This window comes from Ranitomeya imitator, chromosome 1 (genome assembly GCF_032444005.1).
Source record: "Ranitomeya imitator isolate aRanImi1 chromosome 1, aRanImi1.pri, whole genome shotgun sequence".
NCBI lineage: Eukaryota > Metazoa > Chordata > Amphibia > Anura > Dendrobatidae > Ranitomeya > Ranitomeya imitator.
Window position 1 is genome coordinate 512,874,763 of NC_091282.1, and position 288,358 is coordinate 513,163,120.

The following is a 288,358-nucleotide window of genomic DNA, read 5'->3' on the forward strand; positions in this document are numbered from 1 at the left end:
GGCCTTCGATGCCTGTCTGCGGTGACTCCTTCCACTAGGCCTCCACTGACCACACCACTGCTGCCCGTGTACCCCTGGAACCAATTTAAAATTGCCTACAGCCATGTGTTATTATTTTAGGCCTTCGATGCCTGTCTGCGGTCACTCCTTCCACTAGGCCTCCACTGACCACACCACTGCTGCCCGTGTACCCCTGGAACCAATTTAAAATTGCCTACAGCCATGTGTTATTATTTTAGGCCTTCGATGCCTGTCTGCGGTCACTCCTTCCACTAGGCCTCCACTGACCACACCACTGCTGCCCGTGTACCCCTGGAACCAATTTAAAATTGCCTACAGCCATGTGTTATTATTTTAGGCCTTCGATGCCTGTCTGCGGTCACTCCTTCCACTAGGCCTCCACTGACCACACCACTGCTGCCCGTGTACCCCTGGAACCAATTTAAAATTGCCTACAGCCATGTGTTATTATTTTATGCCTTCGATGCCTGTCTGCGGTCCGTAATGGAGAATTAACTAATTATGATACTAAAGCTACATTATTCAATTTATTTTTGCATTCTCAATGGTCTTTTCTAATAATCTTCTGTCATATTTATCAGTCATTCCATAGACTATCATTCTATCCAATTAATGGCTAAGAAACAACTTTACTATTAATTTAGGAGCAAAGCTTTTGTGGTTCAGAGTGTAACTAAATTAGAAAATCTTTGATGAAGATGTATCTATTTCATTTAATCATGATATGGCCTACACAATGATAAAATATGCTTTTCATCATATTATTTTTACTCATGCATTTACAATGTAAGCCGAGAACAACATCTCTGTGGTCTTCATTCATAATGGGATTATCCCAAGAGACACCAGACATTTATTATTTTATACATCATGCGTAGTGAGTGGGTTTAGAAAGTGCTGGGCATTTAATAAATAACTTATCATGTAATGAGTTATATAGGCTGGATATATAGGCAAAGCTTTAAGATTGTCACTCCAATCTGGCTCATAAAACAAATTTTAACCCTGCTGTTCTGTTTGGGTCATAGTGACCCGAACAGACTTTTTGCGGCCCTGTAGATTTTTTTCTTTAAGTCTATAAAACTTGAGACTCCTTGACTTTTCCTCATTTGGGGGGACCTACCTATGAGTATTTTTCTTTTTTTTTTTTCGTTTACTTTTTGCTACACGCAAAAAGTTACACTTGTTGTGTTCGGGTCATAGTGACCCGACATCATTTTTTACAGCTGTGAGGCCATATTTTCAGTGAAATAAAGGAGTCATAACCTCAGTTGGGTCTATTTATTGCATCTACTATTGTATATCAATTGATTTATTTCCTAAATTATTTCAATGGGGTCGTACACACGCTCTACCGGGGGTATGCATTGAGATCTGCGCACCATAAAAATGGCTTTATATTGATTATTTTTGGTGCGCAGTCTATTCTAAAATGTAGAGTGCATCCGGAGAGATCACTAGGTGTGCACTACACGTGTATATTATGCGCAGAACGGACTGCTCAGAACGCGCTGTCTAAGATGTTTTTTTTTTGTAAAGCTGAGCTGTAAAGGCTTGCAAATAATAAGTAAGTCTGTCTTCCTGGCTTATCTGCTTGTTTTCAGAAGGGTTCTTACCTTCTCTGCTCTTATCAGTACACATATGCTAGCCCAGACATGTTACCTTTCAGTTTCTTTGGAGAGCAGCTGTGTGCTTCTACCCCCATGGCCTCTTCTGGCATCAAGAGAAAAAGATGCAGCTATTGCCCTTCTACTTGTGACAACAAGACGAGTATAACATGTTCTGGCTGTAAAACATTTCTATGCAAAAATCATGTGTATTGTTTTTCATGCAAGAATCCGTAAATTTATATGATCATGTAAATATATTCACATTGTAATGTTTATTATCTTTAATTATTTTATCACAAAATGTTTGATTTGATTTTTTTTTTTTTTTTTTACAAAATATGTGTAGTTTTCTATTTTTGTTTTGCTCATTGGATGGATCTGTTTTTTCAGAATAAAAACAAAAAAGAAAAGATTTCTAGTTCATTTTTCTTTTTTTTTTACTACCAAACATGTTCACAAACAGTCTAGTAAGCAAAAAGTATAAAAAAAAATGGAGTTAGAGTGTCTAAAATCAAGGTTTAATAAGCCGGGTCATAGTGACCCGGAACACTACAAGTGTATAGTAAATGCGAACAAAACAGCAGGGTTAAGGGTAACCTTCCTAAGACAAAACCCCTAAAAACATGTAATTTCTTTGCAGAATCCATTCATAATTTATGAAATTTTTTTTATGGAATATGGAAAGTTAAAGCACCATTCCAGTGTTTTTTTTTATTTCAGAGCTGGAGTGGTGCAACTAATGTAAGTTCAATGACCTAATATTAAACTTAACAGCCACTGTCTTCAGCTCTTCCATGTGCCGTTCTGTTCCCTCATAGCCATCTTCTGATCACGACTACAGATTGACCAAAAGTCAAAGATAATGGTCATAAGCTCTCAATATCTTGTTATGGCTCTCATAGACTTACATCGAGTCGAGCAGCACAGAGACAATAGAGATCAATAAAAGCAACAACACTATTTTTTATGCGGTAATGAATTCAACACAACATAATTTGAATGTAACTACCATATATCTATATCATCTTTTTATTCATAAGTTATATTAATATTCTCATCAGCATCCTCTGTTCCTCTGTAAAGGTTTAACTTGAATCTGATTACATTATAGAGTAAACAATAACATCTTTATGTTGATTGTAGTTGTATATTACACTTCATAGTGCACTTTCATGCATAACAATCTAATGAGCATGCACCGAGTAACCTCTAAAAGCTGCTGGTGTCATTGTGGCTTGAGACTTAATTTATTAGATGTGATTATGCTTGGGAAGGCATAAAAGTGAAGTAATTCTGAAATAAATGCTACTGAGATATTAAAGCATCCTCTATCCACATACATCTGCTGAACAAAGCATTAATGCAAACTGGTGTTATAATTGCCTTAAGAAAATAGCAAAACAGCAAAATGAAGTGTAAAGCATGACTATATAATATGGCCCAGTATTGCTGAATTGTTAGAAGTAACTTACACACTAATTTATTTGTGGAAATATGAAATTTTGGTGTTTTATGAAAGGGTATTTACTTGCTTGTACTCATTTATTAAAACAAAGTCTCAGAACTGAAGTCAAAACATTGACTTTATCTTTTCCCTTTTTTAGCCTCATTTATTATTTCACTTGAGTCTGAGATAGGACAGGAAGATATAGAATTCCCAAGGTCATAATAGTAGATCACAATTGTTTTAGTTAAAACATTTGTGAAAATGTTCATCTTTTCGCTTTCTATATATAGAGATTTTACGTATGCAAAGTTGTTTCTTCCCAGTGGGTCCAATGGAAAAATGGTTCAAGTGCAAACAACAGAGAACCACAATTGAAAAAAATGAAGATAGTAGGCGCCTCAATGCATGCCTCAACAATTCCAAGGTGAGGAATTCAAATATTTATTATAGTTCGAATTAAAAATTAACAAAATGTTTAAAAAGTGTACTGCTTTGTTCATCAGAACAAAAAATAAATTATTTTTTATTCAAATACAGTAAGTATATCTTGGAATCAAACAGGCATTCTTTGATCAAATGAGGCACCCATTGTCTTCATCATTTTTTTCCACTTAGTTTACATAATATGGAAGATAGCTCAAGGTCCTCCACTACGCATATTTAAGTTAGATAGAGGGACTTGATTAAATGAAAGTAACAATATACATTGAATGTAATTGTCAAAGCTAGTTAAAGGACAGTTTTTGTGCAAGTATTATGAGTTATCGTTATCATGATGTACAATAACAAATTGTATTGTGGTACCGTGTTAGCCAGAAAAATCGATATGAATATTTTTCTGCCCAATGATGACAGAAGTATTCTAGGAGTGATACCTTTACTGGCTAACCAGAAAATAATATGTTTGCAAGCTTTCAGAGCACAGTGGCTCCTTCTTCAGGCAAGATTACAAATAGATTAATAAGAAACAAGCACATTTAAAGAATAGTACAGCAGGACATTTGTTAGGGGGTGGGAAGTGTGATGAGTCCACAGATAAGCCAAGGTAATCAAATTAGGCATTTTCTTACTAATGGGGAGGCAATGGGAACAATGTTCTTAGTTATCTGGAGTCCATCTGGTGGAGGTGTGAATTGTATCCATGTAGTGACTCATAAATCCAGGTGTTAAGTGGAGTCCTAGTGTCAACGAATTAAACATCTTCATTAGTTTGTATTCCCAAATTTTTCTTTTCCTGTGGTCCTTAAAATTACCTTTTAGTATTAAGACTTTTAAGTCTGTCATACTGTGTCCAGGTCCAGAGAAATGTTTTCCCACAGGTGTGTACACTTCATTCCTGAATGTGTGTTCGTGTAGATTCATCCTAGTTTGTAGTCTTTGCATAGTTTCCCCAATATAGATACTTCCAGGGCACCTCGTACATTGTATCATGTACACCACGTTGGAGGATGTACAAGAAAAGGAACCCATGACCTTATAGTCCTGATTTGTGTTTGGTACACGGACTACAGTGCCTACAAGTAGTATTCAACCCCCTGCAGATTTAGCAGGTTTACACATTTGGAATTAACTTGGCATTGTGACATTTGGACTGTAGATCAGCCTGGAAGTGTGAAATGCACTGCAGCAAAAAAAATGTTATTTCTTTGTTTATTTTTTTTTTAAATTGTGAAAAGTCTTTTCAGAGGGTCATTTATTATTCAACCCCTCAACCCACCAGAGTTCTGTTTGGTTCCCCTAAAGTATTAAGAAGTAGTTCAGGCACAAAGAACAATGAGCTTCACATGTTTTGATTAATTATCTCTTTTTCCAGCCTTTTCTGACTATTTAAGACCCTCCCCAAGCTTGTGAACAGCACTCATACATGGTCAACATGGGAAAGACAAAGGAGCATTCCAAGGCCATCAGAGACAAGATCGTGGAGGGTCACAAGGCTGGCAAGGGGTACAAAACCCTTTCCAAGGAGTTGGGCCTACCTGTCTCCACTGTTGGGAGCATCATCCGGAAGTGGAAGGCTTATGGAACTACTGTTAGCCTTCCACGGCCTGGACAGCCTTTGAAAGTTTCCTCCCGTGCTGAGGCCAGGCTTGTCCGAAGAGTCAAGGCTAACCCAAGGACAACAAGGAAGGAGCTCCGGGAAGATCTCATGGCAGTGGGGACATTGGTTTCAGTCAATACCATAAGTAACGTACTCCACTGCAATGGTCTCCGTTCCAGACGAGCCCATAAGGTACCTTTACTTTCAAAGCGTCATGTCAAGGTTCGTCTACAGTTTGCTCATGATCACTTGGAGGACTCTGAGACTGACTGGTTCAAGGTTCTGTGGTCTGATGAGACCAAGATCGAGATCTTTGGTGCCAACCACACACATGACGTTTGGAGACTGGATGGCACTGCATACGACCCCAAGAATACCATCCCTACAGTCAAGCATGGTGGTGGCAGCATCATGCTGTGGGGCTGTTTCTCAGCCTGGCCATCTGGTCCGCATCCATGGGAAGATGGATAGCACGGCCTACCTGGAGATTTTGGCCAAGAACCTCCGCTCCTCCATCAAGGATCTTAAGATGGGTCATCATTTCATCTTCAAACAAGACAATGACCCAAAGCACACAGCCAAGAAAACCAAGGCCTGGTTCAAGAGGCAAAAAATCAAGGTGTTGCAGTGGCCTAGTCAGTCTTCTGACCTTAACCCAATTGAAAACTTGTGGAAGGAGCTCAAGATTAAAGTCCACATGAGACACCCAAAGAACCTAGATAACTTGGAGAAGAACTGCATGGAGGAGTGGGCCAAGATAACTCCAGAGACCTGTGCCGGCCTGATCAGGTTTTATAAAAGACGATTATTAGCTGTAATTGCAAACAAAGGTTATTCCATAAAATATTAAACCTAGGGGTTGAATAATAATTGACCCGCACTTTTATGTTTAAAATTTATAAAAATTTAACTGAGCAACAAAACTTTTTGGTTTGTAAGATTTATGCATCTGTTAATAAATCCTGCTCTTGTTTGAAGTTTGAAGGCTCTAACTTATTTGCATCTTATTAAACCTGCTAAATCTGCAGGGGGTTGAATACTACTTGTAGGCACTGTATATCTGTTGGTAATATGTGGGCACACGTTTTGCATTTTTTATTGTTACAGGGGAATGTGCCAGTCACTGATGGTGATGAGAGGACACTTTTGACAAGCAGATTCCTTAAGTTAGGGGGCTGTTTGTAGGAGAGAATGTTAATGTTTATTTCCTGATCCACTTCCTGATTTTTTGGCAGTGATATTTTGGTTTCTTAGTCCCTTTCTCTTGACATTTATTGAATTGGGACAAATATTTAGTTTTGTCAGCGACCTGATTATGGGATAACACTAATTTTTCTTTCCCTCTTTTCATATGATTCCTATTCCAATAATTTATTATATTCATCATATTCATTAGGGTGACTTGTCTTTGACAGCAATCATCTGTGCTCCCTGTATGTATGATGGAGTCTTCCATTCATGAATTATCGTTATCCAATTCAAGTTTGTTATGAAATTATGCATGTATATACTTTTATGTTTTATGTTTTTATATTTAGGTATCTCTTGATAAAGGCTTATGATATAGCCGAAACGTTGAATAACGATACCCATATCATGTACCTCAATGGTCCTTTGTTGTGCGATGTTGATTTGAATATGGAAAGAGAAAAATAAATATTCCAAATAAATTTATTTCATTTTTTGGCTTGAAACAGCAGTGTGCCGGTTTTTTTCTTGAGACTGTTCATATTTTTCCAGAGCACCTGTAATTATTAAAAACAGTGAGCTACTCCTTGATTTACTCTGGATTTACGTTTTTTAGGAGGTGTGCTCCTGTGTTTGTATCATTCCTATATTATTCCTAATTTATTTTTTATTTTTTGGAAATGTCCTTTTTGACTCTATCATACAACACGGATGAAACATCTGATATCATTTCTCGAGGTACGACCCCGGGGACCTTTATACATACACCATCCAAAGAACTTTGGACTAGAGATTTTGAAAGAGATCTGCGGAGATTTACAGCATTGGACTTGCACTCGATCACGTTGGCAGAGTATCATAAGGTGCAACGTATTCCTAGGGGTCTCAGGGTCTCCTTGAGACCTACATTATTTCAGGAGAAAACGGATTATTGTGTTAAATTCGAGTCTATTCTCAACAAAATGTTCTATGGACCTAATTGTTCTGACAATCGATTTCCTACAGAGGGCAATCTCAGAATTACAAAGAAGATCTCCACGAGTGAACAACAACTTATTGAAACTTCATCACCAGAGGACTTCAAGGTACTTAAAACGAAATTAGATAACACCATCTTGGAATTCCGTAATAGTCTCCAGGATAAGAAGAGAACTAAGTTTCTCAGAGATGCGGATGATTACAGCAACAATCAAGTTTATCGATGGCGCTCTACTGGTTCATTCAGGAGACCCTTTCGAAGAAGCTACAGCTGATTCTCAAACAGTTCAGACAGCGACTTTGGGCCCTCACGAGGACCTTTTTTAGAAGCACGTCGTGCGCGCTTACATCGAGGAAAATGCGGAGGGGAAGGAGGAAACGTGTATCGAAAGAGAATGGCCACGAGATCGCAGGTAGGGAGATTTTGACCCATAACAACATCATGTATAACATTTCCTCCCAGAACCTTTCCCTCACAGATATGACACTTCTTCAAAAAGGTCTAACCTTTTGTCCAGTTCCGCATTTTGACTCATTTCAGGTGGATCAAGAATTACATAGATTTTTCAGAACTTTGAGACTCAAAGTACATTTCTCGACCATACCACTTGAGACTACTCCGGAACTGACTAGGCCATCTGGTTTTTCATTAAAATCTCTGGATTTACGAATTCCTAGTTCCTTTCAACCACCCAAGTCCTACCATCCTGTGGAGACTTTTATTGAGGTTGTAAATAGAAATGTTAAAGAAATTTTGGGGTCGATAGGTAAAGGTCTTGTTAAGGTTAAAAACAATTTATCGAAGGAAGAATATAGATCACTGATGGACTTAAAAAACAACAGAAATTTAATTATAAAACCTGCTGATAAAGGAGGAGCAATCGTGGTATTAGATCGAACCTATTATGTTAATCAGATTTTGTCGCAGTTGAGTGATACTGATACCTATATGCCTGTGTCTAATAATCCAACTTTTGATATTGGAAGAGAGATTAGAAGTTTGGTGTCACACTATCTATCAATGGGGGTCATTGATCAAAAATTGGGGGATTTCCTCATTAATAATCATCCGGTTATCCCAGTACTATATACATTGCCAAAGATTCATAAAAATCTGCTTAGACCCCCTGGGAGACCCATAGTGGCCTCCACTAATTCTGTATTATCACCACTTGCGATCAAGTTAGAGAAGATTTTATCTCCACTTGTGCCTCTTATGAGATCTTATCTAAAAGATACCACTCATTTCTTACAATTACTTAGAGATTTGTGTCCCTTACCTTCTGGCAGCATACTGGTTACTATGGATGTGTCCAGTCTATACACCAACATTGATCATCAGGAAGGTCTTCAGTCAGTTATCAAATATGTCACCACACATGATAAATTCTCTGAAAATCAGTTACAGTTTTGTATTGATGCATTAACTATTATTCTCACTAAGAACTATTTCCTGTTTGAAGACCAATTTTATGTTCAAAAGAAAGGCACAGCAATGGGGTCAAACATTGCGCCCCCATTCGCTAATATATTCATGGACTTCTATGAGACATCGTATGTATATTGTCACCCATTATTCTCATCAAATGTTTTGTTCTGGAGACGTTTTATTGATGATGTATTTTTTATTTGGACCGGTGACGAAATAACCCTTCAGGGTTTTCATGCGGACTTAAATTCCTGTACATCAAATATCACTTTTTCTTTACAGTATAGTGATCAATCAATCAACTTTTTAGATACCCTTGTGATTATACGGGCAAATGGTACGGTCGATACTGACCTATATGTGAAGTCTACGGACAAAAATAGTTTACTTTTATATAGCAGTAACCATCCACGTCATGTAAAGAAAGCATTACCTAAGTCTCAGCATGATAGGGTTAGGAGAATTGTCTCCCATCCGGTCCAACGTACCACAAGACATATTGAAATGGACAAGAAATTTCAAGATAGGGGTTACCCTTCAACCTTGGGTGATAATATTGGAGAAATAGATACTAGTAGGCGTATGGTAACACCTAAGTATCCTAGAATTGCCTTCGTTGGTGTCTTTCATCCTTTTAAACAGCGCATTCAACAATGTATATTGAAACACTGGAATATTTTACAAAATTCGTATCCCACTATTCCCGAATTTAACACCAGACCTATTTTTTGTGACAAGAGATCTGACAATCTGAGGAATTTTTTAGTAAGGGCAGATGTGGGTTTTTCTAGACTCTCAGTGAAACAGAGAGTTTTTAGTACCCCACGCAATGGGACATTCCCTTGTTTGGGATGTCTACAGTGCTCTAATGTGATGAAGGGGGATTCATTTACTCATCCACGATCAGGGCAAAGATTTCCTATAAAAGGACATTTTACGTGTGATTCATCATTCCTCATATATTTGATTAAGTGTCCATGCGGTCTCGGATATGTGGGTGAAACCACCCAACATATCTGGGACCGCATCTCCCAGCACAAGTCTACCATTCGATGTGGGCGTACTCTCCTCCCGGTTCCTGCTCACTTTTCCCAAAATAACCATACAATTGCCCAACTTAGATATCAAGTAATTGATTGGATACCCCCTATGAGAAGAGGTGGTAACAGAATAGAAAAATTAAAGGTACGGAAATCTTATTGGATTCATAAATTGCAAACTCTTTCTCCATTTGGCCTCAACAGGGAATATGAGGTTATGCATTAGGTGACCTTATTTACATAGACCCGACACTATCTATCCCTATTCTTCATTTCAGTCATGGTCCATTGTAACATTGTACATTATATATTACATATTATATAATATATTATATAGTATATCTATCATTATTTATTTTATAATTTTTTATTCTTTTGTCTTAATATAATATTGAGTATTCTGCACTTTGTAACGTAAGCGGCAGGTATAACAATATTTTCTTTCTTATTATGTTTCTTTTCTTCTCTCTTCTCCACAGACAGGCGCTGACCCTCGCTGATTAGCAATAGGAGAGTCACATGATTTGCCGGACTTTTCGGCTTTTTCCGCCGGCACTCGGCTCCATTCGGCTTATTAGCCGTGCACGCGCACTTCACACTGCCACACGGAAGTACTCACATAACCGGTTCATTCAGGCTATATAAGAGGACGCATGTTTTAGCATCCTGGCACCGCACTCCGGACCTCTGCAAGCACCCGAATTCACTGCCCTGGGTAAGACCATGCTATTTGTCCATTTTCCACGCTATCTGGTCGTTGTTAGCATGGAGGATTCTATTTGTTGGTACCGCACTCCGGACCTTCCAAGCACTGTATTTTACCACCTTTAGTAACATCATGTCATCTAGTACTGGGAATTGTGTTTACCTGTGATGTTATCGGATAATTGCAGCATGACGGATCTGATTATTAATGTTTATTTCCTGATCCACTTCCTGTTTTTTTGGCAGTGATATTTTGGTTTCTTAGTCCCTTTCTCTTGACATTTATTGAATTGGGACAAATATTTAGTTTTGTCAGCGACCTGATTATGGGATAACTCTAATTTCTCTTTCCCTCTTTTCATATGATTCCTATTCCAATAATTTATTATATTTATCATATTCATTAGGGTGACTTGTCTTTGACAGCAATCATCTGTGCTCCCTGTACGAATGACGGAGTCTTCCATTCATGAATTATCGTTATCCAATTCAAGTTTGTTACGAAATTATGTATGTATATACTTTATTTATTGTTTTGTTTTATTTTTGATGTATTAAATATAATTCTATGTTATCTTATATTTAGCAAAAAAAAAAAAAAAGAGCATGAACCGCACATCCCAAAATCATACGTTGATCTAAAGCCGCTAGGCAAAAATTAATATAACTGAATATGAGGTTTTCAGTTTAACATTCTGATCAGACTGTATGAAGCCCACTGCCACTTCACGGCAAACCTCGTAGTGGGTCCTATCGCCCTAATGGAGCGGAGCCGTGCGGCGCCCACCGCCACAGCGGCCATGCACCAGCAGGGCGGATGGCCTGTTGCCCCACAGCACCCATGCTGCAAGACTGAGTCCCCAAGACTCCAGACCGTGCCGCCCCACCAGCACAAAGCCACAGCAACAATGGCCGCCACACAGCACCAACACCAAAATGAATGGAGCACTTAAACTCACCTTCCTCCAGCTCTTCAGTGAGAGCCAAATTGGGCTAGACCCCTTACTTTGCAGTCTCCTGCTAATTAAAATCACCTGTGCAAAATGGGAGGAGTGCTGGTCGAAGAAGAAGACTAGAACATGCTTTGCAAAAAAGAAAGAAAAAAAAAAAGAGCATGAACTGCACATCCCAAAATCATACGTTGATCTAAAGCCGCTAGGCAAAAATTAATATAACTGAATATGAGGTTTTCAGTTTAACATTCTGATCAGACTGTATGAAGCCCACTGCCCCTTCACGGCAAACCTCGTAGTGGGTCCTATCGCCCTAACGGAGCGGAGCCGTGCGGCGCCCACCGCCACAGTGGCCATGCACCAGCATGTGGAGAACATTCTGAAACCCTTGGTGAGGCGCACACCCAGCTATATCCAGGACACCATGGATATTCTTTGCAAATTGTCAGCGCTGGGCCCACTTCCAGAGAACACTCTACAAGCCACCATGGATGTAGAGTCTCTCTATTCCAACATTCCTCATGAGGATGGAAATGCAGCATGTAAATACTTCCTTCAAAATAACAATCTAGCCTCAGAACCAACACTGCAATTTATCAGGTTTGTGCTCCATCACAATTATTTTTCTTTTGGGAACAATTTATACCAACAGTGTATGGGCAGCGCCATGAGAAGCAAAATGTCCCCACAATATGCTAATTTATTTATGGCAAAACTAGAGGAAGAATTTTTGTCATCTTGTTCTGTTAAACCTTTTGCATACTTCCGCTACATTGATGATCTGCTAATAATATGGACAGGCTCAAAAGATGATCTAATTACCTTCCATGATAACTTCAACAAGTTCCACCCAACCATCAAGCTCACCCTCAACGTTTCAAAGACCCAAATACACTTTCTGGACCTGACCATACAAATCAAGGACAATGCCATACAGACATCCATTTACCACAAGCCCACCGGACGTCCGGCTTATCTTAGATGGAACAGCTTTCATCCATGACACACAAAACAATCCATCATCTACAGTCAAGCTCTGAGATATATTCGGATCTGCTCAGACAGCAAAGACAGGGAACTACAGCTGCGATCACTGAGGAATACATTCCTACAACAAGGACAGCAGCCACTGGTAATAGATGAGCAGATCCACAGGGCTACAAGGATCCCAAGAAACAGCCTCCTGGATTACAAACTGCGAGAGGATAACAACAGGGTACCTCTTGTGGTCACATACAACCCCCACATGAGCATCCTAAGGAAAATTGGTGCTGATCTCCAACCTATATTGAATAGAGATCACAAATTGAAAGACATATTCCCAGAACTACCACTTCTCTCCTACAAACAGCCCCCTAACTTAAAGAATCTGCTTGTCAGAAGTGTCCGAGGTGCCCTGGAAGTATCTATATTGGGGAAACTATGCAAAGACTACAAACTAGGATGAAACTACACAGACACACAATCAGGAATTAAGTGGTCACACCTGTGGGAAAACATTTCTCTGGACCTGGACACAGTATGACAGACTTAAAAGTCTTAAGGTACCGTCACACTTAGCGACGCTGCAGCGATACCGACAACGATCCGGATCGCTGCAGCGTCGCTGTTTGGTCGCTGGAGAGCTGTCACACAGACCGCTCTCCAGCGACCAACAATGCCGGTAACCAGGGTAAACATCGGGTAAGTAAGCGCAGGGCCGTGCTTAGTAACCCGATGTTTACCCTGGTTACCATCCTAAAAGTAAAAAAAACAAACACTACATACTTACCTACCGCTGTCTGTCCTCCAGCGCTGTGCTCTGCACTCCTCCTGTACTGGCTGTGAGCACAGCGGCCGGAAAGCAGAGCGGTGACGTCACCGCTCTGCTTTCCGGCTGACCGACGCTCACAGCCAGTACAGGAGGAGTGCAGAGCACAGCGCTGGAGGACAGACAGCGGTAGGTAAGTATGTACTGTTTTTTTTTTTTTACTTTTAGGAAGGTAACCAGGGTAAACATCGGGTTACTAAGCGCGGCCCTGCGCTTAGTTACCCGATGTTTACCCTTGTTACCAGTGAAGACATCGCTAAATCGGTGTCACACACGCCGATTCAGCGATGTCTGCGGGGAGTCCAGCGACGAAATAAAGTTCTGGACTTTCTTCCCCGACCAGCGACAGCACAGCAGGGGCCTGATCGCTGCTGCCTGTCACACTGGACGATATCGCTAGCGAGGACGCTGCAACGTCACGGATCGCTAGCGATATCGTCTAGTGTGACGGTACCTTAAATACTAAAAGGTAATTTTAAGGACCACAGGGAAAGAAAAATTTGGGAATACAAACTAATGAAGATGTTTAATTCGATGACACTAGGCCTCATTTTAACACCTGGAATTATGAGTCACTACATGGATACAATTGACACCTCCACCAGATGGACTCCAGATAACTAAGAACATTATTCCCACTGCCTCTCCATTTGTAAGAAAATGCCTAATTTGATTACCCTGGCTTATCTGTGGACTCATCACACTTCCCACCCCCTAACAAGTGTCCTCCTGTACTATTCTTTAAATGTGCTTGTTTCTTATTAATCTATTTGTAATCTTGCCTGAAGAAGAAGCCACTGTGCTCTGAAATCTTGCAAATATATTATTTTCTGGTTAGCCAATAAAGGTATCACTCCTAGAATACTTCTGTCATCATTGGGCAGAAAAATATTCACATTGAGATATCATTAGAAATGTGTATGGTTTATTTTGAGTAGAATTCACTAAAGTTTGAATTTTATAAAAATCCATATTCTCCAGACTACAGCTTTTTTTTAACTTACTCTGTATGAATTCAACAAAATAGCAGCAAGTTGAGAGCCAGAAAAAGGTTAAAAAACCAAAGAAAACTAATACTCACCTCAACACTCACCTTTCTGGACACCTCAACTGCTTGCTGTCCACCGTATGGTTTTCACCACCTTTTCTTACTGCCCCCATGTGCTGAAACCACAGGCCTCTTCAGGCTAGGCCTTGGATTGTTTATTAACATGCATGTTGTAAAGTTGTGATGTTGTGATGCCACATCATGTACCACAATCTTGCAAAGCAAGCAAACTTTAGGCCAGAACTTCTGCCCATGACCTGTGAAATCCCTGTGCATGTGCATCATAAGTTCATAAGGGAGAACGGACATCCTGGAACAGGTCATTTCTAGAGTTGAGGAAACCTTTAAACGTTTGGTTCAACTTTGTTGCCAAGCTTCTCAATGTTAGCCTATCATGTTCGCTGAACATACAGTGAAGGCAATAATTATTTGATCCCTTGCTGATTTTGTAAGTTTGCCCACTAACAAAGACATGAAGAGTCTATAATTTTAAGGGTAGGTTAATTTTAATATTGATAGAATATCACAAATATTATATCAATTCCACCATTCCACCATTACTCCAAAGCAACATGCCCGCTGCCTTGGGGTCATCCTTGATTCTGACCTTTCATTCACCCCCTACATCCGATCACTGGCTCGCTCTTCTTACCTGCATCTCAAAAACATTTCTAGAATTCGCCCTTTTCTTAATTTCGACTCTGCAAAAACTCTGACTGTTTCACTTATTCATTCTCGTCTGGACTATTGTAACTCTCTACTAATCGGTCTCCCTCTTGCAAAACTCTCCCCGCTCCAATCTGTCCTGAATGCTGCAGCCAGGATCATATTCCTCACCAACCGTTACACCGATGCCTCTACCCTGTGCCAGTCATTACACTGGCTACCCATCCACTCCAGAATCCAGTACAAAACTACTACCCTCATCCACAAAGCACTCCATGGCTCAGCACCACCCTACATCTCCTCCCTGGTATCAGTCTACCACCCTACCCGTGCCCTCCGCTCCGCTAATGACCTCAGGTTAGCATCCTCAATAATCAGAACCTCCCACTCCCGTCTCCAAGACTTTACACGTGCTGCGCCGATTCTTTGGAATGCACTACCTAGGTTAATACGATTAATCCCCAATCCCCACAGTTTTAAGCGTGCCCTAAAAACTCATTTGTTCAGACTGGCCTACCGCCTCAATGCATTAACCTAACGATCCCTGTGTGGCCTATTTATAATAAAAAAAAAAAAAGGTTCCTCGCATCATGTTCTCATACACTTTATGCAGTATTAGCCCTCTGTGTCTGTACTGCTACATACTTAGGCAGGTAACTGGTTCATGCAGCTTTACATGAACACCTGAGCCTTCCACTATAGCTGGTCCGAATAACTAAAGCAATTGTTACCATCCACCTCTCGTGTCTCCCCTTTTCCCCATAGTTTGTAAGCTTGCGAGCAGGGCCCTCACTCCTCCTGGTATCTGTTTTGAACTGTATTTCTGTTATGCTGTAATGTCTATTGTCTGTACAAGTCCCCTCTATAATTTGTAAAGCGCTGCGGAATATGTTGGCGCTATATAAATAAAATTATTATTATTATATTATATTATTATCAATTTATTTGCATTTTGTAATGAGAAATAAGTATTTGATCCCCTACCAACTGATAAGAGTTCTGGCTTCTACAGACCATTTAGACACTCCTAATCAACTCATTACCTACATTAAAAACAGCTGTCTTACATAGACACCTTTATAAAAGACTCCTGTCCACAGACTCAATTAATTAATCAGTCAGACTCTAACCTCTACAATATGGGCAAGATTAAAGACCTTTATAAGGATGTCAGGGACAAGATCATTGACCTGCAAATAGCTGGAAAAGGCTACAAAACCATAAGTAAGATGCTGGGGGTGAAGGGACAGCTGTTGGTGCAATAGTAAGAAAATTGTAGAAATGCAAAATGTGTATCAATCGACATTGATCTGGGGCACCATGCAAAATCTCACCTCGTGCGGTATCCTTGATCATGAGGAAGGTGAGAGATCAGCCTAAAACTACACGGCGGAAATTTGTTAATGATCTCAAGGCAGCTGGGTCCACAGTCACCAAGAAAACATTTGCTAACCCATTACGCCGTAAAGGTTAAAATTTCTGCAGTGACGAAAAGGTCCCCCTGCTCAAGAAGGCACAAGTGAAGGCCTGTCTGAAGTTTGCCAATGAACACCTGGATGACTCTGTGAGTGATAGGGAGAAGGTGCTGTTGTCAGATGAGACAAAAATTGAGCCATACACCGTAAAATCCTGAGTGACAACCCCCTTCTCTCTGCCAGGACATTAAATATGTGTAGTGGCTGGGTCTTCCAGCAATATAATGACCCAATACATACAGCGAAGGCAACAAAGCAGTGGCTGAAAAAGAAGCACATTTGCGTCATGGAGTGGCCTAGCCAGATCTTAATCCCATAGAAGACTTAAGGAGGGAGTTGAAGCTCCGCATTGCTAAGTGACAGCCTCAAAATCTTAATGATGTAGACATGATCTGCAAAGAGGTGTGGACCAAAAATTCTCCTGAATTGTATGCAAACCTCATCATCAACTTCAAAAAAAGTCTGACTGCTGTGCTTGTGTAAGGTTTCCGAATGTTCCATGGATCCTGTTTTGCCCTCATCCAAGATGGAGTCTTGTATTTCACTCTGTCCTTGAACTTCCTGTCTGTTCTGTTATTTAAGTCCGGGACTTGAAAGACTCCTTGCCTGGGTATTTTGTTGCTGTGGCTTCTGAGCTTCTTCCTGACTTGCTTCTGGAGTTCTTACTGTTGCCCATTTACTCTGTGCTCTGCCTCATCATTTCCAGCTGCCTTCAGAACTCTGTGCTGCTTTCTGTTTCTGGTTATGCTTACCTACTGACCAGACTTTTAAAGAGAGGAGTTACACATTTCTGGAACTGCTGTGGTACGTAAGACTTTTTGATATTATTTTCTGAGCATTATCTCCTGGACTGTGTCTGTGCGGCTGCTGTGCTGCACTGTAGTGGGACTTTTTCAGCCCTAAAGAAAGTACACTGGAAAACTTTCTCCTTTTGGTTTACCGTCTTGATATTACTGGACTTCCATGAAAGGTGTCAGCGTCAATGTTTGGGTATTTCTGGACTACCAAATATAAGTGCAGGTCGCACTCTTACCGCATATAATTTCTGGACTTGCCTGCATTAGCAGTCGTGCTGCGCTAGCATAGCTGCTGAACATTTCTGTTTAATGCTGGTTGCACTTCGCTTTAATTTCAGTAATTTCTGTGTTAGTTTGTGTCATACCTTTTGCTTTGTTAATACAGTTTATTTGTCTCAACTTTTGTCTCAGTTTCATTTTATCCCACGCAATCAGATTTTATAGTACCTTCATAATTATTACAGCTTGCCAACAAGGGTTTTGCCTCCAAGTATTAAGTCTTGTTTGCCAGTGGGATCAAATACTTATTTCTCACTCCAAATGCAAATAATTTTACAGTTGTGGCCAAAAGTATGGACACCCCTGCAATTCTGTCAGATAATACTCAGTTTCTTCCTGAAAATTGCAATCACAAATTCTTTGGTATTATTATCTTCATTTAATTTGTCTTAACTAGGGTTGAGCGACCTTGACCTTTTTAGAGTCGAGCTGTGTTTCGCGAAACCCGACTATCTTAGAAGTCGAGTGGAATCGGCCGATTATCGCGAAAAGTCGGGTATCACCCGAAACACGAAACCCAATGCAAGTCAATGGGGGAGCATAGTCGGCAGTGAGTGGAGGCCAGGAAAACACCTACACTGCCCATTTTAATGGCAAAAACATCCATTCTTGTTAAAGAAGCTTGTCAATCGTAATTTACCTTATAATAATTGGAAGGCATTTGAAATTGGGGGTCATTTGGCTAAAGTTGTGGGGGGTAGGGCTGGTTCAAGTAATTAGTGGGCCCAGTAAATCTGGACCACGTTACGGCAGTGGAGCAGGGAGAGGTAAGTATTTCAACTTTGCAAGTGCTGTGATCCTGAGCAAGCAGGGGGGGCCCACTCGTTGGCATTGGCACAGGCACAGGGCCCCTCAAAGTACAGCGGTGTGTTTGCACGGCGGGGGCGCCTCCCATCGGCAGCAACACTTTTGCGTACTATGAGAGGTCCTGTGCCAGTGACGTCGCCAACTAGTATTGGGTCAATGTACCAGCAGACTCATCTATCACTGGCTGGGCAATGGGCAGGATGAGGAGGAAACACAGATATAGGCCCAAAGAATAAAGTTGGCTAAATGCAGTTCAAAATTGGTAACACAGGACTAACCAGGGGGCATTGCAGTGGAGGACAACTGGAATGAGAGGCTGACACAGAGAGTAGGCCCAAATCAGTAAGTAGTCGAAATGCAGTTCAAAATTGGCAACCGTAGTAAACAGGCGGCACAGCTTTGTTCAGTGGAGGAGAACAGCAAGGAGTGGCAGACACCGATAGTAGGCCCCAACCCAACTAGTAGGCCAAATGCAGTCTAACATTAACAACTACTTAACGAGAGCCTGAAAATGGAATTTCAGGACAGGAAACCAGGAGAACAGCAAGGAGTGGCAGACACCGATAGTAGGCCCCAAACCAACTAGTACGCCAAATGCAGTTGTTCCGTTTAACCACAATTTAATGAGAGCCTGAAGATAGAAGTTCAGGAAAGGCAACCTGGAGAACACCTTGGAGTGTAACACACCATCTCTCTACACCCCATACCCAATTAGTAGGCCTAATGCAGCGTAGTTTCTAACAACTACTAAACGAGAGCCGGAAGATCGAAGCTCAGGAAAGGCAACCTGGAGAACACCTTGGAGTGGAACACACCATCTCTCTACACCCCATACCCAATTTGTAGGCCTAATGCAGTGTAGTTTCCAAGAACTACTAAACGAGAGCCGGAAGATCGAAGCTCAGGAAAGGCAACCTGTAGAACACCTTGGAGTGGAACACACCATCTCTCTACACCCCATACCCAATTTGTAGGCCTAATGCAGTGTAGTTTTCTACAACTACTAAACGAGAGTCGGAAGACCGAAGCAATGTGGACGAAACCTGGGGAACACCTTGGAGTGGAACACACCATCTCTCTACACCCCATACCCAATTTGTAGGCCTAATGCAGCGTAGTTTCCAACAACTACTAAACGAGAGCCGGAAGATCGAAGCTCAGGAAAGGCAACCTGGAGAACACCTTGGAGTGGAACACACCATCTCTCTACACCCCATACCCAATTTGTAGGCCTAATGCAGTGTAGTTTTCTACAACTACTAAACGAGAGTCGGAAGACCGAAGCAATGTGGACGAAACCTGGGGAACACCTTGGAGTGGAACACACCATCTCTCTACACCCCATACCCAATTTGTAGGCCTAATGCAGCGTAGTTTCCAACAACTACTAAACGAGAGCCAGAAGATTGAAGCTCAGGAAAGGCAACCTGGAGAACACCTTGGAGTGGAACACACATCTCTCTACACCCCATACCCAATTTGTAGGCCTAATGCAGTGTAGTTTCCAACAACTACTAAACGAGAGCATTAAGATCGAAGCAATGGCGAGGAAACCTGGGGCACACCTTGGGTAGGCAGACACTGTTAGTAGGCCCTACCAAAGTTGTACCCCCAATGCAGTTTTAAAATTCCTAGAGGCTGAAAACAAGACTATTGACGCTCAGCTTTTTTCAAAGGAACACAGCTGAATTGAGTGGCGCAGACAGACACAGGTAGTAGGACTTAACCCAAAAATGTGGCTCACTGCAGCTTAAAAAAGTTACAGGGGTACACAAGCAGCAGTGCTCTGGGCAGTGGAGGACAATTTCAATAGTGGACCGCAGACAGACTTTGTACGCCTACTATTAAAAAAAGGATGCTCTATGCAATTAAAAATAGGTTCCAGGGGTCCACGGGCAGCAGTGGTGTGGTCAGTGGACGAGTATTGGAAGGAGGGACCGCAGACAGGCGTAGTAGGCCTAACATAACAAAATTAGGCTGTAGACACTGTAAAATTGGTTCCAGGGGTACACGGGCAGCAGTGGTGTGGTCAGTGGAGGCCTAGTGGAAGGAGTGACCGCAGACAGGCATCGAAGGCCTAAAATAAAAAAATTGGGCTGGCTGTAGGCAATTTTAAATTGGTTCCAGGGGTACACGGGCAGCAGTGGTGTGGTCAGTGGAGGCCTAGTGGAAGGAGTGACCGCAGACAGGCATCGAAGGCCTAAAATAATAACACATGGCTGTAGGCAATTTTAAATTGGTTCCAGGGGTACACGGGCAGCAGTGGTGTGGTCAGTGGAGGCCTAGTGGAAGGAGTGACCGCAGACAGGCATCGAAGGCCTAAAATAAAAAAATTGGGCTGGCTGTAGGCAATTTTAAATTGGTTCCAGGGGTACACGGGCAGCAGTGGTGTGGTCAGTGGAGGCCTAGTGGAAGGAGTGACCGCAGACAGGCATCGAAGGCCTAAAATAATAACACATTGCTGTAGGCAATTTTAAATTGGTTCCAGGGGTACACGGGCAGCAGTGGCCTGGTCAGTGTAGTAGTAGTAGAAAGAACGGACCGCAGACAGGCATCGAAGGCCTAAAATAAAAAAATTGGGCTGGCTGTAGGCAATTTTAAATTGGTTCCAGGGGTACACGGGCAGCAGTGGTGTGGTCAGTGGAGGCATATTGTAAGGAGTGACCGCAGACAGGCATCGAAGGCCTAAAATAATAACACATGGCTGTAGGCAATTTTAAATTGGTTCCAGGGGTACACGGGCAGCAGTGGTGTGGTCAGTGGAGGCATAGTGGAAGGAGTGACCGCAGACAGGCTTCGAAGGCCTAACATAATAACACATTGCTGTTGGCAATTTTAAATTGGTTCCAGGGGAACACGGGCAGCAGTGGCCTGGTCAGTGTAGTAGTAGTAGAAAGAACGGACCGCAGACAGGCATCGAAGGCCTAAAATAAAAAAATTGGGCTGGCTGTAGGCAATTTTAAATTGGTTCCAGGGGTATACGGGCAGCAGTGGTGTGGTCAGTGGAGGCCTAGTGGAAGGAGTGACCGCAGACAGGCATCGAAGGCCTAACAATAATAACACATTGCTGTTGGCAATTTTAAATTGGTTCCAGGGGAACACGGACAGCAGTGGCCTGGTCAGTGTAGTAGTAGTAGAAAGAACGGACCGCAGACAGGCATCGAAGGCCTAAAATAAAAAAATTGGGCTGGCTGTAGGCAATTTTAAATTGGTTCCAGGGGTACACAGGCAGCAGTGGTGTGGTAAGTGGAGGCCTAGTGGAAGGAGTGACCGCAGACAGGCATCGAAGGCCTAAAATAAAAAAATTGGGCTGGCTGTAGGCAATTTTAAATTGGTTCCAGGGATACACGGGCAGCAGTGGTGTGGTCAGTGGAGGCATATTGTAAGGAGTGACCGCAGACAGGCATCGAAGGCCTAAAATAATAACACATGGCTGTAGGCAATTTTAAATTGGTTCCAGGGGTACACGGGCAGCAGTGGTGTGGTCAGTGGAGGCCTAGTGGAAGGAGTGACCGCAGACAGGCATCGAAGGCCTAAAATAATAACACATGGCTGTAGGCAATTTTAAATTGGTTCCAGGGGTACACGGGCAGCAGTGGTGTGGTCAGTGGAGGCATATTGTAAGGAGTGACCGCAGACAGGCATCGAAGGCCTAAAATAATAACACATGGCTGTAGGCAATTTTAAATTGGTTCCAGGGGTACACGGGCAGCAGTGGCCTGGTCAGTGTAGTAGTAGTAGAAAGAACGGACCGCAGACAGGCATCGAAGGCCTAAAATAAAAAAATTGGGCTGGCTGTAGGCAATTTTAAATTGGTTCCAGGGGTACACGGGCAGCAGTGGTGTGGTCAGTGGAGGCATATTGTAAGGAGTGACCGCAGACAGGCATCGAAGGCCTAAAATAATAACACATGGCTGTAGGCAATTTTAAATTGGTTCCAGGGGTACACGGGCAGCAGTGGTGTGGTCAGTGGAGGCATATTGTAAGGAGTGACCGCAGACAGGCATCGAAGGCCTAAAATAATAACACATGGCTGTAGGCAATTTTAAATTGGTTCCAGGGGTACACGGGCAGCAGTGGTGTGGTCAGTGGAGGCCTAGTGGAAGGAGTGACCGCAGACAGGCATCAAAGGCCTAAAATAATAACACATGGCTGTAGGCAATTTTAAATTGGCTCCAGGGGTACACGGGCAGCAGTGGTGTTGTCAGTGGAGGCCTAGTGGAAGGAGTGACCGCAGACAGGCATCAAAGGCCTAAAATAAAAAAATTGGGCTGGCTGTAGGCAATTTTAAATTGGTTCCAGGGGTACACGGGCAGCAGTGGTGTGGTCAGTGGAGGCCTAGTGGAAGGAGTGACCGCAGACAGGCATCGAAGGCCTAAAATAATAACACATGGCTGTAGGCAATTTAAATTGGTTCCAGGGGTACACGGGCAGCAGTGGCCTGGTCAGTGTAGTAGTAGTAGAAAGAACGGACCGCAGACAGGCATCGAAGGCCTAAAATAAAAAAATTGGGCTGGCTGTAGGCAATTTTAAATTGGTTCCAGGGGTACACGGGCAGCAGTGGTGTGGTCAGTGGAGGCATATTGTAAGGAGTGAACGCAGACAGGCATCGAAGGCCTAAAATAATAACACATGGCTGTAGGCAATTTTAAATTGGTTCCAGGGGTACACGGGCAGCAGTGGTGTGGTCAGTGGAGGCATAGTGGAAGGAGTGACCGCAGACAGGCTTCGAAGGCCTAACATAACAAAAATGTCAATACAATGGTATTGTCAGTGGCAGGCATTGAAGGATGTCAGCGCATAGACTAAACATTGGTGGAGCTGTGAGATAATTTTGCAAGTGGTAGAGCACTGTTTGAGCTGGGGGGGGAACTGTCTTGTGGCTGGCGGTACAGGCCCAGGGCCCCTCATATTACAACGGTGTGTCTGACGTTGGGTGCGCACCACCACCGCCAGAGACACTTTATTGTACTAGGAGGGACCCAGTGGCAGTGCCGTCGACCAAAAGCGGGCACACCCACCTCTTCAGACAAACAGCACTCTCACGGGTGCTGTCGCCAAGTGTCGATACCACGGCCCCGTGTGGGGAGTTTGGCCATTTAGTGAGGTGTAAACATGTCGTATGCTGGACAATCAGGTGCAGAAAATTACGAGATTGGAAAAGGCATTCAGAATAGTCCACAGGCAAGACCTTTTCATAGGAAAGCTAGGTGTCAGCCGGGCAAGGTGGGGCAAAAGATTTCGAAATCCAGTTGTGGTTCCTTTTAATGAAGGTTAGATCATCTACATTTTGGGTAGCCAGACGAGTCCTTTTTTCTGTTAGTATTGAACCTGCAGCACTGAATACTCTTTCTGATAGGACACTAGCTGCCGGGCAAGCAAGCTCCTGCAATGCATATTCTGCCAATTCTGGCCAGGTGTCTAATTTTGATGCCAAGTAATCAAATGGGAATGACGGTTGAGGGAGAACATCGATAAGGGATGAAAAATAGTTTGTAACCATACTGGACAAATGTTGTCTCCTGTCACTTTGAATTGATGCTGCAGTACCTGTCCTGTCTGCGGTCATAGCAAAATCACTCCACAACCTGGTCAGAAAACCCCTCTGGCCAACGCCACTTCTGATTTCTGCCCCTCTAACTCCTCTGGTCTGCTGGCCCCTGCAGCTCGTGTGAGAACGATCACGGGCGCTGTGTGCAGGGAATGCCAGAAGCAAACGGTCAACAAGAGTTGATTGTTTGGTTGCTAATATTAGTTCCAAGTTCTCATGTGGCATTATATTTTGCAATTTGCCTTTATAGCGAGGATCAAGGAGGCAGGCCAACCAGTAATCGTCATCGTTCATCATTTTAGTTATGCGTGTGTCCCTTTTGAGGATACGTAAGGCATAATCCGCCATGTGGGCCAAAGTTCCAGTTCTCAAATCTGCGGTTGTGCTTGGTTGAGGGGCAGTTTCAGGCAAATCCACGTCACTTGTGTCCCTCCAAAAACCAGAACCCGGCCTTGCCGCGCCACCAATTTCCAGTGGCCCCGGAAAAGCTTCCTCATTAAAAATATAATCATCCCCATCATCCTCCTCGTCCTCCTCCTCCTCTTCGCCCGCTACCTCGTCCTGTACACTGCCCTGGCCAGACAATGGCTGACTGTCATCAAGGCTTTCCTCTTCCTCAGCTGCAGACGCCTGATCCTTTATGTACGTCAAACTTTGCATCAGCAGACGCATTAGGGGGATGCTCATGCTTATTATGGCGTTGTCTGCACTAACCAGCCGTGTGCATTCCTCAAAACACTGAAGGACTTGACACATGTCTTGAATCTTCGACCACTGCACACCTGACAACTCCATGTCTGCCATCCTACTGCCTGCCCGTGTATGTGTATCCTCCCACAAAAACATAACAGCCCGCCTCTGTTCGCACAGTCTTTGAAGCATGTGCAGTGTTGAGTTCCACCTTGTTGCAACGTCTATGATTAGGCGATGCTGGGGAAGGTTCAAAGAACGCTGATAAGTCTGCATACGGCTGGAGTGTACGGGCGAACGGCGGATATGTGAGCAAAGTCCAAGCACTTTGAGGAGCAGGTCGGATAACCCCGGATAACTTTTCAGGAAGCACTGCACCACCAGGTTTAAGGTGTGAGCCAGGCAAGGAATGTGTTTCAGTTGGGAAAGGGAGATGGCAGCCATGAAATTCCTTCCGTTATCACTCACTACCTTGCCTGCCTCAAGATATACAGTGCCCAGCCACGACTGCGTTTCTTTCTGCAAGAACTCGGACAGAACTTCCGCGGTGTGTCTGTTGTCGCCCAAACACTTTATAGCCAATACAGCCTGCTGACGTTTGCCAGTAGCTGCCCCATAATGGGAGACCTGGTGTGCAACAGTGGCAGCTGCGGATGGAGTGGTTGTGCGACTGCGGTCTGTGGACGAGCTCTCGCTTCTGCAGGAGGACGAAGAGGAGGAGGAGGGGGTGCGAACGGCTACAGCCAACTGTTTCCTAGACCGTGGGCTAGGCAGAACTGTCTCAAACTTGCTGTCCCCTGTGGACCCTGCATCCACAACATTCACCCAGTGTGCCGTGATGGACACGTAACGTCCCTGGCCATGCCTACTGGTCCATGCATCTGTTGTCAGGTGCACCTTTGTGCTCACAGATTGCCTGAGTGCATGGACGATGCGCTCTTTAACATGCTGGTGGAGGGCTGGGATGGCTTTTCTGGAAAAAAAGTGTCGACTGGGTAGCTCGTAGCGTGGTACAGCGTAGTCCATCAGGGCTTTGAAAGCTTCGCTTTCAACTAACCGGTAGGGCATCATCTCTAACGAGATTAGTCTAGCTATGTGGGCGTTCAAACCCTGTGTACGCGGATGCGAGGCTAAGTACTTCCGTTTTCTAACCATAGTCTCATGTAGGGTGAGCTGGACTGGAGAGCTGGAGATCGTGGAACTAGCGGGGGTGCCGGTGGACATGGCAGACTGAGAGACGGTGGGAGATGGTATTGTTGCCGCCGGTGCCCTAGATGCAGTGTTTCCTACTACGAAACTGGTGATTCCCTGACCCTGACTGCTTTGGCCTGGCAAAGAAATCTGCACAGATACTGCAGGTGGTGCGGAAAATGGTGGCCCTACACTGCCGGAAGGGATGTTGCGTTGCTGACTAGCTTCATTGGCCGAGGGTGCTACAACCTTAAGGGACGTTTGGTAGTTAGTCCAGGCTTGCAAATGCATGGTGGTTAAATGTCTATGCATGCAACTTGTATTGAGACTTTTCAGATTCTGTCCTCTGCTTAAGGTAGTTGAACATTTTTGACAGATGACTTTGCGCTGATCAATTGGATGTTGTTTAAAAAAATGCCAGACTGCACTCTTTCTAGCATCGGATACCTTTTCAGGCATTGCAGACTGAGCTTTAACCGGATGGCCACGCTGTCCTCCAACAGGTTTTGGCTTTGCCACACGTTTTGGGCAAGATACGGGCCCGGCAGATGGAACCTGTTGCGATGTTGATGCCTGCTGCGGCCCCTCCTCCTCCGCTTCAGAACTGCTGCCGCCTGCACCCTGTTCCCCCAATGGCTGCCAATCGGGGTCAAGAGCTGGGTCATCTATTACCTCTTCTTGTAGCTTGTGTGCAACTTCGTCTGTGTCACCGTGTCGGTCGGTGGTATAGCGTTCGTGATGGGGCAACATAGTCTCATCAGGGTCTGATTCTTGATCATTACCCTGCGAGGGCAATGTTGTGGTCTGAGTCAAAGGACCAGCATAGAAGTCTGGCTGTGGCTGTGCATCAGTGCACTCCATGTCAGATTCAACTTGTAATGGGCATGGACTGTTAACTGCTTCACTTTGTAAGCCAGGGACGGTATGTGTAAAGAGCTCCATGGAGTAACCCGTTGTGTCGCCTGCTGCATTCTTCTCTGTTGTTGTTTTTGCTGAAGAGGACAAGGAAGCGACTTGTCCCTGACCGTGAACATCCACTAACGACGCGCTGCTTTGACATTTACCAGTTTCACGAGAGGAGGCAAAAGAGCTAGAGGCTGAGTCAGCAAGATAAGCCAAAACTTGCTCTTGCTGCTCCGGCTTTAAAAGCGGTTTTCCTACTCCCAGAAAAGGGAGCATTCGAGGCCTTGTGTAGCCAGACGACGAACCTGGCTCCACAGCTCCAGACTTAGGTGCAATATTTTTTTTCCCACGACCAGCTGATGCTCCACCACTACCACTACCCTCATTACCAGCTGACAATGAATGCCCCCGGCCACGACCTCTTCCACCAGACTTCCTCATTGTTTTAAAAACGTAAACAAACTAAGTAACGGTATTTGTTGCTGTCACACAACTTACACGGTGAGCTATAACTTCAGTATGATTTAGCTACCCCTTTACAGGTGAGTGAGACCACAACGAAAATCAGGCACAATGTTACACACTCTGTTGTTGGTGGCAACAAATGAGAGAGATGCCACACACGCAGGACTGTCACTGAAGCACAAATGTAAATATTAATCTCCCACTGATTTGATTTTTTTTTTTTTTTCAGGGAGACTTTAGGAAAAAAAAATAATAGAATAAAATGATTTTTTCAGGAAGAATTTAGAAACCAAATAAAATAAAATGATTTTTTCAGGGAGAATTTAGAAAACAAATAAAACAAAAAAAGGCTTTCTATGGCCCACTGAGTGAGAGATGACGCACACAGGAGTCAGGAGTGGCACACAAGCCCAGAGGCCAATATTTATCTCCCACTGATTGATGTAGTGATTTTTTCAGGTAGATTTTGGAACCCAAATCAAGCTAAACAAATAATAGGCTTTCTATGGCCCACAATTGGAGAGAGAGAGAGAGATGGCACACCCAGGAGTCAAGACTGGCACACAAGCAGAAAGGGCAATATTAATCTCCCACTGACTTGTTTTTTTTTTTTTTTTCAGGGAGACTTTAGGAAAAAAAAATAATAGAATAAAATGATTTTTTCAGGAAGAATTTAGAAACCAAATAAAATAAAATGATTTTTTCAGGGAGAATTTAGAAAACAAATAAAACAAAAAAAGGCTTTCTATGGCCCACTGAGTGAGAGATGACGCACACATGAGTCAGGAGTGGCACACAAGCCCAGAGGCCAATATTTATCTCCCACTGATTGATTTATTGATTTTTTCAGGTAGAATTTAGAACCCAAATCAACCAAAAACATAAATAGGCTTTCTATGGCCCACTATTTGTGAGAGAGATGGCACGCTCAGGACTGGCACACAAGCCCAGAGGCCAATATTAATCTCCCACTTTTTATTTTTTTTCAGGGAAAATTTATAAACCCAATAAAAAAATAAATAAATAGGCTTTCTATGGCCCACTATCTGAGAGAGAGAGATGGCACGCTTAGGAATGGCACACAAGCCCAAAGGCCAATATTAATCTCCCTTTTTTTTTTCAGGGAGAATTTATAAAACCAAAAAAAAAAAATAAATAGGCTTTCTTTGGCCCACTATTTGTGAGAGAGATGGCACGCTCAGGACTGGCACACAAGCCCAGAGGCCAATATTAATCTCCCACTTTTTTTTTTTTTGTTCCAGGGAAAATTTATAAACCCAATAAAAAAATAAATAAATAGGCTTTCTATGGCCCACTATCTGAGAGAGAGAGATGGCACGCTTAGGACTGGCACACAAGCCCAAAGGCCAATATTAATCTCCCTTTTTTTTCAGGGAGAACTTATAAAACCAAAAAAAAAAAAATAAATAGGCTTTCTATGGCCCACTATTTGTGAGAGAGATGGCACGCTCAGGACTGGCACACAAGCCCAGAGGCCAATATTAATCTCCCACTTTTTTTTTTTTTGTTCCAGGGAAAATTTATAAACCCAATAAAAAAAATAATAAATAGGCTTTCTATGGCCCACTATCTGAGAGAGAGAGATGGCACGCTTAGGACTGGCACACAAGCCCAAAGGCCAATATTAATCTCCCACTGATTGATTTATTGATTTTTTCAGGTAGAATTTAGAACCCAAATAAAGCAAAAAAAAAAAAAATGGGCTTTCTATGGCCCACTGAGTGAGTGATGATGCACACAGGAGTCAGGAGTGGCACACAAGCCCTGAGGCCAATATTTTTCTCCCACTGATTGATGTAGTGATTTTTTCAGGTAGAATATAATATATATTAGAATATATTATAACCCAAATCAAGCAAAAAAATAAATAGGCTTTCTATGGCCCACTGAGTGAGAGATGGCACACACAGGGATGGCACTCTAGCAGAAATGTCAATCTTAATCTCCCACAAAAAAAAAAAAAATAAAAAAAAATAAAAAAAACAGGGAGTGTCCAACAATTACTATCTCCCTGCAGTAATCTCAGCCAGGTATGGCAGGCAGCAATAAGGAGTGGACTGATGCACAAATTAAATGAAAAGTGTGGACAAACAAAAAAGATAGCTGTGCAGAAAGGAAGGAACAAGAGGATTTGTGCTTTGAAAAAAGCAGTTGGTTTGCACAGCGGCGTACACACAGCAATGCAGCTATCAGGGAGCCTTCTAGGGCAGCCCAATGAGCTACAGCGCTGAGGGAAAAAAAAAAATGTAGCTTCCACTGTCCCTGCACACCGAAGGTGGTGTTGGGCAGTGGAAATCGCTACAGCACAAGCGGTTTGGTGGTTAATGGACCCTGCCTAACGCTATCCCTGCTTCTGACGAAGCGGCAGCAACCTCTCCCTAAGCTCAGATCAGCAGCAGTAACATGGCGGTCGGCGGGAACGCCCCTTTATAGCCCCTGTGACGCCGCAGACAGCAAGCCAATCACTGCAATGCCCTTCTCTAAGATGGTGGGGACCAGGACCTATGTCATCACGCTGCCCACACTCTGCGTTTACCTTCATTGGCTGAGAAATGGCGCTTTTCGCGTCATTGAAATGCGACTTTGGCGCGAAAGTCGTGTACCGCATGGCCGACCCCGCACAGGGGTCGGATCGGGTTTCATGAAACCCGACTTTGCCAAAAGTCGGCGACTTTTGAAAATGAACGACCCGTTTCGCTCAACCCTAGTCTTAACCCCTTAGTGACAGAGCCAATTTGGTACTTAATGACCAGGCCAATTTTTACAATTCTGACCACTGTCACTTTATGAGGTTATAACTCTGGAACGCTTCAACGGATCCCGCTGATTCTGAGATTGTTTTTTCGTGACATATTGTACTTCATGTTAGTCGTAACATTTCTTCGATATCACTTGCGATTATTTATGAAAAAAACGGAAATATGGCGAAAATTTTTAAAATTTTGCAATTTTCAAACTTTGTATTTTTATGCTCTTAAATCAGAGAGATATGTCACGAAAAATAGTTAATAAATAACATTTCCCACATGTCTACTTTACATCAGCACAATTTTAGAAACAAAATTTTTTTTTGTTAGGGAGTTATAAGGGTTAAAATTTGACCAGCAATTTCTCATTTTTACAACACCATTTTTTTAGGGACCACATCACATTTGAAGTCATTTTGAGGGGTCTATATGATAGAAAATAATGAAGTGTGACACCATTCTAAAAACTACACCCCTCAAGGTTCTCAAAACCACATTCAAGAAGTTTATTAACCCTTTATGTGCTTCACAGGAACTGAAACAATATGGAAGGAAAAAATGAACATTTAACTTTTTTTTGCAAACATCTTAATTCAGAACCATTTTTTTTATTTTCACAAGTGTAAAAACAGAAATGTAACCATAAATTTTGTTATGCAATTTACCCCATATGTGGGGGTAAACCACTTTTTGGGCGCACCGCAGAACTTAGAAGTGAAGGAGCGCCGTTTGACTTTTTCAATGCAGAATTGGCTGGAATTGAGATCGGACGCCATGTCACGTTTAGAAAGCCCCTGATGTGCCTAAACAGTGGAAACCCCCCACAAGTGACACCATTTTGGAAACTAGACCCCTTAAGGAACTTATCTAGATGTGTGGTGAGCACCTGTGAAGCACTTGGGGGTTCAAAAAGTTTATAACGTAGAGCCGTGAAAATAAAAAATCGCTTTTGTTTACACAAAAATTATTTTTTTGCCCACAAATTTTTATTTTCACAAGGGTAACAGGAGAAATTAGACCACAAAAGTTGTTGTTCAATTTCTCCTGAGTACGCTGATACCCAATATGTGGGGGTAAACCACTGTTAGGGCGCACCGCAGAGCTTGGAAGAGAAGGAGTGCCGTTTTGCTTTTTCAATGTAGAATTGGCTGGAATTGAGATTGGACGCCATGTCGCGTTTGGAGAGCCCCTGATGTGCCTAAACAGTGGAAACCCCCCACAAGTGACACCATTTTGGAAACTAGATCCCTTGAGGAACTTATCTAGATGTGTGGCGAGCACTTTGAACCCCCATGTGCTTCACAGAAGTTTATAACGTAGAGCCGTGAAAAAAAAAATTGCATTTTTTCTACAAAAATGATCTTTTTGCCCACAAATTTTTTATTTTCACAAGGGTAACAGGAGAAATTAGACCACTAAAGTTGTTGTGCAATTTCTCCTGAGTACGTCGATACCCAATATGTGGGGGTAAACCACTGTTTGGGCGCACCGCAGAGCTTGGAAGTGAAGGAGCGCCGTTTGACTTTTTCAATGCAGAATTGGCTGGAATTGAGATCGGACGCCATGTCACGTTTAGAGAGCCCCTGATGTGCCTAAACAGTGGAAACCCCCCACAAGTGACACCATTTTGGAAACTAGACCCCTTAAGGAACTTATCTAGATGTGTGGTGAGCACCTGTGAAGCACTTGGGGGTTCAAAAAGTTTATAACGTAGAGCCGTGAAAATAAAAAATCGCTTTTGTTTACACAAAAATAATTTTTTTGCCCACAAATTTTTATTTTCACAAGGGTAACAGGAGAAATTAGACGACAAAAGTTGTTGTGCAATTTCTCCTGAGTACGCTGATACCCAATATGTGGGGGTAAACCACTGTTAGGGCGCACCGCAGAGCTTGGAAGAGAAGGAGTGCCGTTTTACTTTTTCAATGTAGAATTGGCTGGAATTGAGATTGGACGCCATGTCGCGTTTGGAGAGCCCCTGATGTGCCTAAACAGTGGAAACCCCCCACAAGTGACACCATTTTGGAAACTAGACCCCTTAAGGAACTTATCTAGATGTGTGGCGAGCACTTTGAACCCCCATGTGCTTCACAGAAGTTTATAACGTAGAGCCGTGAAAAAAAAAATTGCATTTTTTCTACAAAAATGATCTTTTTGCCCACAAATTTTTATTTTCACAAGGGTAACAGGAGAAATTAGACGACAAAAGTTGTTGTGCAATTTCTCCTGAGTACGCTGATACCCAATATGTGGGGGTAAACCACTGTTAGGGCGCACCGCAGAGCTTGGAAGAGAAGGAGTGCCGTTTTACTTTTTCAATGTAGAATTGGCTGGAATTGAGATTGGACGCCATGTCGCGTTTGGAGAGCCCCTGATGTGCCTAAACAGTGGAAACCCCCCACAAGTGACACCATTTTGGAAACTAGACCCCTTAAGGAACTTATCTAGATGTGTGGCGAGCACTTTGAACCCCCATGTGCTTCACAGAAGTTTATAACGTAGAGCCGTGAAAAAAAAAATTGCATTTTTTCTACAAAAATGATCTTTTTGCCCACAAATTTTTTATTTTCACAAGGGTAACAGGAGAAATTAGACCACTAAAGTTGTTGTGCAATTTCTCCTGAGTACGTCGATACCCAATATGTGGGGGTAAACCACTGTTTGGGCGCACCGCAGAGCTTGGAAGAGAAAGAGTGCCGTTTTACTTTTTCAATGTAGAATTGGCTGGAATTGAGATCGGACGCCATGTCGCTTTTGGAGAGCCCCTGATGTGCCTAAACAGTAGAAATTCCCCACAATTGACCCCATTTTGGAAACTAGACCCCCCATGGAACTTATCTAGATGTGTGGTGAGAACCTTGAATGCCCAAGTGCTTCACAGAATTTTATAATGCAGAGCCGTGAAAATAAAAAATATTTTTTTTTTCCACAAAAAAGATTTTTTACCCCCAAGTTTTTATTTTCACAAGGGTAACAAGAGAAATTGGACAACAAAAGTTGTTGTCCAATTTGTCCTGAGTATGCTGGTACCCCATATGTGGGGGTTAACCACTGTTTGGGCGCATGGCAGAGCTCGGAAGGAAGGAGCGCCGTTTTGGAATGCAGACTTTGATAGAATGGTCTGCGGGTATTATGTTGCGTTTGCAGAGCCCCTGATGTACCTAACCAGTAGAAACCCTCCACAAGTGACCCCATTTTGGAAACTAGACCCCCCAAGGAACTTATCTAGATGTGTGGTGAGAACTTTGAATTCCCAAGTGCTTCACAGAAGTTTAGACTGCAGAGTCGTGAAAATAAAAAATATTTTTCTTTTCCACAAAAAAGATATTGTAGCCCCAAGTTTTTATTTTCACAAGGGTAACAGGAGAAATTGGACTGCAATAGTTGTTGTACAATTTATCCCGAGTACGCTGATGCGCCATATGTGGGGGTAAACCACTGTTTGGGTGCACGGCAGAGCTCGGAAGGGAAGGAGCGCCTTTTTGGAATGCAGACTTTGATAGAATGGTCTGTGGGCATTATGTTGGGATTGCAGAGCCCCTGATGTACCTAACCAGTAGAAACCCTCCACAAGTGACCCCATTTTGGAAACTAGACCCCCCAAGGAACTTATCTAGATGTGTGGTGAGAACTTTGAATTCCCAAGTGCTTCACAGAAGTTTAGAATGCAGAGTCGTGAAAATAAAAAATATTTTTTTTTTCACAAAAAAGATATTGTAGCCCCCAAGTTTTTATTTTCACAAGGGTAACAAGAGAAATTGGACCCCAAAAGTTGTTGTCCAATTTATCCCGAGTTTGCTGATGCCCCATATGTGGGGGTAACCCACTGTTTGGGCGCACGGCAGAGCTCAGAAGGGAGGGAGCACCATTTGACTTTTTGAGCGCAAAATTGGCTGTCGTGTTTGGAGACCCCCTGATGTACCTAAACAGTGGAAACCCCCCAATTCTAGCTCCAACCCTAACCCCAACACACCCCTAACCCTAATCCCAACCTGATCCATAATCCTAATCACTAACCCTAACCATAATCACAACTCTTACCCCAAAACAACCCTAATGTCAACCCTAACCATAACCCTAATCAAAACCCTAAATCCAACACACCCCTAATCCTAATCTCAACCCTAACCTCAAACCTAACCCTAATCCCAATACACCCCTAATCACAACCCTAACCCTAATCCCAAACCTAACCCTAATCCCAAGCGTAACCCTAATGCCAACCCTAACCCTAATACCAACCCTAATCCAAACCCTAACCCTAATCCCAGCTCTAACCCTAACTTTAGCCCCAACCCTAGCCCTAACTTTAGCTTAGGGCTACTAAGGCTACTTTCACACTTGCGTCGTTTGGCATTCCATCGCAATCCGTCGTTTTGGACAAGAAACGGATCCTGCAAATGTGCCCGCAGGATGCGTTTTTTGCCCATAGACTTGTATTGCCGACGGATTGTGACGGATGGCCACACGTCGCGTCCGTCGTGCACTGTTTTGGCGGACCGTCGGCACAAAAAAACGTTCAATGAAACGTTTTTTTGTACGTCGCATCCGCCATTTCTGACCGCGCATGCGTGGCCATAACTACGCCCCCTCCTTCCCAGGACATAGATTGGGCAGCGGATGCCTTAAAAAACTACAGCTGCTGCCCACGTTGTGCACAATTTTCACAACGTGCGTCGGTATGTCGGGCCGACGCATTGCGACGGCCCCGTACCGACGTAAGTGTGAAAGAAGCCTAACCCTAAATTTAGCCCCAACCCTAACCCTAAATTTAGCCCCAACCCTAACCCTAAATTTTGCCCCAACCCTAGCCCTAACCCTAACCCTAGCCCTAACCCTAGCCCTAACCCTACCCCTACCCCTACCCCTACCCCTAACCCTACCCTTACACCTACCCCTAACCCTACCCCTAACCCTAATTTTAGCCCCAACTGCTGTTCTCCTGCCGGCAGGCAGATGGAGACAGATGGTGGGCGCACTGCGCATGCGCCCGCCATTTTCTTCTGCCGGCGGCCAGGAGGAGCAGCAAGAGGATCCAGGGACACAGGTGAGTATTGTAGGGTCCCCGAATCCCCCTATTTCTCTGTCCTCTGATGTGCGATCACATCAGAGGACAGAGAATTACACTTTACTTTTTTTTTTTGCGGTCGCCGGTAAACAGTCAATTACCGGCGATCGCAAAACAGGGGTCGGTAAAACCGACCTTGATCATGCTCTTTGGGGTCTCGGCTACCCCCGGCAGCCGAGACCCCAAAGATTCTCTGCGCATGCGCCCGCCATTTTGAAGATGGCAGCGCCCACCAGGAGCCACGAGGAGCATCGGGGGAGCTAGGTGAGTATTGGGGGGCCACCTGGGACCCCTTTTCTCTGTCCTCCGATGTGCGATCACATCGGAGGACAGAGAAATTAAAAAGAGATCGCTTTTTTTTTTTTTTTTTGCGATCGCCGGTAAACGGTTAATTACCGGCAATCGCAAATGCGGGGTGGGTTAAAACCCCCCCGAATCATGTTCTCTGGGGTCTCGGCTACCCCCGGCAGCCGAGACCCCGGAGAAAATTGGCCTCTAGGGGGCGCTATTCACTTTTTCCACAGCGCCGTTAATTAACGGCGCTGTGGTTTAAGTACCCTTAGCGGCCGCCGTTAAAAGGCGTATCGGCGGTCGCTAAGGGGTTAAATGAAAAAACCCAAAAGAGAATGAAGCAAAAAGCAAAACATTGATCATTTCACACAAAACTCCAAAAATGAGCCAGACAAAAGTATTGGCACCCTCAGCCTAATACTTGGTTGCACAAGCTTTAGCCAAAATAACTGCGACCAACCGCTTCCGGTAACCATCAATGAGTTTCTTCCAATGCTCTGATGGAATTTCAGACCATTCTTCTTTGGCAAACTGCTCCAGGTCCCTGATATTTGAAGGGTGCCTTCTCCAAACTGCCATTTTTAGATCTCTCCACAGGTGTTCTATGGGATTCAGGTCTGGACTCATTGCTGGCTACCTTAGAAGTCTCCAGTGCTTTCTCTCAAACGATTTTCTAGTGCGTTTTGAAGTGTGTTTTGGGTCATTGTCCTGCTGGAAGACCCATGAGCTCTGAGGGAGACCCAGCTTTCTCACACTGGGCCCTACATTATGCTGCAAAATTTGTTGGTACACAACAACCATAATCCTCTATGGGGTATACCAGGCAGAGGATAAGAAGTGAAAAGAACAAGAGTAAACATTAAAATAACTATTTATTGGTACAAAAAAAAATAAAAAACAAAGGGGACACAAAAAGACATAAATGGGACCTCCAAGTGGTAAAGGGATAGAAGAGCCAATCAAATAAATAAGGAATGTTACACAATGGTATATATGCCGCATGAAATGGATCCCCCTCCAAGGCAGAGTATAAATATTCTGTAGAATACAAGTGTGGCTGTCAAAAGATTTTTTGCTGACTGAGGTGACAGGTAAAATAAACCGCCTTACAGAGCTATCATATACATAGTGTGTATAGTGAAAGAAAACCAAAAGGGCTGAGCAGTGGTGAGGGGTATTTCCAGAGTACAGAGAGCCGCTGGTGCTTGACAAGCTACTCGAGAGGCTAATGCAGAAATCCCTATTAGTAACAGCATCAGTGGTTGGAAAAGGTAGATGGCGATAAATAAGGTGGATATTATTACCTGTGCAGAGCCGCGGAGGAGATAGGGGCAGTGCCCTGGGATCAAGCAGGCATATAACAGTATGTGGCTGTGCTCTCCCGACGCCCGACGAGCGCCGTTTCGCAAGGATGCTTCTTCCGGGGGCCACAAATACTTATTAGGACCATGATAATGAAAATTTGTTGGTAGTCTTCATACTTTATAATGCCATGCACACAGTCAAGCAGTCCAGTGCCAGAGGCAGCAAAACAACCCCAAAACATCAGGGAACCTCCACCATGTTTGACTGTAGGGACCATGTTCTTTTCTTTCAATGCCTCTTTTTTCTCCTGTAAACTCTATGTTGATGCATTTGCCCAAAAAGCTCTACTTTTGTCTCATCTCACCAGAGAACATTCTTCCCACACGATTTAGGCTTTTTCAGGTAAGTTTTGGCAAACTCCAGCCTGGCTTTTTTATATCTCGGGGTAAGAAGTGGGGTCTTCCTGGGTCTCCTACCATACAGTCCCTTTTCATTCAGATGCCGACGGATAGCACGGGTTGACACTGTTGTACCCTCGGACTGCAGGGCAGCTTGAACTTGTTTGGATGTTAGTAGAGGTTCTTTATCCAACATCCACACAATCTTGCATTTAAATCTCTTTTCAATTTTTCTTTTCCATCAACATCCAGGGAGGTTAGCTACAGTGCCATGGGCTTTAAACTTCTTCATGACACTGCGCACGGTAGACACAGGAAGATTCAGGTCTTTGGAGATGGGCTTGTAGCCTTGAGATTAGGGTTGAGCGAAATGGGTCGGCCATTTTCAGAAGTCGCCGACTTTTGGCAAAGTCGGGTTTCATGAAACCCGACCCGACCCCTGTGTGGGGTCGGCCATGAGGTCGGCGATCTTCTGAATCTGGTATCGGAATTCCGATCCCGAGTTCCGATATGTTTGCAATATCAGAAATTGGTATCGGAATCCATATTTAAGTGTAAAATAAAGAATTAATATAAAAAATATTGCTATAGTCACCCTCTGACGCGCCCTGGTACTAACCGGCAGCCTTCCTTCCTTCGAATCAGCGCGTGAAGGGCCTTAGATGACGTCGTGGCTTGTGATTGGTCGTGCGACCGCCCATGTGACCGCTCGCGCGACCAATCACAAGCCGCGACATCACCGAAGGTCCTTCAAGCGCTGATTCTTAGGAAGGAAGGTGTTGTGAATTCTGTGGCTGAATTCACTCCTGTGGTCACAAGTGGTACTGCAGCTTCTGAGCTTCCTCCCTCAGGTGTTCTGGTGAGCTCGTTAACTGCTTCATTACTTAACTCCGCCTGATGCTGCTATCCTTGCTCCTTGTCAATGTTTCAGTGTTGGATCTGAGCTTCTCCTGATTGTTCCTGTGACCTGCTGCTCTGTATAGCTAAGTGCTTTTTGCTTTTTTTTGTTGCTTTTTTTCTGTCCAGCTTGTCTTTTGTTTTGCTGGAAGCTCTGAGACGCAAAGGGTGTACCGCCGTGCCGTTAGTTCGGCACGGTGGGTTGTTTTTTTTTGCCCCCTTTGCGTGGTTTTGCTTTAGGGTTTTTTGTAGACTGCAAAGTTCGCTTTACTGTCCTCGCTCTGTCCTAGAATATCGGGCCCCACTTTGCTGAATCTATTTCATCCCTACGTTTTGTCTTTTCATCTTACTCACAGTCATTATATGTGGGGGGCTGCCTTTTCCTTTGGGGAATTTCTCTGGGGCAAGTCAGGCCTATTTTTCTATCTTCAGGCTAGCTAGTTTCTTAGGCTGTGCCAAGTTGCCTAGGTAGTTGTTAGGCGCAATCCACAGCCGCTTTTAGTTGTGTTTAGGATAGGATCAGGTGTGCAGTCTACAGAGTTTCCACGTCTCAGAGCTCGTTCTTGTATTTTTGGGTATTTGTCAGATCACTGTGTGCGCTCTGATCGCTAAGCACACTGTGTTTCTGGATTGCCTTCATAACACCTGTCATTAGCAAACATAACAGTACAAGGAGCCCACTAATGATTCTCAATAGAGGGAAAGAAAAAGTTCTGACATCATTTTTTTTTTTTTCTGCTCTGTGTTCATTTTTTTTTTTTTTTCCCCTAGACATTTGGGTGATTCTGGACACAGGTGTGGACATGGATATTCAGGGTCTGTGCTCTTCAATGGATAATCTCGTTATAAATGTACAAAAAATTCAAGATACTGTTGATCAGAAATCTATGTTAGAACCAAGAATTCCTATTCCTGATTTGTTTTTTGGAGATAGAACTAAGTTTCTAAGTTTCAAAAATAATTGTAAGCTATTTCTGGCCTTGAAACCTCATTCTTCTGGTAATCCTATTCAACAGGTTTTGATTATTATTTCTTTTTTGCGCGGCGACCCTCAAGACTGGGCATTTTCTCTTGCGCCAGGAGACCCTGCATTGAGTAATGTCGATGCGTTTTTCCTGGCGCTCGGATTGCTGTACGATGAGCCTAATTCAGTGGATCAGGCTGAGAAAAATTTGCTGGCTTTGTGCCAGGGTCAGGATGATATAGAAGTATATTGTCAGAAATTTAGGAAATGGTCAGTACTCACTCAGTGGAATGAATCTGCGCTGGCAGCTTTGTTCAGAAAGGGTCTCTCTGAGGCTCTTAAGGATGTCATGGTGGGATTTCCTATGCCTGCTGGTTTGAATGAGTCTTTGTCTTTGGCCATTCAGATCGGTCGACGCTTGCGCGAGCGTAAATCTGTGCACCATTTGGCGGTACTGCCTGAGGTTAAACCTGAGCCTATGCAGTGCGATAGGACTATGACTAGAGTTGAACGGCAGGAATACAGACGTCTGAATGGTCTGTGTTTCTACTGTGGTGATTCCACTCATGCTATTTCTGATTGTCCTAAGCGCACTAAGCGGTCCGCTAGGTCTGCCGTCATTGGTACTGTACAGTCCAAATTCCTTCTGTCCATTACCTTGATATGCTCTTTGTCGTCGTTTTCTGTCATGGCGTTTGTGGATTCGGGCGCTGCCCTGAATCTGATGGATTTGGATTATGCTAAACGTTGTGGGTTTTTCTTGGAGCCTTTGCGGTGTCCTATTCCATTGAGAGGAATTGATGCTACACCTTTGGCCAAGAATAAACCTCAATACTGGGCCCAGCTGACCATGTGCATGGCTCCTGCACATCAGGAAGTTATTCGCTTTCTGGTGTTGCATAATCTGCATGATGTGGTCGTGTTGGGGTTGCCATGGCTACAAACCCATAATCCAGTATTGGATTGGAATTCCATGTCGGTATCCAGCTGGGGTTGTCAGGGGGTACATGGTGATGTTCCATTTTTGTCGATTTCGTCATCCACCCCTTCTGAGGTCCCAGAGTTCTTGTCTGATTATCAGGATGTATTTGAAGAGCCCAAGTCCGATGCTCTACCTCCGCATAGGGATTGTGATTGTGCTGTCAATTTGATTCCTGGTGGTAAATTCCCTAAAGGTCGATTATTTAATTTATCCGTGCCCGAACACGCCGCTATGCGCAGTTATGTGAAGGAATCCCTGGAGAAGGGACATATTCGCCCATCGTCATCACCACTGGGAGCAGGGTTCTTCTTTGTAGCCAAGAAGGATGGTTCGCTGAGACCGTGTATTGATTACCGCCTTCTTAATAAGATCACTGTTAAATTTCAGTATCCCTTGCCATTGTTATCTGACTTGTTTGCTCGGACTAAGGGGGCTAGTTGGTTCACTAAGATAGATCTTCGTGGTGCGTATAATCTGGTGAGAATCAGGCAAGGAGATGAATGGAAAACTGCATTCAATACGCCCGAGGGTCATTTTGAGTATCTAGTGATGCCGTTCGGACTTGCCAATGCTCCATCTGTGTTTCAGTCTTTTATGCATGACATCTTCCGTGAGTATCTGGATAAATTCCTGATTGTTTACTTGGATGACATTTTGATCTTCTCAGATGATTGGGAGTCTCATGTGAAGCAGGTCAGAATGGTTTTTCAGGTCCTGCGTGCTAACTCTTTGTTTGTGAACGGATCAAAGTGTCTCTTCGGTGTGCAGAAAGTTTCATTTTTGGGGTTCATCTTTACCCCTTCTACTATCGAGATGGATCCAGTTAAGGTCCAAGCCATCCAGGATTGGATTCAGCCGACATCTCTGAAAAGTCTGCAAAAGTTCCTGGGCTTTGCTAATTTTTATCGTCGCTTCATCTGTAATTTTTCTAGCATTGCCAAACCATTGACCGATTTGACCAAGAAGGGTGCTGATTTGGTTAATTGGTCTTCTGCTGCTGTGGAAGCTTTTCAGGAGTTGAAGCGTCGTTTTTGTTCTGCCCCTGTGTTGTGTCAGCCAGATGTTTCTCTTCCGTTCCAGGTCGAGGTTGATGCTTCTGAGATTGGAGCAGGGGCGGTTTTGTCACAGAGAGGTTCTGATTGCTCAGTGATGAAACCATGTGCTTTCTTTTCCAGGAAGTTTTCGCCCGCTGAGCGTAATTATGATGTGGGCAATCGAGAGTTGCTGGCCATGAAGTGGGCATTCGAGGAGTGGCGTCATTGGCTTGAAGGAGCTAAGCATCGCGTGGTGGTATTGACTGATCATAAGAACCTTACTTATCTCGAGTCTGCCAAGCGCTTGAATCCTAGACAGGCCCGTTGGTCGTTATTTTTTGCCCGCTTCGACTTTGTGGTTTCGTACCTTCCGGGCTCTAAAAATGTGAAGGCGGATGCTCTGTCTAGGAGTTTTGTGCCCGACTCTCCGGGTTTATCTGAGCCAGCGGGTATCCTCAAGGAAGGAGTCATTGTGTCTGCCATCTCCCCTGATTTGCGGCGGGTGCTGCAAAAATTTCAGGCGAATAAACCTGATCGTTGTCCAGCAGAGAAACTGTTCGTCCCTGATAGGTGGACTAATAAACTTATCTCTGAACTTCATTGTTCGGTGTTGGCTGGTCATCCTGGAATCTTTGGTACCAGAGAGTTAGTGGCTAGATCCTTCTGGTGGCCATCTCTGTCACGGGATGTACGTACTTTTGTGCAGTCCTGTGGGATTTGTGCTAGGGCTAAGCCCTGCTGTTCTCGTGCCAGTGGGTTGCTTTTGCCCTTGCCGGTCCCAAAGAGGCCTTGGACACATATTTCGATGGATTTCATTTCTGACCTTCCCGTTTCTCAAAAGATGTCAGTCATTTGGGTGGTCTGTGATCGCTTTTCTAAAATGGTCCATCTGGTGCCCTTGGCTAAATTGCCTTCCTCCTCTGATTTGGTACCTTTGTTCTTTCAGCATGTGGTTCGGTTGCATGGCATTCCTGAGAATATTGTTTCTGACAGAGGATCCCAGTTTGTTTCAAGGTTTTGGCGAGCCTTTTGTGGTAGGATGGGCATTGACCTATCCTTTTCCTCGGCTTTCCATCCTCAGACTAATGGCCAGACCGAACGAACCAATCAGACCTTGGAAACATATCTGAGATGTTTTGTTTCTGCAGACCAGGATGATTGGGTGTCCTTTTTGCCGTTGGCTGAGTTCGCCCTTAATAATCGGGCCAGCTCGGCTACCTTGGTTTCTCCATTTTTTTGCAATTCTGGGTTCCATCCTCGTTTCTCTTCAGGACAGGTTGAGTCTTCGGACTGTCCTGGTGTGGATTCTGTGGTGGATAGGTTGCAGCAGATCTGGACTCAGGTAGTGGACAATTTGATCTTGTCCCAGGAGAAAGCTCAACTTTTCGCTAATCGCAGACGCCGTGTGGGTCCCCGACTTCGTGTTGGGGATCTGGTTTGGTTATCTTCTCGTCATATTCCTATGAAGGTTTCCTCTCCTAAATTTAAACCTCGTTTTATTGGTCCGTATAGGATTTCTGAGGTTCTCAATCCTGTGTCTTTTCGTTTGACCCTCCCAGACTCCTTTTCCATACATAATGTATTCCATAGGTCGTTGTTGCGGAGATACGTGGCACCTATGGTTCCATCTGTTGAGCCTCCTGCCCCGGTTTTGGTGGAGGGGGAATTGGAGTATATTGTGGAGAAGATTTTGGATTCTCGTGTTTCTAGACGGAAACTCCAGTATCTGGTTAAATGGAAAGGTTATGCTCAGGAAGATAATTCCTGGGTTTTTGCCTCTGATGTTCATGCTTCCGATCTTGTTCGTGCCTTTCATGCGGCTCATCCTGGTCGGCCTGGGGGCTCTGGTGAGGGTTCGGTGACCCCTCCTCAAGGGGGGGGTACTGTTGTGAATTCTGTGGCTGAATTCACTCCTGTGGTCACAAGTGGTACTGCAGCTTCTGAGCTTCCTCCCTCAGGTGTTCTGGTGAGCTCGTTAACTGCTTCATTACTTAACTCCGCCTGATGCTGCTATCCTTGCTCCTTGTCAATGTTTCAGTGTTGGATCTGAGCTTCTCCTGATTGTTCCTGTGACCTGCTGCTCTGTATAGCTAAGTGCTTTTTGCTTTTTTTTGTTGCTTTTTTTCTGTCCAGCTTGTCTTTTGTTTTGCTGGAAGCTCTGAGACGCAAAGGGTGTACCGCCGTGCCGTTAGTTCGGCACGGTGGGTTTTTTTTTTTTGCCCCCTTTGCGTGGTTTTGCTTTAGGGTTTTTTGTAGACTGCAAAGTTCGCTTTACTGTCCTCGCTCTGTCCTAGAATATCGGGCCCCACTTTGCTGAATCTATTTCATCCCTACGTTTTGTCTTTTCATCTTACTCACAGTCATTATATGTGGGGGGCTGCCTTTTCCTTTGGGGAATTTCTCTGGGGCAAGTCAGGCCTATTTTTCTATCTTCAGGCTAGCTAGTTTCTTAGGCTGTGCCAAGTTGCCTAGGTAGTTGTTAGGCGCAATCCACAGCCGCTTTTAGTTGTGTTTAGGATAGGATCAGGTGTGCAGTCTACAGAGTTTCCACGTCTCAGAGCTCGTTCTTGTATTTTTGGGTATTTGTCAGATCACTGTGTGCGCTCTGATCGCTAAGCACACTGTGTTTCTGGATTGCCTTCATAACACCTGTCATTAGCAAACATAACAGGAAGGCTGCCGGAAAGAATCAGGGCGCGTCCGAGGGTGAGTATATACCTAATAGGAATCTATTCACTTGGCTTGGGACAACTCATAAAGTCCCATGGATTCCAGTACCACCTCTCTGCTGATGACACTCAGATCTACCTCTCTGGCCCAGACGTCACCGCTCTGCTGTCCAGAATACCAGAGTGCCTATCAGCCATATCCTCCTTCTTCTCCTCTCGCTTCCTCAAACTCAATGTGGACAAATCTGAACTCATCATCTTTCCTCCATCCCATAGATTTTCCTTACCTGACCTATCTATTGCAATCAATGACATCATGCTTTCCCCCGTACTGGAAGTCCGCTGCCTCGGAGTAACCTTCGACTCTGCCCTGTCCTTCAAACTGGACATCTAAGCTCTTTCCATCTGCTAAAAAATGGTAAAGGATAGCGGCGCTGTTACGTGTGGAAAAAATGGACTGCAGCAGGTGATTTTTTATATATATATTTTTATTTATTCTTTCCATCTCCTGTCGCCTCCAGCTCAAAAATATCTCCTGAATCTGTCCTTTCATCAACCATCAATTTACTAAAATGCTTGTGCATGCCCTCATCATCCCCCGCCTTGACTCCTGCAACATCTTTTTCTGCGGCCTCCCTACTAACACCCTTGCACCTCTCCAGTCCAGTCCATCCTTAACTCTGCTGCCTGACTAATTCATCTCTCTCCTCACTACTCCTTCGCTTCCCCCCTCTGCAAATCTCTTCACTGGCTCCCATTCCCTCAGCGTATCCAGCTCAAATTACTAATACTGACCTACAAAGCCATCCATAACCTGTCTCCTCCATATATCTCTGAACTAATCTCCCGATATCTTCCCTCACGTAATCTCCGGTCCTCCCAAGACCTCCTTCTCTCCTCCAAACTTATTCGCTCCTCACCCAACCGCCTCCAACACTTCTCCCGAATATCCCCATCCTCTGGAATTCTTTGCCCCAACACATCCGACTATCAACCACATTCGGATCCTTCAGACGGAACCTGAGAGCCCATCTCTTCAGGAAAGCCTACAGCCTGCACTGACCCCGCTGCCTCCTCATCACTACCGAATATACCACCTCACCAAAACCAGAGCTCCTGCAACCCTCAACCTACTGACTCCTTCCCCATAATCCTGTAGAATGTAAGCCCACAAGAGCAGGGTCCTCGCCCATCTGTATCAGTCTGTCATTGTTAATTTATTTACTGTAAGTGATATCTGTAACTTGTATATTAAGGTACCTTCACACTGAGCAACTTTCCAACGAGAACGACAGCGATCCGTGACGTTGCAGCATCCTGGATAACGATCTCGTTGTGTTTGACACGCAACAGCGATCAGGATCCTGCTGTGACATCGCTGGTCATAGCTAGAAGTCTGGAACTTTATTTGGTCATCAGGTCAGTGTGATTCATCATGTTTGACAGCAAAAGCAACGATGCCTGCTATGTTTTTTCATGGAGCGAACAACCAGCGATAACGATAAGTACGTCACTGGATCACTTAATGTGACGGTACCTTAACCCATTCTCATGTACAGCACCATGGAATCAATGGTGCTTTATAAATAAATAATAATAAATAATAATAATTGTCTGGTGACATTATGCTCATGGCTTAGTAATAGAGAGGCGTTTACAAGACATCTATTACCAATCCTATAGTTTTATTGTAAATAAATACACAGCCAGAATAACGTTTTCTACTTAAAATAAAAACAAAATGCACATTTCCTTTTTTATTTAAAAATATCAAACACAGTTGTACTCATTTAACGCCCATTCCATTGAAGCTCTCGTCTCCTGTAATAAAACAAAAACAGCCATATCCCTCACATGTCCGTCATTCTGTCACACACCATAATTCTTGTCAGGCTGTAAACAGTTTTCAACCTGGATGGCGTCAAGATATGACTGATAAGGCTGAGAGCTACTGAGAAATTATCTGCTGCGAGCGCAGCATAAGTGACCAGCGGTGACATCATTAAGGTTACCACATGTCACTGAAGATGTGTTCCCAGCCAGGCCCCTGAACTGCAGTGACCTCAGCAGTGTGAAAAAAGGTTGTGAAATCACCACAGTTCAAACTCAATGAGTTCACCGCAGTACACCGTGATGATCTCACTGAGCTTGAACTACGGTGAAGTCACTGCGCTTGAACTGCTGTGAACTCACTTTTTCTCAAAGTGCTCAGGTCACTGGTCTAAAGCTGGTTCATGCCTGCCCCATAAATTGTAGGCTTTTTGCCCAGGAGAGGTGACATATCAGACAGGGACCCAACAATGAAGGTCACCTTGATGTTGGCTGTTGGTCTCACATATATTGGCCAATCTATGCGAAAGTACCTTCTTTTTTATGTAATTTTTCACTGCAATTTTGCAGATTAATATTTCATATATACATTATATAGCATTTTCTCATTTGCTATGGCAGCAATGCAATTTCAATGTTCTAGAGCAATCATTGTTAGCAATTCAGGGTGTAACCTTATTTGCTTTTTTATAGTTGTCACACAGTGAGAGCAAGCAAGGGTAGCATTAAGCCACATTCACATGTTCACTGTTTGGTAAGTATTTTAGATCAAGTTTTACAACCGCTAGCAATTTAGGCTTCATTAATCTATTTTTCTTTTTATGAAAACATCAATATTTAATAAAAAAAATAGCAATAAGAGGTAAAGGTTTTACAATTTTGGACTAGTCGCCTTTAATAATTGTAGGCATCACAACATCACCGATGGCTAAGGCTACGTTCACATTTGCGGCTTTGGACGCAGCGGCGTCGCCGCAAAACAACGTACGCGTCATGCTTCCCTATCTTTAACATTGGGGACGCATGTGCGTTCGTTTTCATGCGTTTCGGTGCGTTTTGCGACGCATGCATCCTTTCGACGCACCTGGCAGTGCATTGCAAACACAACATGTTGCATTTTTTCTGCGTCCAAAATTTTTTAAAAATGCTTGCGTCGCACTTGCGTTGTATTTGCGTCATCGAAGCTTCAAAACCTCCATTGAAGTGTATTGGCAACGCAGAAGACGCAAGTACTTGCGTTGTTGTGTGTTGTAGGACGCATGCGTTCTTTACTTTAAAAAAAAAAAATGAAAAGACCCTATATAGTAAAAATGGGTTGAACGCATGCGTCAAAAATGCATGCGTTCTACTTGCGTCTTTCGTGCGTCGTGCGTTGCGTCCACGACGCTGCGTCCAAAGCCGCAAATGCGAACGTAGCCTAAGACAGCAAATTACTTTTGTGCTCATACTTATGTAGCGACCTTTTTATTTTATAAAATGTGACAAAGTGGCGCAAAGTGTCACAAAGGCTTACTGTCCTGCAGCGGATCCAACAATTCCCCACAAAAAAATTGTACAATAGTGGATAAATATAATGACACGTGTATATAAATAAATATATATATATATATATATATATATATATATATATATATATATATAGCAGGAGAATTTTAAGCCAAAAATGAATTAAGTTTAATAAATTTATGAAGCAAATTAAGCATTATACTTTTGACCAAAATGTGTGCTAAATCCAAACACGGCATGACTGACAGACATGGCAAGATGATAGAAAAAATCCTATTATCATAGATAAGAGACGTGTCTTTTTCGATATCAATATCACATCAATATCAGATCAGTGGGGGCCTGACACCACTAAAGGCACAAATGTTTGATTCTCATGGATGTACACATTGCAAAGAGCTGTAGTTCCATGCTCCTTCTTGTGTGTAATAGTTTTTCTTCTACTGGAGTAGGAGCTGAGTATGACCACTACAAGGCATTTAGGGCTGTATTTTTCTATCTCTGTACACAATATGTCAAAAGTAATATGTTATAAGCTGCATGTTTGCCTCCTTAATACTTAGGTTCTTGTAGGTCTATATTGTTTCATGAATGATATTTTCTATATACTATTATTGTGTATGCTACTTTAGGAAGTATATCAGAACTTCATACGTTACACAGTTAACCTCAACAGTTAACTAGCCAGATGGACATGAAAAGATTCTAGGAGCAAAGTTCATAAAAAGTGCCAGCCACTGGATTTAAAACAGAGTAGAATGTAATACTAAATTAGCAAAGATGGCTGAGACAGCAGAGATCCAGAAAGTGTAGTCCAGCATGTCTGTTTGCCCCACATATATGAGTATTATCTGCTGTACTCAGCTATCATGGATACCACTCTCTTAAGGAGGATAATTGGTGGCCCTGATCCTTATCTGCACCTAGAAAGTTGCCTATAGAGAAGTTGCCATGCTATACTCTGTAGCATCCTGCAAGGTAACTATAATTTTGAAGTTCTACAGGGAAGTAACCACCCAAACAGAACCCTGAGACTAATATTGCACGCCCCACTTTTCAGTTTGTGAATTTCCACAAAAATGTTAAATAACCAATAAATTTTGTTCAACTTCACAATTGTGTTCCACTCGTTGTTGATTCTTCAAAAATTTACATTTGGTATCTTTATGTTTGAAGCATGATATGTGGGAAAAGGTTGAAAAGCTCCAGGGGGCCGAATACTTTCGCAAGGCACTGTATTTTTATATTTTTTAAAACTATTTTTCACTTTTTGAATGCTTCAATAGTCTCCATAGGAGACTAGAAGCTGCTTTACTTTCATTGCCTCTGCTACACACAGGTGATTATCAGTTAGCCAGTGTGTAGCAAAATTGATCACTTGCTAAGATCGTCGACTATGGTGCGGAGCTCATAGCAGTCCAAAAATGACAACCACAGAGGTCTGCTGCAAATCTCTGGTTGTCATGCCGACCCATTAGTAACTCCCGATCATGTGAAGGGGTCATCGATGGGCTTGATTAGTGATGCGCTTCCTGTAAGCACACATTAAATACCGCTGTCAGAGATGTCTTCCTGGAGCAGAACAATATTGTATCATACAATTATTAGGTTCTGTAGAAGGATGTAGATCTGGGGATTTATTATGATGGAATATAGGCTGAACTGGGATTTATTATGATGGAATATAGGCTGAACTGGATGGACAAATGTCTTTTTTCGGCCTTACTAACTATGTTACTATGTTAGGTCCATTGCTGACCCTTGTAGGTCACTACTACTAGATACTAATACTCTAGGCCCATATTCCTGTTCACATTATGTGTTATAGACTACCATATTCTTATGTGCTGATGCAGTGGGGGGTACCATGTAGCCCTTTGTGTATGATGGTGTTGCAATACAGTTGGTCTTACCAGCCCCATTTTACCTTATCTACTTGGTCTTTTGTTATGTTTTTATATATATTTAATAAAGGTTGATATTTTATGGGACATAGTGACTGTGTTCTCTCTGTGGTACATGTCAGAAAGGGGTTAATCTAAAGATGTCTAGCCAACAAGATTGTGTACAGTCATCTTCTGTTTGAAAGTAAAGAGCATTTTTTTTAACTTTCAATATTCTCCTGTTCCACTCCTTACTTTCTGTTACTAACTATTCAGCCACTAGAGAACAGTAATACCAATATTTTCCCTCACTTGTTTAACTCTGTGCGCTCCACAGCAGCATAGTGCAAGGCAGCAGGTATGGCTACCACCAATGACAAAAGGGATTCCAACCATGCTCGATGAATTTGTCATGGATCACTGCCTGTTTACATCTGCCTGCCGCAGTGGTTACAAATAACTGATCTATGGGGATACTGGGTGCCAGACCCCTATGATTTGATACAGGTGACCTATCCATTAGATAGTGTATCAATAGGAAGGTTATGGGAACCCCATTACATTTTCTATTTCTGCAGCTGTACATAGAGAGAGAGAGAGAGAAAGAGATTGCTGTATTACATTTTACATGGTTAACATTTTACTTTTATTGCTTTCCGTATTTTATTATTAACTCTAAAGTTGCGGTAAAACTATATACTGCATGCCAGGTTTACAGCGTTGTAGATTGAAAACAAATAAATTGGTCTGGTTGCAATCATCTTGTTCTCATGATCTACAAAATGCAGATCATGAGGCCATTTAACAGTAAGAGTTTATCTAAAGGGAACGACTATCATTTATGGTGTAATGATAAAAAAAAAAACATCAGCACTTTTGATGCTATATTTTGTCATAAAAACATTATGTTAAGCAGAGCTTATAGAGATACATTCATTTTTATGCTGTTCATTACGGTAAGTCAGATCTTGACTTTGATCCCACCATTAATCAGACTGTGTAATGTCCCTTTTCTATATATATAAACCAAAGTAGAACAGAGGACACCATAATTGTTCTTGGTGACCCTGAAGTCTAATTTAGAGTTCATAATTTTATCATGCCAAGCCATCATTGTTTTATGGTTACTGCTTACTGATGCAAACAAGGCAAAGACCTGCATACCATATGTAGATCATTTTCCTTATCACTTATACAATTACGACTTGTGAGGTCATATTGAATATCATAATACTGTAGATATTTTTGATTAATTCTCATATTCGATATGTAGAACAACATTTATATATCTGCTAACTAAATATTTAATTTTTTTAATTTAGTTTTCTAGCTGCTGCTAAGTAGTTTTCAAGCAGTACATACAGAGTTACTGCATTTCTAATGGTTTAAACTACATAGTATACATTTACCACTGAATAAGCTAAATTATGAGATTATGTATGATTTCCTTCATAGAGGAGATACCCTTCTATTTCACATGTTGAGACAGTATATGGATTTTCAAACCAAGTTATATTTACCAAACCTTGGTCTATTATGTAGAAAGATTGTTATGAATTTTAGAATCCGCCAAATCAGAATCAAAATCCAGTGATCCCGACATATTGTTACACCCCTAGAAATCATTTCTAAAATATGGGATTCAGTTTAGGACTCCATGTTTTTAAAAGGATATTCAGAAGTTAGAGTCAGTTCAAAGGCGGGCAACTAGATTGTTACAAGGGGACAGGTAGAGGATGAAATGATACAACAAATTAAAAAGGTAGCAAATAATATGTGCCCTTATTTTGGGGGATTTTAACTATCCAGACATTGGATGGGACACAGAATCTTCTGGTTGTGCTAAAAGCTACAATTTCTTACCCACAGTTTAGGACAATTACCTCTCTCTTAAGGTACCATCACACTAGACGATATCGCTAGCGATCCGTGACGTTGCAGCGTCCTCGCTAGCGATATCGTCCAGTGTGACAGGCAGCAGCGATCAGGCCCCTGCTGTGCTGTCGCTGGTTGGGGAAGAAAGTCCAGAACTTTGTTTCGTCGCTGGACTCCCCGTAGACATCGCTGGATCGGCGTGTGTGACACCGATTCAGCGATGTCTTTGCTGGTAACCAGGGTAAACATCGGGTTACTAAGCGCAGGGCCGCGCTTAGTAACCCGATGTTTACCCTGGTTACCATCGTTAAAGTAAAAAAAAACAACCGCTACATACTTACCTACCGCTGTCTGTCCTCGGCGCTCTGCTTCTCTGGTCTGGCTGTGAGCACAGCGGCCGGAAAGCAGAGCGGTGACGTCACCGCTCTGCTTTCCGGCTGCCCGGCGCTCACAGCCAGACCAGAGAAGCAGAGCCCCGAGGACAGACAGCGGTAGGTAAGTATGTTGTGTTTGTTTTTTTACTTTTAGGATGGTAACAAGGGTAATCATCGGGTTACTAAGCGTGGCCCTGCGCTTAGTAACCCGATGTTTACCCTGGTTACCGGGGACCTCGGGATCGTTGGTCGCTGGAGAGTGGTCTGTGTGACAGCTCTCCAGCGACCAAACAGCGACACTGCAGCGATCCGGATCGTTGTCGGTATCGCTGCAGCGTCGCTTAGTGTGACGGTACCTTTAGCCTGTAGATGAACCGACCAGGGGAGCTAATCCACTGGATCTGGTTCAGTCAACAAGACCAGATACAATTTCAGATCTACAGATCACAGAGCACTTTGGATGCAGTGACCATAACATGGTAATTATCAATGTAATATTCAACATAACAAAACTTTTCATTGTGGTAATCTCTGTTTTTCTTAATATGTAAATGATGATAAGATCTTTAGGCCAGACATAGATTTCCCTGAGAATCTGTCGCCATAGCTTATAATAAATGAAAGGGGGCAATAACAGTGGGAATAATGTAATAACTGACAATGCACTCTCCTGATCTCCATATATATTATTGGTATGTTTTTATTTTTTGCCAACCCACTATGGTTCAGCCGGACGTGCTGGAATCTGGAAGGTTGTATCCACTAGACAGGATTAATGAGTTTCTTTAGAATGTGCGCTTTGAAGCTAAGCTTTGCATCTTTGATAGGATGATTTAGAGTCTGATTGTTACCGTCGCTGTAAAACCCATTTTGGCACAAATATCGAACTTGGCAAACCTTTCAGTGGATGTGATTTCTTTGAAAATGTGGATTTTTTTACTTTAATAGTTTCTTAATTACCTTTAATGATTATACAACAGGCACAAACTAATTGCTGTTATTAAATACCACCTAAAATGGTATATTACATCTTCATTATCTTAGATTCTTCATAAAAATATTAAAATAGTTTTGCGATGCAGCCTAAAATCATTTATAACAAACATGTCATTGTTTTTTTTTTCTATATTCTGCAGTGCACGACAGAAGGTTGCTGAAAAGAAAAAAAAGTGTTACTGTCAAGATTCATAAGGTTCTCCTTTTATAGCGAGAACCTTCAGAAGCTAAAATAACAAACCAAAGAACATGACGGAATCAGACTTGCATAACAGGTACTGTAATTGTATCTGTGCAGATTGAGAACTTCAGTAACCTTCAGATGGATAGATTCTCCTACAACACCATTACTGACACAAATTTCCCACAGGATGGAATTTTACACTCGCTCTAGTTAGGTGTTATATGTTATTTTGAAAAGGTACAGCGTACTTATATTTTAGAAGAAAATCAAATCTTTCTATTATAAATCATATGAAGGTTTCAGTTTAACTGTATAAAAAACAAAGATCTAATAAACATAAATCATTATTTTCTTAACCACAATTAGCTGTGATCATTTATATTAACTGTAATAATGCCATAGCTGTATAACTATGCAACATAATCCTTTAACGACTGCTAATATCCCATTCTATGGCATTAAGAGGTCGTAATCCCCAGTGTCACTTTTTTATTGTCCTGAAGATTAAGTGAATAGTGCAGATCTCAGCTCTATTTAACAGTTTTCAAACTTCTTCATCAGCCATGATTGGTTTTGGCACAGTTTGTGGCCATTTTGACTTTGGTAACAGAGGAAGAGGCTCACTCTTTAATCCTATGGGCACACTGTGATTGCTGCGGCGAGTTATATCAGCTGCCATGGCACTTCGAGGCTGTTACTGGTGGCCTGTTAGAACCTGCCATGAGCTAGGTCTAACAGGGATGTCAGTGTGAAACTGACAGGTTTCCTGCGTTACGATATATGAGTACAGTACTACAGTGAATGAGGTCAGCGATCAAACTGAAAAATATGCAAATCCCATAGTGGGTCTAAGCAAAAACGTAAAAAAAAAAACTCAGAGAAATCTAAAAAACAAAGAAAAAACCACACACATAAAAGAGCTTGACATTAGTAAAAAAAAACAGTTTTGCTTCTAATAATGCAGCTTTTGTGAAAAAAATAAAAATAAAAAAATAAAAAATACACATAACTACTATTGCAATAGCTGGAATGTTTCAAACAATAAAACTTCCATATTCTTTATCTTGGTGAACACTGTAATAGCTTCATTATCTTCACATTTGTCATTGTTACATTAACTGATGGGAAAAAAATTGACCACTTTATTTGGTATGCAATTTTTCGTAAATGCGGCAATAGTAGGGCTCAAAAGAGAAAGAGCGCCAGTTGAGTTTTGAAACGCAGGCATTATTTAAGTTTATTTTGGAATCCATTTGTAGTGGCCCTGAGATGTCAGATCATCATAAAAAAACTTAAGTGACCCTGTTTTGGAAACTACAATGCTCAATAAATACCTCTAATGGTGTACTGAGTATTTTGATTTCACATGTGCCTCACAGAACTTTCTAAAATTAAAAAGGTTGTCTTCTACTTTAGCACTGATGACCTCACCAATCCTTCATGGGTCTATTTTCTAAAATGGTGTCTCTCGTGGGGGAATGTTGCTGTTTTGGCTCATCATGGACTCAGCAAATGCAGCATGGTGTCCATAATATACTCTAGCCAAATTTATGCTTCAAAGTTTGATCAATCATTATTTTTGACTACATCACTGCATTTGGGAGAAATTGCACAACAAATTGTATGTCCATTCTCTACTGTTACAGGTTGCAAAAAAATACAAAACTGGGGTAATAGCACATTTTAGCATAAAAAACTTTGTGTTTTAAAGATATGTGATACAGGAAAGATATATATCTTGGTACCGTGTTAGTTGATAGAAAAATATTTAGAATTGAGAGTCCTCAGTGGTTGATACCTTTTAATGGCTAACTGAAACAATGGTAACAAATTGCAAGCTTTTGAGACTACTCACATCTCTTCATCAGGCATAGACTAATACAACATCTGAAGAATCACATATTTATACATAACACAGCACAGAGGTGTCATTATGGAAGAGTGATAAATAATCAATTGTGTCCATAAATATTGAAAGGTTCCTTGATAAGGAGTGAATGTTTTGTTGTCCTCTGATTGGGGTCTTGTACTGTGTTATGATGCCCCATAAGGTCTGAGTGCAAATTCCTTAATTGATGTAAAAAGACATAAATCCATGCAACACATTGATTCCTGCACTAAGTGTGTCAAAGGTTGTCATAAATTTATACTCCGAGATTCTCCTGTCTCTCTGACATTTGAAGTTAAGTTCAATACAAGTAATTTCAGGTCCATGGTGCTATGATCAGACATACAGAAATGTTTTGCCACAGGCAGATCCATTATTTTTTCTTATATTGTGTGGCAATGAGAAATTATCCTTGTTCTCAGTTTCTGCCCTGTCTCCCCAACATACAGACCCCTAGTTGGACATTTAGTACAAATAATTAGGTACACCACATTAGAAGTGACGCAGCTGAATGTATCTGGTTTCTTGTAGTCCTGATGTGAATTGGGGATCTTGATCTTGTCCGTGGTCATTATAAATGGACAGGTTTTACATTTTTTCTGGTTGCAAAGAAAGCTTCCTGCAGCTGTTGGAGAGGACAGGGAGCTCCTGACAATGATGCTTCTTGATGACCACGGACAAGATAAAGTTCCCTAAATTCACATCAGTACTATAAGATACCCGATACTTTCAGCTGTGTCACTTCTTGTTAGGGCTAGCGGAATGCACCAAATAATAATAAGTAAGGAATAAGTGCGTTCGCAGCCCGGGGTCCACCATGCAGAGATGTCACCTGCTGCTCGGTAATGGTAGCACTATATTATTATTATTATTATTTATTATTATAGCCCCATTTATTCCATGGCGCTTTACATGTGAGATATATATGGCGGTATTACACCACCATATATGACCCGTCATATGGTTGTTGATGCCAGATTGCTTTGAGCGCCACCCTGTAGTCGGCGCTCATTGCAATTCTGTAATTTAGCTACATAGGGGCGATCTGAGCATTGCTCCTATGTAGCAGAGCCGATAAGGCTATGCCAGCTTCTAGCCTCCCATGGAGGCTACTGAAGCATGACAAAAATAAAAATAAATGTTTTTAAAAATATGAAAAAATAAAAAGAATATAACATTTATATCACCCCCCTTTCACCCCATTCAAAATAAAACAATAAAAAAATCAAACCTACAAATATTTGGTATCACTGCTTTCAGAATCACCCGCTCTATCAATACAAAAATAATTAACCTGATAGCTAAATGGCGTAATGAAAAAACAATTCAAAACACCAGAATTCGTTTTTTTTGGTCGCCGCGACATTGCATTAAAATGCAACAATGGGCAATCAAAAGAACATATCTGCACCAAAATGGTATAATTAAAAAACATCAGCTCGGCACACAAAAAATAAGCCCTCAGCCAACCCGAGATCAAGAAAAATGGAGACGCTACGGTTCAAGGAAAATTTGCGCAATTTTTTTTAAGCAAAGTTTGGAATTTTTTTATTACCACTTAGATAAAAAATAACCTAGACATGTTTGGTGTCTATGAACTCATATTGGCCTGTAGAATCTTAATGGCAGGTCAGTTTTAGCATTTAATGAATGGCCAAGAAAGCCAAACAAAAAACAAGTGTGGAATTGCACTTTTTTTGCAATTTCACCGCACTTGGAATTTTATTCCTCTTTTCTAGTACATGACATGGTAAAACCAATGATGTCGCTCAAAAGTACAACTCATCCTGCAAAAAAAAAGCCCTCATCTGGCCATATGGACAGAAAAATAAAAAAGTTATGGCTCCGGGAAGGAGGGGAGTGAAAAACAAAAACTCAAAACCAAAAAAAGCTCTGGGGGCTATAGTTTAAAAAGTGAAGCTAAAAAAATAGATTTAATTAATGTGGTATGACTCTCTGGCTTAAGGGTGTCAACATTCAAAGTTTAATCACTGCAAATTTGTTCTACATTTATATTAAATTTGAGATACTTTCATAAACAGTGCAAAAGATATCAAACAGAATTTAGCACTTCCATAAATAAAGTCAAATGTGTTGAAACTTTCCAGAGTTATTGCAAAGTAAAGTGACATTAGATTTTTAAAAATCGGATGGATCAGCGAGCATGTATCAGTCACTGACTGCATGATCTCAGCCAGGTGTCTTTGACTCTAAAACAATTTAATGTTTTAGAGAAAAACATATGTTCTAAGCTACCAGAGACCGAGCCGTGCTGGAGAGTAGTCGTCTAGATGGCGGCTTGTATCTGTTCGTTGCCTTAGAGTGACAAGTCTCTCTCAACATACGCCCATAGGGAGAGACCTGTCAATCAAGGGCAGGGAGAAGCCGCCCAAGACCTCTATATCAGTCTATTCTCCTGTGCAGCTTAGTCCTCCGCAGCTTTTATCGCATGTTTTTCTCTAAAATGCCACACTGTTTCAGAGTCAAAGATACCTGGCTGAAACCACACAGTCAGTGACTCATACATTCTGCCTATGCAGAGGAGTATAACTCCTCATTGATCTTTATCTCAACAGCAAATATCCCTCCGTGATTGTGTGTTGAGAAAGCAAGTATACATTCCCAGTCATCTGCTAGTTTTCAAACCAATCTCTCACTTGGTCAATTTTCTAACGTATGCTGACTTTCGAAAAATGATTTTGCACAATCAGCCTCCCTAGAAAATACCCAGTCATCATTATTTTTGGCAAAAAGAAGTGTCCACTAGGGTTGAGCGAAACGGGTCGGCCAGATTCAGAATTCGCCGACTTTTGGCAAAGTCGGGTTTCATGAAACCCGACCCAACCCCTATGTGTGGTCGGCCATGAGGTCGGCGATCTTCTGATCTGGAATCGGAATTCCGATACCGAGTTCCGATATGCTTAACATATCGGGAATCGGTATCAGAATTCATATTTAAGTGTAAAATAAAGAATAAAAATAAAAAAATATTGATATACTCACCCTTGGACGCGCCCTGGTTCTCACCGGCAGCCTTCCTTCCTAAGAATGAGCGCCTGAAGGACCTTCGATGACGTCGCGGCTTGTGATTGGTCGCGTGAGTGGTCACATGGGCGGTCACGCGACCAAGCACAAGCCGCGACATCATCTAAGGTCCTTCAGGCACTAATTCTTAGGAAGGAAGCGTCCGAGGGCGCGTCCGAGGGTGAGTATATTCCTAATAGGTATATACTCACCCTCGGACGCGCCCTGGTTCTAACCCGCAGCCTTCCTTCCTAAGAATCAGCGCCTGAAGGACCTTACATGACGTCGCGGCTTGTGATTGGTCGCGTGACGCCCATGTGACTGCTTACGCGACCAATCACAAGCCGCGATGTCATCGAAGGTCCTTCAGATGCTGATTCTTAGGAAGGAAGGTTGCCGGTGAGAACCTGGGCGCGTCCGAGGGTAAGTATATCAATATTTATATTTTGATTCTTTATTTTACACTTAAATATGGATCCCAGGGCCTGAAGGAGAGTTTCCTCTCCTTCAGACCCTGGGAACCATTAGAAACCCAATGCACTGCATTGGGTTTCGTGTTTCGGCCGACCTCGACCCCGACTTTTCTATAGGATCGGCCGATTTCACTCGACCCGACTTTTGAAAAAGTCGGGTTTCGTGAAACCCGACCCGATCCTATAAAAAGAAAAGTCGCTCAACCCTAGTGTCCTCTTCTATTGCCATGTACAGTATAATATAAGCTTCACTATCGACTTGTCTTTGAGCTTCAATGTGCACTGCATTGTAGAAACCTATACAAGTAATTATGGATGGGGACAATACATTTCATGACTCACTAGGTGAACTTTTTCAGTGGCAGTGATGGACCACTGCAACAATCATAGATGAGGATACCTCTGTGACTAGGATCTATGTTTGTTTTCCTCATCGGGAATTTGTTACTTTTATTCCTACACATTTTCTTGATTCTGCTCAACTAATATGATCCTATCACCAACAGGCACAGGGCTCATCATTTAGACAACGCATTTGTCACATTTAGTTTGCTCATGAAGGTAAAGCTTGAAAACCTGAGGGAGAAAAGCCATACTGCTAGATGACTTCCGTGAACTGCAACTCAGAATGGTAAGGAGTGACAATGCATGGAATCATTTGGATGGCTGGTTGTCAGGATAAGCAACTCACTCTATACATGAGCCATATTCTGAATTTAATTGTGCAACATATTTTTCACAAATGAATCCATTTAAAGTAGGTTATGGCTATCACCAGGAAAGTGTTAGCTGATTTCACATGATCCTATGTAGCATAAGACACCCTTTTGGCTTGAAAAAAAAACATTTTGCCACTGTGCCATTTGGTTTGCAATGTTGCATAGCACTTAAATTCAACACTGTATATGATGCAGCATGTGTACGAGTAGTGTAAGGGTATGTGCACGTCAGGATTTTCTAGCAGAAATTTCCTGCCAAAAACCGGACATTCCTGCTAGAAATCCGCATGCATTTTTTTCGCGTTCGTTTCACGTTTTTAATGTGTTTTTGGTGTGTTTTTTGTGCGTTTTTACCTAAATGCATAGAATATCGGGAAAAACGCGAAAAGTCCGCAAAATTAATGAACATGCTGCTTTTTTTACCGCAATGCGTTTTTTTGCGGAAAAAAACGCATCATGTGCACAAAAATTGCAGAATGCATTCTAAATGATAGGATGCATATGTCTGCAGTTTGTAATGCGTTTTCATTGCGTTTTTATCACGAAAAAAACGAGAAAAAAACGTGAAAAAACCTGAACGTGTGCACATACCCTAAATTGATGACAGACTAAATAATGCAGCAAGTAAACTGAAGCATGGGTTACTTTGAAATACACCCTTTGCAGTTGATGAGGGTTGTGTGTGTTGCATTATGAAGCTCTTTGAAGAGCTGACAGAATTTGTTAGTAGGGACATGTGTGGAACCAATGAAACTATCACCCTCATTATTTTCCTTAAAAAACAGAACAGAATGCAAAAGGAGAGGGAGAAATAAATAAATAAAGTAAATTTCACCTGTCCTTTGACACTCTGTGTCTGTTAAGGACCCTCAAGGTCCATGGTACATGCCACATGATTTGGAGGAGAAGGAAGAGGTGCAGCGACATAGACCAGACACAAGCAGAGAATAAGGCCGGCTTCACACTCAGCGTATGAAAATATGGTCCATATATTACGGCCATAATACGCTGAAAAGTCCGGAAAATAGTGGTCCGTAGCTCCTCCGTAGGAAGGGTGTTTCAGCGTTTTTTGCGCATGGCATCCTCCGTATGTAATCCGTATGGCAGCCGTACTGCGTGTTTTTATCGCAGGCTTGCAAAACCGACATATGGCTATACAAGGGATCCATGTTTAAAAAAAAACCATATATACTGTCTATATATATATATATATATATGTCAGTAGACACATATATATATATATATATTAATATTTCTTCCAGCGCTAGACAGCTTTAAAGCTGGTAATTCAATTACCGGCTTTTGCTTTCTCCTTCTTAAAACCCGACATGATATGAGACCTGGTTAACATACAGTAAACCATCTCATATCACCTTTTTTTTGCATATTCCACACTACTAATGTTAGTAGTGTGTATATGCAAAATTTGGCCGTTCTAGCTAGTAAATTAAGGGGTTAAATGGCGGAAAAAATTGGTGTGGGCTCCCGCACAATTTTCTCCGCCAGAGTAGTAAAGCCAGTGACTGAGGGCAGATATTAATAGCCTGGAGAGGGTCCATGGTTATTGGCCCCCCCCCCTGGCTAAAAACACCTGCCCCCAGCCACCCCAGAACAGGCACATCTGGAAGATGCGCCTATTCTGGAACTTGGCCACTCTCTTCCCATTCCCGTGTAGCGGTGGGATATGGGGTAATGAAGGGTTAATGCCACCTTGCTATTGTAAGGTGACATTAAGCCAAATTAATAATGGAGAGGCGTCAATTATGACACCTATCTATTATTAATCCAATACTAGTAAAGGGTTAAAAAAATACACAAACACATTATTAAAAATTATTTTAATGAAATAAAAACAAAGGTTGTTTTAATATTTTATTGCACGCCCAATCCAATCACTGAAGACCCTCGTTCTGTAACAAAAAAAACATAATAAACCAACAATATCCTTACCTTCCGCAGATCTGTAAAGTCCAATGATGTAAATCCATCTGAAGGGGTTAAAATATTTAGCAGACACGAGCTTTGCTAATGCAACTTGCTCATGTCTGCAAAACCCCGGAGAATGTAGGTAAAGTAGGTCATTGACCTATATTTACCTGCATTTGCGGTGAGGCGCCCTCTGCTGGTTGTTCCTAGGTCGTGGGAACTTTCCTAGAAAGCTCCCTGGCTCGAGTTCATATGAGGACAACCAGCAGAGGGTGCCTCTTTCTGGGGTGGCTGGGGGCAGATGTTTTTAGCCAGGGGAGGGCCAATAACCATGGACCCTATCCAGGCTATTAATATCTGCCCTCAGTCACTGGCTTTACTACTCTGGCGGAGAAAATTGTGCGGGAGCCCACGCCAATTTTTTCCGCCATTTAACCCCTTAATTTACTAGCTAGAACGGCCAAATTTTGCACCTTTTCTGGGGTGGCTGGGGGCAGATGTTTTTAGCCAGGGGGGGCCAATAACCATGGACCCTCTCCAGGCTATTAATATCTGCCCTCAGTCACTGGCTTTACTACTCTGGCGGAGAAAATTGTGCGGGAGCCCACGCCAATTTTTTCCGCCATTTAACCCGTTAATTTACTAGCTAGAACGGCCAAATTTTGCATATACACACTACTAACATTAGTAGTGTGGAATATGCAAAAAAAAAGGTGATATGAGATGGTTTACTGTATGTAAACCAGGTCTCATATCATGTCGGGTTTTAGGAAGGAGAAAGCAAAATCCGGTAATTGAATTACCGACTTTAAAGCTGTCTAGCGCTGGAAGAAATATTAATATATATATATATATATATATATATATATATATGTGTCTCACTGACATATATATACAGTGGGGCAAAAAAGTATTTAGTCAGTCAGCAATAGTGCAAGTTCCACCACTTAAAAAGATGAGAGGCGTCTGTAATTTACATCATAGGTAGACCTCAACTATGGGAGACAAACTGAGAAAAAAAAATCCAGAAAATCACATTGTCTGTTTTTTTAACATTTTATTTGCATATTATGGTGGAAAATAAGTATTTGGTCAGAAACAAAATTTCATCTCAATACTTTGTAATATAGCCTTTGTTGGCAATGACAGAGGTCAAACGTTTTCTGTAAGTCTTCACAAGGTTGCCACACACTGTTGTTAGTATGTTGGCCCATTCCTCGATGCAGATCTCCTCTAGAGCAGTGATGTTTTTGGCTTTTCGCTTGGCAACACGGACTTTCAACTCCCTCCAAAGGTTTTCTATAGGGTTGAGATCTGGAGACTGGCTAGGCCACTCCAGGACCTTGAAATGCTTCTTACGAAGCCACTCCTTCGTTGCCCTGGCGGTGTGCTTTGGATCATTGTCATGTTGAAAGACCCAGCCACGTTTCATCTTCAATGCCCTTGCTGATGGAAGGAGGTTTGCACTCAAAATCTCACGATACATGGCCCCATTCATTCTTTCATGTACCCGGATCAGTCATCCTGGCCCCTTTGCAGAGAAACAGCCCCAAAGCATGATGTTTCCACCACCATGCTTTACAGTAGGTATGGTGTTTGATGGATGCAACTCAGTTTTCTTTTTCCTCCAAACACGACAAGTTGTGTTTCTACCAAACAGTTCCAGTTTGGTTTCATCAGACCATAGGACATTCTCCCAAAACTCCTCTGGATCATCCAAATGCTCTCTAGCAAACTTCAGACGGGCCCGGACATGTACTGGCTTAAGCAGTGGGACACGTCTGGCACTGCAGGATCTGAGTCCATGGTGGCGTAGTGTGTTACTTATGGTAGGCTTTGTTACATTGGTCCCAGCTCTCTGCAGTTCATTCACTAAGTCCCCCCGCGCGGTTCTGGGATTTTTGCTCACCGTTCTTGTGATCATTCTGACCCCACGGGGTGGGATTTTGAATGGAGCCCCAAATCGAGGGAGATTATCAGTGGTCTTGTATGTCTTCCATTTTCTAATTATTGCTCCCACTGTTGATTTCTTTACTCCAAGCTGGTTGGCTATTGCAGATTCAGTCTTCCCAGCCTGGTGCAGGGCTACAATTTTGTTTCTGGTGTCCTTTGACAGCTCTTTGGTCTTCACCATAGTGGAGTTTGGAGTCAGACTGTTTGAGGGTGTGCACAGGTGTCTTTTTATACTGATAACAAGTTTAAACAGGTGCCATTACTACAGGTAATGAGTGGAGGAAAGAGGAGACTCTTAAAGAAGAAGTTACAGGTCTGTGAGAGACAGAAATCTTGATTGTTTGTTTCTGACCAAATACTTATTTTCCACCATAATATGCAAAAAAATGATAAAAAAACAGACAATGTGATTTTCTGGATTTTTTTTTCTCAGTTTGTCTCCCATAGTTGAGGTCTACCTATGATGTAAATTACAGACGCCTCTCATCTTTTTAAGTGGTGGAACTTGCACTATTGCTGACTGACTAAATACTTTTTTGCCCCACTGTATATATATATATATATATATACCTATTCTATGTGTACACATTTATTCTACCTATTCTACTGGAAGCTGTCAGTGTGATTTTACTGTACACCGCACTGAATTACCGGCTTTTCTCGCTAACACCGCTGCGTATTTCTCGCAAGTCACACTGCTGGTCCGTGTGTGATCCGTATTTTGGGGGCATCCATAGACTTTCATTGACGTTTAATTTGTTCAATACGGTGACAAACGCAGCATGCTGCGATTTTCTACGGCCGTAGAAAGCCGTATAATACTGATCAGTTTAATACGGCAGATAGGAGCAGGGGCATAGAGAATAATTGTGCCGTATGTTTTGCGAGTTTTATTGACTTAGTTTCTGCGCTCTTACGTCCGTAAAACTCGCAAGTGTGAAGCCGGCCTAAGACTGTCAAAGTGAAGATGATGTCAATGTCGCTGGCCATGACAAAAAAGTGTTACAGATGGGTAATTAAAATGAACCAATGGGGCCCTCGACCGAGATAGCAAGTATGGCAAGCTGCATACTTCAATGCTTGTAGGTTGACAGGCATTTTAACCTCAAGCAGAGTAATCACTATTTGATAGCGACACTTTTAGACATTTGCTATAATAGCAAAATTGGGAAATTTATTCAAGGCTAAGTGGCATTCCCTGCACTACAAAGCATTTGCTGAGTGAATGGCTGCTGGCTACATGGTTTATCAGCAGACCATTTTTGCATTTCCCACAGACACAATTCTACACCAGATGTGCCAGCATTAAGACTACAACAAGAAGCCGAGCCATCAGTAGCAGCAAAATCTACAGTATATTTGATATGATAGCGTGACTACAGACTTTTGTGTTAAAGCTGGGCAACCTCTTTGAGACAAGGATAACATTTATAAAGTGCTTTACGATTGATGTACGGTGGCATGTAAATGTTTGTGCACAATTGGTCGAAATTACTGGTATTGAAAACAGTTGAGCACGTTGAATATGAAATGATATCTACAGCTCTGGCAAAAATTAAGAGACCACTGTAAAATGTTCAGTTTGTCTGATTTTTGTCTTTATAGGTATATTTTAAATTAAATGTAAATTGTTCTTTTATTCTATAAATTTCTGGCATGTCTCTGAATTTCCAAGCAATACATTTTGCATTTTTCTCTTACAAAGTAAAATGGTCAAAAAAAAATAAATAAAATAAAAACAGTGCTTTCAGACATCAAATAATGCAAAGAAAACAAGTTCAAAATCATTTAGAAGCAATATGTTTTAACTCAGGAAGAGTTCAGAAATCAATATTTTGTGGAACAACCATGATTTTTAATCACAGCTTTCAAGTGTCTTGGCATGCTTTCCACCAGTCTTTCACACTGCTTCATGCAAAAAAATGTAAGCAGTTCTTTGTTTGATGGCTTATGACTTTCCATCATCCTTTTGATGATATTCCGAAGGTTTTCAATGGGTTCAAGTCTGGAGATTGGGCTGCCTATGACAGGGTTTTGATGTGGTGGTCACCTTTACTTTGTATTTTAGGAAAAAAAAATATTTATAGCCATTTTTTACATTTTAAAAATTACAAAAAGGAAAATGGGCCAATGCAACAGTTTGAGCACATTACATGGCTGGTACATAGTAGAACCCTCTTTTGCAAACATCACAGCTTGCAAACCCTTTTTATAACTATCCAAGAGTCTTTCAATTCTTGTTTGAGTGATTTTGATCTATTCTTCCTTGGAAAATAATTGAAAATGCTGTGAGATTCCTGGGTCATCCTGCATGCATTGCTTTTTTGAGGTCTAGACACAGATGTTCAATGATGCTCAGATCAGGGGACTGTGAAGGCCATTTTAAGATCTTCAGCTTGCTCCTTTTGAGGTAGTCTATTGTGGATTTCAACATGTGTTGAGGATCATTATTCATTTGTAAAAGCCATCATATCTTCAACCTCAGATTTTTTTACAGATGGTTTATGTTTGCATCAAGAGTTTGTTGAAATTTCATTGAATCCATTATTCCTTCCATTTATAAAATGTTCCCTGTGCCATTGTCAGCAACACAACCCCAAATCTTAATTTATCTATGCCCATGCTAATAGGTTGGCGAGATGTTGTTTTCCTGAAATTCTTTGTAATTTGTTTTCACATTGTGGACAACAAAATTATATTTTAACCTCATTGGTCCTCAGGACTTGTTTCCAAAATGCATCAGGCTTGTTTAAATTTTTTTTTGCATTCTTCTGAGAGGTTCAGGAGAGGTTTTCTTCTGTTGACTCTTTTATGAAGGCCATATTTGTACAGGTGTCTCTCAACAATAGAACAATGTAGCACAACTCCAGAGTCTGCTTAATCTTTCTGCACGTCTTTTATAGTCAAGTTTTGATTTGCCTCTCTAGTAGAATTGAGCAACCTTGACCTTTTTAGAGTCGAGCCGTGTTTCGCGAAACCCGACTATCTCAAAAGTCGAGTCGAGTGGAATCGGCCGATTATCGCGAAAAGTCGGGGATCGACCGAAACACGAAACCCAATGCAAGTCAATGGGGGAGCATAGTCGGCAGTGAGTAGAGGCCAGGAAAACATGTACAGAGCCCATTGTATTGGCAAAAACATCCATTCTTGCTACTGAAGCTTGTCAATCGTAATTTAGCTTATAATAATTGGAAGGCATTTGAAATTGGGGGTCATTTGGCTAAAGTTGTGGGGGGTAGGGCTGGTTCAAGTAATTGGTGTGCCCAGTAAATCTGGACCACGTCACGGCAGTGGAGCAGGGAGAGGTAAGTATTTCAACTTTGCAAGTGCTGTGATCCTGAGCAAGCAGGGGGGCCCACTCGTTGGCATTGGCACTGGCACAGGGCCCCTCAAAGTACAGCGGTGTGTTTGCACGGCGGGGGCGCCTCCTACCGGCAGCAACACTTTTGCGTACTATGAGGGGCCCTGTGCCAGTGACGTCGCCAACGAGTATTCCTCCCCCCACCTGATGAAGGAACCTGCACCTTCATCTGCACCTTCCTCTTTGTCCCCGTGTAAGGTGGTATGGTATGCGGGAAGGGGGACCTGACTTTCAGCAGGGTCACAATCTTGCAGTGTAGCGTGCACGGGGAATGTTGCATTATGGGTCAATGTACCAGCAGACTCATCTATCACTGGCTGGGCAATGGGCAGGATGAGGGGGAAACAGATATGGGCCCAAAAATAAAGTGGGCTAAATGCAGCTCAAAATTGGTAACAGGACTAATCAGGGGGCATTGTTTTGTTCAGTGGAGGACAACTGGAATGAGAGGCTGACACAGAGAGTAGGCCCAAATCAGTAAGTATTCTAAATGCAGTTCAAAATTGGCAACAGTAGTAAACCGGCGGCACAGCTTTGTTCACTGGAGGAGAACAGCAAGGAGCGGCAGACACAGATAGAAGGCCCCAACCCAACTAGTAGGCCTAATGCAGTGTTGTTTTCAACAACTACTAAACGAGAGCCAGAAGATCGAAGCAATGGAGAGGAAACCTAGGGAACACCTTGGAGTGGAACACACCATCTCTACACCCCATACCCAATTTATAGGCCTAATGCAGTGTAGTTTTCAACAACTACTAAACGAGAGTCGGAAGACCGAAGCAATGTAGAGGAAACCTGGGGAACACCTTGGAGTGTAACACACCGTCTCTACACCCCATACCCAATTTGTAGGCCTAATGCAGTGTAGTTTTCAACAACTACTAAACGAGAGTCGGAAGACCGAAGCAATGGAGAGGAAACCTGGGGAACACCTTGGAGTGGAACATACCGTCTCTACACCCCATACCCAATTTGTAGGCCTAATGCAGTGTAGTTTTCAACAACTACTAAACGAGAGTCGGAAGACCGAAGCAATGGAGAGGAAACCTGGGGAACACCTTGGAGTGGAACACACCGTCTCTACACCCCATACCGAATTTGTAGGCCTAATGCAGTATAGTTTTCAACAACTACTAAACAAGAGTCAGAAGACCGAAGCAATGGAGAGGAAACCTGGGGAACACCTTGGAGTGGAACACACCTTCTCTACACCCCATACCCAATATGTAGGCCTAATGCAGTGTAGTTTTCAACAACTACTAAACGAGAGTCGGAAGATCGAAGCAATGTGGACGAAACCTGGGGAAAACCTTGGAGTGTAACACACCGTCTCTACACCCCATACCCAATTTGTAGGCCTAATGCAGTGTAGTTTTCAACAACTACTAAACGAGAGTCGGAAGATCGAAGCAATGTGGACGAAACCTGGGGAACACCTTAGAGTGTAACACACCGTCTCTACACCCCATATCCAATTTGTAGGCCTAATGCAGTGTAGTTTTCAACAACTACTAAACGAGAGTCGGAAGATCGAAGCAATGTGGACGAAACCTGGGGAACACCTTGGAGTGTAACACACCGTCTCTACACCCCATACCCAATTTGTAGGCCTAATGCAGTGTAGTTTTCAACAACTACTAAACGAGAGTCGGAAGACCGAAGCAATGGAGAGGAAACCTGGGGAACACCTTGGAGTGGAACACACCGTCTCTACACCCCATACCCAATTTGTAGGCCTAATGCAATGTAGTTTTCAACAACTACTAAACGAGAGTCGGAAGACTGAAGCAATGGAGAGGAAACCTGGGGAACACCTTGGAGTGGAACACACCGTCTCTACACCCTATACCCTATTTGTAGGCCTAATGCAGTGTAGTTGTCAACAACTACTAAACGAGAGTCGGAAGACCGAAGCAATGGAGCGGAAACCGGGGGAACACCTTGGAGTGGAACACACCGTCTCTACACCCCATACCCAATTTGTAGGCCTAATGCAGTGTAGTTTTCAACAACTTCTAAACGAGAGTCGGAAGACCCAAGCAATGGAGAGGAAACCTGGGGAACACCTTGGAGTGGAACACACCGTCTCTACACCCCATACCCAATTTGTAGGCCTAATGCAGTGTAGTTTTCAACAACTGCTAAACGAGAGTAGGAAGACCGAAGCAATGTAGAGGAAACCTGGGGCACACCTTGGAGCGGCAGACACTGTTAGTAGGCCCTACCAAAGTAGTAGCCCCAATGCAGTTTTCAAATTCCTAGAGGCTGAAAACAAGACAATTGACGTTCTGCTTTTTTCAAAGGAGGACAGCTGTATTGAGTGGCGCAGACAGACACAGGTAGTAGGCCTTAAACCAAAAATGTGGCTCACTGCAGTTTAAAAAAGGTTACAGGGGCACATAGGCAGCATTGCTCTGGTCAGTGGAGGACAATTTCAATAGTGGACCGCAGACAGACTTTGTACGCCTACTATTAAAAAAAGGATGCTCTATGCAATTAAAAATAGGTTCCAGGGGTCCACGGGTAGCAGTGGTGTGGTCAGTGGACGAGTATTGGAAGGAGGGACCGCAGACAGGCGTTGTAGGCCTAACATAACAAAATTAGTTTGTAGGCACTTTGAAATTGGTTCCAGGGGTATACGGGCAGCAGTGGTGTGGTCAGCGGAGGACAATTTGAATTAGGGACTGCAGACAAACTTTGTAGGCTGTCCCCTGTGGACCATGCATCCAACACATTAACCCAGTGCGCCGCAATGGACACGTAACTTTTTGTGGACATACCTACTGGTCCATGCGTCTCTTGTCAGGTGCACCTTTCTACTGTTTGATTGCCAGAGTGCTATGACAATGCAGACTTTTTCATGCCGGTGGAGGGCTGGGATGGCTTTTCTCGCAAAAGAAATGTCGACTGGGTAGCTTGAACCGTGGTACAGCGTAGTTCATCTGGGCTTTCTAAATATAAAACAAAGAAAAAAAGGAGGCTCCATGAACTTTCAGCTGGGTTCCAGGGGTACACGGCCAGCATTGGTCTGGTCAGTGGAGAACTATTGGAAGGAGGAACCGCAGACAGGCTTCGAAGGCCTAACATAATAAATTAGGGCTGTAGGCTAGTGTTGAGCATTCCGATACCGCAAGTATCGGGTATCGGCCGATATTTGCGGTATCGGAATTCCGATACTGAATTCCGATACTTCCCGCGTATCGGATACCGGAATCGGAAGTTCCCAGAATTCAAATTGAACGCAGCAGCCAATGAGGAATGAATGAAAGTGTGGGCACATCCTGTTTAGCATGGTGGGCATGTAAGTACTGGCAAGGCTGGGATTGGCTGCTGAAATGATGTCACTCTGCACTATAAAAAAGCGCTGCCGCCATTTTGCGCTCACTCTGCTGTGATTTCAGTTAGGGACAGGACGCTGTGTTCTAACTGAGGGCCAGTCGAGCTAGCTAATTGCTTTATTTTCCTTTCCAAAGGCTAATTTAGCAAAACGCTGTGTGTTCTTCACTGTTCACCTTGCTCTTGCCTTGCAGCGCTGTTTTAACAGCGTTCTGCAAGGTCTCTGTGTGTGTGTGTGTGCAGCTCACTCTGTAGTCTGTGTGCAGCCATATACCCGGTTGTATTCAGCTCAGGGGGGGTTCACACTGCCTCACACAGTTGTTCTTTTTTGCTCTTAGTGCAGCCTGCTGCACATTTTTTCTCAAATTTCCTATTAGTGTTTTTCCACCAGTCTCCAGCTCTATTGTGGAAAAACACTACATAGGATAACCTAGAGGGGGGTTTTTGGGCCTTGCAGTGCCGTTTACGGCTGTCTGCACGGTCTCCGTGTGAGCCCAGCTCGCCCTGTAGTCTGTGTGCAGCCATAGCCGGTTGGATTCAGCTCAGGGTTCGTTACTGGCTCATACCTTGAGAAAAATTTTCCTTTTTTTCAAATAGTGCAGCCTGTTTAAAATTTGAAAAAAAAAATTCCTATTAGTGTCTTTCCACTCGTATCCAGCTAAATAGTGGAAAAACACTATATAGGATAACCTAGAGGAGGGTTTTTTGGCCTTGCAGTGCCGTTTACGGCTGTCTGCACGGTCTCCGTGTGAGCCCAGCTCGCCCTGTAGTCTGTGTGCAGCCATAGCCGGTTGGATTCAGCTCAGGGTTCGTTACTGGCTCATACCTTGAGAAAAATTTTCCTTTTTTTCAAATAGTGCAGCCTGTTTAAAATTTGAAAAAAAAAAAAATTCCTATTAGTGTCTTTCCACCAGTCTCCAGCTCAATTGTGGAAAAACACTACATAGGATAACCTAGAGGTTTTTTTGGGGGCCTTGCAGCGCCGTTTACGGCTGTCTGCACGGTCTCTGTGTGAGCGCAGCTCGCCCTGTAGTCTGTGTGCAGCCATAGCCGGTTGGATTCAGCTCAGGGTGCGTTACTGCCTCATACCTTGAAAAACAATTTCCTTTTTTTCAAATAGTGCAGCCAGTTTAAAATTCGAAAAAAAAAATTCCTATTAGTGTCTTTCCACTTGTATCCAGCTAAATAGTGGAAAAACACTATATAGGATAACCTAGAGGAGGGTTTCTTGGCCTTGCAGCGCCGTTTACGGCTGTCTGCACGGTCTCCGTGTGATTTAAACTAGCTCTGTAGCCCGATCTGCACCAAAAAAAAGGTTAAGTTCACCAAACACAACTTACACTTGTGTAGGCCACATTTGAAAAATAATAAAGTTTAGTCCACAATTTACAACATTAGTGTTTCTTACACCTGTTAGGAGGAGCATTACAGGAATAAGCACACTAAGGCCTTAGTACTTTTCTGCTTATCTTTATCTGTCAACCAAGATGAAGAGGGCAGGGAGTAAGGCACGTGGGCGTGGGCGCGGAGCAGGGAGAGGAGCAGGGAGAGGACGTGGTGATTCTGTGCCTGCTGCGGGCGCCGGTGACTCGTCGTCACTCAGTTTCAGCAGGGAACAGTCCTTCATGCGCAGCTTTGTCGGAGAGCGCCGTGCACCGCTGCTGCGTGAAGACCAAATTGAAGCCGTTGTCGGGTGGATGGCAGCTAACGCCTCGGCATCGACTTCAGTTAGTGCCACATCCTCTCAGGCACAGAGCACTGGAGAGCAGCCATCTGTCTCTTCACCACCTGCCAAATTGGCCAGGCAGTCAGAGAGCCCAGGACAGGAGCCGTCTCTACTTCTGTTCTCTGAATCTCTTGGCTTGGAAACAGGGGGCCAGCCAAGCAGCATTGGAGAAATGGAAGAAGAGGCAGTGTGCAGTGATGCCCAACACCTTTTTCTCTCTGACTCTGAAGAGGCAGGTGGGCCAGTGCCTCCGGTGACCACAGCGCAGTACGCATCTGATGATGAAACTCAGGTGCCGCTTTCTCGTGCGTACTGTGCTGCTGAGACTACCCAGGAGGAGCAGTTGGTGGCAGAGGGTAGTGGAGATGATGAGGTCCTTGACCCATCGTGGCGTGAGGAACAGGAAGGTGGTGGGAGCAGCTCAGAGGAAGAGCTTCCTCTTACGGGCCAAAGAGGGAGAGGGAGGGGGAAGACTGCGGAGCCTGTAGCCTCCACTTTGGCACCCGTTAGGAGCCTGTCTCTTTCCAAAGCCAAAAAGGGCGCTCCCAAGACTTGCAGTGCCTGGTCCTTTTTTGACACAGTTGCAGATGACATTTGTTTTGTCAAATGCAAGCTGTGTCATCATAAAGTAAAAAGAGGGAAAAATGTCAGCAACCTCAATACCACAAATATGTGGAAACATGTGCGGACCAGGCACGCGGTGGAGTTACAGAAACACACTGAAGATGTAGGCCAACCAACAGCGGCAGCTACCACCTCTTCAGCTCGTGTTGCCTCTTCCTCCAGCTCACGCACAGCTGGTTTGGCTTCCTCCCAGAGACCTTGTGTAATTCCACCCACAGCACCACCTTCCTAGTCATCCTCACACTCCCAGTCTACTCTACAGCCATCGGTAGTACAGGCATGGGAGAAAAGGCGGGCATTCTCGGCCAACCACCCCCGAGCACAGGCTCTGAATGCAGGCATTGCCAAACTGTTGTCCCTGGAAATGCTCTCGTTCAGGCTGGTGGAGACTGACAGCTTCCGTGACTTGATGGCATTGGCAGTCCCACAGTACAAGGTGCCCAGCCGCTTTTACTTCAGCAGGCAGGCTGTCCCTGCCCTGCACAGGCATGTTGAGGCAAACATAAAACATGCGCTACTGAACGCCGTCAGTAGCAAGGTCCACCTCACCACCGATGCGTGGACCAGTCAGCATGGACAGGGGCGATATGTTTCCCTCACTGCCCATTGGGTTAATGTTGTTGAGCCAGGTACAGATCGTGCGAGTGGCGCAGGACGTGTCCTGCCCACTCCAAGGATTGCAGGAATCCAGTCTGTACGCATCGACTCCTCCTCTTACACCAGTTCCTCTGATTCCTCTCTGCAGGATCCGTCACAGTCCACCCCCACATGGACCCGTGAACGTTTACCTATGACCGACATGAGCACAGCCGTGGCCAAACGTCAGCAGGCCGTCTTGAAACTAGTTTCATTGGGGCATCGAAGCCACACAGCGCAGGAGCTCTGGAATGCCATAAAGCAGGAGAGCGATGTGTGGTTACTGCCAGCGAATCTCCAGCCAGGCATGGTAGTGTGTGACAATGGCCGAAATCTGGTGGCAGCTTTGGCCCTTGGCAACCTCACTCACATCCCATGTCTGGCACATGTGCTCAATTTGGTTGTGCAGAGTTTTCTGAGGGACTATCCGGATCTTGATGCCCTGCTGCACAAGGTCCGCCTAGAGTGTGCTCACTTGCGGCGTTCCAGCTTGGCCAGATCCCGCATTGCTGCTCTGCAGCGCCGATTCCGCCTTCCGGAACACCGCATCATATGTGACCTACCTACCCGGTGGAATTCCACGTTACATATGTTGGAGCGGTTGTGTGAGCAGCAGCAAGCAGTTATGGAGTACCAGCTGCATCAGGCGCAAAGAAGTCGCAGTCAGCGCCGATCAGACTTCACAACCACAGAGTGGGCCACTATGAAGGACGTCTGCCAGGTTTTGCGTCCTTTTGATTATTCCACGCGGATGGCAAGTGCAGATGATGCACTAGTCAGCATGACTGTCCCCCTTATCTGCCTGCTTCAGCAAACTTTGCAAGGGTTAAGGGATGATGTGGTGGAAGAGGTGGAGGATGAGGAGTCACCTTTTCCATCAGCTTCTGGAGAGTCAGCGCCACGTGGTTCCTCACAAAGGGGTACGCAGGGGCCAATTTGTGAGGAGGATGAGGAGGAGTCAATGGAGGAGGAAGAGCTCCGTCCAGAGGAGGGAGCGACACAATTGTCCAGTGGTCAGTGTGTACAGCGAGGGTGGGGTGATGACGAGCGGGCAGAGATCATGTCTCAAGCAGGGGACAGCGTTTCTGGGCCGGTTGGCACTCTGCAGCACATGGTGGATTTCATGCTGCAGTGCCTGAGAAACGACCGCCGCATCGACCACATTCTCAACATGCCTGATTATTGGGTGTTCACCCTCCTCGATCCTCGCTACCGGGACAACGTCCAAAACCTCATCCCTGCGTTGACCCGGGAGCGTAAATTGCGGGAGTACCACGACACACTGGTGAATTCCATCATCTTCTCCTGTCCAACTGAGAGGAGTGCTGCTAGTGCTTTACAAAGCAGCTCAGTGCGTCGAGGCAGTGGGGGAGGCTCTGCCCAAAGAGGGAGCAGAAGCAGTGCCTCTGCCCAAGGCAAGCCCAGTATGGCACAACTCTGGCACACTTTTGTGTGCCCGCCCCAAATGTCTACACCATCACCGGCGGCTCCAGTCAGCAGGAGGCAACGGTTCCGTCAGATGGTGACAGACTACATGGCTTGCCCTCTTACTGTACTCCCAGACGGCTCTTCCCCGTTCAAGTTTTGGGTCTCTAAGCTGGATACATGGCCAGAGCTAAGCCAGTATGCATTGGAGGTGCTGGCTTGCCCTGCGGCTAGTGTCTTATCGGAACGTGTCTTTAGTGCCGCAGGTGGTGTACTAACAGACCGTCGCATGCGACTATCCTCCGATAACGTTGACCGGCTTACTTTCCTGAAAATGAACCAGGCCTGGATCTCGCAGGAATTTGCCACTCCTCTGCCTGATTAAGTAATTGGGTGTCATCCAGGTCTCCTGCTGTGTTCATCTTTCTACCACCTGAACTGCTATTCCTGGGCTCCAACACCGCCAGTTGCGGCTCAGAAGTGCAGGCTGCACAGTAAAAACATACGACCCAGTGTTATTGGGTTTCAGTAACGTCAGCTGATCCCCAGCTGTGTAGCCGGCAATGTGTCCTGCGACCGCCACGCTGGCACAACAACCTAAATGTAAGGGAACCTGTCCCCCCCCCCCCCCCCCGTCGTTTGTTACTGAAAGAGCCATCTTGTGCAGCAGTAATGCTGCACAAGGAAAAGGTAGCTCTTTTTTTTTAGCTCTTTGCACACGCAGAACTTAACACTTATAAAATGTGTTCACTGATACCGTTATACCGTCCCGGAGCTGGGACTTTCCTTCGTAATGTGACGCAGCACAGCCGTCATTCCTACCCCCTTGGTGCCATGCGCTGCCTCCTCAGCGTTGTTTTAAGCTGTCACGGAGCCTGCGCTGTTCTGTTATCCCTTGGGCATGCCCTATTTGCGCTGCCTGTCTTCTGACATAATTTGGTGTCAGGCTGGCTGCGCCTGTGCGGCCGCGGTGCCCGAGATCCCGCCTCGCAGTGTCTTCTGATTGAGTCACACTGCGGGCCTGGGATCCATGGGCATGCGCAGTGCATATCTTCCCCTCGGGCTCTCGCTCATTTCCCTCCGCCTTCTTTAGACTGTGCGCCGTCAGCTGATCCCTAGCATGCCACGGCCGTGACACCGCACAGTCTGAAGAAGAGGGAAGGAGGGGAGTGAGAGTCGAGGTTATGCACTGTGCATGCCCATGGTTCCAAGGCCCGCAGTGGGATTACGTTAGATGAGACTGCGAGGTGGGATCTGGAGCAGCGTGGACGCACAGGCACTGACAGCCTGACACCAAATTATGTCAGAAGACAGGCAGCGCTAATTGGGCATGGCCAAGGGCTAACAGAACAGCGCAGGCTCCGTGGCAGCTTAAAACAACGCTGAGGAGGCAGCGCACGGCATCAAGGGGATAGGAATGACAGCTGTGCTGTGTCCCATTACGAAGGAAATTCGCACCTCCGGAACGGTTTAACGGTATAAAGGGACACATTTTTAGTGTTTACTTCGGTGTTTGCAAGGAGCATAATTAAAAGAGCAACCTTTTCCTTTTGCATCCTTAGTGCTGCACAACATGGCTCTTTCAGCTACAAACGTCTTGGGGGGGGGGGTTAAAGGTTTCCTTTCAACTTGCTCCAATCAGGCTTCGGCCTACACTCTGTTCCTCTGCTCCTCCTGCTGTCCCTGGGCTCTAACACCGCCAGTTGGTGCCTGGAAGTGCTGTGTGCACAGTCAACAGTCGCTCCTCTGTTATTGGGGTTCAGTAACGTCAGCTGATCCCCAGCTGTGTGTGCGGCAATACCTCCAATCTGCTCCTCCTGCTGTCCCTGGGCTCTAACACCGCTAGTTGGTGCCTGGAAGTGCTGTGTGCACAGTCAACAGTCGCTCCTCTGTTATTGGGGTTCAGTAACGTCAGCTGATCCCCAGCTGTGTGTGCGGCAATACCTCCAATCTGCTCCTCCTGCTGTCCCTGGGCTCTAACACCGCCAGTTGGTGCCTGGAAGTGCTGTGTGCACAGTCAACAGTCGCTCCTCTGTTATTGGGGTTCAGTAACGTCAGCTGATCCCCAGCTGTGTATCCGGCAACGTGTCATGCGACCGCCACGCTGGCACAACTAAAATGTAAGGGGACCTGTCCCCCCCCCCCCCTAGGCGTTTGTTACTGAAAGAGCCACCATGTGCAGCACTAATACTGCACAAGGGAAAGGTCGCTCTTGAAATTATGCTCCTTGCAAACGCTGAACTACACACTCATGTAATGTGTCCCCTCACACCGTCCAACCGTCCCGGAGGTGGGACTTTCCTTTGTAATGTGACGCAGCACAGCCGTCATTGCTACCCCCTTGGCACCGTGCGCTGCCTCCTTAGCGTTGTTTGATTCCGTCATGGACCCTGCGCTGTTATGTTATCCCTTGGCCATGCACAGTTTGCGCTGCCCGTCCTCTGACATCATTTGTTGTCGTCCTGGCTGCGCCTGTGCGTCCACGCTGCCCGAAATCACACCTCGCAGTGTCGTCTAATGTGATCCCACAGTGGGCCTGGTATCCATGGCCATGCGCAGTGCATATACTAGCCTCTCACTCCCCTTCTTCACGCTTCTTCAGACTAGGCGGCGTCAGCTGATCCCTAATAGCATGCCACGGCCGTGACGCCGCACAGTCTGAAGAAGCAGGAAGGAGGTGAGTGAGAGGCGATGATATGCACTGCGCATGCCCATGGATCCCTGGCCCGCAGTGGGACTACATTAGATGACACTGCAAGGTTGGATCTCGGGCAGCTTGGACGCACAGGCACTGCCAGCCTGACACCTACATGATGTCAGAAGACGGGCACCGCTAACTGTGCATGGCCAAGGGATAACATTACAGTGCGGGCTCCGTGACAGAACCAAACAACGTTGAGGAGGTGGTGCCCGGCACCAAGGGGGTTGGAATGACGGCTGTGCTGTGTCACATTACAAAGGAAAGTCCCACTTCCGGGATGGTTTGACGGTGTGAGGGGACACATTATATGAGTGTGTACTTCAGCGTTTGCAAGGAGCATAATTTTCGGAGCCACCATTTTCCATGTGCAGTATTACTGCTGTACAAGATGGCTCTTTCAGCAACAAATGCCTGGGGGGGGGGTTAAAGGTTCCCTTTCAACTTGCTCCACTGCAGGCTTCGGCCTACACTCTGCTCCTCTTTGATTCCCTGGGTTTCAACACTGTCAGTTGCCACCTGGAAGTGTTGTCTACACAGAAAAAAACACTAGGTGATGTGTCAGTGGGGTTCAGCACCGCCAGCTGTTCCCCTGCTGTGTAGTCGGCAACGTGTCCAGCACAAGCCACGCTGGCACAACAGAACAAAAGCTGCCACCAGTGCAGGCTTCGGCCTACACTCTGCTCCTCTCCTCCTCCTGCTGACCCTGGGCTCAAACACCGCTAGTTTTTGCCCGGAAGTGCTAGCTGCACAGAGAAAAACACCAGCCAATGTGTTAGTGGGGTTCAGCAACGCCAGCTGTTCCCCTGCTGTGTAGCCGGCAACGTGACCTGCAAACGCCATGCAGGCACAGGAACTGAAATTAAAAGGGAACCTGGCCCCACCCCCCCAGGTGTTTCTATGTATAACAGCCACCTAGTACAGCAGTACTGCTGCATTTGTACAAGGTGGCTGACTTTTTCTCCTTGCCCACGTGGAACTCAACACGTACAAAATGTGTCTCATTGAGACCATTCCACTGTCCCTGAGGTGTGACTTTCCTTTGTAATGATACGCAGCACCCCCCTTGGTAGCGTTTCCCATCTTTTGTCATCATGGTTAGCTGGCTGCGCCTGTGCATCCGCCCTGCTAGAAACAACGCCCCTCGTTGTCATATTTATTTTGTCAGCGAGGGTGTGGTTTATGGGCACGAGCAGTGCATATGTTCGCCTGTCTTAACTCATCTCCTTCCGCCTTCTTCAGACTGTGCGGCCTCCTGGCCGTGGTAGGCGATAAGGGATCAGCTGAGGCCGCCCAGTCTGGAGCAGGTGTAAGGACATGTGTAAGCGGCAAACCTATTTACTGCACAAGGCCACGAATCCCAGCCACGCAGTGTGATTTTTTGAAAACACACTGTGGGTCTGGGATTCATGTCCATCGCTAACCGCAACGGCCGACATGAAATGAGGTCAGAAGACAGGAAGCGCTCACAGCGCATGGCCAAGGGATCACAATAGCGCAGACTCCTGTACAGCAAATAACAACGCTCAGGAATCTGCGCCCAGTACCTAGGTGCAAATTTTGACACCTGTGCTGCGTCTCGTTAAAAAGACAAGTCACGCCTCCACAACTGTTTGACAGTATAATGGGCTAAATAGTGTACGTGTTTTAGTCAGCGTGTGCAAGGAGCAAAACAAATAGAGCAACCTTTTACTTGTGCAGCATTAATGCTGCACAAGGTGTGGCTCTTGTACCTTGCAACACCTGAGGGGGGGGTTAAAGGTAACCTTTGAAATTGGTTCAACTAGGCTTCGGCCTACACTCTGCTCCTCTACTCCTCCTGCTGACCCTGGGCTCAAACACCGCTAGTTTTTGCCCGGAAATGCTAGCTGCACAGAGAAAAACACCAGCCAATGTGTTAGTGGGGTTCAGCACCGCCAGCTGTTCCCCTGCTGTGTAGTCGGCAACGTGTCCAGCACAAGCCACGCTGGCACAACCGACCAAAAGCTGCCACCAGTGCAGGCTTCGGCCTACACTTTGCTCCTCTCCTCCTCCTGCTGACCCTGGGCTCAAACAACGCCAGTTTCTGCCCGGACATGCTAGCTGCACAGAGAAAAACACCAGCCAATGTGTTAGTGGGGTTCAGCACCGCCTGCTGTTCCCCCGCTGTGTAGCCGGCATCGTGTCCAGCACAAGCCACGCTGGCACAACCGACCAAAAGCTGCCACCAGTGCAGGCTTCGGCCTACACTTTGCTCCTCTCCTCCTCCTCCTGCTGACCCTGGGCTCTAACACCGCTAGTTTTTGCCCGGACATGCAATCTGCACAGAGAAAAACACCAGTCAATGTGTCAGTGGGGTTCAGCAACGCCAGCTGTTCCCCTGCTGTGTAGCTTGCAACGTGACCTGCAAACGCCACGCAGGCACATGAACTGAAATTGAAGGGAGCCTGCCCCCCACCCACAGGTGTTTCTATGTATATCAGCCACCTTGTACAGCAGTACTGCTGCATTTGTACGAGGTGGCTGACTTTTTCTCCTTGCCCACGTGGAACTCAACACGTACAAAATGTGTCTCATTAGAGACCATTACAATGTCCCTGAGGTGTGACTTTCCTTTGTAATGACACGCAGCACCACCCTTGTTAGCGCTGCCCGTCTTTTGACATCATTGGTTAGCTGGCTGCGCCTGTGCATCTCCCCTGCTCGAAACAACGGCCCTCGGTGTCTTATTTTTTTGGACAGCGAGGGTGTGATTGATGGGCATGTGCAGTGCATATGTTTGCCTGTGTTCACTCATCTCCTTCCGCCTTCTTCAGACTGGGTGTCCTCATGGCCGCGGCAGGCGATAAGGGATCAGATGAGGCCGCCCAGTCTGAAGCAGGTGTAAGGACATGTGTGAGCGGCAAACATATTTTGTGCACCAGGGCACGAATCCCAGCACCGCAGTGTGATTTTTTAAAAACACACTGTGGGTCTGGGATTCATGTCCATCGCTAACCGCAACGGCCGACATGAAATGAGGTCAGAAGACAGGAAGCGCTCACAGCGCATGGCCAAGGGATCACAATAGCGCAGACTCCTGTACAGCAAATAACAACGCTCAGGAATCTGCGCCCAGTACCTAGGTGCAAATTTTGACACCTGTGCTGCGTCTCGTTAAAAAGACAAGTCACGCCTCCACAACTGTTTGACAGTATAATGGGCTAAATAGTGTACGTGTTTTAGTCAGCGTGTGCAAGGAGCAAAACAAATAGAGCAACCTTTTACTTGTGCAGCATTAATGCTGCACAAGGTGTGGCTCTTGTACCTTGCAACACCTGAGGGGGGGGTTAAAGGTAACCTTTGAAATTGGTTCAACTAGGCTTCGGCCTACACTCTGCTCCTCTACTCCTCCTGCTTACCCTGGGCTCAAACACCGCTAGTTTTTGCCCGGAAATGCTAGCTGCACAGAGAAAAACACCAGCCAATGTGTTAGTGGGGTTCAGCACCGCCAGCTGTTCCCCTGCTGTGTAGCTTGCAACGTGACCTGCAAACGCCACGCAGGCACATGAACTGAAATTGAAGGGAGCCTGCCCCCCACCCCCCCAGGTGTTTCTATGTATAACAGCCACCTTGTACAGCAGTACTGCTGCATTTGTACAAGGTGGCTGACTTTTTCTCCTTGCACACGTGGAACTCAACAAGTACAAAATGTGTCTCATTACAGACCATTACAATGTCCCTGAGGTGTGACTTTCCTTTTTAATGACACGCAGCACCCCCATTGTTAGCGCTGCCCGTCTCCTGACATCATTGGTTGGCTGGCTGTGCCTGTGCGTCCCCCCTGCCCGACACAACGCCCCCCGTTGTCTCATATATTTTGACTGCGAGGGTGTGATTGATGGGCACGAGCAGTGCATATGTTCCCCTGTTTTCACTCCCCTCCTTCCGCCTTCTTCTGACTGTGCGGCCTCATGGCCGCGGCATGCGATAAGGGATCAGCTGAGGCCGCCCAGTCTGAAGCAGGTGTAAGGACATGTGTGAGCGGCGAACATATTTACTGCACAAGGCCACGAATCCCAGCACCGCAGTGTGACTTTAGGAAAAGCCACTGTGGGTCTGGGATTTATGGCCATCGTTAACCGCACCGGCCAACATGAAATGAGGTCATGAGACGGCCTGCACTAACAGGGTATTGCCAAGGGATAACACAAGAGCGCAGACTCCTGTACAGCAAATAACAACGCTCAGGAATCTGCGCCCAGTACCTAGGTGCAAATTTTGACACCTGTGCTGCGTCTCGTTAAAAAGACAAGTCACGCCTCCACAACTGTTTGACAGTATAATGGGCTAAATAGTGTACGTGTTTAATTCAGCGTGTGCAAGGAGCAAAATTAAATAGAGCAACCTTTGACTTGTGCATCATTAATGCTGTTCAAGGTGTGGCTCTTGTACCTTGCAACACCTGAGGGGGGGGTTAAAGGTAACCTTTGAAATTGGTTCAACTAGGCTTTGGCCAACACTCTGCTCCTCTACTCCTCCTGCTGACCCTGGGCTCAAACACCGCTAGTTTTTGCCCGGAAATGCTAGCTGCACAGAGAAAAACACCAGCCAATGTGTTAGTGGGGTTCAGCACCGCCAGCTGTTCCCCTGCTGTGTAGTCGGCAACGTGTCCAGCACAAGCCACGCTGGCACAACAGAACAAAAGCTGCCACCAGTGCAGGCTTCGGCCTACACTTTGCTCCTCTCCTCCTCCTGCTGACCCTGGGCTCAAACAACGCCAGTTTCTGCCCGGACATGCTAGCTGCACAGAGAAAAACACCAGCCAATGTGTTAGTGGGGTTCAGCACCGCCAGCTGTTCCCCCGCTGTGTAGCCGGCATCGTGTCCAGCACAAGCCACGCTGGCACAACCGACCAAAAGCTGCCACCAGTGCAGGCTTCGGCCTACGCTTTGCTCCTCTCCTCCTCCTCCTGCTGACCCTGGGCTCTAACACCGCTAGTTTTTGCCCGGACATGCAATCTGCACAGAGAAAAACACCAGTCAATGTGTCAGTGGGGTTCAGCAACGCCAGCTGTTCCCCTGCTGTGTAGCTTGCAACGTGACCTGCAAACGCCACGCAGGCACATGAACTGAAATTGAAGGGAGCCTGCCCCCCACCCCCCCAGGTGTTTCTATGTATAACAGCCACCTTGTACAGCAGTACTGCTGCATTTGTACAAGGTGGCTGACTTTTTCTCCTTGCACACGTGGAACTCAACAAGTACAAAATGTGTCTCATTACAGACCATTACAATGTCCCTGAGGTGTGACTTTCCTTTTTAATGACACGCAGCACCCCCATTGTTAGCGCTGCCCGTCTCCTGACATCATTGGTTGGCTGGCTGTGCCTGTGCGTCCCCCCTGCCCGACACAACGCCCCCCGTTGTCTCATATATTTTGACTGCGAGGGTGTGATTGATGGGCACGAGCAGTGCATATGTTCCCCTGTTTTCACTCCCCTCCTTCCGCCTTCTTCTGACTGTGCGGCCTCATGGCCGCGGCATGCGATAAGGGATCAGCTGAGGCCGCCCAGTCTGAAGCAGGTGTAAGGACATGTGTGAGCGGCGAACATATTTACTGCACAAGGCCACGAATCCCAGCACCGCAGTGTGACTTTAGGAAAAGCCACTGTGGGTCTGGGATTTATGGCCATCGTTAACCGCACCGGCCAACATGAAATGAGGTCATGAGACGGCCTGCACTAACAGGGTATTGCCAAGGGATAACACAAGAGCGCAGTTTCCTGTACTGCAAATAACAACGGTAAGGAATCTGCGCACAGCACCTAGGTGTAAATTTGTACACCTGTGCTGCGTCTCCTTAAAAAGACTAGTAGTCACGCCTCCACTACTGTTTGACAGTATAATGGGCTAAATAGTGTACGTGTTTAATTCAGCGTGTGCAAGGAGCAAAATTAAATAGAGCAACCTTTGACTTGTGCATCAATAATGCTGTTCAAGGTGTGGCTCTTGTACCTTGCAACACCTGAGGGGGGGGTTAAAGGTAACCTTTGAAATTGGTTCAACTAGGCTTTGGCCAACACTCTGCTCCTCTACTCCTCCTGCTGACCCTGGGCTCAAACACCGCTAGTTTTTGCCCGGAAATGCTAGCTGCACAGAGAAAAACACCAGCCAATGTGTTAGTGGGGTTCAGCACCGCCAGCTGTTCCCCTGCTGTGTAGTCGGCAACGTGTCCAGCACAAGCCACGCTGGCACAACAGAACAAAAGCTGCCACCAGTGCAGGCTTCGGCCTACACTTTGCTCCTCTCCTCCTCCTGCTGACCCTGGGCTCAAACAACGCCAGTTTCTGCCCGGACATGCTAGCTGCACAGAGAAAAACACCAGCCAATGTGTTAGTGGGGTTCAGCACCGCCAGCTGTTCCCCTGCTGTGCAGCTTGCAACGTGACCTGCAAACGCCACGCAGGCACATGAACTGAAATTGAAGGGAGCCTGGCCACCACCCCCAGGTGTTTCTATGTATAACAGCCACCTTGTACAGCAGTACTGCTGCATTTGTACAAGGTGGCTGACGTTTTCGCCTTGCCCACGTGGAACTCAACACGTACAAAATGTGTCTCTTTGAGACCATTCCACTGTCCCTGAGGTGTGACTTTCCTTTCTAATGATACGCAGCACCCCCCTTGGTAGCGCTTCCCGTCTTCTGACATCATTGGTTGGCTACTTGCGCCTGTTCGTCCGCCCTGCCTGAATAAAATGCTCCTCGTTGTCTTAATTATTTTGACTGCGAGGGTGTGATTGATGGGCACGAGCAGTGCATATCTTCGCCTGTCTTAACTCATCTCCTTCCGCCTTCTTCAGACTGTGCAGCCTCATGGCCGCGGCATGCGAGAAGGGATCAGCAGAGGCCGCCCAGTCTGAAGCAGGTGTAAGGACGTGTGTGAGCGGCCAAAATATTTACTGCTCAAGGCCACGAATCCCAGCACCGCAGTGTGGCTTTATGAAAAGACACTGTGGGTCTGGGATTTATGGCCATCGTTAACCGCACCGGCCAACATGAAATGAGGTCATAAGATGGGCAGCGCTAACAGGGCATTGCCAAGGGATAACACAAGAGCGCAGACTCCTGTACAGCAAATAACAACGCTCAGGAAGCTGCGCCAAGCACCAAGGCGTTATTTTGGACACCTGTGCTGCGTCTCATCAAAAAACCAAGTCACGCATCCACTACAGTTTGACTGTAGAATGGGGTAAATTGTGTATGTCTTTCATTCAGCGTGTGCAAGTAGACAAATTAATAGAGCAACCTTTCACTTGTGCAGCATTAATACTGCACAAGGTGTGTCTCTTGTACTTTGTAACACCTGAGGGGGGGGTTAAAGGTTTCCTTTGAAATTGGTTCAACTAGGCTTCGGCCTACACTCTGCTCCTCTCCTCCTCCTCCTGCTTCAACACGGGCTCTAACATCGCAAGTTTTTGCCCGCAAGTGCTAGCTGCACAGATAAAAACACACGCCATTGTGTTATTGGGGTTCAGCAACGCCAGCTGTTCCCCCAGTGTGTAGCCGGCAAAGTGTCCTGCAAACGCAACGCAGACACAAAGCTGCCTCCAGTGCAGGCTTCGGCCTACACTCATCTCCCCCTGCTTACCCTTTGCTCCAACACCGCTAGTTGGGGCTCTAGGAAGACAATCTTTAATAGGCAAGGCAACGCATCCGGGTTCCAGCACCGCCAGCTGGTTCTCGGCAGTGTTCTTGTCACAGGTACTCCCTCGTGCCAAGCCTGGTTTCAGCACCGTCAGCTGTTTCCGGGTTGTGTCAACTTCACTGAGACGCCTATGCTTGCCCCGTCGTGGGGCGGTCGAGTTAGCCAACTCCAGGGTGCCTCCAGTTTAGGAGCTTCCTATGTGCGCTGCGTGAACTGGTAGTCAAGGCTGGTTCTGTAGTGCCAGTAGGCCCAGCTCCCCCTGTAGGACTGTTGGGGTTCGGTAACTGCGGCTGCCTCGCGGCCTAGCTGTTCTCTCCTCTCCTGTGGGCCTTGGGGTCCACCACCTGGTTCCAGCACCGTCAGCTGGTTCCGGGCCGAGCCTTTGGCTTAGGTGCCTCCTCCTGGGTATCCGAGTTCCGCCAACGCCAGGCGGTCCTTGGTAGTGCTTTTAAGCGCGGGCACCTACAGCTTAGTAACCGGGTTCCAGCACCGTCAGCTGGTCCTCGGTCGTGCCATTGGCTCTTGCACACTGGGGCAACGCATCCGGGTTCCAGCACCGCCAGATGGTTCTCGGCAGTGTTCTTGTCACAGGTACTCCCTCGTGCCAAGCCTGGTTTCAGCACCGTCAGCTGTTTCCGGGTTGTGTCAACTTCACTGAGACGCCTATGCTTGCCCCGTCGTGGGGCGGTCGAGTTAGCCAACTCCAGGGTGCCTCCAGTTTAGGAGCTTCCTATGTGGGCTGCGTGAACTGGTAGTCAAGGCTGGTTCTGTAGTGCCAGTAGGCCCAGCTCCCCCTGTAGGACTGTTGGGGTTCGGTAACTGCGGCTGCCTCGCGGCCTAGCTGTTCTCTCCTCTCCTGTGGGCCTTGGGGTCCACCACCTGGTTCCAGCACCGTCAGCTGGTTCCGGGCCGAGCCTTTGGCTTAGGTGCCTCCTCCTGGGTATCCGAGTTCCGCCAACGCCAGGCGGTCCTTGGTAGTGCTTTTAAGCGCGGGCACCTACAGCTTAGTAACCGGGTTCCAGCACCGTCAGCTGGTCCTCGGTCGTGCCATTGGCTCTTGCACACTGGGGCAACGCATCCGGGTTCCAGCACCGCCAGCTGGTTCTCGGCAGTGTTCTTGTCACAGGTACTCCCTCGTGCCAAGCCTGGTTTCAGCACCGTCAGCTGTTTCCGGGTTGTGTCAACTTCACTGAGACGCCTATGCTTGCCCCGTCGTGGGGCGGTCGAGTTAGCCAACTCCAGGGTGCCTCCAGTTTAGGAGCTTCCTATGTGGGCTGCGTGAACTGGTAGTCAAGGCTGGTTCTGTAGTGCCAGTAGGCCCAGCTCCCCCTGTAGGACTGTTGGGGTTCGGTAACTGCGGCTGCCTCGCGGCCTAGCTGTTCTCTCCTCTCCTGTGGGCCTTGGGGTCCACCACCTGGTTCCAGCACCGTCAGCTGGTTCCGGGCCGAGCCTTTGGCTTAGGTGCCTCCTCCTGGGTATCCGAGTTCCGCCAACGCCAGGCGGTCCTTGGTAGTGCTTTTAAGCGCGGGCACCTACAGCTTAGTAACCGGGTTCCAGCACCGTCAGCTGGTCCTCGGTCGTGCCATTGGCTCTTGCACACTGGGGCAACGCATCCGGGTTCCAGCACCGCCAGCTGGTTCTCGGCAGTGTTCTTGTCACAGGTACTCCCTCGTGCCAAGCCTGGTTTCAGCACCGTCAGCTGTTTCCGGGTTGTGTCAACTTCACTGAGACGCCTATGCTTGCCCAGTCGTGGGGCGGTCGAGTTAGCCAACTCCAGGGTGCCTCCAGTTTAGGAGCTTCCTATGTGGGCTGCGTGAACTGGTAGTCAAGGCTGGTTCTGTAGTGCCAGTAGGCCCAGCTCCCCCTGTAGGACTGTTGGGGTTCGGTAACTGCGGCTGCCTCGCGGCCTAGCTGTTCTCTCCTCTCCTGTGGGCCTTGGGGTCCACCACCTGGTTCCAGCACCGTCAGCTGGTTCCGGGCCGAGCCTTTGGCTTAGGTGCCTCCTCCTGGGTATCCGAGTTCCGCCAACGCCAGGCGGTCCTTGGTAGTGCTTTTAAGCGCGGGCACCTACAGCTTAGTAACCGGGTTCCAACACCGTCAGCTGGTCCTCGGTCGTGCCATTGGCTCTTGCACACTGGGGCAACGCATCCGGGTTCCAGCACCGCCAGCTGGTTCTCGGCAGTGTTCTTGTCACAGGTACTCCCTCGTGCCAAGCCTGGTTTCAGCACCGTCAGCTGTTTCCGGGTTGTGTCAACTTCACTGAGACGCCTATGCTTGCCCCGTCGTGGGGCGGTCGAGTTAGCCAACTCCAGGGTGCCTCCAGTTTAGGAGCTTCCTATGTGGGCTGCGTGAACTGGTAGTCAAGGCTGGTTCTGTAGTGCCAGTAGGCCCAGCTCCCCCTGTAGGACTGTTGGGGTTCGGTAACTGCGGCTGCCTCGCGGCCTAGCTGTTCTCTCCTCTCCTGTGGGCCTTCGGGTCCACCACCTGGTTCCAGCACCGTCAGCTGGTTCCGGGCCGAGCCTTTGGCTTAGGTGCCTCCTCCTGGGTATCCGAGTTCCGCCAACGCCAGGCGGTCCTTGGTAGTGCTTTTAAGCGCGGGCACCTACAGCTTAGTAACCGGGTTCCAGCACCGTCAGCTGGTCCTCGGTCGTGCCATTGGCTCTTGCACACTGGGGCAACGCATCCGGGTTCCAGCACCGCCAGCTGGTTCTCGGCAGTGTTCTTGTCACAGGTACTCCCTCGTGCCAAGCCTGGTTTCAGCACCGTCAGCTGTTTCCGGGTTGTGTCAACTTCACTGAGACGCCTATGCTTGCCCCGTCGTGGGGCGGTCGAGTTAGCCAACTCCAGGGTGCCTCCAGTTTAGGAGCTTCCTATGTGGGCTGCGTGAACTGGTAGTCAAGGCTGGTTCTGTAGTGCCAGTAGGCCCAGCTCCCCCTGTAGGACTGTTGGGGTTCGGTAACTGCGGCTGCCTCGCGGCCTAGCTGTTCTCTCCTCTCCTGTGGGCCTTGGGGTCCACCACCTGGTTCCAGCACCGTCAGCTGGTTCCGGGCCGAGCCTTTGGCTTAGGTGCCTCCTCCTGGGTATCCGAGTTCCGCCAACGCCAGGCGGTCCTTGGTAGTGCTTTTAAGCGCGGGCACCTACAGCTTAGTAACCGGGTTCCAGCACCGTCAGCTGGTCCTCGGTCGTGCCATTGGCTCTTGCACACTGGGGCAACGCATCCGGGTTCCAGCACCGCCAGCTGGTTCTCGGCAGTGTTCTTGTCACAGGTACTCCCTCGTGCCAAGCCTGGTTTCAGCACCGTCAGCTGTTTCCGGGTTGTGTCAACTTCACTGAGACGCCTATGCTTGCCCCGTCGTGGGGCGGTCGAGTTAGCCAACTCCAGGGTGCCTCCAGTTTAGGAGCTTCCTATGTGGGCTGCGTGAACTGGTAGTCAAGGCTGGTTCTGTAGTGCCAGTAGGCCCAGCTCCCCCTGTAGGACTGTTGGGGTTCGGTAACTGCGGCTGCCTCGCGGCCTAGCTGTTCTCTCCTCTCCTGTGGGCCTTGGGGTCCACCACCTGGTTCCAGCACCGTCAGCTGGTTCCGGGCCGAGCCTTTGGCTTAGGTGCCTCCTCCTGGGTATCCGAGTTCCGCCAACGCCAGGCGGTCCTTGGTAGTGCTTTTAAGCGCGGGCACCTACAGCTTAGTAACCGGGTTCCAGCACCGTCAGCTGGTCCTCGGTCGTGCCATTGGCTCTTGCACACTGGGGCAACGCATCCGGGTTCCAGCACCGCCAGCTGGTTCTCGGCAGTGTTCTTGTCACAGGTACTCCCTCGTGCCAAGCCTGGTTTCAGCACCGTCAGCTGTTTCCGGGTTGTGTCAACTTCACTGAGACGCCTATGCTTGCCCCGTCGTGGGGCGGTCGAGTTAGCCAACTCCAGGGTGCCTCCAGTTTAGGAGCTTCCTATGTGGGCTGCGTGAACTGGTAGTCAAGGCTGGTTCTGTAGTGCCAGTAGGCCCAGCTCCCCCTGTAGGACTGTTGGGGTTCGGTAACTGCGGCTGCCTCGCGGCCTAGCTGTTCTCTCCTCTCCTGTGGGCCTTGGGGTCCACCACCTGGTTCCAGCACCGTCAGCTGGTTCCGGGCCGAGCCTTTGGCTTAGGTGCCTCCTCCTGGGTATCCGAGTTCCGCCAACGCCAGGCGGTCCTTGGTAGTGCTTTTAAGCGCGGGCACCTACAGCTTAGTAACCGGGTTCCAGCACCGTCAGCTGGTCCTCGGTCGTGCCATTGGCTCTTGCACACTGGGGCAACGCATCCGGGTTCCAGCACCGCCAGCTGGTTCTCGGCAGTGTTCTTGTCACAGGTACTCCCTCGTGCCAAGCCTGGTTTCAGCACCGTCAGCTGTTTCCGGGTTGTGTCAACTTCACTGAGACGCCTATGCTTGCCCCGTCGTGGGGCGGTCGAGTTAGCCAACTCCAGGGTGCCTCCAGTTTAGGAGCTTCCTATGTGGGCTGCGTGAACTGGTAGTCAAGGCTGGTTCTGTAGTGCCAGTAGGCCCAGCTCCCCCTGTAGGACTGTTGGGGTTCGGTAACTGCGGCTGCCTCGCGGCCTAGCTGTTCTCTCCTCTCCTGTGGGCCTTCGGGTCCACCACCTGGTTCCAGCACCGTCAGCTGGTTCCGGGCCGAGCCTTTGGCTTAGGTGCCTCCTCCTGGGTATCCGAGTTCCGCCAACGCCAGGCGGTCCTTGGTAGTGCTTTTAAGCGCGGGCACCTACAGCTTAGTAACCGGGTTCCAGCACCGTCAGCTGGTCCTCGGTCGTGCCATTGGCTCTTGCACACTGGGGCAACGCATCCGGGTTCCAGCACCGCCAGCTGGTTCTCGGCAGTGTTCTTGTCACAGGTACTCCCTCGTGCCAAGCCTGGTTTCAGCACCGTCAGCTGTTTCCGGGTTGTGTCAACTTCACTGAGACGCCTATGCTTGCCCCGTCGTGGGGCGGTCGAGTTAGCCAACTCCAGGGTGCCTCCAGTTTAGGAGCTTCCTATGTGGGCTGCGTGAACTGGTAGTCAAGGCTGGTTCTGTAGTGCCAGTAGGCCCAGCTCCCCCTGTAGGACTGTTGGGGTTCGGTAACTGCGGCTGCCTCGCGGCCTAGCTGTTCTCTCCTCTCCTGTGGGCCTTCGGGTCCACCACCTGGTTCCAGCACCGTCAGCTGGTTCCGGGCCGAGCCTTTGGCTTAGGTGCCTCCTCCTGGGTATCCGAGTTCCGCCAACGCCAGGCGGTCCTTGGTAGTGCTTTTAAGCGCGGGCACCTACAGCTTAGTAACCGGGTTCCAGCACCGTCAGCTGGTCCTCGGTCGTGCCATTGGCTCTTGCACACTGGGGCAACGCATCCGGGTTCCAGCACCGCCAGCTGGTTCTCGGCAGTGTTCTTGTCACAGGTACTCCCTCGTGCCAAGCCTGGTTTCAGCACCGTCAGCTGTTTCCGGGTTGTGTCAACTTCACTGAGACGCCTATGCTTGCCCCGTCGTGGGGCGGTCGAGTTAGCCAACTCCAGGGTGCCTCCAGTTTAGGAGCTTCCTATGTGGGCTGCGTGAACTGGTAGTCAAGGCTGGTTCTGTAGTGCCAGTAGGCCCAGCTCCCCCTGTAGGACTGTTGGGGTTCGGTAACTGCGGCTGCCTCGCGGCCTAGCTGTTCTCTCCTCTCCTGTGGGCCTTCGGGTCCACCACCTGGTTCCAGCACCGTCAGCTGGTTCCGGGCCGAGCCTTTGGCTTAGGTGCCTCCTCCTGGGTATCCGAGTTCCGCCAACGCCAGGCGGTCCTTGGTAGTGCTTTTAAGCGCGGGCACCTACAGCTTAGTAACCGGGTTCCAGCACCGTCAGCTGGTCCTCGGTCGTGCCATTGGCTCTTGCACACTGGGGCAACGCATCCGGGTTCCAGCACCGCCAGCTGGTTCTCGGCAGTGTTCTTGTCACAGGTACTCCCTCGTGCCAAGCCTGGTTTCAGCACCGTCAGCTGTTTCCGGGTTGTGTCAACTTCACTGAGACGCCTATGCTTGCCCCGTCGTGGGGCGGTCGAGTTAGCCAACTCCAGGGTGCCTCCAGTTTAGGAGCTTCCTATGTGGGCTGCGTGAACTGGTAGTCAAGGCTGGTTCTGTAGTGCCAGTAGGCCCAGCTCCCCCTGTAGGACTGTTGGGGTTCGGTAACTGCGGCTGCCTCGCGGCCTAGCTGTTCTCTCCTCTCCTGTGGGCCTTCGGGTCCACCACCTGGTTCCAGCACCGTCAGCTGGTTCTCGGCAGTGTCTTTTGCTCTTGTACCTTCTGCTCCCCATCCTGGTTCCAGTACCGTCAGCTGGTTCCGGGCAGAGCCTTTGGCTTAGGTGCCTCCTTCTGGGTATCCAAGTTCCACCAATGTCAGGTGGTCCTTGGTAGTGCTTTCAGGCACGGGTACCTCCTGCTTAGTAACCGGGTTCCAGTAACGTCAGCTGGTCCTTGGTAGTTCCATTGGCTCTTGGACATTCGGCTACCCATCCGGGTTCCAGTACCGTCAGCTGGTTCTCGGCAGTGTCTTTTGCTCTTGTACCTTCTGCTCCCCATCCTGGTTCCAGTAACGTCATCTGGTTCCGGGCAGAGCCTTTGGCTTAGGTGCCTCCTTCTGGGTATCCGAGTTCCGCCAACGTCAGGCGGTCCTTGGTAGTGCTTTTTAGCACGGGTACCTCCTGCTTAGTAACCGGGTTCCAGTAACGTCAGCTGGTCCTCGGTAGTTCCATAGGCTCTTGAACCTTCGGGTAGCCATCCGAGTTCCAGTTCCATCAGCTGGTTCTTGGCATTTTCTCAGCCTTCTTGTACCTTCTGCTACATTTCCAAGTTGAAGACCCTAACGTCGACAACCCGGAAGACCACCCCGATGACGACGACCCGGAAGACCACCCCAATGACGACGACGACGACGACGGCGGAGACGACGACGGCTGAGACGACGACGGCGGAGATGACGACACTGGAGACGAAGACCCTGGAGACGACAACATGGAAGACCGAGAAGCAGAAGAACAAGAGGCTGCAGAACAAAGAGCAGAAGAACATTAAGCATAAGACTTAATATCAGAGCAAAAGATATTATCTAAATTATATGCAGAAGAAGACTAAGCAGTGTATGGGGGTGAGTCCGTTCCTCCTCGTGGTGCCCCTGGATAAAGCCTGATGCTGCAGGCCAAACTGAACGCGGACAAATGTAACTTTTGTGACTGGCAGAACGGAAGGTGTAATCTTCCAACTTTTATAGATAACAACTACGGGAATGCCTGTCACAAATGAGAATATGATGAAGAAGTAGAATAGGAAGAATAATAACAGTGGAATAAAAAGAATATGTAGAATAGGAAGAATAATAATAGTTGAAGAAAATGAATATGAAGAATGTAATAAAAAAAAAAATAGGTAGAAGATGAAGAAGAAGATGAATAAGGTGAAGAAGTTGATGTCAAGGATGCTGATGATGATGAAGATGAAAGTGTGGGAAAAGAAAAAAAAAAAAAAGAAAAAAAAGAAGGGGAAGGGCGTGGAATAGTGAAACATCAATATCTGACAAAATAAAAAAAATTTACATACTCAATATCTTTTTCAATCCGAACTTCTTTAAAAAAAAAAAAAAAACATGCTATTCTATTTGATTGGACTAATCCTCATTGCCTTTAATGTCTCCGCCACCTCCCCCATACATCCTACATTATTCTTAGTTGTTTTCCTTCAGGTAGAATGAACCTACAAGGAAAGAAAGGGTTTATTTTAATTCCGATATTTTGGTCCCATTGACTTGCATTGGGATCGGGTATCGGTATCGGCGATATCCGATATTTTTTGAATATCGGCCGATCCAAACCGATACCGATACTTTCCGATATCGGAAGGTATCGCTCAACACTACTGTAGGCACTTTAACATTGGTTCCAGGGGTACACGGGCAGCAGTAGACAGGTCAGTGGAGGCCTAGTGGAAGGAGGGACCGCAGACAGGCTTCGAAGGCCTAACATAATAAAATTTGGCTGTAGGCACTTTAAAATTGGTCCCAGGGGAACACGGGCAGCAGTAGACAGGTCAGTGGAGGACTAGTGGAAGGAGGGACCGCAGACAGGCTTCGAAGGCCTAACATAATAAAATTGGGCTGTAGGCACTTTAAAATTGGTTCCAGGGGAACACGGGCAGCAGTAGACAGGTCAGTGGAGGACTAGTGGAAGGAGGGACCGCAGACAGGCTTCGAAGGCCTAACATAATAAATTAGGGCTGTAGGCACTTTAACATTGGTTCCAGGGGTACACGGGCAGCAGTAGACAGGTCAGTGGAGGCCTAGTGGAAGGAGGGCCCGCAGACAGGCTTCGAAGGCCTAACATAATAAAATTGGGCTGTAGGCATTTTAACATTGGTTCCAGGGGAACACAGGCAGCAGTAGACAGGTCAGTGGAGGACTAGTGGAAGGAGGGACCGCAGACAGGCTTCGAAGGCCTAACATAATAAATTAGGGCTGTAGGCACTTTAACATTGGTTCCAGGGGTACACGGGCAGCAGTAGACAGGTCAGTGGAGGCCTAGTGGAAGGAGGGACCGCAGACAGGCTTCGAAGGCCTAACATAATAAATTAGGGCTGTAGGCACTTTAACATTGGTTCCAGGGGTACACGGGCAGCAGTAGACAGGTCAGTGGAGGCCTAGTGGAAGGAGGGCCCGCAGACAGGCTTCGAAGGCCTAACATAATAAAATTGGGCTGTAGGCACTTTAACATTGGTTCCAGGGGAACACGGGCAGCAGTAGACAGGTGAGTGGATGACTAGTGGAAGGAGGGACCGCAGACAGGCTTCGAAGGCCTAACATAATAAAATTGGGCTGTAGGCACTTTAAAATTGGTTCCAGGGGAACACGGGCAGCAGTAGACAGGTCAGTGGAGGACTAGTGGAAGGAGGGACCGCAGACAGGCTTCGAAGGCCTAACATAACAAATTTGGGCTGTAGGCACTTTAATTCTGGTTCCAGGGGAACACGGGCAGCAGTAGACAGGTCAGTGGAGGACTAGTGGAAGGAGGGACCGCAGACAGGCTTCAAAGGCCTAACATAATATATTTGGGCTGTAGGCACTTTGAATTCTCTTGCAGGGGTACACAGGCAGTGGGCACCATTGGTGTTGTCAGCGGCGGCCGATTGTAATGAGTGTCTGCCAGTTAGTAGTCCCAAAAAATAAATACATGTTAATGTCTCGCATTACAACAAAAAGAATAACCAAAAGGGTGCACTCATTAGGTACAGGGGTGGGCTCCTCTGCGCAGTTTCAGACCTAGTAATTTGGCACAAAGTATTTACTTGGGTAAATATAGGACAATGCCCCTGACTTTGTTAAGTACCATCATACATGTCAACACAATGGTATTGTCAGTGGCAGGAATTTACGGATGTCAGCGCATAGACTAAACATAGGTGGAACTGTGAGAGATAATTGTGCAAGTGGTAGAGCAATGTTTGAGCTGGAGGTGGGGGAACTCTCTTGTGGCCGGCGGTACATGCCCAGGGCCCCTCATGTTACAACAGTGTGTCTGACGTTGGGTGCGCACCACCACCGCCAGAGACACTTTATTGTACTATGAGGGACCCAGTGGCAGTGCCGTAGACCAAAAGTGGGCACACCCACCTCTTCATTCAAACAGCACTCTCACGGGTGCTTGCACCAAGTGGCGATACCACGGCCCCGTGTGGGGAGTTTGGCCATTTAGGGAGGTGTAAACATGTCGTATGCTGGACAATCAGCTGCTGCAAATTATGAGATTGGTAAAGTCATTCAGAGTAGTCCACAGGCAATACCTTTTCATAGGAAAGCTAGGTGTCGGCCGGGCAAGGTGGGGCAAAAGATTTAGAAATCCAGTTGTGGTTCATTTTAATGAAGGTTAGATCATCAACATTTTGGGTAGCCAGACGAGTCCTTTTTTCGGTTATTATTGAACCTGCAGCACTGAATACTCTTTCTGATAGGACACTAGCTACTGGGCAAGCAAGCTCCTGCAATGCATATTCTGCCAATTCTGGCCAGGTGTCTAATTTGGATGCCCAGTAATCAAATGGGAATGACAGTTGAGGTAGAACATCGATAAGGGATGAAAAATAGTTAGTAACCATACTGGACAAATGTTGTCTCCTGTCACTTTGAATTGATGCAGCAGTACCTGTCCTGTCTGCGGTCATAGCAAAATCACTCCACAACCTGGTCAGAAAACCCCTCTGTCCAACGCCACTTTGGATTTCTGCACCTCTAACACTTCTGGTCTGCTGCCCCCTGCTGCTCGTGTGAGAACGATCATGGGCGCTGTGTGCTGGGAATGCCTGAAGCAAACGGTCAACAAGAGCTGATTGTTTGGTTGCCAATATTAGTTCCAAGTTGTCATGTGGCATAATATTTTGCAATTTGCCTTTATAGCGAGGATCAAGGAGGCAGGCCAACCAGTAATCGTCATCATTCATCATTTTCGTAATGCGTGTGTCCCTTTTGAGGATACGTAAGGCATAATCCGCCATGTGTGCCAAAGTTCCAGTTGTCAAATCTGTAGTTGTGCTTGGTTGAGGGGCAGTTTCAGGCAAATGTACGTCACTTGTGTCCCTCAGAAACCCAGAACCCGGCCTTGCCACGCCACCAATTTCCAGTGGCCCCGGAGAAGCTTCCTCATAAAAAAAATACTCATCCCCATCATCCTCCTCGTCCTCCTCCTCCTGTTCACCCGCTACCTCGTCCTGTACACTACCCTGACCAGACAATGGCTGACTGTCGTCAAGGCTTTCCTCTTCCTCGGCTGCAGATGCCTGCTCCTTTATGTGCGTCAAACTTTGCATCAGCAGACGCATTAGGGGGATGCTTATGCTTATTATGGCGTTGTCTGCACTAACCAGCTGTGTGCATTCCTCAAAACACTGAAGGACTTGACACATGTCTTGTATCTTCGACCACTGCACACCTGACAACTCCATGTCTGCCATCCTACTGCCTGCCCGTGTATGTGTATCCTCCCACAAAAACATAACAGCCCTCCTCTGTTCGCACAGTCTCTGAAGCATGTGCAGTGTTGAGTTCCACCTTGTTGCAACGTCTATGATTAGGCGATGCTGGGGAAGGTTCAAAGACCGCTGATAGGTCTGCATACGGCTGGAGTGTACGGGCGAACGGCGGATATGTGAGCAAAGTCTGCGCACTTTGAGGAGCAGGTCGGAAAACCCTGGATAACTTTTCAGAAAGCACTGCACCACCAGGTTTAAAGTGTGAGCCAGGCAAGGAATGTGTTTCAGTTGGGAAAGGGAGATGGCAGCCATGAAATTCCTTCCGTTATCACTCACTACCTTGCCTGCCTCAAGATCTACTGTGCCCAGCCACGACTGCGTTTCTCTCTGCAAGAACTCGGACAGAACTTCCGCGGTGTGTCTGTTGTCGCCCAAACACTTCATAGCCAATACAGCCTGCTGACGCTTGCCAGTAGCTGCCCCATAATGGGACACCTGGTGTGCAACAGTGGCAGCTGAGGATGGAGTGGTTGTGCAACTGCGGTCTGTGGACGAGCTCTCGCTTCTGCAGGAGGACGAGGAGGAGGAGGAGGGGGTGCGAACGGCTACAGCCAACTGTTTCCTAGACCGTGGGCTAGGCAGAACTGTCCCAAAATTGCTGTCCCCTGTTGACCCTGCATCCACCACATTCACCCAGTGTGCCGTGATGGACACGTAACGTCCCTGGCCATGCCTACTGGTCCATGCATCTGTTGTCAGGTGCACCTTTGTACTCAGAGATTGCCTGAGTGCAAGGACGATGCGCTCTTTAACATGCTGGTGGAGGGCTGGGATGGCTTTTCTCGAAAAGAAGTGTCGACTGGGTAGCTCGTAGCGTGGTACAGCGTAGTCCATTAGGGCTTTGAAAGCTTCCCTTTCAACTAACCGGTAGGGCATCATCTCTAACGAGATTAGTCTAGGTATGTGGGCGTTCAAACCCTGTGTACGCGGATGCGAGGATAAGTACTTCCTTTTTCTAACCAGAGTCTCATGTAGGGTGAGCTGGACTGGAGAGCTGGAGATCGTGGAACTAGCGGGTTGTTGTGAGTTCTGTTTTTGGGCTCCCTCTGGTGGTTACTGATGGTACTGGGTGATTTGTGTTCTGCTGTCTCTGGTGTCCACCTGTTCTATTAGGATTTGGGAGTTTCCTATTTAACCGGGCTTTCTTGTCATTTCCCCGCCGGCTATCAAGGTTATCAGAGTGTTTTGTTACCTCAGCTTCTGCTTCAGTAATCTTCAGGACAAGTTAAGTTTTTGATTTTCTTGTTCCACGTTTTGATTTATTTTTGTCTTGTCCAGCTTGCATATAATTGTTTCTTTGCTGCTGGTTGCTCTAGCGGGCTGTAATTGCTCCTCATGTTCCATGAGTTGGAACATGAGTTCAAGTAATTACAGGATGGTTTTTTGAAGGGTTTTTTGCTGACCGCGCAGTTTACTTTTGTATCCTCTGCTATCTAGTTTTAGCGGGCCTCATTTTGCTGAATCTGATTTCATACTGTGTATGTGCCTTCCTCTCATTTCACCGTTATTATATGTGGGGGGCTGCTATCTCTGTGGGGTATTTCTCTGGAGGCAAGAGAGGTCTGTGTTTCTTCTAATAGGGGAAGTTAGATCTTCTGCTGGTGCGAGACGTCTAGGATCAACGTAGGCACGTTCCCCGGCTATTGTTATTTGTGTGTTCAGGTTTAGGGTCGCGGTCAGCTCAGGTTCCATCACCCTAGAGCTCGTTGGTGCTTGTCCTTTTGTGATTCCCTGCCATTGGAATCATGACAGTATAGACGGCCACAAAATGTTTGGGCTGAAGTAGGAGGAAAAGTAGTCTGAGGAAGTATTTTTTTTTTTTCTCCTCTGAGGTTGCTGCCTAGCCCTAATTGCAGCCTGGCTGATTTTTTTTTTTTTTTCTCCTCTTAATCCTTGAATTGCTCTGACCTTAGCTGTTTATCATGGACGTCCAGAGTTTAGCTTCCAGCTTGAATAATCTTGCTGCTAAGGTTCAAAATATACAAGATTTTGTTGTACATGCTCCTATGTCTGAACCTAGAATTCCTATTCCAGAGTTCTTTGCTGGAGATAGATCTAGTTTTCTGAATTTTAGGAACAATTGCAAGCTGTTCCTTTCTTTGAAATCTCGCTCTTCTGGAGACCCTGCTCAGCAGGTTAAGATTATTATATCTTTCCTGCGGGGTGACCCTCAAAATTGGGCATTTGCATTGGCACCAGGGGATCCTGCGTTGCTTAATGTGGATGCGTTTTTTCTGGCATTGGGTTTGCTCTATGAGGAACCTAACCAAGAGATTCAGGCTGAAAAAGCTTTATTAGCTCTCTCTCAGGGGCAAGATGAAGCAGAAATATATTGTCAAAAATTTCGGAAATGGTCAGTGCTTACTCAGTGGAATGAGTGCGCCCTGGCTGCAAAGTTCAGAGATGGCCTTTCTGAGGCCATTAAAGATGTTATGGTGGGGTTCCCTGCGCCTACGGGTCTGAATGAGTCTATGACTATGGCTATTCAGATTGATCGGCGTTTACGGGAGCGCAAACCTGTGCACCATTTGGCGGTGTCTTCTGAACAGGCACTTGAGACAATGCAATGTGATAGAGTTCAGTCTAGAAGTGAACGGCAAAACTATAGGTGGAAAAATGGGTTGTGCTTTTATTGTGGTGATTCAGCTCATGTTATATCAGCATGCTCTAAACGCACAAAAAAGGTTGATAAGTCTGTTGCCATTACTACGTTACAGTCTAAGTTCATTCTGTCTGTGACTCTGATTTGCTCATTATCATCCATTTCCGTCGATGCCTATGTAGATTCAGGCGCTGCCCTGAGTCTTATGGTCATTTGCCAAGCGATGTGGGTTTAGTCTTGAGCCTCTGGAAGTCCCTATTCCTTTGAAGGGAATTGACTCTACACCTTTAGCTATGAATAAACCTCAGTACTGGACACAAGTGACCATGCGTATGACTCCCGTTCATCAGGAGGTGATTCGCTTCCTGGTGTTGTATAATTTACATGATGTTCTAGTACTTGGTCTGCCATGGTTACAAACTCATAATCCAGTCCTTGACTGGAAAACAATGTCTGTGTTAAGCTGGGGATGTCAGGGGGTTCATGATGATGCACCTCCGATTTCTATCGCTTCATCTACTCCTTCTGAGGTTCCTGTATTTTTGTCGGATTATCAGGATGTTTTTGAGGAGCCTAAGCTCAGTTCGCTTCCTCCTCACAGGGATTGCGATTGTGCTATAGATTTAATTCCTGGTAGTAAATTTCCTAAAGGTCGTTTGTTCAATCTGTCAGTGCCAGAGCATACTGCTATGCGGGATTATGTTAAGGAGTCCTTGGAAAAGGGACATATCCGTCCATCTTCGTCCCCTTTGGGAGCAGGTTTTTTTTTCGTGGCCAAGAAAGATGGGTCCTTGAGACCTTGTATAGATTATCGTCTTTTGAATAAGATTACCGTAAAATATCAGTATACTTTGCCTTTGTTGACTGATTTGTTTGCTCGCATTAAGGGGGCTAAATGGTTCACTAAGATTGATCTCCGGGGTGCGTATAATCTTATACGAATAAAGCAAGGTGATGAGTGGAAAACCGCATTTAATACGCCTGAGGGCCATTTTGAGTATTTGGTAATGCCTTTCGGACTTTCTAATGCTCCTTCAGTCTTCCAGTCCTTTATGCACGATATTTTCCGTGAATATCTGGATAAATTTATGATTGTGTATTTGGATGATATTTTGGTTTTTTCTGATGACTGGGAGTCTCATGTTCAGCAGGTCAGGAAGGTGTTTCAGGTCCTGCGGGCTAATTCCTTGTTTGTAAAGGGCTCAAAGTGTCTCTTTGGAGTCCAGAAGATTTCTTTCTTGGGGTATATTTTTTTCCCTTCTACTATTGAGATGGATCCCATCAAGGTTCGGGCTATTTGTGACTGGACGCAGCCTGCATCTCTTAAGAGTTTGCAGAAGTTCTTGGGCTTTGCTAATTTCTATCGTCGTTTTATAACTAATTTTTCTAGTGTTGTTAAGCCTTTGACGGATTTGACTAAGAAGGGTGCTGATGTTGCTGATTGGTCTCCTGCGGCTGTGGAGGCCTTTCAGGAACTTAAACGCCGGTTTTCTTCTGCTCCTGTGTTGCGTCAGCCTGATGTTTCGCTTCCTTTCCAAGTTGAGGTTGATGCTTCCGAGATTGGAGCGGGGGCGGTTTTGTCACAGAGAAGCTCCGATTGCTCGGTGATGAAGCCATGTGCGTTCTTTTCTAGAAAATTTTCGACCGCTGAGCGGAATTATGATGTGGGTAATCGGGAACTTTTGGCCATGAAGTGGGCATTTGAGGAGTGGTGTCATTGGCTGGAGGGTGCTAGACATCGTGTGGTGGTCTTGACTGATCACAAAAATCTGATTTACCTTGAGTCTGCCAGGCGTCTGAATCCTAGACAGGCTCGTTGGTCACTGTTTTTCTCTCATTTCAATTTTGTGGTTTCATACCTGCCAGGTTCAAAGAATGTGAAGGCGGATGCTCTTTCTAGGAGTTTTGTGCCTGATGCCCCTGGAAATTCTGAGCCCACTGGTATCCTTAGGGATGGGGTGATTTTGTCGGCCGTATTCCCAGACTTGCGACGTGCTTTGCAGGAGTTTCAGGCGGGTAAACCTGATCGTTGTCCGCCTGAGAGACTGTTTGTTCCGGATAGCTGGACCAGTAGAGTCATCTCTGAGGTCCATTCTTCTGCATTGGCAGGTCATCCTGGAATATTTGGTACTAGAGACTTGGTGGCCAGGTCTTTTTGGTGGCCTTCCTTGTCTAGGGATGTGCGTTCTTTTGTGCAGTCTTGTGAGGTTTGTGCTCGGGCTAAGCCTTGCTGTTCTCGAACCAGTGGATTGTTGTCACCTTTGCCTATCCCGAAGAGGCCTTGGACGCACATTTCCATGGACTTTATTTCGGATCTCCCTGTCTCTCAAAAAATGTCCGTCATCTGGGTTGTGTGTGACCGCTTTTCTAAAATGGTTCATCTTGTACCCTTGCCTAAGTTGCCTTCCTCCTCTGAGTTGGTCCCTCTGTTTTTCCAGAACGTGGTTCGTTTGCATGGGATTCCGGAGAACATCGTTTCTGACAGGGGATCACAGTTTGTGTCTAGATTTTGGTGGACGTTCTGTGCTAAGATGGGCATTGATTTGTCCTTTTCGTCTGCATTCCACCCTCAGACGAATGGCCAGACGGAGCGAACTAATCAGACCTTGGAAACTTATTTGAGGTGTTTTGTTTCTGCTGATCAGGATGACTGGGTTACCTTTTTGCCGCTGGCCGAGTTTGCCCTTAATAATCGGGCTAGTTCTGCTACCTTGGTTTCTCCTTTCTTTTGTAATTCGGGGTTTCATCCTCGTTTTTCCTCTGGTCAGGTGGAGCCTTCTGATTGTCCTGGAGTGGACATGGTGGTGGATAGGTTGCATCAGATTTGGAGTCATGTGGTGGACAATTTGAAGTTGTCCCAGGAGAAGGCTCAGCAGTTTGCTAATCGCGTCGCCACGTGGGTCCTCGACTTCGTGTTGGGGACTTGGTGTGGTTGTCTTCTCGTTTTGCTCCTATGAAGGTCTCTTCTCCTAAGTTCAAGCCTCGGTTCATCGGTCCTTATAGGATCTTGGAAATTCTTAACCCTGTGTCGTTTCGTTTGGATCTCCCGGCATCGTTTGCTATTCATAATGTGTTCCATCGGTCGTTGTTGCGGAGGTATGAGGTACCTGTTGTTCCTTCGCCTGAGCCTCCTGCTCCGGTGCTGGTGGAGGGAGAATTGGAGTATGTTGTGGAGAAGATCTTGGATTCTCGTGTTTCCAGACGGAAACTCCAATATTTGGTCAAGTGGAAGGGTTATGGTCAGGAGGATAATTCTTGGGTGGTTGCCTCTGATGTTCATGCTGATGATTTGGTCCGCGCTTTTCATAGGGCTCATCCTGGTCGCCCTGGTGGTTCTCGTGAGGGTTCGATGACCCCTCCTCAGGGGGGGGTACTGTTGTGAGTTCTGTTTTTGGGCTCCCTCTGGTGGTTACTGATGGTACTGGGTGATTTGTGTTCTGCTGTCTCTGGTGTCCACCTGTTCTATTAGGATTTGGGAGTTTCCTATTTAACCGGGCTTTCTTGTCATTTCCCCGCCGGCTATCAAGGTTATCAGAGTGTTTTAATGAAATAAACACACAGGTTGTTTTAATATTTCATTGCTCTCTCAATCCACTTGAAGACCCTCGACCTGTAACAAATTAAAAATAATAAACCAACAATATACATACCTTCCGTTGATCTGTAACGTCCCACAATGTAAATCCATCTGAAGGGGTTAAAATATTTTACAGGCAGGAGCTCTGCTATAATGCAGCTGTGCTCGTGCCTGTAAAACCCCAGCGAATGAAGGTAATGTAGGTCAATGACCTGCAGTTACCATCATTCGCGGTGATGCGCCCTCTGCTGGATGTCTTCATATGACCTCGAGCCTGGGAACTTGTCTGAATATTTTCCCACGGTCTAGGGACATCCAGCAGAGGGCGCATCACAGCGAATGAAGGTAACTACAGGTCATTGACCTACATTACCTTCATTTCCTGGGGTTTTACAGCCACGAGCACAGCTGCATTAGCAGAGCTCCTGGGTGTAAAATTATTTAACCCCTTCAGATGGATTTACAGCGTGGGACGTGACAGATCATCGGAAGGTATGAGATATTGTTGTTTTTTTATTTTTCCTTTGTTACAGAGCGAGGGTCTTCAGGTGTATTAAGAGTTTAATAAAATATTACAACAACCTGTGTGTTTATTTCATTAAAATACTTTTTAATAATGTGTGTGTGTCTTTTTAACCCTTTCATACAATTGGATTAATAATGGATAGGTGTCATAACTGATCCCTCTCCATTATTAATCTGGCTTAATGTCACCTTACAATAGCAAGGTGACATTAACCCTTCATTACCCCATATCCCACCGCTACACGGGAATGGGAAGAGAGTGGCCAAGTGCCAGAATAGGCGTATCTTCCAGATGTGCCTTTTCTGGGGTGGCTGGGGGCAGATGTTTTTAGCCGGGGGGGGCCAATAACCGTGGACCCTCTCTAGGCTATTAATATCTGTCCTCAGTCACTGGCTTTACTACTCTGGCGGAGAAAATTGCGCGGGAGCCCACGCCATTTTTTTCCGCAATTTAACCTTTAAATTTAATAGCTTGAGCGCCGAAATTTTGCACATACACACTACTAACATTAGTAGTGTGGAATATGCAAAAAAAATGGGGATATGACATGGTTTACTGTATGTAAACCATATCTCATATCATGTCGGGTTTGTGAAGGAGAAATGAAAAGCTGGCAATTGAATTACCGGCTTTTCAACATTATCGCGCTGGAGTAAATATAAATATATATATATATATATGTCTCTATGATATATATATATATATATATATATATATACTAGATTGTGGCCCGATTCTAACGCATCGGGTATTCTAGAATATGCATGTCCCCGTAGTATATGGACAATGATGATTTCAGAATTTGCAGCAGATTGTGTCCGTTGCTGATTGGTTGAGGCAACCTTTATGACATCATCGTCGCCATGGCAACCACTATGACATCGTCGCTGTGCCCGTTGCTTATTGGCCGAGGCAACCTTCATGACATCATCGTCGCCATGGCAACCATTATGACATCATCGTCGCTGTGCCCGTCGCTGATTGGTCAAGGCAACCTTTATGACATCATCGTCGCCATGGCAACCATTATGACATCATGGTCGCTGTGCCCGTTGCTGATTGGTTGAGGCAACCTTTATGACATCATCGTCGCCATGGCAACCATTATGACATCATCGTTGCTGTGCCCGTTGCTGATTGGTCGAGGCATGGAGGCCTCGACCAATCTGACGCAGGATGTCTACGTCCTTTATGACATCATCGTCGCTGTGCCAGTCGCTGATTGGTCGGCCTCGACCAATCAGAGACGCGGGATTTCCAGGACAGACAGACAGACGGAAAAACCCTTAGACAATTATATATATAGATATATAATTAAAAAAAGAGACCCGACTTGAGATAAAAGGATAAAAGATCACCGACCGCCGACCCGATCCCACGGTGGGATCGGGTCACGTTTCACGAAATCCGACTTTGCCAAAAGTCACCGACTTTTGAAATTGGCCAATCTGTTTCGCTCAACCCTAATCTCCACTGTTCCTCTCATCTGCCACTTCTTACTTGCATTTCAAACTGTGGAAAGAGCAACTTGAAGATGCTTTGCTATTTTCTTAAAGCCTTCTCCGGCTTTGTGGGCCTCCACCATTTTAATTTTCAGAGTGCTATGCAGCTACTTAGAGGAACTTATGGTTGTGATGTTTGGCACAATGTTAGAGGAAGATTTTTAAAAAGCTGGGAAATTTGAATCACCTGGCCTTTCCTAACGATGATAGTGAGCAAATAATAACCGTAACAGGCTAAATAACGCCTGAAACCTTGGTTAAAGTTATCTGAGCATACAAATCTCCAACGGTGCCCAAACCTTTGCATAGGCCCATTTTAATTTTTGTAATCTAAAATAATAATAATAATAATAATAAGTTAATTTTTGAAATGTAAAAAATTAAAATATATATATTTCTAAGCCATTTTAGAGATTTCATCTTCATCTTCCTTAACTGTTCCCAATAACAGTAATTTTGCCCCGAAGTGTCAAATTTTTACCTGCTACTGTATTTGCCTTTATTGAAATAAATTGTATTTATACATATACAGTATACACGCATTCCCAGAGATTAAATATTTTGTTAGGTGTATGTCACATTGCATTTTTTGGACATACATGAATGTGTAGTTGATCGTATTTTTTCTAAAAAAAAACATAGAAAATAAGTATACATTTTTTCTAAATTATTCTCAACAGAAGGCATACTTAAATGGAAAGCAGCAAGTTCTGATACATTTAAGACACAGAGGTTTATAATAACTTTGTTCCAAAGGTTCCAAAGAAAAAAGTTCCCTTCTAGACTTATCATCTGCACCTTCCGAAAAAGTTGACTTTGAAATTCAAGGGGTGATCCTGCCTAAAGCAGTCAAATCTAAGTTGGAAAAAAAGCATTTAATACCCTTTTTCAAATTATTTTATATTATAATATTCATTGTATCCAGTTAATATGAATTACTATTAGGGTTAACTAATATTGAATATTGAACATTGAACTGATCTACACATATTATTTCACAGCATCTTCCTATATGTGCTTAGGGATTTGAGAATGATTCTTAGCTTTATAACATCAAACTTTTTTTTTTAAAAAAGCATATATATGAGTTGCTGCATTCAAATTGCATCCCAATTGATAAAGAATGTTAAAAAAAAATCCTTAAAAATACTTGAATGCAGAATACTGGAAGCAACCTGGGTCTGCCTTTCTTGCAGATATTATAATATTATAAAGACAGTGGATAATAATTGTTCATCTGAAGATTATTTCTTTGAGTTGTAACTTTGTAACTTTCAGTTCCAAATGGAATATATATGGCTAAAATCAACGGTTTTTGTATTACAACTGAGCTCTTGCCGTAGTCTCGTGGGAACATTGGGTAACATCCACAATATCATGGTGCCAGATCCGGCATGGTGCAAAAACAAGAACTTGCACAGGTCTGATATCTTGGGCTCTGGTCTTTATTAATTATTGCTTGTGATGTAGTGCCATATTTAATAATTTAAAGATCTATCTGAGCTAGTGCTAGGTGTTTAATTCTCAGAAAATAGACATTGATGTGTCTAGCCTCCTGGAAAATAATAGTGGCTTTCTGTAAAAAAACAAGTGAGATGATTCCAACTTTTTGAACAGTTGTGTATGTACTGTATGAATGGGCTTAATGAAGAAAAACAGAAAAACTTTTCAGCTCACCCAGTAGAAACATTTGTCTGTAGTCCACATAGTGTCCGAGCAACGTTGAAACTTGTGCACATGGAAAGAAAAATCCAGCTTCAGGATTTAGTTCTATGCTGAAGTCTAAGAGCGCCGTTTGTGCTCGAATGCGTCCAGCGACTACATGGTAGCTTCCATCCAAATGATGTAACTTTTCGCGTGTCAGCAGTTTTCCATATTTTAATATGTTTAAATAAATTTTTGATACTTTTTATTCCGTGAGCTGGATTTTTCTTTCCATGGGCTTAATGTAGCTTGTTTCTGTGCCATTATTGACAGAGCTAATTTGGTACTTAACGACCAAGCCAATTTTTACAATTCTGACCAGTGTCACTTTATGAAGTTATTGCTCTGGAACGCTTCAAAATATCCCACTGATTCTGAGGCGGTTTTTTTCGTGACATATTGTACTTCATGGTAAAATTTCTTCAATATAACTTGTGTTTATTTCTGAAAAAAATGCAAATTTGGAGAAAATTTACCAATTTTCATAATTTAATTTTTGTATCCTTAAAGGGAAGGTATCTCATTTAAATCAATGTAATGTAGCATAACATGCTGTTATAACCAGGTTTTGAATGCATTTGAAACATATTTTGTGTGTTATAGGAGTTTAACCCCTTTCTGACCTCAGACGGAATAGTACGTCCGAGGTCAGAAACCCTCTTTGATGCGGGCTCCGGCGGTGAGCCCGCATCAAAGCCGGGACATGTCAGCTGTTTTGAACAGCTGACATGTGCCCGTAATAGGTGTGGGCAGAATCGCGATCTGCCTGCACCTATTAACTAGTTGAATGCCGCTGTCAAACTCAGACAGTGGCATTTAACTACCACATCCGGCCGGGCGGCCGGAAATGACGGCATCGCTGACCCCGTCACATGATAGGAGGTCGCCGATGCTTCAGTTTTGTAACCATAGAGGTCGTTGAGACCTCTATGGTTACAGATCCCCGGCAGCTGTGAGCGCCACCCTGTGGTCGGCACTCACAGCACACCTGATTTTCTGCTACATAGCAGCGAACAGTAGATCTCTGCTATGTAGCAGAGCCGATCGTGCTGTGCCTGCTTCTAGCCTCCCATGGAGGCTATTGTAGCATGGCAAAAGTAAAAAAAAAAGTAAAAAAAATGTGAAAAAAATAAAAAAAAATATGAACGTTTTAATCACCCCCCTTTCGCCCCAATCAAAATAAATCAATAAAAAAAATTCAAACCTACACATATTTGGTATCGCCGCGTTCAGAATCGCCCGATCTATCAAGAAAAAAAGCATTAACCTGATCGCTAAACAGTGTAGCGAGAAAAAAATTTGAAACGCCAGAATTATGTTTTTTTGGTCACCGCCACATTGCATTAAAATGCAATAACGGGCGATCAAAAGAACGTATCTGCACCAAAATACAATCATTAAAAACGCCAGCTTGGCACGCAAAAAATAAGCCCTCAAACGACCCCAGATCATTAAAAATGGAGACGCTACGAGTATCGGAATATGGCGCAATTTTTTTTTTTTTTTTTTAGCAAAGTTTGGAATTTTTTTCATCACTTAGGTAAAAAATAACCTAGTCATGTTAGGTGTCTTTGAACTTGTAATGACCTGGAGAATCATAATGTCAGGTCAGTTTTAGTGAACCTAGCAAAAAAGTCAAACAAAAAACCAGTGTGGGACCGCACTTTTTTTGCAATTTCAGTGCACTTGGAATTTTTTTCCCATTTTCTAGTACACGACATGCTAAAACCAATGATGTCGTTCAAAAGTACAAATCATCCCGCAAAAAATAAGCCCTCACATGGCCAAATTGACGGAAAAATAAAAAAGTTATGGCTCTGGGAAGGAGGAGAGTGAAAAACGAACATGGAAAAATGAAAAATCCCAAGGTCATGAAGGGGTTAAAGAAGGCACTGGGGGCTGATACCTTGTTTTCACAGTAGCAGCACAACACTATCAGTGTCATAATATGGCACCCCATGGTCATAGGAGATAACAAATGGACTCTGACCCTATCTATTGTAATAGAACTGTCACTGCTGTGTACTGGGCATGCCTCTCTGGGCTGCACAATTCACAGTAGTGGGAGTGTTCTGCTGCCATTTTAATGGAGCCCTCGGATCTAATAACGAAGCATAAGCAGTACTGCTTTCAGCATGTCAGATCCTAGATTGTGGGCTGACAGTAGTAAAATGCAGGAGAAAAGCATGGCAGAATAGCAGGAACAGTGTACCATTAGCATTATTGGAACAGGAGCTGTCAGCTGCTCCGCAGGTGTTATGATTCATCCCTTTGTAAGATAAGATAAGGAGATGCAGATCTGCAGTGAATGACCAGACTTTGTGGATGGGGTGAGAGAAACATGTCATCTGGGCGAGAGAGACAGATGGGAGAAAGAAAAACAGTAACTGCTGGTGATAGCAGATCACAGGGCAGTCACCACAAAAATGGCACTGCCCTGTGATGCTACTCTTCCTTCTGCCCCAGGGATACTAGACAACCCAAAAAGGGAGGGAAATGGAGATGCCAGCTGTTACTGCCCCAATTTTGCTGCTAACAGTAAGGATGGTAAGTCTTACTATAGCTGCTTGAGGTCTAAAATGGAAAATGCTCCCCCTAGTGGTATATATATATATATATATATATATATATATATATATATATATATATATATATATATATATATATTAATATATATATATATCTGTAAGAAAATATATAATATTTTTTACGTAGAGATGTTTGCAAACATTGCAAACATTGAATTAATACATTTTAATTACTATTTTAAGCTTAATTTCACATCAAATCAAACTACAAGAAAACTGGTGGCACCTTCCCTTTAAATTAGAGAGTGGTGTCAAACAAAATAGTTAATAAATAACATTTCCCACATGTCAACTTTATGTCAGCACAATTTTGGAAACATAATTTTTTTTTTAGGACGTTATGGGGGTTAAAAGTTGACAAGCGATTTTTCATTTTTCCAACAGAATTTACAAAACTATTTTTTTAGGGACCACCCCACATTTGAAGTGACTTTGGGGGGTAAATATAACAGAAAATACTCAAAAGTGACACCATTCTAAAAACTGCACCCCACAAGGTGCACAAAACCACATTCAAGAAGTTTGATAACCCTTCAGGTGCTTCACGAGAAATAAAGCAATGTGGAAGTAAAAAAATGAACATTTAACTTTTTTCACAAAAAATTTAATTTGGAACCAAATTTTTTATTTTCACAAGGGTATCAGGAGAAATTGGACCAGAGTGTTTGTTGTGCAATTTCTCCTGATTACGCCGATTCCATGTATGTGGGGGAAAGCCACTGTTTGGGTGCATCCGAACCCTAACCCTAGCCCAACCCTAACACTAGCACTAGCCCAACCCTAACCCTAATGGATAAATGAAAATAAATACTTTTTTATTTTATTAATTTTGCCTAACTAAGGGGGTGATAAATGGGGGTTTGAGTTACTATTTTTTTTTATTTTGATCACTGTGATAGGGTCTATCACAGTGATCGAAATGAACCAATAGGAAAAATTTCTTATTGTTGCCAGGTGCTGTCCGGCAGATCTCAGCGGGCACACTGCGTATGTGCCTGCCATTTTCTTCCAAGAAGAAGACACCGATGGACGGGGACAGGACCTGGGGATGCAGGAGGGTCCAAGGACATCGGAGGTACTGGACGGGCTCAGGGCACCCCATTTCTCTCTCCTCTGATGTGCTAGATCATATCAGAGGAGAGAGAAATTAAATGGGAAATCTGACTTTTTTTTTTGGCGGTCGCCGTTATTCTGTGAATAACAGTGATCGCAACACTGGGTTTATAAAAACCAACCCAAATCATCTTCCCCGGTACCTCTAGTAGCCGAGACCCCAGAGAATGGGGGCGCTTTAACCTTATTTCTCAGCGGTGCTGAGGAATAAGTACCCTTAACTTCTGCTGTTATAAGGCATATCGACGGTCGTTAAGGGGTTAAAGAACTTTGTTTTTAACAATTCTTTCACCGTTGATAAATCAACTGAACTTTTTTTTCCACAATCACAATATAATATATGTGTATCTGTATTCACTAAGCAAACTATAATTTATCTCATTAACATGAATGTTTTATTCATTTACAGTCTAGTCTAGAAATGCAAAATGTAGCCTTCATAATGTTTTGATTGCAAAGTGTTTGCTGAATGATTGCTTTATTGCATGCTTATATCTCAGAGTGCTTACTATCTAAGTGAAGCAATATGCTTATCTTTAGCCACACAAGACTGATATTTCAGATATTTAATCGACCAAGAAACGCATCATCATGTGTTTCAAAAGTATTTGCATGTTTCCTAGTTACATAGTTATTACATAGTTTTTACATAGTTACATTAAAAAAGACGCAGGTCCATGAAGTTTAACCTTCCACAATCAATTATACATTATAAATTCTTTTTATTTATTTACAAACCACAACACTATTTTCTGCTAAGCATTGAGTCTGGTAAATAAAAAGGTGTATAACTCACTCCAGCATCCTGATGACCTAGACCCACAACACTCTTCGGTCATATTAGTAAAATCTCACTCACTATGATTGCTGACACTACATGTGCATCCTGTCTGTATGTGACCTGCGTACCTATATTTAACATTAGGTACGAAGGTCGTGTGGCTGTATGCAGATGGTGCCGCATGCGTCATTTTGACGATGCGGAAAAAAAAATTCTACATGGTTGCGTCTCCGCTGGCCGCCGCATCGCCAAAACGATGCATGCAGCACCATTCGCATACAGCCGCATGACCTGCGTACCTAATGTTAAATATAGGTACGCAGCTCGCATGCGGGGAGGTGCGGCTGGGGGCGGGGCTTCACAGAGGAAGTCCGCAGCCTGCCGCACATCAGGGGAACGCTAGTGTGAAACTAGCCTAACTGTGTCTGCCACTCATTACATTTTTCCTCCACTGAACAAAGCCCTGTTTAGCCCTGTTACCAATTTTGAACTGCATTTAGCCTACTTTATTACTTGGGCCTACTAACTGTGTCTGCCACTCATTACAGTTTTCCTCCACTGAACAAAGCAATGCCGCCTGTTTAGGCCTGTTACCAATTTTGAACTGCATTTAGCCTACTTAATTATTTTGGCCCACTAACTGTGTCTGCCACTTATTACAGTTTTCCTCCACTGAACAAAGCAATGCCGCCTGTTTAGTCCTGTTACTAATTTTGAATTGCATTTATCCTACTTTATTATTTGGCCCTATATCTGTGTTTCCTCCTCATCCTGCCCATTACTCAGCCACTGCTAGATGAGTCTGCTGGTGCATTGACCCAGACCACTACATTCCCCTTGCACTCTACACAGCCAGAATCTGACCCTGCTGAAAGTTAGGTTCCCCTTCTCGCATACTATACCACCTTACACGGGGACAAAGAGGAAGGTGCATATGAAAGTGCAGGTTCCTTCTTCAGGTGGGGGGGCATACTCATTGGCGACGTCACTGGCACAGGGCCCTTCATAGTATGCAAAAATGTCTCTGCCAGTGGGAGGCGCCACCCGCAGTCAAATATATTATAAGGTAAATTAAGATTGACAAGCTTCAGTACCAAGAATGGATGTTTTTGCCATTAAAATGGGCACTGTAGGTGTTTTCCTGTCCTCCACTCACTGCCAACTTTGATTCCCCATTGACTTGCATTTGGGTTTCGTGTTTCTGTCGGCCCTCGACTTTTCGCAATAATCGTCCGATGTCACCAGACCCGACTTTTGACAAAGACGGGTTTCGCGAAACCTGACTCGATCCAAAAAAAGTAAAAGTTGCTCAACTCTACTCACCGCCAGAGCCCATATCAAAGAGAGGGATACCGACATCGGCATAAATGTACACCGATGTTGGTAAGGGGTTAATGTACAATCTGCACCCAATCTTGACTGAAAAAAATGGAAATATAGAAATTTTTGCAAACTTAATAAAAAAGACAAACTTAAATATCACATGGTCATAAATATTCAGACACTATGCTCAGACACTCATATTTAAGTCACATGCTGTCCATTTCCTTGTGATTCTCCTTGAGATTGTTCGAATCCTTCATTGGAGTCCACCTGTGATTAATTAAACTTATAGGACTTGATTTTTAAGACCTCACAGCTCACAGTGCATGTCAGACCAAATGAGAATCATGAGGTCAAAGGAAATGGCTAAGGAGCTCAGAGACAGAATTGTGGCAAGGCAAAGTTCTGGCCAAAGTTACAACACAATTTCGGCAGTACTCAAGGTTCCTAAGAGCACAGTGCCCTCCATAATCCTTAAACATAAGAAGTTTTGACCCACCAGAAGTCTTCTTAGACCTGGTTGTCCAGCCAAACTGAGCAATCATGGGAGAAGAGCCTTGGTGAGAGAGGTAAAGAAGAACCTCAAGATCACTGTGGCTAAGTTCCAGAGATGCAGAAGGGAGATGGGAGAAAGTTCCACAAAGTCAACTATCACTTCAATCCTCTACTAGTCGAGCATTTATGGCTGAGTAGCCAAACAGAAGCCTCTCCTTAGTGCAAGACGGATGAAACCAGCATTGAGTTTGTTAAAAAAAAACACACAAAGGACTCCCAGGCTATAAGAAATAAAATTCTCTGATCTGAAGAGATGAAGATAGTAACATAGTAACATAGTAACATAGTTAGTAAGGCCGAAAAAAGACATTTGTCCATCCAGTTCAGCCTATATTCCATCATAATAAATCCCCAGATCTACGTCCTTCTACAGAACCTAATAATTGTATGATAGACCTTTTAGGTTATAATTCTAAGTGGTGTGTGGAGAAAACTAGGCACTGCTCATCACCTGCCCAATACAATCCCAACCGTGAAACATGGTGGTGGCAGCATCATGCTATGGGGTGTTTTTCAGCTGCACAAACAGGACGACTGGTTGTCAGTGAAGGTAACATAAATGTGGCCAAGTAAAGAGATATCCTGGATGAAAACATCTTCCAGAGTGTTCTGGACCTCAGACTTGGCAGAAGGTTCACCTTCCAACAAGATAATGACCCAAAGCACACAGCTAAAATAACAAAGGAGTGGCTTCAGAACAACTCGGTGACCATTCCTGACTGGCCCATCCAGAACCCTGACCTAAACCCAATTGAGCATCTCTGGAGAGACCTGAAAATGGCTGTCCACCAACGTTCTCCATCCAATATGATGGAACTGAAGAGGATCTGCAAGGAACAATGGCAGAGGATCCCCAAATCCAGGGGTGAAAAACTTGTTGCATCATTCCCAAGAATACTCAAGGCTGTACTAGCTCAAATGGATTCATCTACTCAGTACTGAGCAAAGGGTCTGAATACGTATTACCATGTGATATTTCATTTTCTTTTTTAAAAATTTGCAAAAATTACTACGTTTCTGCTTATCTTCAGTCAATATGGAAGGCAGAGTGTACTTTAATGAGAAATAAATTAACTTTTTTGAATTTACCAAATGGCTGCAATGAAACAAAGAGTGAAAAATTTAAAGGTGTCTGTTAGGGATGGCGGATTGCACTTAATAAATTTAATAGTAAAGTGCAATCGCAACCCAGGGTCCACTGTGTACAGATGTTATACTGCTGCTAGAATGAACAATGGTGGAACACACAGCAATTGATTGCTTGCACACACTGATTTAAACGACACTCAGTGTGAACAGCACATGGATTGAACTTGCACGCAGAAGCAAAATAGATGCTCTGCAGCTGAGCTGAGTCACTCGCACACAGAAAGGAACAGATGCTCTGCAACTGAGCTGTGTCACTTGCACACAGAAACAGAATAAATGCTCTGCAACAGAGCTGTGTCACTTGTACAGAGAAACCGAATATGTGTGGTGCTAAATCCCACCCCTGTTAACTTCACATTGAAACGTAGCTCGCCAATAGGATAAAAGCAAACAGTGTCAAACAATCAGTTAATGCACTCAACCAACTCTTCTCCGAAGGTGCCGGAATTCTAATGGCAATTTGCCAGTCCTGAATTCACACAGACAAACTCCTCCTTGGAGAACTGGAATTCTAACGGCTTACTACCGACCGTGAGTACATCCTGGTAAAGACCACATTGGTACACTGTCCCATACACACATGTAAAGAGAATGATACTAGTGCACGCATGTGCACCTCTGATAACCTTTTATATGTACAGCTCATGTACAATTGGACAGGACCTTGCTCGCGGAGCAATCCGGAGCTGCCACATTACCAGAGCAGCTGATGACCGACCACCAATGAGATGCCGCCACATCATGAGCACGCTCAGTAGGGTGATTTGTGGACTTAGCCTCCAGAGTATCAGTTTACCATAGACTTGGCTGAAGAGCCAGCAGTAACCAGATAAACAGCACAAGCCTGAGCAAGACGCTGGGACCAACATCTATGATCTGCAGCACCTGCAGCAGCCGAAGCTGAATGGGCGACCGCAGATGCAGACAAGGCTTGGATCTACCCTATGCAGCCGGAGAATCCTGGTGTCTATCATTACCCCCTGCTAGCATTTCCCCTGCAATGTTTGCCCCACTCAAAAGCTGCAATTACCTGGGGGCCATGAAAGTGCTCTATATGCTCCCAGGTCCTATCCTCAGGCTTAAGACCCTTCCAGTCCTCCAAAAAAAAATTTTTTCACACGTACCACTTTGGACCCGACAGTGGCATTGACCTCAAAATTGACGTATCCGAGCTCCCGGCAGGAGTCACAAAAGATTGGGTCATATATACTGGTTCCAACAAAGACACATGGAAGGTGTCGGTGATGTTAAGATGTGGTGGAATGCTAAGAAGATAGACTACAGGCTTCACTTATTCCTAGATCTTGAAGGGACCTAGATAGCGGGGATAAAATTTAGTGGACTCCACACGCAGCCTGATGTTACAAGCAGAGAGCCACACTAATTTGCCAGGGGTGAAGGTCAGAGCTGGACGATGATGCACTTTGGCAGAGACCCTCATTCTCTTCTTAGAAGACCTAATGGCATCCTGAGTGTGGTCATAGATGTCACGAGCCTCCACTGCCCAGTCCACCACCTAAGGGTCTGAAGTTGAAATGGACATGGGCATGGGAACATGCGGATGCTGACCGCAGTTAAGGAGGAACGGCGTCAGCCCAGTGGAATCAGAGACGGTGTTATTTAACGCAAACTCTGCCCAAGGCAGTAAGGATGCTCATTCGTCATGCCTGGCAGAGACAAAATGCCGAAGGTACATGACCAGAGTCTGATTTGCCCTCTCTACAAGCCCATTTGTCTTGGGATGATACGTGGAAGAGAGATTGAGCTCAATACAGAGCAACTGACAAAGCTCTCTCCGGAACTGAGAGGAGAACTTGGGACCCCGGTCACTGACAATCTTGTAAGGCATCCATTGAAGATGGACAAAATTATTCAGAAAGAGTACTGCCAGAGCCCATGACTATGGTATGTGCAGAAGTGGGACCAGATGTACCATCTTAGAGAAATGGTCGGTGACTACCCAAATGACTGTGTAATTACGGAACTTGCACAGGTCCACAATAAAGTCAATACCAACCATCTCCCAGGTCCTATCAGCCATTGGCAAGGTATGAAGCAAGCCCGCGTGTCTCTGCTTAGAAGGCCAATTCCTAGCAGAAGAGACACAAGTTTTAACACAGTCCCTATCATTATGCACCATCCTAGGCCACCAGTAAGACCTTGCCAGGAGATCAGTGGTCCTCTTGATGCCGTAATGCCAACCCAGCTTGGAAGTGTGTGCTCAAGAAAGTTCCTCCGACTGCAAGTTAGGTGGAACATAGGATTTGCCTGGAGGGACCTGCTCTAGTGACACCGGTGCCACCGTTCATAAACTTTCCAAAGGGACAATTAGCCATGTCTCATCCCCCTCTCTGGATGAGACTACGGAAAGTGAAGTCTCCACTTCGAGAAGTCCAGTTTCATGGCCAATAACTCCCTGTCCCTGATAGAATAATTCCTCTCTGCCGGCGGGAATGTATTGGGAAAAAAAGAAACAGGGATGTTTCCGACGGCGAGCATCCTTCTGATACAGGTCTGCTCCTGCACTGACAGATGAGGCATCCACTTCCAGGATAAAGGGCTTATCCACATCGGGCTGATGTAGCACTGGCACCCTATCGAAGTGGGACTTTAGGGAAGTAAAGGCCTTAGAAACCTCCTTGGACCACTGCTTAGGGTTAGCTCTCTTCTTGAAAAGTATAATGTTACAGGTTATATATACTAGATTCTTTGATAGGGTGTTGATCCAGGGAACTAGTCTGATTGCCGTATGTGGAGTCGGGAAGGAATTTTTTTCCCCAATGTGGAGCTTACTCTTTGCCACATGGTTTTTTTTACCTTCCTCTGGAACAACATGTTAGGGCATGTTAGGTTAGGCTATGGGTTGAACTAGATGGACTTAAAGTCTTCCTTCAACCTTAATAACTATGTTACTATGTGTTAGGAGTTGAGCTCCCACTGCTGCACAGGGGGAGTCTTGAGCCATGTCTGCTGTGGTCTCCCATTCTACATCAGCCACAGTGGAGCATGCTCAGCGGAGACGTCGGTCTCAGCGTCTCACTCAGTCTTATACTGTGCAAAGGGTTAGTGCTGCCTTTCCAGCCTCTGCTGTTGCAGCCTGCACTGGTCAGCATCGAGCAGGCTTTTCTGGGACTAAGTCCTGCTTTGCACACACTGAGCATGCCCAAGGTAATACCTCTCATTGGAGGTCAGGGGTCACATGCTCAGGTACTGCAGCAGCTATCATTGGTCCTCTAGGAAGGTCCTGAAGTTGCTCAGGTACTGTAGCAACTTCCATTGATTCCCTAGGAAGGTCCTGAAACTGCTGCAGCTATAAAAGGTTTGCATGGCCGCACAGCCATGCACTAGTATCACCTCATGTCATGAGCTTGTTATTTGTTGTCGCACATGTATGTGTGTGTTCAGGGACCCGGATGAAATAAGCCCCTAGAATACCACTGGTGAGGAGTGTTGTGTGCTTTTCTGGGAGCGTGGCCATTGACTGCCATCAGCTCAGCAGTTAGCTGTGTTCCCCTGTGATGATAACAGGGCACAGCATCTTATTTCTAGCGACTCTGTGGAGTTAACAGAGTTCGCTTATCCCGCCATATAGCGCCGCCATTTGCCAGCAGCAGATTCCTCTCCTGCACGGTGGACCCCGGGTTGCGAACGCACCTATTTATACATATATATATATTTGGTGCGTTCCACCAACCCTAACACTATCTTACTATGTTACTATGTTCTTGGTGAGGCCTACCAATGGAGCTGCTAGGGTAGAAAAGTGTGGAATGAACTGGTGGCAATAGTTGATAAACCCCATGAAGTGCTGCACAGGTTTAAGGGAATGTGGCTCCTGCCAGTTCATCGACTCTGGCTTGGTAGGGTCCATTGCCAAGCCCTGAGCAGAGATAATATACCCTAGAAATGGCAGAGACATATCCTCAAACGCACACTTATCCAATTTGGCAAAAAAGGAATTGGTGTGTAAGAGCTTGAAGACTCTACAGACATCTTTTCGGTGAGTGTCAAGGTCTTGAGAGTACATAAGGATGTCATCCAGATACACCACTACATACAGTACAGACCAAAAGTTTGGACACGCCTTCTCATTTAAAGATATTTCTGTATTTCATGATTATGAAAATTGTACATTTACATTGAAGGCATCCAAACTATGAATTAACACATGTGGAATGATATACTTAACAAAAAAGTGTGAAACAACTGAAATTATGTCTTATATTCTAGGTTCTTCAAAATAGCCACCTTTTGCTTTGATGACTGCTTTGCACACTCTTGACATTCTCTTGATGAACTTCAACAGGGAGTCATCAAGAATGGTCTTCCAACAATCTTGAAGGAGTTCCCAGAGATGCTTAGCACTTGTTGACCCTTTTGCCTTCACTCTGCGGTCCAGCTCACCCCAAACCATCTCGATTGAGTTCAGGTCTGGTGACTGTGGAGGCCAGGTCATCTGGCGTAGCACCCCATCACTCTCCTTCTTGGTCAAATAGCCCTTACACAGCCTGGAGGTGTGTTTCGGGTCATTTTTCTGTTGAAAAATAAATGATGGCCCAACTATATGCAAACCGGATGGAAACCATGCCGCTGCAAGATGCTGTGGTAGCCATGCTGGTTCAGTATGCCTTCAATTTTGAATAAATCCCGAACAGTGTCACAAGTAAAGCACCCCCACATCACACCTCCTCCTCCATGCTTCATGGTGGGAACCAGGCATGTAGAGTCCATACGTTCACCTTTTCTGGGTCGCACAAAGATACGGTGGTTAGAACCAAAGATCTCAATTTTGGACTCATCAGACCAAAGCACATATTTCCACTGATCTAACGTTCATTCCTTGTGTTCTTTAGCCCAAACATGTCTCTTCTGCTTGTTGCCTGCCCTTAGCAGTGGTTTTCTAGCAGCTATTTTACCATGAAGGCCTGTTGCTCAAAGTCTCTTCTTAACAGTTGTTGTAGAGATGTGTCTTCTGCTAGAACTCTGTATGGCATTGACCTGGTCTCTAATCTGAACTGCTGTTAACCTGCGATTTCTGAGGCTGGTAACTCGTATAAACTTATCCTCAGAAGCAGAGGTGACTCTTGGTCTTCCTTTCCTGGGGCGGTCCTCATGTGAGCCAGTTTCTTTGTAGCGTTTGATGGTTTTTGCCACTGCACTTTATTATTATTATTATTATTTATTGTTGGGGACACTTTCAAAGTTTGCCCAATTTTTCAGACTGGCTGACCTTCATTTCTTAAAGTAATGATGGCCAATCGTTTTTCTTTACTTAGCTGCTTTTTTCTTGCCATAAAACAAATTCTAACAGTCTATTCAGTAGGACTATCAGCGGTGTATCCACCGGACTTCTGCCTAACACAACTGATGGTCCCAACCTCATTTAAAAGGCAAAAAATCCCACTTATTAAACCTGACAGGGTACACCTGTGAAGTGAAAACCATTTCCGGTGACTACCTCTTGAAGCTCATAAAGAGAATGCCAAGAGTGTGCAAAGCACTAATCAAAGCAAAAGGTGGCTACTTTGAAGAACATAGAATATAAGACATAATTTCAGTTATTTCACACTTTTTTGTTAAGTATATAATTCCACATGTGTTAATTCATAGTTTTGATGCCTTCAGTGTAAATGTACAATTTTCATAGTCATGAAAATACAGAAGAATCTTTAAATGAGAAGGTGTGTCTGTACTATATGTGGATAAGAACTCCTGAAAGATGTCATTGACGAAATCTTGAAAGACTGCAGGAGCATTATAGAGACCAAATGGCAGCACTAAATACTCATAAAGAGCATCCCAAGTATTAAATGCAGTCTTCCATTCATCCCCTTCTTGTGTGCAAATTAAATTATAGGCCCCACACAGATATAATTTTGTGAAAATCCTAGCACCCTGTAGTCTATTGAAAAGCTTGGAGATGAGTGGCAAAGGGTATTTATTTTTTATGTTAATGGCATTCAAACCCCTATAATCTATGCAAGGACGAAGTTTTCCGCTCTTCTTCTGGAAAAAGAAGAACTCAGCCCCCACAGGAGACACTGACTCTTAATAAACCCTCTCACCAGCCTCTCCTTGATATACTCTGACATAGCCTCAGTCTCTGGGAGAGACAATGGGGGCTCTGCCCCCAGAATGAGGTCAAAAGGGCAATTGTAGGGGCAATGCGGAAGAAGGGTCTCCACAGCCTTTTTTGAGAACAAGTCTGCATATTGCCAATAGTGCCTAGGAAAAGAGGTTAGGTCTGAAGGGATCTCAGACGGCTCAACCTGAATGTGGAGCCAAAGTCACTGTCCCTCGCATGACTTACTCCATCCCAATATGCCCCATTTGCCCAATCTACATACATGAGGTGAATGGCAGCGCAACCAGGGTATGCCCAACAGTACCTCATCAATATTCTCAGGGATGACCAACAAAAAGATTATCTCGTGATGCTTTGAAGAGAATGTGAGTGCAAGAGGGATGGCTTGATGAGTGATTTGGGTGGACAGGACAGCCCCATTAACCACCCGAATGGTGATTGGCTTGAGGTGCATTAATAGGGGTATTGCATGCACTTGATGGCATTATGACCTGCCTGCCCACAAACAAAGCAGATCAACCACGGACAAACGAAATGCGACCTGGGTTCCGCTCAAGATACATCCATGACCTCCACTTGCTCAGTGGTCAGAGCCGGAGAATCCGAAGGATTGGTAAACGTTGTAGCCAACCTTTATCTACTCTGCACTCACTCCAATCTTCGCTCAACATGCCAAAGATCGATGTAAGTGCACTATGTTATCAAGTCCTCCAGTGTAGTGGGAATCTCCCTAATGGACAGGACATCTTTCACGTGATCAGCAAGACCTCGCCAGGGTTGGGACCTTATCTGGCCACTCCAGCTCGGATGCTAAAGTCCCAAACTGAAAGGCAAATTGGCTAACCAAGGAAGAGCCCTGAAATTACACCAGGAGTTGGAGCGTGGTGTCCTGAGACACATGAGGACCCAGAAACACCTGTTTCAGAGCATCCAGAAATTGAGAGGCACTCTGATTCAGCTGGTCATTACGCTCCAAGAGTGGTGTAGCCCAATCCAACACCCTGCCTGTCAATAGAGATACTATGAATTCCACTTTGGCCCTTTAAGACGGGAAATGTGAGGCCAACAGCTCCAACTGAATAGTGCACTAGTTCACAAATCCCCTGCAAGCCTTACTATCTCCTGAGAACTTATCGGGGGGCGGTGCATGTGGGAAAGACGGGACAGGTGTTGTAGCAGCGACCCTTATTGCGGCCTCACTGGCAGCTTGTGCCGCAATTGTGGTAAAATCCATTGCTGAAGTTATCCACTCAAGAGCGGTCAACCTGCCCTTCAGCTGCTGGATGTACCGCTGTAGTCGCTGTTCATCCGCTATTGCTAGTCAGACCCTGGCGCTAGTTTACTGTTAGGGTTGGTGGATTGCACTAAATAAATTTAGTAAAGAAGTGCAATCGCAACCCGGGGTCTACGTGCATAGATGTAAAGCTGCAGCTAATGTGAACATTAGCGGAACACGTAACGAGCGATTGCTAGCTCACACTGAGTTACCTGTCACTCAGTGAACAGCACACAAAGTTGTGTCAGTCACACACTGAAACAGAATAGATGCTCTGATATAGAGCTGTCAAATAAATATAGAAAAAGAAGCAGCATCTGTTCCAGGTGAAGAAAGTATCAAAAAGTCTTTATTCTGCCATCACATAAAACAACGTTTCGGCCGAAACTTTGTATTATGTGATGGCAGAATAAAGACATTTTGATACTTTCTTCACCTGGAACGGATGCTGCTTCTTTTTCTATATTTGTGAATATTAGTCCAGTGGGATCCATGGACTTTGGAGCATGCATCCCAGTCATCTGAGTGCTGTCGTTTGTTGCTTTTCTAACTGATATAGAGCTGTGTCACTCGCACACAGTAACAAAGAATGATGCTAGATATGATCCCTATTAACCTCACAGGGGATCGAAGCCCACTAATGGGTCAAGTAGCAAACAGTGGTCAAGCAGTCAGCAGCAGCACTCAACCAACTCCTCTCCTGACGTGCTGGAATTTTTTCAGGGCTAGACGCCAGCCCTAAATCCATACAAACTCCTCTCCTGAGGAGTCAGAATTTTAATGGCTTACCGTCGACCCTGAGCACATGCTGACAAAAATCACACTGTTGCAGTGTCTCATTCTCACATGGAAAGAGGTTGATACTAACGCACCGGTGTGCGCCTCTGAGAGCCTTTTATAAGTGAAGCTCAAGTCCAGTCGGACAGAACCTTGCCTGTGGACCAATCTGGAACTGCCGTATCACCAGAGCAGCTGATGACCAACCACCAATGAGATGTTGTCACATCACGAGCATGCTCAGTTGGGTGATTTCTGGACTTAGTCTCCAGAGTGTTCGCTCGTCGCTGCCAACCGCTGGTTACCATAGGCTTGGCTGAAGAGCCAGCAGTAACCAGATGAATAGCACGAGCCTGAGCAAGAAGCTGGGACCGACGTCTATGCTCAACAGCACCTGCAGTGGCCAATACTGGATGGCAGACCTCAGATGCAGGCAAGGCTTGAAATCTACCCTGTGCAGCGAGAGAATCCCAGCTCTTAACAACAGGTGTCTACAATCTTGGAATCAGTGAGTGGGCCTTTATATAGGGCTACATATACTCACTGTGCTGTTTGGTGACATGGTGTGTATTAAACTTAACCTTTGACAAGAGGAAGCAAAGGAAAGCATTTTCTTAGGAGATTTGAAAGAAAACCATAGACAACATGTTAAAGGTAAAAGTTATAAGACCATCTCCAAGCAGCTTGATGTTCCTGTGACTACATTTGTACATATTATTCAGAAATTTAAGATCCAAGGGACAGTAACCAACCTCCTTGGATGTGGCCGCAGGAGGAAAATTGATGACAAATCAAAGAGACGGATAACACAAATGGTAACAAAAGAGCCCAGAATAACTTCTAAACAGATTAAAGGTGAACTTCAAAGAAAAGAAAAGCTGACAGCATTCACTTATTGGGGCACCCATTCCAGATCCAGGGAACCTTCCTGGACAGTCCAAGCAATCAAAATAGTAAAAGAACAGCGCTTTATCCGGGTGTAGTAATTCAAAAGAAGAAGTTTATTCTGCCATAGAGAAGCAACGTTTCGACCACATAGGACTTTTTCAAGCATACAATACAGTGCATGGGGCCAGCTTAAATAAAACTTTTTGGCAAGGCACATCAGCTTTATGTTCACAGATGGAAAAATGAAGCATATCAAGAAAATAACACTGTCCCTACTGTGAACATGGAGGAGGCTCTGTTATGTTCTAGGGTTGATTGGCTGCATCTGGCACAGGGTGTCTAGAATCTGTACAGGGTACAATTAAATCTCAAGACTATCAAGGCATTCTAAAGAGAAATGTGCTGCCTAGTGTCAAAACACAAACCTAAAAACACCCAAGAATGGTTAAGAGGAAAACATTTGACTATTCTGAAGTGGCCTTCTATGAGCCCTGATGTAAATCCTATTGAGCATCTTTGGAAAGGGCTGAAGCATGCTGTCTGGAAAAAGGCAACTTTCAAACACTAGAAAACTGGAGCAGTTTTCTCTTTAGAAGTGAGCCAAAATACTTGTTGAGAGGTGCAGAAGTCTCATTGACAGTTATAGGAACTGTTTTACTGCAGTGATTGCGTCAAAAGATTGTACAACAAAATATTAACCCCTTTCTGACATGGGACGTACTATCCCGTCGAGGTGGGGTGGGCCCCTATGACCATGGACGGGATAGTACGTCCAGCGCGATCGGCGGCCGGGTGTCAGCTGCCTATCGCAGCTGACATCCGGCACTATGTGCCAGGAGCGGTCACGGACCGCCCCCGGCACATTAACCCCTGGCACACCGCGATCAAAGATGATCGCGATGTGCCGGCGGTGCAGGGAAGCATCGCGCAGGGAGGGGGCTCCCTGCGGGCTTCTCTGAGCCCCCCGCAGCAACGCGATCGCAACTGGGTGTGTCAGAGGAACATAAATATTAATATTAAGGCACAAGAGTGCGTGCGGTGCCGCACTGACGGACGCCACTAACCACCCAGGCTTGGGTCAGGAAAGCGCAGAGCAAGCGCACAGCGCTGTACTGGCAGACACAGCAACTGGTAGCTGTAAAGTGTGTTTCGTGCTGTTGGATAAGTCGGGCGCTAGATAGCAAACATACACCTTCCGCGAACAGACATTCAATAGGGAGGGTTATTTAAAGAGCGACTTTCACTCACAACACACACACATATTTACAAGACAATACTAGCGCATGGCCGTGCGGTCATGCACAGTTTATATAGCTGCAGCACAGGAAACAGCTACAGAAGTTTTGCCCTTTCAGGACCTGCCAGAAGGACCAATGGGATGTGCTGCAGTACCTGAGCATGTGACCCTCGATCTCCAATGGGAGATCCTGCCCTGGGCATGCTCAGATAGAGAAAAGCAGGACTTAGATCCAGAAATGTCCACTCGCCGCTGCCCAGCACTGGCTTCAATGGCAGAAGCAGGAAAAGCAGCAGTAACTCTTCGCACAGAGTCAGACTGAGCGAGACGCTGGGATCGACGTCCCTGCTGAGCAGACTCCACTGCGGCTGGAGAAGAATGGGAGACCGCAGCGGAGACGGATCGAGATTCCCCCTGTGCAGCAGAGGAAACTCGACTCCTAACATGCCCCCCCCTCCTTGGGCCTCGCTACGTTCGAAGGCAGCAATGAGCTGCGGGGCCCGAATGTGCTCAACAGGCTCCCAGGACCTGTCCTCGGGGCCATAACCCTTCCAGTCCACCAAATAAAATTTTTTGCCACGTACCACCTTGAACCCCAAAATAGCGTTCACCTCATAATCGTCCGTAGACGAACCCGATGTCCCAGCAGATGACTCGGAAAACCGGGACATATACACGGGTTTCAAGAGGGACACATGAAAGGTGTCGGTGATACCCAGGCGTGGCGGAAGGGCCAAACGATAGACGACAGGATTAACCTGCTCGAGGACCTTGAATGGGCCCAAGTAGCGAGGAACAAATTTAGTGGACTCAACTCCCAGCCTGATGTTACGGGCGGAGAGCCACACTAAATCGCCAGGAGCAAAGGTCGGGCAGGGCGCCGATGTGCATCGGCGGAGGACCTCATTCTCTCCTTCGAGGCCCGAATGGCATCCCAAATGTCCCGTGCCTCCACTGCCCAGTCTGCCACCCTGGAGTCAGCAGAGGACACGGGCATAGGCACAGGAACCCGCGGATGCTGGCCGTAATTAAGGAGGAAAGGAGTCTGACCGGTGGAGTCGGCTACAGCATTATTAAGGGCGAACTCTGCCCATGGTAATAAAGATGCCCAGTCATCCTGCCTGGCGGAAACAAAATGTCGTAGATATGTGACCAGAGTCTGATTGGCCCTCTCTACCAACCCATTCGTCTCGGGATGATATGCGGAAGAGAGATTTAACTCAATGCTGAGAAGATGACAAAGCTCTCTCCAGAACCGAGACGCAAACTGGGGACCCCGGTCACTGACAATTTTGTCTGGCATGCCGTGTAGGCGGGAGATGTGTCTTATGAACAACGCTGCCAAGGCCCGTGCAGAAGGTAACCGTGGGAGCGGCACCAAATGCACCGTTTTCGAGAAATGATCGGTAATAACCCAAATGATGGTACAGCCGCGAGTCTTGGGCAAACCCACTACAAAGTCCATCCCGACCATCTCCCAGGGCCTGTCTGTCACCGGCAAGGGATAGAGTAACCCAGACGGCCGTTGTCGAGGAGACTTATTTTTGGCGCATGAGACACACGCCAGAACGTAATCTTTGACATCTCGGAGCATATGCGGCCACCAGTACGTCCTCGCCAGCAGCTCAGATGTCCTTTTTGTCCCAAAGTGTCCACCCACCCTGGAGGAATGAGCCCAAGAGAGAACCTCCGGTCGCAAATTTATGGGCACAAAAGTCTTGCCCGGAGGCACAGACTCAAGCGACACCAGAGCCACGGTTCTCAACCTCTCAGAAGGAACAATAAGCCGAGGCTCTCCTTCCTCCTACTCAGATGACACAACAGAGCGAGAAAGAGCATCAGCTCGAATATTCTTCTCCCCAGCGAGATAATGGAGGGTGAAGTGGAATCGGGAGAAGAATAAGGACCATCTGGCCTGGCGAGAATTTAGCCGCTGGGCTGTTTGTAAATAGAGCAAATTTTTGTGGTCTGTAAAAACTTGAAAGGGAAAACGAGCCCCCTCCAAGAGATGTCTCCACTCTGAGAAAGCCAATTTCATTGCTAGCAATGGAATAATTCCTCTCCGCTGGTGTGAAGGTCTTGGAGAAGAAGAAGCACGGATGCTTCCGACCTTGAGCATCCTTTTGGAAGAGGACTGCTCCAGCACCGGAAGAGGCATCCACCTCCATTATAAATGGCTTATCGACATCGGGACGATGTAGGATGGGAGCGCTAGCAAAATGAGACTTAGTAGAAGAAAAGGCCTTGGAGACCTCTTCAGACCACACTTTGGGATTTGCTCCCTTCTTGGTGAGGGCTACCAAGGGAGCTACCAAAGTTGAGAAATGGGGAATGAACTGGCAGTAATAATTAATGAACCCCATAAAGCGCTGCACCGCTTTAAGTGAATGGGGTTCTTGCCAGTCCATCACAGCCTGTAGTTTGGCAGGATCCATAGCCAATCCCTGGGCAGAGATGATATAGCCCAAGAAAGGTAAAGACTCCTGCTCAAACACACACTTCTCCAACTTTGCGTAAAGAGAGTTTGCCCGTAAGAGGTCGAAGACTCTGCCAACATCTCTCCGGTGGGAGTCAATATCTGGAGAGAAGATGAGAATATCATCCAGATAGACTACGACCGAGGTGGAAAGCATATCCCGGAAGATGTCATTGACAAAGTCTTGGAAAACGGCTGGGGCATTACAGAGCCCGAACGGCATCACCATATACTCATAGTGCCCATCTCTGGTGTTAAACGCCGTCTTCCATTCGTCCCCCTCACGGATGCGAATCAGGTTATAAGCTCCCTGCAGGTCTAATTTGGTAAATACCTTAGCTCCCCGTAGCCTATCAAAAAGCTCAGAAATCAGGGGCAGCAGGTACTTATTCTTAACGGTGATGGCGTTAAGACCCCTGTAGTCTATGCAAGGACGCAACTCTCCATTCTTCTTCTGTACAAAGAAGAACCCTGCCCCTGCTGGTGACACTGACTTCCTAATAAACCCTCTTGCCAAATTCTCCTGGATGTACTGGGACATAGTCTCCGTTTCCGGGAGAGAGAGGGGATAGACACGTCCCCGAGGAGGTTCTGCTCCAGGCAAGAGATCTATAGGACAGTCATAGGGACGGTGAGGCGGAAGGGTCTCCGCGGCCTTTTTGGAGAAGACGTCTGCATAAGACCAATAGTATTTGGGGAGAGTAGAGAGATCTGCGGGCATCTCAGTGGTGGAAACCTGAACGCACTCTTTCACACATCTGCCCTTACAGGATTCACTCCAACCCAATATCCTCCCAGAGGTCCACTCAATATGTGGGGAGTGGAAACGGAGCCAGGGTATTCCCAGCAGAATCTCATCCATTCCCTCGGGAAGGACAAGAAGGGAAATAATCTCCTGGTGGGATGGGGACATGGCTAACGTGAAAGGGACAGTCTGATGTGTGATCTGTAGCGGAAGTGTCGACCCATTCACCACTCTAACGGTTACTGGTTTGGCAAGCATAACCAGAGGTACTGCGTGGCGCAGAGCAAAAGCAGAAGACATAAATTTTCCTTCTGCTCCTGAATCCACACAGAGCTCTACTGTAAGAGTGGATGTGCCTAACAGGATTGTCCCTTTAAAGGGAGGAAAATGCCGCTGTGTCCAGTGAACCTCCTCCAATGGTCACTAGACGCGATCGTTTTCCCGACCGCCGTGGACATTTATTAGAGTAATGTCCCGGTTGCTGGCAATTTTTACACACCACAGGTACTCGAGCGGTCTGAGACCTAGGTCCCGCTCGAGAAACCTCCATGGCCTCATGGGAGTCAGACGCCATAACAGATGATTCTAGAGGTTTGGCAAAGGTGGGAGCCAGCCGAAACCTCTGCCTACACTGGGTCCGCTCCAACCTCCGCTCATTAAAACGGAGATCGATGCGGGTAGCTATAGTAGTAAGCTCCTCCAGTGTGGCGGGAATCTCCCTGGTGGCCAAGGCGTCCTTTACATGATCTGCCAGTCCTTTCCAGAACACCGGAATAAGGACTTTATCCGGCCATTCCAGCTCAGAAGCTAGAGTCCGGAATAGGATGGCGAACTGGCTGACCATGGACGAAGCCTGAGTAATTGCCAACAATTGGAGCGCGGTATCGTGGGTGACACGGGGTCCCAAAAAGACCTGCCTCAGAGCGTCCAGGAAGATAGGAGCACTCTGTACCACACGATCACCACGTTCCCAAAGCGGCGTTGCCCACTCCAACGCTCTGCCCGACAAAAGAGACAAGATGAATCCCACCCTCGCCCGTTCCGTAGGAAAACGTGGAGCCAGCAGCTCGAGATGTATGGAGCACTGGCTCACGAATCCCCGACATAGCTTACTGTCACCAGCAAACTTGTCTGGAAGCGGGAGATGGGATAAGGTCGGAGCAGGGGTGGCAGCGGACAAACTGGCTGCAACTGCACTTGCAGCCTGAACAGCGACAGCAGTAACGTCCACAGCTGAGGTTGCACGCTCTAGAGCCGCCAACCTACCCTCCAGCTGTTGGATGTACCGCTGTGAACGCTGATCGTCCGTCATTACTAGCCAGACCTTGGCGCTAGTATTCTGTTAGGGACTGGCGCAACGCACCAAGAATCAGATGTTATGGTATTAGGTGTGTTCGCAGTCCGAGGTCCACCGTGCAGGTAAAAGAGCCTGCTGCTAGTAAGACGGACTATATGGCGGTACTAAGTATACACACATGGGTTAACTTCACCCTGCGTGAAGGAAGCGATCCTGTTGCGTCACAGGACCGCAGTACCGCACATAAAGCGCGAGCAAGATGTCAGCGGACTCAACCCCTACACAGGATTGAAGTCCGATTAGACACTTGCTGGCACAACACCGCAACTTGGTGTGTCAGAGGAACATAAATAATAATATTAAGACACAAGAGTGCGTGCGGTGCCGCACTGACTTACGCCACTAACCACCCAGGCTTGGGTCAGGAAAGCGCAGAGCAAGCGCACAGCGCCGTACTGGCGGACACAGCAACTGGTAGCTGTAATGTGTGTTTCGTGCTGTTGGATAAGTCGGGTGCTAGATAGCAAACATACACCTTCCGCGAACAGACATTCAATAGGGAGGGTTATTTAAAGAGCGACTTTCACTCACAACACACACACATATTTACAAGACAATACTAGCGCATGGCCGTGCGGTCATGCACAGTTTATATAGCTGCAGCACAGGAAACAGCTACAGAAGTTTTGCCCTTTCAGGACCTGCCAAAAGGACCAATGGGATGTGCTGCAGTACCTGAGCATGTGACCCTCGATCTCCAATGGGAGATCCTGCCCTGGGCATGCTCAGACAGAGAAAAGCAGGACTTAGATCCAGAAACGTCCACTCGCCGCTGCCCAGCACTGGCTTCAATGGCAGAAGCAGGAAAAGCAGCAGTAACTCTTCGCACAGAGTCAGACTGAGCGAGACGCTGGGATCGACGTCCCTGCTGAGCAGACTCCACTTCGGCTGGAGAAGAATGGGAGACCGCAGCGGAGACGGATCGAGATTCCCCCTGTGCAGCAGAGGAAACACGACTCCTAACATAGTGAAACACTTGGGGGTTCAAAGTTCTCACAACACATCTAGATTAGTTCCCTGGGGGGTCTAGTTTCCAATATGGGGTCACTTGTGGGGGGTTTCTACTGTTTAGGTACATTAGGGGTTCTGCAAACGCAATGTGACGCCTGCAGACCATTCCATCTAAGTCTGCATTCCAAATGGCGCTCCTTCCCTTCCGAGCTCTGCCATGCGCTCAAACGGTGGTTCCCCCCAACATACGGGGTATCAGCGTACTCAGGACAAATTGGACAACAACTTTTGGGGTCGAATTTCTCCTCTTACCCACTGGAAAATACAAAACTGGGGGCTAAAAAATAATTTTGGGGGGAAAGATTTTTTTTAAATTTTCACGGCTCTGCGTTACACACTGAACGGGAAACCACTGGGTAAATCTGACAGGGAGAAGGACTTGGGGATCCTAGTTAATGATAAACTTACCTGGAGCAGCCAGTGCCAGGCAGCAGCTGCCAAGGCAAACAGGATCATGGGGTGCATTAAAAGAGGTCTGGATACACATGATGAGAGCATTATACTGCCTCTGTACAAATCCCTAGTTAGACCGCACATGGAGTACTGTGTCCAGTTTTGGGCACCGGTGCTCAGGAAGGATATAATGGAACTAGAGAGAGTACAAAGGAGGGCAACAAAATTAATAAAAGGGATGGGAGAACTACAATACCCAGATAGATTAGCGAAATTAGGATTATTTAGTCTAGAAAAAAGACGACTGAGGGGCGATCTAATAACCATGTATAAGTATATAAGGGGACAATACAAATATCTCGCTGAGGATCTGTTTATACCAAGGAAGGTGACGGGCACAAGGGGGCATTCTTTGCGTCTGGAGGAGAGAAGGTTTTTCCACCAACATAGAAGAGGATTCTTTACTGTTAGGGCAGTGAGAATCTGGAATTGCTTGCCTGAGGAGGTGGTGATGGCGAACTCAGTCGAGGGGTTCAAGAGAGGCCTGGATGTCTTCCTGGAGCAGAACAATATTGTATCATACAATTATTAGGTTCTGTAGAAGGACGTAGATCTGGGGATTTATTATGATGGAATATAGGCTGAACTGGATGGACAAATGTCTTTTTTCGGCCTTACTAACTATGTTACTATGTTACTATGTTACAAACTGTAGTGAAACACTTGGGGGTTCAAAGCTATCACAACACATCTAGATGAGTTCCTTAGGGTGTCTAATTTCCAAAATGGTGTCACTTGTGGGAGGTTTCTACTGTTTAGGTACATTAGGGGCTCTGCAAATGCAATGTGACACCTGCAGACCATTCCATCTAAGTCCTCATTCCAAATGGAGCTCCTTCCCTTCCGAGCCCTCCCATGCGCCCAAACAGTGGTTCCCCCCACATATGGGGTATCAGCGCACTCAGGACAAATTGGACAACAAATTGTGGGGTCCAATTTCTCCTGTAACCCTCGGGAAAATACAAAACTGGGGGCTAAAAAATAATTTTTGTGAGAAAAAATTTTTGTTTTATTTTTACGGCTCTCCATTATAAACTTCTGGGAAGCCCTTAGTGGGTCAAAGCGCTCAGCACACATCTAGATAAGTTCCTAAGGGGGTCTACTTTCCAAAATGGTCACTTGTGGGGGGTTTCTACTGTTTAGGTACATTAGGGGCTCTGCAAACGCAATGTGACACCTGCAGACCCTTCCATCTAAGTCTGCATTCAAATGGCACTCCTTCCCTTCCGAGCCCTCCCATGTGCCCAAACAGTGGTTCCCCCCACATATGGTGTATCATCGCACTCAGGACAAATTGGGCAACAAATTTTGGGGTCCAATTTCTCCCGTTACCCTCGGGAAAATACAAAACTGGGGGCTAAAAAAATAATTTTTGTGGGAAAAAAATTTTGTTTTATTTTTACGGCTCTGCATTATAAACTTCTGTGAAGCACTTGGTGGGTCAAAGTGCTCACCACACCCCTAGATAAGTTCCTTAGAGGGTCTACTTTCCAAAATAGTGTCACTTGTGGGGGGTTTCAATGTTTAGGCACATCAGTGGCTCTTCAAACGCAACATGGCGTCCCATCTCAATTCCTGTCAATTTTGCATTGAAAAGTCAATCGGCGCTCCTTCCCTTCCGAGCTCTCCCATCCGCCCAAACAGTGGTTTACCCCCACATATGGGCTATCAGCGTACTCAGGACAAATTGTACAACAACTTTTGGGGTCCAATTTCTTCTCTTACCCTTGGGAAAATAAAAAATTGGTGGCGAAAAGATAATTTTTGTGAAAAAATATGATTTTTTATTTTTACTGTTCTACATTATAAATTTCTGTGAAGCACTTGGTGGGTCAAAGTGCTCACCACACCTCTAGATAAGTTCCTTAGGGGGTCTACTTTCCAAAATGGTGTCACTTGTGGGGGTTTCAATGTTTAAGCACATCAGTGGCTCTTCAAACGCAACATGGCGTCCCATCTCAATTCCTATAGAGAAGAGCAGACAACTGACAGCACTCGCAGCCTTGGGGCGCCTGTCCACATCCAGGGAACCGTCCCGGATATCGTAAACCAAGAAAAGTAGAATGAACAGCGCTCCATCCGGGTGTAGAAATCTTCAAAAAAATAGTTTATTCAGCCATAATACAGCAACGTTTCGACCGATATACGGTCTTTGTCAAGCATACAATACAGCAAGGGCAGCCATCTTAAATAGTGTAGGTGCCTCCCAATGCACCAATCACCACCCAGCGCCACCCCCCACATAGAACATAAAACCTCATAGAAAAAACAGACATCAATATCCCACATATATAAGTGTCACACATATAAAACCTTCTATCATAAAAGAAATCACATTACGCCGCATATACAAGGAGATCTTCTCATGTTCACCCTGGATTATTACGTCGCTCCTTCCTGTATGTCCAGCTCCATGGAGATATCCAGCCAATCACAGCGTCCAGACCCTGTGTGCGGTATCAGGGAGAAAAAACACCCAATAACATCCTCCAAGACAGATTGTTCCACAAGAGTCACCCAATCAGCACCGTTCTCAGCCCACACCACCTTCTATAATACATCCGGTTCGCCGTTGCCCATGGCTAGACCGCCTGAAGACACGCAAGCGCACAAGCGCCGGAGGAAGCCGACGCCCCCGGTGTCAGCGAGGGCCAGCCCCTAGGATACAGCGCGCACGCGCACCCACTCAGCACCCAAACATTGGTGCCCCATAGGCGCGCAGGCGCATCACACCCAGGTCTAGACACCGCCGTCGACCCGGAGCGCCCGCCCACCTCCGTCTCACATTGCGCAGGCGCCACTCCAAGACGCACAATGCACTGGCGATGAGCACAGGGAGAGCAGCCGCGGCGATGCGCAGGCGCGTCCCAGCGAGGGCGGCACCCAATGGAGCCCCACCCACCGCCCGGACACGAGATCGCTACCACCCCAGCAAGCCTACACTCACCTACATCAGGCCTAAAAATATGTAGGGAACGTCATACCTAAAGTGTGCATATGACTCATGCATGAACCCATACTCCCCATATAAATCAGAAAGAATCACCCACATAGGTACACGGCAACACAGTGAAAATCAGAGATAACCCTATATACATTGCAATGAGACCACCAGGCAGCATACATGGAGGCAGATGCCTCAATCTTATAGGCATTGGGACGGTCGGTGGCTGGTTGAGATGGATTTCTCACTATATGAAGGAATTTTCCTTTTAGTAGGATATAACAATATACGGATGTAGATTGAGGCATCTGCCTCCATGTATGCTGCCTGGTGGTCTCATTGCAATGTATATAGGGTTATCTCTGATTTTCACTGTGTTGCCGTGTACCTATGTGGGTGATTCTTTCTGATTTATATGGGGAGTATGGGTTCATGCATGAGTCATATGCACACTTTAGGTATGACGTTCCCTACACATTTTTAGGCCTGATGTAGGTGAGTGTAGGCTTGCTGGGGTGGTAGCGATCTCGTGTCCGGGCGGTGGGTGGGGCTCCATTGGGTGCCGCCCTCGCTGGGACGCGCCTGCGCATCGCCGCGGCGGCTCTCCCTGTGCTCATCGCCAGTGCATTGTGCGTCTTGGAGTGGCGCCTGCGCAATGTGAGACGGAGGTGGGCGGGCGCTCCGGGTCGACGGCGGTGTCTAGACCTGGGTGTGATGCGCCTGCGCGCCTATGGGGCACCAATGTTTGGGTGCTGAGTGGGTGCGCGTGCGCGCTGTATCCTAGGGGCTGGCCCTCGCTGACACCGGGGGCGTCGGCTTCCTCCGGCGCTTGTGCGCTTGCGTGTCTTCAGGCGGTCTAGCTGTGGGCAACGGCGAACCGGATGTATTATAGAAGGTGGTGTGGGCTGAGAACGGTGCTGATTGGGTGACTCTTGTGGAACAATCTGTCTTGGAGGATGTTATTGGGTGTTTTTTCTCCCTGATACCGCACACAGGGTCTGGACGCTGTGATTGGCTGGATATCTCCATGGAGCTGGACATACAGGAAGGAGCGACGTAATAATCCAGGGTGAACATGAGAAGATCTCCTTGTATATGCGGCGTAATGTGATTTCTTTTATGATAGAAGGTTTTATATGTGTGACACTTATATATGTGGGATATTGATGTCTGTTTTTTCTATGAGGTTTTATGTTCTATGTGGGGGGTGGCGCTGGGTGGTGATTGGTGCATTGGGAGGCACCTACACTATTTAAGATGGCTGCCCTTGCTGTATTGTATGCCATCTCAATTCCTGTCAATTGAAAAGTCAATCGGCGCTCCTTCCCTTCCGAGCTCTCCCATCCGCCCAAACAGTGGTTTACCCCCACATATGGGCTATCAGCGTACTCAGGACAAATTGTACAACAATGTTTGGGGTCCATTTTCTTCTGTTACCCTTGGTAAAATAAAACAAATTGGAGCTGAATTAAATTTTTTGTGAAAAAAAGTTAAATGTTCATTTTTATTTAAACATTCAAAAAATTCCTGTGAAGCACCAGAAGGGTTAATAAACTTCTTGAATATGGTTTTGAGCACCTTGAGGGGTGTAGTTTTTAGAATGGTGTCACACTTGGGTATTTTCTATCATATAGACCCCTCAAAATGACTTCAAATGAGATGTGGTCCCTAAAAAAAAATGGTGTTGTAGAAATGAGAAATTGCTGGTCAACTTTTAACCCTTATAACTCCCTAACAAAAAAAAATTTTGGTTCCAAAATTGTGCTGATGTCAAGTAGACATGTGGGAAATGTTACTTGTTAAGTATTTTGTGTGACATATCTCTGTGATTTAATTGCATAAAAATTCAAAGTTGGAAAATTGCGAAATTTTCATAATTTTCGCCAAATTTCCGTTTATTTCACAAATAAACGCAGGTACTATCAAAGAATTTTTACCATTGCCATGAAGTACAATATGTCACGAGAAAATAGTGTCAGAATCACTGGGATCCGTTGAAGCGTTCCAGAGTTATAACTTCATAAAGAGACAGTGGTCAGAATTGTAAAAATTGGCCCGGTCATTAACGTGCAAACCACCCTTGGGGGTAAAGGGGTTAGGTTAAGGGTAAGATCATTTCTGTCCAGGTCTATTTCATGAGTTTTATATTTTTTTTTAATTCTGTGTAAACATAATTGAAAAGCAATGTCTGACTTTCATTTGTTTATTTTCATATATTTTTTTATTTATTATTACTTTTGTTAGATTTAACCCTGCTGTTCTGTTCGGTCTGGGGAGACCTATTTTGAACTTTGGTATTTTTTGGGGTGTTCAAGATACGGTTCTGAAACTTGTGGTTGATTGACTTAAATGAGGATGGGTCGGTCGGCCACGGGTTTCAGAGCCGCATCTTGAATATTTTAAAGAATATTGAAGTTCAAAGTCGGTCATTTTTGACCAACAGAACAGCAGGGTTAAGTTATTTCTGTGACCATTGTGGGTTTTTCTGTCATTAAACGAGGGGTACCAACAATTTTGACCACGTGTGTATTACTAAATAGATTCAAAGTGTAAAAAGGTAAAAAATGAAGTGTAATAAGGACAGGCCAGAAGATTCATAGTCACATGAAATAAATAGGGGTTGATTCTTGAAGTGCCTATGTGAAAAGAAACGTGCATGAGGTTAAATTCCATAAAAATAATAAATAAAACCCTAAAGACCTATCGAAAGGAAATTGGCAAAACTCAAGATCTCATTGAGTCCTTTGGGTCGGATGCAATCAATTCTCATAATCCACTTTGATTCCAGTTGTGCTTATGGCTTCCGCCAGTTCCCACCTCGTTTGTAGATCATGACTCTACCTATACCATAGATGCGGAGGAGGCTAGCATTACAGCCATGTGCAGCTTTAAACTGTCTTGATATAGGTTTAAGTTAGGTAAGATCCAACGAATCTGATGCATTTTTAATGTCTTAAATGTGTTCTCTGACATGAGCTCTGAGAAGTGAGCCCCACACAAATGAGCTGGCAGGGGTATGTTACAGTACATAATAAATCACCCCTTCAGTGCTGTAGGTGATGCATTGTGTAATCCTGAACTTCATCGCTAGATGGAAGTGGAGCTGTGTTCCAGGTTAGCACAAGGAGGACAATCTTTGCTTATAGTTATGCAATCCCCCTACTATAATGCCTTGATGTGGTTTCTTATAGCTACCCTACAGCAATTGTGTCCTGGAGCTTCCTTATAATAATTATTCCCTCCTGCATGGACAAGACAAGGTATTTTGGTGCCATAGGCAAATAAGGCAAATGGCTCTGAAGTGCCGGTATGTCTGTGGTCGGCTACCATAGGAGATTTACAATGACTTGCACGGGGGTTTTACCTGTATGTCAGAGGTTGTGAAGGGGTTAAAAATACTATTTTAAAAACTCTTAAAATGAAAGGAATTTTGATATATAGTTTACATTTTAGAAACAAAGGTGTGTGAGAAGCAGCCCTATGATTTACAAATGAGCAATGTTCTGTGTTCCTTGTTTAAAGGGGTTTTCAAGCGATGAGTAAATCAAAATGAAAGTAATCCAATTTATTATGAACTTCCTGAAAAATTCAGCTTGATTTACTTGACATCAACGATAAAAACTGAGGAGCCAATAGAAGGCGCTGTAATTTGATTTGTATAGGGCCAAGTAAGGGAATCCCTTATAAGAGGTAATCCCTTTTTAATCCTTTTGCTGCATATTTAATTAGTACTAGTGATGAGCGAGTACTCGAGTGCTTGAGTTTTCCCCAGCATGCTTGGGTGGTCTCTGAGTATTTGTGACTGCTCGGAGATTTCGTTTTTGTTGACTCAGCTGCATGATTTACAGCTGCTAGCCAGCCTGAGCACATGTGGGGGTTGCCTGGTTGCTAGGGAATCCCTTCATGTATTCAGTCTGTCTGGCAGCCACAAATCATGCAGCTGCATCTAAAAAAACTAAATCTCCGAGCAGTCACAAATACTTGGAGACCACTCGAGCGTGATCGGGAAAACCCGAGCAACGAGTATACTCGCTCATCACTAATTAGCACCTAATTTATTTTAAGGCAAATCACATTTCATAATCAAATTCAAGCTAATCTATCAAATTCCAACTTCTGTAGAATAGATCATCATAAATTTCAGAACCGTGGGGGTCTGGGACTTATTCCCTTCAATGGCAGCACCTGAGAACAGTCGCTACATAGCAAATGGAGTTGTGCTGTTCTAGCTCCATTCACTGTGTACATCCAGTTGCCACCAAAGCTGAGCACAGCTAATATGTGAGAGTGTCGGGTGTAGGACCCTGACTGATTTGACTGGTGACGTATCCTAGAGATAACTATTTTATATATTAAATGCTTGGGAAATCCCTTGAGAGTGAGACAAACCAAGGGTTTTATTCTCCTTTAAACCATATTTAAGTTTTAAGAAAAGACTATGCTATCAAATTGTCTACTTAATGTGAAAAACTTCCTGATTTATTTTTCATTAAAACTGAAATTTTGGTTTAGCTCTGTCATGTTTCAACTGTAAGTCTTTAAGGAATTGTTTATTAAACTGTTGTTTCAATAAAATCAGAAACATTGCTTCTTCAAACATCAATGTTATCTAGGACTCTTGCATTTTAGATGTATCATTGAGCAAATGCATAATGAAAGCTAAAGATAATCTGATGTCGAAAGAACAAAGTAAAGTCAGTTCCGAACATTGTAGAAATGTTAAACTAATTTATGATCTCGGGCAGCAGTAAGTTGATATACTGTATAGACAAATTTAGGGCACATATTTAAAATTGCACATTAATAAAAAGCTTAATATATTTGCATAAAAAACAACTACAAGTTGGTAATACTGTAAAATATAATTATGTTTAAATAATAAAGGCAATGTATATTTTGCAACAAACATGTGAATGCATAAATAAATAAATATATATATACCGTATACTAGCTGAAGAGCCTGGCGTTGCCTGGGCATAGTAAATATCTGTGGTTAGTTATAGCACCTCACGTCTCTTATTTTCCCATCACGCCTCTCATTTTCCCAATCACATCTTTCATTTTCCCCCTCACATCTCTCATTTTCTCCCTCACTCCTCTCATTCCCCCCTATCACTTGTCATTTCGACCTCACATCTGTCATTTTCAGATCACTCCACTATTTTCCTCTCACTCCTCTCATTTTGCACTCACACCTTTTCATTTTCACCTCACACCTCTCATTTTCACCTCAGTATATACATGTTTGTTATCTCCCTTATATATAGCATACACCTGTATGTCATCTCCTGTATATAGTATATACCTGTATGTCATCTCCCCTGTATATAGTATATGCCTGCTGTGTGTCATCTCCCCTGTATATAGTATATACCTGTATGTCATCTCCTCCTATATATAGTATATACCTGTATGTCATCTCCTTCTATATATAGTATATACCTGTATTTCATCTCCTCCTGTATATAGTATATACCTGTGTGTCATCTCCCCTGTATATAGTATATATCTGTGTGTAATCTCCTCCTGTATATAGTATATACCTGTATGTCATCTTCTATATATAGCATATACCTGTATGTCATCTCCTCCTGTATATAGTATATACCTGTATGTCATCTCCTCCTGTATATAGTATGTACCTGTATGTCATCTCCTCCTCTATATAGTACATACCTGTGTGTCATCTCCCCTGTATATAGTATATATCTGTGTGTCATCTCCTCCTGTATTAGACCTCATTCACACGTTATTTGCTCAGTATTTTTACCTTAGTATTTGTAAGCTAAATTGGCAGCCTGATAAATCCCCAGCCAACAGGAAGCCCTCCCCCTGGCAGTATATATTAGCTCACACATACACATAATAGACAGGTCATGTGACTGACAGCTGCCGTATTTCCTATATGGTACAGTTGTTGCTCTTGTAGTTTGTCTGCTTATTAATCAGATTTTTTTTTTAAGGATAATACCAGACTTGTGTGTGTTTTAGGGCAAGTTTCGTTTGTCAAGTTGTGTGTGTTGAGTTGCGTGTGGCGACATGCATGTAGCGACTTTTGTGAGATGAGTTTTGTGTGGCAACATGCGTGTAGCAACTTTTTGTGTGTCGAGTTGCATGTGACAGGTTAGTGTAGCAAGTTGTGTGCAGCAAGTTTTGCGCATTGGCGAGTTTTGCACGTGGCGAGTTTTATGTGTGGTGCCTTTTGAGTATGTGCAAGTTTTGTTTGAAGCAACTTTTGCAAGTGTTGCAACTTTTGTGCATGTGGCAATTTTTCCGCGGGTGCAAGTTTTGCATGAGCCTAGTTTTGCATGTGGCGAGTTTTGCGTGTGGCAAGTTTTGAGCGGCGACTTTTGTGTTTCGACTTTTATGTGGCGAGGTTGGTGTATGTGTGGTGAAATGTGTGCTGAGGGTAATATGTGTTCAAGCATGTGGTAGTGTGTGGCGCATTTTGTGTGTGTGTTCATATCCCCGTGTGTGGTGAGTATCCCATGTCGGGGCCCCACCTTAGCAACTGTACGGTGTATACTCTTTGGCGCCATTGCTCTTATTTTTTAAGTCCCCCTTGTTCACATCTGGCAGCTGTCAATTTGCCTCCAACACTTTTCCTTTCACTTTTCCCCATTATGTAGATAGGGGCCAAATTGTTTGGTGAATTGGAAAGCGCGGGGTTAAAATTTCACCTCACAACATAGCCTATGACGCTCTCAGGGTCCAGACGTGTGACTGTGCAAAATTTTGTGGCTGTAGCTGCTACGCCTCCAACACTTTTCCTTTCACGTTTTTCCACATTATGTAGGTAGGGACAAAATTGTTTGGTGAATTGGAAAGTGCGGGGTTAAAATTTCACCTCACAACATAGCCTATGACTCTCTCAGGGTCCAGACGTGTGACTGTGCAAAATTTTGTGGCTGTAGCTGCGACGCCTCCAACACTTTTCCTTTCACTTTTTTCCCCATTATGTAGATAGGGGCAAAATTGTTTGGTGAATTGGAATGCGCGGGGTTAAAATTTTGCCTCACAACATAGCCTATGGCTATGATGCTCTCAGGGTCCAGATGTGTGACTGTGCAAAAGTTTGTGAGTATACAGATACTTAATTTGTCTGCACATGTTCTCTCTGGGCATCAGGTTGATGTTCTCAGCAGGGGCCTGACCTTCTCTCCTACTAACTCCTTTGACTACTTCTCAGCAGTAAAGGACCTCCATTTATTTTCCCGCAAACTCATCCTCAAGAAGCTCCATACCAGCAGGACTTCGATTGAAGAATTGAGTGATATTGAAAGGGATACTCTCCGTGATTTGGAGGATTTGCTTGAGGAACAAGACACTCCTGATCCAAGTAAGTTCCCCCCTTCCGCCCGTCCCAGATCGGCCAGGTTCCCCCCCTTGTCCCTATCTCCGGCGGTAGAGATCTTCACTAAATTGGTTAGTGAGGATCTCAAGAAATTGTCATCTCGACGAACATATGATAACCTGACAGCCAGGCAACGTTCGGCCATCAAACAACTACAATCATGGAAAGATGTGATATTTAAACCGGCGGACAAGGGGGGGAATGTGGTGATCTGGCCATGCGTGAAGTATGAACGGGAAGCCTTTCGGCATCTTAAGGATCCTCATACTTACCTCAGGCTCTCCTCCAACCCCACGGTTCCCTTTCTGCGGGACTTACAAAATATCCTCATTGAGGCTCTGGAGGGAAATATTATCACCAAACAAGTATTTGGTGGATTGATGGTCAGGTCACCTAGAGTTCCTACATTTTACTTATTGCCCAAGGTCCACAAGGATGCCCTCGACCCTCCGGGACGCCCCATAGAGTCTGGTATTGATGGTATATGTAACCCCATATGTCAATTTATTGACTATTATTTAAAACCATTGGTTGAGACCTTACCATCGTACGTTAAAGACACTTCGGACGTCCTGTCGATGGTCGACGGCATCCTTGTGGACTGTGATACAATTCTCGTGACAGCCGACGTCGAGAGTTTGTACACGTGCATTGATCACTCCCATGGGTTAGACGCTGTTCGCCACTTCCTGAGTGCCTCCGACCTGGACGGCCCTTTATGTGAGCTAATCCTCGAGCTGGTGGACTACATCCTGACCCATAATTTCTTTATTTTTAAGGATTATTTTTATCTACAGAAACGCGGCACAGCCATGGGCGCGGCGTGTGCGCCCTCGTACTCCAATCTCTTCCTTGGTGCCTGGGAGAGGGATGTATTTGGCGATGGGGGCCCACCGTCTGCTGCCCATGTGCTGTGCTGGCATCGTTACATCGATGATATTCTGTTTTTTTGGGGGGGCTCTGTCCAACAGCTCAAAGATTTCATGAGGTGCCTGAATAATAACACATTGAATATACGTTTGACTTATACTTTCAGTACTGTCACGGTCGACTTCCTGGACGTCCGTCTGGAAATTGATTCTGATCGGCGCATCCAGACCGACGTCTTTAGGAAGCCGACCTCTGTCAATTCTTTGTTGCATGCCACCTCTGCTCACCATCCTGCCACCGTGAGGGCCGTCCCGGTTGGACAATTTCTCAGGATGCGGCGAATTTGCTCTTCTGAGACCAAATTTGAACAACAGGCAGGGGATCTCAGACAGAGATTTAAGGCCCGTGGCTACAGCCACAGGTCTATTAAAGCCGGCTACGACCGCGCACGGACCACCCCACAGAGTGATCTTTTGCACGGTACCTCTCGACGTCGAAATGGGGACAAAGGTGGACCAATAAGATTAATTTCCACCTACAATCACGAGTGGGAGAACATGTGCTCCATCTTTGCCAAACATTGGCCTGTGCTTCATACTGAGCCCTCCCTGCGTGCTGTCCTGGGTAACTCTCCCCTGATGACTCCTAAAAGATGCAGAAGTCTTAATGATATGTTAGTTAGGAGCCACTATGTTCCGGGTACTGGGGTTTCCCGTCCGGGGTGTTTTCCATGTGGGCGCTGTCTTGCCTGCGCTAATGTCCTTCTTTGCTTCGATTTCATCTCGAGTGATGGTTTGAAAACATTTCAAATCAGACAGCGCATAACCTGTAATACTATCATTGTCATCTATTATGCGACCTGTCCGTGCCCAAGGATATATGTTGGGCTCACGACCTGTGAGCTTAGGGTTCGTGTTCGCGAGCACGTGCGGGACATTGGCGCGGCCAAGACGGTGCCCATAATAGACGATCTAAAAACAATCCCATGCCATTTTAGGCAGCATCATAACTGTAATGATAAATTGCTCGTCATCAGGGGGATTGATGCACTTCACCTCGGTATAAGAGGTGGCGACCATAAAAAACGTCTAGCACAGATTGAATCCAAATGGATTGTTCTACTCGATACTCTGACCCCTAGGGGTCTAAACGAATCTCTGAGCTTCGCCCCTTATCTTTAGCGTGCTTTGAGACTAGCCTCCGTTGTGTTTCATCATAGTCCCTCCGGACTTTTTGTTTTTATGGTTTTTATTTGTTTTTTGGTCATGATTTTAATTTTCTGTTTTTCTCATTTATAGTAACACTCTCCATTTATGGGCCCTCCCTTGATCCCGGCTTCACGTGTAATAGATATTCTTTTTACATCCTGCTGTCCGTAAATATGGATCTGTGACAGCCTTGAGCAAGTTATTCGTTTGATATTGGATATGATATGGACTACGTGTACATATATATATATATATATATATATATATTTATATATATATATATATATATATATATATATAATGATTGTATGTGCATATTGTGTTATTTGCCATATTATATATGTTTATCCTGTTCATTTGTGGTCATGTGGGTGCCATTTATGTTATTTGCACACTGTGTACTGCTGCTCTTCTCTCTCCCTCCTCCTTATTTCCACTTGTGTACTATACCCTAGTGGATTACTTTATCAGGGACTTGTTGGGGGGTGAGGTGTTTTTGCACACAGTATGGCAGAGTTGCGCTGTGTGGCGGTGCTGCCATATATCTTTTTCATGTTACCAACATATGTGCCTCCCCCTTGTTTGTACACGTTACCCTGGTAGATCGCTGTACTGGGGATTTATTGTGGGGCTGAGGCACTTATTTGTAGACAATTCGGCATCGTCACACTGACACCACCACACAATGACACCACCTTTTACCGCTCAAACCATATCTGCACATTCTTTGTTTTGGCTATGGCCGGCCACCACATTGCTCCTTTTACCTGCACACCCGTGCGGCTGTGCGCATCGCGCTGTGCACGGGCGGCACCGGTGTGTGGATGGGCGTCTGGGTGCCTTGTGCGCAATCTCCGGGTCTTTACCCGGCGCCTGCGCACTCGGCCTGACGCCCGGCCCCCACTCCTGACCTGCCCGCCGCAGTGCGCATGCGCCGCTGGCGCTGCTCGGATTGGCCGCAGATTCACATGTGACCGGGGTCGGGGGGGTTATTACAAGGTCCTGCACCACCGGATATTCATCCCCTTGAGGAAGCGGCGTTCTCTAGCCGCGAAACGCGCGTCGGGGCGTTCTTCTTTTCCGGTGGGACCCCCTCCTGTACCCTCCACTGGTAAGCCTACTCTTTAGCCCCATCATGCTATCTTATAGCATACACTATTACTAATATAGCCTGCCATTTGGTTATCGCACTGCATTGGCTTTGGGACATGTGGGTTTACTTACCATCTGAATTGATGTGGGGTTTTTTTCTTTGTTCCCTCCTTGCTATTTATTAAGCATATGTATGGGGGTAACAGGGGGGTGGTCCCCTTTCCTGTGCTTGATTGGGTACACCTACCATTGGATTGTATTACTGTTTTTAGCATCGTTTTGTACTAATAAAGACACTTGTTTATTATCAAAAAACCTATATCTTATGCTCCTTTTTTCTCCAGCATATATGTATTCTATGGAGCTTCCTTGATTTGTCTGGGGGCACCAAATTTTTGTGTGCTGTGGCCCAGATTATTGCTATGATACTGGGATTCTTGTTAACAAAATTTTGTGGCTGTAGCTGCGACGGTGCAGATGCCAATCCTGGACATACACACACACACACATACACACATACACACATTCAGCTTTATATATTAGATATATATATAGATAGATAGATAGATAGATAGATAGATAGATAGATAGATAGATAGATAGATAGATAGATAGATATAGATATACAGTTATAAGAAAAAGTTTAGGCACCCATATTAATCTTAAGCTTAATGTTTTATAAAAATTGTTTTTTTTGCAACAGCTATTTCAGTTTCATATATCTAATAACTGTTGGACACAGCAATGTTTCTGCCTTGAAATGAGGTTTATGTACTAACAGAAAATGTGCAATCTGCATTCAAACAAAATTTGACAGGTGCATAAGTATGGGCACCCTTATCATTTTCTTTTTTTTAATACTCCTACCTATTTTTTACTTACTTACTAAAACACTTTTTTTGGCTTTCTAACCTCATTCAGCTTTGAACTTCATAGCCAGGTGTATGCAATCATGAGAAAAGCTACTTAAAGTGGCCACTTGCAAGTTGTTCTCCTGTTTGAATATCCTCTAAAGAGTGGCATCATGGGCTCCTCAAAACAACTGTCTAATGATCTGAAAACAAAGATTATTCAACATAGTTGTTCAGGGGAAGGATACAAAAAGCTGTCTCAGAGATTTAACCTGTCAATTTCCACTGTGAGGAACATAGTAAGGAAATGGAAAAACACAGGTACAGTTCTTGTTAAGGCCAGAAGTGGCAGGCCAAGAAAAACATCAGAAAGGCAGAGAAGAAGAATGGTGAGATCAGTCAAGGACAATCCTCAGACCACCTCCAGAGAGCTGCAGCATCAACTTGCTGCAGATGGTGTCACTGTGCATCGGTCAACTATACAACGCACTTTGCACAAGGAGAAGCTGTATGGGAGAGTGATGCGAAAGATGCCGTTCCTGCGAGCACGCCACAAACATAGTTGGCTGAGGTATGCAAAAGCACATTTGGAGAAGCCAATTTCTTTTTGGAAGAAGGTCCTGTGGACTGATGAAACCAAGATTGAGTTGTTTGGTCATACAAAAAGGCGTTATGCATGGTGGCCAAAAAACACAGCATTCCAAGAAAAACACTTGCTACCCACAGTAAAATTTGGTGGAGGTTCCATCATGCTTTGGGGTTGTGTGGCCAATGCCGGCACCGGGAATCTTGTTAAAGTTGAGGGACGCATGGATTCCTCTCAGTATCAGCAGATTCTTGACAATAATGTTCATGAATCAGTGACAAAGTTGAAGTTACGCAGGGGATGGATCTTTCAGCAAGACAATGATCCAAAAGACCACTCCAAATCTACTCAGGCATTCATGTAGAGGAACAATTACACTGTTCTGGAATGGCCATACCAGTCCCCAGACCTGAATATCATTGAACATCTGTGGGATCATTTGAAGAGGGCTGTCAATGCTCGGCGACCATCAAACTTAACTGAACTGGAATTGTTTTGTAAAGAGGAATGGTCAAAAATACCTTCATCCAGGATCCAGGAACTCATTAACCCCTTCCCGACCTTTGACGCATACGCTGCGTCATGAAAGTCGGTGCCATTCCGACCCATGACGCAGCATATGCGTCATGGAAAGATCGCGTCCCTGCAGGCCGGGTGAAAGGGTTAACTCCCATTTCACCCGATCTGCAGGGACAGGGGGAGTGGTAGTTTAGCCCAGGGGGGGTGGCTTCACCCCCTCGTGGCTACGATCGCTCTGATTGGCTGTTGAAAGTGAAACTGCCAATCAGAGCGATTTGTAATATTTCACCTAAAAAACTGGTGAAATATTACAATCCAGCCATGGCCGATGCTGCAATATCATCGGCCATGGCTGGAAACACTTATGTGCACCCACCCCACCCCTCCGATCGCCCCCCCAGCCCCCCGATCTGTGGTCCGCTCCCCTCCGTCCTGTGCTCCGCTCCCCCGTCCTCCTGTCCGCTTCCCCGTGCACCAATCACACCCCCCGCGCTCCAATCAAACCCCCCCGCACTCCGATCCCCCCCCGCACACAGCGACCCCCCCGTGCTCCGATCCACCCCCCCCGCACAGCGATCCCTCACCCCGTGCTCCAATCCTTCCCCGTGATCCAATCCTCCCTCCCGTGTTCCGATCCACCCCCCCATGATCCGATCCACCCCCCCGTGCTCCGACGCCCCCCCGTGCCCTGATCTCCCCCCCTTATACTTACCTGGCCGCCCGAGGTCCGTCCGTCTTCTTTCCTGGGCGCCGCCATCTTCCAAAATGGCGGGCGCATGTGCAGTGCGCCCGCCGAATCTGCCGGCCGGCAGATTCGTTCCAGAGTGAATTTTGATCACTGATATATAACCTATCTCAGTGATCAAAATAAAAAAAATAGTAAATGACCCCCCCCTTTGTCACCCCCATAGATAGGGACAATAAAAAAAATAAAGAATTTTTTTTTTTTTCACTAAGGTTGGGGTAAGAACTAGGGTTAGGGTTAGGGTTAGGGTTAGGGGTAGGGTTAGGGTTAGGGTTAGGGGTAGGGTTAGGGGTAGGGTTAGGGGTAGGGTTAGGGGTAGGGTTAGGGGTAGGGCTAGAGTTAGGGTTAGGGGTAGGGTTAGGGGTAGGGGTAGGGTTTCGGTATGTGCACACGTATTCTGGTCCTATGCGGATTTTTCCGCAGCGGATTTGAAAAATCCACAGTGCTAAACCGCTGCCGATTTATCGTGGATTTACCGCGGTTTTTCTGCGCATTTCACTGCGGTTTTACAACTGCGATTTTCTATTGGAGCAGTTGTAAAACCGCTGCGGAATCCGCAGAAAGAAGTGACATGCTGCGGAATGTAAACCGCTGCGTTTCCGTGCAGTTTTTCCGCAGCATGTGTACAGCGATTTTTGGTTCCCATAGGTTCACATTGAACTGTAAACTCATGGGAAACTGCTGCGGATCCGCAGCGTTTTCCGCAGCGTGTGCACATACCTTTAGAATTAGGCTATGTGCACACGGTGCGGATTGGCCGCTGCGGATCCGCAGCAGTGTTCCATCAGGTTTACAGTACCATGTAAACATATGGAAAACCAAATCCGCTGTGCCCATGGTGCAGAAAATACCGCGCGGGAACGCTGCGTTGTATTTTCCGCAGCATGCCAATTCTTTGTGCGGATTCCGCAGCGTTTTACACCTGTTCCTCAATAGGAATCCACAGGTGAAATCCGCACAAAAAACACTGGAAATCCACGGTAAATCCACAGGTAAAACGCAGTGCCTTTTACCCGCGGATTTTTCAAAAATGATGCTGAAAAATCTCATACGAATCCGCAACGTTGGCACATAGCCTTAGAGTTGGGTTGGAATTAGGGTTGTGGTTAGGGTTAGGGGTGTTTTGGGGTTAGGGTTGTGGTTAGGGGTGTGTTGGGGTTAGGGTTGTGATTAGGGTTACGGCTACAGTTGGGATAAGGGTTAGGGGTGTGTTGGAGGTAGAATTGAGGGGTTTCCACTGTTTAGGCACTTCAGGGGGTCTCCAAACGCAACATGGCGCCACCATTGATTCCAGCCAATCTTGTATTCAAAAATTCAAATGGTGCTCCCTCACTTCCGAACCCCGACGTGTGCCCAAACAGTGGTTTACCCCCACATATGGGGTACCAGCATACTCAGGACAAACTGCGCAACAATTACTGGGGTCCAATTTCTCCTGTTACCCTTGAGAAAATAAAAAATTGCTTGCTAAAACATCATTTTTGAGGAAAGAAAAATGATTTTTTATTTTCACGGCTCTGCGTTGTAAACGTCTGTGAAGCACTTGGGGGTTCAAAGTGCTCACCACATATCTAGATAAGTTCCTTGGGGGGTCTAGTTTCCAAAATGGGGTCACTTGTGGGGGGTTTCTACTGTTTAGGCACACCAGGGGCTCTGCAAACGCAACGTGACGCCCGCAGACCATTCCATCAAAGTCTGCATTTCAAAAGTCACTACTTCCCTTCTGAGCCCCCACGTGTGCCCAAACAGTGGTTTACCCCCACACATGGGGTATCAGCGTACTCAGGAGAAACTGGACAACAACTTTTGTGGTCCAATTTCTCCTGTAACCCTTGGGAAAATAAAAAATTCTGGGCTAAAAAATTATTTTTGAGGAAAGAAAACGTATTTATTATTTTCACTGCTCTGTGTTATGAACTTCTGTGAAGCACTTGGGGGTTCAAAGTGCTCACCTCACATCTAGATAAGTTCCTTTCGGGGTCTAGTTTCCAAAATGGGGTCACTTGTGGGGGTTTCTACTGTTTAGCCACATCAGGGGCTCTGCAAACGCAACGTGACGCCCACAGAGCATTCCATCAAAGTCTGCATTTCAAAACGTCACTACTTCACTTCCGAGCCCCAGCATGTGCCTAAACAGTGGTTTACCCCCACATATGGGGTATCAGCGTACTCAGGAGAAACTGGACAACAACTTTTGGGGTCAAATTTCTCCTGTTACCCTTGGGAAAATAATAAATTGCGGGCTAAAATTAATTTTTGAGAAAATATATTTTTTTTTTTATTTTCATGGCTCTGCGTTATAAACTTCTGTGAAGCACTTGAGGGTTCAAAGTGCTCACTACACATCTAGATTAGTTCCTTTGGGGGTCTAGTTTCCAAAATGGGGTAATTTGTGGGGGATCTCCAATGTTTAGGCACACAGGGGCTCTCCAAACGCGACATGGTGTCCGCTAATGATTGGAGATAATTTTCCATTTAAAAAGCCAAATGGCGTGCCTTCCCTTCTGAGCCCTGCCGTGCGCCCAAACAGTGGTTTACCCCCACATATGGGGTATCTGCATACTCAGGACAAACTAGACAACAACATTTGTGGTCCAATTTCTCCTATTACCATTGGAAAAATAGGAAATTCCAGGCTAAAAAATCATTTTTGAGAAAAGAAAAATTATTTTTTATTTTCATGGCTCTGCATTATAAACTTCTGTGAAGCACCTGGGGGTTTAAAGTGCTCAGTATGCATCTAGATAAGTTCCTTGGGGGGTCTAGTTTCCAAAATGGGGTCACTTGTGGGGGAGCTCCATTGCATAGGCACACAGGGGCTCTCCAAATGCGACATGGTGTCCGCTAACAATTGGAGCTAATTTTCCATTCAAAAAGTTAAAAGGCGCGCCTTCCCTTCCGAGCCCTGCCGTGTGCCCAAACAGTGGTTTACCCCCACATATGAGGTATCGGCGTACTCGGGAGAAATTGCTCAACAAATTTTAGGATCCATTTTATCCTATTGCCCATGTGAAAATGAAAAAATTGAGGCGAAAATAAATTTTTTGTGAAAAAAAAGTACTTTTTCATTTTTACGGATCAATTTGTGAAGCACCTGAGGGTTTAAAGTGCTCACTAGGCATCTAGATAAGTTCCTTGGGGGGTCCAGTTTCCAAAATGGGGTCACTTGTGGGGGAGCTCCAATGTTTAAGCACACAGGGTCTCTCCAAACGCGACATGGTGTCCGCTAACGATGGAGATAATTTTTCATTCAAAAAGTCAAATGGCGCTCCTTCCCTTCCGAGCCTTACCATGTGCCCAAACAGTGGTTTACCCCCACATGTGAAGTATCGGTGTACTCAGGAGAAATTGCCAAACAAATTTTAGGATCCATTTTATCCTGTTGTCCATGTGAAAATGAAAAAATTGAGGCTAAAAGAATTTTTTTGTGAAAAAAAAGTACTTTTTAATTTTTACGGATCAATTTGTGAAGCACCTGGGGGTTTAAAGGGCTCACTATGCATCTAGATAAGTTCCTTGGGGCATCTAGTTTCCAAAATGGGGTCACTTGTGGGGGAGCTCCAATTTTTAGGCACACGGGGGCTCTCCAAATGTGACATGGTGTCCGCTAAAGAGTGCAGCCAATTTTTCATTCAAAAAGTAAAATGGCGCTCCTTCCCTTCCAAGCCCTGCCGTGCGCCCAAACAGTGGTTTACCCCCACATATGAGGTATCAGCGTACTCAGGACAAATTGGACAACAACGTACGTGGTTCAGTTTCTCCTTTTACCATTGGGAAAATAAAAAAAATTGTTGCTGAAAAATCATTTTTGTGACTAAAAAGTTAAATGTTCATTTTTTCCTTCCATGTTGCTTCTGCTGCTGTGAAGCACCTGAAGGGTTAATAAACTTCTTGAATGTGGTTTTGTGCACCTTGAGGGGTGCAGTTTTTAGAATGGTGTCACTTTTGGGTATTTTCAGCCATATAGACCCCTCAAACTGACTTCAAATGTGAGGTGGTCCCTAAAAAAAATGGTTTTGTAAATTTCGTTGTAAAAATGAGAAATCGCTGGTCAAATTTTAACCCTTATAACTTCCTAGCAAAAAAAAATTTTGTTTCCAAAATTGTGCTGATGTAAAGTAGACGTGTGGGAAATGTTATTTATTAACTATTTTGTGTCACATAACTCTCTGGTTTAACAGGATAAAAATTCAAAATGTGAAAATTGCGAAATTTTCAAAATTTTCGCCAAATTTCCGTTTTTATCACAAATAAACACAGAATTTATTGACCTAAATTTACCACTAACATGAAGCCCAATATGTCACGAAAAAACAATCTCAGAACCGCTAGGATCCATTGAAGCGTTCCTGAGTTATTACCTCATGAAGGGACACTGGTCAGAATTGCAAAAAACGGCAAGGTCTTTAAGGTCAAAATAGGCTGGGTCATGAAGGGGTTAAAAGCTACAGGAAGCGACTAGAGGCTGTTATTTTTGCAAAAGGAGGATCTACTAAATATCAATGTCACTTTTCTGGTGGGGTGCCCATATTTATGCACCTGTCAAATTTTGTTTGAATGCAGATTGCACATTTTCTGTTAGTACAATAAACCTCATTTCAAGGCAGAAACATTACTGTGTCCAACAGTTATTATATATATGAAACTGAAATAGCTGTTGCAAAAAAAACAATTTTTATAAAACATTAAGCTTAAGATTAATAGGGGTGCCCAAACTTTTTCATATAACTGTATAAATAAAATTAATGAACAAATGTAGTAATCAATCTTATAGCTAAATAATATGCCAGCTAGAAACAAACTGTATGAATTTTTTTATCTTCCAAATACACATTAACATCTTCTAGCTACACCATCGGTGTGTGATTTATAGATTATCAGGAGGGACATTGTGAGGTTTAAGTGACCTGTGATTGGTGACATGTAAATCAGTCAGCTGTCGATTCATAGATTGTTTTGACAGGCCGACCACACTTTCATATGTACAAAATGATCAATAATATGATTGACATGTGAGAAAATAAAAATCACTGTTCTTGGCAGCACATGACTTCTTTAGGCTATGTGCACATGTTGCGGATTTATGTGCGGATTTTTCCTCACTGTTTTTGCAAAATCCCCAGGTAAACCGCAGTGCGGATTACCCACGGATTTGCCACGGATTTACCTCAGTTTTTGTGCGGATTCCACCTGCGGTTTTACACCTGTGGATTCCTATTGAGGAGCAGGTGTAAACCGCTGAGGAATCTGCACAAAGAATTGACATGCTGCGGAAAATACAACGCAACCTTTCCGTGCGTTTTTTCCACAAAAGGAATATACTTAGACTAGATTGTGGCCCGATTCTAACGCATCGGGTATTCTAGAATATGCATGTCCCCGTAGTATATGGACAATGATGATTCCAGAATTCGCGGCAGACTGTGCCCGTCATTGATTGGTCGAGGCAACCTTTATGACATCATCGTCGCCATGGCAACCATTATGACATCTATGTCGATACTGTGCCCGTCGCTGAATCAGAAACGTGGTATTTCTATGTCCTTTATGACATCATCGTCGCTGTGCCCGTTGGTGATTGGTCAAGGCCTGGCGGCCTCGACCAATCAGAGATGCGGGATGTCTACGTCGATGCTGTGCCAGTCTCTGATTGGTCGAGGCCTGGTGGCCTCGACCAATCAGAGAGGCGGGATTTCCAGGACAGACAGATGCTGTCTGTGCCCGACCTGGTGTCCTCGACCAATCAGAGAGGCGGGATTTCCAGGACAGACAGACGCTGTACTGTGCCCGTCGCTGAATCAGAAACGTGAGATGTCTACGTCCTTTATGACATCATCGTCGCTGTGCCCGTTGCTGATTGGTCGAGGCCTGGCGGCCTCGACCAATCAGACGCGGGATTTCTACGTCCTTTATGACATCATCGTCGCTGTGCCCGTCGCTGATTGGTCGAGGCCTGCTCTTTCCCTTCTGAGCATGCCCAGGGTGAGATCTCCCATTGGAGATCGAGGGTCACATGCTCAGATGCTGCAGTGGTTCCCATTGGTCCTCCTGGAAGGTCCTGAAAGGGCTAACTTCTGTGCCAGCTGCCCATTGGTCCTTTATTGGAAGGTCCTGAACGTACTGCAGCTATATAAGCTTCGCATGACCGCACGGCCATGCGCTAGTGTACATATGTATACGTGTGTTTGTTGTGAGTGCAAGTCGTTCATTAAATACCCCTACCCTATTCGCATAAGGAGTATGGCTGCTACCTAGCGCCCAACTAATCACTCAACGTGTTACACACGAATCAGCGTCTACTGCTGTGACCGTCAGTGCGGCACCACGCACCAGTAGTGCGCTTCCTAACCCATGTCCGGTTCCTTAGTGGTGTTTGCCAGCACGGCACAGTTCGCACTTTGGTGCTCTTACTATACCTAACACACCCAGTTGCAGTGTGGTGCGCAAGTAGTCTGTACAGACTTCAACACTGAGTCTTGGGATTGAGTTCGCTGACTCCTTGCTTGCACTCATTAGTGCGGTATTGCGGACCTGTGGCTTTACACTGTTCGCTTCCACCACCATATAGTGCTGCCATTTACTAGCAGCAGGTTTTCACCTGCACGGTGGACCCCGGACTGTGAACGCACCAATATTATTTCATCTTATACTTGGTGCATTCCGCCAGTCCTAACAGTAGGTTTGAGTGTTTAACTCTTTATCGTTATTCCCATATAGCTTGTTTATTTCTCCTTTTCCCTTTCTTCCTTCCTATTTTTGTTTTTTTTGTATGATTGTGGTTTTCATTTATCCCTGTCTGTCTTTGTGTCCGGATTCTCTTGCACTTCTGTTCCATACCTTATGGAGTGGGGAAGATGAAAGATTAGTGTTTAACAGGAGCATAGCAAGGTCAGTGACTCAGTCTTCTCTATCATCAAGAGTACCCCTGGGACAGGGATAGTTAGGCTATGTGCCCACGTTGCGGATTTCCATGCGGATTTTTCGGGTCAGTTTTTGAAAAATCTGCAGGTAAAACACACTGCGTTTTGCCTGCAGATTACCCACGGATTTCAAGCGTTTTATGTGCAGATTTTACCTGTGTTTTAACACCTGCGGATTCCTATTGAGTATCAGGTGTAAAAAGGCTGCAGAATCTGCACAAAGAATTGGCATGCTGTGGAAAATAAACCGCAGCGTTTCCGCGTGGTATTTTCCGCAGCATGGGCACTGCAGATTTGGTTTTCCATAGGTTTACATGGTACTGTACACCGCATAGAAACCTGCTGTGGATCTGCAGCACCAAATCCGCAACGTGTGCACATACCCTTAGGGTTCCCATTCCAGGAACAATTTTAAGCTCCTCTTCCTTTCTCCAGACCATCACATCGTGACACATTTAACAGGACCCACATTTTTTATCTTGTTATGGATTCCACTGCAGTTATTGTGCAACAACTACCGAGTCTGTTGTTGGAACTATCAGACTTGCAATTTAGGGTCTCCCAGCTGCAGACAATTGGTCTAGTGTACTATCATTCTGAACCTGAACCTAAGGTGGCCCTGCCGGATAGGTTTTCTTGGGACGGATAAATTTGTTGTTTTTCATGAAGCCTGCAAGCTTTATTTTAGGCATCGTCTGTGTTCATATCGGATAGTTATTTTCCTCCTCCATGCAGATCCTCAATCCTGGGCCTTTTCACTTCTGCCAGACTTGCTGTTTCTCCGGTTGTTTTTTTTTGTTGTTGTTGCTTTAGGCCTCACATATGTTGATCCAGACTGTGTTGATTCTAAGTTACATAAACACCAATAGGGAGACCAGCTGTCAGAGGAATTCTGCTCTGAGTTCCATAGATGGGCTACTGACACCTAGTGAAATGATTCTGCTCTCAGGAGTCAGCTTTGTCAGTGCTTGTCTGAAAGACTAAAATATGTATTTGTGTTTTACAAAGCTCTTTAGTCGCTGGAAGCCACCATGGTTCTGGTACATCCATACAGTTAGATGCCTCAGAGATAGACCAGATGTGACTCCACCCCCTATAGTACTAACCAAAAAACAATACATACAGGGTATAATTTGAAGGTATAACCAGAGAGCTGAAAAAAACCCTTTAAAATATAACTTTTAATAAATACTGAGTAAAAATACCCATAAAACCAGGTCAGGAGACAGTAATACCTTAATCTATCTTAACACAAACAATATATGAAAGGATAGAGACTAAACGGTGGGGGGGCGTGATCTTTCCCTCACTCACCCTACCTCACGCGGAGGTTGGCACCCTAAAATCGATGTGGCGCCCCCACTCGTCGACGGCTCTCCCTTGTGACCCTACAGGATTTTATCCAAAATGAAACCACCACCACACCATAACTTAATATAAAGTGTACAAATACTTATAAGGTGTAAAAAAATAGTTGTAAAGATCTAATGTGGGATAGTTTCCACAAGAAGAGGGTCATGCAGACTGTTACCCTTCTATTGATCTTTATATAAGAAAGGTGCACAAGGTGTCTAATGTATAGAGGCAAAATAATCAGTTGCAATATACAATAATCATAAGCCTTTTGTCAACACCTCATGGTATGCCCTAATCATAGGCACAGTGTATCCACAGGAGTATACCTTATGTTAGCAAATGTGATACAAAGACAATCTTATGCCAACATATCAAACACTAGCACCTCTCAGATAATAAAAAAATGGTCAAAAAATTAAGGGATGTACTCATCCATATGCTGCCGCCCATCCCGACGCGTTTCCCCCCAGGTTAATGCTCCAGGGTTCATCAGGGGAAGGAGTGGGGCCTCTAGCGGACCGAGGAAGCTATAATAAGCTGCGTCCCGAAGTAACTGCTCAGCAAGTCCGGGGCAACTATAGTAAGCTGCGTCCCGGAATGACCGCTCTCAGTGAAGGGCTGCACTTGTCTTACCAGAAGGTGTTTCTTATACACCGCCATTCCAGAGCGTCCGACGAAACCGGAAGTGGCGCTTAATCTATGACGCCAGAGTACTTCCGTTCTGTGGAGCACACAGCGTTCCACGCTGGTCTATCGAACTTGTACCAAGCCTCATACAAGCTTGCTGGCCTGCATGATCAGAACATACTCAGCCAATAGAGCTCACCGCATTGTAAACTGGTCAAAGAAAACAGAGAGCGGTACCAAGCATTGTATATCATACCGCAAATATATGAGCTCTACTAATACAAAACTTTTAATAAAGAAATACTGAAATAATAATAACCTAACCCCAAAAAGAATATTTATATAACGGGGAAGGTAATGTTTTTTGAAAAAATGACCGTGCAGCCAAAATAAAATCAGTGAGAGGGTCAACAACTGACCATCATACAAGATAAGTATGATTTCATTTTAGAAAGACCTATTGGTTATGTTCACACCATAAGGTATTGAACAAATTGGTGGTCACTAAGAGGACCTATACCAATAAACAGTTCTCATCTTATAAACCAAACTGAACACTACTTTAAATAAAACTAGTAAAGCTAAGTTGCTCGTTTAGTCCCAAAGGGGACATGGAGTCAAGGAGGTAAATCCACCTTGTTTCTCGTTGTAATATCTTTCGATCCCAATCACCTAGCCTGACAGATTGAGGGACGGTCTCGATCACTTGAAAGTGAAAAGATGTTAGGTCACCTTTATGCTTCTCCACCATATGTCGTGCCAACGGGGTATCCCTTCTAAGTTTAATGTCCCCTATGTGTTCACTTATCCTTATTTTTAACTGCCTTTTTGTTTTTCCCACATAGTTTAAAGGACAGCTGCAGGTACACAGGTAGACAACCCCCACCGTTACACAACTAGCAAAATCTCTATTTTTGAAAATCCGTCCTGTTGTGGCACTAGTGAAGGTATTAGATTGTTTAACTTATTGGCACACTTTACATCCCCTACATTTAAAGGTACCTATACCCCTCTGTTCTAGCCACGTACCACCTGTTTTCTGAGGTTGGAGATGACTATGGACGACACGATCCCGTATCGACTTGCCTCTCCTATATGTCACTGAAGGAGTTTTAGGGATATAATCCACTATATCGGGGTCAGCCCTCAGGACATTCCAATACCTTCCCAGTATTCTCATCATTTTAGGATTTTGATCATCAAAAGTAGCAATCAAACGGGTAACATTACCCTCTTCCTTTTTTGGTCTAGGTGTAAGTAATTGCAAACGATTAGAATTCCTTGCAATCTCATATCCTTTCTCTATCACATGTTCGGGGTACCCTCTGTCTCTAAATCTCTTTTTTAGAATATGAGCTTGATAATCAAAGTCCTGTAATGAGGAACAATTACGCCGAAGTCTAAAAAACTGGCCTTTTGGGATCCCTTTCTTTAAACTAGTGGGATGATAGCTTTCTCATCGTAAAAGACTATTGGTTGCCGTTTTTTTACGAAATATGGTGCTATTGATGGTACCCAACTCTCCTCTCCACAACCGTACGTCCAGGAATGAGATGCAATCACCCCCTACTTCATGAGTGAATCTAAGGCCCAAATTATTGACATTTAAATGTGCCACGAATTCCTTAAATGTACCTCCATCACCCGACCATATAACCAAAATATCATCGATAAAGCGTCCCCAAAAAATAATATGGGGACACCACTTGTCATCATCTTCTCTAAACACCATCGTCTCCTCCCACCAGCCCAGGAGCAAATTAGCGTAAGTGGGGGCACATGGACTCCCCATCGCTGTGCCCCTGAGCTGGTGGAAGACCCTCCCGCTAGAGGCCCCACTCCTTCCCCTGATGAACCCTGGAGCATTAACCTGGGGGGAAACGCGTCGGGATGGGCGGCAGCATATGGATGAGTACATCCCTTAATTTTTTGACCATTTTTTTATTATCTGAGAGGTGCTAGTGTTTGATATGTTGGCATAAGATTGTCTTTGTATCACATTTGCTAACATAAGGTATACTCCTGTGGATACACTGTGCCTATGATTAGGGCATACCATGAGGTGTTGACAAAAGGCTTATGATTATTGTATATTGCAACTGATTATTTTGCCTCTATACATTAGACACCTTGTGCACCTTTCTTATATAAAGATCAATAGAAGGGTAACAGTCTGCATGACCCTCTTCTTGTGGAAACTATCCCACATTAGATCTTTACAACTTTTTACACCTTATAAGTATTTGTACACTTTATATTAAGTTATGGTGTGGTGGTGGTTTCATTTTGGATAAGATCCTGTAGGGTCACAAGGGAGAGCCGTCGACGAGTGGGGGCGCCACATCGATTTTAGGGTGCCAACCTTCGCGTGAGGTAGGGTGAGTGAGGGAAAGATCACGCCCCCCCACCGTTTAGTCTCTATCCTTTCATATATTGTTTGTGTTAAGATAGATTAAGGTATTACTGTCTCCTGACCTGGTTTTATGGGTATTTTTACTCAGTATTTATTAAAAGTTATATTTTAAAGGGTTTTTTTCAGCTCTCTGGTTATACCTTCAAATTATACCCTGTATGTATTGTTTTTTGGTTACTACTTGAATTGATATGGCCAGTTTTTTGTCTGGACCGGTGAACACTACACAATGGCTAAGTGATGCGCAGGAGGTTTTTTCTGAAGTCCCTTCTGCCAATTTGGGTACGGACAAACCAAATATTAAATCTGTCTTCTCTGATCTTACGTTGGCTTATAAAAACAACATTAAATCTTGGTGTGAGGTGCAGTCAATTGAGCATTACATCAAACAGAACATTGTACCTAGGGGTCTTAGAATCTCGCTAGTCCCTGCAATTAGATGCCAGACACCCATACTCTTAACTAAGAAAAAGAGTCCATAGCCTCCTCAATACGGTTTATGAAATTGTTGTTGGAGGAGGAAAAGCTTACATTGGAACATACGACAAAGAGGCTCGAGGAACTAATAGGGGAAGCCCTCAAATTTAAACCAGATCCTGATTTTTCTAATAAAGAATCCACTCTAAAAACATCAGTGGAACGTTATCAAAATATTCTTAAAGAAAGGAAACATAAACGGTTTCTAAGAGATCTTGCAGATTTTAAAGATAAGCAGGCTTATGCATTTTTAGAGGGTAACACTGCCCCCATTAGAGATATCTCGTCCTCAGACATTGATTTGTCGGATACTGAAGTAAGGTAACAATACCACCAAGGCAGTGGTCGAGGGAGGGGGCAGTATAACAGGAGAGGAGCACATAAAAAATGGTCAAGAGGTGGTCAGAAGGAAAGAAGACCTGGGCAAAACTATCAGATCGCCCCGGGAGCTGGTCCATCAAACGGCTCAGCCTCCTCATCCTCTGCTTCCTCCTCTCTTACTTTTTTAGAGCGGAGAGAAATTCCCTCATACGATTTACGCACACGATTTCCTCAAAACCAGAGAATATAAATGGTAATGTAGAGGATGGGGGAGCAGAAAGTATTATTAATCTCTCTTCTCATACCCTGTCTTCTTCAGAAAAAATGGTACTGAGCCATGGCTTGTCATTTGTTCCAACTACTAAATTTGATCCGTTCATATGGATAAAAGATCTTAATCTTTTTGTAAGAAAGTTAAAATGGAAGAAATACTTTTCTCAAAAAGACAGTCTACAGTGTCAGCAATTGGGTATATCATCTGACTCATTGGAGGATGTGAGGTTGCTGGCTGGTTTAGCTGAGGAAGGTGCACGACACAGTGGAGAGGGTCCATACTCAGAGCTTAAACCAAAAAGCAAAAGAGCACCCCCTATTGGCAATTATGGTAACATCGATATGTTCTTGACCTTGGTCACTGATGAAATTAAGAAAATAAAACCAAGGTTAGGTACGCCAGAACCCAATTTGGAGAAGCATGAAAGGGAGGCACTTGCCTCCTTAGAGAAGGATCATAATATTGTTGTTAAGCCGTCTGACAAGGGGGGCAATGTGGTGGTCTTGGATAGGTCACAGTATTTAACTATGTGTAAAAATATCCTATCTGATGTTACAACCTATGAGATACTTAAAAAAGACCCCACATTGCCCTACCAAGCAGAATTAAATGGATTACTGACAGAAGCTTTGGAAGACGGTCTCTTATCCAGGAGTGAGTTTGATTATATGTATCCAAAATGTCCTACATTAGCGACCTTCTATTCCCTACCCAAGACACATAAGGGTTTGGACCCATTGAAAGGGCGCCCGATTGTGGCAGGTATAGATGCATTGTGTCAAAATTTAAGTGTATACCTTGACCAGATATTACATCCCTTTGTGTATTCTTTACCATCGTTTATCAGAGACACCTCTGACTTATTAACAAAGTTAGATGGGGTTCACCTTGACCACAACGCAATCATGGCATCTATAGATGTTGAAAACTTATATAGCAGCATACCACATAACAAAGGCTTGGAAGCTGTTGAGTATTATCTTAGAGCAAGGGGTAATCACTGTCTCCAGCATAATGATTTCTTGATGAGATTGCTTAAATATGTATTAACACGCCCCCCCCACCGTTTAGTCTCTATCCTTTCATATATTGCTTGTGTTAAGATAGATTAAGGTATTACTGTCTCCTGACCTGGTTTTATGGGTATTTTTACTCAGTATTTATTAAAAGTTATATTTTAAAGGTTTTTTTTCAGCTCTCTGGTTATACCCCCTATAGTACTCCCTAAGACTGAAGTTTTCCCTCTGTGCTCTGAAGAACTGATGTAGTTAGGAGTTATAACTTGGAATGTCTTTCTACTACTATTGTAATAGGCCTTTCCTGTGCATAAACCGTTTTTTGACTGTTAGTGTAGAGAAATAGTCAAAAATTGTTGTGACGCATCTGAAGTGTTAATAATCTTCTTGAATGTAGTTTTGTGTAAATTGAGGGGTGCAGTTTTTAGTATTGTGTCACTTTTTGTGTGCATATTATGGCTAGCCAATCATGGCCCAGGAAACATCCACAATGTCCTGACACTACGGCTTGTGTCATTGGCTGCTGAAATCACATGTCCCTCTCCATAAAAATAGCAGACATCTTGTTTTAGTGTCATTTTGACACTGTAACAGCGCAGAGAGGCTGCTCCTGACCCTGCCACCGTTAACATCAAGATTTTAGCTAGTTAGTTAGGCAGTTGTATATCTGTTAGATAGTGTAGCTAGATAGTGTCATGTTTGGCTGTAAAATTTACCTTTGAAAATTTTTTTAGGGCCATTACTGAGGTCTACAGACAAAGCCATACAAGTGTGTTGTGCACTGCATCTATAGTGCTCCATTCATGAGTATAGCATTCTAAATAATATTTTTTCAGTAGCTAAATGTTAAAAAGCCCGCTGGATGCCACATTTTAGCTAGTTAGGAAGGTGATTGTATATTAGTCAGATCTGTAGCTAGATAGTCTCCAGTGTGGCTATAAAATTTAACTTCCGGAATTTTTTGGGGGTCATAACTGAGGTCCACAGGCAAAGCCGGCAGGGCTCATGTCCTTTAAGTGTCTTGTGCACTGCTTATATTGTGCTCTATGCACAAGTATATAATTCTAAGTATTTTTTCAATAGCTAAATGTGAAAAAGCCTGCTGTATACCACCTTGTCATTTAGTGCTATGGTGATATGAAACTGTCAGCAGGCCTAAGGCACATTTTAAGAAAAGTATAATTCTTTCTGTTGCTAAATGTGAAAAAGCCTGTGGTATCCCATGTTTTCATGTTGTGGGGTTGATATGAACCTGTCTGCAGAGCAAACAGGCATTAAAAAAATCAATTTTTTTCTGTTGCTGAACGTGATTCAGCCCGCCGTATCCCACATTGTCATGTTATGGCAGTGATATGAAGCTGTCTGCAGACTCAACATGCATTAAAAATAAAATCTTTTATTTTGCTGAATGAGATACAGCCAGCCATATCCCACATTGTAATGTTGTGGTGGTGTTATTAACCTGTCTGCAGTCCTAATGCGCATTAGAAAAAGTTCTAATATTTTCTGTTGCTGAATATGATACAACCCACCGTATCCCGTATTTTCATTTTGTGGAGGTGATATAAAGCTATTTGCAGACCTAACGCTCACTAAAAAAATCAAATATTTTCTTTTGCTGAATGAGCTACAGCCCATTGTATCCTACATTGTCATTTTTTGGCGGTGATATAAAGCTGTCTTCAGACCTCAAGCACATTAAAATATTTTTTTTTTCTGTTGAAAAACGTGATACAGCCCACTATATCCAACCTTTTCATTTAGTGGCATTGAAATTGCTCTGTGTGCAGAGCTGTTGCACTTTCAAATTAATTTATTTTATTTTTTTAAGCATGATACAGCAGCCGAGATCTAAGTTTGAAATTGGTTTGAGCCTGTCTTCTAGATTATGTGCTTCTTTGGCATCCAATTTCTCATGGGCATCTTTTATGCCTAGCTTGAGACGCTCATCTGTTACACCTATCTTCTGACAAGCATCAAATGCTCTCTGGTAATTGGTGTTGGGTAGATAAGTAATAGTTGTATGCTGGATCCTGGATCTCGTACTTCTCATATCCGCTTCTGTTATTAACATTATACAGTAGGGGACATGTCACTTTTAAATTGTTTCGAGCGTCCACTCAATCTTATACAGGCCTTATGGACAGGCCTCAAAAAATTCTTCGGCAACTAACGTCATACAGTAGGGAATGTCACTTTGAAATTGTTTGAGCATCCACTCAATCTTATAAAGGCCTTATCAACAGGCCCCCCAAAATTCTTCTGTTGCTAACATCATACAGTAGAGGACATGTCACTTCCTTTGAGCATCCACTAAATCTTATACAGGCTTTATCGACCGGAACAAAAAAATTCTTCTGTTACTAACGTCACACAGTAGGGGACATGTCACTTTGAAATTGTTTTGAGCATCCACTCAATCTTATACAGGTCTTATCAACAGGCATAAAAACTTCTTCTGTAACTAACATCATATAGTAGGGGACATGTCACTTTCAAATTTTTGGAACATTCACTCATTCTTATACAGGACTTATCGGCAGGCCCCAAAAATTCTTCTGTTACTAACATCATACAGTAGGGAGCATGTCACTTTGAAATTGTTTTGAGCATCCACTCAATTTATCTATGTCTTATCGAGACAAGCCCCCCAAAATTCTCCTAATGTCATACAGAATGGAACATGTCCCTTTGAAATTGTTTGGAGCATCCACTCAAACTTGTAGAAACTTGGCATAAATTTTTTTTTTCTGTTACTAATGTTATACAGTAGAGGTGATGTCTCTTTGAAATTGTTTTGAGCATCCACTCAATCTTATACAAGCCTTATAGGCAGGCCCCAAAAAAATCTTCTGTTACTAAAGTCATACAGTAGAGATCATGTCACTTGTTGTTTTGAAGCCTATCTTCTAGATGATGTACATCTTTGGCATCCAATTTCTCATGGACTTCTTTTATACCAAGCTTGAGACATGCATCTGTTACCCCTATCTTCTGATGATCATCAAATGCTCGCTGATAATTGGTGTTGGGTAGATGAGTAACATTTGTTGGCTGGATCCTGGATCTCATACGTCCCAAAATCGCCCTGCTGTACATTCCCATTCATGCTCAAACAAATTCTTCTGTTACTAACGTCATACAGTAGGAGACATGTTAATTTCAGTTTTTTTGGAGCATTTTGTAAATTTTAGGCCCCAAAAATTATTTTGTTACTAACATCATACATTAGGGGACATTTCACTTTATATTTTATATAGCATCTAGTCAATGTTAAACAGGCCTCATCCACACCAAAAAAAAAAATAAATAAATAAAAAAATCTGTTGCTAATGTCATACAGTAGGGGACATCTCACTTTGAAATTTTTTGGAGCATATCTTCTTTGTCATACAGGCCTCATCGACACTGAAACAATTCTTTCTGCTGTAACGTGATTAATCACGCCATATTTCACCTAATTTTGTGCCGCTTAAATTCAGCTGTGTGCAGAGGTTGTGCAGACTAAAAAATCTATTTTTAGTTGCTAATAGTGTGCTCCTAGCACACTATCTGAGCAACATGACTGGGAAAAAGTGAGGTTGTGGAGGAAGGGGGATTAGGCTTGGTGGTCGAGGTGTATTTGTGGTAAATGTCAATGTTTCTGAAAGCACTAGTGACGCACTAACGTGATGTCCTATTCAAACAAAACTGACAACTTCTGTTACTGGATGTTGTAGTTTTTAGTGTGCTGCATTGTTCATGCGTAATTGCAGTCTCTGATATCTTTTGTGGGGCTTATATGCCTGCTGTTGCTGGAGATGTTAATAATAATTTGTGGAAATGGGAACAGTCCTGCTTGCGTATCCATCTGCTGGGTTGGGTGTAGTGTTAGACCTGTTGTCCCTATTATACTATTTCTACTGTGGTAAAATTGATACCACTTTGTTAGTGTCTGAAACTAATTTTTGTAAATGGGTAAATTCTGCATTGGGTCTCCTTCATGTGTGTTGTCGGTAGCAGTACGACTCCGATATCTCGAGTCATCCACTGTCTTTGAGTCAACTACCCGTGTTACTATCCTTACATTTTTTTGACAATAGTAACCTACGAAACTGATATGTGTGCCACTTATGTGTGGCTGAGCATCACTTTCAATTTTTTGTGGGGTTTTATCATGTATGTAGCGCCAATAACTCAACATTTGCTTTTTTTGCTTTACATACATTACTTTATTGGGACTCACAATCTAAATTTACTATCTGAATGTCTTTGTAGTGTGGGTAAAAAAATATTTACTGGGAGTAAACCCTCGCAATCAAGGGTAAAGAGTAAACTCCTTGCAGATGATGTCCATGATGGGACAGGACACCAGTGCTGCAATACTGCTAATGTTTTTGCATTGACAGCTGAATATTTATTTGGTTGGAAGGCTATCACTGCGATTCAAACTTTGTGCCTCACTGATGTGTTGGGGAAAACCACTTTCAAGATTGTCTTCCAGCATGTTTTGATACTGCACCATGGGTGCATCACTTTCTAGGGTTAATGCAAAAGGCAAAATTTACTTTTGTATTTTGGCTAGAACACATTGGTAACCCAGTAGTCAGCATTATTTGGAATTACAACTAAACGGGTAAGAATCATGTTGCAGATAGTGCTGCAAGAAGACATTCATGAGTCGGTCACTTTCATGAGGTCCATCTCCGCACGGTGTTAGTGGTGGTATAACACTCAAGCTTTCTTCCACCATCCCCTCCTGACATCCACAGACAACATAGAGGGAATCATTATCGTCTTCATCTCCTAACTGTTGCGAGTCCATCACCTCTTACTTCTTGTCCTTTTCATGGTCCTTCTCTATTTGTTTATCCCATGAAAAAGTCTGGGAAATGACAAACCTGAACTTGTAGATATTGTTAACCCTAAAGCTATCCTCCTCTGCTTCCTCCTCTTCCCCCAGGGCCACCACCACCACCTGCTCACCCACACTATTTAATGTGTGCTCCAGCATGTAGATGACAGTAATAGGGATGCTGATGATGGCATCATCACCGCTAGCCATCTTAATAGCCATTAGGAAAACGTACAGAAGTGTGCAGAGGTCCTTCATCAGGATCCAGTTGGTAAGTGTGAATTGCACCTGGTCCGTACTGCGTTGTGCCAGACTAAGAAAAATTTCATCCTGCACCAGGTCTGGGTGCTGCTGCCATAGTCGCTGCAACATGTGCATGTTTAATTTCATGGTGAGGTCATATCACATATTAACCGGTTAACCGATAGTCTGAAAGATCTTGCTTCCAACTAAAGTGGTATGGTGGAAGTCTGCACCACAGTGGTTTCTGCAGCAGCACATCCAGGCTGGGACAGTGACGGAGGAATTGCTGTACCATTAGGTTGAGGATGCGAACCATGCAAGGCACGTGTGTAAGGTTGGCCTGGAGTAAGGCCACCAGCAGGTTTGCACCTTTATTGCACACAGCCTTCCTTGGCTCCAGGTTGAGTGTAGATAGCCATTGCTCAAACTCAGCATGGATAGCTGTCAACAACTGTTGATCTGTATTACTGCAATCTACAAGGCATATTATTGTAAACACTGCCTGACTACAGTGAGCCCTGACTGTGCAATATGGAAGTGGGGGAGGGATTCTCTCTGCAGTGTTGTAATATGTGTTTAATTAAGGCAGAGTTTGAGGTAAAGGCCCTAGAGGAGATGGAGGAGGCAGAAGCACTGCAGGAACTGTTGGGCCTAGATGGCTTTGTAGACTGTGGCCTCTCTTCACACAGGACGCATTACAGTTAGCATGGGGCAGCCCGCCACAGGGCGTTATTAATAGGCTATGATCCAGATGCTCTGTGCTGCAGATTTTTTGTTTGCACTTTTATGCCAAACGGCCAATTACTGATTGTAGGCTGGTTGTCTCATTGGTGTTATCGCACCTGTGTATTTGCCATATTTACTTGGGCCCACTGCACCATGATAGTGCATTTTATTCAAGGCCTAGACAGGTAAGCACCTTTGTTTTTTTGGTGTTTTTTTCTAGAATAGTGGTGTCTTTCATCTTTTTCCTCCTTTTGTGGTAGGAACTGTTTGCTCTGCAAACCCTGGGGATTCCAAGACTTGGTGTCTACTGAGACCTTGGTGTCTACTGCTTTATATCTCCATCCCCTGGTGTGTACTAGCTTAGTTCTCCAACCCAAGCTGTTTAGTAGTTTAGTTCTCCAATCCCTGTTGTCTATTCATTTCATTCTCCATGTTCTGGTGTTAATCTGTTTAGTTCTGCAGTCATAGCTGTTTAGTAGTTTAGTTCTCAACCCCTGTTGTCAATTAGTTTAGTTATCCATCGTATGGTGTGTAGTGGTTTAGTTCTCCAACCCTAGCTGTTTAGTACTCCAACACCTGTTGTCTAGAATTTAAGTATGCCATCTTATGTTGTGTTGTTGTTTATTTCTCCATCCCAAAGCGCCCTGCAAGCCTTGGGGATTACAAGACTTAAGGAGCAGCCCCTTCCCCTACTTCCCCAACAACCACCAGAGTCACCCAGTGACCAATCATCTTGTTGTAACTCCCCTGTCTATGCGTGATCATCCAGGTGTCATTGTTAAAATGCACCCTGGCAGAAAAAGAATTTTTCAGGGAATGAATGTTGATGTTGTCTGTGACTTGTTGCTGTAGCGCAGGAACATCTTTCTTAGAGAAGTAATGGTGACTGCCATCTGGCATTGTGGGGACTGCACCAGCAATCAGCTTTTGTAAACCATCTGTATCCATAAGGCAGATAGGTTGCATTTCCATAGCCAACAGATTGGTGTGGCCATGCAATAATTACAGAGATCACAGGCCATGAGTCATACAGAAACAAGAGCTGTGATCTTAGTAGCAAATAGCTCTCAGCTGGCCCCTATCATCCAGACAATGACACAATTGGGTGACAAATCATCCAAGGAGGACACAGGCTGTTCACAATAATTATTTCTCAGAAATGTAACAGTGAGCATATGGCTTATCCAATTCCAGATTACAACACATTGAATATGCGTATATCCCTCTGTACTATCACTGCTAACTCAACGATAACCCTACACTCCTTGCTGCCAACAACAATCCTGTTTTTATCCCACTAAATAAATGCAGGCCAATTGGATGTCATTCTTCTTTTGATCACACCATCAGGGTGTACCATCCCCTCTCCCTCAAAGTAGCAGTTATATACTGCCCCCCAAGCTCACCCACCCACTGCCTTGACCACTTTTATGCGGACACACTTCATGTCCTAGGGATTGACAATCTTTACCCTGGGAGACTTCAACAGCTCCACCTCCCCAACTGCATCCAAGCATTTATCTCTAGCCAATTCTCGTGGCTTCTTACAACTCTCAAACTCTGAGACACACAAAGACGGTAACACCCCAGATATGGACTTTGTTGAGGTGTCGAGTTCCCGTCTCTGCACAGGGGGTATCTCAAACCATCTCTGCTGCAGTCTCCCATTCTTCTCCAGCTGCATTGGAGTCTGCTCAGCAGAGATGTCGGTCCCAGCGTTTTGCTCAGTCTCACTCTGTGCATAGAGTTACTGCTGTTTTTCCACCTTCTGCCATTGAAGCCAGTGCTGGGCAGCGGCGAGCAGATGCTTTTGGGACTAAGTCCTGCTTTTCCCCTTCTGAGCATGCTCAGGGCAAGATCTCCCGTTGGAGATCAAGGGTCACATGCTCAGATACTGCAGCAGATCCCATTGGTCCTCCAGGAAGGTCCTGAAGGTGCTCAACTTCTGTGGCAGCCTCCCATTGGTCCTTCTGGGAAGGTCCTGTACATGCTGCAGCTATAAAAGTTTTGCATGACCGCACGGCCATGTGCTAGTGTAAAGGTGTGTGTGTTGTGTGAAAGTCGTTCATTAATTATCCCCTCCCTTGTGTATGACTGCTCGCGTAAGGTAAATGATTGCTATCTAGCGCCCGACTTCAGCACGTAACACAAAAAAAGCGTCTAATTGCTGTGACCGCGATTGCGGCGCCGTGCGCTTTCACAGCGCTTTCCTGACCCAAGCCTGGGTGTTTAGTGGCGTCCGCCAGTGCGGCACCGCATGCATTCCCGTGCAACTTTATTATTATTTCTGTCACTCTGACACCCCAGTTGCGGTGTCGAGCGCAAGAGGTCTATATGAACTCAAATCCTGTGTCTTGGGATTGAGTTCTGAGACTCCTTGCTTGCGCTCTTGGTGCACTACCGTGGCCCTGTGACGCAACAGGGTTTGCTTCCTTCACACAGGGTGAAGTTAACCCGTGTGTGTATCCACATTGTACAGCCATATAGTCCGTCATTACTTGGCAGCAGGTTCCATCTCTGCACGGTGGACCCTGGGCTGCGAACGCACCTTACTCTATCTTTCTTATTATTTGGTACGTTCGGCTAGCCCTAACATATATATCTATATATATATAGATATATATATATATATTTAAAATGGAATGCAGAATCAAGTGTTAGGGCTAGCGGAACGCACCAAGTAATAGGGTGACAGATACGAGGTGCGTTCGCAGCCCAGTATCCACAGTGCAGAGATACCTGCTGCAAGTAATGGTGGAAGGACACTGACCTTACACGTGGGTTGCACTTCAACTCTTGTGAAATGAAAGCGAGCTCTGTTGCCTCACAGAGTCGTGCTGTTCACAGGGACTAAAGACCTTACTAAAAGTTGTGCTTGCTCTGAAACTCTTCAGTGCTAACCTCACACATGAAGGAACCAGATGCTAAGCAAAGGCTAATTGCCCCCACTGACGCTAGCTGGCTTCCTGAGTGTACAGCCCCAAAGCTAAACAGACTCACACCATTTTTATACAGTGTGGCAGAGTATCCACTGGTAACTGCCAAACACAAATGATACTAGCGCATGACCGTGCTGCCATGTGAACCTTTTATAGCTGTTGCAGTTCAGGACCTTCCTAGTTGACCAATAGGAGCTGCTAAAGGACCTGAGCGTGTGACCCCCACCCTCCAATGAGAGGTCTTCCTCTTGGCATGCTCAGGAGGGGAAAAGCAGGACTCAGTCCCAGGAGCACCTGCTCGCCGCCGAACAGCACTAGTTATATTGGCTGAACCTGAAAGGGCAGCAGTAACCAAACCTGCTGTATCTGTCCTGGCCAGGCGCTGGGACTGACATCTCTGCTAAGCAGGCTCCACTGCAGCTGGAAAGAATGGGACACTGCAGCAGACATGGCTCGACATTCCCCCTGTGCAGCGGCAGGAACTCGACGTCTAACATCAAGCTGCTGGAACCACACAATAGAACACAATGGCAAAGGGACACATGGTCAGGACCAATCAAAAAATTATTATATCACAGGTATAACACAAATAGACTATCAAATGTTACATTAAGTGCAAATGCATGTATATAATTACTAATTTTCAGCTTAACCGAATAGGTCCAAAATACCATAAACTAATACAATAACACACCCTCTATATAAATATGTCTTGTATAATAGGCAATTAAATGCCTTGCACTATGTAAACAAGCTGACAAATGCTTAAAATGAGAAAAGTGCCTAGTGCATTGTGCAAAATATGAGCAGCATATGATTGGAAAAGTCAGCAGGAAATGATGCAGTGATCTGCAAACACTAACATTAGTGGCTAGAGTAAAAGTGATAAGTGTTACTGTGGACGTAAATTCAGACAGTAAATAAGGTGACTGAAACAATTAGAGTCATACCTGGATTTGAATCAACGTGGAAGTCCCGAATGAACAGAGTGTTCTCACCCCGACAACGCCGTTTCGCAAATGCTTCCTCTATGGGGGCGTAACTTTACATGTCCAGAGGTGGTGTATAAATACTGGCAGTTATTGAAATGTGTTATTTTCATTGGCAGGCAGAAATGGGTGCTTCTCAACTAGTGATCGTCTAGCCGGAAGTGAAAAAGTGACTTCCGATCTCCGCTCTGGAGTGCATGCTGGAATGCAAGAAGAGCCATATGCGCAGGACCGGAAGTCAAGGCTGACCTACAGGACAGAAGCGCACCTCCCTTCAATGAAAAGTGAAGAGCCGCAGCAGTAGTGATGTGCAAAAGGGGCGTGCCTTGCAGTAGGTAAATGAAACATGTGAAAAAGCCTGTGAAAGTACAACACTACCTAGTAATGTGATAATGTTAATATGTGAATGTATGAACGGAGACAGTGAGAATGGAAAGGATTACCTAACAAATAATGTACTTGTGACAAAATAAATTAAAAAAATATGATAAAAATAAATCTGAATAAAAATATAATAAATAATGATGAATAGGGTTGAGCGAAACGGGTCGAACATTTTCAAAAGTCGCCGACTTTTGACAAAGTCGGGTTTCATGAAACCCGATCCGACCCCTGTGCGGGGTCGGCCATGCGGTACGCGACTTTCGCGCCAAAGTCGCGTTTCAATGACGCGAAAAGCGCCATTTCTCAGCCAATGAAGGTAAACGCAGAGTGTGGGCAGCGTGATGACATAGGTCCTGGTCCCCACCATCTTAGAGAAGGGCATTGCAGTGATTGGCTTGCTGTCCGCGGCGTCACAGGGGCTATAAAGGGGCGTTCCCGCCGACCGCCATGTTACTGCTGCTGATCTGAGCCTAGGGAGAGGTTGCTGCCGCTTCGTCAGAAGCAGGGATAGCGTTAGGCAGGGTCCATTAACCACCAAACCGCTTGTGCTGTAGCGATTTGCACTGTCCAACACCACCTTCGGTGTGCAGGGACAGTGGAAGCTACATTTTTTTTTTTTTTCCCCTCAGCGCTGTAGCTCATTGGGCTGCCCTAGAAGGCTCCCTGATAGCTGCATTGCTGTGTGTACGCCGCTGTGCAAACCAACTGGTTTTTTCAAAGCACAAATCCTCTTGTTCCTTTCTTTCTGCACAGCTATCTTGTTTGTTTGTCCACACTGTTTATTTAATTTGTGCATCAGTCCACTCCTTATTGCTGCCTGCCATACCTGGCTGAGATTACTGCAGGGAGATAGTAATTGAAGGACAGTTCCTTTTTTTATTTTTTTTTTGTGGGAGATTAAGATTGGCATTTCTGCTAGAGTGCCATCCCTGTCTGTGTCATCTCTCACTCAGTGGGCCATAGAAAGCCTATTTATTTTTTTGCTTGATTTGGGTTCTAAAATCTACCTGAAAAAATCACTACATCAATCAGTGGGAGAAAAATATTGGCCTCAGGGCTTGTGTGCCACTCCTTACTCCTGTGTGTGCCATCTCTCAGTCAGTGGGCCATAGAAAGCCTATTAATTTTTTTGCTTGATTTGGGTTCCAAAATCTACCTGAAAAAATCAATAAATCAATCAGTGGGAGATTAATATTGGCCTTTGGGCTTGTGTGCCAGTCCTAAGCGTGCCATCTCTCTCTCTCAGATAGTGGGCCATAGAAAGCCTATTTATTATTTTTTTTATTGGGTTTATAAATTTTCCCTGGAAAAAAAAAAAAGTGGGAGATTAATATTGGCCTCTGGGCTTGTGTGCCAGTCCTGAGCGTGCCATCTCTCTCACAAACAGTGGGCCATAGAAAGCCTATTTATTTTTTTGGTTGATTTGGGTTCTAAATTCTACCTGAAAAAATCAATAAATCAATCAGTGGGAGATTAATATTGGCCTTTGGGCTTGTGTGCCAGTCCTAAGCGTGCCATCTCTCTCTCTCAGATAGTGGGCCATAGAAAGCCTATTTATTCTTTTTTTTATTGGGTTTATAAATTTTCCCTGGAAAAAAAAAAAAAAGTGGGAGATTAATATTGGCCTCTGGGCTTGTGTGCCAGTCCTGAGCGTGCCATCTCTCTCACAAATAGTGGGCCATAGAAAGCCTATTTATTTTTTTGGTTGATTTGGGTTCTAAATTCTACCTGAAAAAATCAATAAATCAATCAGTGGGAGATAAATATTGGCCTCTGGGCTTGTGTGCCACTCCTGACTCCTGTGTGCGTCCTCTCTCACTCAGTGGGCCCTAGAAAGCCTATTTTTTGTTTTATTTGTTTTCTAAATTCTCCCTGAAAAAATCATTTTATTTTATTTTGTTTCTAAATTATTCCTGAAAAAATCATTTTATTTTTTTTTTTCTAAAGTCTCCCTGAAAAAAAAAAAAAAAATCAAATCAGTGGGAGATTAATATTGCCCTTTCTGCTTGTGTGCCAGTCTTGACTCCTGGGTGTGCCATCTCTCTCTCTCCAATTGTGGGCCATAGAAAGCCTATTAATTTTTTTGCTTGATTTGGGTTCCAAAATCTACCTGAAAAAATCACTAAATCAATCAGTGGGAGATAAATATTGGCCTCTGGGCTTGTGTGCCACTCCTGACTCCTGTGTGCGTCCTCTCTCACTCAGTGGGCCCTACAAAGCCTATTTTTTTTTCATTTGTTTTCTAAATTCTCCCTGAAACAATCATTTTATTTTATTTTGTTTCTAAATTCTTCCTGAAAAATTCATTTTTTTTTTTCTAAAGTCTCCCTGAAAAAAAAAAAAAAATCAAATCAGTGGGAGATTAATATTGCCCTTTCTGCTTGTGTGCCAGTCTTGACTCCTGGGTGTGCCATCTCTCTCTCTCTAATTGTGGGCCATAGAAAGCCTATTAATTTTTTTGCTTGATTTGGGTTCCAAAATCTACCTGAAAAAATCACTTAATCAATCAGTGGGAGATAAATATTGGCCTCTGGGCTTGTGTGCCACTCCTGACTCCTGTGTGCGTCCTCTCTCACTCAGTGGGCCCTAGAAAGCCTATTTTTTGTTTTATTTGTTTTCTAAATTCTCCCTGAAAAAATCATTTTATATTATTTGGTTTCTAAATTATTCCTGAAAAAAATCATTTTTTTTGTATTTTTTTTTTCTAAAGTCTCCCTGAAAAAAAAAAAAAATCAAATCAGTGGGAGATTAATATTGCCCTTTCTGCTTGTGTGACAGTCTTGACTCCTGGGTGTGCCATCTCTCTCTCTCCAATTGTGGGCCATAGAAAGCCTATTAACTTTTTTGCTTGATTTGGGTTCCAAAATCTACCTGAAAAAATCACTAAATCAATCAGTGGGAGATAAATATTGGCCTCTGGGCTTGTGTGCCACTCCTGACTCCTGTGTGCGTCCTCTCTCACTCAGTGGGCCCTACAAAGCCTATTTTTTTTTTTATTTGTTTTCTAAATTCTCCCTGAAACAATCATTTTATTTTATTTTGTTTCTAAATTCTTCCTGAAAAATTCATTTTCTTGTATTTTTTTTTCTAAAGTCTCCCTGAAAAAAAAAAAAAAATCAAATCAGTGGGAGATTAATATTGCCCTTTCTGCTTGTGTGCCAGTCTTGACTCCTGGGTGTGCCATCTCTCTCTCTCCAATTGTGGGCCATAGAAAGCCTATTAATTTTTTTGCTTGATTTGGGTTCCAAAATCTACCTGAAAAAATCACTAAATCAATCAGTGGGAGATAAATATTGGCCTCTGGGCTTGTGTGCCACTCCTGACTCCTGTGTGCGTCCTCTCTCACTCACTGGGCCCTAGAAAGGCTATTTTATGTTTTATTTGTTTTCTAAATTCTCCCTGAAAAATTCATTTCATTTTATTTGGTTTATAAATTCTTCCTTAAAAAATCTTTTTTTTTTTTTTTTCTAAAGTCTCCTTTTTTAAAAAAAAAACACAAATCAGTGGGAGATCAATATTTACATTTGCGCTTCAGTGACAGTCCTGCGTGTGTGGCATCTCTCTCATTTGTTGCCACCAACAACAGAGTGTGTAACCTTGTGCCTGATTTTCGTTGTGGTCTCACCCACCTGTAAAGGGGTAGCTAAATCATACTGAAGTTATAGCTCACCGTGTAAGTTGTGTGACAGCAACAAATACCGTTAGTTTGGTAACGTTTTTAAAACAATGAGGAAGTCTGGTGGAAGAGGTCATGGCCGGGGGCGTTCATTGTCAGATGGTAATGAGGGTAGTGGTAGTGGTGGAGCATCAGGTGGTCGTGGGCAAAAAAATATTGCACCTAAGTCTGGAGCTGTGGAGCCAGGTTCGTCGTCTGGCTACACAAGGCCTCGAACGCTCCCTTTTCTGGGAGTAGGAAAACCGCTTTTAAAGCCGGAGCAGCAAGAGCAAGTTTTGGCTTATCTTGCAACATCCCTTCCGGCAGTGTAGGGCCACCATTTTCTGCACCACCTGCAGTATCTGTGCAGGTTTCTTTGCCAGGCCAAAGAAGTCAGGGTCAGGGAATCACCAGTTTCGTAGTAGGAAACACTGCATCTAGGGCACCGGCGGCAACAATACCATCTCCCACCGTCTCTCAGTCTGCCATGTCCACCGGCACCCCCGCTATTTCCACGATCTCCAGCTCTCCAGTCCAGCTCACCCTACATGAGACTATGGTTAGAAAAAGGAAGTACTTAGCCTCGCATCCGCGTACACAGGGTTTGAACGCCCACATAGCTAGACTAATCTCGTTAGAGATGATGCCCTACCGGTTAGTTGAAAGCGAAGCTTTCAAAGCCCTGATGGACTACGCTGTACCACGCTACGAGCTACCCAGTCGACACTTTTTTTCCAGAAAAGCCATCCCAGCCCTCCACCAGCATGTTAAAGAGCGCATCGTCCATGCACTCAGGCAATCTGTGAGCACAAAGGTGCACCTGACAACAGATGCATGGACCAGTAGGCATGGCCAGGGACGTTACGTGTCCATCACGGCACACTGGGTAAATGTGGTGGATGCAGGGTCCACAGTGGACAGCAAGTTTGGGACAGTTCTGCCTAGCCCACGGTCTAGGAAACAGTTGGCTGTAGCCATTCGCACCCCCTCCTCCTCCTCCTCGTCCTCCTGCAGAAGCGAGACCTCGTCCACAGACCGCAGTCGCACAACCACTCCATCCGGAGCTGCCACTGTTGCACACCAGGTCTCCCATTATGGGGCAGCTACTGGCAAATGTCAGCAGGCTGTATTGGCTATGAAGTGTTTGGGCGACAACAGACACACCGCTGAAGTTCTGTCCGAGTTCTTGCAGAAAGAAACGCAGTCGTGGCTGGGCACTGTAGATCTTGAGGCAGGCAAGGTAGTGAGTGATAACGGAAGGAATTTCATGGCTGCCATCTCCATTTCCCAACTGAAACACATTCCTTGCCTGGCTCACACCTTAAACCTGGTGGTGCAGTGCTTCCTGAAAAGTTATCCGGGGTTATCCGACCTACTCCTCAAAGTGCGTGGACTTTGCTCACATATCCGCCGTTCGCCCGTACACTCCAGCCGTATGCAGACCTATCAGCGTTCTTTAAACCTTCCCCAGCATCGCCTAATCATAGACGTTGCAACAAGGTGGAACTCAACACTGCACATGCTTCAGAGACTGTGTGAACAGAGGCGGGCTGTTATGTTTTTGTGGGAGGATACACATACACGGGCAGGCAGTAGGATGGCAGACATGGAGTTGTCAGGTGTGCAGTGGTCGAAGATTCAAGACATGTGTCAAGTCCTTCAGTGTTTTGAGGAATGCACACGGCTGGTTAGTGCAGACAACGCCATAATAAGCATGAGCATCCCCCTAATGCGTCTGCTGATGCAAAGTTTGACGCACATAAAGGATCAGGCGTCTGCAGCTGAGGAAGAGGAAAGCCTTGATGACAGTCAGCCATTGTCTGGCATTGCAGGAGCTTGCTTGCCCGGCAGCTAGTGTCCTATCAGAAAGAGTATTCAGTGCTGCAGGTTCAATACTAACAGAAAAAAGGACTCGTCTGGCTACCCAAAATGTAGATGATCTAACCTTCATTAAAATGAACCACAACTGGATTTCGAAATCTTTTGCCCCACCTTGCCCGGCTGACACCTAGCTTTCCTATGTAAAGGTCTTGCCTGTGGACTATTCTGAACGACTTTTCCAATCTCGTAATTTGCAGCACCTGATTGTCCAGCATCCGACATGTTAACACCTCCCTAAATGGCCAAAGTCCCCACACGGGGCCGTGGTATCGCCACTTTGTGCCAGCACCCGTGAGAGTACTGTTTGTCTGAAGAGGTGGGTGTGCCCGCTTTTGGTCGACGGCACTGCCACTAGGTCCCTCATAGTACAATAAAGTGTCTGGCGGTGGTGGTGCGCACCCAACGTCAGACACACCGTTGTAATATGAGGGGCCCTGGGCCTGTACCGCCAGCCACAAGACAGTCCCCCCCAGGTCAAACAGTGCTCTACCACTTGCAAAATTTTCTCTCACAGCTCCACCAATGTTTAGTCTATGCGCTGACATCCTTCAATGCCTGGCACTGTCAATACCATTGTATTGACATTTTTCTTATGTTAGGCCTTCGAAGCCTGTCTGCGGTCACTCCTTCCACTAGGCCTCCACTGACCTGTCTACTGCTGCCCGTGTTCCCCTGGAACCAATTTTAAATTGCCTACAGCCAGCCCAATTTATTATGTTAGGGCTTCGAAGCCTGTCTGCGGTCCCTCCTTCCACTAGGCCTCCACTGAACTGTCTACTGCTGCCCGGGTTCCCCTGGAACCAATTGTAAATTGCCTACAGCCAGCCCAATTTATTATGTTAGGGCTTCGAAGCCTGTCTGTGGTCCCTCCTTCCACTAGGCCTCCACTGACCTGTCTACTGCTGCCCGTGTTCCCCTGGAACCAATTTTAAATTGCCTACAGCCAGCCCAATTTATTATGTTAGGGCTTCGAAGCCTGTCTGCGGTCCCTCCTTCCACTAGGCCTCCACTGACCTGTCTACTGCTGCCCGGGTTCCCCTGGAACCAATTTTAAATTGCCTACAGCCAGCCCAATTTATTATGTTAGGGCTTCGAAGCCTGTCTGCGGTCCCTCCTTCCACTAGGCCTCCACTGACCTCTCTACTGCTGCCCGGGTTCCCCTGGAACCAATTTTAAATTGCCTACAGCCAGCCCAATTTATTATGTTAGGGCTTCGAAGCCTGTCTGCGGTCCCTCCTTCCACTAGGCCTCCACTGACCTGTCTACTGCCGCCCGTGTTCCCCTGGAACCAATTGTAAATTGCCTACAGCCAGGCCAATTTATTATGTTAGGGCTTCGAAGCCTGTCTGCGGTCCCTCCTTCCACTAGGCCTCCACTGACCTGTCTACTGCCGCCCGTGTTCCCCTGGAACCAATTGTAAATTGCCTACAGCCAGGCCAATTTATTATGTTAGGGCTTCGAAGCCTGTCTGCGGTCCCTCCTTCCACTAGGCCTCCACTGACCTGTCTACTGCTGCCCGGGTTCCCCTGGAACCAATTTTAAATTGCCTACAGCCAGCCCAATTTATTATGTTAGGGCTTCGAAGCCTGTCTGCGGTCCCTCCTTCCACTAGGCCTCCACTGACCTGTCTACTGCCGCCCGTGTTCCCCTGGAACCAATTGTAAATTGCCTACAGCCAGGCCAATTTATTATGTTAGGGCTTCGAAGCCTGTCTGCGGTCCCTCCTTCCACTAGGCCTCCACTGACCTGTCTACTGCTGCCCGGGTTCCCCTGGAACCAATTTTAAATTGCCTACAGCCAGCCCAATTTATTATGTTAGGGCTTCGAAGCCTGTCTGCGGTCCCTCCTTCCACTAGGCCTCCACTGACCTGTCTACTGCTGCCCGGGTTCCCCTGGAACCAATTTTAAATTGCCTACAGCCAGCCCAATTTATTATGTTAGGGCTTCGAAGCCTGTCTGCGGTCCCTCCTTCCACTAGGCCTCCACTGACCTGTCTACTGCTGCCCGGGTTCCCCTGGAACCAATTTTAAATTGCCTACAGCCAGCCCAATTTATTATGTTAGGGCTTCGAAGCCTGTCTGCGGTCCCTCCTTCCACTAGGCCTCCACTGACCTCTCTACTGCTGCCCGGGTTCCCCTGGAACCAATTTTAAATTGCCTACAGCCAGCCCAATTTATTATGTTAGGGCTTCGAAGCCTGTCTGCGGTCCCTCCTTCCACTAGGCCTCCACTGACCTGTCTACTGCCGCCCGTGTTCCCCTGGAACCAATTGTAAATTGCCTACAGCCAGGCCAATTTATTATGTTAGGGCTTCGAAGCCTGTCTGCGGTCCCTCCTTCCACTAGGCCTCCACTGACCTGTCTACTGCCGCCCGTGTTCCCCTGGAACCAATTGTAAATTGCCTACAGCCAGGCCAATTTATTATGTTAGGGCTTCGAAGCCTGTCTGCGGTCCCTCCTTCCACTAGGCCTCCACTGACCTGTCTACTGCTGCCCGGGTTCCCCTGGAACCAATTGTAAATTGCCTACAGCCAGCCCAATTTATTATGTTAGGGCTTCGAAGCCTGTCTGCGGTCCCTCCTTCCACTAGGCCTCCACTGACCTGTCTACTGCTGCCCGTGTTCCCCTGGAACCAATTTTAAATTGCCTACAGCCAGCCCAATTTATTATGTTAGGGCTTCGAAGCCTGTCTGCGGTCCCTCCTTCCACTAGGCCTCCACTGACCTGTCTACTGCTGCCCGGGTTCCCCTGGAACCAATTTTAAATTGCCTACAGCCAGCCCAATTTATTATGTTAGGGCTTCGAAGCCTGTCTGCGGTCCCTCCTTCCACTAGGCCTCCACTGACCTCTCTACTGCTGCCCGGGTTCCCCTGGAACCAATTTTAAATTGCCTACAGCCAGCCCAATTTATTATGTTAGGGCTTCGAAGCCTGTCTGCGGTCCCTCCTTCCACTAGGCCTCCACTGACCTGTCTACTGCCGCCCGTGTTCCCCTGGAACCAATTGTAAATTGCCTACAGCCAGGCCAATTTATTATGTTAGGGCTTCGAAGCCTGTCTGCGGTCCCTCCTTCCACTAGGCCTCCACTGACCTGTCTACTGCCGCCCGTGTTCCCCTGGAACCAATTGTAAATTGCCTACAGCCAGGCCAATTTATTATGTTAGGGCTTCGAAGCCTGTCTGCGGTCCCTCCTTCCACTAGGCCTCCACTGACCTGTCTACTGCTGCCCGGGTTCCCCTGGAACCAATTTTAAATTGCCTACAGCCAGCCCAATTTATTATGTTAGGGCTTCGAAGCCTGTCTGCGGTCCCTCCTTCCACTAGGCCTCCACTGACCTGTCTACTGCCGCCCGTGTTCCCCTGGAACCAATTGTAAATTGCCTACAGCCAGGCCAATTTATTATGTTAGGGCTTCGAAGCCTGTCTGCGGTCCCTCCTTCCACTAGGCCTCCACTGACCTGTCTACTGCTGCCCGGGTTCCCCTGGAACCAATTTTAAATTGCCTACAGCCAGCCCAATTTATTATGTTAGGGCTTCGAAGCCTGTCTGCGGTCCCTCCTTCCACTAGGCCTCCACTGACCTGTCTACTGCTGCTCGGGATCCCCTGGAACCAATTTTAAATTGCCTACAGCCAGCCCAATTGATTATGTTAGGGCTTCGAAGCCTGTCCGCGGTCCCTCCTTCCACTAGGCCTCCACTGACCTGTCTACTGCCGCCCGTGTTCCCCTGGAACCAATTGTAAATTGCCTACAGCCAGGCCAATTTATTATGTTAGGGCTTCGAAGCCTGTCTGCGGTCCCTCCTTCCAATAGGCCTCCACTGACCTGTCTACTGTTGCCCGGGTTCCCCTGGAACCAATTTTAAATTGCCTACAGCCAGGTCAATTTATTATGTTAGGGCTTCGAAGCCTGTCTGCGGTCCCTCCTTCCACTAGGCCTCCACTGACCTGTCTACTGCTGCCCGGGTTCCCCTGGAACCAATTTTAAATTGCCTACAGCCAGCCCAATTTATTATGTTAGGGCTTCGAAGCCTGTCTGCGGTCCCTCCTTCCACTAGGCCTCCACTGACCTGTCTACTGCTGCCCGGGTTCCCCTGGAACCAATTTTAAATTGCCTACAGCCAGCCCAATTTATTATGTTAGGGCTTCGAAGCCTGTCTGCGGTCCCTTCTTCCACTAGGCCTCCACTGACCTGTCTACTGCTGCCCGGGTTCCCCTGGAACCAATTGTAAATTGCCTACAGCCAGGCCAATTTATTATGTTAGGGCTTCGAAGCCTGTCTGCGGTCCCTCCTTCCACTAGGCCTCCACTGACCTGTCTACTGCTGCCCGGGTTCCCCTGGAACCAATTTTAAATTGCCTACAGCCAGCCCAATTTATTATGTTAGGGCTTCGAAGCCTGTCTGCGGTCCCTCCTTCCACTAGGCCTCCACTGACCTGTCTACTGCCGCCCGTGTTCCCCTGGAACCAATTGTAAATTGCCTACAGCCAGGCCAATTTATTATGTTAGGGCTTCGAAGCCTGTCTGCGGTCCCCCCTTCCACTAGGCCTCCACTGACCTGTCTACTGCTGCCCGGGTTCCCCTGGAACCAATTTTAAATTGCCTACAGCCAGCCCAATTTATTATGTTAGGGCTTCGAAGCCTGTCTGCGGTCCCTCCTTCCACTAGGCCTCCACTGACCTGTCTACTGCTGCCCGGGTTCCCCTGGAACCAATTTTAAATTGCCTACAGCCAGCCCAATTTATTATGTTAGGGCTTCGAAGCCTGTCTGCGGTCCCTCCTTCCACTAGGCCTCCACTGACCTGTCTACTGCCGCCCGTGTTCCCCTGGAACCAATTGTAAATTGCCTACAGCCAGGCCAATTTATTATGTTAGGGCTTCGAAGCCTGTCTGCGGTCCCTCCTTCCACTAGGCCTCCACTGACCTGTCTACTGCTGCCCGGGTTCCCCTGGAATCAATTTTAAATTGCCTACAGCCAGCCAAATTTATTATGTTAGGGCTTCGAAGCCTGTCTGCGGTCCCTCCTTCCACTAGGCCTCCACTGACCTGTCTACTGCTGCCCGGGTTCCCCTGGAACCAATTTTAAATTGCCTACAGCCAGCCCAATTTATTATGTTAGGGCTTCGAAGCCTGTCTGCGGTCCCTCCTTCCACTAGGCCTCCACTGACCTGTCTACTGCTGCCCGGGTTCCCCTGGAACCAATTTTAAATTGCCTACAGCCAGCCCAATTTATTATGTTAGGGCTTCGAAGCCTGTCTGCGGTCCCTCCTTCCACTAGGCCTCCACTGACCTGTCTACTGCTGCCCGGGTTCCCCTGGAACCAATTGTAAATTGCCTACAGCCAGGCCAATTTATTATGTTAGGGCTTCGAAGCCTGTCTGCGGTCCCTCCTTCCACTAGGCCTCCACTGACCTGTCTACTGCCGCCCGTGTTCCCCTGGAACCAATTGTAAATTGCCTACTGCCAGCCCAATTTATTATGTTAGGGCTTCGAAGCCTGTCTGCGGTCCCTCCTTCCACTAGGCCTCCACTGACCTGTCTACTGCTGCCCGGGTTCCCCTGGAACCAATTTTAAATTGCCTACAGCCAGCCCAATTTATTATGTTAGGGCTTCGAAGCCTGTCTGCGGTCCCTCCTTCCACTAGGCCTCCACTGACCTGTCTACTGCCGCCCGTGTTCCCCTGGAACCAATTGTAAATTGCCTACAGCCAGGCCAATTTATTATGTTAGGGCTTCGAAGCCTGTCTGCGGTCCCTCCTTCCACTAGGCCTCCACTGACCTGTCTACTGCTGCCCGGGTTCCCCTGGAGCCACTTTTAAATTGCCTACAGCCAGCCCAATTTATTATGTTAGGGCTTCGAAGCCTGTCTGCGGTCCCTCCTTCCACTAGGCCTCCACTGACCTGTCTACTGCTGCCCAGGTTCCCCTGGAACCAATTTTAAATTGCCTACAGCCAGTCCAAGTTATTATGTTAGGGCTTCGAAGCCTGTCTGCGGTCCCTCCTTCCACTAGGCCTCCACTGACCTGTCTACTGCTGCCCGGGTTCCCCTGGAACCAATTTTAAATTGCCTACAGCCAGCCCAATTTATTATGTTAGGGCTTCGAAGCCTGTCTGCGGTCCCTCCTTCCACTAGGCCTCCACTGACCTGTCTACTGCCGCCCGTGTTCCCCTGGAACCAATTGTAAATTGCCTACAGCCAGGCCAATTTATTATGTTAGGGCTTCGAAGCCTGTCTGCGGTCCCTCCTTCCACTAGGCCTCCACTGACCTGTCTACTGCTGCCCGTGTACCCCTTGAACCAACATCAGAAAATATAAAAATAAGTATTTTGCTTATAAAAAAGAAAATACTGGAGAGATATCAAATGCAGACATTTTAACATTAAAAACAAACACATACAACAAAAATCTGGTACAGTACTAAAAATGGCCACCAGCTACAATAACTTTCTCCTGCAAGTAGTTAACTGAAATTTTTTTTCAATTTAAAACACAGATATGGCATCCACCGAGTGTTGTCCTGTCGCGTCTTCTTTATATTATTGCCAAGAAGATGCAAAACAATGAAAATAATAAAATCATTATTTACCAAAAAAATAGAGTAAGTCAAAACCACATTGCAAATAAACATTCATTACAAATAAAGAAGCAGGGCGCGTCCGAGGGTGAGTATATACCTAATAAGAATATAATCACCCTCGGACGCGCCCTGCTTCTTTCCGACAGCCTTCCTTCCTAAGAATCAGCCCTTCCGTGGTGTAGAGAGAGGGTGTGTTACACTCCAAGGTGTTCCCCAGGTTGCCTTTCCTGAGCTTCGATCTTCATGCTCTCGTTTAGTAGTTGTCGGAAAGTAGGCTGCATTAGGCCTACAAAATGGGTATGGGGTGGAGAGAGATGGTGTGTTACACTCCAAGGTGTTCTCCAGGTTTCCTCGCCATTGCTTCGATCTTCCGACTCTCGTTTAGTAGTTGTAGAAAACTACACTGCATTAGGCCTACAAAATGGGTATCGGGTGGAGAGAGATGGTGTGTTACACTCCAAGGTGTTCCCCAGGTTTCCTCGCCATTGCTTCGATCTTCCGACTCTCGTTTAGTAGTTGTAGAAAACTACAATGCATTAGGCCTACAAAATGGGTATCGGGTGGAGAGAGCTGGTGTGTTACACTCCAAGGTGTTCCCCAGGTTGCCTTGCCATTGCTTCGGTCTTCCGACTCTCGTTTAGTAGTTGTAGAAAACTACACAGCATTAGGCCTACAAAATGGGTATGGGGTGGAGAGAGATGGTGTGTTACACTCCAAGGTGTTCTCCAGGTTTCCTCGCCATTGCTTCGATCTTCCGACTCTCGTTTAGTAGTTGTAGAAAACTACACTGCATTAGGCCTACAAAATGGGTATCGGGTGGAGAGAGATGGTGTGTTACACTCCAAGGTGTTCCCCAGGTTGCCTTGCCATTGCTTCGGTCTTCCGACTCTCGTTTAGTAGTTGTAGAAAACTACACTGCATTAGGCCTACAAAATGGGTATCGGGTGGAGAGAGATGGTGTGTTACACTCCAAGGTGTTCCCCAGGTTGCCTTGCCATTGCTTCGGTCTTCCGACTCTCGTTTAGTAGTTGTAGAAAACTACACAGCATTAGGCCTACAAAATGGGTATGGGGTGGAGAGAGATGGTGTGTTACACTCCAAGGTGTTCTCCAGGTTTCCTCGCCATTGCTTCGATCTTCCGACTCTCGTTTAGTAGTTGTAGAAAACTACACTGCATTAGGCCTACAAAATGGGTATCGGGTGGAGAGAGATGGTGTGTTACACTCCAAGGTGTTCCCCAGGTTGCCTTGCCATTGCTTCGGTCTTCCGACTCTCGTTTAGTAGTTGTAGAAAACTACACTGCATTAGGCCTACAAAATGGGTATGGGGTGGAGAGAGATGGTGTGTTACACTCCAAGGTGTTCTCCAGGTTTCCTCGCCATTGCTTCGATCTTCCGACTCTCGTTTAGTAGTTGTAGAAAACTACACTGCATTAGGCCTACAAAATGGGTATCGGGTGGAGAGAGATGGTGTGTTACACTCCAAGGTGTTCCCCAGGTTGCCTTGCCATTGCTTCGGTCTTTCGACTCTCGTTTAGTAGTTGTAGAAAACTACACTGCATTAGGCCTACAAAATGGGTATCGGGTGGAGAGAGATGGTGTGTTACACTCCAAGGTGTTCCCCAGGTTGCCTTGCCATTGCTTCGGTCTTCGACTCTCGTTTAGTAGTTGTAGAAAACTACACAGCATTAGGCCTACAAAATGGGTATGGGGTGGAGAGAGATGGTGTGTTACACTCCAAGGTGTTCTCCAGGTTTCCTCGCCATTGCTTCAATCTTCCGACTCTCGTTTAGTAGTTGTAGAAAACTACACTGCATTAGGCCTAAAAAATGGGTATCGGGTGGAGAGAGATGGTGTGTTACACTCCAAGGTGTTCCCCAGGTTGCCTTGCCATTGCTTCGGTCTTCCGACTCTCGTTTAGTAGTTGTAGAAAACTACACAGCATTAGGCCTACAAAATGGGTATGGGGTGGAGAGAGATGGTGTGTTCCACTCCAAGGTGTTCTCCAGGTTGCCTTGCCATTGCTTCGGTCTTCCGACTCTCGTTTAGTAGTTGTAGAAAACTACACTGCATTAGGCCTACAAAATGGGTATCGGGTGGAGAGAGATGGTGTGTTACACTCCAAGGTGTTCCCCAGGTTGCCTTGCCATTGCTTCGGTCTTCCGACTCTCGTTTAGTAGTTGTAGAAAACTACACAGCATTAGGCCTACAAAATGGGTATGGGGTGGAGAGAGATGGTGTGTTACACTCCAAGGTGTTCTCCAGGTTTCCTCGCCATTGCTTCGATCTTCCGACTCTCGTTTAGTAGTTGTAGAAAACTACACTGCATTAGGCCTACAAAATGGGTATCGGGTGGAGAGAGATGGTGTGTTACACTCCAAGGTGTTCCCCAGGTTGCCTTGCCATTGCTTCGGTCTTCCGACTCTCGTTTAGTAGTTGTAGAAAAATACACTGCATTAGGCCTACAAAATGGGTATGGGGTGGAGAGAGATGGTGTGTTACACTCCAAGGTGTTCTCCAGGTTTCCTCGCCATTGCTTCGATCTTCCGACTCTCGTTTAGTAGTTGTAGAAAACTACACTGCATTAGGCCTACAAAATGGGTATCGGGTGGAGAGAGATGGTGTGTTACACTCCAAGGTGTTCCCCAGGTTGCCTTGCCATTGCTTCGGTCTTCCGACTCTCGTTTAGTAGTTGTAGAAAACTACACTGCATTAGGCCTACAAAATGGGTATCGGGTGGAGAGAGATGGTGTGTTACACTCCAAGGTGTTCCCCAGGTTGCCTTGCCATTGCTTCGGTCTTCGACTCTCGTTTAGTAGTTGTAGAAAACTACACAGCATTAGGCCTACAAAATGGGTATGGGGTGGAGAGAGATGGTGTGTTACACTCCAAGGTGTTCTCCAGGTTTCCTCGCCATTGCTTCAATCTTCCGACTCTCGTTTAGTAGTTGTAGAAAACTACACTGCATTAGGCCTAAAAAATGGGTATCGGGTGGAGAGAGATGGTGTGTTACACTCCAAGGTGTTCCCCAGGTTGCCTTGCCATTGCTTCGGTCTTCCGACTCTCGTTTAGTAGTTGTAGAAAACTACACAGCATTAGGCCTACAAAATGGGTATGGGGTGGAGAGAGATGGTGTGTTCCACTCCAAGGTGTTCTCCAGGTTGCCTTTCCTGAGCTTCTATCTTCAGGCTCTCGTTAAATTGTGGTTAAATGGAACAACTGCATTTGGCATACTAGTTGGTTTGGGGCCTACTAACAGTGTCTGCCGCTCCTTGCTGTTCTCCTGGTTTCCTGTCCTGAAATTCCGTTTTCAGGCGCTCGTTAAGTAGTTGTTAATGTTAGACTGCATTTGGCCTACTAGTTGGGTTGGGGCCTACTATCGGTGTCTGCCACTCCTTGCTGTTCTCCTCCACTGAACAAAGCTGTGCCGCCTGTTTACTACGGTTGCCAATTTTGAACTGCATTTCGACTACTTACTGATTTGGGCCTACTCTCTGTGTCAGCCTCTCATTCCAGTTGTCCTCCACTGCAATGCCCCCTGGTTATTCCTGTGTTACCAATTTTGAACTGCATTTAGCCCACTTTATTATTTGGGCCTATATCTGTGTTTCCTCCTCATCCTGCCCCTTAGCCAGTGATAGATGAGTCTGCTGGTACATTGACCCATAACGCAACATTTCCCGTGCACGCTACACAACAACATTGTGACCCTGCTGAAAGTCAGGTTGCTCTTCCCGCATACCATACCACCTTACACGGGGACAAAGAGGAAGGTGCAGATGAAAGTGCAGGTTCCTTCATCAGGTGGGGGGAGGAATACTAGTTGGCGACGTCACTGGCACAGGGCCTCTCATAGTACGCAAAAGTGTTGCTGCCAGTGGGAGGCGCCCCCGCCGTGCAAACACACCGCTGTACTTTGAGGGGCCCTGTGCCAGTGCCAATGCCAACGAGTGGGCCCCCCCTGCTTGCTCAGGTTCACAGCACTTGCAAAGTTGAAATACTTACCTCTCCCTGCTCCACTGCCGTGACGTGGTCCAGATTTCCTGGGCCCACTAATTACTTGAACCAGCCCTACCCACCACAACTTTAGCCAAATGACCCCCAATTTCAAATGCCTTCCAATTATTATAAGGTAAATTACGCTTGACAAGCTTCATTAAGAAGAATGGATGGTTTTGACATTAAAATGGGCACTCTAGGTGTTTTCCTGGCCCCCACTCACTGCCAACTATGCTGCCCCATTGACTTGCATTGGGTTTCGTGTTTCGGTCGATCCCGACTTTACGTCATAATCAGCCGAATTCACTCGACCCGACTTTTGAGATAGTCGGGTTTCGCGAAACCCGGCTCGACTCTAAAAAGGTCAAGGTCGCTCAACTCTAATGATGAATATAATAATAATGATGATGTGCACACACAGACACAGATCACTAACCAAATGTGACAATATACAATAAATATACATATTATGAATAGTGATAAGTAGGCTTGAGCGAAATGGATCGGACAAATTCAAAAGTTGCTGACTTTTGGCAAAGTCGGGTTTCATGAAACCCGACCCGATCCCAGTGTGGGATCGGCCATGCGGTCGGCGATCTTTGCGCCAAACTCGCGTTTCGTATGATGCGTTTGGCGCCATTTTTTCAGCCAATGAAGATGCGTGGGCAGAGTGATGACATAGGTCTTAGGGGCGTGGTTGCTTATTGCCATCTTCTCGCTTGTGCGCTGTAGAGATTTGCAATGTGTACCACCAGCTTTTCTGTTCAGGGACGGAGGAGAGAGAGGGAGAGAGAGAGAGGGAGAGAGAGAGAGAGAGAAAAAAAATAGATTTCCCATTGACTTTGCATTGGGTTTCGTGTTTCGGTCAATCTCCGACTTTTCGCCATAATCGGCCGATTTCACTCGACTCGATTTTTGAGATAGTCGGGTTTTGCGAAACCCGACTCGACCCTAAAAAAGTAAAAGTCGCTCAACCCTAGTGATAAGTAGTGTTGAGCGATACCTTCCGATACTCAAAGGTATCGTATCGGATGGGATCGGCCGATATCCAAAAAATATCGGGTATCGGTATTGGCGATATCTGATATTTTTTGAATATTGGCCGATCCCATCCGATACCAATGCAAGTCAATGGGACACAAGTATCAGAAGCTATCCTGGATGGTTCCCAGAGTTTCCTCTCCTTCAGACCCTGGGAACCATATGCACCGCACACACCGAAGATGACTGGGAACACTTCCGATTCCAATTTCCGATATCGCAAAAATATCGGAACTCGGTATTGGAATTCTGATACAGCAAATATCGGCCGATACCCGATATTTGCTGTATCGGAATGCTCAACACTAGTGATAAGTGAAAAAATGGAAAAGAAATATATCTAAAAAATATATACAGTATATAAAAGAAGTCCATAGCTTGTGAAAAAGTCCTCATAATGAATATCATATCCATATGATTGTGCTTCCATTTTTCAACGAACGCATTGTGACGGAAAGATGCAAAAACCACTGCGCAAACAAAAAATTTCTTCAGCAGAAATGACACTAAATCAGACATAAATCAAAAATTAGAAAACACACTAAAAAAAACCACAGAATAAGACCATGTAAAAACAGGATGCTATTGAAAAAATAATATAAAACCTTGGTAACAAAGAAATATTATAAAGCAACACATGTGTTACAAAAAAGCACTAAAACCCAGATTCTCCTTTAAACCTTGGGGAGCTATAGTTCCCAACCTATAAATCCATCCGCCCTCCAGTAGCGCAAAAGCCTTGCCTAAATCTCCGCCCCTTATTCCCAACAGAATCTGATCATTAGCCTTTATTTTTAAACCTCTAGGATTACTGTTGTGAAAGATTTTAAAATGTCTGGGGAGCGTTTTTAAAATACTGGCATCCTTAACTGTACTGGATTTCTTGATATCTCTCACATGTTCTCTTGTACGAATTTTTAATTCTCTTGTGGTAAGGCCTATGTAAACTTTTTTACACGGACATTCAGTGTGGTAAATTACCCCTTTTGATGAGCAATTCAATGTTTTACGAATTTCATATTCTCTGGTCCCATTGAAATTGCTGAAAGACTTGCTTTTGACCAAATTACCACACGCTTTGCAGTTACCACAAGGGAAAAAACCTTTTGGAGATGGAGCTGGTTTTGAGGAATGAGCCCTAAAGTGACTAAGGACTAATAGGTCTTTGTGATTATTTGAACGTCTTGCAACCATAGATGGTAAGATCTTTTTCAAGATCAAGTCGGTTTTGTAGCACATTCCAATGCTTTTTAATAATGAGATAAATCTCATTCCACTGTTTATTGAAATCCATTGTCATTCTAAAAGGTTGTTTACTCTCAATTTTTTTTGTCTTTTTGTCCATATAGCAGTTATTTACGTGATTTTGAAAAAGCTTTTTTAAAACCCCTTTTAATTTGTCTCTTGCTATACCCTCTCTCTGTAAAATGTCTCGAGAGATCAGATGCCTGGTCCAAAAAATCATTTTTTTCTGTGCAGAGTTTACAAATCCTCATGAACTGTCCAATTGGTATCCCATTGATGGTGGAATTATAATGTGCCGAAGATGCATGCAAATGAGAATTTGTAGCAGTAGATTTTAGAAAAACATTGGTTACAACAGTACCATCAATGAGAGTGGAGATCTGTAGGTCTAAAAAATCTAATTTTTGACCAAACTTGTACATAAATTTTATATTTCGATCATTGAGGTTCAAGCCATGCATAAAAGAGATTATCCGTGCCGGCGATCCCTCCCAGACAAACCAAATTTCATTGATAAATTGAATCCAACCCTGTAATCGTTCAATATCATCAGGAGGGTTGTTAAGAAATATTTCTCTTTCCCAGGCACCTAAAAAAAAGATTTGCATACAAGGGGGCACAAGTTGCCACCAATCGCTTTGCTTTGTGTTTGCAAAAAAATTTTTTAATCAAAAGTGAAGATGTTGTGTTCTAAAATAAAATGTAGTAAATCCAAAATCACTTGTGCCAATGGTTTATCAAGACCACTCTCATCAAGGAATAACGCCACAGCTCTCAGTCCATCTGTATGTCGAATCGAAGAATACAAAGATTCTACGTCTGCAGTGACCATGAAGGAGCCTTCTTCAAGTTGTATGTGATTGATGTGTCTGAGATGTGCCGACGTGTCCTTAATAAAAGAGGGTAGTGTACAGACAATGGGTTTTAAATAATAGTCAATGATATTGCCAATAATTTCATATAGACCACCATTGCCAGATACAATGGGTCTCCATTCTAAGGAATTTTTGTGCAGCTTAGGCAACAGATGAAAGGTGGGGAGGCATGGATGTAGTTTTTTAATGCAGTTTACCACCCTTTTTGGAATGATTGAATCCTCATAATCTTTTTCCAAGATGCAAATTAATTCATCATGGAAACAGGACATAGGATTGTAAGTGAGTTGACAATACTACCGAAAATTACATAAAATCTTATAAGCTTGTTCTATATACATGTTGTTAGGCCAGATGACCAGATTACCTCCTTTGTTAGCAGGCTTTATTACAACATCGTAAAGATTTTGAAGCTCAATGATGGCTTTTCTTTCCTCATTTTTCAAATTCGACATCCACTTGGGACTATCAGGCAAGGTTTTAATATCTTTCGTAAAGAGTTTTGTGAAAATTTCAACCGATGAGCAAGTCCTCAACGGGGAAAAGGTCTTAGATTTATATACATGGTGATTGGGAAACTTACCTCCATTATCTAGTGAACTCTCTTTCTCCAAATCTTCCAAGTCACGTAGAGTTTCTCTCTAAGTCTGAAATAGATGTATTTCTGTTTTGAAATGAAGATTCTGCAAAATTAATTTTCTGGCAAACAGATGTATGTCATTTATGGCTTTGAATTTATCTAGATAGGAGGAGGGGGAGAAGGTTAAACCCTTTTCTAAAACTTTGATCTGAGAGGTAGTCATAGAGTGTTCAGAAAGATTCACTAGCTTCATCTTGTCTGCTTTTTTATAATTCTGAATTTTCCTGTTGAAAATATCAGGATATTTTTTGCCATAGTTGAGGCCAGTTCTGGTTCGAGATTAACTTTCCCCGGGTCCTTCTGTGTCACTACAAGAGATACTGCTTTCCGAACACGAGAAGATTTCATCTCTGGACTTAGGGGGAGGGATGTGATGTTGATTAGTTCTTTTCTTAGGTAATTGCCATTTAAATATTAAATCCGACTCATAATCTTTTGCATCTCTCAAGTATTTCCTATGTTTAATCTGACTAATGTCAGATTCCCATTTATCAACATCTTTTTCAATCATTTTCATGCAATTTTCAAATAATTCAGTAGTTAAACTTTGTTTGAGAATTTTTAGCAAATCTTCAATTTCTTTATCAATGATATTGAGAGAAGAGACATTCCTTTCAATAATTATCTTGATGAATTCTAAAGAACGGGTGGTGGCAGCTGATTTCCACCTCTCTATTAATTCCTTATCCCCCAGGTCAAATGAGGGATATGTTTGGACCCTGAGTCCTCTTGGAATTATTTTTTATTCATGATAATTTTCCAAGGTGGTTTTGTTCCACCAGAGTTTCAGTTTCTTATGCACCACATTCCTATATTTCATAGTGGTCTCTTTGTTACCAAAGAATCCTGTGAAGAAGATGTGGCTCCTTGCTTGAATAAATCATGAGCTTTTGACCACCAGAATGTTTCTCTGGCTTTGAGGTCCATAATTACGCAAAAGACAATCTGTTAGAAAACAGTATTGTAAAATTATTAACACAGTCTCAAAAAAAAATTGGGGGGACAAAAAAGCGTCTACACAACAAATTTACTACACACTCCCACTGCAATAAAGTGGAAGAAGATGATGAATGCAAATGTGTATTGAAACATGATGCGTTTTATTGGATATTCTAAAAATATATATATAAAATAGAATGCAGAATCAAGCTGCTGGAACCACACAAAAGAAGAACACAATGGCAAAGGGACACATGGTCAGTACTCATCAAAAAATTATTATATCACAGGTATTACACAAATAGACTATCAAATGTTACATTAAGTGCAAATGTATGTATGCAATTAATAAGTTTCACTTGACCGAATAGGTCCAAAATACCATAAACTAATACAATAATACACCCTCTATATAAAAATGTCTTGTATAATATGCAATTAAATGCCTTGCACTATGTAAACAAACTGACAAATGCTTAAAATGAGAAAAGTGCCTAGTGCATTGTGTAAAATATGAGCAGCATACAGTACAGACCCAAAGTTTGAACACACCTTCTCATTTAAAGATTTTTCTGTAGTTCTATGACAATGAAAATTGTAAATTTACACTGAAGGCATCAAAACTTTGAATTAACACATATAGAATTATATACTTAACAAAAAAGTTTGAAACAACTGAAAATATGTCTTATATTTTAGGTTCTTCAAAATACCCACCATTTGCTTTGATGACTGCTTTGCACACTCTTGGCATTCTCTTGATGAGCTTCATGAGGTAGTCACCGGAAATGGTTTTCACTTCACAGGTGTGCCCTCTTAGGTTTAATAACTGGGATTTCTTGCCTTATAAATGGGGTTAGGACCATCAGTTGTGTTGAACAGAAGTCTGGTGGATACGCAACTGATAGTCCTACTGAATAGACTGTTAGAATTTGTATTATGGCAAGATAAAAGCAGCTAAGTAAAGAAAAACGAGTGGCCATCATTACTTTAAGAAATGAAGGTCAGTCAGTAGGAACAATTGGGAAAACTTTGAAAGTGTCCCCAAGTGCAGGAGCAAAAACCATCAAGCACTACTAAGAAACTGGCTCACATGAGGACCGCCCCAGGAAATGAAGATCTGGAGTCACCTCTGCTTCTGAGGATAAGTTTATCCGAGTTACCAGCCTCAGAAATTGCAGGTTAATAGCAGCTCAGATTAGAGACCAGGTCAATGCCACACAGAGTTCTAGCAGCAGACACATCTCTACAAGGAATGTTAAGAGGAGACTTTGTGCAGCAGGTCTTCATGGTAAAATAGCTCCTAGGAAACCATTACTAAGGACAGGCAACAAGCAGAAGAGACTTGTTTGGGCTAAAGAACAACAAGGAATGGACATTAGACCAGTAGAAATCTGTGCTTTGTTCTGATGAGTCCAAATTTGAGATCTTTGGTTCCAACCACCGTGTCTTTGTGTGACACAGAAAAGGTGAACGGATGGACTTTACATGCCTGGTTCCCACCATGAAGCATGGAGGAGGAGGTGTGATGGTGTGGCGGTGCTTTGCTGGTGACACTGTTGGGGATTTATTCAAAATTGAAGGCATACTGAACCAGCATGGCTACCACAGCATCTTGCAGCGGCATTCTATTCCATCCGGTTTGCATTTAGTTGGACCATCATTTATTTTTCAATAGGACAATGACCCCAAGCACACCTCCAGGCTGTGTAAGGGTTATTTGACCAAGAAAGAGAGTGATGGGGTGCTACGTCAGACGACCTGGCCTCCACAGTCACCAGACCTGAACCCAATCAAGATGGTTTGGGGTGCGCTGGACCACAGAGTGAAGGCAAAAGGGCCAACAAGTGCTAAGCATATCTGGAAACTCCTTCAAGATTGTTGGAAGACCATTCCTGGTAACTACCTCTTGAAGCACATCAAGAGAATGTCAAGAGTGTGTAAAGCAGTCATCAAAGCAAAAAGTGGCTACTTTGAAGAACCTAGAATATAAGACATATTTTCAGTTGTTTCACAACTTTTTGTTAATTATATAATTTTACATGTGTTAATTCATAGTTTTGTTGCCTTCAGTGAGAATGTACAATATTCATAGTCATGAAAATGCAGAAAATGAAATATACAGGTGACTGACAGCACTCACTCATCAGGGCGCTCGTTCCATATCCAGGGAACCCTCCTGGGTAAAACGTCAATATCTGCACAGAAGAACAGCGCTCCATCGGGTGTAATGGTCCAAAGAGGAATCTTTATTTAGCCATATAGCATAAGCAACGTTTCGACCATATGCTGGTCTTTTTCAAGCATACAAACATGGCAACAAGGCGGTCTTAAATAGTGTGGACACCACGCAGGGAGCCAATCACCATCAAGTACCGCCCACCTCACATCATAATACAATACTTTACTAAATGTAAAACAGACATCAGACACTTATGTGCACGTATACATCTCATATAAAAATCACCATCACCTTGTTCATTATAATAATCTATATAGAAACATATAATAAGGCTTTATTTTCAATTCTCCTCTGTAGGTTCATTTATGCGTCTTTGTTACCATAGTGATCAACAGCCAATGGAATACTTTCCTTGTTGGGCTTCCTGTGTAATGATTTATCATGCAGCTAAATGGTGCCAAAAGTCTCATATAACCAATCAGTTTAATCCTTATCCTGAGGCTACTTGACTCACCCCAATCAAATTCACCCTTACACCCTGCACGCTCACGCATCATCGCCGGACTCCACTGGCATCATCACCGAACGACAGGCATCGGGGCAGTGGAGCGCAAGCGCAGTCGCATCATGCCAGGATCGCGCCTCGTCACATGACCCGATCAGAGCCAGGCCCGGAAGTGACGTGAGCCGGCGCCGCACAACATCCACCGAACAGGCAGGCTAACTGGGGAATGCGGGTAAACAATACCGCGTCACCCTGGAAACTCATCTGAGCAACAGGTTGGGTCATGGAGCAAGGGCGCAGGCGCAAAGCGTCAGGGCCGTGCCTCGTCATAAGTCCTAATCAGAGCCACGCCCAGCCGCGACGCAAACCCGCATCACTTAGCAACCAACCCCCGCATCTGCCGAACAGGCAGGTCACCAGGGGAACGCACATAAACAATGGAGCTCTTCCCTATAAGTTCCAATTAGCGCACAGCTTCTGTGCAGGGGGAATCTCAGATCATCTCCGCTGCAGTCCCCCATTCTTCTCCTGCCGCAGTGGAGCCTGCATCTCGCTCAGTCTGACTCTGTGCTGAGAGTTACTGCTGCATTTCCTGCTTCTGCCATTGAAGTCAGTGCTGGGCAGCGGCGAGCAGACACTTCTGGGACTAAGTCCTGCTTTTCACGTTCTGAGCATGCCCAGAGTAAGATCTCTCAGTGGAGATCGAGGGTCACATGATCAGATACTGCAGCTAAGGTCATTGTAGGTGCTAGGACTAAATCCTGCTTTGCACTCTGAACATGCCCGGGGCAAGATCTCTCAGTGGAGATCTGGGGTCACATGCTCAGGTACTGCGGCAACTCCATTGGTCCTTCTTTGGAAGGTCCTAAACGTGCTGCAGCTATTTAAGGCTCGCATGGCCGCATGGCCATGCGCTAGTATCAATTCTAATATGTGCTTTGTGCCAGTGTGGTTATGTATGTTTGTATTCAGGGACTCGGCTGAAATAAGCCCCTAGAATGCTGGCACCTCCGGCGAGGAGATTGTGTGAACGTGATTCAGGGACCCAGCTGAAATAAGCCCCTAGAATACCAGCACCTCCGGTGAGGAGAATGCGTGTGTGCATAACCACTGACTGCTATCAGTTCGGCAGTAAGCTTGTGCTCCTGTGAGGCTAACAGGGTGCAGTGCTTTCCTCTCGTGGTTGCTCTGTGAGGTAACAGAGCTAGTCTATACCTCCAAACAGTGCCGCCATTCACTAGCAGCAGGTTCCTCCTGCACGGTGGACCCCGGGCTGCGAACGCACCATTCATAATAAACATCTATTTTACTCAGTGCGTTCCGCTAGCCCTAACAGGTTGTGAGAATTTTTAGACTAGAAAAAAATATAAAGAATTTTTCTCATTTATGCAATACGAAGCAATATAGGAATATAATTACCACAGCCATGTTCTATTTAACAAAGAATTTAGAACACAGGTGCTAAGGAAAATGACATGATTCAAAGATGAGCAGCTTATAAGCTTTTAATAGGTTAAGAATATTAATCCATCTGCAGAATGTTTGAAAAGATTGTTTATTTTTCAAATCTGGGCTTTAATGAACCAATTAAACTGAAAGATTTATGATAGCAAGAATGTGTTTTGCATTCAGTTTACGTGAAAAATAGAATATATTCAGAAATATTAAATGAACAATAAAAAATACACAAAAACAGTTTTCTGTTAAATAAAAATAAAAAAGACAATATTTTTATAGAAAATAAAGTTTAATAAAAATTCTAAACTAAATAACTAAAAAAAGCAAACACTTAGTTAAATTAATTCAATAGTGCAATAAAACAGTCAATCAATTAACAAATGCAAAATTAAAAAACGTACTGCAATAATAATTTGGATGTGATAGAGATTTGACTTTACTTACGACTGCACCCATGTTAAAGTTTTTCACAAACCCACTGTATGAAAATAATAAACAACATATCACAGCATCACAAACTTAGTTTTTCCAGTTTAACAAGTTTTTTGCCAAAAGTAAAACATTTGCAAAAACAATGACAGGAAAATAAAATGTATTAGGGAAATGCAAAAATAATGTCGGATCCAAATCTGGCAAGATGTCAGGGTCAATAATATCTATGCTTGTCAAGTCGAGAATGGTTTTAAACAATGTGTTACTGTTTTATATCCAATGGTCAGAAACAACTGGACTCAACCCTCGAGAAATGTACAATTCCAATTTAAAAAATAGGATGCTATGTAAAATATTAAAAAAAACAGAAATGTTATGATTTGAACATCTCTTATTTTTTATCATTTTATTCAATAAAGAACATACAACACATTGAAAGTTGAAAAAAATGCATTGTTTTCATTTCATTTAAATATTTAACTCATTTGGAAATTGATAACAGCAAACAACACATCTCATAACAATTTGGAACAATGTTGAGACGGTTTCACACACCAGTGTCTCCATACGTGTGGTGACAGTTTTCCCATGTACCGGAGAAAAGTACCCATGTAGATTCAGTGCACATGTCAGTGTGTTTCCACGGACAATGTGTCTGTGGGCAAGACACGCTGACATGTCCATTTTTTGCCATTAGCACAGACAGCAAAACGTTCCACACACGTGCACACGGAAAACACACTTTAATGTCCTCTGTGTGACACATACGGCTGCCAGGGAAGAAGCGCTACAGTAAGCGCTGTTCCACGGCGGCTGGTGCTGAAGCTGGCTGTCATCATTCTCTCCTGCTCTGCCAGTGAGAAGAGGAGAATGATTAGAGTTATATTAAAGTCCAAATTACAGCTGGTGGTGGCTTTTGGGACTGTTACCCCATCATCCGTCACGTGCGGACGCTAATAACAGTGACAGTAGGTGTGGATGATCGGGGTATTCCACAGCTGCTGATTGCGATCGTTTGAAAATAAATGAATGAAAAAAATGACATGGGTTCTTCCCTATTTTATTAACCAACCAGACAAAACTCACAGCTGGGGGCTGTAACCCCCAGCTGTCAGCTTCTGCAAGGTAGGTTATCAAGAATAGTGGGGTCCCCACACTGTTTTTTTAATTATTTAAATAAATAATTTTTAAAAATGGCATTGGGTCCCCCAATTTTTGACAACCAGCCTTGCCAAAGCCCACAGCTGGGGGCTGCTATTCTCAGGCTGGTAAGGGGCCATTGATATAGGCCCACCAGCCTAAAAAGAGCAGCCCGCAGCTGCCCAGAGAAGGAACATCTATTAGATGCGCCTTTTATTTTGCTTTGCCAGGCTCTTCCCACTTGCCCTGTAGTGGTGGGGTAATATTTGTTGGGTTAATGTCACCTTTCAGGTGACATCAAGCCCACGGCATAGTAATGGAGAAGCGTCCATTACTACTATCCATTACTAATCCTATAGTTGTAATGTTAAATAAAGACATGGCCAGAAAAAAGTCCTTTGTTTGAAAATATTACACAGACTCCTTTAATGTTCTAAATTAAACCATACTTACTGCAACACCTAATTGCCTGATACCCTCGATCTCCTGTAATATAAGTAAAATAATAAACCATTATGCAATCCTAGTCTGGGGGCTAAATAGCTTTCAACCTGGATGGTGCCAAGATGCAACTGACCCAGCTGAAAACCACTGGTGAATGAGATGCTGAGAGCGCCGCATCATTCACCAACAGTGACATCATCACGTCTGGCCTGAACTGACGTGACCTATGGACAGTGGGAAAAAGCCGGTGATGATGTCACCGCTGGTGAATGATGATGCGCTCACAGCTGTTCATTCACCAGTGGTTTTCAGTTGGTATGGTCGCATCTTGCACTGTCCTGGTTGAAAAGTATTTAGCCCCCAGACTTGGATTAAAGCATGGGACACAACGATGGACATGTATGGTATATTGTTGGTTTATTATTTTACTTTTATTACAGGAGATCGAGGACATCGGGGAATTAGGTGTTACAGTAAGTATGGTTTAATTTAGAACATTACACCGGAAAGGTATAAAATCTTGCAGTGCTACAAGGTCCCCCTGCTCAAGAAGGCACATATGCAGGCCTTTCTGAAGTTTGCCAATGAACACCTGGATGATTCTGTGAGTGATTGGGAGAAGGTGCTGTGGTCAGATGACACAAAAATTGAGGTCATTGCCATTAACTCAATCGTCATGTTTGAAGGAAAGAAATGCTGGCTGTGACCCAAAGAACACTGTCCCCAGTGTGAAGCATGGAAGTGGAAACATTATGTTTTGGGGGGGTGTCTCTGCTAAGCGCACAGGACTGCTTCCCTACATCAATAGGAGAATGGATGGAGCCATGTACCATAAAATTCTGAATGACAACCTCCTTCCCTTCGCAGGACATTAACCCTTTAATCACCGCCAACATGTCTTTTTACTGACCTAATATATAAGAGAATAGCATCCCCATACAGATGACAATCCATACACTATAGCTGACAACTTGCTGCATTAGCCACGTTCAGCGTTAGCACAATCCATATCTGTTTAACCCCTTAGATGCTGCTGTCAAAAGTGATTACATCATATAAATGGTTAACAGAGCTTGGGGGCTCCCTTTTTATCCCCATGAGCACCCTGAGATCATGATTGTGTGGCACTATTATTTGCCATGGCAATTTACTGCCAAATAGTGGCTTTAGAGTCTCCCGGCTACAGCAGTCTGTTCAGAGGTTAGCAACATATAGGTGATAAAAATAATAATTTTCATTTCTGTCATGCCACTTTGCATTAATTCCTGAAAATCGCCTGAGGAGTTAATAAACTACATGACATCAGTTTTCAAGATGTTGAGGGGTGCTGTTTTTAAAATGGTATCAGTTTTGGGGGTCTTGCAATATATAGGACCCCCAAAGTCATTGTGAACCTGGATAGGTCCCTAAAAAAATAAATTTTGTAAATTCCCTTGAAAAAATGAAAAATTACTGCTATATTTTTAAACCTCCTAAAATGCAAGCAAAATAAAACAACATTTTTCAAATGGTGATGATGTAAAGCAGACATGAGGGAAATGTTATGTATTAATGGTTTTGTGTGGTATGACTATCTGGATTAAAGGGATAATCATTCAAAATTTGAAAATTGCACTTTTTTTTACATTTTTGACACATTTTTTAAATTTTTTTATAAATAAACACAAAACATGTTGTCCTTAAATTACCATTATCATAAAGTACAATGCACCATGAAAAAACAATCTCAAAATCACTGGGATTTGCTCAAGAAATCTAGAGTTATTACCACATAAAGTGATACTGGTCAGATTTAAAAGATTTGGCTCTGTCACTAAGGGATTAAAAGTGGGTTGTGGCTGGGTATTCCAACAAGACAATGGCCCAAAACATACAGCTAAGGCAACAAAGGAGTGGCTTAACCCCTTAGCGACCGCCGATACGCCTTTTAACGGCGGCCGCTAAGGGTACTTAAAGCACAGCACCGTTAATTAACGGTGCTGTGGAAAAAGTAAATAGTGCCCCCCAGAGTCGGATTTTCTCCGGGGTCTCGGCTGCCGGGAGTAGCCGAGACCCCAGAGAACATGATTCGGGGTTTTTTTTACCGACCCCGTGTTAGGAGTCGAGTTTCCTCTGCTGCACAGGGGGAATCTCGATCCGTCTCCACTGCGGTCTCCCATTCTCCTCCAGCCGCAGTGGAGTCTGCTCAGCAGGGACGTCGCTCCCAGTGTCTTGCTCGCTCTCACTCTGTACAGAGAGTTACTGCTGCTTCTTCAGCTCCTGCCATTAAAGTCAGTGCTGGTCAGCGGCGAGCGGACTTCCCTGGGACTAAGTCCTTGTTTGCGCACACTGAGCATGCCCAGAGCAAGATCTCCCGTTGGAGATCGAGGGTCATGTGCTCTGGCTCTGCAGCGCATTCCATTGGTCCTCTTGGCAGGCCCTGGAAGGGCAAAGTTTCTGTGGCCACTTCCTGTCCTGCAATTATATAAACTGCGCATGACCGCACGGCCATGCGCTAGTGTACAATTGAATACGTGTGTTTGTTGTGAGTGCAAGTCGTTCATTAAATACCCCTACCCTATTGTATGACTGTTCGCGTATGGAGTATGGCTGCTATCTAGCGCCCGACAAATCACTCAACGTGTCACACACGTATCAGCGTCTATTGCTGTGACCGCCAGTGCGGCGCCACGCGCCAGTAGTGCGCTTCCTGACCCACGTCTGGGTGCTTAGTGGTGCCTGCCAGCACGGCACAGTTCGCACTTCGGTGCTCTAATTATAAGAGTTGCCTAACACACCCTGTTGCGGTGTTGTGCCAGCAAGTGGTCTAATCGGACTTCAATCCTAGTTGGGGTTAAGTTCGCTGACTGCTTGCTCGCCTTCTATGTGCGGTACTGCGATCCTGTGACGCAACAGGATCGCTTCCTTCATGTTGGGTGAAGTCTAACCCACGCGAGTATACTTATGAGTACCGCCATATAGTCCGTCATTACTCAGCAGCAGGTTCCATCTCTGCACGGTGGACCCCGGGCTACGAACGCACCGTACACTATCAGTCTTATTATTTGGTGCGTTCCGCTAGCCCTAACATTACACTAGCGCCAGGGTCTGGCTAGTGATGACGGACAAACAGCAATCCCTGCGGTATATACAGCAGCTGGAGGGTAGGTTGGCGGCTCTCGAGAGCGCAACCTCAGCTGTGGATGTTACCGCAGTTGCTGTACAGGCTGCCAGCGTGGCTGCAGCAACTTTGTCCATTGCCACCCCTGTTCCGACATTTTCTCGCCTCCCGCTGCCAGAAAAATTTTCTGGTAATAGCAAATTTTGTAGGGGATTCGTAAGTCAGTGCTCTATTCATCTCGAGCTTCTGGCTGCACGTTTCCCCACAGAGCGGGCTAAGGTGGGATTTATTGTGTCTCTATTGTCGGACAGGGCGTTTGAATGGGCTACGCCGCTGTGGGAGCGTGGCGATCATGTGGTGCAGAGTACTCCTCTGTTTTTGAGCACTTTAAAACAGGTCTTTTTAGGAACTCAAGTCACCCATGACACTGCGCTCCAACTGCTGGCATTAACTCAGGGTGAGTCCTTGGTCAGTCATTTTGCCGTCCAATTCCGCACTTTAGCATCTGAGCTGGAATGGTCGGATAAAGCTCTTATCCCCATATTTTGGAGGGGCTTGGCTGACCATGTAAAGGACGCTCTGGCCACTAGGGAGATTCCTGCCACACTGGAGGAGTTAATAACAGTCTCCACTCGAATTGACCTCCGTTTTAACGAGCGGAGGTTAGAGCGAGCCCAGTGTAGGCAGAGGTTTCAGCTGGCTCCTACTTTCGCCAAACCTCTGGAATCTCCGGTCCTGCTTCCTGAGTCACATGAGGCCAGGGAAGTGTCACAAGCGGGACCTAAGTCCCGGACCGCTTGTGCACTCAGGGTCTGTCATGTTTGCCAGCAGTCTGGACATTTAGCCACCAGATGTCCTCAGCGGTCGAGGAAACGTCAGCGTCTAGTGGTCGTAGGTGGAGGTACACTAGACACGGCGACGTTTGCCTCTAAATTGTCCTTTAAGGGGACAATTACTTTAGGTTCATTCTCCCACTCGGTAGAGCTCTGCGTGGATTCTGGGGCGGAGGGCAATTTTATGTCTTCTGCCTTCGCCCAACGCCACGCAATACCTCTGGTTATGCTAGCTCAACCTGTAACGGTACGAGTGGTGAATGGGTCGACTCTGCCCACACAGATAACTCACCAGACCATCCCTTTTACTCTGTCCATGTCGCCATCTCATCAGGAGATTATTTCTCTGCTCGTCATTCCAGAGGGAATTGATGAAGTCCTGTTGGGAATACCTTGGCTACGGTACCACTCTCCTCATATCGAGTGGTCCTCAGGCAGAATTCTGGGATGGGGTGAATCTTGTGAGGGTAGGTGTCAGAGGGAGTGCGTTCAGGTAGCTACAACTGAGGTACCCGCAGATCTTTCCTCTCTCCCCAAGCAGTATTGGTCGTATGCAGACGTATTCTCCAAAAAGGCGGCGGAGACCCTTCCGCCCCATCGCCCCTATGACTGTCCTATTGACCTCTTGCCTGGTGCTGAGCCTCCCCGGGGTCGAGTCTATCCGCTATCTCTCCCGGAGATGGAGGCAATGTCACAGTACATCCAGGAAAATCTGGCAAGAGGGTTCATCAGGAAGTCAGTGTCACCTGCTGGGGCAGGGTTCTTCTTCGTGCAGAAGAAGAGTGGGGAATTGCGTCCATGCATAGACTACAGGGGTCTTAACGCCATCACCGTTAAGAATAAATACCCTTTGCCTTTGATATCTGAACTGTTTGATAGGCTTCGGGGAGCAAGGGTATTTACTAAATTAGATCTGCGGGGTGCTTACAACCTGATTCGCATCCGTGAGGGGACGAATGGAAGACGGCTTTTAACACCAGGGATGGGCACTATGAATATCTGGTGATGCCCTTTGGGCTCTGTAATGCCCCAGCCGTTTTCCAAGACTTTGTGAACGATATCTTCCGGGATATGCTTTCCACCTCGGTCGTAGTCTATCTGGATGATATTCTCATCTACTCTCCAGATATTGACTCCCACCGGAGAGATGTTTGCAAAGTCTTCGACCTCCTACGGGCAAACTCCCTCTATGCCAAGTTGGAGAAGTGTATGTTTGAGCAGGAGTCCTTACCTTTCCTAGGCTACATCATCTCAGCCCAGGGATTGGCTATGGATCCTGCCAAACTACAGGCTGTGATGGACTGGCAGGAACCCCATTCTCTTAAAGCGGTGCAGCGCTTTATGGGGTTCATCAATTATTATCACCAGTTCATCCCGCATTTCTCAACTTTGGTAGCTCCCTTGGTTGCCCTCACCAAGAAGGGGGCGAATCCCAAATTGTGGTCTGAGGAGGTCTCCAAGGCTTTTATCTCTATAAAGTCACACTTCGCTAGCGCTCCCATTCTTCATCACCCCGATGTTGATAAGCCATTTATCATGGAGGTGGATGCCTCTTCTGTTGGTGCTGGAGCAGTCCTCTTCCAAAAGGATGCTCAAGGTCGGAAGCATCCTTGCTTCTTTTTCTCCAAGACCTTCGCACCAGCAGAGAGGAATTATTCCATCGGGGACAGGGAGTTGCTAGCCATGAAGTTGGCTTTCTCGGAGTGGAGACATCTCTTGGAGGGAGCACGTTTTCCCTTCCAAGTCTTCACAGATCACAAAAATTTGGTGTATCTGCAGACAGCTCAGCGGTTGAATTCTCGCCAGGCCAGATGGTCCTTGTTCTTCTCCCGGTTTCATTTCACCCTCCATTTCCTTTCTGGGGAGAAGAACATTCGGGCCGACGCTCTCTCTCGCTCCGTTGTGTCATCTGCGGAGGAGGAGGAGCCTCGGCTTATTGTCCCCAACGAGAGTTTGAGAACCGTGGCCCCGGTTTCGCTGGAGTCTGTGCCCCCGGGCAAGACTTTTGTTCCATCTAGTTTGCGACCGGAGGTTCTCTCTTGGGCGCATTCGTCCAGGGTGGATGGACATTTTGGTACTAAAAGGACATCTGAGTTACTGGCGAGGACATACTGGTGGCCGCATATGGCTCGTGATGTCGTGGAGTACGTTCGGGCATGTGTCTCTTGCGCCAGGAACAAGACTCCTCGGCAACGGCCAGCTGGTTTGCTATATCCTCTGCCCGTGGCTGACAGGCCCTGGGAGATGGTCGGGATGGACTTTGTGGTTGGCTTACCCAAGTCTCGTAATTGCAACATTATCTGGGTGATCACCGATCATTTTTCCAAAATGGTGCATTTGGTGCCTCCTCCACGGCTACCATCTGCACGGGCGTTGGCTGTCTTGTTTATCAAGCATATCTTTCGATTACACGGTATGCCAGACAAAATTGTTAGTGACCGGGGTCCCCAGTTTGCGTCTCGATTCTGGAGGGAGCTATGTCGTCTACTCAGTATTGAGTTAAATCTCTCTTCGGCATATCATCCCGAGACGAATGGGTTGGTAGAAAGGGCCAACCAGACCTTGGTCACATATCTGCGACATTTTGTTTCTGCCAGACAGGATGACTGGGCATCCTTGCTACCGTGGGCAGAGTTTGCACTTAACAATGCCGTAGCCAACTCTACCGGTCAGACTCCATTCCTCTTAAATTACGGCCAGCATCCGCGTGTTCCTGTGCCCATGCCTGTGTCTTCCGCTGATCCCAGGGTGGCAGACTGGGCTGTGGAGGCACGGGACATTTGGGCTCACACGCAGGATGCCATTCGGGCCTCCAAGGAGAGAATGAGGTCCTCCGCCGATGTTCATCGGCGCCCCGCTCCGACTTTTGCCCCTGGCGACTTGGTGTGGCTCTCCGCCCGTAACATCAGGTTGCGAGTTGAGTCCACTAAGTTTGCTCCTCGCTACTTGGGTCCCTTCAAGGTTCTCGAACAGGTTAATCCTGTGGTCTACCGCCTGGCTCTTCCTCCACGCTTGGGTATCACCGACACCTTTCATGTGTCCCTCTTGAAACCCGTATACATGTCCCGGTTTTCCGAGTCATCTGCTGGGACATCGGGTTCGTCTACGGACGATTACGAGGTGAACGCTATTTTGGGGTGCAAGGTGGTACGCGGCAAAAAGTTTTATTTGGTGGATTGGAAGGGTTATGGTCCAGAGGACAGGTCTTGGGAGCCCGCTGAAAACATTCGGGCCCGACAGCTCATTGCTGCCTTCGAGCGTAGCGAGGCCCAAGGAGGGGGGGGGCCCTAGGAGGGGGGGTAATGTTAGGAGTCGAGTTTCCTCTGCTGCACAGGGGGAATCTCGATCCGTCTCCGCTGCGGTCTCCCATTCTCCTCCAGCCGCAGTGGAGTCTGCTCAGCAGGGACGTCGCTCCCAGTGTCTTGCTCGCTCTCACTCAGAGAGTTACTGCTGCTTCTTCAGCTCCTGCCATTAAAGTCAGTGCTGGTCAGCGGCGAGCGGACTTCCCTGGGACTAAGTCCTTGTTTGCGCACACTGAGCATGCCCAGAGCAAGATCTCCCGTTGGAGATCGAGGGTCATGTGCTCTGGCTCTGCAACGCATTCCATTGGTCCTCTTGGCAGGCCCTGGAAGGGCAAAGTTTCTGTGGCCACTTCCTGTCCTGCAATTATATAAACTGCGCATGACCGCACGGCCATGCGCTAGTGTACAATTGAATACGTGTGTTTGTTGTGAGTGCAAGTCGTTCATTAAATACCCCTACCCTATTGTATGATTGTTCGCGTATGGAGTATGGCTGCTATCTAGCGCCCGACAAATCACTCAACGTGTCACACACGTATCAGCGTCTATTGCTGTGACCGCCAGTGCGGCGCCACGCGCCAGTAGTGCGCTTCCTGACCCACGTCTGGGTGCTTAGTGGTGCCTGCCAGCACGGCACAGTTCGCACTTCGGTGCTCTAATTATAAGAGTTGCCTAACACACCCTGTTGCGGTGTTGTGCCAGCAAGTGGTCTAATCGGACTTCAATCCTAGTTGGGGTTAAGTTCGCTGACTGCTTGCTCGCCTTCTATGTGCGGTACTGCGGTCCTGTGACGCAACAGGATCGCTTCCTTCACGTTGGGTGAAGTTTAACCCACGCGAGTATACTTATGAGTACCGCCATATACTCCGTCATTACTCAGCAGCAGGTTCCATCTCTGCACGGTGGACCCCGGGCTACGAACGCACCGTACACTATCAGTCTTATTATTTGGTGCGTTCCGCTAGCCCTAACACCCCGCATTTGCGATCGCCGGCAATTAACCGTTTACCGGCGATCGCAAAAAAAAAAAAAACGCGATCTTTTTTTCACTTCTCTGTCCTCCGATGTGATCGCACATCAGAGGACAGAGAAAAGGGGTCCCAGGTAGCCCCCCAATACTTACCTATCTCCCCCGATGCTCCTCGTGGCTCCCAGTGGGCGCCGCCATCTTGAAAATGGCGGGCGCATGCGCAGTGTGCCCGCCGGCCGGCCCTGCGAGAATCTTTGGGGTCTCGGCTGCCGGGGGTAGCCAAGACCCCAAAGAGCATGATCGGGGTCGGTTTTACCGACCCCTGTTTTGCGATCGCCGGTAATTAACTGTTTACCGGCGATCGCAAAAAAAAGAAAAAAAAGTAAAGTGTAATTCTCTCTCCTCTGATGTGATCGCACATCAGAGGACAGAGAAATAGGGGGATTCGGGGACCCTATCATACTCACCTGTGTCCCTGGATCCTCCTGCTGCTCCTCCTGGCCGCCGGCAAAAGAAAATGGCGGGCGCATGCGCAGTGCGCCCGCCATCTGTCTCCATCTGCTGGCCGGCAGGAGAACAGCAGTTGGGGCTAAAATTAGGGTTAGGGTTAGGGTTAGTGTTAGGGCTAGGGTTAGGGCTAGGGTTAGGGTTAGGGCTAGGGTTAGGGTTAGGGCTAGGGTTAGGGCTAGGGCTAGGGTTAGGGTTAGGGCTAGGGTTAGGGTTAGGGCTAGGGTTAGGGCTAGGGTTAGGGTTAGGGCTAGGGTTAGGGCTAGGGTTAGGGCTAGGGTTAGGGCTAGGGTTGGGGCTAAATTTAGGATTAGGGTTGGGGCTAAATTTACGGTTAGGGTTGGGGCTAAATTTAGGGTTAGGCTTCTTTCACACTTACGTCGGTACGGGGCCGTCGCAATGCGTCGGCCCGACATACCGACGCACGTTGTGAAAATTGTGCACAACATGGGCAGCGGCTGTAGTTTTTCAACGCATCCGCTGTACAATCTATGTCCTGGGGAGGAGGGGGCGGAGTTACGGCCACGCATGGGCGGTCAGAAATAGCGGATGCGACGTACGAAAAAACGTTTCATTGAACGTTTTTTTGTGCCGACGGTCCGCCAAAACACAACTGATCCAGTGCACGACGGACGCGACGTGTGGCCATCCGTCACGATCCGTCGGCAATACAAGTCTATGGGCAAAAAATGCATCCTGCGGGCACATTTGCAGAATCCGTTTCTTGTCCAAAACGACGGATTCCGACGGATGCCAAACGATGCAAGTGTGAAAGTAGCCTTAGGGCTAGGGTTAGGGTTGGGGCTAAAGTTAGGGCTAGGGTTGGGGCTAAAGTTAGGGTTAGAGTTGGGATTAGGTTAGGGTTTGGATTAGGGTTGGTATTAGGGTTAGGGTTGGCATTAGGGTTACGCTTGGGATTAGGGTTAGGTTTGGAATTAGGGTTAAGGTTAGGGTTGTGATTAGGGGTGTATTTGGATTAGGGATAGGTTTGAGGTTAGGGTTGAGATTAGGATTAGGGGTGTGTTGGATTTAGGGTTTTGATTAGGGTTATGGTTAGGGTTGAAATTAGGGTTGTTTTGGGGTAAGGGTTGTGATTATGGTTAGGGTTATTGATTAGGATTATGGATCAGGTTGGGATTAGGGTTAGGGGTGTGTTGGGGTTAAGGTTGGAGCTAGAATTGGGGGGTTTCCACTGTTTAGGTACATCAGGGGTCTCCAAACACGACAGCCAATTTTGCGCTCAAAAAGTCAAATGGTGCTCCCTCCCTTCTGAGCTCTGCCCTGCGCCCAAACAGTGGGTTACCCCCACATATGGGGCATCAGCGTACTCGGGATAAATTGGACAACAACTTCTGGGGTCCAATTTCTCTTGTTACCCTTGTGAAAATAAAAACTTGGGGGCTACAAAATCTTTTTTGTGGAAAAATATATATATATATTTTTTATGACTCTGCATTATAAACTTCTGTGAAGCACTTGGGCATTCAAAGTTCTCACCACACATCTATATAAGTTCCTTGGGGGGTCTACTTTCCAAAACAGGGTCACTTGTGGGGGGTTACTACTGTTTAGGTACATCAGGGGCTCTGCAAATGCAACATAACGCCCACAGACCATTCTATCAAAGTCTGCATTCCAAAACGGCGCTCCTTCCTTCCGAGCTCTGCCGTGCGCCCAAACAGTGGTTTACCCCCACATATGGGGTACCTGCATACTCAGGACAAATTGGACAACAACTTTTGGGGTCCAATTTCTCTTGTTACCCTTGTGAAAATAAAAACTTGGGGGCTAAAATATCATTTTTGTGGGAAAAAAAATATTTTTTATTTTCAAGACTCTGCATTCTAAACTTCTGTGAAGCACTTGGGCATTCAAAGTTCTCACCACACAGCTAGATAAGTTCCATGGGGGGTCTAGTTTCCAAAATGGGGTCACTTGTGGGGGATTTCTACTGTTTAGGCACATCAGGGGCTCTCCAAACGCGACATGGCGTCCGATCTCAATTCCAGCCAATTCTACATTGAAAAAGTAAAACGGCACTCCTTCTCTTCCAAGCTCTGCGGTGTGCCCTAACAGTGGTTTACCCCCACATATTGGGTATCAGCGTACTCTGGAGAAATTGTACAACAACTTTTGTGGTCTAATTTCTCCTGTTACCCTTGTGAAAATAAAAATTTGTGGGCAAAAAGATCATTTTTGTAGAAAAAATGCGATTTTTTTTTTCACGGCTCTACATTATATGTAAGCAAACACCGTGTGCACCGCTATATTTTGGTGTAGAGACTAGGTTTCCAAACCATCCAGCAATTGATATAAAAGTCTCGCACTCAACTTAAATCTTATTGATTGATAGATTTATTGGTATTAAGGTAGCACTGGAAACGTTTCAGCCCTTCTCGAGCTTTCATCAGTCACTACAATATTCCAAAGAAAAGGATATATACATAAAAATACAGTGTCCAAACAAAAAAAGCAAATACATAGAAAAACCAAAGTATAAACAAATTTTTACAAAGTTTTACAATAGCCGAATTTTATCAAAAAATCATTAGGTATATGACATTGCAGTGAACATACGCATATACATTCTCGCTCGATAAATTCTGTGGTAGAAGGAGAGAACACACATACCGTGCTGTGCCTTTAAGAGTATATCAGTCGTGTCCTTAATTAGGATGCAGGTCGTAGAAAGTGCCTAGTGTAGTATATATAAAGGGTAGGTGTTTAGAACAAGGGCTGCAACAACTATGGTCTAGATAGAGAGGGATAATACTCACAGCCAATGACTGCTACGTAGAAAAATGGTGATAGGGTATGATAAACCAAAAACAAGTGGGAGCTGAAAAATAAGATAAAATAGCCGGGGGGGAAGAAAGAGTTATATGTAAGCGTATAATGAACGCCATATTGGGACCGCATGTTTAGATTACCCCCTTTATAGTTATTTACCTTGTATATGTGGAGTATATGAATGGGGGCAATAGCCTCCGGAGCGGCCAGCGTTAGAGCAGGGGCTGTGGGGAATGCAATGAAGACAAATGGATCACACACGTATACCAACCCGCTAGCACCTGCTGTGCCCGGGTACTAGAAGTCATACCTGGAGGGGGGGCTGCCTGGACGTGTGAGGTATCCTCCCTGACGCGGTATCCACCGCTGGTCTAAGGGGTGTGCGGAGCCCGCGTTATTTAAAGCGGTTTGTACGACCTGCATCCTAATTAAGGACACGACTGATATACTCTTAAAGGCACAGCACGGTATGTGTGTTCTCTCCTTCTACCACAGAATTTATCGAGCGAGAATGTATATGCGTATGTTCACTGCAATGTCATATACCTAATGATTTTTTGATAAAATTCGACTATTGTAAAACTTTGCAAAAATTTGTATATACTTTGGTTTTTCTATGTATTTGCTTTTTTTGTTTGGACACTGTATTTTTATGTATATATCCTTTTCTTTGGAATATTGTAGTGACTGATGAAAGCTCGAGAAGGGCTGAAACGTTTCCAGTGCTACCTTAATACCAATAAATCTATCAATCAATAAGATTTAAGTTGAGTGCGAGACTTTTACATCAATTGCTGGATGGTTTGGGAACCTAGTCTCTGCACCAAAATATAGCGGTGCACACGGTGTTTGCTTACATACATTTTACCCTTACGTGTTTGCATGCTATATAGCCATGTCCACACTTCCTACGTTTTCCTATAACGCAGAGGAAACCGCTAACATCCTCGCTCGATCACAATTATCCAGTGAGTTCCTGTCAATCCCACCACGTGAAATACGTGGGCGCGAATTAGAACGTGAACTCAGATCTCAAACTAATCTCGAACTACATTGTGCTACGTTGTCAGAATACATAAGGGTACAAAGAATCCCAAGAGGATTACGGGTTCCTCTGCGCCCTACACTATTTAAGGATTCACCAGACTTCTGCACTAGATTTGAGCACATCCTAAATAAGTGTTCTCTAGACTTAATTACCCTAACAGTGGAGTATCTCCAACGGGCTATTACTGATAACATTGAAAAGATCAAGGCTATTGAATTACAGTTATCTGCAACAGGTACACCGGAGGAGCTGTCCACTCTCAAAATGAAAATCCAGGATCGGATCACCCGACACAAAAGGGATATCGAAGCCAGGAAGCGCAACAAGTTCGTAAGGGACGCAGAGGACTATAAGAACAATAAAGTCTATAGATGGCAAGACAGCTCTCGACGCATGAACACACGTCCGAACCAGCCTACGTCCACAGATCTCTCAGCCTCGGGTTCGGATCACGAATCCGGACCATCTACCACTGTCTCTACCCTTCCTTTTTTAGGACCACGTCGATACCCCACAAGAAGACAAGACGGGGACAGAAACGTAAGGAGAAACCAGGATACCTACAGGACAACACAACCGAAGGTATGGACAACCTAGTCATTAACATTTCATCTCGAACCCTAAGTGTGGCGGAACATTCACTCCTACAGAAGGGACTTTCATTTTGTCCTTCCTATAGATGCCGCACTTTCGATCTAGACATGGATCTCCAAAGATTCTTTCGGTTAATCAGATTAAAAGCATATTTCTCTGCTATTCCTCCGTCTGTAGACATAGCTCCTACTAGTGATAATCCAAAACTACTGTCCTCGTCAAGCTTAGGTCTACGGAACAAAAACCACTTTAGACCCCCACATTGCTCTCATGCAGTTGAAACCTTTGTGGGTTTCATTAAAGATTCATTTACATCACTAAAAGAGGACATTGAGAGGGGCAATCTTTTCTATCCTCCAAATCTAACTAGTGAGGAGAGACATTCTCTCATAAATCTCCAAGAAGATAGATCCATCATAATGAAACCAGCTGATAAAGGTGGGGCACTAGTCATCATGGACAAGACTAAATACCTAGCTGAAATAAAATGACAACTGAGTGATAACTCTATCTACCAGGCATTGGATAGGGACCCCTCACTTGACATTCGCCATAAGATTGAGACCACACTCCACAAGTACACTGACCTGGGCGTCTTGGACCAAAAGACATGCAGTTTTCTTCTAAATCCTAATCCCATCATACCTGTCTTTTATACACTGCCAAAGGTACATAAGAACTTGGAGAATCCACCAGGGAGACCCATATTGGCCTCCACGGATTCCATATTATCTCCCATAGCAAGGTACATTGAGCGAATACTCACCCCACTCATACAGAAATCCGAATCATTCTTACTAGACACTGGTTCTTTTTTACACCTCATTGGTGAAATTAACACCATCCCCACTGACGCCCTCCTGGTGACCCTGGATGTTAGGGATTTATACACCTCCATTCCTCATGAGGAAGGCATTCTCTCGGTACGCCATCTACTTGAGGGCATGGATAAGGACACAGACCAAATATCTTTGTGCATTGATCTTCTCAGGATTATACTCACATCCAATTTTTTCCTGTTCCAAGATACATTTTACCTGCAAAAACGGGGGACTGCGATGGGGTCGCACGCAGCACCTCCATACGCAAATGCATATATGGTCCAATTTGAGGAGAGTATCATCTACCCGAGCTCCATGTTCAGGGACAATGTCATCACATGGAAAAGGTACATAGATGATATTTTCTGTATATGGCGGGGTTCGGAAGAGACCCTCCATACCTTTTTATCACTCCTCAACACCTCTTGGCCGGGTATTACGTTTACCATGAGCTATGACCTATGGAAGATGAACTTCCTAGACACACTGGTAGTGAAAGACTCGAGCGGTCTACTAAGCACAGATCTTTACTCCAAGAGTACAGACCGCAATAGCCTCTTACATTTTCAAAGCCTCAACCCCCCATCTACCAAGAGATCAATACCCAAAGCACAGTACCAGAGGGTACAACGTATTGTTTCCAATAGTGACACCAGGGAAATACGCACACAAGAGATGACTCAGAAATTTAGAGCTAGAGGTTATCCCTCATCCCTCCTTGAGGAATCCAAAATCACCACCAATAAACCCAGGTCTGACACCACCTCACGTATCCCGTTTGTACATTCATTTCACCCCTTCATGTACAGACTACATAGGGCGATACGCAGCAACTGGTCAATCCTTTCGAATGCCTACCCCAATGTCAGGGAGTTTCAAAACCCATTCCTCCCATGCTTCAAAAGAGCTCCAAGTCTGCGGGATAATTTGGTGAAGGCAGACATTGGCACTAATACTGTTACACGGCAAAGCTTTTTGGGCGCACCTAGGGAGGGCACTTTCCCCTGCTTACATTGTGTTCAGTGCAACAATGTATAAAAAGGTAATGTGGTCAGACATCCACGTTCTGGAAAGGAATTCAAGATCAGAGGGTATTTCACGTGCGACTCAACATTTGTAATATATGTGATAAAATGTCCATGTGGCTTGTTGTATGTGGGGGAGACGTCACAATGTATCAGGGACAGAATATCTAAACATAAATCCACCATTCGCTGTAACAATCTACTACTAGCACTACCCCACCATTTCCATGCATTAAAACACAATATCGCACAACTTAAATTTCAAGTTCTAGAACAAGTCCCCAAACAACGTAGGGGGGGGGGGGTAACAGAACACTCATGCTTAAGAGACGTGAGGCGTACTGGATTCACACGCTGGATACTCTATCACCCAAGGGTCTCAATAGGGAGTATGAACTGTCTGCATTCATATGATGATACTGTATAAGAAAATCTTTGCTATCTATGTACCATTGTTATGTATATTATCTAGGACATTTATACATGTACTGACTGAGTTTTTTGTCTTTTAGAGTCATCTATATTAATGATGATTGGCACATCACGAATTTCCACCTGAACCAGCACCACTCTCTGTGCCACCACTCATCACGAAAACGCATCTGTGTATGAATGGCACTTCTGTCACGGACAACTTTCCATCTCCGTATGTCCACTGATATAGACCACGAGACACCTCATAGCACGCACACACTCTGTGCAGTAGCATGGTATCCTTAGCTATATTGCATGTGGGTTATTTGCCATGGGTCAACTCCCTCTATATAACCCACTTAATTCTCAGCGTTCTTTCTCAGCCACACTGCTGGACATGTATCCACACTCCGTTCATAACCCCTCCTCCTTTCATTCCCCCTTTCCCCTTTTCCCTCCCCTTTTGGTATAGGATAATCACTCTACGCTTATTATACGTTCGTTACATTCCCCTGCAATAGCTATTACATTGTGCTTCTGCCCGGGGGGATCACATATCAATTTTGGATACGTCCGCAATAACGCCAGTCTAGTGGAACGCATTATCACACAGTGGAATGCACGGCCATCTACTTCCGCCCTGGCCGGGACCGCTTGTCGTCACTTCCGGTCTCGGCGCTCCATTGCAGGGGATGCACACAGCTTTAAATAGCGCGGGCTCCGCACACCCCTTAGACCAGCGGTGGATACCGCGTCAGGGAAGATACCTCACACGTCCAGGCGGCCCCCCCTCCAGGTATGACTTCTAGTACCCGGGCACAGCAGGTGCTAGCGGGTTGGTATACGTGTGTGATCCATTTGTCTTCATTGCATTCCCCACAGCCCCTGCTCTAACGCTGGCCGCTCCGGAGGCTATTGCCCCCATTCATATACTCCACATATACAAGGTAAATAACTATAAAGGGGGTCATCTAAACATGCGGTCCCAATATGGCGTTCACTATACGCTTACATATAACTCTTTCTTCCCCCCCGGCTATTTTATCTTATTTTTCAGCTCCCACTTGTTTTTGGTTTATCATACCCTATCACCATTTTTCTACGTAGCAGTCATTGGCTGTGAGTATTATCCCTCTCTATCTAGACCATAGTTGTTGCAGCCCTTGTTCTAAACACCTACCCTTTATATATACTACACTAGGCACTTTGTATGACCTGCATCCTAATTAAGGACACGACTGATATACTCTTAAAGGCACAGCACGGTATGTGTGTTCTCTCCTACCACAGAATTTATCGAGCGAGAATGTATATGCGTATGTTCACTGCAATGTCATATACCTAATAATTTTTTGATAAAATTCGGCTATTGTAAAACTTTGTAAAAATTTGTATATACTTTGGTTTTTCTATGTATTTGCTTTTTTTGTTTGGACACTGTATTTTTATGTATATATCCTTTTCTTTGGAATATTGTAGTGACTGATGAAAGCTCGAGAAGGGCTGAAACGTTTCCAGTGCTACCTTAATACCAATAAATCTATCAATCAATAAGATTTAAGTTGAGTGCGAGACTTTTATATCAATGGCTCTACATTATAAACTTCTGTGAATCACAAGGGGGTTCAAAGTGCTCACCACACATCTAGATAAGTTCCTTAAGGGGTCTAGTTTCCAAAATGGGGTCACTTGTCGGGGGTTTCCACTGTTTAGGCACATCAGGGGCTCTCCAAACGCGACATGGCGTCCAATCTCAATTTCAGCCAATTCTACATTGAAAAAGTAAAACGGCGCTCCTTCACTTCCAAGCTCTGCGGTGCGCCCAAACAGTGGTTTACCCTCACATATGGGGTATCGACGTATTCAGGAGAAATCGCACAACAACTTTTGTGGTCTAATTTCTCCTGTTACCCTTGTGAAAATAAGAATTTGTGGGCGAAAAGATCATTTTTGTGTAAACAAAAGCGATTTTTTATTTTCACGGCTCTACGTTATAAACTTCTGTGAAGCACTTGGGGGTTCAAAGTGCTCACCACACATCTAGATAAGTTCCTTAAGGGGTCTAGTTTCCAAAATGGTGTCACTTGTGGGGAGTTTCCACTGTTTAGGCACATTAGGGGCTCTCTAAACGTGACATGGCGTCCGATCTCAATTCCAGCCAATTCTGCATTGAAAAAGTCAAACGGCGCTCCTTCACTTCTAAGTTCTGCGGTGCGCCCAAAAAGTGGTTTACCCCCACATATGGGGTATTGGCGTATTCAGGAGAAATTGCATAACAAAATTTATGGTTACATTTCTGTTTTTACACTTGTGAAAATAAAAAAAAAATGGTTCTGAATTAAGATGTTTGCAAAAAAAAGTTAAATGTTCATTTTTTCCTTCCACATTGTTTCAGTTCCTGTGAAGCACGTAAAGGGTTAATAAACTTCTTGAATGTGGTTTTGAGAACCTTGAGGGGTGTAGTTTTTAGAATGGTGTCACACTTTATTATTTTCTATCATATAGACCCCTCAAAATGACTTCAAATGTGATGTGGTCCCTAATAAAAAATGGTGTTGTAAAAATGAGAAATTGCTGGTCAACTTTTAACCCTTATAACTCCCTAACAAAAAAAAAATTTGTTTCCAAAATTGTGCTGATGTAAAGTAGACATGTGGGAAATGTTATTTATTAACTATTTTTTGTGACATATCTCTCTGATTTAAGGGCATAAAAATACAAAGTTTGAAAATTGCAAAACTTTAAAAATTTTCGCCATATTTCCATTTTTTTCATAAATAATCACAAGTAATATCGAAGAAATGTTACCACTAACATGAAGTACAATATGTCACGAAAAAACAATCTCAGAATCAGCGGGATCCGTTGAAGCGTTCCAGAGTTATAACCTCATAAAGTGACTGTGGTCAGAATTGCAAAAATTGGCCTGGTCATTAAGTACCAAATTGGCTCTGTCACTAAGGGGTTAAAAAGAAGCACATTAAGGTCATGGAGTGGCTTAGAGAGACCTCTCTCCATGACCGGAGCTTTTATCGGTTTTGCGTTTTTGTTTTTTGCTCCCCTTCTTCTCAGAACCATAACTTTTTTATTTTTCCATCAATATGGCATATTTTTTGCAGGACAAGTTGTACGTTTGAAAGACACAATTGGTTTTACCATGTCGTGGACTAGAAAATGGGAAAAAAATTCCAAATGCCGTGAAATTGCAAAAAAAAGTGCAGTCACACACTTGTCTTTTTGTTTGGCTTTTTTGCTAGGTTCACTAAATGCTAAAACTGACCTGCCATTATGATTCTCCAGGTTATTACGAGTTCATAGACACCAAACTTGTCTAGGTTCTTTTTTATATTAGTGGTAAAAAAAAGATTAAAACGTTGCTAAAAAACAAAATTGTGCCATATTCTGATACCCATAGAGTCTCCATTTTTTCGTGATCTCAGTTTGGATGAGGGCTTATTTTCTGTGAACTGAGCTGACGTTTTTAATGATACCATTTTGTTACAGATACAATCTTTTGATCGACCATTATTGCATTTTAATTCAATGTCACGGTGACCAAAAAACGTAATTCTAGCGTTTTGACTTTTTTATAGCTACGCCGTTTAGCAATCAGGTTAATAATTTTTTTATTGATAGATCAGGCAATTCTGAACTCGTGGATACTGAGTTTATGTATGTTTGATTTTATTATTATTGTTTTATTTTGAATAGGGCGAAAGGGGGGTGATTGGAGTTTTTATATGTTTTTTATTTGTTTATATCTTTAAAGGGACTCTGTCACCTGAATTTGGCGGGACTGGTTTTGGGTCATATGGGCGGAGTTTTCGGGTGTTTGATTCACCCTTTCTTTACCCGCTGGCTGCATGCTGGCTGCAATATTGGATTGAAGTTCATTCTCTGTCCTCCATAGTACACGCCTGCGCAAAGCAATCTTGCCTTGTGCAGGCATGTACTACGGAGGACAGAGAATGAACTTCAATCCAATATTGCAGCCAGCATGCAGCCAGCGGGTAAGGAAAGGGTGAATCAAACACCCGAAAACTCCGCCCATATGACCCAAAACCAGTCCCGCCAAATTCAGGTGACAGGTTCCCTTTAAACCCATTTTTTTTCCATTTGCCATGCTTCAGTTGTCTACTTAGGAAACTAGAAGCTGGCACAACTCGATCGGCTCTGCTACATAAAGGCGATGGTCAGATCACTTCTATGTAAGAGAATAGCTGAGTTTCTATGAGCGCCGACCACTGGGTGGTGTTCACAGCAATCCAGCAGTGACAACCATAGAGGTCTCCAGGAGACCTCAGGTTGTCATACTGATACACCGGTGACCCCGCGATCACGTGACATGGGTCACCTTTGTGCGTAAATAGTTAATAGCTGCGGGTGGATCGAGATTCCAACTGTGGCTATTGCATGCACATGTCAGCTGTTCAAAACAGCTGACATGTCCAGGGAAAGATGTGGAGGGTATCCAACATCGGCATACTGTTACACTCAATATTGGAAAGGTGTGAATCCCATAGAAAACTTCAGGGGTGATTTGAAGCTCCAAGTCACCAAGCGACAGCCTCAAAATCTTAATGATTTAGAGATCATCTGCAAAGAGGAGTGGACCAAAATTCGTCCAGACATGTGTGCAAACTTCATCATCAACTACAAAAAACATCTGACTGCTGTGCTTGCCAGCAAGGGTTTTGCCACCAAGTATTAAGTCTTGTTTGCCAGAGGAATCAAATACTTATTTCTCACTGCAAAATACAAATAAAATTATATAATATATACCATGTGATTTTCTGGATTTTAGTAGTTTTGAGATTCTATCTCTCAATTTTAAAATTAACCTACCCTTAACATTATAGACTGTTCATGTCTTTGTCATTGGGCAAACTTACAAAATCAGCAAGGGATCGAATACTTATTTCCCCCACTGTAGAAAAAATCTCTTAAGTTCTCATAGTCTTCATAGTGAGCGCTGAAACAAGGCTAAAACTCTATTAAACTCTACATGACTTGATGTGAAAATGTACTTAAAGAAGAATATTTAATGGATAGCATACAGTGATGAAAAAAAGTGTTTAGTCAGCCACTAATTGTGCAAGTTCTCCCACTTAAAAAGATGAGAAAGGCCTGTAATTGACATCATATGTAGACCACAACTATGAGAGTCAAAATGAGAGAACAAATCCATTTGGTAAGATATATTTTGCAAATTATGGTGGAAAAGAAGTATTTGGTCACCTTAAAACATGAAAGATTTCTGTCTCTCACAGATTTGTAACTTCTTTAAGAGGCTCCTCTGTCCTCCACTCATTCTTATCAGTATAATAGACATCTGTCCACAACCTCAAACAGTCACACTCCAAACTACACTATGGTGAAGACTAAAGAGCTGTCAAAGGACACCAGAAACAAACTTGTAGCCCTGCACCAGGCTGGGAAGACTGCAGTAGGGAAGCAGCTTGGTGTGATGAAATCAACTGTGGGAGCAATAATAAGAAAATAGAAGACATGCAAGACCACTGATAATCTCCATCAATCTGAGGTTCCACACAAGATCTCACCCAGTGGGGTCAAAATGATCACAAGAAAGGTGAGCAAAAATCCCAGAAACACATGTGGGACCTAGTGAATGACCTGCATAGAGCTGGGTCCACCGTAGCAAAGGCTACCATCAGTAACCCACTACGCCACCAGGGACTCAGATCACTCAGAATAAAATATTCATACCCATACAATGGGGCACAGTAACTCCACATCTCCAAAATGTCTGCTCTAGTAGCGTATGTTAAAAATGCTCCAGATGAAAAGCTGTTAGTATAATCTTGGATCAAGCCGGCGATTTGCAATGATTCTTGCTACCAACAGTCCAGTTACAAAATTTCACTCAGAGAGCATTTTATAGAGTACCCCTTCAGAAGCAGCAGACAAATTTCACCAATAGAGCCAAACTTCTATCTTCAGTAGCACAAGTAGATAAGCAGCAGCTAACAAGCTCATAGGTTGATTCTGGATTTAGCTGGCGGTCCACCACGAAACTTTCTACTACCAGTGCCATCCCCTTTGCCTTGGGACTCCTTCACAATGCTGTTGCTTTTGGGTCCTGTGGATACACAAAGTGTTTCCCTTCAAAAATTGTGTTCAAAGCAGGCAACCATGCTAAAATACTTCAAATGGGGTAGTGGAATAGTTCTCCATCTCTATTTTCTTTCTTGTACGAACTGGGGCCATGAATAAAAGGGAACCCATTTGAACACAAAGTTAAGGCACTCTCTGCTATCCAATCTCAAACTGCCCATGAGCAAGATTGCAGAGTGCACATGGGTAATGGAGAAACAGGGTTCTATGCTGGAAAGGCAGTTTAAGAAAGGTGAACCACATCTAAGAGTGATAGCAGTCAAGCAAACCCATGTTTGCCCAAATTGGGGACGAAAATATAATTTTTGTGAAAAAAAATATGATTTTTTTATTTTTATGGCTCGACGTTATAAAATTCTGTGAAGCACTTGGTGGCACAAAGTGCTCACCACACATTTAGATAAGTTCCTTATGGGGTTTAGTCTCCAAAATGGTGTCAGATGTGGGGGTTTCCACTATTTAGGCACATCAGGGGCTCTCCAAATGCGACATGGCGCCCCATCTCAATTCCAGCCAATTTTGCATTGAAAAGTCAAATGGCGTTGCTTCCCTTCCGAGCTCTGCCATGTGCCCAAACAATAGTTTACCTGCACATATTGGGTATCAGCGTACTCAGGACAAATTTCTCAACAACATTTTGGATCCAATTTCTCCTGTTATCCTTGGTAAAATAAAAAAGTTTGGTCTGAATAAATTTTTTTTTAAAACATTCAAACATTCCTGTGAAGCACCTGATGAGTTAATAAATATTTTGAATGTGGGTTTAAGCGCCTTGAGGGGTGCAGTTTTTAGAATGGTATCAACTTTTCGGTATTTTCTATCATATAGACCCCTAAAAGTGATTTCAAATGAGATGTGGTCCCAAAAAAAAATTGTGTTGTAAAAATGAGAAATCGCTGTTTAACTTTTGACCCTTATAACTTCCAAACCAAAAAAACTTTTTGTTACAAAATTGTGCTGATGTAAAGTAGACGTGGAAAATGTTACTTTTTAAGTATTTTGTGTGACATATCTCTGTGATTTAAGTGGATGAAAATTTAAAGTTGGAAAATTGCTACATTTTCTAAATTTTTGCCAAATTTCCATTTTTTCACAAATAATCGCAAGTCACATCAAAGAAATCTTACCACTAACATGAAGTACATTATGTCTTGAAAAAAGAGTGTCAGAATTACCGGGATGCATTAAAGCGTTCCAGAGTTATTACCTCATAAAGGCACAGTTACATAGTTACATAGTTACATAGTTACATAGTTATTAAGGTTGAAGGAAGACTATATGTCCATCTAGTTCAACCCATAGCCTAACCTAACATGCCCTAACATGTTGATCCAGAGGAAGGCAAAAAAAAACCATGTGGCAAAGAGTAAGCTCCACATTGGGGAAAAAAATTCCTTCCCGACTCCACATACGGCAATCAGACTAGTGCCCTGGATCAACGCCCTATCAAGTAATCTAGTGTATATACCCTGTAACATTATACTTTTCCAGAAAGGTATCCAGTCCCCTCTTAAATTTAAGTAATGAATCACTCATTACAACATCATACGGCAGAGAGTTCCATAGTCTCACTGCTCTTACAGTAAAGAATCCGCGTCTGTTATTATGCTTAAACCTTTTTTCCTCCAACCGCAGAGGATGCCCCCTTGTCCCTGTTTCAGGTCTATGATTAAAAAGATCATCAGAAAGGTCTTTGTACTGTCCCCTCATATATTTATACATTAAAATAAGATCACCCCTTAGTCTTCGTTTTTCCAAACTAAATAGCCCCAAGTGTAATAACCTCTCTTGGTATTGCAGACCCCCCAGTCCTCTAATTACCTTGGTCGCTCTTCTCTGCACCCGCTCCAGTTCAGCTATGTCTTTCTTAAACACCGGAGACCAGAACTGTGCACAGTATTCTAAGTGTGGTCGAACTAGTGACTTGTATAGAGGTAAAATTATATTCTCCTCATGAGCATCTATGCCTCTTTTAATGCATCCCATTATTTTATTTGCCTTTGTAGCAGCTGCCTGACACTGGCCACTGAATTTAAGTTTGTCATCCACCCATACACCCAGGTCTTTTTCATTGACGGTCTTGCCCAGAGTTTTAGAATTAAGCGCATAGTTATACATCTTATTACTTCTACCCAAGTGCATGACCTTACATTTATCCCCATTAAAGCTCATTTGCCATTTATCAGCCCAAGCTTCTAGTTTACATAAATCATCCTGTAATATAAAATTGTCCTCCTCTGTATTAATTACCCTGCAGAGTTTAGTGTCATCTGCAAATATTGAAATTCTACTCTGAATGCCCCCTACAAGGTCATTAATAAATATGTTAAAAAGAAGAGGGCCCAATACTGACCCCTGTGGTACCCCACTGCTAACCGCTACCCAGTCCGAGTGTGCTCCATTAATAACCATCCTTTGTTTCCTATCCCTGAGCCAGCTCTCAACCCACTTGCACATATTTTCCCCTATCCCCACTATTCTCATTTTATGTATCAACCTTTTGTGTGGCACGGTATCAAAAGCTTTTGAAAAGTCCATATACACTACATCCACTGGGTTCCCTTGGTCCAATCCGGAACTTACCTCTTCATAGAAACTGATCAAATTAGTCTGACATGAACGGTCCCTAGTAAACCCGTGCTGATACTGGGTCATGAGGTTATTCCTCTTCAGATACTCCAGTATAGCGTCCCTTAGAATGCCCTCCAGGATTTTACCCACAGTAGAGGTTAAGCTTACTGGCCTATAATTTCCGAGTTCAGTTTTTGTTCCCTTTTTGAATATTGGCACCACATTTGCTATACACCAGTCCTGTGGCACAGACCCTGTTATTATGGAGTCTTTAAAGGTTAAAAATAATGGTCTATCAATGACTGTACTTAATTCCTGCAGTACTCGAGGGTGTATCCCATCCGGGCCCGGAGATTTGTCAATTTTAGTGATTTTTAGACGCCGCCGCACTTCCTGCTGGGTTAAGCAGGTGACATTTAATTGGGAATTTTTATCACTAGACATTTTGTCTGCCATGGGATTTTCTTGTGTAAATACTGATGAAAAAAAGTCATTTAGCATATTGGCTTTTTCCTCATCCTCATCCACCATCTCACCCAGACTATTTTTAAGGGGGCCAACACTATCATTTTTTAGTTTCTTACTATTTATGTAGTTAAAGAATATTTTAGGATTATTTTTACTCTCTCTGGCAATGAGTCTCTCTGTCTCAATCTTTGCTGCCTTGATTTGCTTTTTACAGAATTTATTTAATTTTCTGTATTTATTTAATGCCTCCTCACTACCTACTTCCTTTAATTCTCGAAATGCTTTCTTTTTGTCACTTATTGTGCCCCTTACAGCTCTATTTAGCCATATTGGTTTCCTCCTATTTCTAGTATGTTTATTCCCATACGGTATATACTGTGCACAGGTCCTATCCAGGATGCTAATAAACGTCTCCCATTTACTTTGTGTATTTTTGTGTCTCAGGATATCGTCCCAGTTAATTGCACCAAGATCCTCTCTCATCCGTTGGAAATTTGCCCTCCTGAAGTTTAGTGTCCTTGTAACCCCTCTACTACACATCTTTTTAAAGGATACATGAAAACTTATTATTTTGTGATCGCTATTTCCCAAGTGACCCCCAACCCTTATATTTGATATGCGGTCTGGCCTGTTGGTTAATATTAGGTCTAGCAGTGCCCCCCTTCTTGTTGGGTCCTGAACCAGTTGTGAAAGGTAATTGTCTCTCATAATTGTCAAAAACCGATTACCTTTGCTGGAACTGCAGGTTTCTGTTCCCCAATCTATTTCAGGGTAGTTGAAGTCCCCCATAATAATGACTTCTCCTTGAGTCGCAGCTTCATCTATTTGCTTTACGAGGATATTCTCCATTGCTTCCATTATTTTTGGAGATTTATAACAAACCCCTATCAGTAATTTATTATTTTTCCCCCTCCCCTTATCTCCACCCACAGGGATTCTACATTTTCATTAAATTCACCTATATTATCGCGCAGGATGGGTTTTAAGGATGATTTTACATATAGACACACCCCTCCCCCTCGCTTATCTGTACGGTCATTTCTGAACAGGCTATAGCCCTGCAAGTTAACAGCCCAGTCATGGCTCTCATCCAGCCACGTTTCAGATATCCCCACCATGTCATAATTATGCTCCAACAACATTAGTTCTAATTCGTCCATTTTGTTGGCGAGGCTTCTGGCATTAGTATACATGCACTTTATGTTCCTCTCTGTACTTCTATTTCTTAAATTGTTAACTGTTCTGACCCCACCCCCCATGCCACCGCCACCCCCAACTTCCTTATTTGTGCCCAGGTCTCTGTCTGCACTATCTTCCCCTCCTATAAAATGAATACCCTCCCCCCCAATTCCTAGTTTAAACACTCCTCCAACCTTCTAGCCATTCTCTCCCCCAGCACAGCTGCACCCTCCCCATTGAGATGCAGCCCGTCCCTAGCGTAGAGCCTGTAGCCAACTGAGAAGTCGGCCCAGTTCTGCAGGAACCCAAACCCCTCTTTCCTACACCAATTCTTGAGCCACTTATTAACCTCCCTAATCTCCCGTTGCCTCTCTGGCGTGGCACGTGGTACCGGCAGTATTTCGGAAAATACCACACTGGAGGTCCTTGCTTTCAGCTTGCAGCCTAATTCCCTGAAATCATCTTTAAGGACCTTCCACCTACCTCTAACTTTGTCATTAGTGCCAATGTGCACCATGACCGCTGGGTCCTCACCAGCCCCTCCCAATAAACTGTCCACCCGATCAGCGATGTGTCGGACTCGAGCGCCAGGTAGGCAGCACACCGTTCGACGATCCCTGTCTTTGTGACAGATTGCCCTATCTGTTCCCCTAATAATTGAGTCGCCCACTACCAGCACCTGTCTGGCCTGCCCTGCTCTCCTATTTCCCTCCTTACTGGAGCAGTCACTCCTCCGGCTTTCAGAGGACATGCCTGGCTGCAGCAGTGCTACCCCTGTACTGGCACCCCCCTCATCTGCCAACTTAGCAAACTTATTGGGGTGTGCCAGTTCAGGACTAGCCTCCCTGGCACTCTTCCCTCTTCGCCGCTTCCTAACTGTTACCCAGCTTGCTACTTCATTGTCCTGCAGCTCCATCCCACCATCCCCCCCCTCATCTGTCCCATTGAGCGTCTGCTCCGTGAGCAGAAGACTCCTCTCCATATTGTCTATGGATCTCAGTGTTGCCAGCTGCACATTTAGAGTCAGAATCTGGGTTTCCAAATGCACAACGTGCTCACATCTTGCACAGCAGTATGCACCCTCGATCGGCTGCTCAAGGACTGCATACATGTGGCAAGATGTGCACTGGATGGCATTAACAAGAGTGGAGCACATTTCCTAATGGGGATTGCACCAGACAGAACAGTTCAATAAAAAAAATAAAAATAAATACAAAGTATTAATAAAAATCAGACAGCAATTCCTCCCTTGGAAACTCCCTGAATCCAAAGTCACTGAATCACAAGTCACACTTACCGCCGTCCACACTTACACTCAGGCCACACTCAGCTCGCTCACACTCGCTCTGCTGAAGATTTTATAGATTTTTTTTTTTTTCTTTCTAGTTCCCCTCAACAGCAATCAACCTTGCTGTTCAAATGCACTTCCAAAAAGTTGTCAGAATTGTAAAAATTGGCTTGATTATAGGTTACTAGTGATGAGCGAACGTGGTCACCACTACTCGGTACTTGCCCGCTGTACTAGCTGAGCACCGAGCACTTCCGGCATTATTCGGCAGTAACTGCTGTCTCAACCAAGCATTTTTGGTGGACTTTAGAGACCCAATCACGCTGCAGGGATTATCTGCAAGGCTATGAAATGCCGCAGCCATCTTTGCTGTGGTCGTGCAGTGATTGGCTTGGCCGAACAGCATCATCATGAGTATAACAGACCTGACGCTGCCCTGCTCGCCTTATTCTGTTCCGGATTCAGCGAGAGTAGGGAGAGCTGCTGCTGAGATAGGGTCAGAATAGTGCATATAATAGTTAATGTAGGTCTGCAACTGTTTATTCCACAACTCCTGAGAAACCAACAGTCCTTTTTAGGGCTAATTCGTGGGTCTTGAGATTGCAGTGCTAGGTAGGCATGGCACGGCATATCCACATCAGTGCAAGGCCTGCAGACACTGTATTTGCGTACATACTGTAGCTCCCACTACATACCTCCCAAAGCTCCATAACTGTCTGCTGCTGCTTATCTATAATATAACGCTGGGAGCGTCACTCTGTCCGAAGCCTTTATAGACTGCGCAGGCGCAAGCGCCGGCGCAGTCTGGCCCCCACAGAGTGACGCTCCCAGGAGATCGCGGTATGCGTAAGCACTGAACGCATACCGCGATCTCCACCGGAGAGTCAGGGACCGTGGACGCGCCAGGAGGGAGGGTAAGTATATTCACCTGTCCTCCGTTCCAGCGCTGCGTGCGGCTCCGTCTCCCGGCTCCTCTGCTGTGACAGAGTCCAGTCACAGGCAGAGGAGCCGGAGTGTGTGTTCAAGAAAATGGCGCCGGAAAGCGCGGACTGCGCAGGCGCCGATTCCTGATGCCGGAATCGGCGCCTGGGCAGTCCGCGCTTTCCGGCGCCATTTTCTTGAACACACACTCCGGCTCCACTGCAGGTTTGTCTTCAAGAAAATGGCGCCGGAGAGCGCGGACTGCGCAGGTGCCGATTCCTGCTGCCGGAATCGGCGCCTGCGCAGTCCGCACTTTCCGGCACCATTTTCTTGAAGACACACCTGCAGTGGAGCCAGACGATAGGTGAGTATGGTATTTTTTTTTTTATATGGCAGCAGCATACGGGGGCATACACACTGGAGCGTCTTATGGGGGGCATATAATACAATAGTGGCGCAGGATGGGAGCAGCACATGACAGAACGGGCGCAGGATGGCAGCAGCACATGACAGAACGGGCGCAGGATGGCAGCAGCGCATGACAGAACGGGCGCAGGATGGCAGCAGCACATGACAGAACGGGCGCAGGATGGCAGCAGCACATGACAGAACGGACGCAGGATGGCAGCAGCACATGACAGAACGGGCGCAGGATGGCAGCAGCACATGACAGAACGGGCACAGGATGGCAGCAGCGCATGACATAACGGGCGCAGGATGGCAGCAGGATGGGAGCAGCACATGACAGAACGGGCGCAGGATGGCAGCAGCGCATGACAGAACGGGCGCAGGATGGTAGCAGCACATGACAGAACGGGCGCAGGATGGCAGCAGCACATGACAGAACGGGCGCAGGATGGCAGCAGCACATGACAGAACGGGCGCAGGATGGCAGCAGCACATGACAGAACGGGTGCAGGATGGCAGCAGCGCATGACATAACGGGCGCAGGATGGCAGCAGGATGGGAGCAGCACATGACAGAATGGGCGCAGGATGGCAGCAGCGCATGACAGAACGGGGGCGCAGGATGGGAGCAGCACATGACAGAACGGGTGCAGGATGGGAGCAGCACATGACAGAACGGGCGCAGGATGGCAGCAGCGCATGACAGAACGGGCGCAGGATGGCAGCAGCGCATGACAGAACGGGCGCAGGATGGCAGCAGCACATGACAGAACGGGCGCAGGATGGCAGCAGCACATGACAGAACGGGCGCAGGATGGCAGCAGCACATGACAGAACGGGCGCAGGATGGCAGCAGCACATGATGGAGACCATATACCAATATAAATGCTCGCCACCCGGGCGTAGAACGGGTTCAATAGCTAGTTTACTATATACCTAGTTGCAGTTTTCATTTTTTTTTTTTTCCAAAAATTCACCCCCCCCAAACAAAATATACAGTCTGTTATGTCAGACTGAGTCCTGGAGCATCTGTAGAAAAATCATAGTCAGTCAGGCATACGTAGCATAGTTGTGTGTGCTAGCCTTGTTCTACTATTTTTTTTATATAAATTGACCCAAAAGCCAAAAATAAAAATAATTAAATACAGTCTGTTATGTCAGGCTGAGTCCTGTTTTTTTTTTTTTTTTAAATTGTATTTCTTCAGTGGCATAGTTCTGTGTGGTAGCTTTGTGCCAGACTTTTTGGTTTTAAATTCACCAAAAAACAAAAAAGGCTTCATATATCATCGTGCTCCAAGTTGGGGCATTTTAGGCTGGTTTTCCACTGTTTTTGCTGTCTCTTACTATACTTATGTATAGCACTATTTTGCATAAAAGAAAATACAGGCCACATATTTGGCAGTGTGGTATTTCCGTGACAGGCCTCATATACCTGCGTGCTCCAAGTTTGGGCATTGTAGGCCTGTTTCCCACTTTTTTTGCTGTCTGTTACTTTACTTATATACAGCACTATTTTGCATTTAAAAAATCTACAACCCCCCCAAAAAAATGTAATATAGTCTGTTATGTCAGACTGAGGCCTGTTTTATCTGTGGTGGAAAAATCGTAGCTTGACAGGCATAAATTTCACAGTTTTGTCTGTTAGCCTTGTTCTTTTTTTTTCTTTTTAAATTATACAAAACCCTTAAAAAAGTTAATACAGTCTGTTATGTCAAGCTGAGTTATGTTGTGTCTGGTTTAGAAAAATCGTATTTCAGCAGGCATATGTAGCATAGTTCTGTGTGCTAGCCTTGTGCCACTCTTTTTTTAGGTTTTAAATTCACCAAAAAGCCCCCCAAAATGTAATACAGTCTGTTAGGTCAGGCTGAGGCCTGGTGTTTGTGTTTGAAAAATCGTAGCTTTGCAGGCATACTGATCAGATATTGTTTAGCTCAAAATAAATACATTTGTGGGGAGCTTTAGACAAATAGTGTAGTAGTCCATTTAGAATGGGCAAAGCAAGGGGCAAGGGGCGGGGAAATTGACGTGATGCTGATGGTGCATGCCAAGGCCGTGGCCAAGGTGAAAGTGAAACACAACAAAGACCCACATCTTCTAGCTCAATCTTCCTGTCCCAGTTTCTAGTGGACCGCAGCGCACCACTATTGAAGTCAGAGCAGTGTGAAATGGTTGTTTGTTGGATAGTGGATAATGCTTCAAGTCACTTAGCCACCACCATCACCATGTCTTCCACACGGTCAAGTCTGGGCAGCCGTGAGTGTGGCTTGGATATTCCTCACCCTGATCCTCCTTCCTCCCACCATGTCAAGTGCCCTAAGCCAACTGTTATGAAAGGTAATTCAGTACCACAATGGACATAGAGGTCAGCGCACATACAGTGACCTGGCAATAACCCAAAAAACAAGAACGAGCTCTGAGACGTGGGAACTCTGTTGACCGCAATCCCTAATCCTCTCCAACCACACTAAAGGCAGCCGTGGATTGCGCCTAACGCTCCCTATGCAACTCGGCACGGCCTGAGAAACTAGCTAGCCTGAAGATAGAAAATAAGCCTACCTTGCCTCAGAGAAATACCCCAAAGGAAAAGGCAGCCCCCACATATAATGACTGTGAGTTAAGATGAAAAGACAAACGTAGAGATGAAATAGATTTAGCAAAGTGAGGCCCAACTTTCTGAACAGAGCGAGGATAGGAAAGGTAACTTTGCGGTCAACACAAAACCCTACAAAAACCACGCAGAGGGGGCAAAAAGACCCTCCGTACCGAACTAACGGCACGGAGGTATACCCTCTGCGTCCCAGAGCTTCCAGCAAGCAGAAAAAAACAAATTGACAAGCTGGACAGAAAAAAACAGCAAACAAATAGCAAAGAGGAACTTAGCTATGCAGAGCAGCAGGCCACAGGAACGATCCAGGAGGAAACAGGTCCAATACTAGAACATTGACTGGAGGCCAGGATAAAAGCACTAGGTGGAGTTAAATAGAGCAGCACCTAACGACTTCACCACATCACCTGAGGAAGGAGACTCAGAAGCCGCAGTACCAATTTCCTCCACCAACGGAAGCTCACAGAGAGAACCAGCCGAAGTACCACTTGTGACCACAGGAGGGAGCTCTGCCACAGAATTCACAACAGTACCCCCCCTTGAGGAGGGGTCACCGAACCCTCACCAGAGCTCCCAGGACGACCAGGATGAGCCATATGAAAGGCACGAACAAGATCGGGAGCATGGACATCAGAGGCAAAGACCCAGGAATTATCTTCCTGAGCATAACCCTTCCACTTAACCAGATACTGGAGTTTCCGCCTTGAAACACGAGAATCCAAAATCTTCTCCACAATATACTCCAACTCCCCCTCCACCAAAACCGGGGCAGGAGGATCAACAGATGGAACCATAGGTGCCACGTATCTCCGCAACAATGACCTATGGAATACGTTATGTATGGAAAAAGAATCTGGAAGGGTCAGACGAAAAGACACAGGATTAAGAACCTCAGAAATCCTATACGGACCAATAAAACGAGGTTTAAACTTAGGAGAGGAAACCTTCATAGGAATATGACGAGAAGATAACCAAACCAAGTCCCCAACCCGAAGTCGGGGACCCACACAGCGTCTGCGATTAGCGAAACGTTGAGCCTTCTCCTGGGACAAAGTCAAATTGTCCACTACATAAGTCCAAATCTGCTGCAACCTGTCCACCACAGTATCCACACCAGGACAGTCCGAAGACTCAACCTGCCCTGAAGAGAAACGAGGATGGAACCCAGAGTTGCAGAGAAACGGTGAAACCAAGGTAGCCGAGCTGGCCCGATTATTAAGGGCAAACTCAGCCAAAGGCAAAAAGGACACCCAGTCATCCTGATCAGCAGAAACAAAGCATCTCAGATATGTTTCCAAGGTCTGATTGGTTCGTTCGGTCTGGCCATTAGTCTGAGGATGGAAAGCCGAGGAAAAAGACAAGTCAATGCCCATCCTACCACAAAAGGCTCGCCAAAACCTCGAAACAAACTGGGAACCTCTGTCAGAAACGATATTCTCTGGAATGCCATGTAAACGAACCACATGCTGGAAAAACAATGGCACCAAATCAGAGGAGGAAGGCAATTTAGACAAGGGTACCAAATGGACCATCTTAGAGAAGCGATCACAGACCACCCAAATGACTGACATCTTTTGAGAGACGGGAAGATCTGAAATAAAAATCCATAGAGATATGTGTCCAAGGCCTCTTCGGGACCAGCAAGGGCAAAAGCAACCCACTGGCACGAGAACAGCAGGGCTTAGCCCGAGCACAAATCCCACAGGACTGCACAAAAGTACGCACATCCCGCGACAGAGATGGCCACCAAAAGGATATAGCCACTAACTCTCTGGTACCAAAGATTCCTTCACATAACTCCGCATAGCGGCGTGCTCAGGCACAGATAAATTAAACAGTCGACCTTTTGGGAATTTACTACCAGGAATCAAATCGATAGCACAATCACAATCCCTATGCAGAGGTAGGGTATCGGACTTGGGCTCATCAAATAAATCCCGGTAATCAGACAAGAACTCAGGAACCTCAGAAGGGGTGGATGACGAAATAGTCAGAAATGGGACATCACCATGTACCCCCTGACAACCCCAGCTGGACACAGACATGGATTTCCAATCTAATACTGGATTATGGACTTGTAGCCATGGCAACCCCAACACGACCACATCATGCAGATTATGCAACACCAGAAAGCGAATAACCTCCTGATGTGCAGGAGCCATGCACATGGTGAGCTGGGTCCAGTACTGAGGCTTATTCTTGGCCAAAGGCATAGCATCAATTCCTCTCAATGGAATAGGACACTGCAAGGGCTCCAAGAAAAACCCACAACACCTAGCATACTCCAAGTCCATCAAATTCAGAGCAGCGCCTGAGTCCACAAATGCCATGACAGAATATGATGACAAAGAGCAGATCAAGGTAACAGACAGAAGAAATTTTGACTGTACCGTACCAATGGTGGCAGACCTAGCGAACTGCTTAGTGCGCTTAGGACAATCAGAGATAGCATGAGTGGAATCACCACAGTAGAAACACAGCCCATTCAGACGTCTGCGTTCTTGCCGTTCAACTCTGGTCAAAGTCCTATCGCACTGCATAGGCTCAGGTTTAAGCTCAGGTAATACCGCCAAATGGTGCACAGATTTACGCTCGCGCAAGCGTCGACCGATCTGAATGGCCAAAGACATAGACTCATTCAGACCAGCAGGCATAGGAAATCCCACCATGACATCCTTAAGGGCTTCAGAGAGACCTTTTCTGAAAATAGCTGCGAGCGCACCTTCATTCCACTGAGTGAGTACGGACCACTTTCTAAATTTCTGACAATATACCTCTATTTCATCCTGACCCTGACACAGAGCCAGCAAATTCTTCTCTGCCTGATCCACAGAATTAGGCTCATCGTACAGCAATCCGAGCGCCAGGAAAAATGCATCGATATTACTTAATGCAGGATCTCCTGATGCAAGAGAAAATGCCCAGTCCTGAGGGTCGCCACGCAGAAAAGAAATAACGATCCTAACTTGTTGAACTGGGTCACCAGAGGAGCGAGGTTTCAAAGCCAGAAATAGTTTACAATTATTTTTGAAACTCAGAAATTTAGTTCTATCTCCAAAAAACAAATCAGGAATAGGAATTCTCGGTTCTAACATAGAATTCTGAACCACAAAGTCTTGAATACTTTGTACTCTTGCCGTGAGCTGATCCACACATGAAGACAGACCTTTAATGTCCATTGCTACACCTGTGTCCTGAACCACCCAAATGTCTAGGGGAAAAAAATGGCAAAACACAGTGCAAAGAAAAAAAAATGGTCTCAGAACTTCTTTTTTCCCTCTATTGGGAATCATTAGTACTTTAGGCCTCCAGTACTGTTATGAAAGGTAATTCAGTACCACAATGGACATAGAGGTCAGCGCACATACAGTGACCTGGCAATAACCCAAAAAACAAGAACGAGTTCTGAGACGTGGGAACTCTGTTGACCGCAATCCCTAATCCTCTCCAACCACACTAAAGGCAGCCGTGGATTGCGCCTAACGCTCCCTATGCAACTCGGCACGGCCTGAGAAACTAGCTAGCCTGAAGATAGAAAATAAGCCTACCTTGCCTCAGAGAAATACCCCAAAGGAAAAGGCAGCCCCCACATATAATGACTGTGAGTTAAGATGAAAAGACAAATGTAGAGATGAAATAGATTTAGCAAAGTGAGGCCCAACTTTCTGAACAGAGCGAGGATAGGAAAGGTAACTTTGCGGTCAACACAAAACCCTACAAAAACCATGCAGAGGGGGCAAAAAGACCCTCCGTACCGAACTAACGGCACGGAGGTACACCCTCTGCGTCCCAGAGCTTCCAGCAAGCAGAAAAAAACAAATTGACAAGCTGGACAGAAAAAAACAGCAAACAAATAGCAAAGAGGAACTTAGCTGTGCAGAGCAGCAGGCCAAAGGAACGATCCAGGAGGAAACAGGTCCAATACTAGAACATTGACTGGAGGCCAGGATAAAAGCACTAGGTGGAGTTAAATAGAGCAGCACCTAACGACTTCACCACATCACCTGAGGAAGGAAACTCAGAAGCCGCAGTACAACTTTTCTCCACCAACGGAAGCTCACAGAGAGAACCAGCTGAAGTACCACTTGTGACCACAGGAGGGAGCTCTGCCACAGAATTCACAACAGCCAACTGATCCAACACTTAAACACTCCGAAGAGCTTTTCACTTTTCCCCTTCAAGATTCCGGACTCTTGACCGGTCAACTTGAAGTGAGGCCAGATGAGATCGCATGTAGCGATGCCCAAAGTTTTAACCAGCTACGGTCACACGAAGGCGATGGTGGGAAAGTGTTACAAGAGGTGGACGATGATGAAAAACAGTTGTCTGAAAGTCAGGAAGAGGTCCAGGGTTCAGATGTGGAAGACGAGGTGGTGGATGACATAGTGACTGACCCAACCTGGCAGCAGGACATACAGAGTGAGGGCAGCAGCACACATGGGGAAGGAGGCATATCCCCCCAACAGGCAGGAAGAAGCAGTGTGGTGGCCACAGACAGAAGGCGTGCATCCTTTCCCCGTAACACCAACATGAGGGAAGTTGCCATTCCAACTGTTAGATCTTCCTGAGTCTGGTTATTTTTTAAAGACTCTGACGATAACCCCAAACAGGCAATTTGCAGCACCTGCCATGCAAAGCAACCAGCCTGACCAACACCAGCATGATCAGGCACATGCCAGCAAAGCACCAGACTTTGTGTGCCCAACCCCAGGCTCCAGAACCACTGCCTGCAGGTCACTCCACTGCTTCTTCCACTGTTTTGCATAGGAACCAATCCCCAGTGCAGCGTGCATGTGAAGATGCCTCTAGCCCTGCACCTGTTGTGGCCCACAGTCAAGCAGCACCATCATCAAGCCCATCCACGTCCTTGTCCCAACACAGCCTTCAGTTGTCTATAACCCAGTCTTTGGAATGCAAGCGGAAGTACCCAGCCAATGCCCCACAGGCAGCAGTCCTAAATTATAATATTTCTCTGCTGCTTGCGCTAGAAATGCTGCCTCCTAGGCTTGTTGAGACGAAAGCTTCCGCAACCTGATGGATGCGGCCGTCCCAAGTTACTTGGTCCCCAGTCACCACTATTTTCCCCGGTGTGCTGTACCAGCATTACACCAGCATGTGTCCCACAACATTAACCATGTCCTTAACAATGATATTACAGGGAAAGTCCACCTAACCACGGACACGTGTACAAGTGCTTGGGGTCAGGGACGGAACATCTCACTGTTGGCACACTAGGTTAACATAATGGAAGCTGGGGCCCAGTCAGACATTGGGATGTAACACATCCTCCCCACACCGAGGATTGCTGGCCCTAAGGCAATCAGGGTTGCCTTCACAGTCTACAGCTCCTGCACCCTCTCCTCCTCCTCTTCATCCTCCATCTCTGAAATCAACACGTCAGTCAGAAGCTGGAAACACTGCAGCACTGCCTCAGCCAAGTGGTAACAGGCAGTGCTGAAGCTACTCTGCATAGGTGACAAACCGCACAATGCAGAAGAGATGTGGACAGCGCTGAAAGAGCAGTAAGATATTTGTATGACACCGCTCAACCTACAGCCAGGCATGGTCATGTGTGACAATGGCCATAACCTGGTGGCTGCTCTGAGGCAATGTGAGCTCACACACGTACCTTGCTTGGCCCATGTGCTTAACCTCATGGTTCAACGTTTTCTGAAAAGCTACCCGGAGCTGCTGGATCTGCTAGTGAAAGTATGCCGTCTGTCTGCCCACTTTAGAAAGTCAGCTACAGCTTCAGCCACCCTTGCCATGCTTCAGCAGCGTTTGTAGCTTACAGCTCACCGGCTGGTGTGTGATGTCCCCACGTGCTGGAACTCTACGCTGCATATGTTGGAAAGGATTTGTGAGAAGAAGAGGGCAGTTGTTGACTACCAACATCAACAAGGCCATCGATATTCAGTTCAGACTCCACACATAAGACCTCAGGAGTGGACATGGATGTCCGATATATGTACCATCCTTCAAAACTTTGAGGACTGCACCAAGATGGTGAGCGGCAATGATGCCAAAATTAGCGTCAACATCCCGCTTCTCAGCATTCTGAAAACCTCTCTGCTCACAATTAAGAGGATGCATTGCAGGCAGAGCACGAGGATATTGAGCAAGGAACTATACAGAGGATTACACTCAGCCCAGCCTTATGTCTTCTCAACATGGATTGGTAGGCAATGAGGAGGAGGAGGAAGAACAGGAGCTAGTTTCATGCGCTATAGACGGTACTACAAGCACAGCTGTCATACCGTCTCTTCAGCGTGGATGGCCTGAGGACAGGGAGGAGGAGGTTGAGGATGAGGAGGCGGACAGCATGGTCAGCTGTCCTGTTGGTGAGGACACAGAAGTCTTGCCTGTTAGCAGTGTGGCACACAGGGCTAACTTTATGTTGCGCTGCATTTGACGTGACCTTCGCATTATAAAAATTTTGGGTGACACTCATTACTGGTTGGTGACACTTCTAGACCCATGCTACAAGGAGAACTTTCAATCTCTTCTGCCAGAGGCAGAGAGGTGTACTGAAATGTGGCAGTACCAGAGGGTTCTTGTAGCGGAATTATTTAGAAAATTCCCATGTGAGAAAGCTGGCAGCAGACGTCAGAGTTTGTTGTATGACGAGTCCAAGCAAGAAAGACAGAAGTACAATCCAGCTCAGGAAGGGGAACAATGGCAAAGCTCTGGGACAGTTTTCTCAGTCCCTCCCATCGTGATGGCACAGAGGCAAAGGGGTGCTGTCACAAGAAGTGCAATGTTAGGGAAGATGGTGAGGGAGTACCTTGCAGATCGTACAAACGTGCTCCGTGATTCCTCTGTGCCTTTTAATTATTGTGTATCCAAGCTGGACACGGGGCATGAACTGGCTTTCTACGCCTTGGAGATCCTGGCCTACCCTGCTGCTAGCATTCTGTCAGAACAGGTTTTTAGTGCCGCTTGTGGAATTTATAACAGATAAACGCATCCTCCTGTCAACTAAAAATGCTGACAGGCAGACTCTTAAAAAAATGAACAAGGGTTGGATTGGGAAAGACTTCTGTACACCACCAAGTGAAAACAGTGAAACATAACCTCAAATACATTCTCTCTTTTGGGGAGGTGCATTCTCTTGCACCTCTTCACAACCACACATAGGTATATGTTTCCAGATTTGGTCTGTTTGTTCTTATCCTCCTCTTTATCCTCATCCTCATCATGCAGAACCATTAGATGACCAGGGTGACCGTGCTCTGTACTGTTTTGGCCAGAGAATTTTGGGCAAGGAGGCTGTGATGGCACTATTTTATTTATTAAAAAAGGATCCCCAATTGGGGAATTGTTTGTCAGCTCATGCCCTCCAATACAAGTCTCAGAGACCCACATCCCTACATTGGGCCTACTTCTTAACTCTGTCTCCTGCAATGTCTCTTCCTTACCTGCCACTAGATTACCCGGGTTAACGTGATCTGTACTGTTATAGGCCTCTGAATTTTGGACAAGGGGGCTCTGATGGCACTATTTTATTTGTTAAAAAAAGGACCCCCATTGGGGAATTGTTTGTCAGCTCATGCCCTCCATTACAAGTCTCAGAGACCCAAAACCCCTACATTGGGCCTACTTCTTAACCCGGATTCTTGCAATGTCTCTTCCTTATCTCTGGTGACATGACCTGGGTGAATGTGTTCTGTACTGTTATAGGCCATAGAATTTTGAGCAACAGGGGCTGTGATGGCGATTGTATATTTTTAAAAAAGGTACCCCCCCATTGGTGAAACCACACCACATCCTTGTTGGCAAAGACTTCATAACATTTGTGTACCTTAAAGAGCTCACTTGAAAAGCTCCTTTTTGTGTTGCCAGGTTGCTCACATTGGACACAATACACTTCATATAAATTTGACAAAGCAATGCTGTTAATTTGGCTCAGTAGTTCATTTCAAATATTCCTTTGTTCACTATATTAGTTTCTCTCCTTGAGGGCCATAACTTTGACTGCATCAAATGTACAAATGGCGAATATACAAATTAGGATTTGGAATCCAGATTAAAATACTGTATAGCGAATGCATTCAGACAATTTCAAAGCTGCATTTCTTGCAAAACATTTACAGAAGTGACAGACAATGCTCATAGTGACACAATCTTGAGAAATGTTTGTTTATTCACTTCACAAACAGTCCTAAGCCTCTATATGTTTGCTGTTTGTTATTGTAAAGCATTAAGGTTTATTGAAACTCTGCCTGTGGTGGTTTGATCTAAATCCTTGTGGTTTTTATATTCTATGGGTTTATGGCCCCTCATCTGATGACTCCATGACATCTCAGCTTCATACAACCTTGAAAGCTGGCAACTTGAAGGGCTGGGTGAAACTAGAGTTACTACATAGTGTAAATCACTATATAAAACCAGAGAAACATGACTAAGACAGGTGCCAAAACTAGGCTACCTGTACATGTATAGTGTGCTCATACCTGCATAATTGGGGACGCCCATGCAGTGTAGGTAATCTCCCAGATATTCTCTGTCTTGGTGTTGCTTTTCTGATATTCCAGACGGATGATGTTTAAAAGCCTCTAGTTGATGATGTAAGTATACTGTATGTAGTTAATCTTTATATATACGTAATCCTATATGTATTTAATCCCTATATGTACTTATTAACCTTTGTATCTTAAGTACCGTATATACTCGAGTATAAGCCAAGATTTTCAGCCCAAATTTTTGGGCTGAAAGTGCCCCTCTCGGCTTATACTCGAGTCAAGGTGGGCGGCAGGGTCGGCGGGTGAGGGGGAGAGGGCGCTGAGGCATACTCACCTAGTCCCAGCGATCCTCGCGCTGTCCCTGCCGTCCCACGGTCTTCTGTGCTGCAGCTTCTTCCCCTCTTCAGCGGTCACGTGGGACCGCTCATTAGAAAAATGAATAGGCGGCTCCACCTCCCATAGGGGTGGAGCCGCGTATTCATTTCTCTAATCAGCGGTGCCGGTGACCGCTGATGGAGAAAGCTGCGGCACCGAAGACAGCTGTGACAGGCGGGGGCAGCGTCAGGAGCGGCGGGACTAGGTAAGTATTTTATATTCACCTGTCCGCGTTCCAGCCGCCGGGCGCCGCTCCATCTTCCCGGCGCCTCCATCTTGCCGGCGTCTGTGCTCTGACTGTTCAGGTCAGAGGGCGCGATGACGCGTATAGTGTGCGCGGCGCCCTCTGCCTAATCAGTCAGAGCAGAGACGCCGGGAAGATGGAGGCGCCGGGACTGGACGCTGGGAGCTGCAAGCAAGAGAGGTGAGTATGTGTTTTTTTTTTTTTTTATTGCAGCAGCAGCGGCACAGATTTATGTGGAGAATCTATGGGGCACAATGAACGGTGCAAAGCATATATGGGGCACAATGAACGGTTCAGAGCATATATGGGGCACAATGAACGGTGCAGAGCATATATGGGGCACAATGAACGGTGCAGAGCATATATGGGGCACAATGAACGGTGCAGAGCATATATGGGGCACAATGAACGGTGCAGAGCATATATGGTGCACAATGAACGGTGCAGAGCATATATGGGGCACAGCTATGGGACAATAATGAACGGTGCTGAGCATATATGGGGCACAATGAATGGTGCAGAGCATATATGGGGCACAATGAACGGTGCAGAGCATATATGGGGCACAATGAACGGTGCAGAGCATATATGGGGCACAATGAACGGTGCAGAGCATATATGGGGCACAGCTATGGGACAATAATGAACGGTGCCGAGCATATATGGGGCACAATGAACGGTGCAGAGCATATATGGGGCACAATGAACGGTGCAGAGCATATATGGGGCACAATGAACGGTGCAGAGCATACATGGGGCACAATGAACGGTGCAGAGCATATATGGGGCACAGCTATGGGACAATAATGAACGGTGCCGAGCATATATGGGGCACAATGAACGGTGCAGAGCATATATGGGGCACAATGAACGGTGCAGAGCATATATGGGGCACAATGAACGGTGCAGAGCATATATGGGGCACAATGAACGGTGCAGAGCATATATGGGGCACAGCTATGGGACGATAATGAACGGTGCCGAGCATATATGGGGCACAATGAACGGTGCAGAGCATATATGGGGCACAATGAACGGTGCAGAGCATATATGGGGCACAATGAACGGTGCAGAGCATATATGGGGCACAATGAACGGTGCAGAGCATATATGGGGCACAATGAACGGTGCAGAGCATATATGGGGCACAATGAACGGTGCAGAGCATATATGGGGCACAATGAACGGTGCAGAGCATATATGGGGCACAGCTATGGGACAAAATGAACGGTGCAGAGCACTGTATGGGGCACAGCTATGGGGAAATATGAACGGTGCAGAGCACTATATGGCACAGCTATGGGGAAATAATGATCTATTTTTATTTTTGAAATTCACCGGTAAATGCTGCATTTCCACCCTAGGCTTATACTCGAGTCAATAAGTTTTCCCAGTTTTTTGTGGCAAAATTAGGGGGGTCGGCTTATACTCGGGTCGGCTTATACTCGAGTATATACGGTACATATACAAAAGTGTACGCTCTCATACTATTCAATCATACTATTCCTTGAATTTTGTACTTTGCAATAAAATTGCGTTGTATTGCAAGTATTAGCCTTCTTTAAAGCCATATCTGAACATTAGTGTTAAAAACAAGGCAAATAAAATTGCCAAATTCTCCTGTAAATAATTCTGTAAAGAGGGAACCATCATCCCATTAAAAAATACAAGTGGATTTTCATGGGCCCATCCACTATGTGAGTTCAAAGGCAAAATGGGGTGCCTTTGATTGACTATGCAGCGGGGCTGGCCTTCCTATCAATGTGTAAAACAAGTGAGTATGGGAGTATAAAATGCATATTGTGAAGTGGATTTTCATGGGCCCATCCATTATGTGGGTTCCAAGGCGTAAAGGGGTGCATATGACTATGCAGCAGGACTGGCCTTGCTGTCAATGTGTAAAACAAAGAAGTACGGGAGTACAAAATGTATATTGTGAAGTGAATTTGCATGGGCCCATCCATTATGTGGGTTCAAAGGTGTAATGGGGTGCATAGGAATTGGTAGCAGGGCAGACCTTGCATTCAATGCAACATTTTTTCAGGAGGCCTCCTGGACATCTTATGAAAGGGGTATTGTGGTGCGTTGTAATTTGTTGGCAGCCCTTCCACTCACAGCTTAGGCTACAACAGTTTTGGAGACCCACTGTTTCATAATGGCCCATTAAGAAGTTTAATGCCGCCTGATGCACCAGTAAAAATAGGCTCTGTGACTTTAAGAGTCCCTCCTTCATAAATGAAACAAGATGGGTCTGCTTATGTGTTACACACCACATGGCCAGCTAGGGTTGTTAAATATTACACTGACAATTCCCAGAGAATGCATTTGTAGTGGTTGAAAGCAATGTTCAAGTTGAACGCTGCGTCTGAACTAAGCCCATGTGGGGGAGAACATTTTCGGTCTGGGGTTAATTATTTGGCCTTACAGGCAAGTCATTAACCTGCAAAAGATGTGCCTTAACATATTTCCCAGCAAAATCCATTTTGGTTTTGTTTTAGTGTGTTTTTTGTGGCACCGGAAAAATTGGCATGAATCTCGGAAAAAAGTGTGTAAAGCTGTGAACTAGGAGTCAGGAGTCAGGAATGCTTCCAGGGGCGATCCCCATGATGTTCCTGTGTCATTTGAGCAGCGTTTCCATCATTTTCAGGTGTTTGTAGATTTTAAAAGGACCCCTGAGGAATCGCTGTAAAAATACTCGGGTTTCCCACAGACTTACATTAGGCTCGTTGCTTGGGTCGAGTACCCAAGAATTCCAATTTGCTGGACCCGAGCAACGAGCACCAGAGAATTTTAGTGCTCGCTCATCACTAGTCATTACCATGCAAACCACCTTCGAGAGTGAAGGTGTTAATGATAAACAAAAATAGCTTTTTTGAATTTACCAAATGGCTGCAATGAAACAAAGACTGAAAAATTTAAAGGGGTCTGAATTAGGGTTGAGCGACCTTGACTTTTTTAGAGTCGAGTCGGGTTTCGCAAAACCCAGCTATCTCAAAAGTCGGGTCGAGTGAAATCGGCCGATTATGTCGTAAAGTCGGGATCGACCGAAACACGAAACCCAATGCAAGTCAATGGGGCAGCATAGTCGGCAGTGAGTGGGGGCCAGGAAAACACCTAGAGTGCCCATTTTAATGGCAAAAACATCCATTCTTCTTAATGAAGCTTGTCAATCTTAATTTCCCTTACAATAATAGTTAGGCATTGAAAATTGGGGGTCATTTGGCTAAAGTTGTTGGGGGTAGGGCTGGTTCAAGTATTTTGTGGGCCCAGGAAATCTGGACCACGTCACGGCAGTGGAGCAGGGCGAGGTAAGTATTTAAACTTTGCAAGTGCTGTGATCCTGAGCAAGCAGGGGGGGCCCACTCGTTGGCATTGGCACTGGCACAGGGCCCCTCAAAGTAAGGCGGTGTGTTTGCACAGCGGGGGCGCCTCCCACCGGCAGCGACACTTTTGCGTACTATGAGGGGCCCTGTGCCAGTGACGTCACCAACGAGTATGCCCCCCCCACCTGATGATGGAACTTGCACTTTCATCTTCACCTTCCTCTTTGTCCCTGTGTAAGGTGGTATACTATGTGGGAAGGGGAACCTGAATTTCAGCAGGGTCAGATTCTGGCTGTGTAGCGTGCAAGGGGAATGTAGTGGTCTGGGGCAATGTACCAGCAGACTCATCTATCACTGGCTGGGCAATGGGCAGGATGAGGAGGAAACACAGATATAGGCCCAAAGAATAAAGTGGGCTAAATGCAGTTCAAAATTGGTAACAGGACTAACCAGGGGGCATTGCTTTGTTCAGTGGAGGACAACTGTAATGAGAGGCTGACACAGAGAGTAAGCCCAAATCAGTAAGTAGTCTAAATGCAGTTCAAAATTGGCAACAGTAGTAAACAGCTTTGTTCAGTGGAGGAGAACAGCAAGGAGCGGCAGACACCGATAGTAGGCCCCAACCGAACTAGTAGGCCAAATGCAGTCTAACATTAACAACAACTTAACGAGAGCCTGAAAATGGAAGTTCAGGACAGGAAACCAGGAGAACAGCAAGGAGCGGCAGACACTGTTAGTAGGCCCCAACCAAACTAGTAGGCCCACTGCAGTTTTAAAATTCCGATAGGCTGAAAACCAGATAATTGCAGGTCATTTTTTGCTGGGATGGCTTTTCTCGCAAAAGAAGTGTCGACTAGGTAGCTTGAACCGTGGTACAGCGTAGTTCATCTGGGCTTTATAAATATAAAATAAAGAAAAAAAGTAGGCTCTATGCACTTTCAGCTAGGTTCCAGGCGTACACGGCCAGCATTGGTCTGGTCAGTGGAGGACAATTTCAATTATGGACCGCAGACAGACTTAGTACGCGTACAATTAAAAAAAGGATGCTCTATGCAATTTAAAATAGGTTCCAGGGGTACACGGCCAGCATTGGTCTGGTCAGTGGAGGACTATTGGAAGGAGGGCCCGCAGACAGGCTTTGTAGGCCTAACATAAGAAAAAATGGCTGTGGGCACTTTAAAATAGGTTCCAGGGGTACACGGGCAGCAGTGGTGTGGTCAGTGAAGGACAATTTCAATTATGGACCGCAGACAGACTTAGTACGTCTACAATTAAAAAAAGAATGCTCTATGCAATTTAAAATAGGTTCCAGGGGTACACGGCCAGCATTGGTCTGGTCAGTGGAGGACTATTGGAAGGAGGGACCGCAGACAGGCTTAGTAGGCCTAACATTAGAAAAGTAGTCTGTAGGCACTTTAAAATAGGTTCCAGGGGTACACGGCCAGAATTGGTCTGGTCAGTGGAGGACTATTGGAAGGAGGGACCGCAGACAGGCTTAGTAGGCCTAACATAAGAAAAGTAGGCTGTAGGCACTTTAAAATAGGTTTCAGGGGTACACGGCCACCATTGGTCCAGTCAGTGGAGGACTATTGGAAGGAGGGACCGCAGACAGGCTTAGTAGGCCTAACATAAGAAAAGTAGGCTGTAGGCACTTTAAAATAAGTTCCAGGGGTACACGGCCAGCATTGGTCTGGTCAGTGGAGGACTATTGGAAGGAGGGACCGCAGACAGGCTTAATAGGCCTAACATAAGAAAAGTAGGCTGTAGGCACTTTAAAATAGGTTCCAGGGGTACACGGCCAGCATTGGTCTGGTCAGTGGAGGACTATTGGAAGGAGGGACCGCAGACAGGCTTAGTAGGCCTAACATAAGAAAAGTAGGCTGTAGGCACTTTAAAATACGTTCCAGGGGTACACGGCCAGCATTGGTCTGGTCAGTGGAGGACTATTGGAAGGAGGGACCGCAGACAGGCTTAGTAGGCCTAACATAAGAAAAGTAGGCTGTAGGCACTTTAAAATAGGTTCCAGGGGTACACGGCCAGCATTGGTCTGGTCAGTGGAGGACTATTGGAAGGAGGGACTGCAGACAGGCTTAGTAGGCCTAACATAAGAAAAGTAGGCTGTAGGCACTTTAAAATAGGTTCCAGGGGTACACGGCCAGCATTGGTCTGGTCAGTGGAGGACTATTGGAAGGAGGGACTGCAGACAGGCTTAGTAGGCCTAACATAAGAAAAGTAGGCTGTAGGCACTTTAAAATAGGTTCCAGGGGTACACGGCCAGCATTGGTCTGGTCAGTGGAGGACTATTGGAAGGAGGGACTGCAGACAGGCTTAGTAGGCATAACATAAGAAAAGTAGGCTGTAGGCACTTTAAAATAGGTTCCAGGGGTACACGGCCAGCAGCATTGGTCTGGTCAGTGGAGGACTATTGGAAGGAGGGACTGCAGACAGGCTTAGTAGGCCTAACATAAGAAAAGTAGGCTGTAGGCACTTTAAAATAGGTTCCAGGGGTACACGGCCAGCATTGGTCTGGTCAGTGGAGGACTATTGGAAGGAGGGACTGCAGACAGGCTCAGTAGGCCTAACATAAGAAAAGTAGGCTGTAGGCACTTTAAAATAGGTTCCAGGGGTACACGGCCAGCATTGGTCTGGTCAGTGGAGGACTATTGGAAGGAGGGACCGCAGACAGGCTTAGTAGGCCTAACATAAGAAAAGTAGGCTGTAGGCACTTTAAAATAGGTTCCAGGGGTACACGGCCAGCATTGGTCTGGTCAGTGGAGGACTATTGGAAGGAGCGACCGCAGACAGGCTTAGTAGGCTTAACATAAGAAAAGTAGGCTGTAGGCACTTTAAAATAGGTTCCAGGGGTACAATGGCAGCAGTGGTTTGGTCAGTGAAGGACAATTTCTATTATGGACCGCAGACAGACTTAGTAGGCTTAACATAACAAAAGTAGGCTCTATGCACTTGGAATTATCTTGCAGGGGTACACAGGCAACATTAGTGTTGTCAGCGGAGGCCGATTGTAAGGAGTGTCTGACAGTTAGTACTCACAAAAAATAAATAGATGTTAATGTCTCGCAATACAACAAAACCAAAAAACAAAAGGGTGGCATACTTAGGTACAGGGGTGGGCTCCTCTGCTGAGTTTCAGACCTAGTAATTTGGCGCTAAGTATTTACTGGTGTAAATATAGGACACTGCCCCTGACTATTTTAAGTAGCATCATACATGTCAACACATTGGTATTGTCAGTGCCAGGCATTGAAGGATGTCAGCGCATAGACTAAACATTGGTGGAGCTGTGAGAGATAATTTTGCAAATCGTAGAGCACTGTTTGAGCTGGGGGTACTGTCTTGTGGCCGGCGGTACAGGCCCAGGGCCCCTCATGTTACAGCGGTGTGTATGACGTTGGTTGCGCGCCACCACCGCCAGAGACACTTTATTGTACTATGAGGGACCCAGTGGCAGTGCCGTCGGCCAAAAGCAGGCACACCCACCTCTTCAAACAAACGGCACTCTCACGGGTGCTTGCGCCAAGTGGCAAGACCACGGCCCCGTGGGGGGAGTTTGCCCATTTAGAGAGGTGTAAACATGTCGTATGCTGGACAAACAGCTGCTGCAAATTACGAGATTGGAAAACTCAGTCAGACCAGTCCACAAGCAAGACCTTTTCATAGGAAAGCTAGGTGTCAGCCGGGAAAGGTGGGGCAAAATAATTCGAAATCCAGGAGTGGTTCATTTTAATGAAGGTTAGATCATCAACATTTTGGGTAGCCAGATGAGTCCTTTTTTCGGTTAATATTGAACCAGCAGCACTGAATACTCTTTCTGATAGCACACTAGCTGCTGGGCAAGCAAGCTCCTGCAATGCATATTCTGCCAATTCTGGCCAGGTGTCTAATTTGAATGCCCAGTAATCAAATTGGAATAATGGTTGAGGGAGAACATCGATAAGGGATGAAAAATAGTTAGTAACCATACTGGACAAATGTTGTCTCCTGTCACTTTGAATTGATGCTGCAGTACCTGTCCTGTCTGCGGTCATCATAGCAAAATCACTCCACAACCTGGTCAGAAAACCCCTCTGTCCAACGCCACTTCTGATTTGTGCACCTCTAACACCTCTGGTCTGCTGCCCCCTGCAGCTCGTGTGAGAACGATCACCGGCGCTGTGTGCTGGGAATGCCTGAATCAAACGGTCAACAAGAGTTGATTGTTTGGTTGCTAATATTTGTTCCAGGTTCTCATGTGGCATAATATTTTGCAACTTGCCTTTATAGCGAGGATCAAGGAGGCAGGCCAACCAGTAATCGTCATCGGTCATCATTTTAATAATGTGTGGGTCCCTTTTGAGGATACGTAAGGCATAATCCGCCATGTGGGCCAAAGTTCCAGTTGTCTAATCTGCGGTTGTGCTGGGTTGAGGGGCAGTTACAGGCAAATCTACATCACTTGTGTCCCTCAAAAAACCTGAACCCGGCCTTGCCACACCACCAATTTCCATTGGCCCCGGAGAAGCTTCCTCATTAAAAAAATACTCATCCCCATCATCCTCCTCGTCCTCCTCCTCCTGTTCGCCCGCTACCTCGTCCTGTACACTGCCCTGACCAGACAATGGCTGACTGTCATCAAGGCTTTCCTCTTCCTCTGCTGCAGATGCCTGCTCCTTTATGTGCGTCAAACTTTGCATCAGCAGACGCATTAGGGGGATGCTCATGCTTATTATGGCGTTGGTCCATGCATCTGTTGTCAGGTGCACCTTTGTACTCACAGATTGCCTGAGTGCATGGACGATGCGCTCTTTAACATGCTGGTGGAGGGATTGAATGGCTTTTCTCGAAAAGAAGTGTCGACTGGGTAGCTCGTAGCGTGGTACAGTGTAGTCCATCAGGGCTTTGAAAGCTTTGCTTTCAACTAACCGGTAGGGCATCATCTCTAACGAGATTAGTCTAGCAATGTGGGCGTTCAAACCCTGTGTACGCGGATGCGAGGATGAGTACTTCCTTTTTCTAACGAGAGTCTAATGTAGGGTGAGCTGGACTGGAGAGCTGGAAATCGTGGAACTAGCGGGGGTGCCGGTGGACATGGCAGACTGAGAGACGGTTGGAGACGGTATTCTTGCCGGTGCCCTACATGCAGTGTTTCCTACTACGAAACTGGTGATTCCCTGACCCTGACTGCTTTGGCCTGGCAACGAAACCTGCACAGATACTGCAGGTGGTGCGGTAAATGGTGGCCTTACAGTGACGGAAGGGATGTAGCGTTGCTGACTAGCTTCATTGGCCGAGGGAATTCTTTCTAGGACCTCGTGTCACCCATGACACGGCGCTCCAACTGTTGGCACTGACTCAGGGCTCGTCCTTGGTCAGCCTTTTTGCCGTCCATTTCCGCACTCTAGCATCTGAGCTGGAGTGGTCGGATAAAGCCCTTATCCCTATATTTTGGAGGGGGCTGGCTGACCACATTAAGGATGCTCTGGCCACTAGGGAGATTCCTGCCACACTGGAAGATTTAATAACAGTATCTACTCGCATCGACCTCCGTTTTCACGAGCGGAGGTTAGAGCGAGCCCAGTGTAGGCAGAGGTTTCGGCTGGCTCCCACCTTCGCCAAACCTTTGGAATCTCCAGTCCAGGCTCCTGAGTTCCAGGAACCTAAGGTGGTGTCACGAGCGGGATCTAAGTCTCAGACCGCTCGTGCACTCCAGGGTTGCCATGTATGCCAACAGTCAGGACATCTTGCCACCAGATGTCATCAGCGGTCGAGGAAACGTCAGCGTCTAGTGGTAGTAGGTGGAGGTGCACTAGACACTGCGATGTTTGCCTCCAAATTGTCCTTTAAGGGGACAATTACCTTTGGCTCATCCTCCCACTCGGTAGACCTCTGCGTGGATTCTGGGGCGGAGGGCAATTTTATGTCTTATGCTATCTCAACCAGTAACGGTACGAGTGGTGAATGGGTCGACACTCCCCGCACAGATAACACATCAGACCATCCCTGTTACTCTGTCCATGTCGCCATCCCATCAGGAGATTATTTATCTGCTCATCATTCCTGAGGGTATTGATGAGGTCCTGTTGGGGATACCTTGGCTATGGTACCACTCTCCTCACATCGAGTGGTCCTCAGGCAGAATTCTGGGATGGGGTGAATCTTGTGGGGGTAGGTGTCACCGAGAGTGCGTTCAGGTTGCTACTACTGAGGTACCTTCAGATCTATCCTCTCTCCCCAAGCAATATTGGTGTTACGCAGACGTGTTCTCCAAAAAGACGGCGGAGACCCTTCCGCTCCATCGCCCCTATGACTGTCCTATCGATCTCTTGCCTGGTGCGGAGCCTCCCTGGGGTCGAGTTTATCCATTATCTCTCCCGGAGACGGAGGCCATGTCTCAGTACATTCAAGAGAATCTGGCAAGAGGGTTTATCAGGAAGTCAGTGTCACCTGCTGGGGCAGGGTTCTTCTTCGTGCAGAAGAAGAATGGGGAACTACGTCAATGCATAGACTACAGGGGTCTTAACGCTATCACCGTTAAGAACAAGTATCCTTTGCCCTTGATATCCGAGCTCTTCGATAGGCTTCGGGGAGCTAGAGTGTTTACTAAATTAGATCTGCGGGGTGCTTACAACCTGATTCGCATCCGTGAGGGGGACGAATGGAAAACGGCGTTTAACACCAGAGATGGGCACTATGAGTATCTGGTGATGCCCTTCGGGCTCTGTAATGCCCCAGCCGTTTTTCAAGACTCTTTGTCAACGACATCTTCCGGGATATGCTTTCCACCTCAGTTGTAGTCTATCTGGATGATATTCTCATCTTTTCTCCAGATATTGACTCCCACCGGAGAGATGTTGGCAGAGTCTTCGACCTCCTACGGGCAAACTCTCTTTACGCTAAGTTGGAGAAGTGTATGTTTTGAGCAGGAGTCTTTGCCGTTCCTGGGCTATATCATCTCCGCCCAGGGATTGGCTATGGATCCTGCCAAACTACAGGCTGTGATGGACTGGCAAGAGCCCCATTCTCTTAAAGCGGTGCAGCGCTTTTGGGGTTCATTAACTATTACCGCCAGTTCATTCCCCACTTCTCAACTCTGGTAGCTCCCTTGGTAGCCCTCACCAAGAAGGGAGCGAATCCTAAATTGTGGTCGGAAGAGGTCTCCAAGGCCTTCACTTCTATTAAGTCCCACTTTGCTAGTGCTCCCATCTTACATCGTCCCGATGTGGATAAGCCATTCCTAATGGAGGTGGATGCCTCATCCGTTGGTGCTGGAGCAGTCCTCTATCAGAAGGATGCTCAAGGTCGGAAGCATCCATGCTTCTTCTTCTCTAAGACCTTCTCGCCAGCAGAGAGAAACTACTCCATCGGGGATAGGGAGCTGCTAGCAATGAAATTGACCTTTTCAGAGTGGAGACATCTTCTACATACTATTGTATGTTTACTGTGTTTTGCACAGGTTTCTCGCATAACAAAATGGACTATAGGGCCAGAGAACAAGTCTGGCTCGGACAAATGGAGCAGGTTTTTTGGGGGGGTGCCTCTGGTGTTCAGCGGGCTGGTGATCACTTGTGGGAGGAGAAGTGTGCCCAGGTTCAGTTGCTGTTGACCAAGCGGACTAAGCTATGGTGGAATCGGGCTTTTTTAGAAAAATATGTGACTCGTTCCATGATTCCCCGTGGCCTGAGGGTTAGAGTAGTTCCGGCATATCCGATCGATGATGGGACATTTATTAGTGAGTGGGAGGAGGCATGTAGTGGCTGCTCAATGACACTGATGCAGCTACTTATCAAATTGAATACAAAGTCAATCGAAGATCTTGATAGACAAATTGATGCAGCACAGGCGGATCTTCGGATAAGCGGCACAGAGGAGAAGATTAAACTTTTTGAACTAAATCTTGAAAAAACATTAGACCAGACAGTTAAGAGGATCCACGATAACCAGATTCAGAAATTCAACAGAGATTCAAAGGATTATCAGTTAAAGACCGTTTATCGGTGGGCTAAACATGCATCACAGACATCGCTCAGGAATCGGGGCAATTCTTTTTCATCTATGTCATCGGCTGGGGAAGTTTCTGATGCATCTGGATCCTCTATGGTGACGCGATCAGGATCAACGTATAATAGATCCCGTAAACGTACTTATCATCCATATAGACGCCGGGAATTCGGCACTTGCAATGAGGGACAAGACAATAATAAGGTAATTAACCTCAGTGAACATCTATTAACATCTACTGATCTATCCTTGCTCAATAAGGGCTTTTCCTTTTCCCCATCAGCTGGTTTAGATACCTTTTCTCTGATTAAGGATCTCCATTTATTTGCCCGATCCTTACTGTTTAAAAGATTTTTCTTTGATGATCATTTACACAATTTGTTCCCTACAGATGAAGAACAAGCAGCCCTGAGGGCGTTGGAGGAGTTGTCGGACGAGCACAGGTCCACAGAGGGAGGTAGGATACCTTTATCGATCAGACCACGCTCCAGGAGGTTTCCCCCCCTGTCCAATTGTAGTGCCATTGACCTCTTTGTGCAGGTAGCTACTAATGATATCCTTAAAATTCCACAGCACATTCAGGGGGACAATTTAACTAGGGAGGAGCGTCAACGGCTCCATCATCTACAGCGGCTTCCAGACGTTGTGCTCAAACCGGCGGACAAGGGGGGTAACGTTGTAATCTGGCCTATTGCCATGTATGAGCATGAGGCATTCCACCAATTGAATAATCTGGTGTGCTATAGGAAGCTCACGTTTAACCCCTTGTCCGCCTATAGTGCACAGCTTTCTTCCATTCTGTCTGCCGCTGTGGATGGTGGTGTGATTACTAGGGAGTTGGCGGCCGCCTTGGTGGTGTGTGAACCCACCATCCCTACGTTTTACCTCCTCCCTAAAATACATAAGGATATCAAAGTCCCCCCTGGACGTCCAATTGTGTCGGGTCGGGGAAACTTCCTGGAGCATATCAATAAGTGGATCGATTCTATCCTTCAACCTCTGGTGGTGGGACTTCCTTCTTTCCTCAAGGACACGACTCAGCTGCTCCGGATGGTTGACGGGCTCTCCTTGGAACCCGATACCCTCCTGGTGGCGGCTGATGTCGAGTCCTTGTATACTAGCATACGCCACTGTGACGGATTAAGGGCCGTTAAGTTTTTTCTGGGCTCGTCGGACCACTCCCCCGCCTTCAGGGCTCTGGTACTTGAAATGTTGGAGTTCACTCTGACCCATAATTTTTTTACTTTTAAGGGGTCCCTCTACCTGCAGCTCCAGGGCACTGCTATGGGGGCGGCTTTTGCTCCCTCCTATGCAAACCTGTTCCTGGGGCTGTGGGAGAGGGACCTTTTTCTGTCAGATGAGCGGCCGTCGTCGGTGGACTGCGTCCTTTCCTGGACGCGGTACATCGACGACGTCTTTCTCATCTGGCAGGGTACCCCTTTAGCCCTTGAGAGTTTTTTTGAGGGGATTAATCAGAATGATCTGAACATTCGACTGACGGTTAAATACCATCCAGACGAAATGGAATTCTTGGATGTTACCCTTCGGAGGGATTCGGGTGATAGCATCAGCACCAACATCTATCGTAAACCCACCTCGACTAATATGCTACTACATGCCTCCTCCTCACACCCGGCCCACATGATTCGATCTGTACCTGTGGGCCAATTTTTGCGCCTACGGCGTATTTGTTCCTCACTGGCCCTTTTTGAGGTGGAGGCGGACAAACTCAAGGAAAGATTCATGGAGAGGGGGTATAGCCGCCGGTCCATCAAACGAGCATATCACAGGGCAAAATGGTCAGATAGGAATACACTGCTTTATCGGAGTACGGCCAGAACTGGGGAATCTGGAGTAGTCAGATTTATTACTGACTTCAACACCCGTTCTGATTTGGTCCGCTCTACATTGGAGAAGGCGTGGCCTGTCCTTATGACCGATTCCACCTTGGCTAAAATCTTACCTTCTAGGCCGTCTATTACTTTTAGACGGTCTAGGAATTTACGTGACCACTTGGTCAACAGTCACCACAAAGGGGTACCCATCAGTACATTTTTGAGTGATATTCCATCTAGGGGGGGCTGTAGGCCCTGTGGCCGCTGTGTCGCCTGTACCAACATTGATCGGTGTGATTCATTTTCGGACTCTTCGGGTAGTAAGAACTATAAAATCAGGAAGTCGATTACATGTTCCACCACCAATGTGATTTATTATGCTACCTGCCCATGCTCCCTGATCTACGTTGGCCTCACCGCACGCCAATTTAAGATCAGAGTCAGGGAGCATGTGCGGGGCATTCAGGCGGCCAGCGGCCAGACGGATACAGCCCTCCTTAAAACTATACCTCGACACTTTAAGATTCATCATGACTGTAACGGTAGATTATTACGTGTTAGAGGTATTGATCAAATTGACCTGGGTATCCGTGGTGGTAATATCTCCCAACGCTTGGCTCAACTTGAGTCGCGTTGGATCTGGACTCTGGGCACCGTCCATCCGCGTGGGTTGAACGAGAACCTTAGCTTCTCACCCTTTCTGTGATCACCGCCCGCTGCACATTTTTATATTTTCTTCACATGCTTCACCGGGTGTGTAGTATGTACGTGTTTTTATTGTTTTACATTGTTGTTGTTTTATGTTTTACTAATCTTTCTCTTTTATTGTAGGTTTAGTGTTTATGCCCATGGCTTTAAATGTTATTAACCTTACTGTGTGGATATGTGGAGTCTGCTTTCCTGTGATCCCTGTGGGTATTATCTGGCCAGCTGATGGATGAGGAAATTGGATTTCGTCGTTAGAAGATTTGTTGGATGAACTACTGATGATTGATACTACCATAGAAGGCTCCTTTGCGTGGGACCACTATTATAACGTTTCGCCACTTTATCATTCTATAGCCTCATTTCCTGTTCGATGTGTGCATTTCTTGTATTAAACCAACTGATATATATCGATACTTATATGTAATGTTGAGAGGTTAATGTATGGCTATTAATATCTATCATTTTTTTGGCGTTTAATGGAATCTCATGTATTTCCGATTTGGCAGGGATAGTACCAAGGAGATTAGGGTAGTGGTTTTTTACACTGTCGTACTCTCCATGCTGATATATATGGGGCTGATGATCCATTTCTACCCTGGATACACTGGCCCACTTATGGCAGCGCTCGTATGGTATGTGAGTGCGGCTTGTTATCGCGCGGCTTATGTGCCAATTATAGGATTTACATGATATGGCTATATCCACAGTAGTATTTGATGTATCGTTATCTTCTTGATTTTTTATTTTTTAGTTTGTTATGTCCTTCCCTAGTACTTTCTTTTCTTTCCATGTTTCCTGTTCTAGGATGGCGCCGCCGGCTTCTGCTGCGCTCTGCGCATGTGCGCCCTTATATCGGTATTGCTGGGCGTTCTCCTGGTGGCGTGTCCGCCGCCTGGAGCCGCAGGGCCCTGCGGTGGCCGGGCGGACGGCACAACACAGGAGGACTTCCTGGTATCCGATTGACGCTATCAGCATCATTTATCTGCCGGCTTTTCTGGGCGCCTCTTATAACAGCGGAGATAGTTTAGCTTTGTTGCCATGATTACCGGTATGTACTTCCGGTTTCTCCGCGGTCACTTCCGGGTCGGTATAGCACATAAAATCTTTGCCTGGCATTCTCACACCAAGCCCCCTGAAGAAGGTGTGTTGCCGAAACGCGCGTCGGGGAGGGCGTACGGTCCCAGGGAGGAGTGTTCTGCTTTTTACATCCGAGGTAAGCGCTGCGCCATGGCCATTATTTATATGCTGTATATGCTGCGGTACTGCTTTTTGTAAGTGGAGTCTCACTATACGCACTAATTTGAGCTTCATTATGTAAGAATGGGTGGTCTCTGTTTACTTATTAAGCTTTGTTCTGCAGTATCACCCATATTGGGCCTCTGTGGCTGCTGACTCTCCTAGCTTCCTTGTTACTCATTTATTATTATATATGCGGATGTCCTTCCTCCCTGGTCCCGTGCGTCTGTGGTCTTTTATGCACCGGTGAGGCAGATGTGCACACCATGCGGTACTTCCCCCTACTTGTTTCTTTCTTGTTCTATGTTTTTGTTGTTATATTTAATAAAGATTTTTTCTATATTTGAATCTTGATATTGACTGTTTGGTCGTTTGTTCTTGGTCCCCGTGGACCAATTCTGTTTGATCTTCTGGAAGGTGCGCGGTTTCCCTTCCAGGTTTACACTGACCACAAAAATTTGGTCTATTTACAAACAGCCCAGCGGCTAAATTCTCGCCAAGCCAGATGGTCCTTGTTCTTTTCCCGGTTCCACTTTTCTCTTCATTTTCTCGCCGGGGAGAAGAATATTCGTGCTGATGCTCTCTCTCGCTCCCTTATGTCAACTGAAGAGGAGGAAGAGGAGCCTCGGCTTATTGTTCCTTCTGAGAGCCTGAGAACCGTAGCGCCAGTTTCGCTTGAGTCTGTGCCTCCGGGCAAGACTTTTGTGCCCATTAATTTGCGACCGGAGGTTCTCTCTTGGGCTCATTCATCCAGAGTGGGTGGACACTTTGGGACAAAGAGGACATCTGAGCTACTGGCGAGGACGTACTGGTGGCCGCATATGGTCCAGGATGTCAGGGATTATATTCTGGCATGTGTCTCCTGCGCCAAAAATAAATCTCCGCGTCAAAGGCCAGCTGGGTTGCTCTATCCCTTGCCGGTGGCAGATAGGCCCTGGGAGATGGTCGGGATGGACTTTGTCGTGGGTTTGCCCAAGTCTCGCGGCTGTACCATCATTTGGGTCATCACCGATCATTTCTCGAAAATGGTGCATTTGGTGTCGCTACCACGGTTACCTTCTGCACGGGCCTTGGCTGCGTTGTTCATTAACCCTCCGTCACATACAATATTCGGACTAACGAGTTCACATACAATGTGCCTGTCAGGCGCCTGCTGGAAAAATACCTATAATATCTAATGTTTGCAATTTCAGTGCTCTAAAAGTGATCAGTGACCTTCATAGGGATGTAATAAAAGAGACTACACATAATCAGTTGCAAAAAAAAACATTTACTTAACATAAAACTAATAACTATGAAATACAAACTTTTCAAAACTCCCGCCAAATAGTCCCCAGTTCGACTCTCTCAAAAAAATGTACAAAGAAAATTTTTGAACACAAACTTAATTTTAAGGTACCTTAAGTACTATTAAAAACATATTCAATCAGAAGTAGATGCTGAGGTTTCCCCAGAAAAGTCACACTTGCAGAGCAAATAGCAAGAATTACACACCATTTTTGCATGTGTCAGGCAAATTGCTTTATGACATTTGAGACATTCATAATTTGAAAGCCTTCTGGTTCCGCTTTCCGTTTGGCAGGTGGTGCATCTCCTTCTTTTGTGAGGTGGTGCAGATGGTGACTTCACCATCATCTTCTGGGCGGAACCTTTTGAGCTGAACTTGAAGGCGAGAGGGGATACCGATTGTTTTCACGCTTCTCCTGCGTAGCTCTCCAAGTACTTGAATCGTCTACGGAGTGGTTCAAGCTTGTTTTCAAGATCCCTGTCACCACTGTCACCATCTTGCTCTGTTTCAGAATCCAGGACACATTCTTCCACCTCATCATGAGAATCAATCTCACTTTCCTCTCCTAAATCCTCATTCAGTGTGAGGTCTCTATCATCTAACAGCATGTTTGTTACTTCCTCAACATCAAGTTGTTTGGATAAATTGTACATTTTCCTCCTCATTTCAGCAGATAATCTGAAGCAAGAGAAGGAATATGTTAGGGAACTACTGTATATGCCTAAGCAGCACACTTTCTTTTATAAAATCTCCCTTATTTCTATGAAATATCCTCACATTTTGTGCTATACATTCATAAAACAAGCTAAATAAACTATTGTGATGAATAAAAACATAAAATACCAACCTTACTGAATGTGACGTATTCACATACAATGAGCCTGAGAGATCTGTGCAGCTATATCCTCTCCCCTGAAGCTCTGAAATCCAACTGTGATATCAGGTTTCACAGACCTTCAAGAGACAGGAGACTACCTGGAGGGAGGGGGTTTCCTCACAATCTGGTGAGGAAGGAGAAATGAAAGTAAAAGAGAAGCGCCTGTCAGATCAGTTGTATGTGACGGAGGGTTAAGCACATCTTCCGCCTACATGGTATGCCTGACAAAATTGTCAGTGACCGGGGTCCCCAGTTTGCGTCTCGGTTCTGGAGAGAGCTATGTCGTCTTCTCAGTATTGAGTTGAATCTCTCTTCCGCTTATCATCCCGAGACGAATGGGTTGGTAGAGAGGGCCAACCAGACCTTGGTCACATACCTGCGACATTTTGTTTCAGCCAGGCAGGATGACTGGGCATCCTTGCTATCATGGGCAGAGTTTGCGCTGAACAACGCCGTAGCCGACTCCACTGGGCAAACCCCATTCCTCCTCAACTATGGTCAGCATCCACGGGTACCTGTGCCTATGCTTGTGTCTTCCGCAGACTTCAGGGTGGCAGACTGGCCTGTGGAGGCACGGGATATTTGGGACCGCACTCAGGATGCCATTCGGGCCTCTAAGGAGAGAATGAGGTCCTCCGCCGATGCTCATCGGCGCCCCGCTCCGACCTTTGCTCCTGGCGACTTGGTGTGGCTCTCCGCCCGTAACATCAGGCTGCGAGTTGAGTCCACTAAATTTGCTCCTCGCTACTTGGGTCCCTTCAAGGTCCTCGAACAGGTTAATCCTGTGGTCTACCGTCTGGCCCTTCCTCCATGCCTTGGTATCACCGACACCTTTCATGTGTCCCTCCTTAAGCCCGTATACATGTCCCGGTTTTCTGAGTCATCTGCCGGGACATCGGGTTCGTCTACGGACGATTTCGAGGTGAACGCTATTTTGGGGTGCAAGGTGGTACGTGGCAAAACATTTTTTTGGGTGGACTGGAAGGGTTACGGCCCTGAGGATAGGTCCTGGGAGCCTGCTGAGCACATTCGGGCTCCGCAACTCATTGCTGCCTTCGAACGTAGCGAGGCCCAAGCAGGGGGGGCCCTAGGAGGGGGGGTAATGTTAGGGGTCGAGTTCCCACTTCTGCACAGGGGGAATCTCGAGCCACCTCCACTGCGGTCTCCCATTCTTGTCCAGCCGCAGTGGAGTCTGCTCAGCAAAGACGTCGGTCCCAGCGTCTTGCTCATTCTCACTCTGTTCTGAGAGTTACTGCTGCTTCTCCAGTCTCTGCCATTAAAGTCAGTGCTGGTCAGCAGCGAGCGGACTTCTCTGGGACTAAGTCCTTGTCTGCACGTACTGAGCATGCCCAGGGTAAGATCTCCCGTTGGAGATCTAGGGTCATGTGCTCAGGCTCTGCAGCACATTCCATTGGTCCTCTTGGCAGGTCTTCGAAGGGCAAAGGTGCTGTGGCCACTTCCTGTGCTGCTGCTATATAAACTGCGCATGACCGCACGGCCATGCGCTAGTATTGTCTTTCAATCGCTAATGTGTGCATCTTGTGAGTGCAAGTCGTCCTTGGATACCCCTACCCTATTGAATGACTGTTCGCGGAAGGTGTATGGCTGCTACCTAGCGCCCGACTTATCCTACAGCACTAGTCACACATTATAGCGTCCAGTTGCTGTGACCGCCAGTACGGCGCCGTGCACTTCCTCTGTGCTTTTCTTACCCAAGCCTGGGTGGTTAGTGGCGTTCGTCAGTGCGGCACTGCATGCACTCTTGTGCCTTAATATTGCTCTTCAGTTTCCTTACACACCCAGTTGCGGTGTTGTGCCAGCAAGGGTCTAATCGGACTTTAATCCTAGTTGGGGTTGAGTTCGCTGACTACTTGCTCGCGCTTTAGGTGCGGTACCGCGGTCCTGTGCCTTAACAGGATTGCTTCTTTCACGCTGGGTGAGGTTAACCCACGCGTGTATACTTTAGTGTACCGCCATATAGTCTGCTAATTGCTAGCAGCAGGTTTTCACCTGCACGGTGGACCCCGGACTGCGAACGCATCTATACCATCTGTCTTGGTGCGTTCCGCCAGTCCTAACAGAATACTAGCGCCAGGGTCTGGATAGTAAAATGGCAGATGACCAGCGTTTACAGCGGTACATCCAGCAGCTGGAGGGAAGGTTGGCGGCTCTTGAACGTTCAACCTCAGCTGTGGATGTTACTTCTGTCGCTGTTCAGGCTGCAAGTGTGGCTGCAGCTACCTTGTCCACTGCCGCTCCTGTACCGACGCTATCTCGCCTCCCGCTACCAGAGAAATTTTCTGGTGACAGTAAGTCCTGTAGGGGTTTCGTGAGTCAGTGCTCAATACATCTCGAGCTTCTGGCCTCTCGTTTCCCTACAGAGCGGGCTAAGGTGGGCTTTATAATTTCCTTATTGTCGGACAGGGCGTTGCAGTGGGCTAAGCCGCTGTGGGAGCGTGGCGATCATGTGGTGCAGAGTGCTCCGTTATTCCTGAATTCCATTAGGAAAATATTTAAGAGACGCTTTGCACAGAATTTGATATAGTTAAATAGTGTGAGCTCATCAACCAGTCGACTGTGCAAAGCGTCTCTTAAATATTTTCCTAATGTTCAAAAGCAATTTTTGCTATTCATATTTCAGATATTTCATATTAGACATGCTTTTGCACGATAGAGTGCAACCTTTTTTGTATATTTATGTATGGAGGTAGCTGCTCCTGGTATGCACCTATTCACACTAGTTTGGATGTGCGAGTCTTTTTTTGTCATTTCTATGTTAACTTACTGACTGCGCACTCCTCCCATCACCATGTGGTTTTTAATTGCATCTCATCACACTTGGTCCCAGCCAAATCATATGTAGGCTTTACTGAACAGAGGTGTCCACATTCACCCAGGCATACAGACATTGGCCTTTGGTGAGTGTTCGCATTTGGACAGGGGGGTCAGGGACCCATCAGTTCTGAGACCACCTTGACGACTGGTTGATGGGCTCACACTATTTGACTATATCAAATTCTGTGCAAAGCGTCTCTTAAATATTTTCCTAATGTTCAAAAGCAATTTTTGCTATTCATATTTCAGATATTTCATATTAGACATGCTTTTGCACGATAGAGTGCAACCTTTTTTGTATATTTATGTATGGAGGTAGCTGCTCCTGGTATGCACCTATTCACACTAGTTTGGATGTGCGAGTCTTTTTTTGTCATTTCTATGTTAGCTTACTGACTGCGCACTCCTCCCATCACCACGTGGTTTTTAATTGCATCTCATCACACTTGGTCCCGGCCAACTCATATGTAGGCTTTACTGAACAGAGGTGTCCACATTCACCCAGGCATACAGACATTGGCCTTTGGTGAGTGTTCGCATTTGGACAGGGGGGTCAGGGACCCATCAGTTCTGAGACCACCTTGATGACTGGTTGATGGGCTCACACTATTTGACTATATCAAATTCTGTGCAAAGCGTCTCTTAAATATTTTCCTAATGTTCAAAAGCAATTTTTGCTATTCATATTTCATATATTTCATATTAGACATGCTTTTGCACGATAGAGTGCAACCTTTCTTGTATATTACTGGACAGTTTGATTACACGTGGGGATTCCCTAGCATCCAGGCAACCCCCACATGTACTTAGGCTGGTTAATAGCTGTAAATTATCCAGCTGAGGCAAGGAAAACTAAATCTCTGAGCAGTCATAAATAATCGGAGATTACACGAGAGTGCTCGGGGAAAACCCGAGCAACGAGTATATTTGCTCATCACTAATAAATAATTTGAATCAGTGCACTTTCCCTATACTATATATACAACTCAAAAAATGTTACCCTGAGGTCATGCCGTTAAATGACTGTTGGTGGTATATAAGATTTTCGGAAGGTCAGCTCACTTAGCTGCTGCCCGATGTAGACACAGGAACATTAGTAGGTTAAAGTCTCAAGGTGGTTTATTACATCATAAACCATAAAGCCCAAAATAGTAACAAAAACAGCCTTTCTGGCATAAATGAAAATAAAAGGTCCATGCAAATCCTTCTCAGTATGACTCCCACCTTCTGCGACAAATACACACAGCAGCTTTCTCTGGAGCTTCAGCCTAGAGGCTTCCTTCCTCCAAGACAGCACAGACAGAATAAAAAGATGGGCTGGGCATTTAACTCCCTCCAACCACACCCTTGAGGTGAAGATATGGTGAGTAGGCATCCCGCACATCTCTGACCTATTCACCATGAAAGCCAGACCCTGGTAATGATTGGTTTACTCTCAGCAAATATCATGCTGGAGGAAAACTTATGGCTTTCACATAATGCAGGATAACAACCTTTATGACACATATCTACCCTCACATACAGCGCCAGTGACCCTTTCACAGGTTAATAAATTTCTCAGTGCTGTTTTACCTGGGTATGCATTGACCATGCGGGTCCTTTTAGAAGTGGTCACCTCAGCATCTGCTCACCCCAACACGCAGTTTGCCACCAGCTTCTTCGAGGGGAACCCGCTGGAAAAAAACAATTTAGGCCATGATGCATGACATGATGGCACAGGAGGACGAAAAGTAGGAGGTGGAACAGAGCCAATTTACAACGTTATCAGACCTGTCATCCACACATGGTTCGGAGGGTGGGTTACTGTCCCCACTATACAGCTAGTGGACTGTTTGATGACTATGATGATTATGAGGAGGAGTATCAACCATTTGCACAGCAGGATGGCACTCAGATCAACTCACGGGCATGACTGGAGCATGGCTGGGGTGATAAAGAATACCCAGAGTATATGCCACCCACTGAGGACAGCTTGTTATTGTTTCTGAGCAGCCTGGCACACATGAGCCAATACATGCTGAAGTGCCTGCGCAATGACTGCAGAGTTGTCCATACTGTTACCTGTACAGATTGCTGGGTGGCCACACTGCTAGATCTCTGCTACAAGGACAACGAACCATCATTAGTTCCTTCACTGGAAAGGAATCGCAAAATACATTAATAAAATGCACACACTGGTAAAAAAAAAAACCTACTAATTGCTTTTCCACATGACAGTGGGGGCTCAGTGGAACAACAAGGCAGAGGCGGAGTAGTAAGTTGTCAACGCAGATGTGGCACATCCAGCACCTCGGAAAACATGGTTAGCATGGCCACAATTTTGGAAAACTTTATGAGTATGAATACACCACAACATCTGTCACCAACGTCTGATACGGTACCTGTTAGCAGGAGGCAGCACTACAACAAGATGGTGGAAAAGTATCCACGTACTCCATGTACTAACAGATGGTTCTGCCCTATTTAATGTATGGGTCTCCACATTGGACACATGGCCTGAGGTTGCCCTTTATGCTTTTCAGCTGCTCTCCTGCCTGACCTATGGCAAGTGCATTGTCGGAATGTGTGTGTAGCAAGGGGTGTCATCACAGACAGGTGCATCTTCCTGTCCCCATTCAACATGTAAACCTAATATTCCTTAAAATTAACAAGGCATGGATCCCACAGTCCATATTTTTAAATGACTAGAAAACTATGACAGCGGCCCACAGCTATTCTTAAACTCTATTTGCCATTGATTTCATTTGGGTGCCTCCTCATCAAATAAAAAACCCAGATCTCCATGATCTGAGTGCAGGGACCAATGGCATGGGTTTGCTTACAGGAGATCGAGGGCTTCACTGGAATTAGGAGTAATAATAAAATTGGAAAACTGTACTTATTGTTATTTCAAATGAAAGACTTTATTCTGGCTATGGTGTTATTTACCATACAACTATAGGATTAGTAATGTATAGGGGTCTTATAGACTCTTCTCCATTACTACGCCTTGGGCTTGATGTCACCGGTGACATCAACCCTACAAATATTACCCCACTTGCCAGCACTACAGGGCAAGTGGGAAGAGCCGGGTAAAGCGCCGGAATTGGTGCACTGAATAGATGTGCCTTTTCTGGGTAGCTGCGGGCTGCTACTTTTAGGCTCGGGGGTCAATATCCATGGTCGCTTACCAGCCTGAGAATACCAGCCCCCAGCTGTGAGCTTTAGCAAGGCTAGTTGTCAAAAATAGGGGGACCCTGTGCAATTTTTTGTTAAATTATTTAATTAAATAATTGAAAAATATGGCGTGGGAACCCCTCTATTTTTGATATCCAACCTTGCTGACAGCTGATGATTGCAGCCCCCAGCTGTGAGTTTTGTCTGGCTGGTTATCAAAAATAGGGGGGAATCCAAGCCTTTTTTTAAAATTACCGTATTTATTATTGATTTTTTATATTATTTTTTACAAATATTTTTTACAATTATTTAAAAAAATTTTACTTTTTTCCAACTTTTTTACTTTGCTCCACTATGGGACAATCATTTTTTGCATGCTGATCGCTCCTATGGCATGCAGATGAAGCAGCATCTGCATGCCATATAAGCTGTCAGCGCTGCACTGACAGAGAGACTTAGTGATCATGCGATGCGCATGTGTTAAAAATGGTTATTTTGCACATTTAATTAATCAGGACTATTCACCAGGTGCTTACTCTTAAAATAAAAATGTCACGGTATTCTCATGAAAAATATAGTGGTTTATTGAATTGTCTAGGAAAACCACATTGCAGCAATAGCATAAAAGTAGATGAAATAGTTATGAACAGATTGTCCATGTGTAAAAATCAGCGCTTGTCTTGTTACTCATCTTTCCCAAGGTCCTGAATGGTAAGACCGTCTGTCTGTGTGAAGTCTGAAGTCATCATGGCATGGAGTAGAATCATGGCATAGCTAACAGCTGTTGCTTCTTTGTCCAACGTCCATGGAGTATGACGGTGAAGGCAGGGGTGACAGACCCACGTGACAAAAGGCCCCCACACCCTCATAAGAGACGTTTATATATGTTTCCTACAGACCACGTGTCCTCTGTGTATGGTATTAACTTATACTCTGAGTTACATACACAGAAATAGCTTTTGATCGTGTCAGCAATAAGCAATGTGCTCAGTACAGGATTGAGAATATGAATGATTCAATTACGGTAATAATTAATATTTAACAATTCCCCCTTTTGAGGGTGACAGACATCAATTGGAACCCTCAAATTAAAAAAAAAAAATAAGATCTACTTTCTTCTTTGGCAAAATAATGTAATAATAATAATATCAATAATAATATTGTTATATGTTTTCAATAATGTAATGATATGTAAATTCATGTTATGGTAAGCCGTGACTAATATTCATATAAAATATATAATTATACTTCCCTATATCTACTTGAAGCATCTCAGGTCTGATGTAATCTGATGTCATCTGGTCTTCATATTGATGTCTTTTTCTTGGTTCTATTAAAACAATCTTTATTATAATTCTTTTGAAATAGATGATAGCATGTAGATATTGTAGAGACTGTGTGTCATGTGTCAATCAAAGTCCATAAATTCAAATGTTGATAAGAAAACAAAGTCCATAGATGAAACGCAGCTTTAATATCTGTGCAGTGTCACCTTTAGAGACCTAGACTTACATTGGCTCGCCTTGGAAATCATCTGGAATCCTCATATCATCCGCACTGGTCTTGGGACAGGTGTGACGTCTTTGGTCAGCACAGCAAGGGTTACATTGACCATTGACTCTTCCTTGCCAAACATAGCACCATAACCAGTCCTTAGTGCACAGGACACATGTCAGGGTTGTTGTAGCGTCCTGACAATTACCTGAGTGTTCACCAGCTTTCATGGAAGTCTTATAGGTGATAGGAAACCACTGGAACGTGATAAGAATGTAATAACACAGTTCATCTTTGATACTGTACTCATATTTGTCAGTGATGGATGCTGTAGTTGTTGTCAGTAGTGACATGAATTGTATTTGACACAGTCTATTATTACTCAGAAATCATAGCATTGTTACCTTGTGGAACTTCTGGATAGCGGCTTTTTCTTCTTGCAACTTTTAAGAATCAATTGAATTTAGAATTATGAAAAGTCTTTATTAACTTAACGTCAGTATCTTGATTGAAGTCTTCATTCCCTATTCTATACCAAATCTGGTAATTTCCCTAACTTATAATATCACAGCGTACCATAGCAATCAATAATATCCATATAATTATTAAATTATATTAACCCCTTAGTGACAGAGCCAATTTGGTACTTAATGACCAGGCCAATTTTTGCAATTCTGACCACTGTCACTTTATGAGGTTATAACTCTGGAACGCTTCAACGGATCCCGCTGATTCTGAGACTGTTTTTTCGAGACATATTGTATTTCATGCTAGTGGTAACATTTCTTCGATATTACTTGCGATTATTTATGAAAAAAACGGAAATATGGCGAAAATTTTTAAAATTTTGCAATTTTCAAACTTTGTATTTTTATGCCCTTAAATCAGAGAGATATGTCACGAAAAATAGTTAATAAATAACATTTCCCAAATGTCTACTTTACATCAGCACAATTTTGTAAACAACATTTTTTTTTGTTAGGGAGTTATAAGGGTTAAAAGTTGACCAGCAATTTCTCATTTTTACAACACCATTTTTTTTAGGGACCACATCACATTTGAAGTCATTTTGAGGGGTCTATGTGATGGAAAATAATGAAGTGTGACACCATTCTAAAAACTACACCCCTCAAGGTTCTCAAAACCACATTCAAGAAGCTTATTAACCCTTTACGTGCTTCACAGGAACTGAAACAATGTGGAAGGAAAAAATGAACATTTAACTTTTTTTGCAAACATCTTAATTCAGAACCATTTTTTTATTTTCACAAGTGTAAAAACAGAAATGTAACCATAAATTTTGTTATGCAATTTCTCCTGAACACGCCAAAACCCCATATGTGGGGGTAAACCACTTTTTGGGCGCACCGCAGAACTTAGAAGTGAAGGAGCGCCTTTTGACTTTTTCAATGCAGAAGTGGCTGGAATTGAGATCGGACGCCATGTCACGTTTAGAGAGCCCATGATGTGCCTAAACAGTGGAAACCCCTCAAGTGACACCATTTTGGAAACTAGACCCCTTCAGGAACTTATCTAGATGTGTGGTGAGCACTCTGAACCCCCAAGTGCTTCACAGAAGTTTATAACGTAGAGCCGTGAAAATAAAAAATCGCTTTTGTTTACACAAAAATGATCTTTTCGCCCACAAATTCTTATTTTCACAAGGGTAACAGGAGAAATTAGACCACAAAAGTTGTTGAGCGATTTCTCCTGAATCCGTCGATACCCCATATGTGAGGGTAAACCACTGTTTGGGCGCACCGCAGAGCTTGGAATTGAAGGAGCGCCGTTTTACTTTTTCAATGTAGAATTGGCTGGAATTGAGATTGGATGCCATGTCGCGTTTGGAGAGCCTCTGATGTGCCTAAACAGTGGAAACCCCCCACAAGTGACCCCATTTTGGAAACTAAACCCCTTAAGGAACATATCTAGATGTGTGATGAGCACTTTGAACCCCCATGTGCTTCACAGATGTTTATAATGTAGAGCCGTGAAAAAAAAAATCACATTTTTTCTACAAAAATGATTTTTTGCCCACAAATTTTTATTTTCACAAGGGTAACAGGAGAAATTAGACCACAAAAGTTGTTGAGCAATTTCTCCTGAGTACGCTGATACCCAATATGTGGGGGTAAACCACTGTTAGGGCGCACCGCAGAGCTTGGAAGAGAAGGAGTGCCGTTTACTTTTTCAATGTAGAATTGGCTGGAATTGAGATTGGACACCATGTCGCATTTGGAGAGCCCCTGATGTGCCTAAACAGTGGGAACCCCCCACAAGTGACACCATTTTGGAAACTAGACCCCTTAAGGAACTTATCTAGATGTGTGGCGAGCACTTTGAACCCCTATGTGCTTCACAGAAGTTTATAACGTAGAGCCATGAAAAAAAAAATTGCATTTTTTCTACAAAAATGATATTTTTGCCCACAAATTTTTATTTTCACAAGGGTAACAGGAGAAATTAGACCACTAAAGTTGTTGTGCAATTTCTCCTGAGTACGTCGATACCCAATATGTGGGGGTAAACCACTGTTTGGGCGCACCGCAGAGCTTGGAAGAGAAAGAGTGCCGTTTTACTTTTTCAATGTAGAATTGGCTGGAATTGAGATCGGACGCCATGTCGCGTTTGGAGAGCCCCTGATGTGCCTAAACAGTAGAAATCCCCCACAAGTGACCCCATTTTGGAAACTAGACCCCCCATGGAACTTATCTAGATGTGTGGTGAGAACCTTGAATGCCTAAGTGCTTCACAGAAGTTTATAATGCAGAGTCGTGAAAATAAAAAATATTTTTTTTTCCACAAAAAAGATTTTTTAGCCCCCAAGTTTTTATTTTCACAAGGGTAACAAGAGAAATTGGACCCCAAAAGTTGTTGTCCAATTTGTCCTGAGTATGCTGGTACCCCATATGTGGGGGTAAACCACTGTTTGGGCGCACGGCAGAGCTCGGAAGGAAGGAGCGCCGTTTTGGAATGCAGACTTTGATAGAATGGTCTGCGGGTATTATGTTGCGTTTGCAGAGCCCCTGATGTACCTAACCAGTAGAAACCCTCCACAAGTGACTCCATTTTGGAAACTAGACCCCCCAAGGAACTTATCTAGATGTGTGGTGAGAACTTTGAATGCACAAGTGCTTCACAGAAGTTTAGAATGCAGAGTCATGAAAATAAAAAATATTTTTTTTTTCCACAAAAAAGATTTTGTAGCCCCCAAGTTTTTATTTTCACAAGGGTAACAGGAGAAATTGGACTGCAATTGTAGTTGTCCAATTTATCCCTAGTACGCTGATGCACCATATGTGGGGGTAAACCACTGTTTGGGCGCACGGCAGAGCTCGGAAGGGAAGGAGCGCCTTTTTGGAATGCAGACTTTAATAGAATGGTCTGTGGTCATTATGTTGCGATTGCAGAGCCCCTGATGTACCTAAACTGTAGTAACCCCCCACAAGTGACACCATTTTGGAAACTAGACCCCCCAAGGAACTTATCTAGATGTGTGGTGAGAACTTTGAATGCCCAAGTGCTTCACAGAAGTTTAGAATGCAGAGTCGTGAAAATAAAAAATATTTTTTTTTTCACAAAAAAGATATTGTAGCCCCCAAGTTTTTATTTTCACAAGGGTGACAGGAGAAATTGGACCACTTAAGTTGTTGTCCAATTTATCCTGAGTATGCTGATGCCCCATATGTGGGGGTAAACCACTGTTTGGGCGCACGGCAGAGCTCGGAAGGGAAGGAGCGCCATTTTGGAATGCAGACTTAGATAGAATGGTCTGTGGGCGTTATGTTGCGTTTGCAGAGCCCCTGATGTACCTAAACAGTAGTAACCCCCCACAAGTGACCCCGTTTTGGAAACTAGACCCCCCAAGGAACTTATATAGATGTGTGGTGAGAACTTTGAATGCCCCAGTGCTTCACAGAAGTTTATAATGCAGAGTCATAAAAAAAAATATATATATATATATTTTTCCACAAAAAAGATTTTGTAGCCCCCAAGTTTTTATTTTCACAAGGGTAACAAGAGAAATTGGACCCCAGAAGTTGTTGTCCAATTTATCCCGAGTACGCTGATGCCCCATATGTGGGGGTAAACCACTGTTTGGGCGTACGGCAGAGCTCGGAAGGGAAGGAGCGCCTTTTTGAAATGCAGACTTTGATAGAATGGTCTGTGGTCATTATGTTGCGATTGCAGAGCCCCTGATGAACCTAAACTGTAGTAACTGCCCACAAGTGACACCATTTTGGAAACTAGACCCCCCAAGGAACTTATCTAGATGTGTGGTGAGAACTTTGAATGCCCAAGTGCTTCACAGAAGTTTAGAATGCAGAGTCGTGAAAATAAAAAATATTTTTTTTTCACAAAAAAGATATTGTAGCCCCCAAGTTTTTATTTTCACAAGGGTAACAAGAGAAATTGGACCACTAAAGTTGTTGTCCAATTTATCCTGAGTATGCTGATGTCCCATATGTGGGGGTAAACCACTGTTTGGGCGCACGGCAGAGCTCGGAAGGGAAGGAGCGCCATTTTGGAATGCAGGCTTAGATAGAATGGTCTGTGGGCGTTATGTTGCGTTTGCAGAGCCCCTGATGTACCTAAACAGTAGTAACCACCCACAAGTGACCCCGTTTTGGAAACTAGACCCCCCTAAGGAACTTATATAGATGTGTGGTGAGAACTTTGAATGCCCAAGTGCTTCACAGAAGTTTATAATGCAGAGTCATAAAAAAATATATATATTTTTTTCCACAAAAAAGATTTTGTAGCCCCCAAGTTTTTATTTTCACAAGGGTAACAAGAGAAATTGGACCCCAGAAGTTGTTGTCCAATTTATCCCGAGTACGCTGATGCCCCATATGTGGGGGTAACCCACTGTTTGGGCGCACGGCAGAGCTCAGAAGGGAGGGAGCACCATTTGACTTTTTGAGCGCATAATTGGCTGTCGTGTTTGGAGACCCCCTGATGTACCTAAACAGTGGAAACCCCCCAATTCTAGCTCCAACCCTAACTCCAACACACCCCTAACCCTAATCCCAACCTGATCCATAATCCTAATCACTAACCCTAACCTTAATCACAACCCTTACCCCAAAACAACCCTAACCATAACCCTAATCAAAACCCTAAATCCAACACACCCCTAATCCTAATCTCAACCCTAACCTCAAACCTAACCATAATCACAATACACCCCTAATCACAACCCTAACCTTAACCCTAATCCCAAACCTAACCCTAATCCCAAGCGTAACCCTAATGCCAACCCTAATCCAAACCCTAACCCTAATCCCAACTCTAACCCTAACTTTAGCCCCAACCTTAGCCCTAACTTTAGCCCCAACCCTAACCCTAGCCCTAAGGCTACTTTCACACTTGCGTCGTTTGGCATTCCGTCGCAATCCGTCGTTTTGGACAAGAAACGGATCCTGCAAATGTGCCCGCAGGATGCGTTTTTTGCCCATAGACTTGTATTGCCGACGGATCGTGACGGATGGCCACACGTCGCGTCCGTCGTGCACTGGATCAGTTGTGTTTTGGCGGACCGTCGGCACAAAAATAACGTTCAATGAAACGTTTTTTTGTACGTCGCAACTGCCATTTCTGACCGCGCATGCGTGGCCGTAACTCCGCCCCCTCCTCCCCAGGACATAGATTGGGCAGCGGATGCGTTGAAAAACTACAGCTGCCGCCCACGTTGTGCACAATTTTCACAACGTGCGATGGTATGTCGGGCCGACGCATTGCGACGGCCCCGTACCGACGTAAGTGTGAAAGAAGCCTAACCCTAAATTTAGCCCCAACCCTAACCCTAAATTTAGCCCCAACTCTAACCCTAAATTTAGCCCCAACCCTAGCCCTAACCCTAACCCTAGCCCTAACCTTAGCCCTAACCCTAGCCCTAACCCTAACCCTAGCCCTAACCCTACCCCTAACCCTACCCCTAACCCTAGCCCTAACCCTACCCCTAACCCTACCCCTAACCCTACCCCTAACCCTAACCCTACCCCTAACCCTAGCCCTAACCCTACCCCTACCCCTACCCCTAACCCTACCCCTAACCCTAACCCTACCCCTAACCCTAGCCCTAACCCTACTTTTAGCCCCAACAGCTGTTCTCCTGCCGGCCGGCAGATGGAGACAGATGGCGGGCGCACTGCGCATGCGCCCGCCATTTTCTTCTGCCGGCGGCCAGGAGGAGCAGCAAGAGGATCCAGGGACACAGGTGAGTATGATAGGGTCCCCGAATCCCCCTATTTCTCTGTCCTCTTATGTGCGATCACATCAGAGGACAGAGAATTACACTTTATTTATTTATTTATTTTTTTTGCGGTCGCCGGTAAACAGTTAATTACCGGCGATCGCAAAACAGGGGTCGGTAAAACCGACCCCGATCATGCTCTTTGGGGTCTCGGCTACCCCCGGCAGCCGAGACCCCAAAGATTCTCGCGGGGCCGGCCGGCAGACGCACTGCGCATGCGCCCGCCATTTTGAAGATGGCGGCGCCCACCGGGAGACACGAGGAGCACCGGGGGAGAAAGGTAAGTATTGGGGGGCTACCTGGGACCCCTTTTCTTTGTCCTCCGATGTGAGATCACATAGGAGGACAGAGAAATTAAAAAGAGATCGCGGTTTTTTTTTTGCGATCGCCGGTAAACGGTTAATTACCGGCGATCGCAAATGCGGGGAGGGTAAAAAAAACCCCAAATCATGTTCTCTGGGGTCTCGGCTACCCCCGGCAGCCGAGACCCCGGAGAAAATCCGACTCTGGGGGGCGCTATTCACTTTTTCCACAGCGCCGTTAATTAACGGCGCTGTGGTTTAAGTACCCTTAGCGGCCGCCGTTAAAAGGCGTATCGGCGGTTGCTGAGGGGTTAATATGGAATTTATATTTGGAAAAATAAAATAATAATAATAATAATAAATGATAATACATTATTAACCATATTCCTCATGTGATAGGACATTTTTATGTCATAGGTGTAATTTCTTTTTGAACCCATAGATGTCAGTGTGTCTTTTATGTAACAAGTGCTGACATTTTATATTAAAACTTTATTAATAACTTATATGTAAAAATGTGTAGCCATGAACCAAAATAAGAATATATATGAATAAATGAATGAATGAATGAATGAATGAATGAATGAGTGAAAGAATTGTTGTATTTAACTCAGAATTGAAACATTTCTTATATTATGAAACCATATGATCATTATATTTAATAAAGCAATATTCTTGTATTAGACATTACTTTATTAAATATTGATTTATTTTTTTCTTGAGATAAAAAAAAATAAAATTGAAGAATAAAAATTGAAGAAAAAGTGAAAAATTAAAAATAAAAATTAAGAAAAATTTAAAAATGAAAAATAAAAATGAAAATAAAAATAAGGCCTTTATATGTTGATGAAAAATGCTGAGGTTATGTCTCAGTAACACATTCCCTTAATATTTTCATCATCTAAATGTTGTCATGACCTTGGATTACCAAAATATTGAAATTATGCAACTTTGCATATAATATCCTTCACTAAAGGAAAAAAAATGACTTTTATAATACTTAATGTTATTATACCCATTAATACCTTATTAATATTTCTTCTTTATTAAAATGTGTGAAGAAGAGGTATTGATGAAATGTGATGATGTGATCAGGATCAAAAACACATTTCCCCCTTAATATCAAAAAATATTATTTTGTGAAAAAAATAATTTGTAAAAACCCAAGTGAAAAATAATTATTTTTATAACTGTCATACCAGCTTTCTGACTTACATTTGTTTGAAGATGTGTACTCATCTATGTAACTATTAAAAAACACTGAATATCTTAAAATTATCATTAGGAAAAATGTTCTAAATGTAGATTTTCTAGATAAACCATATTGATGTGTGATTGCACTTATTCACTATTAACTACATCAAGAAATAATAATTACTAAAGAAATATATAAATATATGTTGAGTAAATAATTAAATATATCTTAATATTCTAATAATTTAACTGAATCTTATTTTCTCATTAACACAAGGTGTTTTTTATTTCAACATACTATAAATCATGAGGCCTGTTTCGTACTCGCATACATTCCACATTCCACATTCCACTCTTAGGGTACCGTCACACTATACGATTTACCTACGATCACGACCAGCGATATGACCTGGCCGTGATCGTAGGTAAATCGTAGTGTGGTCGCTGGGGAGCTGTCACACAGACAGCTCTCCAGCGACCAATGATGCCGAGGTCCCTGGGTAACCAGGGTAAACATCGGGTAACTAAGCGCAGGACCGCGCTTAGTTACCCGATGTTTACCCTGGTTACAAGCGTTAAACTAAAAAAAAACAAACAGCACATACTTACATTCTGGTGTCCGTCAGGTCCCTTCCCGCATTCACTGACTGCCGGCCGTAAAGTGAAAGTGAAAGCACAGCCGCTGTGCTCTGCTTTCACTTTACGGCCGGCAGTCACAGTGCGGGAAGCAGAGACGGCAAGGGACCTGACGGACACCAGAATGTAAGTATGTGCTGTTTGTTTTTTTTTAGTTTAACGCTTGTAACCAGGGTAAACATCGGGTAACTAAGCGCGGTCCTGCGCTTAGTTACCCGATGTTTACCCTGGTTACAAGCGAACGCATCGCTGGATCGCATCGCTAGATCGGTGTCACACACACCGATCTAGCGATGACAGCGGGAGATCCAGCGATGAAAGAAAGTTCTAAACGATCTGCTACGACGTACGATTCTCAGCAGGATCCCTGATCGCTGCTGCGTGTCAGACACAGCGATATCGTAACGATATCGCTGGAACGTCACGAATCGTACCGTCGTAGCGATCGAAATGTTATAGTATGACGGTACCCTTAGCATTAAGTTCACTATTAGCAGCTGCTCATACTCTCTCATCTGTCATCTGTCACTCAGACTGTGACACACATAGACGTTGAAACTACATATTTCACATACAAAGAATAATAATACATGTATATTAACCCAAAATATTGTATCCTAATTATCAATGTGCATTGTAACCTATTAAATTTAGTATTCTAATATTCCTTTGAATATTCCCCAAATATTATCTAACACTATGTTCTAACTTATAGATAGGCTCCATAAGAAACTTGAGTTGAATGTTCTAACCTATAGATAGGACAGGGCCTGCAACCAAATCCATTTGAATGTAAAGGCTGAGGAAATTCCTAAGGTTTCTTCTTACACAGCTCTGAATTGAAACAGGGGTGTGACATGTCATGCCATGCAGTGGGGAAAAAATATTATTTTATGTTACAGAAAGACTTACAATACACAAATTTTATGTTTTTAGTTATATATTATTTATTTTAAGTGTTAAATATATAAAAATCATGCAGTTAATATAACTTCTTGTGTGAATGAGACATAAATTCATGAAACAGGTATTTTTTTGTTCAATCCTTGCTTTGAAAGCAAAATTCTAAGGGAAAATGAAAGATAAAGGTTAATTTCATATTTATTTAAAAACAAAATAATTTAAATATCTTATACATATGTATATATTTAATAAATGTATTTAATGTAATTCTAAATATTATTACTGGAGTAAATTTTAATTATTTCACTATACATATAACAATACAGTTAATATAATCTCTACTTATACAAATATGCTACAATATTATGCTACAGTATTTACTGTATACTATATTAATATATATAACTGCAGGATTATATTGAATAAAATAATTACATATTAATAAATAATGCATTGTATAACTCATCATATAATATACCAGTAATTACATTTTTAGCCAATTCCTAAACCAAAATGTACCTCTCTGTTGATAATTTGTTGAAAACCTAAAATTGCCATCTTTAGACTCATAAGTTGTGATAACTGAGTGTTCAGCTGAGCACCCCCTATGCTCACCTGCTTCCATCTGTCAATTTCCGCCATCTTTACAGACAGATCTGGCCTTGCAGCTTTTAACCCTTTCAGAGCAGCTTCTTTAATGGACTGAATCTTTTCATAGGGTTTGTAGCAAATATGTACTTTTCTTCGTTCTTCATAGATGTGATTTTGGATCAGGTTTGAAGATTTTGATTTTGGCTTTTGATAAGATTGAATTCTGCATGTTTTAAAAAAACTTAGCATGAGTTATTTTCCTTTCAAGATTCTCGTGTTTTCTAGAAAAATCAAGGGATTGCGCACATTCATATAAAGAATCTTTTTGTGAGGCAATAACACGAGATACAGGATTTAAGAATCTAAATTTGTTTACAAAACAATTTATCATTGATTTTTTATTGGAATTCGTACTGACCATCCTGTACACCCTTTCAAAAATGGACATAAATGTAAAAGTACATTCTTTCCGGCCAATCTTCAATTTTAGAAGAATATCAAGATCTGGATAATTTTCTTTCAATCCACAGAATATCAAAATTTTTAATCTTTCTATATCAGTCATTTCTTCATGTAACTCATCATTCTGCATTTTTAATGAGAAAGTTCTGATAAAAGTTACCGGAAGCCAAATTTTAAACAATTAATTTCTCTGCACATTAGTCAAATCAAACTTATCAGCAAAACTCTCAAATATCTCTGAATTTCTGCACACATGGATTTTCTCATCATATGCAGGAATGATTTTGCATAATTTTAGCATGATTTTTCTAGATTTAGGTTGGAGTTGGGCCTCTGAGTCGTCTATTTTTAATGGCAATGGTACATCTGTCCCTCGTAGATCATCTTTGTCAGTTGTCATGTCTCCTACGCTTCCTCCATCTTGTTTTTCATCATGTGTCACAAAGTCAAGGTCACCTTGAGTGGCCGCTAGGGTTGAGCGACTTTTAGTTTTTTAGGGTCGAGTCGGGTTTCGCGAAACCCGACTATCTCAAAAGTCAAGTCGAGTGAAATCGGCCGATTATCGCGAAAAGTCGGGGATCGACCGAAACACGAAACCCAATGCAAGTCAATGGGGGAGCATAGTCGGCAGTGAGTGGAGGCCAGGAAAACATGTACAGTGCCCACTTTAATGGCAAAAACATACATTCTTGTTACTGAAGCTTGTCAATCTTAATTTACCTTATAATAATAGTAAGCTGTCACGATATGGTATGAAATATCATATAAGTTTAGTTGCTCTTCAGCTCATGAGGTGGGCTAAACACCCCCTTCTCTAGCTGACTCTCCTTGTTTCTCTCTGGGCTACGGACTGTATGCTAGAAGGGGTTTTTATTGCCCTGCGGTCATAAATTCCAGGCTCGACGAAAGTCACTCGCCCCTCCCACCTGCCCTAGCTGGAACTGGAAAAATGGCTCCAAAATTCATGGAAGTTCTTTGTTTTGTTTTTGTAAGATATTACACAAACCGTTTACGTAAAGAACACGAAAATATATATTCTTTACATGCCTTGGTGGATCTATTCACCACGGTAAACCTGAGCTTCTAGCTCCATCTAGTGAAGAAGTAGGTATTTCTCTGTAAATATGTATCCCAGATAGGACATATTTGATCTCGTTAGAAAGCCCACGTTAATCCGAGATGAATGCTGGGTTTGTTATGACTATGACATGTTTTGTAGCGAAGTTATAGAAAGTAGAAAAATTTAAGATTGGAAGTACTCAGAATGTAGAGAGAGGAGGGTCTGGATAAGCCAGCCTTTCTGTAATGTCACTAGCTGCAGGTCTTAAGTTTGTGGCAGGCTCTCAGCAGCTCTTTCTTCTTGACTTCTTGTCTTCTGAAGCCCTGAGCACGTCCAATGGGCTTGGACGTATGGTTGCCTGCCATGCAATGAACTGAGAACATGTGAGTGTTACCTTTTCTCATTTAATCCCTGTTTATTTTATAATTACCCTTGTACATATTTGCAATTGTCTCATTTGAAAAATCTTTATAAAATATTTTTGATAAAGCACTGCCTAATTTTTATGGGATATAATATTTAATATTAGTTCATTCTCCATTCTCTAAACGTACCCTGTCTCCCGAAGAGAATTACGCTACTGTGTTGGGTTAGCTTCGGACCCGTTTAATCGAAGCTGATGGCAGTGATACCGTGTGCAGACTTTTGGGTTATGTTGTAGCGCCTGCGCGTTGATAATTATTGTTCCTGCCTGAGTGGGAGTAGTTCATCGCACCGCTGCAGCGTGTCCAATAGCCAGTACATAGCAGGCAGCCTGTCTGGCGACTGATTACCCAGGGTGCAGTATCTAATCTGACCTGAGAGTAAGGGGGGCGCCAGAGAGCTGCAAGTGTTAAGTGGAACTTTAAGCGGGATATACATAAATCCCTGCAGTTCGTGGTATATTGAAGAGCAGTGGGATACCTAGAATAAGCCCATGCTGTAACCTAAGAGGTCAATAGCCTTGTGTGTGTTTTTTCATCGCATTGTTAGCAGTGGAAGGATAACTAAGATAAGCCCCCCTGCACATGTGATAGCCGTCTGTTGGCCTAAAGTCACCCCGACCAGTGACGTAGGGGTGATGGTCACGGTGTGAATCATGACAAATTGGTGGCAGCGGTCAGGGAATCCTGACAAATTGGTGGCAGCGGTGGGATATCTTAGAGCATTAGTGATTTGGTTTGAGTAATCATTCCTCTCACTAAAAACTTGCAGAAATGGATCCGGTTAAGGTTCAGGCCATTCATGATTGGATTCAGCCCACATTCAGCCCTTCTGAAATTCTTGGGCTTTGCTAATTTTTATCGTCGTTTCATTGCCAACTTCTCTGTGGTTAAACCTCTGACCAATTTGACGAAGAAAGGCGCTGATGTGACGAATTGGTCCTCTGCGGCTGTTTCTGCCTTTCAGGAGCTTAAACGCCGATTTACTTCTACCCCTGTGTTGCGTCAGCCGGATGTTTCTCTTCCATTTCAGGTTGAGGTTGACGCGTCTGACATTGGGGCAGGGGCCGTTTTGTCTCAGAGGAATTCTGATGGTTCCTTGATGAAACCGTGTGCCTTCTTTTCTCGGAAGTTTTCGCCTGCGGAACGCAATTATGATGTCAGCAATCGGGAGTTGTTGGCTATGAAGTGGGCTTTTGAGGAGTGGCGTCATTGGCTTGAGGGGGCCAAGCACCGTATTGTTGTCCTGACCGATCATAAGAATCTGATTTACCTCGAGTCTGCCAAACGATTGAATCCTAGACAGGCTCGATGGTCCATGTTTTTCTCCCATTTTGATTTTGTGGTCTCGTACCTTCCTGGTACTAAGAATGTTAAGGCAGATGCCCTCTCTAGGAGTTTTTTTCCTGATTCCCCTGGGGTTCTTGAGCCGGTCGGCATTCTGAAGGAAGGGGTGGTTCTTTCTGCCATCTCCCCTGATTTACGACGGGTTCTTCAGGAATTTCAGGCTAATAAACCTGACCACTGTCCAGTGGGGAAACTGTTTGTTCCTGATAGATGGACTAGTAAAGTGATTTCTGAGGTTCATTGTTCTGTGTTGGCTGGCCATCCTGGGATTTTTGGTACCAGAGATTTGGTTGGTAGGTCCTTTTGGTGGCCTTCTTTGTCGCGGGATGTGCGTTCATTTGTGCAGTCCTGTGGGATTTGCGCGCGGGCTAAGCCTTGCTGTTCCTGCGCTAGTGGGTTGCTTCTGCCTTCGCTGGTCCATGAGAGACCTTGGACGCATATTTCTATGGATTTTATTTCAGATCTTCCGGTTTCCCAGAGGATGTTGGTTATCTGGGTGGTTTTCTAAGATGGTTCATTTGGTATCTCTGCCTAAATTGCCTTCCTCTTCTGATTTGGTTCCATTGTTTTTTCAGCATGTGGTTCATTTGCATGGCATTCGGGAGAATATTGTGTCCGATAGAGGTTCCCAGTTTGTTTCTAGGTTTTGGCAGGCCTTTTGTGCTAGGCTGGGCAATGATTTGTCTTTTTCTTCTGCATTTCATCCTCAGACAAATGGCCAGACCGAGCGAACTAATCAGACTTTGGAAACTTATTTGAGATGCTTTGTGTCTGCTGATCAGGATGATTGGGTGGCTTTCTTGCCATTGGCTGAGTTCTGCTACCTTGGTTTCGCCTTTTTTTTGTAATTTTGGTTTTCATCCTCGATTTTCTTCAGGGCAGGTTGAGCCTTCTGATTGTCCTGGTGTGGATTCTGTGGTTGACAGGCTGCAGCAGATTTGGGCTTCTGTGATGGACAATTTGGTGTTGTCTCAGGAGAAGGCTCAGCGTTTTGCTAACCATCGTCGGTGTGTTGGTTCCCGGCTTCGGGTTGGGGATTTGGTCTGGTTGTCTTCCCGTCATGTTCCTATGAAGGTTTCTTCCCCTAAGTTCAAGCCTCGGTTTATTGGTCCTTATAGGATTTCTGAGATTATCAACCCAGTGTCTTTTCGTTTGGCCCTTTGTTGTGAATTCTGTTGTCGGGCTCCCTCCTGTGGTCATGAATGGTACTTCGGCTGGTTCTGTCCATGGACTTCCTCTGGTGGGTGTTTCTGAGTTTCCTTCCACAGGTGACGAGGTTAATTCGTTAGCTGCTGCTCTATTTAACTCCACTTAGATCTTTGCTCCAGGCCACCTGTCAATGTTCCAGTATTGGTCTAGTTCACTCCTGGATCGTTCTTGTGACCTGTCTTCCCATCAGAAGCTAAGTTCCAGCTTGTATTTCTTTGGTTTGCTATTTTTCTGTCCAGCTTGCTATTTAATTTGTTGTCTTGCTTGCTGGAAGCTCTGGGACGCAGAGGGAGCGTTAGGCGCAATCCACGGCTATTTCTAGTGTGTTTGATAGGTTTAGGGATTGCGGTCAGCAGAGTTCCCACGTCCCAGAGCTCATCCTTTATTATCAGTAACTATCAGGTCATTCCGTGTGCTCTTAACCACCAGGTCTATTATTGTCCTGACCACCAGGTCATAACAGTACAGGTGGCCCAAAGTACTAATGCATCTCAATAGAGGGATAAGAGAAGTTCTGAGACCATTTTTTTTTCTTTGCAGTGTGTTTTGTCTTAATTTTCCCCTTTACCTCTGGGTGGTTCAGGACACTGGTGTAAACATGGACATTCAAGGTCTGTCCTCTTGGATGGATAATCTCACTACAAGGATACTAAACATTCAAGATTTTGTGGTTCAGAATCCGATGTCAGAGCCTAGGATTCCTATTCCTGATTTGTTTTTTGGTGATAGATCTAAGTTCTTGAATTTCAAAAATAATTGTAAATTGTTTCTTGCCTTGAAACCTCGCTCCTCAGGTGACCCTGTTCAACAAGTAAAGATCATTATTTCTTTGTTACATGGTGATCCTCAAGACTGGGCATTTTCCCTTGCGCCAGGAGATCCGGCATTGCGTGATGTTGATGCGTTTTTCCTGGCGCTTGGATTGCTTTATGACGAACCTAATTCAGTGGATCAGGCAGAGAAAATCTTGCTGGCTCTGTGTCAGGGTCAGGATGAAGCGGAGATATATTGTCAGAAGTTTAGAAAGTGGTCTGTGCTCACTCAGTGGAATGAATGTGCCCTGGCAGCAATCTTCAGAAAGGGTCTCTCTGAAGCCCTTAAGGATGTCATGGTGGGGTTTCCCATGCCTGCTGGTCTGAATAAGTCTATGTCCTTGGCCATTCAGATCGATCTACGCTTGCGTGAGCGTAAAGCTGTGCACCATTTGGCGGTACTATCTGAGCATGGGCCTGAGCCTATGCAATGTGATAGGACTTTGACCAGAGCTGAATGGCAAGAACACAGACGTCGGAATGGGCTATGTTTTTACTGTGGTGATTCCACTCATGCTATCTCCGATTGTCATAAGCGCACTAAGCGGTTCGCTAGGTCTGCCACCATTGGTACGGTACAGTCGAAATTTCTATTGTCTGTTACTCTGATTTGCTCTTTGTCATCCTATTCTGTAATGGCATTTGTGGATTCAGGCGCTGCCCTGAATTTGATGGACTTGGAGTATGCTAGGCGCTGTGGTTTTTTCTTGGAGCCCTTGCAGTATCCTATTCCATTGAGAGGAATTGATGCTACGCCTTTGGCCAAGAATAAGCCTCAGTATTGGACCCAATTGACCATGTGCATGGCTCCTGCACATCAGGAGGATATCCGCTTTCTGGTGTTGCATAATCTGCATGATGTGGTCGTTTTGGGGTTGCCATGGCTACAGGTTCATAATCCAGTATTGGACTGGAAATCTATGTCTGTGTCCAGCTGGGGTTGCCAGGGGGTACATGGTGATATTCCATTTTTGTCTATTTCGTCTTCCACTCCTTCTGAAGTTCCAGAGTTTTTGTCGGATTATCGGGATGTATTTGATGAGCCCAAAGCCAGTGCCCTACCTCCTCATAGGGATTGCGATTGTGCAATTAATTTGATTCCTGGTAGTAAGTTTCCTAAGGGCCGATTGTTCAATTTATCTGTGCCAGAACACGCCGCTATGCGGAGTTATATAAAGGAATCCTTGGAGAAAGGCTATATTCGCCCGTCGTCATCACCGTTAGGAGCAGGGTTCTTTTTTGTGGCCAAGAAGGATGGTTCTTTGAGACCTTGTATTGATTACCGCCTTCTTAATAAAATTACAGTCAAATTTCAGTATCTTTTGCCGTTGCTGTCTGATTTGTTTGCTCGTATTAAAGGGGCTAGTTGGTTCACCAAGATAGATCTTCGAGGGGCGTATAATCTTGTGCGTATTAAACAAGGCGATGAATCGAAAACAGCATTTAATACGCCCGAGGGCCATTTTGAGTACCTGGTTATGCCATTCGGGCTTTCCAATGCTCCATCAGTATTTCAGTCCTTTATGCATGACATCTTCCGAGAGTACCTGGATAAATTCCTGATTGTGTATTTGGATGATATTTTGGTCTTTTCGGATGATTGGGAGTCTCATGTGAAGCAGGTCAGAATGGTGTTCCAGGTCCTTCGTGCGAATTCCTTGTTTGTGAAGGGGTCAAAGTGTCTCTTTGGAGTTCAGAAGGTTTCATTTTTGGGGTTCATTTTTTTCCCCTTCTACTATCGAGATGGACCCTGTTAAAGTCCAGGCCATTTACGATTGGACTCAGCCGACATCTGTGAAGAGCCTGCAAAAGTTCCTGGGCTTTGCTAATTTTTATCGGCGCTTCATCGCTAATTTTTCTACTGTTGCTAAACCTTTGACTGATTTGACCAAGAAGGGTGCTGATGTGGTCAATTGGTCTTCTGCGGCTGTAGAGGCTTTTCAGGAGTTGAAGCATCGTTTTTCTTCTGCCCCTGTGTTGTGCCAGCCAGATGTTTTGCTTCCGTTTCAGGTTGAGGTTGATGCTTCTGAGATTGGAGCAGGGGCTGTTTTGTCGCAAAGAAGTTCTGATGGCTCGGTGATGAAGCCATGTGCTTTCTTTTCTAGAAAGTTTTCACCTGCTGAGCGTAACTATGATGTTGGTAATCGTGAATTGTTGGCTATGAAGTGGGCATTCGAGGAGTGGCGTCATTGGCTGGAAGGAGCCAAGCATCGCGTGGTGGTCTTGACAGATCACAAGAATTTGACTTATCTTGAGTCTGCCAAACGGTTGAATCCGAGACAGGCTCGATGGCCGTTATTTTTCTCCCATTTTGATTTTGTGGTTTCGTACCTTCCGGGCTCTAAGAATGTGAAGGCTGATGCCCTGTCAAAGAGTTTTGTGCCTGACTCTCCGGGTGTGCCTGAGCCGGCGGGTATTCTCAAAGAGGGGGTAATTTTGTCTGCCATCTCCCCTGATTTGCGGCGGGTGCTGCAAAAGTTTCAGGCTGATAGACCTGACCGTTGCCCAGCGGAGAAACTGTTTGTCCCTGATAAATGGACTAGTAGAGTTATCTCTGAGATTCATTTTTCAGTGTTGGCTGGGCATCCTGGAATCTTTGGTACCAGAGATTTGGTGGCTAGATCCTTCTGGTGGCCGTCATTGTCGCGGGATGTGCGTTCTTTTGTGCAGTCCTGTGGGACTTGTGCTCGGGCTAAGCCCTGCTGTTCTCGTGCCAGTGGGTTGCTTTTGCCCTTGCCGGTCCCGAAGAGGCCCTGGATGCATATTTCTATGGATTTTATTTCGGATCTCCCCGTCTCTCAAAAGATGTCGGTCATTTGGGTGGTTTGTGATCGCTTTACTAAGATGGTCCATTTGGTACCTTTGTCTAAATTGCCTTCCTCCTCTGATTTGGTGCCATTATTTTTCCAGCATGTGGTTCGTTTACATGGTATCCCGGAGAACATCGATTCTGACAGAGGTTCCCAGTTTGTTTCAAGGTTTTGGCGATCCTTTTGTGCTAGGATGGGCATTGATTTGTCTTTTTCCTCGGCTTTCCATCCTCAGACAAATGGCCAAACCGAACGAACTAATCAAACTTTGGAAACATATCTGAGATGCTTTGTTTCTGCTGATCAGGATGATTGGGTGTCCTTTTAGCCGTTGGCTGAGTTCGCCCTTAATAATCAGGCCAGCTCGGCTACTTTGGTTTCGCCGTTTTTCTGCAATTCTGGTTTCCACCCTCGCTTCTCTTCAGGGCATGTTGAGTCTTCAGACTGTCCTGGTGTAGATACTGTGGTGGATAGGTTGCAGCAGATTTGGACTCATGTGGTGGACAATTTGACATTGTCCCAGGAGAAGGCTCAACGTTTCGCTAACCGCCGGCGCTGTGTGGGTCCCCGACTTCGTGTTGGAGATTTGGTTTGGTTGTCGTCTCGTTATGTTCCTATGAAGGTTTCCTCTCCTAAGTTTAAGCCTCGTTTCATTGGTCTGTATAAGATTTCTGAGGTTATCAATCCTGTGTCATTTCGTTTGGCCCTTCCTGCTTCTTTTGCCATCCATAATGTGTTCCATAGGTCGTTATTGCGGAGATACGTGGCGCTTGTGGTTCCATCCGTTGATCCTCCTGCCACGGTGTTAGTAGAGGGGGAGTTGGAGTATGTGGTGGAGAAGATTTTGGATTCTCGTGTTTCGAGACGGAAACTCCATTACCTGGTCAAGGGTTTCAGGTCCTGCGTGCTAATTCTTTGTTTGTGAAGGGATCAAAGTGTCTCTTTGGTGTGCAGAAGGTTTCATTTTTGGGGTTCATCTTTTCCCCTTCTACTATCGAGATGGATCCTGTTAAGGTCCAAGCCATCCATGATTGGACTCAGCCGACATCTCTGAAAAGTTTGCAAAAGTTCCTGGGTATGCTAATTTTTATCGTCGCTTCATCTGCAATTTTTCTAGTATTGCCAAACCATTGACCGATTTGACCAAGAAGGGTGCTGATTTGGTCAATTGGTCTTCTGCTGCTGTGGAAGCTTTTCAAGACTTGAAGCGTCGTTTTTCTTCTGCCCCTGTGTTGTGTCAACCAGATGTTTCTCTTCCATTCCAGGTCGAGGTTGATGCTTCGGAGATTGGAGCAGGGGCTGTTTTGTCGCAGAGAGGTTCTGATTGCTCAGTGATGAAACCATGCGCTTTTTTTTCCAGGAAGTTTTCGCCTGCTGAGCGAAATTATGATGTGGGCAACCGAGAGTTGCTGGCCATGAAGTGGGCATTCGAGGAGTGGCGTCATTGGCTTGGAGGAGCTAAGCATCGCGTGGTGGTATTGACTGATCATAAGAACTTGACTTATCTTGAGTCTGCTAAGTGGTTGAATCCTAGATAGGCTCGTTGGTCGCTGTTTTTTGCCCGTTTTGACTTTGTGATTTCGTACCTTCCGGGCTCTAAAAATGTGAAGGCGGATGCTCTGTCTAGGAGTTTTGTGCCCGACTCTCCGGGTTTGTCTGAGCCGGCGGGTATCCTCAAGGAAGGAGTAATTGTGTCTGCCATCTCCCCTGATTTGCGGCGGGTGCTGCAAAAATTTCAGGCTAATAAACCTGATCGTTGTCCAGCGGAGAGACTGTTTGTCCCTGATAGGTGGACCAATAAAGTTATCTCTGAGGTTCATTGTTCGGTGTTGGCTGGTCATCCTGGAATCTTTGGTACCAGAGAGTTGGTGGCTAGATCCTTTTGGTGGCCGTCTCTGTCGCGGGATGTGCGTGTTTTTGTGCAGTCCTGTGGGATTTGTGCTCGGGCTAAGCCCTGCTGTTCTCGTGCCAGTGGGTTGCTTTTGCCCTTGCCGGTCCCGAAGAGGCCTTGGACACATATCTCTATGGATTTTATTTCTGATCTTCCCGTTTCTCAAAAGATGTCAGTCATTTGGGTGGTCTGTGATCGCTTTTCTAAGATGGTCCATCTGGTACCCTTGTCTAAATTGCCTTCCTCCTCTGATTTGGTGCCATTGTTCTTCCAGCATGTGGTTCGTTTACATGGCATTCCAGAGAATATCGTTTCTGACAGAGGTTCCCAGTTTGTTTCAAGGTTTTGGCGAGCCTTTTGTGGTAGGATGGGCATTGACTTGTCTTTTTCCTCGGCTTTCCATCCTCAGACTAATGGCCAGACCGAACGAACCAATCAGACCTTGGAAACATATCTGAGATGCTTTGTTTCTGCCGATCAGGATGACTGGGTGTCCTTTTTGCCTTTGGCTGAGTTCGCCTTTAATAATCGGGCCAGCTCGGCTACCTTGGTTTCGCCATTTTTCTGCAATTCTGGGTTCCATCCTCGTTTCTCTTCAGGACAGGTTGAGTCTTCGGACTGTCCTGGTGTGGATACTGTGGTGGACAGGTTGCGGCAGATTTGGACTCATGTAGTGGACAATTTGACCTTGTCCCAGGAGAAGGCTCAACGTTTCGCTAATCGCAGACGCCGTGTGGGTCCCCGACTTCGTGTTGGGGATCTGGTTTGGTTATCTTCTCGTCATATTCCTATGAAGGTTTCCTCTCCTAAGTTTAAACCTCGTTTCATTGGTCCGTATAGGATTTCTGAGGTTCTTAATCCTGTGTCTTTTCGTCTGACCCTTCCAGATTCTTTTTCCATACATAACGTATTCCATAGGTCATTGTTGCGGAGATACGTGACACCTATGGTTCCATCTGTTGATCCTCCTGCCCCGGTTTTGGTGGAGGGGGAATTGGAGTATATTGTGGAGAAGATTTTGGATTCTCGTGTTTCTAGACGGAAACTCCAGTATCTGGTTAAATGGAAGGTTTATGCTCAGGAAGATAATTCCTGGGTTTTTGCCTCTGATGTACATGCTGCCGATTTGGTTCGTGCCTTTCATTTGGCTCATCCTGGTCGGCCTGGGGGCTCTGGTGAGGGTTCGGTGACCCCTCCTCAAGGGGGGGGTACTGTTGTGAATTCTGTTGTCGGGCTCCCTCCTGTGGTCATGAATGGTACTTCGGCTGGTTCTGTCCATGGACTTCCTCTGGTGGGTGTTTCTGAGTTTCCTTCCACAGGTGACGAGGTTAATTCGTTAGCTGCTGCTCTATTTAACTCCACTTAGATCTTTGCTCCAGGCCACCTGTCAATGTTCCAGTATTGGTCTAGTTCACTCCTGGATCGTTCTTGTGACCTGTCTTCCCATCAGAAGCTAAGTTCCAGCTTGTATTTCTTTGGTTTGTTATTTTTCTGTCCAGCTTGCTATTTAATTTGTTGTCTTGCTTGCTGGAAGCTCTGGGACGCAGAGGGAGCGCCTCCGCACCGTGAGTCAGTGCGGAGGGTCTTTTTGCGCCCTCTGCGTGGTCTTTTTGTAGGTTTTTGTGCTGACCGCAAAGTAACCTTTCCTATCCTCGGTCTGTTCAGTAAGTCGGGCCTCACTTTGCTTAATCTATTTCATCTCTGTGTTTGTATTTTCATCTTTACTCACAGTCATTATATGTGGGGGGCTGCCTTTTCCTTTGGGGAATTTCTCTGAGGCAAGGTAGGCTTTATTTTTCTATCTTCAGGGCTAGCTAGTTTCTTAGGCTGTGCCGAGTTGCATAGTGAGCGTTAGGCGCAATCCACGGCTATTTCTAGTGTGTTTGATAGGTTTAGGGATTGCGGTCAGCAGAGTTCCCACGTCCCAGGGCTCATCCTTTATTATCAGTAACTATCAGGTCATTCCGTGTGCTCTTAACCACCAGGTCCATTATTGTCCTGACCACCAGGTCATAACAGCCCTTCCAGCCTCTTTTTCCATCCATAATGTTTTCCATAGATCTTTGTTGCGGAAGTATGTGGTGCCCGTTGTTCCCTCTGTTGATCCTCCGGCCCCGGTGTTGATTGATGGGGAGTTGGAGTATGTGGTTGAGAAGATTTTGGATTCTCGTTTTTCGAGGCGGAAGCTTCAGTATCTGGTCAAATGGAAGGGTTATCGCCAGGAGGATAATTCTTGGGTTGTTGCCTCCGATGTTCATGCTGACAATTTGGTTCGTGCATTTCATTTGGCTCGTCCTGATCAGCCTGGGGGCTCTGGTGAGGGTTCGGTGACCCCTCCTCAAGGGGGGGTACTGTTGTGAATTCTGCTCTTGGGCTCCCTCTAGTGGTTATGAGTGGTACTGCTGCGGTAGTTGGATCGCAGCATTTATCAGGTGTTTCTATTTTTTGCAATTTTGGCTGGGCTATTTAGTCCTGCTTTATCCTTTTGTCAGTGTCAGTTGTCCATTGTTTTTGGAGGATTCTCATCCATACCTGGTCTCTTCTGTTCTGCTGTTCATTTCAACAAAGATAAGTTCTGGCTTTGTTTTTGCTGTCCACCTGCTGTGGACCTTATAGTTCTGTGCATTTTCATGTTTGGAAGGATTTTTTGCAGCCTAGCTGTGTCTCTGGAGATGCAGATATACCCTCCATGTCTTTAGTCAGATGTGGTGATTTGTATTTTCTGTGGTGGATATTTTCTAGTGTTTTAATACTGACTGCATAGTACTCTGTCCTATTCTTTCCTTTTAGCTAGTATGGCCTCCTATGCTAAATCCTGATTTCTTGTCTGCGTATGTTATTTCCCTCTCCTCTCACAGTCAATATTTGTGGGGGGCTGTCTATCCTTTGGGGATTTTCTCTGAGGCAAGATAGGTTTCCTGTTTCTGTATCTGATGATGCCCTTTGGGCTCTGTAAAGCCCCAGCCGTTTTCCAAGACTTTGTGAATGACATCTTCCAGGATATGCTTTCCACCTCTGTGGTAGTCTATCTGGATGATATTCTCATCTACTCTCCAGATATAGATTCCCACCGGAGAGATGTTTGCAGAGTCTTCGACCTCCTACGGGCAAACTCCCTCTATGCCAAGTTGGAGAAGTGTCTGTTTGAGCAGGAGTCGTTGCTTTTCCTGGGCTATATCATCTCAGGCCGTGGATTAGCTATGGATCCTGCCAAGCTACAAGCAGTGATGGACTGGAAGGAACCTCATTCTTTCAAAGCGGTGCAGCACTTTATGGGGCACATTAATTATTATCGCCAGTTCATTCCCCACTTCTCAACTTTGGTAGCTCCCTTAGTAGCCCTTACCAAGAAGGGTGCAAATTCCAAATTGTGGTCGGATGAGGTCTCCAAGGCCTTTTTATCTGTTAAGTCCCATTTTGCTAGCTCTCCCATTCTGCATCGTCCCGATGTACATAAGCCCTTCATTATTGAGGTGGATGCCTCATCCGTCGGTGCTGAAGCAGTCCTTTTCCAAAAGAACGCTCAAGGTCGGAAGCATCCTTGCATCTTCTACTCCAAGACCTTCACTCCGGTGGAGAGGAATTATTCCATCGGGGACAGGGAGTTGCTAGCAATGAAGTTGGCCTTTTCAGAAAGGAGACACCTCCTGGAGGGAGCTTGCTTTCCCTTCCAAGTTTAAATTGACCACAAGAATTTGGTGTATTTGCAAACAGCCCAGCAACTAAATTCTCACAAGGCTAGATGGTCCCTGTTCTGCTCATGGTTCCACTTCACACTTCATTTCCTATTCAGGGAGAAGAACACTTGCGCCGACGCTCTCTCCCTCTCCGTGGTGTCATCAGAGGATGAGGAGAAGGAGCCTCGGCTAATTGTCCCCTCCGAGAGTGTGAGAACTGTGTCTCCGGTGTTGCTAGAGTCTATGCCCCTGGGCAAGACTTTCGTGTCATCTAATTTACAACCGGAGGTTCTCTCTTGGGCTCACTCGTCTAGGGTGGGTGGACATTTCGGGATCAAGAGGACATCAGAGCTTCTGGTGAGGACGTACAGGAGGCTGCATATGGCCCATGACGTTGAAGACTATATTCGGGCATGTATCTCCTGCACCAAGAATAGGTCTTCTCGACAACAGCCTGCTGGGCTACTTTACCCCCTACCGGTGGCTGGTAGGCCCTGGGAGATGGTCGGGATGGACTTTGTCATTGGCTTACCCAAGTCTTGTAGCTGCACCGTTATTTAGGTAGTTACCGATCATTTCTCTAAAATGCTGCATTTGATGCCTCTCCCACGGTTACCTTCTGCACGGGCCTTGGCGGCGCTGTTTGTCAAACATGTCTTCCGCTTACACTGTATGCCTGATAAGATTGTCAGTGACCGGGGTCCCCCATTTGCATCTCGGTTCTGGAGAGAGCTTTGTCGCCTACATAGTATTGAGCTGAATCTCTCTTCGGCGTACCATCCTGAGACGAATGGGTTGGTAGAGAGGGCCAACCAGACCCTGGTCAAATACCTACGACATTTTGTCTCAGCCAGGCAGGATGACTGGGCATCCCTTCTACCGTGGGCGGAGTTTGCCTTGAACAATGCCGTAGCAGACTCCACAGGGCAGATGCCATTCCTCCTTAACTACGGCCAGCGTCCGCGGGTTCCTGTGCCCATACTGTTAAAAATCGTTATTTTCGCAAAAATATTTAATCAAGGCTTAACCAGGTGCGTTATTCTTAAAAGAAAAATGTCATGATATTCTGATGAGAAGTATAGTGGTTTATTGAATTGTCCACAGAAAAACCAAATTGCAGAAAACATAAAAGTAGATTGTCCATGTGTAGATATCAGCGCTTGTCTTGTTACTCATCTTTCCCAAGGTCCTGAATGGTAAAACAGTCTGTCTGTGTGAAGTCTGAAGTGATCATGGCTTCCGCTATCAGCTGTTGCTTCTTCATCTGTTGTCCATGGAGAATGATGTGTAGGAAGGGAGGTGACCGTCCCACGTGACAAAAAGACCCCCACACCCTCCTAGGAGACATTTAAATATGTTTCCTACAGACCACGTGTCCTCTGTATATGGTGATAACTTATACTCTGAGCTACATACACAAAAATAGCTTTTGATAGTGTCAGCAATAGGCAATGTGCTGAGTACAGGATAAGAATAATTAATATTTAACACATACCCATGTCTTCCGCTGACTCTAGGGTGGCAGACTGGGCAGTGGAAGCACGGGACATCTGGGACCCTGTTATGAAAGGCAATTCAGTACCACAATGGACATAGCGGTCAGAGCACATACAGTGATCTGACAATAACCCAAAATCATACAACGAGCTCTGAGACGTGGGAACTCTGCAGACCGCAATCCCTAATCCTCTCCAAACAACACTAGAGGCAGCCGTGGATTGCGCCTAACTCTGCCTATGCAACTCGGCACAGCCTGAGAAACTAACTAGCCTGAAGATAGAAAATAAGCCTACCTTGCCTCAGAGAAATACCCCAAAGGAAAAGGCAGCCCCCCACATATAATGACTGTGAGTTAAGATGAAAAGACAAACGTAGAGATGAAATAGATTCAGCAAAGTGAGGCCGAATTTCTTAACAGAGCGAGGATAGAAAAGGCAACTTTGCGGTCTACACAAAACCCTAAGGAAAACCACGCAAAGGGGGCAAAAAGACCCTCCGTACCGAACTAACGGCACGGAGGTACACCCTTTGCGTCCCAGAGCTACCAGCAACAAATTAGACAAGCTGGACAGAAAAAATAGCAAACAAATAGCAAAGAAGAACTTAGCTATGCAGAGCAGCAGGCCACAGGAATGATCCAGGGAAAAGCAAGTCCAACACTGGAACATTGACAGGAAGCCAGGATCAAAGCATTAGGTGGAGTTAAGTAGAGAAGCACCTAATGACCTCACCAGATCACCTGAGGGAGGAAACTCAGAAGCCGCAGTACCACTTCCCTCCACCAACAGAAGCTCACAGAGAGAATCAGCCGAAGTACCACTTGTGACCACAGGAGGGAGCTCTGCCACAGAATTCACAACAGGACCCCACACAGGATGCCATCTGCGCCTCCAAGGAGAGAATGAGAGTCTCTGCCGATGCAAATCGGCACCCTGCTCCGACCTTTGATCCGGCGACTTAGTGTGGCACTCCGCCCGCAACATCAGTTCACTAAGTTTGCACCTCGCTACTTAGGTCCTTTCAAGGTTCTGGTACATCTTAATCCTGTGGTCTACCGTCTGGCTCTTCCTCGAAAGCCTGGGTATCAACGACACCTTTCCTGTGTCCCTCTTAAAGCACGTTTACATGTCCCATTTTTCCAAGTCATCTGCTGGGACATCGGGTTCATCCACAGACAAGTACGAGGTGAATTCTATCTTGGTGTGCAAGGTAGTACTTGGCAAAAAGTACTATCTGGTGGACTGGAAGGGTCATGGCCCAGAGGACAGAACTTGGGAACCTGTGGAGCACATTCGGGCTCTGCTGCTCATTGCAGCCTTTGAACGTAGCGAGGCCCAAGGAGGGGGCAGTAGGAGTGGGGCTAATGTTAGGTGTCGAGTTCCAGCAGCTGCACAGGGGGAATCTTGAACCAAGTCCACTGCGATCTCCTATTCTCCTCCAGCCGCAATGGAACCTGCTCAGCAGAGACGTCAATCCCAGCGTCTGGCTCAAGCTGATACAGTGCGCTTGGGTAACTGCTACCTTTCCAGTCTCTGCCTTTGTAGCCAGCACTGTTCAGTAGCGAGCAGGCATTTCAGGGACTAAGTCCTGCTTTTGCCACACTGCCAATGGGGCGACCTCCCATTGGAGGTCGGGGGTCACTTGCTCAGGTCCTGTTGCGGCTCTTATTGGACCATCAGGAAGGTCCTGGAGTGCTACTGCTAGAAAAGGCTTGCATGGCCGCTTGGCCAAGTGCTAGTGTAAACTTATTAACTTGTGTGTGTGGATGAATACCTGTCAATGGATCAAAGCTACAAATCATTCCCATCACTAGTGAATGGTAAAACTACCTAGCACTGGACAGTGCTATCCTGCACAAATTCACAAGTTGCTGAATTCAGTTAGCAGCGACCGCCAGAACGGCGCTGTGCGCAGATAGTGCGCTTTCCTGGTCCTGTATAGGGTGGTTAGTGGTGTCCACCAGAGCAGCGCTGCACGCACTCCTGTGCGGTAAATATATACTTTAGTTCCCCTGGCACCGCAGTAGCGGTGTCAAGCGCAAGAGATCTAGAGGGAGTCTTACCCTGAGTCTTGGGGCAGAGTTCTGAGTCGCCTTGTTTGCGCTATCTGTGCGGTAGCGCGGCCATGTGACGCAACAGGATTCACTTCCTTCTTACCGGGTGAAGCTAACCCGTGTGTGTACTCACATTATACCACCATATAGTCCGTCATTACCAAGCAGCGGGTGTCTTAGCTGCACGGTGGACCCCGAACTGCGAACGCACCTTATATCATCTCCAATTATTATTTGGTGCTTCCGCCAGTCCTAACAGTTGGTGCATTTAAGACACAGTCCTGAAGCAGCGGTAAAAACTTGAAAGAGAAGTATTTTTACAGAGATACCACAGTGTTAAATATGTGGCTTGTGTTTTTATTTAGTCCACAAAAATAGTGTATAGAAATAGGGTCACAGACAGCAAAGACAGTGGAATGTTGGCCTGAATTGCCATAATTTGTATGCCACAAATATCTCAGCCATCTGAGAGCGATACCAGACTTTTCAATAAGTGGCCGATATTTTTTAATTTTGGAACCCCAAAATTGTGTTTTGAGGTTGGGCAACACACAGTAAAAAAATGGAAATGGAAGCCGCAAAGCACACTTTATAGCCGACACATAGATGAGTCATGTCACAGAGATACCAGACTGTTCAATAAATGGCCTTTTTTATTTTTTTTAACCCAAAATACTGTGAACTAGACCTAGGGTAGCAGAGAGCAAAAAAATGGAATGTAGGCCTAAAAAGCAACTATTTTTACAGCACAGATATACCAGGAGTCAGACGGAGATACCACACTCTTAAATATGTTGCCTATATTGTTTTATTTTTTACCCCAAAATAGTGTTTAGACCTAGAGTAGCACACATAAAAAAAAACTGGAATGTAGGCCTGAAAGGCCACTATTTGTAGAGCACAGGTAGACCAGGTGTCTGGCGGATACACCACACTCTTCAATATGTGGCCTGTATTTTTTTATTTTGTACCACAAAATAGTGTACAGAATTAGGTGAACAGACAGCAAAGACAGTGGAATTTTGGCCTGAATTGACACAATTTGTAGGTCACAAATAGCTCAGCCGTCTGACAGCGATACCAGACTGTTCAATACGTGGCCTATATTTTTTGCGCTAGGGTAACACTCAGTAAAAAAAAAGTGGAATGTATGCCTGAAAAACAAGTATTTGGAGACCACAGATAGACTGGACGTCTGACTGAGATAACAGACTGTTTCAATATGTGGACTGGAGTTTTTTACATTTGTTTAATCACAAATTACTGTATAAAAAAAGGGTAGCAGACAAAAAAGGCAATGTATGCCTGCAAAGCGAGGATTTTGACACCACAGATACACCGGGCGTCTGACGGAGATAAAAGACTGTTTCAATATGTGACCTGTTTGTTTTAA